Source organism: Triticum aestivum, chromosome 3B (genome assembly GCF_018294505.1).
Source record: "Triticum aestivum cultivar Chinese Spring chromosome 3B, IWGSC CS RefSeq v2.1, whole genome shotgun sequence".
Classification (NCBI taxonomy): Eukaryota; Viridiplantae; Streptophyta; class Magnoliopsida; order Poales; family Poaceae; genus Triticum; species Triticum aestivum.
Genome location: NC_057801.1, coordinates 226,746,343 through 227,034,700, shown reverse-complemented (window position 1 = coordinate 227,034,700; position 288,358 = coordinate 226,746,343). Strand labels below are relative to the sequence as shown.

The window sequence follows — 288,358 nt, the reverse complement described above, 5'->3', positions numbered from 1 at the left end:
CCACGAAGAACACCTGGGACTGGAACCTGGAGGAGGACATGCATGTAGCCCATCTATAACGTGTAAGTGGAGTATGGTAATTGTGAACGGTAGCGCTGTGAATATATGTAGACTAGTCGTGCACAAATTTATCACATTAATTGGAGATGAACTTGTGTGGCATACTGGCATTTGTCCTTTAGAATTTATTACTAGTAAATGTGTTATGTGTACGTGCAATTTGTGTGGTTGTTGCACGGGCTCCAACACGCTCTGTGAGAAAAAAAGGTGGCACAACTTTGGATATACGTGACGTGGCGGCATCATACAATAGCATCATTCGCTATAGTTGTAGTACACTCCTACTAAGATGACAACTCCTATAAAACCTTGCGCTTGACTCTTTGCCTCTTCGGGAGGTTCAACAGTTCGTACTCGTGTGAACCTTGCACTTGGCTCTTCGCCTCTTCGGAAGGTCCAACAATGATGATACTACAGTACAATATGCTTCTGGCAATCTAACACCGATTGAACTGCTGCACGTCCACCGCGAGGGCGAGGGCGAGGGCGAGGGAGAGGGAGAGGGAGGGAGAGGGAGAGGACGCTGTAGTCAAAACCCTCTCCTCGTCCTGCGAACCACCGCGTGCCGGGCGAGGGAGAGGCGTAGTAAGCAAGCTTCTCCTCGTTTGGCGAGTTGACGGGACACATCAAAGGAATACTAGTACTAGTAGTAGTCCATACTGCATCCTTTCCGATTAATATGGCTTAATTTGAAACGAGAAAAATACACTGGCGGTCAACGTATGTAACAATACGCTCTTTACGGTCACTATATATAGTTTTGCGGCGATTGTACGATCACTAGCTCATCGTAGAGCACCGTATTGCACCCTACTGACCGGCCACATAGTCTACATGGCACTTTGTTGACTGGTTAAATTGTCACCTGGTTTCTGGGTCCCACCTGTCAGTTGGCAGAGCAAAGAAATCAGTTAAACAAAACTTTATGCAGGCGCGACACGAGTCCAACCCTTGCGCGCGAACCGCCCTGGCTGTGTATGTGAGTGCATGCACGTGTCCTCCCTCGGTCTTCCAACAAAGAGTGTACATCGGCTACAAAACAAAGAGTGTGGTACATAATGTACATCTACACTTCCAATGCATTTAGCCTTTAATCTAAATCGATATTGATTGACTAATGCACCAACTTGTGCTGTAGGTATAGGCTACATGTCTATCCTTAATTACAGCATGCAACGACCTTCATTTAATCTTCTTATCTCAATGGTCGCATGCACACATAAGTCTGCTACTTTTGGGCGTTAATTATGCCCTGGTCAATGTGTAAATCTCTAAATGTACAGTCTTTCACGGACATAGGGAGTAGGTTGAGCACTTGAGCGTGAGCTGTGTGTGTTGCGTCGTGTGCTGTGTGCCGCATAGGTGCGTGAGTGTTGCGTGCGTCCATGTGTACGTGTGAGTGTTGCATGTTGCATGCATGCATGCATGCATGGGGCTTACTCCTTGCCATTGACATGTTCATATTTCAAGCTTCCTCTGTTCCCTCCATATGGTGATACTCCCTCTGTTCCCAAATAATACGGAGTAAAAGCCTCCCTCTGTTCCCAAATACGGAGTAGTATTTGTCTTTCTATAGATTTCAACAAGTGACTAGGTACGGAGAAAAATGAGTGAAGTGAGCATAGAGGCATAGGGATACTGTAGAAAGGAAGTCCTCGCGATCCATTATTCCCCATCTCGGTCAGAGAGAACTATTCAACTAGTCTTTGGAGTGAAGTGACAATACACGCTGCAGCAGATGGGACACGTAATTAATAAGCTGAACCAGCGTGTTGTTGTTACTAAATCAGCCTTACCCAGTACTGCCATCATGTTTGCCAGTAGAGCATGCTTCCGCAAATACGCCTACGCACCTCTGTCCTCCATTAACTGACATATGGGCCCTCTTGTGGTAGACCCACATGTCATCGGTGTAATTATTTACACTCCGAAGGACGGTATATCCTGGTTGTAGTACTAGTAGAATTGAGATTTAATGCACTTTCTTCCCCGTCTTCCACTCTTCTTCCTCCTCTCTTCCCCATCGTCGGCCGCACACCATTTACCCCCGCTCACTGCTCGCTCGCCCGCGCCATCTTCCTTGGTAGCTCGCGCGTACCATATCCCCCCGCTCACTGCTCGGCCACACGAGGAGAAGCTTCTTCGCTCGCCCGCCCGAATCCACTTCCCCGCTGGCTCGCAAGCACCGAAAACCCCAATGGCAGAACCGACTGACACACAGAGCCGCGATTGGAATTCCCTCCCTGATGTTCTCTGGGAGCAGATCTATAGTCGTATGGACCTACTCAGCACCGTCCGTCTGGCCGCATGCTCGGTGTCTTTGTACCGTCTACTCGTCTGCAACCGGCCGGTTCTTTTCAAGACACCTTGCTTGCTGATGCCCGATCCTCGCAGGTGGTCCAGACACCGACTTGACGATCCTACGGAGGTTGCCATGGTGCCCCTCGGCATGCTACCACTACTCGTCCACCTGTCCTTCATGCGCGGCCACTACTGGGCGGGCATGAAGGCCAACTGGATCGTCCTCATCCACCACACCGGTAGTCCGTGGCGTCTCGTGGATATCTACATCCAGCGAGAGATCACCCTTCCATCATTGGATACCGCCGACATCGAGCCTCGCGGCCCGCCGGACACTCCTACCTACTACGCACGAGACGCGTCAAGCTTTTGGCTCGACCTCTGTTTGCAGAAAGTTGTAATATGCGAAGTGCCCACACCATCATAAGACTACATGGATTACAAGCTCATTGCCTTGTTCCACATGGGATTAGTCTATCTGGAATCCAGTCGCCATACATGGTTATGGCTCATCATCAATCCTGTTGAGGCAACATTTTTGTCTGATGCTATAGTGCATGATGGCATCGTTTACGCGGTCGACGCACAAATTGGGTGCCTATACTGGTGGAATCTATCGTCGTGTAATTGTTCTATCTCATCTCATATTTACCTTATGAATACGACTGCCTGTTCATTTGTTACAAATTTAGAATGCATAGCATGTCTATAACCACATCATTGCTATATGTTCCTCTCATTTCCTAGATTTTTATGACCACACATGTTATTGTTAGAGTTGATATGAGAACAATTGGCATCTAATGATTGTTAGAATACATATTATGAGCATGACATCATGATTGCTATATGTTACTCTCGTTTACAAGATTTTTATAACAACGCATGTTATTGCTTAGAGTTGATATGAGAACAGTAGTAGTAAGTGCTATGGTAGAATATGAGTAGGCGCTGTCATAGCTGTTTTCCTCTCATTGTTACATGATGTTTGAACCATGACATGTTGCTAGAATATGAAAGCCATTGGCTTATTTTTTTAACTTGGGGTATGATTATGACCACGGCATTGCAATTCTCTGTCTATGACATGTGTCACTGTTATAATAATCTTAATTCCACACATACTCTGAACATGATTGTTTATTTTTGTCCTTTTGGTCTCTAATTTGAATTATTGCAGCAGACGCAAATGCGCTGGCCTTCATGATTCCAGGACCTGGAATCGTACCAGCCGATGGGTGGTGGTTTATCGCTCGTTCAGCTGACGTCGGTCATTTGATGCTCATTCGCACGTACCAAATTGACCAAACCATTACATCAAACCACATGCAGTACAATGCGCGGGGCGTTCGTGACATTGATGGCTATGGCTGCTTCGTGTTCGAGAAAGATCACAGCTCCGTTGGGCCAGACGTATTCAACTGGAGGCGGGTTTACAGCCTCGGCAACCACTCCTTGTTCCTTGGGCTCAATTATCCGATCATCCAACCAATCATTGATCATATCACCGGCGATGATTACTGAGCTATGCAACTTCCATTCGCGAGGGGGGGGGGGTGTGTTTACACATCATACCATGGGTTTCATGAATCACCATATCCAGAGATTCGTCGACCCAACTTGTTGCCAGGTAATCTTCAGTGTGTGAAAGGCATCAAGCTTCCATGCGATGGATGGCTTTTGCAAACCCGACATGCGGCGATGTGGTTCATGCCAACAGCAAATATGCAATACTTGATTTGTGCTGATATCTAGACTGAGCCATGTATTCTGTTGCTGTAGCACGACCCTCTTTTGTTGGATATTATGTACTGTTGTTAGTTTGAAGCACTCCTCTGGTTTGAAGGATAGATACCTTCCTGGGATCAAGTGCATCCTAACTCACCTGTGTAGGATGTACTGATAATGATGATGGAGATGATGTGCAGAAGCCATATATATAATGATGATTTTTTTACCACTGGTTTTCCCTTAAACCAACTCAATTGTCCCACGTCTTATTTGCTCACAAAAACAAAATGATTTTTTGGCAAATCAATAAGTTCTTAAAAATGTTTATCATTTCGGGATTACAACAGTTTGGACTCCACCGAAATATGCAAAATAAGGTTGAACTTTTTGACCGTGGTCCTGGGCAGAAAATGGGCTGTAATAAATTACTTAAGAATTAGCAAATGGGCTGCAAATTATAAAAAATAGCAAATGGGCTTTATGTTGTCTGCCACAGATTTGGAGGCTGGCTTGTGGGCCTACCAAGTTCATGCGGACACAAGGTTTCGCAAAAAAGAAACTTAGTCAACAATCGACTCTACCAACGTCAGACCGTTAGATGTCAATCTAACGGCAATCATGCTTCTTCAATCTCTGATCTTCCTGTCCCAGCCGCCCAAACCAGCAAAAAAACGTTCCTCCCGCTGTCAGCTCGGACCCACCGGAAGTGCCTCCTTATTATGCACAGAAAAATGAATACTCCCCCTACTAGCTGGGACCCACCATGGTGGGAGGCTGACTTGTGGGCATACTAAGTTGATGGGGACGGAGCGCTTTGTCAACTTAGTCAATATCAACGATTCTAGCTCCAGTGACTGTTGGATGTCCATCCAACGGCCGTCGTGCTTCTTCAATCTCTGCTCTTCCTGCTCCAGCCGCTCAAACAAGCGCCGACGGGACTGCCTACTCCCTCCTCCCTGCGGCCGGCTCTGCTGCCGCGCAGGCCTCATCGCCCCACCATACTCTCATCGCTGGCCTAGCCATCCCTCTACTCATCCACACCTGCTGTTATTCTCCGGCGACGGCAGACGAACCAGTAAACCCTCGTACAGTCGTACTCCCCTCCGCGTGGGAAACAACTGCCGAGTCTTCCTTGCCTCCATGTCGTTCCCTTCCTAGGCCTCGCCGTCGTCCACCGCCCTGGTGCTCTCGGCGCGGCCTTGTCAACATGGTCAACAACCGACATGCATCCTTATTACGCACCAAAAAATGAATACCCCTGCTAGCTGGGACCCACCATAGTGGGTGGCTGACTTGTGGGACTACTAAGTTGACGAGGACGGAGGGCTTTGTCAACTTAGTCAATATGAATGATTCTAGCTCCAGTGACCGTACGATGTCCATCCAACGACCATAGTTCTTCTTCAACCTCTGGTCTTCTTGCTCCAGCCGCCCAAAGCAGCGCCGGTCATGCCGCGTGCTCCTGCCTCTCGTGGCCGGCTGTGATGCCGCGGAGGCCTCACCACCCCCTACTACTCCCACCGCTGGCCCAGGGTATCCCTCTACTCACCCACACCCCCTGTTATTCTGCGGCGACAGCAGCCTCACGCCGCAGCCGAACCAGTGAACCCTCGTACTCCTCTCCGCGTGGGCATCCACTGTCGCGTCTTCCCCGGCTCCGCGTCCTCCCCTTCCTAGGCCTCGCTGTCGTCCACCGCCTTGGTGCTCTCGGCGCGGTGTGGTCAATATGGTCAACGACCGACTTCCATCGGAAGAGTACTGCACGTGGAGAGGCTGACAGCTGGGTCCAAGGCCACAACCCTGTTTTTTGTGATTTGCCAAGTAAGTCGCTTTGTCAGGCTGGTTGGGCTGCAAATCTTTCGAGACGAGGAGAGCTTCATTCGGCTGGCCGAGAAAATGGCCTATCAGTAATGAGAAATGGGCTGTACATTTTTAAAACACATCAAACCGGCAATTAGTTTCAAATATCTTTTTTTTCATTTCGAGATTCTAAATTACATTAATTTTTATGCGTGGAGAATTTGTTGGATTTTATATTGATATACGTTTATTTTTAAAATCAGTTTGAATGTGAGTCGAAATTTTGGGATTAAAAACAGTTCGGACCGCACCGAAATATGCAAAATTTCGTATAATTTTTTAACCGTGGCCACAATATGGGCTGTAATGCTAACAAAAAGAATATGGGCTCCAAAAAAAACCTTAGGAATTAGCAAATGGGCTGTAAATTATTAGAAATAATGGCAGATGGGCTGTATGCTATGTTCCACAGATTTGAGGCTTTCCTAAAAAAAAGGTTAACGCACAAGCAGTGACTGTTGGATGTCCATCCAACGGCCATCGTGCTTCTTCAATCTCTGCTCTTCCTGCTCCAGCCGCTCAAACAAGCGCCGGCGAGACTGCCTGCTCCCTCCTCCCCGTGGCCGGCTCTGCTGCCGCACAGGCCTCACTGCCCCACCATACTCCCATCGCTGTCCTAGCCATCCCTCTACTCACCCACACCTGCTGTTATTCTCCGGCGACGGCAGACGAACCAGTAAACCCTCGTACAGTCGTACTCCCCTCCGTGTGGGAAACAACCGCCGAGTCTTCCCTGCCTCCGTGTCATTCCTTTCCTAGGCATCGCCGTCGTCCACCGCCCTGGTGCTCTCGGCGCGGCCTGGTCAACGTGGTCAACGACCGACATGCATCTGAAGTGGACTGTACGTGGAGAGGCCGACAGCTGGGTCCACGGCCGCACGCAAGGAAATGCCTCCTTATTACGTGCAAAATAATTATTCCTCCACCTGACATCAGGGACCCACCGAAAGGGCCTCTGTATTTCGCGAAAAAACATTACCGACGCTAACAGCTCCGACCCACCAGCTATATCTTCGCACGCAAGGAAGTGCCTCCTTATTACGCACAAAAAAAATGAATACTCCGCCTGTTAGCTGGGACCCAGTATAGTGGCAGGCTGACTTGTGGGCCTACTAAGTTTACGGGGATGGAGGGCTTTGTCAACTTAGTCAATAATATGCACGATTCTAGCTCCAGTGACCGTACGATGTCCATCCAACGGCCGTAGTGCTTCTTCAACCTCTGGTCTTCTTGCTCCTGCCGCGCAAACCAGCGCCGGTCGTGCCTCGTGCTCCTGCCTCCCGTGGCCGGCTGCGATGCGGCGGAGGCCTCACCGCCCCCTGCTACTCCCACCGCTGGCCCGGTCATCCCTCTACTCACCACACCCCCTGTTATTCTGCGGTGACGGCAGCCTCACCCTCGTACTCCTCTTCATGTGGGCATCCACTGCTGCGTCTTCCCCGGCTCCGCGTCATCCCCTTCCTAGGCCTCGCCGTCATCCACCGCTATGGTGCTCTTGGTGCGGCGTGGTCAATGTGGTCAACGACTGACTTCCATCGGAAGAGTACTGTGCGTGGAGAGGCTGATAGCTGGGTCCACGGCGGCCGCAAGGAAGTGCCTCCTTATTACGCGCAAAATAATTATTCCTCCACCTGATAGCAGGGACCCATCAGACGGGCCACCAGTATTTCGCGAAAAAAACGTTTCCCCCCTAACTGCTGGGACCCACCAGCTACATCTTCGCACGCAATGAAATGCGTCCGGGCAAAAAAAAACCCAAAACAATTTGCCCCCCTGACTGCTGGGACCCACCAGCTACATCTTCGCAGGCAAGGAAGTGCCTGGCAGTCGGGACCCACCTGGTCGAAGCGTACGTAGCGTTGTCATCCTGGCCGCGAACGTGTACGTACATACTGGTTGATGTAGAGGCACGCACGTGTCGTAGTAGAGGCGCGCACATGTCATAGTAGAGGCGCGCACGTAGCATGTACACGTACGTACAGCGGCCAAGGTGCAAGAAAGAAAATACGGCCACGTATGTGTACATACGGGCGGGGTCTCGAACGCCTAGTCGCGCATACGTACGGCGAGGGCTCATGTTCATGGGGAGACAACGGAATGCGTCGTGTTCATGGGGAGGCAACGGAATGCGTCGTGTTCATGGGGAGGCAACAGAATGCGTCGTGTTCATGGGGAGGCAACAGAATGCGTCGTGTTCATCAGGAGGCAACGGAACACGTGGGAGCCAATCGGCTGGGTCGGAAGGGAATGCGTGGTCGTGTTCATCGGGAGGGCTTGGACGGAACAGGCGATGGAAACGAGGCCTAGCGTACCGCAAAACGGACGAAACGGACCTCCTATGGTCGAAACGGGGGTCCTGTTGATCGGGAGGGGTGTGGCGTACCACAAAATGGAGGAAATGGACCTCCTACGGTCGAAACGGGGGTCCTGTTGATCGGGAGGGGTGTGGCGTACCGCAAAACGGACGAAACGGACTTGTGTTGGAGCGCTACGGTCGAAACGGGGGTCCTGTTCATCGGGAGGGGTGTGGCGTACCGCAAAACGGGACTCCATGGGATACTGTTCATCTCCACCGTCGACCTCCTCCAGCCTCCACGAGCTACCATCGACCTCCTCCAGCCTCCACGGGCTCCTGTTCATCCAGCCTCCACCTCGCGCTACTCCACCAGCTACTGTTCAACCACCCCTCCACCGTCTACTGTTCATCCATCCCTCCACCATATACTGTTCATCCAGCCCTCCACACCACGGGGTCCTGTTCAACCACCCCTCCACGGCCACCCCTCCACCGTCTACTGTTCATCCAGCCCTCCGCACCACGGGTTCCTGTTCATCCAGAGGCAACACCACTGCTCACTGTTCATCCAAACCCCCCGCAAGGCTCACTATTCATCCAATCGATCGGCTTCAGTTAGCAGCAGTAGCGAAGGAATCGCTCCATCGGGTTCAGTTAACAGCCATCGATCGATCGCTCGAGTTCAGTAACGCGTAGCCTGCAGTGCAATCGCTCGGGTTCAGTTAGAGCCCAACGCCTCGCTCGGGTTCAGTTAGAGCCAACACCTCGCACACACGCGCGTACCTGTACGAGAGAAACGCGCATCGCTCTCCCACCGTAACCGGTAACTCCCCGAAATTTTCCTCCCCCTCGCTTCTACCATGGTTTTTTCCGTCAAGAACGGCCCAAAGAATGTCATGCAGCTGCGTCTACGGCCCACCCAGGACGAAAAGCCCATTTTCTGTCATGATATTTTGTCATAGAAGTAGGAGCCCACCACATCTATGATGATACCGGATTTTTTCACAATTATCGTCATAGAAGTGTCATATGTATGACATAATTTTTTTTTCATTCGGCCCAAAATGTCACGGATGTGTCTTTTTTTTGTAGTGATGTTACCAAACAATAAAAGCCCATTTGCATAGAAATCAGTTCAAAATCCTAATTTTCCTAAAGTTTTACCTTTCCTTGATACATCCAATATTTCCTATGTTTTCCACCTATTGAAGGAAATCACCCCTCCATCGATATTAGCATTTTTTTGGAATGAGATCTCCGGGTTATGATTTTTATGCGAGTCTTTCCAATTGTGACCTCTCCTTGCTCTCCGGCTCCTTCTCGCATAATCACCTCCACCGCAGCCAGTTGACGCCACCCTAGACCTCTTGCCTCTCCACACCTTCTCTGCCACTGATACGTCTCCAACGTATCTACTTTTCCAAACACTTTTGCCCTTGTTTTGGACTCTAACTTGCATGATTTGAATGAAACTAACCAGGACTGACGCTGTTTTCAGCAGAACTGCCATGATGTTGTTTTATGTGTAGAAAGGAAAAGTTCTCGGAATGTCCTGAAAATCCACGGAGGCACCTTTTGGAATTAATAAGAATTATTGGGAGACAGAAATACACCAGGGGGCCCACACCCTGTCCACGAGACAGGGGGGCGCGCCCCCTCCCCCTGGGCGCGCCCCCTATCTCGTGGGCCCCCTGGACCTTCACCGACCTCAACTCCAACTCCATATATTCACGTTCGGGGAGTAAAAAATCGGAGAGAAAGTTTCATCGCGTTTTACGACACGGAGCCGCCGCCAAGCCCTAATCTCTCTCGGGAGGGCTGATCTGGAGTCTGTTCGGGGCTCCAGAGAGGGGGATTCGTCGCCGTCGTCATCATCAACCATCCTCCATCACCAATTTCATGATGCTCACCGCCGTGCGTGAGTAATTCCATCATAGGCTTGCTGGACAGTGATGGGTTGTATGAGATTTACCATGTAATCAAGTTAGTTTTGTTAGTGTTTGATCCCTAGTATCCACTATGTTCTGAGATTGATGTTGCTATGACTTTTCTATGCTTAATGCTTGTCACTAGGGCCCAAGTGCCATGATTTCAGATCTGAACCTATTATGTTTTCATGAATATATGTGTGTTCTTGATCCTATCTTGCAAGTCTATAGTCACCTATTATGTGTTATGATCCGACAACCCCGAAGTGACAATAATCGGGATACTTCTCGGTGATGACCGTAGTTTGAGGAGTTCATGTATTCACTATGTGCTAATGCTTTGTTCCGGTTCTCTATTAAAAGGAGGCCTTGATATCCCTTAGTTTCCACTAGGACCCCGCTGCCACGGGAGGGTAGAACAAAAGATGTCATGCAAGTTCTTTTCCATAAGCACGTATGACTATTTACGGAATACATGCCTACATTACATTGATGAACTGGAGCTAGTTCTGTGTCACCCTATGTTATAGCTATTACACGAGGAATTGCATCCGGCATAATTATCCATCACTGATCCATTGCCTACGAGCTTTTCACATATTTCTCTTCGCTTATTTACTTTTCCATTGCTACTGTTACAACTACTACAAAAACCCAGAAACTATTATCTTTACTTTTGCCACCGTTACCTTTATTATCATATTACTTTGCTGCAGATACTAAGTTATCCAGGTGTGGTTGAATTGAAAACTCAACTACTAATACTCAAGAATATTCTTTGGCTTCCCTTGTGTCGAATCAATAAATTTGGGTTGAATACTTTACCCTCGAAAGCTGTTGCGATCCCCTACACTTGTGGGTTATCAAGACTAATTTCTGGCGCTGTTGCCGGGGAGCATAGCTCTATTCTCTGAGTCACTTGGGATTTATAGCTGTTGATCACTATGAAGAACTTGAAAGATGATAGAACTACGATTTTGCCCTCAACTACGAGGGGAGGTAAGGAACTGCCATCTAGCTCTGCACTAGATTCTCCTTCCGTTATTAGTAAGCTTGCGACACCTAAACCTACTATTGCTATGAATTCTGATATGTCGCATGTTATTGATGATGCCACTTCTATTATGCATGATGAAACTACTTCTATGCGTGATATTACTTTGCCATTTGGTGAATTTCTTGATGAACAACTTGCTAGAGTTAGAGGGAATGAAATTATTGAAGATGCTATTATTGATGATAGTGATGATGAAAATTCTCTCAATGATTATGAATTGCCTGTTGTTCCTGAGGGTTATGTTATGAATGGAGAAGCTGCTAGAGTTATCTTTGCTTGCAATGATAGATATGATCTTAAGAAATTATTAGCTAAATGGAAGCAGCGGTCTCTTAATGATAGAATGAAACCTGACCCTACTTTTGCTACTTCACCTATCTGTGTTACTGATAAGGATTATGAATTCTCTGTTGATCCTGAGATTATCACTTTAGTTGAATCTGATCCTTTTTATGGCCTTGAATCTGAAACTGTTGTGGCACATCTTACCAAGTTAAATGATATAGCCACCCTGTTTACTAATGATGAGAAGTCTCGCTATTATTATATCCTTAAGATATTTCCATTCTCATTAAAGGGTGATGCTAAGACTTGGTATAATTCTCTTGCTCCCGGTTGTGTGCGTAGTCCCTAGGATATGATTTATTACTTCTCTGCTAAATATTTCACTGCTCATAAGGAACAAGCTACCTTGCGGGAAATATATAATTTTGTGCAAATCAAAGAAGAGTGTCTCCCACAAGCTTGGGGGAGGCTTCTTCGGTTACTCAATGCTTTGCCTAATCATCCTCTTAAGAAAAATGAAATACTTGATATCTTTTATAATGGACTAATCGATGCTTCCAAGGACTACTTGGATAGTTGTGCTGGTTGTGTTTTTAGGGAAAGAACAGTCGACGAAGCTGAATTACTATTGAATAATATGTTGACTAATGAAAATAATTGGACTCTTCCTGAGCCAATTCCTGAGGCAATTCCTGAACCAATTGAGCCAACTCCTGAGCCTATTCCTAAACCCACTCTGAAGAAGAGAGGTGTTTTATTTCTCAGTCCTGAAGATATGCAAGAGGCAAAGAAATCAATGAAAGAAAAAGGTATTAAAGCTAAAGATGTTAAGAATTTACCTCCTATTGAAGAAATACATGGTCTTAATATACCGCCTGTTGAAGAACCGCATTGCCTTGATAACCCGACACAGGTAGTAAAGGTAAATTCTCTCTATAGATATGATAAAGTTGAAATCCCCTCTACTAAATTTCATAGCCCGTGCTTAGATGAATTTGATGAATTTATGTCTAGACAAGAAAGTTTTAATGCTTATGTTGGTAGAGAGTTAAATAATAATGCTTTCGAGATAGGACGCGTAAGCGATAATATGGCCAGAGTTAAAGGTGAACTCAAACTCATTACCAAATATACTTCTATGGTTGCTACCCAAGCTGAGCAAGTACTTAAAGCTCAAAATGATTTGCTTGATGAATTAAATAATAAAAATGACTTTGCTATTAGAGTGGCTACTAGAATGGTAGAATGACTCAGGAACCTTTGTATCCTGAAGGCCACCCTAAGAGAATCGAGCAGGATTCTCAGAGAAATAATTTAGAGGCACCTAGTTCTTCTAAAAAGAAGAAAAAAAAATAGAACTTTGCATGCTTCTAGTGAACCTACTGTAGACACACCTGAGAATCCCAATGATATTTCTATTTCTGATGCTGAAACAAAATCAGGTGATGAACATGAACCTAGTGATAATGTTAATGATAATGTTCATGTTGATGCTCAACCTAGCAAAAACAATGATGTAGAGATTGAACCTACTGTTGATCTTGATAACCCACAATCAAAGAATCAACGTTATGATAAGAGAGATTTTGTTGCTAGAAAGAACAGTAGAGAAAGAGAACCATGGGTTCCGAAACTCATGCCCTTTCCTCCTAAACCATCCAAGACAAAGGATGATGAGGATTTTGAGCACTTTGCTGAAATGATTAGACCTATTTTCCTACGTATGCGCTTAACTGATATGCTAAAAGTAAATCCTTATGCTAAGTATATGAAGGACATCATTACAAATAAAAGAAAGATACCGTAAGCTGAAATTTCCACCATGCTTGCTAATTACACTTTTAAGGGTGGAATACCAAATAAACTTGGAGATCCGGGTGTACCAACTATACCTTTCTCCATTAAAAGAAATTATGTTAGAACTACTTTATGTGATCTTGGAGCCGGTGTTAGTATTATGCCTCTCTCTTTATATCATAGACTTGAATTGAATAAGTTCACACCTACTGAAATATCTTTACAAATGGGTGATAAATCAACTGCTATACCGGCCGGTATTTGTGAGGATGTGCCTGTGGTGGTTGCAAATGTCACTATCTTAACGGACTTTGTTATTCTTGATATTCCCGAGGGCGATAGTATGTCGATTATCCTTGGTAGACCTTTTCTTAATACTACAGGGGCTGTTATTGATTGCAACAAAGGCAATGTCACTTTTCATGTTAATGGTAATGAGCATACGGTACACTTTCTGAGGAAACAATCTCAAGTTCATAGCATCAATTCTATTGGAAAAGTTTCAACTATTATTATTGTAGGTTTTGAATTTCCTCTCCCTACTGTCAAGAAAAAGTATGATATTCTTATTGTTGGGGATTTTCATATCCCCGTTGAGGTAACTTAGTGTTATTCGAAATTTTTCCGGTTCCGTGTTATTCAGAATGAGTTTGTTAACAAGACTTGATCAACCTTGTTAGTGGATTCATTTTGATGATCACGAGATGGATGAAACTAGAAGGCACAACATTATGTACCCTCTCTTTACTTTTTGTTATTTAGAATAAATAAAGCAAAACTAGTATTATACATTTGTTTTCTGAACTATTCGTGCATTAAAAAAATATCCCGAAAATAAAAGTGCTCCAAATGCCCTACAAATTTAGTATGATTTTTTATGGAATATTTGAGGATTTTAGGAACTGAAAACACTGCAGGAGGGGCAAGCACGAGGCCACAAGAGTGGAGGGCGCGCTTGATACGTCTCCAACGTATCTATAATTTTTGATTACTCCATGCTACTTTATCTACTGTTTTGGACTATATTGGGCTTTATTTTCCACTTTTATATTATTTTTGGGACTAACCTATTAACCGGAGGCCCAACCCAGAATTACTGTTATTTGCCTTTTTCAGTATTTCGAAGAAACAGAATATCAAACGGAGTCCAAATGGAATGAAACCTTCGGGATCGTGATTTTCCAACCGAACATGACCCAGGAGACTTGGACCCTACTCCAAGAAGCACCAGAGGCGGCCACGAGGGTGGAGGGCGCGCCCCCCCTGGGCGTACCCCCCTACCTCGTGGGCCCCTCGGAGCTCCACCGACGTACTCCTTTCTCCTATAGATACCTACGTATCCCCGTATGATCAAGAGGGGAGCCAAAAACCTAATTCCACCGTCGCAACCTTTTATATCCACGAGATCCCATCTTGGGGCCTGTTCCGGAGCTCCGCCGGAGGGGGCATCGACCATGGAGGGCTTCTACATCATCACCATAGCCCCTCCGATGAAGTGTGAGTAGTTTACTTCAGACCTTCGAGTCCATAGCTAGTAGCTAGATGGCTTCTTCTCTCTTTTTGGATCTCAATACAATGTTCTCCCCCTCTCTCGTGGAGATCTATTCGATGTAATCTTCTTTTTGCGGTGTGTTTGTTGAGACCGATGAATTGTGGGTTTATGATCCAGTATTATCTATGGAAAATATTTGATTCTTCTCTGAATTCTTTTATGTATGATTGAGTTATCTTTGCAAGTCTCTTCGAATTATCCGTTTGGTTTGGCCAACTAGATTGGTAGTTCTTGCAATGGGAGAAGTGCATGGCTTTGGGTTCAATCTTGCGGTGTCCTTACTAAGTGACAGAAAGAGTTGCAAGGCACGTATTGTATTGTTGCCATCAAGGATAACAAGATGTTTTTTTATCATATTGCATGAATTTATCCCTCTACATCATGTCATCTTGCTTAAGGCGTTACTCTATTTTTAACTTAATACTCTAGATGCATGCTGGATAGCGGTCGATGAGTGGAGTAATAGTAGTAGATGCAGAATCGTTTCGATCTACTTGTCACGGACGTGATGCCTATATACATGATGATTGCCTAGATATACTCATAACTATGCTCAATTCTGTCAATTGTTCAACAGTAATTTGTTCACCCACCGTAGAATACTTATGCTCTTGAGAGAAGCCACTAGTGAAACCTATGGCCCCCGGGTCTATTCTCATCATATCAATCTATATCACTTTATTTACTTGCTTTGTATTTACTTAGCCTTTACTTTTGTACTTTGCATCTATCTATCAAAAATACCAAAAATATTATGTCTATCAGATCTCACTCTTGTAAGTGACCATGAAGGGATTGGCAACCCCTAAGCGTTGGTTGCGAGTTGCTATCGTGTTGTGCAGGTACGAGGGACTTGCGCGTGACCTCCTACTGGATTGATACCTTGGTTCTCAAAAACTGAGGGAAATACTTACGCTACTGTGCTGCATCATCCTCTCCTCTTCGGGGAAAACCAACGCAAGCTCGAGACGTAGCAAGAAGAATTTCTGGCTCCGTTGCCGGGGAGGCTTACGCAAAATTCAACATACCAAGTACCCATCACAATCCCTATCTCTCGCATTACATTATTTGCCATTTGCCTCTCGTTTTCCTCGCCCCCACTTCACCCTTGCCGTTTTATTCGCCCTCTCTTTCCCAATCTCCTCCTCTCTTTCCCGTTTGCCTTTTTTTGTTGCCTTTCTGTTTGCTTGTGTGTTGGATTACTTGTTGCCATGGCGCAAGATAATACCAAATTGTGTGATTTCTCGAATACCAATAATAATGATTTCCTTAGTACTCCGATTGCTCCTCTTAATAATGATGAGTCTTGTGAAATCAATACTGCTTTGCTGAATCTTGTTATGAAAGATCAATTCGCCGGCCTTCCTAGTGAAGATGCCGCTACTCATCTAAACAATTTTGTTGATTTGTGTGATATGCAAGAGAAAAAAGATACGGATAACAATATTGTCAAATTGAAGTTATTTCCGTTTTCACTTAGAGATCGTGCTAAAGTTTGGTTTTCGTCTTCGCCTAAAAATAGTATTGATTCTTGGAACAAGTGCAAAGATGCTTTTATCTCTAAGTATTTTCCTCCCGCTAAGATCATCACTCTTAGGAACGATATTATGAATTTTAAACAACTTGATCATGAGCATGTTGCCTAATCTTGGGAAAGAATGAAATTAATGCTTCGCAATTGCCCTACTCATGGTTTGAATTTATGGATGATCATACAAATTTTTTATGCTGGATTGAATTTTGCTTCTAGAAATCTTTTAGATTCGGCCGCGGGAGGCACATTTATGGAAATTGCGTTAGGGGATGCTACCAAATTGCTTGATAATATTATGGCTAATTATTCTCAATGGCACACCGAAAGATCTTCTAGTAGAAAAGTGCACACTATAGAAGAAATCAACGTTTTGAGTGAAAAGATGGATGAACTTATGAAGATGTTTGCTCCTAAAAATACTCCTCTTGATCCCAATGATATGCCTTTATCTACTTTGCTTGAGAATAATAATGAATCTATGGATGTGAATTTTGTTGGTAGGAATATTTTTGGAAACAACACTTATAGAGGGAATTTTAATCCTAGGCCTTATCCTAGTAATCCTTCTAATAATTATGGAAATTCCTACAATAAATCTTATGGAAATTTTAATAAGATGCCCTCTGAATTTGAGAGTAATGTTAAAGAGTTTATGAGTTCACAAAAGAATTTTAATGCTTTGCTTGAAGAGAAATTGCTTAAAGTTGATGATTTGGCTAGGAACATTGATAGAATTTCTCTTGAAATTGATTCTTTAAAGCTTAGATCTATTCCTCCTAAGCATGATATCAATGAGTCTCTCAAAGCCATGAGAATTTCCATTGATGAGTGCAAGGGAAGAACCGCTAGGATGCGTGCTTCCAAAGATGCCTTTATTAAAGCGTGTTCTTCCAATCCCTATGAAAATCAAGATGAAGATCTAAAAGATATTGATGTGTCCCCCATTAAATCTTTGTTTTGCAATATGAATCTTGATGAATCTGAAGATTATCTTCCCTTACCTAGAAGGCGTTCTAAGAATTCGGAGTTTCTAGATCTTGATGATGAAATTGGTGAAAGTGGGATTGAAATAAATAAAAACTGTGATGTTGCTAAACCCACTATTTTGGATCTCAAGGAATTTAATTATGAAAATTGCTCTTTGATTGGTTGTATTTCCTTGTTTCAATCCGTGCTAGAATCTCCTCATGCTTATAGTCAAAATAAGGCCTTTACCGAACACATTGTTGATGCCTTGATGCAATCTTATGAAGAAAAACTTGAGCTGAAAGTTTCTGTCCCTAGAAAACTCTATGATGAGTGGGAACCTACTATTAAAATTAAAATTAAAGACTTTGAGTTTCATGCTTTATGTGATTTGGGTGCTAGTGTCTCTACTATTCCCAAAACTTTATGTGATTTGCTAGATTTCCGTGATTTTGATGATTGCTCTCTAAACTTGCATCTTGCGGATTCCACTATTAAAAAGTCTATGGGAAGAAATAATGATGTTCTTATTGTTGCAAATAGGAATTATGTGCCCGTAGATTTTATCGTTCTTGATATAGATTGCAATCCTTCATGTCCTATTATTCTTGGTAGACCTTTCCTTAGAACGATTGGTGCAATTATTGATATGAAGGAAGGGAATATTAGATCCAATTTCCCTTAAAGAAGGGTATGAAACACTTCCCCAGCATGAAAATAAAATTACCATATGAATCTATCATGAGAGCCACTTATGGATTGCCTACCAAAGATGGCAATACCTAGATCTATCCTTGCTTTTATGCCTAGCTAGGGGCGTTAAACGATAGCGCTTGTTGGGAGGCAACCCAATTTTATTTTGTGTTTTTTGTTTTTGCTTCTGTTTAGGAATAAATAATCCATCTACCTTCTTTTTGGATGTGGTTTTATGTTTTAATTATTGTTTGTGCCAAGTAGGACCTATAGGATAACCTACGATGATAGTTGATTTGATTCTGCTGAAAAACAGAAACTTTAGCGCTCACGAGATTAGCTGCCATTTTTTACTGGAGAGTGATTTTGCGTTGATTCTTTTTTCTGCTGATCAATAAACAAATTTTCCAGGACTTCCTATTTTTATAGAATTTTTAGAGTTCCATAAGTTTGCGTTAGTTACAGATTACTACAGACTGTTCTGTTGTTGACAGATTCTGTTTTTCGTGTGTTGTTTGCTTATTTTGATGAATCTATGGCTAAAATAGTTTATAAACCATAGAGAAGTTGTAATACAGTAGGTTTAACACCAATATAAATAAATAATGAGTTCATTACAGTACCTTGAAGTAGTCTTTTGTTTTCTCTCACTAACGGAGCTCACGAGATTTTTGTTGAGTTTTGTGTTGTGAAGTTTTCAAGTTTTGGGTGAATTCTTTTGATGGATTATGGAACAAGGAGTGGCAAGAGCCTAAGCTTGGGGATTCCCATGGCACCCCCACGATAATCCAAGGACACCAAAAAGTCAAAGCTTGGGGATGCCCCGGAAGGCATCCCCTCTTTCGTCCACTTCCATCGGTAATTTACTTGGAGCTATATTTTTATTCACCAACATGATATGTGTTTTGCTTGGAGCGTCTTGTATTATTTGTGTCTTTGCTTGTTAGTTTACCACAATCATCTTTGCTGTACACACCTTTTGAGAGAGCCATATATGAATTGGAATTTGTTAGAATACTCTATGTTCTTCACTTATATCTTTTGAGCTTGATAGTTTTGCTCATAGTGCTTCACTTATATCTTTTGAGCGTGATAATTTTTGCTCTAGTGCTTCACTTAGATCTTTTTGAGCACGGTGGTGGATTTGTTTTAAAGAAACTTGATCTCTCATGCTTCACTTAGATTATTTTGAGAGTCGTTAATAGCATGGTAATTTGCTTAATGTTAATATACTTGGCATTCAAGATATGTGAAACTTTCTTTTGAGTGCGTTGAATACTAAGATAAGTTTGATGCTTGATAATTGTTTTGAGATATTGAGGTGATAATATCATAGTCATGCTAGTTGGGTGATTATGAATTTGATAAATACTTGTGTTGAAGTTAGCAAATCCCGTAGCATGCACGTATGGTTAAAGTTGTGTAACAAATTTGAAACATGAAGTGTACCTGGCTTGTGCATCCTTATGAGTGGCGGTCGGGGACGAGCGATGGTCTTTTCCTACCAATATATCCCCCTAGGAGCATGCGCGTAGTACTTGATTTTTGATGACTTCTAAACTTTTGCAATAAGTATATGAGTTCTTTTGACTAATGTTGAGTCCATGGATTATACGCACTCTCATCTTTCCGCCTTTGCTAGCCTCTTCGGTACCGTGCATTGCCCTTTCTCGCCTTGAGAGTTGGTGCAAACTTCGCCGGTGCATCCAAACCCCGTGATACGATACGCTCTATCACACATAAACCTCTTTATATCTTCCTCAAAACAACCACCATACCTACCTATCATGGCATTTCCATAGCCATTTCGAGATATATTGCCATGCAACTTCCACCATCATCATCATTACATGCATTACTTTTTTCATATTGCCATTGCATGATCTTGTAGTTGACATCATATTTGTGGAAAAGCCACCATGCATTATTTTTCATACATGTCACTCTTGATTCATTGCACCATCGCGGTACACCGCCAGAGGCATTCATATAGAGTCATATCTTGTTCTAGTATCGAGTTGTAATTCATATGTTGTAATAAAAGTGTGATGATCATCATTAGAGCATTGCGCAAACAAAAAAAAGAAAAAAGAAAAAAGAAAGGCCCAAAAAAGGGGGAAAGGCCAAAAAAAAAAAGTCCCAAAAAATATATATAAAAAGGGCAATGCTACTATCTCTTTTTCCACATTTTTGCTTCAAAGTAGCACTTTGTTCTTCATGTAGTGAGTCTCATATATTGTGCTTCAAAGTAGCACCATGTTTTTCATATAGTGAGTCTCTTATGTTGTCTTGTTCATACTAGTGGGAATTTTTCATTATAGAACTTGGCTTGTATATTCCTACGACGGGCTTCCTCAAATGCCCTAGGTCTTCGTGAGCAAGCGAGTTGGATGCACACCCACTAGTTTTCTTTTGTTGAGCATTCATAGCTCTAGTGCATCCGTTGCATGGCAATCCCTACTCCTCATGTTGACATAAATTGATGGGCATCTCCATAGCCCGTTGATTAGCCTCGTCAACGTGAGACTTTCTCCTTTTTTGTCTTCTCCACACAATCCCCATCATCATATTCTATTCTACCCATAGTGCTATATCCATGGCTCACGCTCATGTATTGCGTGAAGGTTGAAAAAGTTTGAGATTATTTAAGTATGAAACAATTGCTTGGCTTGTCATCAGGGGTATAGAAGTTGGGAACATCTTTGTGTGACGAAAATGAAGCATAGCCTAACTATATGATTTTGTAGGGATGAACTTTCTTTTGCCATGTTATTTTGAGAAGACATGATTGCTTTGATTAGTATGCTTGAAGTATTATTATTTTTGTGTCAATATGAACTTTTGTCTTGAATCTTTCAGATCTGAATATGCATACCATGATTAAGAAGATTTACATTGATATTATGCCAAAGTATCACTCCGCATCAAAAATTCTTTTTTTATCATTTACCTACTCGAGGACGAGTAGGAATTAAGTGGGGGATGCTTGATACGTCTCCAACGTATCTATAATTTTTGATTACTCCATGCTACTTTATCTACTGTTTTGGACTATATTGGGCTTTATTTTCCACTTTTATATTATTTTTGGGACTAACCTATTAACCGGAGGCCCAGCCCAGAATTGCTGTTTTTTGCCTTTTTCAGTATTTCGAAGAAACAGAATATCAAATAGAGTCCAAACGGAATGAAACCTTCGGGATCGTGATTTTCCAACTGAACGTGACCCAGGAGACTTGGACCCTACTCCAAGAAGCGCCAGAGGCGGTCACGAGGGTGGAGGGCGCGCCCCCTGGGCGGGCCCCCCTACCTCGTGGGCCGCTCGGAGCTCCACCGATGTACTCCTTTCTCCTATATATACCTACGTATCCCCGTATGATCAAGAGGGGAGCCAAAAACCTAATTCCACCGCCGCAACCTTCTGTATCCACGAGATCCCATCTTGGGGCCTGTTCCGGAGCTCCGCCGGAGGGGGCATCCACCACGGAGGGCTTCTACATCATCACCATAGCCCCTCCGATGAAGTGTGAGTAGTTTACTTCAGACCTTCGGGTCCATAGTTAGTAGCTAGATGGCTTCTTCTCTCTTTTTAGATCTCAATACAATGTTCTCCCCCTCTCTCGTGGAGATCTATTCGATGTAATCTTCTTTTTGCAGTGTGTTTGTTGAGACCGATGAATTGTGGGTTTATGATCCAGTATTATCTATGGAAAATATTTGATTCTTCTCTGAATTCTTTTATGTATGATTGAGTTATCTTTGCAAGTCTCTTCGAATTATCCGTTTGGTTTGGCCAACTAGATTGGTAGTTCTTGCAATGGGAGAAGTGCATGGCTTTGGGTTCAATCTTGCGGTGTTCTTACTCAGTGACAGACAGAGTTGCAAGGCACGTATTGTATTGTTGCCATCGAGGATAACAAGATGGTTTTTTTATCATATTGCATGAATTTATCCCTCTACATCATGTCATCTTGCTTAAGGCATTACTCTGTTTTTAACTTAATACTCTAGATGCATGCTGGATAGCGGTCAATGAGTGGAGTAATAGTAGTAGATGCAGAATCGTTTCGATCTACTTGTCACGGACGTGATGCCTATATACATGATCATTGCCTAGATATACTCATAACTATGCTCAATTCTGTCAATTGTTCAACAGTAATTTGTTCACCCACCGTAGAATACTTATGCTCTTGAGAGAAGCCACTAGTGAAACCTATGGCCCCCGGGTCTATTCTCATCATATCAATCTATATCACTTTATTTACTTGCTTTGTATTTACTTTGCCTTTACTTTTTTACTTTGCATCTATCTATCTATCAAAAATACCAAAAATATTATGTCTATCAGATCTCACTCTTGTAAGTGACCGTGAAGGGATTGGCAACCCCTAAGCGTTGGTTGCGAGTTGCTATCATGTTGTGCAGGTACGAGGGACTTGCGTGTGACCTCCTACTGGATTGATACCTTGGTTCTCAAAAACTGAGGGAAAAACTTAAGCTACTGTGCTGCATCATCCTCTCCTCTTCGGGGAAAACCAACGCAAGCTCGAGACGTAGCAGCGCCCACCCCACCTGGGCACGCCCCCCTGTCTCGTGGGACCATGGTGGCCCCCCTCCACTTATGCCAGCACCCACACACTTCATCTTCTACCCAGAAAAATCCCCATCTAGCTCAAACACGAGTTCTAGCTCATTTTGCTTCAATTTTCGATCTCCTTGCTCAAAGCTCCATTTGCAAAACTGCTTTGGGAGATTGTTGCTTGGTATGTGACTCCTCCATTGGTCCAATTAGTTTTTGTTCTAGTGCTTTATTCATTGCAAATTTTTGCTGCATAGGTGACCTTATTCTTGAACTTGCATGTTAAATTTGTGAGGTCCCAAGCAATTCTAATGCATGATATAGGCTCTAGGCACTTGTAGGAGTGGTTGCTACCAATCTTGTTTAGTTTTATTCACTTTTATTTTGAAGTTACTAAAATTACAGAAATTTACAGAAAATGTTAAGGAAATTTTTGAGGGGCTCTTCTAGCCAAGGTTCTCAGGAAAAACAAGCCAAAGAGAAGGAAAAGGCCAAGTATAATCTTCCTCGCTTAGCGGAAGTACGGTCGTGTGAATGGCCATGCGATGATTTCTTGAAAGAAGCTGGAATTCATGAAGATTTTTATTCTTTAATCAAGAATGCAGGCCTCCCCAGTTTCATGAACGACCGGATCGATCAGTATCTCTTACTCACCAATACTTTCGTGCAAATTTTTTATTATTATCCTAAGAAGTCACCGCCTGCAGTATCATTTCATTTATATGATGAATTCAGAGAAATGTCTTTACGTAATTTTTGCGCGGTGTGTAGGATACCTTAAGAGGGATAATTAGAGGAACCCAATCGTAAGGATGTGGATGGCTTTGTTAATACTATCGCTGTAGAGGAGCCAAAGAAGGGTTCCGAGGCAAAAATCTCTAGCATACACTTTCCAGTTTTACGCTACTTTGCCATATTTGCTAGTAGATGCTTGATTGGTCGTGGAAATAGTGGAAGCTTTAGTGTTCCTGATATTATCATTCTTCAGCATGCCCTGCTTGGAGACAATACTTTTAGTATGGGTGTCGTCGTTGCTAAACGGCTAGCCCTGAATCGTACAAATGGCCCCATATTTGGAGGTATCTATGTTGCACGTGTTGCTAGACATTTTCAGATACCCATTAGGCACCATGAGAAAGAGGAGACAAAATTCCTCACATTTTAGATTACAAGAGCATGGTAGCACACAGGTTTATTGTTGACAATGAAGAGAGGATGCTCTTGTATAAACTTAGATTTAATAAGAAACACTTTGAGATTATTATTTTGCCTGCGCCTCTGTTGTTTGATTTGCTTGCAAAAAATTTTCTTGCCACGCCAGAAGCGGTGAACAATCATCTAGCCCAAGCTTTTACTCCAGAACCTGAACCTGAGCTAGAACCTGAACTGGACCCTTATCGTGCATCATTTGTCCAGTGGGATCTGAAGATGACCAGCCAATGGTATCCTGATTACACCTCCCAGTACACCGGGGAGAGTAGCGATGGTCCTTGGTACTAGACCTACTTAGGCCAAAAGCCTAAGCTTGGGGGAGTACGTATTTCTCACCGACTTTACATTCATGTTCACACACTAGTCGTCGGTGCTCATACTCTTTCATTGTATTATCCATGCTAGTTTAAATTTCTTTTTCTAGTTTTCTTCTTGTATGTTTGTTAAACTTTAAGAAAAACAAAAAAATTAGTTAGTTTAATTTCCATGCTTGTAGTAGCATTTAAATTGAAAACCCAAAAAGATTTCTAGTTCTTCTTCTTACTTGTTTGGAGCTTTCCCGTGTAAATAGTTTTATTTTCTTTTCTTTCCTTTGGGGGTCGAGAAGACCATATTAAAAATGTTTAGTGGCTCTCATATGCATGATTGTTTATTTAACTTAGAGCCCATATTACTTGTCTTCTCTCTTGAGTTGAATGCTTGCAGATTCCAGCTAAGTCCAATGCACGTGCGCTCTTATTATTATACACATCATTCGGTCGTGCGAGTGAAAGGCAATAATGACGACATATGATGGACTTATTGAGATGAGAAAAGATGGTATGAACTTGAACTCTCTTGTTTTCGTAAATATGATGAGTTCATCGTTTTTGATTCAGCTTATTATGAAGTAAACATATTTGCAATGACATTTAGAGATTATAGTTGCTTGTGCCATGCTTGATTAGCTATGAGTTATAATGGTTTACCTTGCGTGCCAACATGCTATTAGAATGATTATTATGTGGTATGATGGGATGGTATCCTCCTTTGAATGAATTGAGTGACCCGACTTGGCACATGTTCACACATGTAGTTGAATCAAATCAACATAGCCTTCATGATATTTATGTTCATGGTGGATTATATCCTACTCATGCTTGTATTCGGTGTGAATTAATTTTAATGCATGTTTATGACTGTTGTCGCTCTCTCAGTTGGTCGCTTCCCAGTCTTTTGCTAGCCTTCACCTATACTAAGCGGGAATACTGCTTGTGCATCCAAACTCCTTAAACCCCAAAGTTGTTCCATATGAGTCCACTATACCCTCATATATGCGGTATTTACCTGCCGTTCCAAGTAAATTTGTATGTGCCAAACTCCAAACCTTCAAATGAAATTCTGTTTTGTATGCTCGAGCAGCTCATGTTACAACTAGGGCTGCCTATATCTTCCATGCTAGGTGGGTTATTCTCAAGAGGAGTGGACTCCGCTCCTCATTCACGAGAAAGGGCCGGTAACCGGGATGCCCAGTCCCATGATCCAAAAAGATCAAAGCAAATCAAAATAATTAAACAAAACTCCCCTAGGGCTGTTGTTAGTTGGAGGCACTCGTTGTTTCAAGCAAGCCATGGATTGATGCTTGTTGGTGGTTGGGGGAGTATAAACCTTTACCATTCTGTTTGGGAACTGCCTATAATGCATGTAGTATGGAAGATACAGCCATCTCATAGTTGTTGCGTTGACAGCGAAAGTATGCCGCCCAAAATGTTATTCAATCTCTATTTTAAAATCAAGCTCTGGCACCTCTAGAAATCCCTGCTTCCCTCTGCGAAGGGCCTATCTATTTACTTTTATGTTGAGTCGTCACCCTTATTAAAAAGCACCCGCTGGAGAGCACACTGTCATTTGCATTCATTACTATTGGTTTATATTGGGTATGACTTGACTGGATCTCTTTTACCATGAATTACAATGTTTAGTCAGTCCTTGATCTTTAAAGGTGCTTTGCATTTATGTTTTTCGGTCTCAGAAAGGGCTAGCGAGATACCATTTTGTTATATAATGTTATGATTATTTTGAGAAAGTGTTGTCATCCGAGTTTTATTATGATGGCTCGCTAGCTGGTTATGCTATTGATATGAGTAATTGTGAGACCTAAGTGTTATTATGAGTATGGTTAGTTTATAATATTTGCTGAAACTTGAATGCTGGCTTTTCATGTTTACAACAACAAGAGCAAATAGAGTTTGTAAAAGTTTTTCTTTATCACTTTCAGTTTATCAACTGAATTGCTTGAGGACAAGCAAAGGTTTAAGCTTGGGGGAGTTGATACGTCTCCAACGTATCTACTTTTCCAAACACTTTTGCCCTTGTTTTGGACTCTAACTTGCATGATTTGAATGAAACTAACCCGGACTGACGGTGTTTTCAGCAGAACTGCCATGATGTTGTTTTATGTGTAGAAAAGAAAAGTTCTCAAAATGTCCTGAGAATCCACGGAGGCACTTTTTGGAATTAATAAGAATTATTGGGCAAAAGAAATACACCATGGGGCCCACACCCTGTCCATGAGACAGGGGGCGCACCCCCTCCCCTGGGCGCGCCCCTATCTCGTGGGCCCCCTGGACCTTCACCGACCTAAACTCCAACTCCATATATTCATGTTCGGGGAGAAAAAATCGGAGAGAAAGTTTCATTGCGTTTTACGACACGGAGCCGCCGCCAAGCCCTAATCTCTCTCGGGAGGGCTGATCTGGAGTCCGATTGGGGCTCCAGAGAGGGGGATTCGTCGCTGTCGTCATCATCAACCATCCTCCATCACCAATTTCATGATGCTCACCGCCATGCGTGAGTAATTCCATCGTAGTCTTGCTGGACGGTGATGGGTTGGATGAGATTTACCATGTAATCAAGTTAGTTTTGTTAGGGGTTTGATCCCTAGTATCCACTATGTTCTGAGATTGATGTTGCTATGACTTTGCTATGCTTAATCCTTGTCACTAGGGCCCGAGTGCCATGATTTCAGATCTGAACCTATTATGTTTTCATGAATATATGTGTGTTCTTGATCCTATCTTGCAAGTCTATAGTCACCTATTATGTGTTATGATCCGACAAAACCGAAGTGACAATAATCGGGATACTTCTCGGTGATGACCGTAGTTTGAGGAGTTCATGTATTCACTATGTGCTAATGCTTTGTTCCGGTTCTCTATTAAAAGGAGGCCTTAATATCCCTTAGCTTCTGCTAGGACCCCGCTGCCACGGGAGGGTAGGATAAAAGATGTCATGCAAGTTCTTTTCCATAAGCACGTATGACTATTTACGGAATACATGCCTACATTACATTGATGAACTGGAGCTAGTTCTGTGTCACCCTATGTTATAGCTATTACATGAGGAATCACATCCAGCATAATTATCCATCACCGATCCATTGCCTACAAGCTTTTCACATATGGTTCTTCACTTATTTACTTTTCCGTTGCTACTGTTACAACTACTACAAAAACCCAAAAACTATTATCTTTACTTTTGCCACTGTTAGCTTTATTATCATATTACTTTGCTACTAAATACTTTGCTGCAGATACTAAGTTATCCAGGTGTGGTTGAATTGACAACTCAACTGCTAATACTCAAGAATATTCTATGGCTCCCTTGTGTCGAATCAATAAATCTGGGTTGAATACTTTACCCTCGAAAGCTGTTGCGATCCCCTACACTTGTGGGTTATCAGCCACCTCCTCCTCGTACTCCATTGACAATCCCTCCGCCACGTTTGTCCACGGCGTTGTCGAGGAAATGGCGCAACAACGTACCAGTGGTAGAGCAGCGCATAGCAGCAGGAAGAAGCACGCAGCAGGCGAGGCGAGCGGCCGACGTTGGAGGGCAGAGATGCGACCGGCGTGGCTGAGGGGGCAGCCGGCAGAAGATGGTCGCGACAGGAGGCGGCGTGAGGCAGGGGCGCGAGAGCAGGGCGAGCAAAGGGATAGGCGTAGCAGACGAGGCGAGCGCAGTGCTACGTCTTGAGCTTGTGTTGGTTTTCCTTGAAGAGGAATGCAGCAATAGTAGCGTAAGTATTTCCCTCAGTTTTGAGAACCAAGGTATCAATCCAGTAGGAGGCTCCTCAAAAGTCCCACACACCTACATAAACAAACAAAGAACTCACAACCAACGCAATAAAGGGGTTGTCAATCCCTTCACGGCCACTTGCAAAAGTGAGATCTAATAGGGATAGTATGATAAGATAAATATATTTTTGGTATTTTATAGTATGGATGCAAAAATTAAAGATGCAAATAACAGCAGATTTGAAGCAAATATGATAAGAGATAGACCCGGGGGCCATAGGTTTCACTAGTGGCTTCTCTCAAGATAGCATAAGTATTATGGTGGGTGAACAAATTACTGTCGAGCAATTGATAGAAAAGCGAATAATTATGAGATTATCTAGGCATGATCATGTATATAGGCATCACGTCTGCAACAAGTAGACCGACTCCTGCCTGCATGTACTACTATTACTCCACACATCGATCGACTCCTGCCTGCATCTAGAGTATTAAGTTCATAAATAACAGAGTAACGCATTAAGCAAGATGACATGATGTAGAGGGATAAACTCATGCAATATGATATAAACCCCATCTTTTTATCCTCGATGGCAACAATACAATACGTGCCTTGCAACCCTTTCTTTCACTGGGTAAGGACACCGCAAGATTGAACCCAAAGCTAAGCACTTCTCCCATGGCAAGAAAGATCAATCTAGTAGGCCAAACCAAACTGATAATTCGAAGAGACTTGCAAAGATAACTCAATCATACATAAAAGAATTCAGAGGAGATTCAAATATTTCTCATAGATAAACTTGATCATAAACCCACTATTCATCGAATCTCAACAAACACACCGCAAAAAGAGTTTACATCGAATAGATCTCCACAAGAGAGGGGGAGAACATTGTATTGAGATCCAAAAAGAGAGAAGAAGCCATCTAGCTAATAACTATGGACCCGAAGGTCTGTGGTAAACTACTCACAACTCATCGGAGAGGCTATGGTGTTGATGTAGAAGCCCTCCATGGTCGATTCCCCCTCCGGCAGAGCGCCGGCGAAGGCTCCAAGATGGGATCTCGCGGATACAGAAGGTTACGGCGGTGGAAATTGTGTTTTGTTGGCTTCCTGGATGTTTTCAGGGTACGTAAGCTTATATAGGAGGAAGAAGTACATCGGTGGCCGCCCGAGGGGCTCACGAGACAGGGGGCGCGCCCTATAGGGGGGGGGGGCTACCCTCTCGTGGCTGCCTCGGCTGCTTCTTGACTTGCACTCCAAGTCCTCTGGATCATGTTCGTTCCAAAAATCACGCTCCCGAAGGTTTCATTCCGTTTAGACTCCGTTTGGTATTCCTTTTCTTCAAAATACTGAAATAGGCAAAAAAAACAACAATACGGGCTGGGCCTCCATTAGTAGGTTAGTCCCAAAAATGATATAAATGTGTAAAATAAAGCCCATAAACATCCAAAAGGGGTAATATAATAGCATGGAACAACAAAAAATTATAGATAAGTTGGAGACGTATCAAGCATCCCCAAGCTTAATTCCTGCTCGTCCTCGAGTAGGTAAATGATAAAAACAGAACTTTTGATATGGAATGCTACCTAGCATAATTCTCAATGTAATTTTCTTTATTGTGGCATGAATGTTCAGATCCAAATGATTCAAAATAAAAGTTCATATTGACATGAAAATGGTGATACTTCAAGCATACTAATCAAAGTAATCATGTCTTCTCAAAATAACATGGCCAAAGAAAGTTATCCCTACAAAATCATATAGTCTGGCTGTTGCTCTATCTTCATCACACAAAGTATTTAATCATGCACAACCCCGATGACAAGCCAAGCAATTGTTTCATACTTTAATAATCTCAAACTTTTTCAACTTTCATGCAATACATGAACGTGAGCCATGGACATAGCACTATATGTGGAATAGAATGGTTGTTGTGGAGAAGACAAAATGGAGAAGATAGTCTCACATCAACTAGGTTATCAACGGGCTATGGAGATGCCCATTAATAGATATCAATGTGAGTGAGTAGGGATTGCCATGCATTGGATGCACTAGAGCTATAAATATATGAAAGCTCAACAAAAGAAACTAAGTGGGTGTGCATTCAACTCGCTTGCTCACGAAGACCTAGGGCATTTTGGGGAAGCCCATCATTGGAATATACAAGCCAAGTTCTATAATGAAAAATTCCCACTAGTATATGAAAGTGACAACATATGAGACTCTCTATCATGAAGATCATGGTGCTACTTTGAAGCACAAGTGTGGAAAAAGAGATAGTAGCATTGTCCCTTCTCTCTTTTTATCTCATTTTATTAGTTTTTTTTCTTTTTTTTTCTTTTTTTTTCTTTGGCCTTCCTTTTTTTGGCTTTTTTGGCTTTTTTTTCCTTTTTGTAAAGTCCGAAGTCTCATCCCGGCTTATGGGGGAATCATAGTCTTCATCATCCTTTCCTCACTGGGACAATGCTCTAATAATGAAGATCATCACACTTTTATGGATTTACAACTCAAGAATTACAACTCAAAGCTAGTACAAGATACGATGTCAACTACATGATCACGCAAAAAGCAATATGACAAAAGTAATGCGTGCCATATGAACGGAACAGTGGTGTGACACCCGGATAATTAGGCTACAACAATTCCACGCTAATGATGCCACGTCACCTCGATTACTGTTGTTAATCTTGCGATGGTTCAAAAACGATTCAAATTCAAATTTAAAATCAAGTCAAACAATTAAAGTTTTCAAAAGTCAAAACTAAAATGTTCTTAATGTGACAAATAAATCATGGATATTATTGGTGGAATAACAACATCTTTATAAAATAATTAAATACCCTAAAGTGATTAAAACAAAATCAAAACAATTAGTTATACTCCTAATATATTTTACCAAATACTAAAGTATTTTTATTCTGAGGTAAAACTTCTTAGAACAGTGGATTATTTTAACACACTATTTTTGGAGCTATTGTCATATTTTACTAAACCAAAAATAAAGTGTAACTAAAATAAAACTGAAAAGAATAATAAAAAAACAACAAAAGGAAATAAAAGCCCCCCCACGCTGGGCCTCGGCCCAGCAGGCCATCGGGCCGCCAGGTCGGCCCAGCCGCGCCCCACACCCTCCCCCATATCCACCCCACTGGGGGAAAACCCTAACCACCCACCCCACTTTCCCCACTCCCGCCGCTGCCACTGCCTACTGCTGCTCCGGTCGGCGAGCCTCGCCGTGGCTGGCCTGGGCCAGTGCCCATGGTCCAGCGAGCGCGCGCCCCGGTTCGCCGTGCCTCCCCTTCCCGTTGGCCGAGCCTGAGGCAGCGGGCGGGCGCCCGCTGCACTACATCATGCTGCGCCCGACGCCCGCTAAGCGACCAAACCCGCTAGGCTCCCCGGGGCCTATGACATGTGGGGCCCGGCCCCAGAACATTGAAAAAAAGGAAAAGAAAAGGAAATAAAATAAAAATGAATTGATAAAATTAATAATTAATTAATTAATGAAATAATTAACTTAATTAATCTTGTTAGTTAACCTAATTAACTATTGTTAATTAATTAAACTATAATTAGATTAGTTAAATCCTAATTAGAGTAAACAGAGTATGACATGCGGGACCTGCACGTCAGATTGATCCAGTCAACACCTTTGTTGACTGCTGACGTCATGCTGACGTCAGCAAACACTGTTCTGGATAATGTTGTTTTAAAATAATTAAATAAATCCTAAAAATGATTTAAATCTTTTAAAATTAATATAAAATAAACCGTAGCTCAGAAGACAATACTTTCTACATGAAAGTTGCTCAGAACGACGAGACGAATCTGGATACGCAGCCCATTTGTCCGCCACACATCCCTAACATATCGAACACGCAACTTTCCTCCTCCGGTTCATCTGTCCGAAAACGCGAAACACCGGGAATACTTTCCCGGATGTTCCCCCCTTCACCGGTATCACCTCCTACTGCATTAGGGCACACCTGGCACCGTTACTTGTTATGTCATGCATCATTATGCATCTGCTTGCATTGTATTCATTGTTTCTTCCCCCTCTTCTCTCGCTAGACACCGAGATCGACGCCGCTGCTACCCAGTACGACTACGGTGTTGACGACCCCTCCTTCTTGCCAGAGCAACCAGGCAAGCCCCCCTTGATCACCATATACCGCCTATTCTTCTCTATACTGCTTGCATTAGAGTAGTGTAGCATGTTACTGCTTTCCGTTGATCCTATTCTGATGCATAGCCTGACATTGTTGCTACATCTGTTGATACCTTACCTGCAATCCTAAATGCTTAGTATAGGATGCTAGTTTATCATCATTGGCCCTACATTCGTGTCAGTCTGCCTTCCTATACTATTGGGCCGTGATCACTCGGGAGGTGATCACGGGTATATACTATACATACATACATACTATATAGATGGTGACCAAAGTCGGGTCAGCTCGAGGAGTACCCGCAAGTGATTCTGATGAGGGGGCTGAAAGGACAGGTGGCTCCATCCCGGTAGAGGTGGGCCTGGGTTCCCGACGGCCCCCGACTGTTACTTTGTGGCGGAGCGACAGGGCAGGTTGAGACCACCTAGGAGACAGGTGGGCCTGGCCCTGTTCGGCGTTCGCGGATACTTAACACGCTTAACGAGATCTGGGTATTTGATCCGAGTCTGGCCATTTGGTCTATACGCACTAACCATGTACGCGGGAGTAGTTATGGGTATCCCGGCGTCGTGGTATCAGCCGAAGCCTTCTTGACGTCAGCGACGGAGCGGCGCGCGCCGGATTGGACTGCGTTAACGAAACTTCCTTTGTAATGGAGGTTGCTAGGTCTGCTTCCGGCCGCCCTCGCAACATGCAGGTGTGCAATGGGCGATGGGCCCGGACCCCTGCGCGCATAGGATTTAGACCGGCGGGCTGACCTCTCTGTTGTGCCTAGGTGGGGCTGCGACGTGTTGATCTTCCGAGGCCGGGCATGACCCAGGAAAGTGTGTCAGGCCAAATGGGATCGAGCGTGTTGGGTTATGTGGTGCACCCCTGTAGGGAAGTTTATCTATTCGAATAGCCGCGTCCCTCGGTAAAAGGATGACCCGGAGTTGTACCTTGACCTTATGACAACTAGAACCGGATACTTAATAAAACACAACCTTCCAAGTTCCACAGACAACCCGGTGATCGCTTTTCCACAGGGAGACGAGGGGAGGATCGCCGGGTAGGATTATGCTATGCGATGCTACTGGAGATGCTACCTGGAGATGCTACTTGGAGATGCTACTTGGAGATGCTACTTGGAGGACTTCAATCTACTCTCTTCTACATGCTGCAAGACGGAGGCTGCCAGAAGTGTAGTCTTCGATAGGACTAGCTATCCCCCTCTTATTCTGGCATTCTGCAGTTCAGTCCACTGATATGGCCCTTTACACATATACCCATGCATATGTAGTGTAGCTCATTGCTTGCGAGTACTTTGGATGAGTACTCACGGTTGCTTTCTCCCCTTTTTCCCCCTTTCCTTTTTTTCTGGTTGTCGCAACCAGATGCTGGAGCCCAGGAGCCGGACGCCATCATCGACGACGACTACTACACTGGAGGTGCCTACTACTACGTGCAGGCTGCTGACGACGACCAGGAGTAGTTTAGGAGGATCCCAGGCAGGAGGCCTACGCCTCTTTCGATCTGTATCCCAGTTTGTGCTAGCCTTCTTAAGGCAAACTTGTTTAACTTATGTCTGCACTCAGATATTGTTGCTTCCGCTGACTCGTCTATGATCGAGCACTTGTATTCGAGCCCTCGAGGCCCCTGGCTTGTATTATGATGCTTGTATGACTTATTTATGTTTTTAGAGTTGTGTTGTGATATCTTCCCGTGAGTCCCTGATCTTGATCGTACACGTTTGCGTGCATGATTAGTGTATGATTGAATCGGGGGCGTCACAAGTTGGTATCAGAGCCGACTGCCTGTAGGAATCCCCCTTTCCAACTCCTTGGCCGAAGTTGAGTCTAGTCGATGAAAATTGTTTTACTAACTTGGCTGTGCGGCCCATGGGCCCACGTCGCCATTGGGTGGTATTAGGATCTTTTACTCCTTATCTATACTCTGGGATCTGATCTCTCTTCTATTCGGATTAAATGAATTTTGCTAAATCTAACATTAGGATCTCGTTATCACTTTCACCCGGAGAGCCCTTATTACTGATGATCGTCTGCTGCACGTGAAGACCCTGAAGATACTCTCCACTGTTAACCCGAGAACTTGTGTTCATCGCGTTTGCAATTCCCCTTCCACCGTCAACCCTTATGGACAACTACTTACAGTTGTTATTCTTATATTCATTCCCAGTTGGTCTTGTTATTACAAGATACCCTGAAACACTCGTCGTTGTTTCGATAATCCTTTAAGCTTACTACCTTGCTGTTCTTTGTCACCTGAATACCCATACGGATAATTCTCGCACTTATCGAGTATCCGTTCATCCCCCAGTTGTTCATGTGTTTCACAATGGTCTTCGAAATATTATTTGATCCTCCAAGAATCCTTAGTAACTTATTGCTCTGCAATACTTGACTACTTGCATGATGGATGCTTTCCATATGTCTGGCAATATTTGTTAGTATTCTTAGGCACCGTCATTTTGATCCTTTTGATTCCACGTGAGTGCGAATGCACGCAATCATCAGTTGATCCTTTTAAATTATCTTTCCGGCTCAGACATTTTAAACATGAGCTGGTTCTCAACCAATCCAATTGCCGTCGATTGTACCCCTAAGGCTATTCTACTTACCCACCCCTAATCAGAACATTGCTTCTGATCCCTTGATTTGAAAATCTTAATTCCTTTGCATTGAGCTCTGGATTAGTCAGTTGTTTCTATAATCAACTGCCCTTGCATTGTTACTTCCTCTGGTTGTGTGCCGATGCTCACATCAGCTCTGTTATGGACCGGCAGATCCTTTAATGGAATTTATCCGACATCGCCCTTCATGTTCAATAACCTTGCGAGCCTTCCCTCGGATACATAATGCCTTTGTTAAATTGTATCATCTACTTTCTCAACCTTGCTCTACATTCGAGCTTGTGATATTTACTCTTGAAACTTGTGGTATATGTTTCTAAGAAGCCCCTATGGGTTGAACATATTCCTTCTCTAAACCATGTGAACCCGAAAGTTTTCACGAGTCATACTCTTCTGGTGCTTCGCCAGATAAAATTTCAACACTGCAACTTCTTCGAAGACGGGAAGTGAATGAAAGGTTATGCATTGAAGAAGTGGGAGTCGACCTTGAACTTCGTGTTCATGCCCATGGACATGATGTAGATCCTATCATGGAAACTTCTTGTAATAATAAATATTTCCTTGATAAATATCATCTGGTAGCTGTGAATTGATCCTTTGCAACCGTGGTTCCGACCATGTTTGTTCTCCTTTGATTTTATTTCTCGGACAAGTTAAATTACTTGCCTTCTGCAGATCAGTACGCCTTCCCAACCTCTATTTTGTTCTACCTTCGAGTATTACCCCCTGGTATCTCGAGAATATCCACCCATCGCACTTCATCTATGAAATTCTGACGAAGTAGTACCTTTTCCCATCATAGTCACTCCACGGGTTCTGGGTTGTCGTCAACCGAGAACACCAATTGGTGAATCGAATCAATACTGAGATTCATTACTCTCAGTACTTTGTTGTTGAGAAGTTTAATACTCCATCACATCATTCTGAGCCTGATCGGCTACATCATTATCGTGCTAATTTAAACTGTGCTACCTGGTCCTTCCTGGAGCACAAGTTTTGATGTTGAGCTAAGCTTACAACAATCTTCCTCAGCATATCATTTTGCCTTGGACAACAAGCTTGATTTCAAGTTTGTACTGTACTAGTGGTTTCAATAACCTTTCGCTCCATCATTCATTTGACTTGATGTCACCGCCAATCGATTACATCTTCATGAAATCTCGCGACAAAGGTGTCATGATCATCATCAGCATTCAGAGCTCTTCCAGGATATCAATTGAGTTCATGATGAGAAATACTATCCTTGCCCTCGATGATCTGCGTTATCATCGACCACTTTATTGCCTTCCCACCAACACAAGCTTGTTCGTGTTTGATGTTATACCTTGAGTTCCTTGCTATCTAGCAATTGTTCTCCCTTACCTTGGAACATTAACATCTCTTATGTCATGAATGTCATGGGAATTTCACCACCTCTTATGAATTATTGATGCAAGTAATACTTCTCACAATAACCTTTCCTTCTTGGTCCCCGTGTTACTTCTAACCGAAAAACTGACAATACTATGATGTGCGACTTTAAAACTTCTAGCAATCCTATTGCTTTGAAGTTAATGGTCGATGTTTCATTCTTAGCCTATTGGTTATTGAATCACCATTCTAACATTGATCATGCTACCTAACCCCATATTTCGGGTGCACCTTTCAACCAATGTTTAATTGTGTATGTTTTCCTCGAGCATACCTCATTATGTCATCTGATCTGACAAGTGTTATCTGCTTATTCACATAGTTGTAGGAATCCATCCTTTTGGAAATCTTGAGGACTTGTCGCTGAGTCCATCAGCCACCTCCTCGTCCTCTCCTTGGTTAAATGATGAACTCTTGTTTTGGAACATGCTTCCATAGTTCATTTCCCGAGAATCTTACAATGACATCTCGTCAATTTTTGTTGCACCTTTTCTTCTCAGTCATCCTAAGTCGGAGGTTTCCTGACACCAATCGGATCTGAACCTCGGTCAGATATGATGGTTGGAACATATTTCCAAGAGTTATAACATTGGTCTTTATATGACCCGGTAAGATGATGTCATGCCTAGCACACCTGGCCGGAGGACCTATTGTTATAGTTTCCTTTTTGCAAGGTTAGTCATTCTTCCTGGAGGTAATTGTAAGACTTATTGTCTACGTTGTTCCTGATATGGATCCGTTGTGACTCGAAAAGTCTGATCTTTACCCAATGACCATGTCAATGCTATCTCGAAGCATGTCTGTGGTACTCCGATCTTCAATAAGAACATTTGAAGCTCAATACTAAATTTTCTTCGTCAGTTATCCAAACACCGTTGTATGGGTAACCTCTTGATTATTCCTTGCCTCTTATCTGAATGGTTGGGTACTTTCTCTCCTACCCTGTATGCCATGTTCTGCTTGTACATGGGAATGATATACTCCTAACAATTGTGTGTAATCACAATTTTCCTTTAAATTGTTTTGTTTAATCTGATAATCGCATTTTCCTTTCCATTCTTTTGTTTAATCTTTCCTGAATCTGACTTAACTAAGCCGAGATAATTCCCTGCCTAGGTAGGCATCTTGTTGTACCACTCTGTCTGTAAGATCCTGTTACTATTGTTGATGACATTCCGGTAACCACCGATGGACGAGAACTTTGCCTATTGGTCCGCCTCGTTCAACGAGCAGGAAAATGGTTCTCTTCGTCCCTCGCCCTTGGTATCGCTGTTGTTGCCGACATAACTAACAGGCTACCCTCTGACATACCTTGCTTGTATGATCACGCAAGACGTCTCCGCCCTTCCTACTTAAAAACCACATGGTGGGCCCATAACCCACAGTTCCACAGGATCGAAACCTAACTGTCCTGTACACTCCCTATTCCCAAAGTTATTCCTCGCGCGTGGCCTCGTATGTAATTCACGGGCCACCGTCCTAGTGATCTATTCTGATATCAGACGCAATACTTACTCTCGCTACTCTGAACCCTTTCTCACTCTGGTTCAGACTTCGAGCAACTATCTATCCGCTTGGAACCTCTTATTGTACCTTCGTACCTTACTCTCGATGTATTTCATATTTTCAACTCGAGAGATAATCTTATACTCATTCATGGGTTAACCCCAGATTGTTTCCCTCAAAAGCATTATGTCGTAGCGAGTTGCCCCTTATCCTTTCGTAAGTACGATGGAGATCCCGAAGAAAGGATGACGACTTGATCATGGTGACTTGAAGCAGAGACATGAAGACATCAACGAAAGGGATCAACCTCTTCGAGAAGAGCAACCAAGATCGAGAAGACGCGTTAAAATTTCGTAACCAGAATTTTCCCCTTAGTCCCCCTCTTAAATCTCGGGACGAGATTTCTTGTAGAGGAGGAGAATTGTGACGCCCGGATAATTAGGCTACAACAATTCCACGCTAATGATGCCACGTCACCTCGATTACTGTTGTTAATCTCGCGATGGTTCAAAAACGATTCAAATTCAAATTTAAAATCAAGTCAAACAATTAAAGTTTTCAAAATTCAAAACTAAAATGTTCGTAATGTGACTAATAAATCATGGATATTATTGGTGGAATAACAACATCTTTATAAAATAATAAAATACCCTAAAGTGATTAAAACAAAGTCAAAACAATTAGTTATACTCCTAATATATTTTACCAAATACTAAAGTATTTTTATTCTGAGGTAAAACTTCTTAGAACAGTGGATTATTTTAACACACTATTTTTGGAGCTATTGTCATATTTTACTAAACCAAAAATAAAGTGTAATTAAAATAAAACTGAAAAGAATAATAAAAAAACAACAAAAGGAAATAAAAGCCCCCCCTCGCTGGGCCTCGGCCCAGCAGGCCATCGGGCCGCCAGGCCGGCCCAGCCGCACCCCACACCCTCCCCCATATCCACCCCACTGGGGGAAAGCCCTAACCACCCACCCCACTTTCCCCACTCCCGCCGCTGCCACTGCCTACTGCTGCTCCGGTCGGCGAGCCTCGCCGTGGCTGGCCTGGGCCAGCGCCCATGGTCCAGCGAGCGCGCGCCCCGGTTCGCCGTGCCTCCCCTTCCCGTTGGCCGAGCCTAAGGCAGCAGGTGGGCGCCCGCTGCGCTACATCGTGCTGCGCCCGACGCCCGCTAAGCGACCAAACCCGCTAGGCTCCCTAGGGCCTATGACATGTGGGGCCCGGCCCCAGAACATTGAAAAAAGGAAAAGAAAAGGAAATAAAATAAAAATGAATTGATAAAATTAATAATTAATTAATTAATGAAATAATTAACTTAACTAATCTTGTTAGTTAACCTAATTAACTATTGTTAATTAATTAAACTGTAATTAGATTAGTTAAATCCTAATTATAGTAAACAGAGTATGACATGCGGGACCTGCACGTCAGATTGATCCAGTCAACACCTTTGTTGACTGCTGACGTCATGCTGACGTCAGCAAACACTGTTCTGGATAATGTTGTTTTAAAATAATTAAATAAATCCTAAAAATGATTTAAATCTTTTAAAATTAATATAAAATAAACCGTAGCTCAGAAGACAATACTTTCTACATGAAAGTTGCTCAGAACGACGAGACGAATCTGGATACGCAGCCCGTTCGTCCGCCACACATCCCTAACATATCGAACACGCAACTTTCCTCCTCCGGTTCATCTATCCGAAAACGCGAAACACCGGGAATACTTTCCCGGATGTTTCCCCCCTTCACCGGTATCACCTCCTACTGCGTTAGGGCACACCTGGCACAGTTACTTGTTATGTCATGCACCATTATGCATCTGTTTGCATTGTATTCATTGTTTCTTCCCCCTCTTCTCTCGCTAGACACTGAGACCGACGCCGCTGCTACCCAGTACGACTACGGTGTTGACGACCCCTCCTTCTTGCCAGAGCAACCAGGCAAGCCGCCCCCTTGATCACCAGATACTGCCTATTCTTCTCTATACTGCTTGCATTAGAGTAGTGTAGCATGTTACTGCTTTCCGTTGATCCTATTCTGATGCATAGCCTGACATTGTTGCTACATCTGTTGATACCTTACCTGCAATCCTAAATGCTTAGTATAGGATGCTAGTTTATCATCATTGGCCCTACATTCGTGTCAGTCTGCCTTGCTATACTATTGGGCCGTGATCACTCAGGAGGTGATCACGGGTATATACTATACATACATACATACTATACAGATGGTGACTAAAGTCGGGTCAGCTCGAGGAGTACCCGCAAGTGATTCTGGTGAGGGGGCTGAAAGGACAGGTGGCTCCATCCCGGTAGAGGTGGGCCTGGGTTCCCGACGGCCCCCGACTGTTACTTTGTGGCGGAGCGACATGGCAGGTTGAGACCACCTAGGAGACAGGTGGGCCTGGCCCTGTTCGGCGTTCGCGGATACTTAACACGCTTAACGAGATCTGGGTATTTGATCTGAGTCTGGCCATTTGGTCTATACGCACTAACCATGTACGCGGGAGTAGTTATGGGTATCCCGGCGTCGTGGTATGAGCCGAAGCCTTCTTGACGTCAGCGACGGAGCGGCGCGCGCCGGATTGGACTGCGTTAACGCAATTTCCTTTGTAATGGAGGTTGCTAGGTCTGCTTCTGGCCGCCCTCACAACGTGCAGGTGTGCAATGGGCGATGGGCCCGGACCCCTGCACGCATAGGATTTAGACTGGCGGGCTGACCTCTCTGTTGTGCCTAGGTGGGGCTGCGACGTGTTGATCTTCCGAGGCCGGGCATGACCCAGGAAAGTGTGTCCGGCCAAACAGGATTGAGCGTGTTGGGTTATGTGGTGCACCCCTGTAGGGAAGTTTATCTATTCGAATAGCCGTGTCCCTCGGTAAAAGGACGACCCGGAGTTGTACCTTAACCTTATGACAACTAGAACCGGATACTTAATAAAACACACCCTTCCAAGTTCCACAGACAACCCGGTGATCACTTTTCCACAGGGAGACGAGGGGAGGATCGCCGGGTAGGATTATGCTATGCGATGCTACTGGAGATGCTACCTGGAGATGCTACTTGGAGATGCTACTTGGAGATGCTACTTGGAGGACTTCAATCTACTCTCTTCTACATGCTGCAAGACGGAGGCTGCCTGAAGTGTAGTCTTCGATAGGACTAGCTATCCCCCTCTTATTCTGGCATTCTGCAGTTCAGTCCACTAATATGGCCCTTTACACATATACCCATGCATATGTAGTGTAGCTCCTTGCTTGCGAGTACTTTGGATGAGTACTCACGGTTGCTTTCTCCCCCTTTTCCCCCTTTCCTTTCTTTCTGGTTGTCGCAACCAGATGCTGGAGCCTAGGAGCCGGACGCCATCGTCGACGACGACTACTACACTGGAGGTGCCTACTACTACGTGCAGGCTGCTGATGACGACCAAGAGTAGTTTAGGAGGATCCCAGGCAGGAGGCCTGCGCCTCTTTCGATCTGTATCCCAGTTTGTGCTAGCCTTCTTAAGGAAAACTTGTTTAACTTATGTCTGTACTCAGATATTGTTGCTTCCGCTGACTCGTCTATGATCGAGCACTTGTATTCGAGCCCTCGAGGCCCCTGGCTTGTATTATGATGCTTGTATGACTTATTTGTGTTTTTAGAGTTGTGTTGTGATATCTTCCCGTGAGTCCCTGATCTTGATCGTACATGTTTGCGTGCATGATTAGTGTACGATTGAATCGGGGGCGTCACAGGTGGAAAGTTGCATGGCAATATATCTCAGAATGGATATGGAAATGCCATAATAGGTAGGTATGGTGGCTGTTTTGAGGAAGGTATATGGTGGGTGTATGGTACCAGCGAAAGTTGCACGGCACAAGAGAGGCTAGCAATGGTGGAAGGGTGAGGGTGCGTATAATCCATGGACTCAACATTAGTCAAAAGAACTCATATACTTATTGCAAAAATCTACAAGTCATCAAAAACAAAGTACTACGCGCATTCTCCTAGGGGGATAGATAGGTAGGAAAAGACCATCGCTCGTCCCCGACCGCCACTCATAAGGAAGACAATCAATAAATAAAATTGTGTTCCAACTTCATCACAAAGTGGTTCACCATACGTGCATGCTACGGGAATCACAACCCTCAACACCAGTATTTTTCATAATCACCTCAACTAGCATGACTTTAATATCACTACCTCCATATCTCAAAACAATTTTCAAGCATCAAATTGATCTAAGCATCCAATTCACTTTCTATGATAGTTTTTATTATACCCAACTTGGATGCTCATCATTCTAGGACCAAATTTGTAACCATAGCAAATACCATGATATTCTAAAAGACTCTCAAAAAGATATAAGGGAAGCATGAGAGACTAGCAGTTTCTTCAAAATTAAGTCACCACCGTGCTCTAAAAGATATAAGTGAAGCACTAGAGCAAAAACTATCAAGCTCAAAAGATATAAGTGAAGCACATAGAGTATTCTAGCAAATTCTAATCAAGTAGGCTTCTCCAAAAAGGTGTGCACAGCAAGGATGATTGTGGTAAACTAAAAAGCAAATACTAATATAATACACGACGCTCCAAGCAAAACACATATCATGTGGCGAATAAAAATATAGCTCCAAGTAAAGTTACCAATGAACGAAGATGAAAGAGGGGATGCCTTCACGGGGCATCCCCAAGCTTAGGCTTTTGGCTATCCTTGAATATGTTGGGGTGCCATGGGCATCCCCAAGCTTAGTCTCTTGCCACTCCTTATTCCATAGTCCATAAAAGCTTTACCCAAAACTTGAAAACTTCACAACACAAAACTCAACAGGAAATCTTATAAGCTCCATTAGTGAAAGAAAACAAAACCACCACATAAGGTACTTTAATGAACTCATTCTTTATTTATTTTGGTATTAAACCTACTGTATTCCAACTTCTCTATGATTTATAAACTATTTTACTAGCCATAGATGCATCAAAATAAGCAAACAACACACGAAAAACAGAATCTGTCAAAAACAAAACAGTCTGTAGTAATCTGTAACTAACGCAAACTTCTGGAACTCTAAAACTCCTACCAAAACAGGAAGTCCTGGACAATTTGTCTATTGACCAGAAGCAGAAAGAATCAACGCAAAATCACGTTTCTGTGATTTAACAAAACTAAATTTGTGGGTGCAAAGTTTCTTTTTTTCAGCAGAATCAAATCAACTATCATCATAGGTTATCCTATAGGTTCTACTTGGCACAAACACTAATTAAAAGATAAAAACACATCTAAAAAGAAGGTAGATGCAATATTTATTACTAAACAGGAACAAAAACAAAAACCACAAAGAAAATTGGGTTGCCTCCCAACTAGCGCTATCGTTTAACGCCCCTAGCTAGGCATAAAAGCGAAGATAGGTCTAAGTAGTGCCATAATAATAAGATAGATCTTGAAAGTTCATCTCATATTCTCTATGTTCAGCAGCAAGTTTTCTTAGAGGCAAGCAAAATTAATCAAAAGGGATAAATTTAGTGGGACAAAAGTCCCCAAGATCAATCTCAGGAGGAACGGGTTCCTCCTTTGGCCCTTCATAGTGCACAACTAATTCATCACTAAAAGCATTCTTTTGGTAAAATCTCGTGAGCCTATACTCAAGAGAGTATCCTAGCTCATTGTTTCGAAGGGCAAAATAATTATTAAGCTCGTTAATTCTATCAACCGAGTCATTGGTAGGAACCTTTTTTCTAAGGTTTTCATTGAAAGCAACATAGTCCGAAGATTGAAAACGCCTAAATTCCTCTTGGTCATAGAGGATCCCCAGAGGATCGCCTCTATGGGAGGATGACCGGCGTCCACCCTATAGTGCGCAAAGATTTCTTTGGCCTCTCTTATTATAAATCTAAACTCATGAGCAAAAAGATAGTAACAACGCGTTTAACAGAAGAATGCTCAATATTGGAAAATTCTAGAAAAATTCTTTGTATGTAAGGATGCATATGCATAAATTGTCTCTCAAGTTCAACCACAAGCATAGCAATGGCATCCGCAAGACTATTAGTTCTATGAAGAATAGAACCACCCATGGAAGGTAAAGCACCGGCACAAGTAAAGAAATCTTGAATAACACCTTTTCCAATGATGTTACCACTACCGATTCGAAACTTTTTAGTATGCAAGATAGGGGGTTCTTCGGCCGGAGCCTCGGAATTTTCCATGTTATCATTATTGTCCATATCGACGATAATCTCCCCAATTTCAGACATAACGGCAAACAAAAGCAAGGCGGAAGAAAGCGAGCGAAAGAGAGAGGAGGAGATTGGGAAAGAGAGGGCGAATAAAACGGCAAGGGTGAAGTGGGGGAGAGGAAAACGAGAGGCAAATGGCAAATAATGTAAATGCGAGGGAGATAGGTTTGTGATGGGTACTTGGTATGTCTTGACTTGAGCAAAGACCTCCCCGGCAACGGTGCCAGAAATCCTTCTTGCTACGTCTTGAGCTTGCATTGGTTTTCCTTGAAGAGGAAAGGGTGATGCAGCAATAGTAGCGTAAGTATTTCCCTCAGTTTTGAGAACCAAGGTATCAATCTAGTAGGAGGCTCCTCAAAAGTCCCACGCACCTACATAAACAAACAAAGAACTCACAACCAACGCAATAAAGGGGTTGTCAATCCCTTCACGGCCACTTGCGAAAGTGAGATCTAATAGAGATAGTATGATAAGATAAATATATTTTTTGGTATTTTATAATATGTTTGCAAAAAGTAAAGATGCAAATAACAGTAGATTGGAAGCAAATATGATAAGAGATAGACCCGGGGCCATAGGTTTCACTAGTGGCTTCTCTCAAGATAGCATAAGTATTACGGTGGGTGAACAAATTACTGTCGAGCAATTGATAGAAAAGCGAATAATTATGAGATTATCTAGGCATGATCATGTATATAGGCATCACGTCCGCGACAAGTAGACCGACTCCTGCCTGCATCTACTACTATTACTCCACACATCGACCGACTCCTGCGTGCATCTAGAGTATTAAGTTCATAAAGAACAGAGTAACGCATTAAGCAAGATGACATGATGTAGAGGGATAAACTCATGCAATATGATATAAACCCCATCTTTTTATCCTCGATGGCAACAATACAATACGTGCCTTGCAACCCTTTCTGTCACTGGGTAAGGACACCGCAAGATTGAACCCAAAGCTAAGCACTTCTCCCATGGCAAGAAAGATCAATCTAGTAGGCCAAACCAAACTGATAATTCGAAGAGACTTGCAAAGATAACTCAATCATACATAAAAGAATTCAGAGGAGATTCAAATATTTCTCATAGATAAACTTGATCATAAACCCACAGTTCATCGGATCTCGACAAACACACCGCAAAAAGAGTTTACATCGAATAGATCTCCACAAGAGAGGGGGAGAACATTGTATTGAGATCCAAAAAGAGAGAAGAAGCCATCTAGCTAATAACTATGGACCTGAAGGTCTGTGGTAAACTACTCACAACTCATCGGAGAGGCTATGGTGTTGATGTAGAAGCCCTCCATGGTCGATTCCCCCTCCGGCAGAGCACCGACAAAGGCTCCAAGATGGGATCTCGCGGATACAGAAGGTTACGACGGTGGAAATTGTGTTTTGTTGGCTCCCTGGATGTTTTGGGGGTACTTAGGCTTATATAGGAGGAAGAAGTACGTTCGTGGCCGCCTGAGGGGCCCACGAGACATGGGGCACGCCCTATAGGGGGGACGCCCTACCCTCTCGTGGCCGCCTCAGCTGCTTCTTGACTTACACTCCAAGTCCTCTGGATCACGTTCATTCCAAAAATCACGCTCCCGAAGGTTTCATTCCGTTTGGACTCCGTTTGATATTCCTTTTCTTCGAAATACTGAAATAGGCAAAAAAACAGCAATAGGGGATGGGCCTCCAGTTAGTAGGTTAGTCCCAAAAATGATATAAATGTGTAAAATAAAGCCCATAAACATCCAAAAGGGGTAATATAATAACATGGAACAATAAAAAATTATAGATACGTTGGAGACGTATCACGCAGCCAGCAAGAGTGTGACGCGCGACCAGGGTGTGCGTCGCGCGGGGCACAGTGGTGCCATGGCTGTGGCGAGCGTGATGGCAACGGCGGGCGCGACCGACGCGGTGTGGCACGTGGGTGGGCATGGAGAGCCAGAGAGGGATTGGCCCCGTGGGCGCAGAAGAAGAGCTAAAGGTTCGGGCATGGGCGCGCATAGGAGCGGGCATGTGCCACGGGGTCAATCCGAGGAGCTCAGTGGCTACCCTGCAATGGCCATGGCGAACGGTGGTTCTCGGGCACGGCGAAATACCTAACAAGAGCAAACGAGAGGGGAAACTTGGGAAAGGCAAGAGGAGATCACGGTGGTGTCAATGGCACCCTAGGGGAAGACAGGGGAGCTCGGGGCAGCGCGGATCGAACGGCAATGTCGCGGTGGCCGAAGGTTGAGGAAGACGACAACGACGTCAATCTGGGGGTGCTAGACTTGATCTCGTTGGTGCAGACGAAGTAGTGGAGGCATTCGGAGCTCCTCGACAAGCTCCTAGCCAGTAGGGAGGGCAGTGGCCGTGTGGACGGGGTCCGTCATGGTGGCTGTGGCATCTGACTTCGTCCAGATCACCGGGATCGAGCGAGCGAGGAGGAGAAGTGGATTTGGGAGGGGGCGTCGAGGAGGAGTGAGGCCATGGGGGCAAGGAAGGCAGGGCGTCACCCTTATCCCTTCCCCTTCGTTGCCGGCGAGGTGGTCGGACGGGAGCCCAACTCTGTAGCGATGGGGTCGGGGAACAGGAGAAGACGACCATGCGGGGACTGGACCACTGGGCCGGTTCGGTGGCAAGGCCCGGGGGTAGGGGGAATCCCCTTTTTCATCGTCATTTTGGTTTTTAATGTATTCTAATCTGTTTCTCCTTTTTAACACCGTTTTCTATTTATTCTTATATCAACTAAATGGATTTTGTTAATTGTGAAACTATGCACACAATTCGAGCACAATATTTTTAGGTGGCACAAAAAGTTTGGGGCCAAAAGGAAATACATAAAATTAGGTTTATATTTTATTGGTTATTTTAACTACTGTTGGACCTCTTATTAATTTGACAAGATTTAATTTTTGGGTCAAATAATGTTGGGCTCAACATGTCAAAGATCAATGGAGTTTATAGAATATGGTGAACATTTTAGTTTTACTGTTTGACGAAATAATTTATTTGACTTTATTTTAAATTTGAATTGGGCTTTGATTTTTATCAAGTGGCAGTTTGGCTTAGCAAGCCTGATGACATGGCACCATTAGGGGGAGTTCACTGTAGCTAATGACTTGAGGTGTTACATAATCTTCCCATTTCTGAGATTTCATTGTTAAATGATTGGGGAATATATCACACTATCCATTAGTTCAGTCAAGCTCACCACAAGTCCACACATTATTGCCAATTGAGTAAGTCTTATTGGCGGGGGGAATAGGCTATGTGTGTGTCTGTTAGAGAGAGAGAGGGAGAGAGAGTGAGGAAGAGGGAGGGGGGAGAGAGAGTGTGTCTGAGGATTTGATGGTAAAAAGGTCGTTAATGTCGTAATATTGAACTCTTAAAGTTAATGTGGCCCCATTGCAACGCATGGGCGTTCTTCTAGTGTAGTGTAGATCCTTGCTTGCGAGTACTTTGGATGAGTACTCACGGTTGCTTTGCTCCCTCTTTTCCCCCTTTTCCTCTTCTTCCCGGACGTTGCAACCAGATGCTGGAGCCTAGGAGCCAGATGCCACCGTCGACAACGACTCCTACTACACTGGAGGTGCCTACTACTACGTGCAGGCCGCTGACGACGACCAGGAGTAGTTTAGGAGGATCTGATACGTCTCCAGCGTATCTACTTTTCCAAACACTTTTGCCCTTGTTTTGGACTCCAACTTGCATGATTTGAATGAAACTAACCCGGACTGACGCTGTTTTCAGCAGAACTGCCATGATGTTGTTTTATGTGTAGAAAAGAAAAGTTCTCAGAATGTCCTGGAAATCCATGGAGGCACTTTTTGGAATTAATAGGAATTTTTGGCGAAAGAATTAATGCCAGGGGGCCCACAGCCTGTCCACGAGACAGGGGGAGCCCCCCCAGAGCGGGCCCCTATCTCGTGGGCCCCCTGGACCTCCTCCGACCTCAACTCCAACTCCATACATTCCGTCTCGGGGAGAAAAAAATCAGAGAGAAATTTTCATCACGTTTTACGACACGGAGCCGCCGCCAAGCCCTAATCTCTCTCGGGAGGGCTGATCTGGAGTCTGTTCGGGGCTTCGGAGAGGGGGATTCGTCGCCGTTGTCATCATCAACCATCCTCCATCACCAATTTCATGATGCTTACCGCCGTGCGTGAGTAATTCCATCGTAGGCTTGCTGGACGGTGATGGGTTGGATGCGATTTACCATGTAATCAAGTTAGTTTTGTTAGGGTTTGATCCCTAGTATCCACTATGTTCTGAGATTGATGTTGCTATGACTTTGCTATGCTTAAAGCTTGTCACTAGGGCCCGAGTGCCATGATTTCAGATCTGAACCTATTATGTTTTCATGAATATATGTGTGTTTTTGATCCTATCTTGCAAGTCTATAGTCACCTATTATGTGTTATGATCCGACAACCCCGAAGTGACAATAATCGGGATACTTCTCGGTGATGACCATAGTTTGAGGAGTTCATGTATTCACAATGTGTTAATGCTTTGGTCCGGTTCTCTATTAAAAGGAGGCCTTAATATCCCTTAGTTTCCGCTAGGACCCCGCTTCAACGGGAGGGTAGGACAAAAGTTGTCATACAAGTTCTTTTCCATAAGCACGTATGACTATTACGAAATACATGCCTACATTACATTGATGAATGGGAGCTAGTTCTATATCACCCTATGTTATAACTATTGCATGAGGAATCGCATCCGGCATAATTATCCATCAATGATCCATTGCCTACGAGCTTTTCACATATTGTTCTTCGCTTATTTACTTTTCTGTTGCTACTGTTACAACTACTACAAAAACCCGAAAACATCTATCTTTACTTTTGCTACCGTTACCTTTATTATCATACCACTTTTGCTACTAAATACTTTGCTACAGATACTAAGTTATCCAGGTGTGGTTGAATTCACAACTCAACTACTAATAATCAAGAATATTCTTTCGCTCCCCTTGTGTCGAATCAATAAATTTGGGTTGAATACTCTACCCTCGAAAGCTGTTGCAATCCCCTATACTTGTGGGTTATCAAGACTAATTTTTGGCGCCGTTGCCGGGGAGCATAGCTCTATTCTCTGAGTCACTTGGGATTTATATCTGTTGATCACTATGAAGAACTTGAAAGACGATCGAACTACTATTTTGCCCTCAACTACGAGGGGAGGTAAGGAATTGCCATCTAGCTCTGCACTAGATTCTCCTTCCGTTATTAGTAAGCTTGCGACACCTAAACCTGCTACTGCTATGAATTCTGATATGTCGCATGTTATTGATGATGCCACTTCTGCTATGAATGATAAAACTACTTCTGTGCGTGATACTACTTTGCCATTAGGTGAATTTCTAGATGAACAACTTGCTAGAGTTAGGGGGAATGAAAATATTGAAGAACCTATTATTGATGATAGTGATGATGAAGGTTTCCCCGGTGATTATGTATTACCTGTTGTTCCTAAGGGTTATGTTATGAATGAAACAACTGCTATGGAAATTATTGCTTGCAATGATAGAAATGATCTTAAGAAATTATTAGCTAAATTGAAGCAGCAGTCTCTTAATTCTAGAATGAAACCCGATCCTGCTTTTGCTACTTCACCTATCTATGTTACTGATAAGGATTATGAATTCTCTGTTGATCCTGATATTATTACTTAGTTGAATCTGATCCTTTTTATGGCCTTGAATCTGAAACTGTTGTGGCACATCTTACCAAGTTGAATGATATAGCCACCCTGTTTACTAATGATGAGAAGTATCACTATTTATATATCCTTAAGATATTCCCGTTCTCATTAAAGGGTGATGCTAAGACTTGGTATAATTCTCTTGCTCCTGGTTGTGTGCGTAGTCCCCAGGATATGATTTATTACTTCTTTGCTAAATATTTCCCTGCTCATAAGAAATAAGGTGCCTTGCGGGAAATATATAATTTTGTGCAAATCAAAGAAGAGAGTCTCCCACAAGCTTGGGGGAGGCTTCTCCGGTTACTTAATGCTTTGCTTGATCATCCTCTTAAGAAAAATGAAATACTTGATATCTTTTATAATGGACTAATCGATGCTTCCAAGGACTACTTGGATAGTTGTGCTGGTTGTGTTTTCAGGGAAAGAACATTCGACGAAGCTAAAATATTATTGAATAATATGTTGACTAATGAAAATAATTGGACTCTTCCCGAGCCAATTCCTAAAGTAATTCTTGAACCAATTGAGCCAACTCGTGAGCCTATTCCTAAACCCACTCCGAAGAAGAGAGTTGTTTTATTTCTCAGTCCTGAAGATATGCAAGAGGCAAAAAAATCAATGAAAGAAAAAGGTATTAAAGCTGAAGATGTTAAGAATTTACCTCCTATTGAAGAAATACATGGTCTTAATTTACCGCCTGAAGAACCACATTATCTTGATAACCCGACACAGGTAGTAAAGGTAAATTCTCTCTATAGATATGATAAAGTTGAAATACCCTCTACTAAATTTCATAGCCCGTGCTTAGATGAATTTGATGAATTTATGGCTAGACAAGAAAGTTTTAATTCTTATGTTGGTAGAGAGTTAAAGAATAATGCTTTCGAGATAGGACGCGTAGGTGATAATCTGGCTAGAGTTAAAGATGAACTTCACCGCGTTAGCAAATATGCTTCTATGGTTGCTACTCAAACTGAGCAAGTACTTAAAGCACAAATTGATTTGCTTGATGAATTGAATAATAAAAATGACTTTGCTGTTAGAGTGTCTACTAGAACTAGTAGAATGACTCAGGAACCTTTGTATCCTGAAGGCCACCCTAAGAGAATTGAGCAAGATTCTCAGAGAAATAATTTAGAGGCACCTAGTTCTTCTAAAAAGAAGAAGAAGAAAAACCATAGAACTTTGCATGCTTCTAGTGAACCTACTGTAGACACATCTGAGAATCCCAATGATATTTCTATTTCTGATACTGAAACACAACCAGGTGATGAACATGAACATAGTGATAACGTTAATGATAAAGTTCATGTTGATGCTCAACCTAGCAAAGACAATGATGTAGAGATTGAACCTGCTGTTGATCTTGATAACCCACAATCAAAGAATCAACGTTATGATAAGAGAGATTTTTTTGCTAGGAAGCACGGTAAAGAAAGAGAACCATGGGTGCAGAAACACATGCCCTTTCCTCCTAAACCATCCAAGTCAAAGGATGATGAGGATTTTGAGCGCTTTGCTGAAATGATTAGACCTATTTTCTTACGTATGCGCTTAACTGATATGCTTGAAAGTAAATCCTTATGCTAAGTATATTTTGGATATCATCACAAATAAAAGAAAAATATCGGAAGCTGAAATTTCCACCATGCTTGCTAATTACACTTTTAAGGGTGGAATACCAAAGAAACTTGGAGATCCGGGTGTTCCAACTATACCATGCTCCATTAAAAGAAATTATGTTAGAACTGCTTTATGTGATCTTGGAGCCGGTGTTAGTGTTATGCCTCTCTTTTTATATCGTAGACTTGAATTGAATAAGTTGACACCTACTGAAATATCTTTGCAAATGGCCGATAAATCAACTGCTATACCTGTCGGTATTTGTGAGGATGTCCCTGTTGTGGTTGCAAATGTCACTATTTTAACGGACTTTGTTATTCTTGATATTCCTGAGGATGATAGTATGTCTATAATCCTTGGTAGACCTTTTCTTAATACTGCAGGGGCTGTTATTGATTGCTACAAAGGCAATGTCACTTTTCATGTTAATGGTAATGAGCATACGGTACACTTTCCAAGGAAACAATCTCAAGTTCATAGCATCAATTCTATTGAAAAAGTTCCAACTATCATTTTTGGAGGTTTTGAATTTCCTCTTCCTACTGTCAAGAAAAAGTATGATATTCTTATTGTTGGGGATTTTCATATCCCCGTTGTGGTAACTTAATGTTATTCGAAATTTCTCCTGTTCCGTGTTATTCAAATTGAGTTTGTTAACAAGACTTGATCAACCTTGTTAGTGGATTCATTGTGATGATCACGAGATGGATGAAACTAGAAGGCACAACCTTCTTTACCCTACTTTTACTTTCTGTTATTTAGAATAAATAAAGCAAAAATAGTATTATCCGTCTGTTTTCTGAATTATCCATGCATTAATAAAAATAGTTCGAAAATAAAAGTGCTCCAAATGCCCTGCAAATTTAGTATGATTTTTTTCTCGAATATTTGAGGAGTTTAGGCACTGAAAACACTACGGGAGGGGCAATCACCAGGCCACGAGAGAGGAGGGTGCACCCCCCTGTAGGGCGCGCCCCCCTGTCTCATGGGCCCCTGGTGGCTCCCCTCCACTTATGACAGCACCCACACACTTCATCTTCTACCCAAAAAAATCCCCATCCAGCTCAAGCACGAGTTCTAGCTCGTTTTGTTGCGATTTTCGATCTCTTAGCTCAAAGCTCCATTCGCAAAACTGCTTTGGGAGATTGTTGCTTGGTATGTGACTCCTCCATTGGTCCAATTAGTTTTTGTTCTAGTGCTTTATTCGTTGCAAGTTTTTGCTGCATAGGTGACCATGTTCTTGAGCTTGCATGTTAAATTTTTAAGGTCCCAAGCAATTCCAATGCAAGATATAGGCTCTAGGCACTTGTAGGAGTAGTTGCTATCAATCTTGTTTAGTTGTATTCACTTTTATTTTGAAGTTACTAAAATTTCAGAAATTTTCAGAAAATGTTAAGGAGGCTTTTCAAAGGCTCTTCTAGCCAAAGCTCTCAGGAAAAACAAGCCAAAGAGAAGGAAAAAGCCAAGTATAATCTTCCTTGCTTAGCGGAAGTACGGTCGTGCGAATGGCCATGTGAGGATTTCTTGAAAGAAGCCGGAATTCATGAAGACTTTTATACTTTAATCGAGACTACAGGCCTCACAGGTTTCATGAACGACCGAATCGATCGGTATCTCTTACTTACCAATACTTTCATGCAAAACTTTTATTATTATCCTAAGAAATCATCGCCTGCAGTATCATTTCATTTATATGATGAATTCAAAGAAATGTCTTTACGTCATTTTGCGCGGTATGTAGGATACCTTATGAGGGAGAATTAGATGAACCCCATCGTGATGATGTGGGTGGCTTTGTTAATACTATTGTTGTAGAGGAGCCAAAGAAGGGCTCCGAGGCAAAAGTCTCTAGCATACACTTTCCTGTTTTACGCTACTTTGCCATATTTGCTAGTAGATGCTTGATTGGTCGTGGAAATAGTGGAAATTTGAGCATTCCAGATATTATTATTCTTCAGCATGCTTTGCTAGGAGACAATACTTTTAGTATGGGTGCCGTCGTTGCTAAACGGCTAGCCCTGAATCGTACAAAAGGCCCCATATTTGGAGGTATCTATGCTGCACGTCTTGCTGAACATTTTCACATACCCATGAGGCACCATGAGGAGGATGAGATAAAATTGCATCCTCACATTTTAGATTACAAGAGCATGGTAGCACACAAGTTTATTATTGACAATGAAGAGAAGATGCTCTTGTATAAACTTAGATTTAATAAGAAACACGTTGAGGTTATTATTTTGCCTGCGCCTCTATTGTTTGATTTGCTCGCAGAAAATCGTCTTGTCACGCCGGAAGCGGTGAACAATCATCGAGCTCAAGGTTTTACTCTAGAACCTGAACCTGATCCAGAACCTAAACTAGACCCTTATCGTGCATCATCTGTCCAGTGGGATCCGGAGATGACCAGCCAGTGGTATCCTGATTACACCTCCCACTACACCGGGGAGAGTAGCGGCGGTCCTTGGTATTAGACCAACTTAGGCCAAAAGCCTAAGCTTGCGGGAGTACGTATTTCTCACTGACTTTACATTCATGTTCACACACTAGTCGTCGGTGCTCATACTCTTTCATTGTATTATCCATGTTAGTTTAAATTTCTTTTTCTAGTTTTCTTCTTGTGTGTTTGATAAACCATAAGAAAAACCAAAAAATTAGTTAGTTTAATTTCCATGCTTGTAGTAGGAATTAAAATGAAAACCCAAAAAGATTTCTCGTTCTTCTTTTACTTGTTGGGAGCTTTCCCGTGTAAATAGTTTTATTTTCTTTTCTTTCTTTTGGGGGTCGAGAAGACCATATTGAAAATGCTTAGTGGCTCTTATATGCATGATTGTTTATTTAATTTAGAGCCCATATTACTTGTCTTCTCTCTTGAGTTGAATGCTTGTAGATTCCAGCTTATTCCAATGCACGTACTCTTATTATTAATTTATTATACACACCGTTTGGTCGTGCAAGTGAAAGGGCAATAATGACGATATATGATGGACTTATTGGGATGAGAAAAGCTGGTATGAACTCGACCTCTCTTGTTTTTGTACATACAATGAGTTCATCGTTCCTGAGTCAGCTATTATGAAGTAAACATATTTTCAATGACATTTAGAGATTATAGTTACTTGTGCCATGCTTGATTAGCTATGAGTTATAATGGTTTACCTTGCGTGCCAACATGCTATTAGAATGATTATGACGTGGTATGATGGGATGGTATCCTCCTTTGAATGTATTAAGTGACTCGACTTGGAACATGTTCACGTATGAGGTTGAATCAAATCAACATAGCCTTCACGATATTTATGTTCATGGTGGATTATATCCAACTCATGCTTGTACTCAGTGTGAATTAATTTTAATGCATGTTTATGACTGTTGTCGCTCTCTCAGTTGGTCGCTTCCCAATCTTTTGCTAGCCTTCACCTGTACTAAGCGGGAATACTGCTTGTGCATCCAAACTCCTTAAACCCCAAAGTTGTTCCATATGAGTCCACCATACCTACCTATATGCGGTATTTACCTGTTGAGGGAGTCCTGGATTGGGGGGTGTCCGGATGGCCGGACTATAGCCTTTGGTCGGACTCCTGGACTATGAAGATACAAGATTGAAGACTTCGTCCCATGTCCGGATGGGACTTTCCTTGTCCTGGAAGGCAAGCTTGGCAATATGGATATGTAGATCTCCTACCATTGTAACCGACTATGTGTAACCCTAACCCTCTTCGGTGTCTATATAAACCGGAGGGTTTTAGTCCATAGGACGAACAGCAATCATACCATAGGCTAGCTTCTAGGGTTTAGCCTCTCCGATCTCGTGGTAGATCTAATCTTGTACTACCCATATCATCAATATTAATCAAGAAGGAGTAGGGTTTTACCTCCGTCGAGAGGGCCCGAACCTGGGTAAAAACATTGTGTCCCTCGTCTCCTGTTACCATCCGCCTAGACGCACAGTTCGGGACCCCCTACCCGAGATCCGCCGGTTTTGACACCGACATTGGTGCTTTCATTGAGAGTTCCTCTGTGCCGTTGCCATCAGGAAGGATGCCTCATCCCGTCTTTAAAGACGACACTGTTGCTAAAGGAGCTTTGGCCATCGGCCAAACTCTCCAGCTAGGCGGTTTTCTTATGACCGCCTGTTCGGCCACTGCGCCGACGATGACTTCTCGGGTCATCGAAAGCAATCTTCACGTTAACTCGAAACTCGCCGAGCAGTTAGATCCGATGGAGCTCTCTTCCTTAAACGAGCTCTTGGATCGCATCGCCGCCCTGGGAGTCACTACAGACTACGATCAAATTGGGCCTAAACCCGATCTGAGAGAGATCGACTCTCCCCAGGTTACCCACCACGTTGGTGTGGTTGAGGAACGATATGGCGACCCTTCCTCTATTTTAAGGACTAGCTATGTCCGGATTCCTGATCCCTCCATGCCGGATTCCCGCGGAGGGGAGGACGTCACTCAAGCCCTGAACCTAAAGTCAGGCAGCGGGCTAGATTCATTGGATAACATCCAAGAACCCAAGCTTCCCAGTTCGGAAACTTCTTGGCCCCTGAGTCTTAGATTGGACGGGGTTCCAAATTTAATTCCACCCGCCCACCCAAACATAAGCGATCTATCCCAAATCCGGCAAGAGCCCTCAGAAACAGTACACCATTACTGGGCCAGATTCCTCCGGGTCATGAACAGGATAAAGGATTGCCGCGAGGAGGACGCAATTTCATTCTTCTGCAATAATTGCACGGACAAGCGAATCCTCACCGCCGTAAGTCGTTGTGAAATTACACGCTTCGCTGACTTGGCGTCCGTAGTACGAAAGTACTGTGCGATGGAAAGCGCCTGGAAAACTGAAATCAATTTTTGGGACAATCCGGCCCTGAATACAACCCCAGTCCGAAATAAAAGGGTGCATCATCTCCAGGCACCTGGGTTAAATACCAAAAAGCAAAAACCCTCTATAGGGCATGGAACCGTACTGGAGGGATGGCTCAATGGACCCTGTAAAATTCATAGTACAGAGGGCGCCACTCCAACTCATAGCCTTAGAGCATGTTGGATACTACGGCAGATCCCAAAGGACCTCAAACAAATACAAAAATTGACTGGATGCGTGGCGGCTCTAAGCCGCTTTATCTCCCGTTTGGGAGAAAAGGCATTACCCCATTATCGCCTCCTCCGACGCACCGAACACTTCGAGTGGACGGATGCCTCCACGGCCGGACTCGAAGAAATAAAAGCCATATTGGCAACAAACCCGGTCTTGGCCGCGCCCAACATGGGCGAACCAATGCTATTATATATCGTGGCAACTCATCAAGTTGTAAGCGCGGTACTCGTTGTCGAATGAGAAACGGACGGACACAAGTTCCCCCTTCAAAAACCAGTTTACTACGGTCCACTGTCCTAACTCCATGCAAGTCACGGTACCCGCATTATCAAAAGATAGTGTACGCGGTGTTTATGGCATCTCGGAAGCTGCGACACTACTTTCAAGAGTGTTCGATAACAGTAGCCTCCGAAGTACCTCTTAACGACATTATAAACAACCGCGACGCGACGGGCCGGATTGCCAAATGGGCCATTGAGCTCCTCCCGTTCGACATAACCTATAAGCCATGGCAAGCTATTAAGTCGCAAGTTTTGGCCGACTTCGTCGCCGAATGGACTGAAGCCGAACTCCCTAAAGAGTACGACGCATATTCCAACTGGATCATGCACTTCGATGGCTCCAAAATGTTGGCTGGTCTGGGGGCTGGCGTCGTTCTGACGTCCCCAACCTGAGATACAGTTCAATACGTACTCCAGATAATGTATACGGACTCCAACAACGCAACCGAATACGAGTCCCTTCTACATGATCTCCGGATGGCAGTCTCCATGGGCATTCAATGCCTAGAGGTGCGCGGGGATTCAAACCTCGCAATATCCCAAATAAATGGAGACTTCGATGCCAAGGATCCGAAAATGGCAGCCTATCACAATGCCGTCCTAAAAATGTCAGCTCGGTTCGAGGGGCTCGAATTTCACCATATAGCCCGGGATAACAACCAGGCAGCAGACGTATTGGCACGCACTAGCGCAAAGCGCGATGCCGTCCCTCACAACATATTCCTAGAGAGGCTGTTTAAGCCATCCGTACTATGGGAGGGGGAGTCCAGAAATAACAACCCGGACCCAACCGCACTGCCCGACACCGAACATTCTGGCACAATTGGTGGTTCTGCCAACAAAGTAACATCCTCAGCCCACGTAATAATGGCAGTCATCGCCCCGTGGACAGAACCATTCCTAGCCTACCTAACCAGGCAGGAACTTCCCGAGGACCAAAATGAGGTCCGCTGCATAGTGCGGCGATCTAAAGCCTACAAGGTCCATGAGGGAGAGCTTTATAAGAAAAGCACAACCGGAGTCCTTCAAAGGTGTATCTCCGAAGAGGAAGGGCGGAATCTTCTGGCCGAAATTCATGCGGGACTCGGCAGGCACCACGCCGCAGCCCGGGCCCTTGTAGGCAAGGCCTTCCGTACAGGATTTTATTGGCCGACGACCCGGGCGGATGCTCAGGACTTAGTCCAACGATGCGTCGGTTGCCAGCTCTTTGCTAATCAAAGCCACATGCCACCCATCGCCCTTAAAACTATACCCATCACCTGGCCCTTCGCGGTCTGGGGGCTTGACATGGTTGGACCCCTTAAAGGAGGAACCCACAAGCAAAAATACCTACTGGTGATGGTGGATAAATTCACCAAATGGATAGAGGCCAAACCTGTTAAGACGGCCGAATCCACACTAGTGATAGACTTCATATCAGGGGTCGTACACCGTTACAGCGTCCCCCACAGCATCATTACTGATAATGGCACGAACTTCACGGCCGGCGAGGTCAAACTCTAGTGCAAAAACATGGGCATCAAGCTCGACTATGCTTCAGTCTATCACCCTCAAACTAACGGTCAAGTCGACCGAGCAAATGGTCTAATCATGAGCGACATCAAACCCAGACTAGTGCGGTCCCTCAAGGAATCTAACACGCACTGGGTAGAGGAGCTCGACTCCGTACTCTGGGGGCTGCAGACCTCGCCGAATCGCACTACCGGATTCACACCATTCTTTATGGTATACGGCGCAGAGGCATTTTTGCCCTGCGATATAATTCATGACTCACCTCGCGTGCGCATGTATGAAGAAAGAGAAGCCGAGCTCGATCAGCAGGACAGTTTGGATGCCTTGGAGGAGGAGCGTGACATGGAAAAAGCTCGTTCCGCATTCTATCAACAGCAGGGTCAAAGATATCAAAGCAGAGAAGTACGGGCCAAAACTTTCAATATTGGCGAGTTAGTTCTACGCCTGCCGGACAAGAAAAAGGACAAATTCAAGCCCAAATGGGAAGGTCCCTTCATCATCGACCAAGTCCTGACCGGTGGAGCGTACCGTCTGTGAAATGCATCAGATAACCGACTCGAGCCGAACCCATGGAACACAGCCCGTCTCCGAAGATTCTACGCCTAGCGCCGGATTCTGAGTTCGTCTCCTTCCTCCATCTATATTTTATACAGTAGCTGTCTTATATTTCTCCCCTTCTCCCTCCTTTTCTCTTACAGCCTTTGAAGGCTCGTTCGCGCTTTGTTCGCACACACTTGATGCGCTATCCGCGCTCATTATACCTGGGGGCTTCTTTAACAGAAGCTTATTTATACGGGCTTCATGCCCAACACATGTGTCACACTTCCACATGTACCTTTTATTCACCATTATATGCATCGATATGACTTAAGTTTTGACCAAGCTGGGTTGCCTGGCTCCTGTGCTTACCCCTACGTTCCCGATTGTTCGGCTAGGTGGGAAAGGGAGCACCTCTGCGATTGTTACTGCCGGGTCAGCCGGATGTGTACCTCAGACTGGGTGAAGCCGAAAGCTAGCGTTCTTAAGGGAATATTCGGTCGGTGAACTAAAAGACGATTTCTTACCTATTTATTTATCTGCCCCCAGATGTTTTTCTGCTTTTTTCGTAGTCCGGACATGCAATTTAGGGCATGCCTCCCAGGGAAAGGAACCCCTAATGGAACTATTCTCCCTGGAAGATGTTTCTTACTAACCATGTAATATAACATAACTAGTTGGGCACTTGTCTGATAAAGCACTAATGACCCCTACGCCTGGTATCCACGCATGCCCCGGTTCTTATATAACCGCGAGGGTATTCGGACACACTCCAGACAATTGGGTCCCGAGGTTGAAGCGAAAAGGTCCGCTATGACAAACGATCTAAAATCCGGCTAGAAGGCATTTTACATGTCATCTTAAATTACATAGTTAATTCGACTGATTGTATTCCTCTTCAATGCCATCTAATAGGCTGTCTAGTTTATAGTCCTGCTAGGAATACTTTGCGGCCAACTCTACTTGGCTGTACACTAAGCTCACAGGGATCTCCTTCCCATCGGGCCCCACAGGTCCGACCTCGGCCACGTGGTTTGGGTCAGCCTTCGTGTACCGCGTCTTCACCATGGCCCAGGCCTCCCTGGCGCCTTGATGCCAGGACGATATCTTCCATAATAGGAAGCACCGCCGCGCTCCCTGAAGCCTCTCTGCAAGATCTCCAAGGCCTTCAGGCAGGGAGACAAATGGCCACAAGGCCTGGGCGACGCCTTTCATCACATGCCAAACTCGTTCGTGCAGTTGTAAGAGCTCGGGAAGAAGGTCACCCGTAGAACCGGGCATTTCCTCTACAGGACGACCTATGAGCATACCTACAGACATAACTCTGTTAGTCGACTTCCTCGCCGAACTCTTTTTTCAAAGTTCGTTCAAGCACTTACTTAACATGCCGCGTCGAAGCCGCCGATTCTCCTTAACGGAGTCAGACAGCTGGGCACGAACATCCTTTAGTTCCTCACCCAGCTGGGTGTTGGCATCTTGGAGATTATTTTTCTCCTGCCTCACCCTCATAAGCACGTTCTCGCCGGCCTTTAACTGGCGCAAGAGCTGTTGCTTGTCCGGATCTACCCCGGCGCCATCTGCAATGCTATTGTCAGATTTATATACACGTCGCACCTCACAACATACTTATCCTTTGAAACATATATTACCAGAGGGGGTCTCTTTGGCTTCCCCTGTCACGGCTAGTGCGGCCTCAAGTTGTGCTTTGCACTCTTCAAGCTCCTGGGACAGTTGGGTATTCTTTTCTGTAAGATCCTGCATAACAAATGATCCTTAAATCAGTTATTCTAACTATTTCAAGTCTCGGGGGCTACTGGCATATATAACTGTCAAATTTTCTCACTCGTATGTCTTTTACATACTGCTCCGTGGCTCTGGCTAGACCATCTTGAGCGGCACGGAGGTGTGCATTTCCCGAAGTGAAGGCATTCAATGCCTCTTGGGAGAAACATGTGTCACAAAGAACTGTCCGGCGGCTCCTGTGATTCATGGCACTCTCCACCTCGGAGTTGGTGGCGGACAATCTGTCGGCATCCTCTGTCGGAGGAGCATCCGACGCACGCCTCGTGTTCGCCTCCGCCTCTGGGCCTGGCTTTGGAGCCTAGCTGGCGGAGGCTCGATTGGCAACCTCTCCGGGTATAGTCCGGCGAGCGCTCTTTTTCCTGAAGAGAGCACGAGCGTTAGTATGCCTTCCAAGAATCAAACCTGGGAATATGGTGACATGCCATACCGTTGCACCAGCGTTTCAATCCGAACCGCACTTCTTTTTAGCCTGCTGGGCCGTGCTGCCCCTTGTTGGCTAGCTGCCGCGGGCTCGGCCTTCCGCCTCAAGGGCACCCCCTGCGAAACACCATTAGTATACGGCGATCAAAAATAAGCACGGATGGGTCATTTTCAAAGTGTTGGGACTTCGGTCTCAATTACCTGTGAGGCTGGAAGTATTCCGGGGTAATCGGCCGTAATGGCGACCAAGGCATTATCAATGCTCAGTTGGTGAAATACCCCATCAATCAGCTCCACTGATATGTCCGGATCCTCTTGGGAGGCTGGATCGAGGAACCGTTCCGGATCCTCGGGTTGTGGAGGCGGGCTGTTTATATCCCTTACGGCCTGGCGCAGTTCCTGCGCCGAAATCGCAAAATGAGATACTTGACTATGGGAATATGGATCGGATGGGCAAAAAGAAATGTCCGCTTACCCAGCTTGGAGGATTGTACATAGAAAATCCGTCCTATGGGTTGACGCGGAGAAATTCCTCCTCTTCTCCTTTGTACAATGCGGACAAGATCTTCGTCAAATCGGCGACCGGTCCCGGCCCCTTACGGCCATGGCGGGTGGCATCATCCTCCCCGTTGAAATCCCACATGGGGTGGCCTCTATACTGGAGCGACTGCACCCCCCGCATAATGCATGTGGCCATGACCCCGATCATGGTCAGTCCGGAATGAGCTAACAACCTTATTCGGCTCATCAGGTAAAGGACGTCCCTGTCATTTTCCCTCTGAGGTCTCTGTGGACGCCAGCTTAGGCGTTTCTTCAAAGGAGCATTATTGAACTCTGGGAGGCCGATCTGAATAGGGTCCGGCAGGGGGACATCGTCTATATAAAACCATTCCGAAGGCCAGTCTTCGGACGCCTTCTTCGGGGTTCCGGATAGATATCCGGTCCCGGCGATGCGCCATAGTTCGGCTCAGCCCACTTGATATATCGACCCCTCCTGAGAACGGGGTACGGGGCAGAACAACCTCTTCCACAGCGCGAAATGAGCCTCAATGCCCAAATACAGCTCGCAAAGGGCCATGAAGCCCGCAATGTGCAAAATGGAGGCAGGCGTAAGGTTGTGCAACTGGAGGCCGTAGAACTCCAGGAGCGCCCGGAGAAACGGATGAATTGGACATCCGAGCCCTCTTATCAAATAAGGGACAAGGCATACCCGCTCTCCTTTGGAGGGACTGGGGACACTCTCCACTTGCTTTCCGCCCTTATAGGTGGCGAGTCCGGCTCGAACTGGAACCATGAAGGCTGGGGGAAGAAATCCCTTGGTTTGGAGCGCCACTAGCTCACTGTGCGGGATGGAGCATCTCTCCCAATCTCCAGGCTGAGGGCTGGGAGGGCGAGAGGAGGAGCCGCGTCGGCTGTCCATGATGGAATGGATTTCTGTCAGATGCGCTCCGATGAATGCTCGCGAAGGGGGAATGGTGTGACTCGGATCTAGATCCTCGTCTCTTTTATAGGCAGCTCATTTGCGCAGCTAACGGGGTAAATGTAAAAATACCCTGGCCTTTCGCATTCGTTTAACACATGGAAGATGGCCATTATTGGGCGTGGAAGCCAAGGAGCGCAATATTTATGAGAAGCCGAACGCTATTCAACAGGTACACAGGATTTGGAGAAGAACCCGCCTTGCAATGCCGAAGACAATCTACGCGTCGGACTCATCGTCATTGAAGCCTGGTTCGGGGGCTACTGAGGGAGTCCTGGATTGGGGGGTGTCCGGATGTGGGGACCCCGACTCATGAGTCGAGATCACCGAATGCACGTGTACAGTGATCCCAGAGATCAATGCTCACTGAACACACAGAAGCTGAATAACAAGAGTCTTACATCCATACACAAATTATGACCATTATGGTCGAGTCTTACATTGATAAAGCCTTAAGGGCTGAACATCAAATGAAACACAAGCAGCGGAAATCTTCGTTGATAAGTAGAACCCATGCCATCTACCTTAACCCTACAGGCATTCTGACTGGGAAACGTCCTAGTTCGCATGTTCGTCTCCAAAGAACTCTTCTTCGAACTCTGGTTCTTCCATGCCTAGTCAATTAAATAACCAGTGGCAAGCCAATGAGTACTTTGAATGTACTCGCAAGCAACCCATGTTTTTGGTTCAAGATACAACAATGCATGATATAGGTAAATTTTTGCAGAAAGCTAGTTTTGAGTGCAATGACATGTTCAACAATTTATAAGACATGCATCAGGAGAATTCAAGTAACCATGCGGACAGGTTACAGATATCAACATAAATAGAGTGGGCACCAACCCATCTCAATCACGTCAAGTCCCTTGACTTGACCCAAGTCATTTTATCAACACACACGCACACACACGGTTTGTAAACATGTGGACGTAGCCCAAGAGCGGTTACCCAACTGTCCTTGACCGTGGACACAGCTATTCAAATAGTTTTACACTCTGCAGAGGTTGCACACTTTACCCACTAGATCCGGGGAACTTCCGTGTCATCGATGACCCACGGTACCTCAAGTACCCGGGGTAAGCACCCGATCACTACCTTTCCCTAGATGACACGAACATGGAGTCCACTCGATTGGTAGTAACCCCCGTGCCTAACATTTCACATCATAAAGTTGTGGAGCCTCGCTCCCATATTCATCACATACCACAAGCACGGGGTACCAACGGTGTGTCCGGTGCTGTGAAGACAGTCATGGCCGCCCTACCTGGCACGACCCCATCCCGAGAGAGAGCACCAACTCTCCCCCGTCACTAGTAATGCGGGCTCCAAGCTAGTATCGACCTAGGTAATCAATAATGCCCTTTCCCATATAAGGGTAGAGTGGTTGCGCATGTAAGGTTGGAATAACGGTCGCAACTTCAACCAATCCGTTTTGAAATCAACACACACTTGCCTTGGTACACCACTTCGTCATCAAGTGGCTACCCATCTCATCATCTCCCCCGGGCATAAGTGGCACCCGGTGGGGTTTTCGAAAAGTCTTTTGAGAATACTTTGTCTCCATCACCATGCATATTCTCGTCCCTTTTTGCGTAGCACTACTTTAGCATCCTACCTACTCCCACCGGCATAACCCTCATAAGAAGGTAGGGTCATGCACAATGCAAGTATCAACGAGGAATTAATGGTGGCAAACCATCAACGTGGGTACCACCTCATCATGATTCCGATGCAACAATAATAAAGAGCTATATGACATGCATAAAAAGGTTTCCATAGACATGGTCAAAGGGCTGCTTGCGTGGCTCAACAAAGTCTTCTGGGTCTTCAAAGTCTTCTGGTCCAACTCCTTCGTCAGCAACGCAATCTATCGTCGCAAAATAACGAGAAAATAAGGCAATAGTAAAATAGAAAAACCAAAGTGCTTAGAAAAATGTCAACTCATTTTTGTAAAATACTAGGTTGAAAACTAAGAAGGGGAAAATTCTTAGTTTTGAATTTGGAGCTGTGGAATAGGAGAAATGGATTTTTAGAGGGGAATTTAAATGCTCAAATTTGAATTTAAATTTGAACAGTGCAGAAAAGTTTGATGGACATAGATGAGAGTTACACCATTAAATAGGTGGGATTTTTACAAGGTTTTAGGAACTGGAATTGTTGTACTTGGATTATTATTTAATCCTGTGGAATTTTTGGAATAATGACATAAAAAGAAAAAGGAAAAGGGCACTGTGCCTGCTGGGCCAGGACAGCCGCAGGGCAGCAGGCCCAGCCAGCGAGGCGGCCCAGCGCGCCGGTGCACGCGCGCGCGCCAGGTTCAAACCTGACGGGCGGGGCCCAGGCGTCAGGGCGAGGGGCTGACGGGCGGGCCCCACGGTCGTCGTCGTCAACCCTAGGACAAAGGGGACGGCGAGCTCACCGGCGACGGCGTAGGCCACGGCGAGATCGGGCGAGGGCACGGCTGGACTCAGCGCTGCGTCGCCGATCGGGTGGAGGTGGCGGGCGTCACCGGAGCTGCCTGGTTCGCCGGCGACGAGGTCTCGCGGCGGAGGAGCTTCGGGCGTCGACGGCTCCGGCCGTTTCCGGCTGCAAACGAGGCGGGGAACAGAGGGGAAACGATCAGGGAGGTGAGGGGAGTCCAGATCGAGAGAGAGGAGGGGCGGAGGGAGCCCGTACCCTGAGATCGACGGCGACCCGAGGCGGCGGAGCTCCGGTCGATCCCGAGCACAGAGTCTCTCCGGGGGTGATTGGGTGGTGCGGGCGTGCTTCTGGGGGTGTGAGAAGGAGACGAATGCCACTGGAGCGGCCCGGGGCGGGCTTATATAGCCGCACGGTGGTCCACTGTGGACCTATGCGCCGGTGAGCTTGTTGATGTCGCCACGGGTCACGGAGGCCTGTTTGGTTGTGTCTGGGGTGTTCGTGGGGGTCGACTACGCCCAGGGGAAGAAGAGAGAGAGGGAGCAGGGGGCCAGAGGCACCGCGCGTGTGAGCCGTGCCATTGGCGCGCTCGGGCGGCCTCTGTTCGCTAGCGCGGAGGCGCGGGGAGGAGGAGAGAGGAGGGGGCCGACCGCGTAGCGTGTTGCGGACGCCGAGGCGCATCGGCGGGCGTGCGGGGGAGGCCCGAGGTGGCCGGAGCTGCTTGGCAGGGGGCGGCTACAGTGCGGGAGCGCACTGTAGCGCGCTCCAGAGCGCGTCTATGGCTGCCCTGGCATTGTTTAAGAGGCAGGGGGCGTGCCCACTCGTGTCTGGCAGTGCTAGGGAGGAGTAAACAAGTGGGTAGGGGCATTGGATGCCATGGAGGGCCAGTGGAGTGAGGAGGGAGGTGAGGAAGAGAGAGAAAGGAGCTGTCCAGAGAGGGAGAGAGAGATTTTACCACTCCAATAAGTGAGATGTGGTCTTGCCATTGTTACTGGAGGTGAAAGGGGACTAGGAGGAGCTGTGGTAAAAAGGGGAGCTCAAGGAGAATAGTGGAAGTGGTCAAAAATGGTATTTTGGTAAAGTGGCAGAAGGTGTTTGATGCTTGTTTGGTTGAGAAAATGAACTCCAAATGCCATGAGACTCCACAGGGTGAAATGACTCATATAAATACGGCCTTCCACCAATTTGGAGATTATTTGGGCAAAGTTGCCAATGCAACTTTTGTAAACCTTAGAAATGAGCAGAAATAGACTTGAGTAGATCTAGTTGAGCATAACACTTCTCCTTGATGCACCACTTTGTGCACTGGCCTCATCTGGTCATGTTAACATGCTCACAAAAGTTGGGGTTAAGGGGAGAAAGTTGGTAGTACAAAGTTGCTCAAACTTGATTCTGGCCAGAGAGGGTTTTGGGGCCTTTTGGTTAACCAAAATGACTTTGATTGACATGAGGCTTTGCAAGATCATCACAATATGCATTTGTGACTTGCTGGATTTTTCTTGGATTTATATGAAAATATTTCCTGTAGAAATATTTTAAATCCTTGAAATGGGCAGAAATGATTTTGGGAGGTTTTGTCCAATATTTTGAACATGACCATGTGTTGAAACTCTTATATATGGAAAATATATGTCCACTGAGTTTCCCTGATTTTTATAAAATATTTTTGAAATAATAAAATAATTTTTCCCTATTAAAGACCATTTCTGGCCTTAAGAAAAAGCCTTTAAATAAAATAGGAAAATAGTTTTTAAAATTATATTTTTGTGGTTTATAGGAGTCCTACATCTAATAGGATTCAAATATACCTTTTGAAATATTTTTCACACCCAAATCAAGTACTTGCAGTGCAAATCCTCAATTCAAGGGTTTTTGGAAAACTAATTTTAGAAAATACCTTTTGGCCAAATTATTTTTGTAAGAAAATACTATATTGCTCTATACACATGGCATGATCATTGGACAGAAGTTTGGGGCAAGGAGATGAAGTATAGAAGGTGAAACTATGTTGACTTTTGAGAGCACTTGAAAAAAAATCACAGAGAGAAAACCAACTCCAAATAAAAGCCAAATAATGCAAAAGTTTTTGTTGGTCCAAATTTTCATGCTTTACTAATGCAAATGAAATGTTACAAAATGCAGGGTGTGACAGACCTACCCCCCTTACAAGAATCTCGTCCCCGAGATTCCTAAACTAGGCTTTAAAGAGATACGGAAACTCGGATCTAAGGTAGTCTTCACGTTCCCAGGTGGCTTCGGCTTCAGTGTGGTTGCTCCACTGGACCTTGAAATACTTGATGGTGCGGCTTCGAGTGTGTCGCTCAACCTCATCCAGAATGCAGATGGGCCTCTCACGGTAAGTCAAATCAGGCTGAAGGTCAATGGCTTGGTGATTGACGTCCTTGTAAAGATCAGGCTTGTCTGGAACTTGGAGAAACTTCCTAAGTTGTGACACGTGGAATATGTTGTGCACATCGAATAGTTCAGGTGGCAGTTCCAACAGGTAAGCCACTTCTCCTCGTCGTTCAGTGATCTTGAAGGGGCCGATGTATCTTGGGGCGAGCTTTCCTTTGACTTGGAAGCGCTGGGTTCCCTTGAGAGGTGTGATCCGGAGATAGACATGGTCTCCAACTCGGATGTCTACGTCTCTACGACGTGAGTCAGGGACTCTTCTCCCTTGACTTGGCAGTCTTCAAACGCTCTCTGACAAGCTGGACTTGCTCTTCTGCTTCACAGAGGATATCGGGCCCAAATACAAGTCCTTCTCCGGTCTCTGACCAATTGAGGGGTGTGCGGCATTTCCGTCCGTATAACACCTCGAATGGTGCCATCTGAAGGCTTGACTGGTAACTGTTATTGTAGGCGAACTCCGCAAAAGGGAGGCAATCTTCCCACTTAGCTCCATATGCTAAGACACAGGCTCGGAGCATGTCTTCGAGTATCTGATTCACTCGTTCCGTCTGACCTCCGGTCTGTGGGTGGAAAGCAGTGCTGAAGGACAACTTGGTCCCCATGGCCTCTTGGAACTTCTTCCAGAACCTTGAGGTAAACTAGGTTCCTCGATCTGACACAATCTCCTTGGGAACACCATGAAGGCTTACGATTCTGTTGACGTAGAGGCTGGCTAGCTGGTTTCCCTTGTAAGTTGTTTTGACCGGAATGAAATGGGCTACTTTGGTCAAATGGTCGACTATGACCCAGATGGAGTCATGTCCCTTATTTGACCTAGGTAATCCAGTGATGAAGTCCATTCCGACTTTATCCCATTTCCACTCGGGAACCTTGAGTGGTTGGAGCAATCCAGCGGGTCGCTGATATTCAGCCTTGACTCTTTGGCATACATCACACTTTGCAACATAGGTGGCAATCTCCCTTTTCATCCCGTGCCACCAAAATCTTTCCTTCAGGTCTTGATACATCTTGGTTCCCCCAAGATGGATGGAATACGGGGTGTCATGAGCTTCTTGCAAGATCAGATTCTTGAGCTCAACCTTGTTGGGCGCGCAAATGCGATTCCCAAACCACATAATTCCTTGCTCATCCTCTGAGAATCCTGGGGCCTTGCCTGCCTTGATCTTCCTCTTGATGCCTTCAATACTTTCGTGTCCCTTCTGAGCTTCCTTAATATCATCCATCAAGGTAGGCCTAACTTCGAGGTTGGCCAAGAATCCTGGTGCAACCAGTTCCAACCCGAAGCTTTCAAGTTCTTCATACAGGGCGGGTAGCTTGTCCTTAAGCATAGCATTCAAGGAACAAGCCTTCCTGCTTAATGCATCTGCTACCACATTAGCCTTCCCAGGGTGGTATTGAACACTGAGGTAATAATCCTTGATCAACTCTAGCCATCTTCTTTGCCTCATGTTCAATTCCTTTTGAGTGAAAATATACTTCAGACTTTTGTGATCCGTGTATATCTCACACCGCTTCCCTAAGAGGTAATGTCGCCATGTCTTCAGGGCATGAAACACTGCTGCTAACTCAAGATCATGAGTAGCATAGTTCTCTTCATGAGGTCGTAGTTGCCTTGAAAGGTAAGCTACGACTCTGCCCTCTTGCATCAGAACACTCCCCAGTCCGGTCCTTGACGCATCACAATATATCACAAACTCCTTGTGTATATCTGGTGTGGCCAGAACTGGGGCGGTGGTCAGTCTCTTCTTCAGCTCCTGGAAGCTCTCTTCGCACTTCGGCGTCCATTCAAACTTCTTGTCCTTCTTCAAGAGCCGAGTCATGGGTCGGGCAATGCTTGAGAATCCTTCAACGAACTTGCGGTAATATCCCGCGAGTCCGAGGAAGCTTCTGACTTCCTTCACATTGCTTGGGGATTGCCATTCAGTCACGGCTTCAATCTTAGCGGGATCGACTGACAATCCTTCTTCGGTCATAACATGACCCAAGAATCCAACTTCACGCAGCCAAAATTCGCACTTGCTGAACTTGGCATATAGCTGGTGCTCTCGAAGCTTGTCTAGGACCATCCTCAAGTGTTGCTCGTGCTCTTCTTCCGTCTTCGAGAAGACAAGAATGTCATCAATGAAGACAACAACAAACTTGTCCAAATATTCCATGAAGACCTTATTCATGAGATACATGAAGTAAGCTGGGGCATTGGTCAATCCAAAGGACATGACCGTGCACTCATACAGGCCATATCTGGTTACAAATGCCGTCTTCGGAATATCTTGGGGTCTGATTTTCAGCTGGTAGTACCTAGATCTGAGGTCGATCTTGGAGAACACCTTGGCCCCATTGAGTTGATCAAACAGATCTTCAATCTTGGGAAGTGGATACTTGTTCTTGATTGTAACTTCATTGAGGGAGCGGTAGTCAATGCACAAGCGGATGGTACCGTCCTTCTTTGCCACAAACAGAACAGGTGATCCCCAAGGGGAGGCACTAGGGCGGATAAATCCCTTCCTCAACTGCTCTTCTAGTTGCTTCTTCAACTCTGCTAACTCCTCTGATCCCATTCTATAAGGCTTCTTATAGATGGGTCCTGCTCCGGGTATGAGCTCGATGATGAACTCAATGTCTCAGTAAGGAGGCATTCCCGGTAGCTCATCAGGAAAGACATCGGGGTATTCGCATACTACCGGCACTTGCTCCAATCCAACTTCAGTCAGACAGTTGACTTGGTTGGCTTGAGCAGAGGAGGGGTTGGAGGCAAATTTAACTTCGACTCCTTGGTCATTGGTCACAATGACAGTCCGGTTGGCGCAATCTATCAAGCCTTGGTGCTTGATGAGCCAATTCATTCCTAAGATCACATCCAAGCCTTGTGATCCTAAGATGATAAGGTCTGCTAGGAAGTCTACCCCATTAATGACAATCCCGACTCCTTTACATCCTATCTTGGCTCTCATCTCTGCTCCGGGGGTTTGTACCACCATAGGGTTATTCAGGGGTGTAGGGGTCATGCCACTTTTTAATGCAAACTTTTGGGTGACAAATGAATGCGTGGCTCCAGAATCAAACAAGACAGTTGCAGGTGCTGAATTGACAAGGAACGTACCCAGCACGACGTCCGGGTCTTCCTGGGCTTCTTCTGCAGTGACATGATTCACACGACCCTTGCCGTTGTTGGGCAGGTTGCGGGGAGCTTGGTTCCTTGGTGGCATTCCACGGCCTTGTCCTGGGTTCTGCGCATTGGGGCGCGGGGCGTCGGGCTTCTTGTTGGGGCAATTCTTGGAGTAATGTCCTGGCTGTCCACATCCAAAGCAAGTGACTTGGTTGGGGTTGCTGCTCCTGCCAGCATTGTTATTGGGGTTGTTGTAAGCTGGCCTGGGGTTGGCATACTGCTGAGGTGGATAGTTGGTGCGGGGTGCAGGAGCTCTTGGCTGCTGATAGGTTGGCTTGACCGGGGCTGGCTGCCACGGGCGAGGCTTCTGGTTGCTGGAGCTACCCTTGCTGATCATCTTGCGCTTACGGGTATCATCCAAAGCACGTCGCTTGTCCTCAAGCATGAGTGCCTTGTTCACCAGATCAGGAAAGGTCGGGCAGTCACACACAACAAGCGAGTACTGCAGAGTCTGGTTAAGGCCTTCCATGAAGCGCTCCTTTTTGGCAGCATCAGTGCTGACATCCTCAGGGGCATACCTTGAGAGAACACTGAACTTCTGCATGTACTCCTTGACAGTGCTACTTCCTTGCTTCAGGGCTCGGAACTCACGCTTCTTGATGGCCATGATTCCAGAAGGAATGTGGGCCTTGCGGAATTCTGCCTTGAAGTCATTCCAAGTGATGTTTTGCTCAGCATGCATGGCCTTGAATCCATCCCACCAAGCTCTGGCAGTTCCCCCGAGACAGTGGGCAGCATATGCCACCCTCTCACGGTCTTCAGTGCAGCCGACTAGGTCCAACAAGTCCTCAATGGTGCGGACCCAGTCGTCTGCATCCAGGGGTTCAGCAGTCTCGATGAAGGTGGGTGGTGCATGCTTCTTGAACTCCACCAACATGGACCGTCCATTGCCGTGTCCCGCCAGCTGGCGATTGACAGCTTGAGCAATCACCTGGAGGGCTGCAGTGTTGGCTTGGCGTTCTTCTCGGAAGGCTTGGAGAAGCTGAGCCATGTCCATGATTGGAGGAGGTGGTGGGGGTGGAGTCTGTCCTTGGGCTTGGTCCTGGCTGACTCCTGCTTCAGCAGAACCTCCGGCTTCTTGCTGCTGGGTAGAGGTACCAGTACGTGTTACAACAGGCATCCTGTTGGAGTGGTCAAGGTCTCATGATTGGGGAAAGATGGGGAAAGCAATATAGATGGGACGCCTAGTAAGGGGGTTGGTATGACACTAATTGTTTCATGCAAGGGCCAAAAGGGCCAAACATATTCATTGAAGTCCAAATGGGTGATGTAGTCGCTTACAAGTTCCCGAAGGAAAGCACGACATCCATCAAACACATCAAAAGCAAACACTACATGGTTTCATATGAACCATTACAGGGACTCGACTTCGCATAGGGGTACACGACCTATCCTACCGTAGGGTTTACTAACGGGCATATCCAAGGTGCGAATGATGCCTAAGTGGTGGAATGCTCGGTCGCGTAGTCTGGCTCTTCTGGGTCTTCCTCCTCATCATCAGTAGCGTGGCTTCCTTCATTGCTTGAAGGGGTGGGGGAGTGGAGGAGCTCAACACGGTGTTGCTTTGCTGGTGGGGTGAAGAGCTTGCGGTAATCCCTTGCGCTCATGAAGTGTTGCTGTGGTGGTTCTCCATCTTTAGGGGGTCTTCTGCCTCTGTAAGCGATTGCAGGTTGTCCAGGGGGAGCACCTTCCTTCTTGATCCTATCCGTCTTCTCTTGGGCTTGGCGAAGAAGTGCCTTGGTCTCATGAAGTTCCTTTCGGAGTTCCATTGATTCCGAGGCCAAGTGTTGCGCCAAACTATCGGCACAAAGGCTGAAGTAGGTCTGGAATCGGAGTGGAAGTCCTTCTTCTAATGGTGGAGCTGGTGCACTGCTCTCATCCTCACCTTCCTTCCGATAAGGCAAGAAGCGGGTTGCCAACTTGTCTGCCATCTCTGGAAGAAGGTCTCGGAGGCGGGTGAGTGCCTTGAGGGTTGCCGTCTCGACGGCAAGAACTAGTGTTGCCATCTGGGGTCCCTCGAAGAACCAGCTTGTTGGAGAGTCATTGGCCTTCACGATCACTTCCACATGATATTCCGTCTTGGTGTCATTGATCCAATGCTCATGGTAGGTGAAAATGGGGGCTCGGTGGTACTGGAACTTCTTGAGGCTTTCCTCGAGAAGCACGGGAAATCCGGTGGTCAGGAAGTCTTCGGGTACGGCAGCCATCTACAAAGGTTGAATGGGCGAGGTCAATAAGGGGAATATATCTTGGGTTGGGTAGGCTTTAGAAAAGAAGAGAAGTTTAGATGGTCTCAAGCTAACTAACGTCCATGCTAACTAAGGCTTCCTACAGTCAGGATGGCTCTAATACCAGCTCTGTGGGGACCCCGACTCATGAGTCGAGATCACCGAATGCACGTGTACAGTGATCCCAGAGATCAATGCTCACTGAACACACAGAAGCTGAATAACAAGAGTCTTACATCCATACATACCTTACAAAATTATGACCATTATGGTCAAGTCTTACATTGATAAAGCCTTAAGGGCTGAACATCAAATGAAACACAAGCAGCGGAAATCTTCGTCGATAAGTAGAACCCATGCCATCTGCCTTAACCCTACAGGCATTCTGACTGGGAAACGTCCTAGTTCGCATGTTCGTCTCCAAAGAACTCTTCTTCGAACTCCGGTTCTTCCATGCCTGGTCAATTAAATAACCAGTGGCAAGCCAATGAGTACTTTGAATGTACTCGCAAGCAACCCATGTTTTTGGTTCAAGATACAACAATGCATGATATAGGTAAATTTTTGCAGAAAGCTAGTTTTGAGTGCAATGACATGTTCAACAATTTGTAAGACATGCATCAGGAGAATTCAAGTAACCATGCGGACAGGTTACAGATATCAACATAAATAGAGTGGGCACCAACCCATCTCAATCACGTCAAGTCCCTTGACTTGACCCAAGTCATTTTATCAACACACACGCACACACACGGTTTGTAAACATGTGGACGTAGCCCAAGAGCGGTTACCCAACTGTGCTTGACCGTGGACACGGCTATTCGAATAGTTTTACACTCTGCAGAGGTTGCACACTTTACCCACTAGATCCGGGGAACTTCCGTGTCATTGATGACCCGCGGTACCTCAAGTACCCGGGGTAAGCACCCGATCACTACCTTTCCCTAGACGACACTAACATGGAGTCCACTCGATTGGTAGTAACCCCCGTGCCTAACATTTCACATCATAAAGTTGTGGAGCCTTGCTCCCATATTCATCACATACCACAAGCACGGGGTACCAACGGTGTGTCCGGTGCTGTAAAGACAGTCATGGCCGCCCTACCTGGCACGACCCCGTCCCGAGAGAGATCACCAACTCTCCCCCGTCACTAGTAATGCGGGCTCCAAGCTAGTATCGACCTAGGTAATCAATAATGCCCTTTCCCATATAAGGGTAGAGTGGTTGCGCATGTAAGGTTGGAATAACGGTCGCAACTTCAACCAATCCGTTTTGAAAACAACACACACTTGCCTTGGTACACCACTTCGTCATCAAGTGGCTACCCATCTCATCATCTCCCCTAGGCATAAGTGGCACCCGGTGGGGTTTTCGAAAAGTCTTTTGAGAATACTTTGTCTCCATCACCATGCATATTCTCGTCCCTTTTTGCGTAGCACTACTTTAGCATCCTACCTACTCCCACCGGCATAACCCTCATAAGAAGGTAGGGTCATGCACAATGCAAGTATCAACGAGGAATTAATCGTGGCAAACCATCAACGTGGGTACCACCTCATCATGATTCTGATGCAACAATAATAAAGAGCTATATGACATGCATAAAAAGGGTTCCATAGACATGGTCAAAGGGCTGCTTGCATGGCTCAACAAAGTCTTCTAGGTCTTCAAAGTCTTCTGGTCCAACTCCTTCGTCAGCAACGCAATCTATCGTCGCAAAATAACGAGAAAATAAGGCAATAGTAAAACAGAAAAACCAAAGTGCTTAGAAAAATGTCAACTCATTTTTGTAAAATACTAGGTTGAAAACTAAGAAGGGGAAAATTCTTAGTTTTGAATTTGGAGCTGTGGAATAGGAGAAATGGATTTTAGAGGGGAATTTAAATGCTCAAATTTGAACAGTGCAGAAAAGTTTAATGGACATATATGAGAGTTACACCATTAAATAGGTGGGATTTTTACAAGGTTTTAGGAACTGGAATTGTTGTACTTGGATTATTATTTAATCTTGTGGAATTTTTGGAATAATGACAGAAAAAGAAAAAGGAAAAGGGCACTGTGCCTGCTGGGCCAGGATAGCCGCAGGGCAGCAGGCCCAGCCAGCGAGGCGGCCCAGCGCGCCGGTGCACGCGCGCGCGCCAGGTTCAAACCTGACGGGCGGGGCCCAGGCGTCAGGGCGAGGGGCTGACGGGCGGGCCCCACGGCCGTCGTCGTCAACCCTAGGCCAGAGGGGACGGCGAGCTCACCGGCGACGACGTAGGCCACGGCGAGGTCGGGCGAGGGCACGGCTGGACTCAGCGCTGCGTCGCTGATCGGGTGGAGGTGGCGGGCGTCACCGGAGCTGCCTGGTTCGCCGGCGATGAGGTCTCGCGGCGGAGGAGCTTCGGGCGTCGACTGCTCTGGCCGTTTCCGGCTGCAAACGAGGCGGGGAAGAGAGGGGAAACGATCAGGGAGGTGAGGGGAGTCCAGATCGAGAGAGAGGAGGGGAGGAGGGAGCCCGTACCCTGAGATCGACGGCGACCCGAGGCGGCGGAGCTCCGGTCGATCCCGAGAACAGAGGCTCTCCGGGGGTGATTGGGTGGTGCGGGCGTGCTTCTGGGGGTGTGAGAAGGAGGCGAATGCCACTGGAGCGGCCCGGGGCGGGCTTATATAGCCACACTTTGGTCCACCATGGACCTGTGCGCCGGCGAGCTTGTTGCCGTCGCCACGGGTCACGGGAGCCTGTTTGGTTGTGTCTGGGGTGTTCGTGAGAGTCGACTACACCCAGTGGAAGAAGAGAGAGGGGGGGGGCAGGGGGCCAGAGGCACCGCGCGTGTGAGCCGTGCCATTGGCGCGCTCGGGCGGCCTCTGTTCGCTAGCACGGAGGCGCGGGGAGGAGGAGAGAGGAGGGGGCTGACCGCGTAGCGTGTTGCGGACGCCAAGGCACATCGGCGGGCGCGCGGGGGAGGCCCGAGGTGGCCGGAGCTGCTTGGCAGGGGGCGGCTACAGTGCGGGAGTGCACTGTAGCGCGCTCCAGAGCACGTCTATGGCTGCCCTGGCATTGTTTAAGAGGCAGAGGGCATGCCCACTCGTGTCTGGCAGTGCTAGGGAGGAGTAAACAAGTGGGTAGGGGCATTGGATGCCATGGAGGGCCAGTGGAGTGAGGAGGGAGGTGAGGAAGAGAGAGAAAGGGGCTGTCCAGAGAGGGAGAGAGAGATTTTACCCCTCCAATAAGTGAGATGTGGTCTTGCCATTGTTACTGGAGGTGAAAGGGGACTAGGAGGAGCTGTGGTAAAAAGGGGAGCTCAAGGAGAATAGTGGAAGTGGTCAAAAATGGAATTTTGGTAAAGGGCAGAAGGTGTTTGATGCTTGTTTGGTTGAGAAAATGAACTCCAAATGCCATGAGACTCCACAGGGTGAAATGACTCATATAAATATGGCCTTCCACCAATTTGGAGATTTTTTGGGCAAAGTTGCCAATGCAACTTTTGTAAACCCTAGAAATGAGCAGAAATAGACTTGAGTAGATCTAGTTGAGCATAACACTTCTCCTTGATGCACCACTTTGTGTACTGGCCTCATCTGGTCATGTTAACATGCTCACAAAAGTTGGGGTTAAGGGGAGAAAGTTGGTAGTACAAAGTTGCTCAAACTTGATTCTGGTCATAGAGGGTTTTGGGGCCTTTTGGTGAACCAAAATGACTTTGATTGACATGAGGCTTTGCAAGATCATCACAATATGCATTTGTGACTTGCTGGATTTTTCTTGGATTTATATGAAAATATTTCTTGTAGAAATATTTTAAATCCTTGAAATGGGCAGAAATGGTTTTGGGAGGTTTTGTCCAATATTTTGAACATGACCATGTGTTGAAACTCTTATATATGGAAAATATATGTCCACTAAGTTTCCCTGATTTTTATAAAATATTTTTGAAATAATAAAATAATTTTTCCCTATTAAAGACCATTTCTGGCCTTAAGAAAAAGCCTTTAAATAAAATAGGAAAATAGTTTTTAAAAAATATATTTTTGTGGTTTATAGGAGTCCTACATCTAATAGGATTCAAATATACCTTTTGAAATATTTTTCATAACCCTAATCAAGTACTTGCAGTGCAATCCTCAATTTAGGGGTTTTTGGAAAACTAATTTTTGAAAATACTTTTTGGCCAAATTATTTTTGTAAGAAAATACTATATTGCTCTATACACATGGCATGATCGTTGGACAGAAGTTTGGGGCAAGGAGATGAAGTATAGAAGGTGAAACTATGTTGATTTTTGAGAGCACTTGAAAAAAAATCACAGAGAGAAAACCAACTCCAAATAAAAGCCAAATAAAGCAAAAGTTTTTGTTGGTCCAAATTTTCATGCTTTACTAATGCAAATGAAATGTTACAAAATGTAGGGTGTGACACCGTATGGCCGGACTATAGCCTTTGGCTGGACTCCTGGACTATGAAGATACAAGATTGAAGACTTCGTCCCGTGTCCGGTTGGGACTTTCCTTGGCATGGAAGGCAAGCTTGGCAATACGGATATGTAGATCTCCTACCATTGTAACCGACTCTGTGTAACCCTAACCCTCTTTGGTGTCTATATAAACCGGAGGGTTTTAGTCCTTAGGACGAACAACAATCATACCATAGGCTAGCTTCTAGGGTTTAGCCTCTATGATCTCGTGGTAGATCTACTCTTGTACTACACATATCATCAATATTAATCAAGCAGGAGTAGGGTTTTACCTCAGTCGAGAGGGCCCGAACCTGGGTAAAAACATTGTGTCCCTCGTCTCCTGTTACCATCCACCTAGACGCACAGTTCAGGACCCCCTACCCGAGATCCGCCGGTTTTGACACTGACACCTGCCGTTCCAAGTAAATTTGTATGTGCCAAACTCCAAACCTTCAAATGAAATTATGTTTTGTATGCTCGAGCAGCTCATGTTACAACTAGGGCTTCCTATATCTTCCATGCTAGGTGGATTATTCTCAAGAGGAGTGGACTCCGCTCCTCATTCACGAGAAAGGGCCGGTAACCGGGATGCCCGGTCCCATGACCCAAAAAGATCAAAGCAAATCAAAATAACTAAACAAAACTCCCCCAGGGATGTTGTTAGTTGGAGGCACTCGTTGTTTCGAGCAAGCCATGGATTGATGCTTGTTGGTGGTTGGGGGAGTATAAACTTTTACCATTCTGTTTGGGAACTGCCTATAATGCATGTAGTATGGAAGATACAACCATCTCATAGTTGTTGCGTTGACAGCGAAAGTATGCCACTCAAAATGTTATTCAATCTCTATTTTAAAATTGAGCTTTGGCACCTCTACAAATCCCTGCTTCCCTCTGCGAAGGGCCTATCTATTTACTTTTATGTTGAGTCATCATCCTTCTTATTAAAAGCACCCGCTGGAGAGCACACTGTCATTTGCATTCATTACTATTGGTTTATATTTGGTATGACTTGACTGGATCTCTTTTACCATGAATTACAATGTTTAGTCAGTCCTTGATCTTTAAAGGTGCTCTGCATTTATGTTTTGCGGTCTCAGAAAGGGCTAGCGAGATACCATTTTGTTATATCATGTTATGATTATTTTGAGAAAGTGTTGTCATCCGAGTTTTATTATTATGGCTTGCTAGCTGATTATGCTATTGATATGAGTAATTGTGAGACCTATGTGTTATTGTGAGTATGGTTAGTTCATAATATTTGCTGAAACTTGAATGCTGGCTTTTCATGTTACAACAACAAGAGCAAACAGAGTTTGTAAAAGTTTTCCTTTATCACTTTCAGTTTATCAACTGAATTGCTTGAGGACAAGCAAACGTTTAAGCTTGGGGGAGTTGATACGTCTCCAACATATCTACTTTTCCAAACACTTTTGCCCTTGTTTTGGACTCTAACTTGCACGATTTGAATGAAACTAACCCGGACTGACGCTGTTTTCAGCAGAACTGCCATGATGTTGTTTTATGTGTAGAAAAGAAAAGTTCTCGGAATGTCCTGGAAATCCACGGAGGCACTTTTTGGAATTAATAAGAATTTTTGATGAAATAATTAATGCCAGGGGGCCCACAGCCTGTCAACGAGATAGGGGGCGCCCCCCAGGGCGCGACCCCCTATCTCGTTGGCCCCCTGGACCTCCTCCGACCTCAACTCCAACTCCATATATTCCGTCCTGGGGAGAAAAAATCGGAGAGAAAGTTTCATCGCGTTTTACGACACGGAGCCGCCGCCAAGCCCTAATCTCTCTCGGGAGGGCTGATCTGGAGTCTGTTCAGGGCTTTGGAGAGGGGGATTCATCGCCGTCGTCATCATCAACCATCCTCCATCACCAATTTCATGATGCTCACCGCCGTGCATGAGTAATTCCGTCGTAGGCTTGCTAGACGGTGATGGGTTGGATGAGATTTACCATGTAATCAAGTTAGTTTTGTTAGGGTTTGATCCCTAGTATCCACTATGTTCTGAGATTGATGTTGCTATGACTTTGCTATGCTTAATGTTTGTCACTAGGGCCCGAGTGCCGTGATTTCAGATCTGAACCTATTATGTTTTCTTGAATATATGTGTGTTCTTGATCCTATCTTGCAAGTCTATAGTCACCTATTATGTGTTATGATCCGACAACACCGAAGTGACAATAATCGGGATACTTCTCGGTGATGACCGTAGTTTGAGGAGTTCATGCATTCACTATGTGTTAATGCTTTGGTCCGGTTCTCTATTAAAAGGAGGCCTTAATATCTCTTAGTTTCCGCTAGGACCCCGCTTCAACCGGAGGGTAGGACAAAAGATGTCATACGAGTTCTTTTCCATAAGCACGTATGACTATTTACGGAATACATGCCTACATTACATTGATGAATGGGAGCTAGTTCTATATCACCCTATGTTATAACTATTGCATGAGGAATCGCATCCGGCATAATTATCCATCACTGATCCATTGCCTATGAGCTTTTCACATATTGTTCTTCGCTTATTTACTTTTCCGTTGCTACTGTTACAACTACTACAAAAACCCAAAGACATCTATCTTTACTTTTGCTACCGTTACCTTTATTATCATACCACTTTTGCTACTAAATACTTTGCTGCAGATACTAAGATATCCAGGTGTGGTTGAATTGACAACTCAACTGCTAATACTCAAGAATATTCTTTGGCTCCCCTTGCGCCGAATCAATAAATTTGGGTTGAATACTCTACCCTTGAAAGCTGTTGCGATCCCCTATACTTGTGGGTTATCAGGATCCCAGGCAGGAGGCCTGCGCCTCTTTCGATCTGTATCCTAGTTTGTGCTAGCCTTCTTAAGGCAAACTTGATTACCTATGTCTGTACTCAGATATTGTTGCTTCTGCTGACTCGTCTATGATCGAGCACTTGTATTCGAGCCCTCAAGGCCCCTGGCTAGTATTATGATGCTTGTATTACTTATTTATGTTTTAGAGTTGTGTTGTGATATCTTCCCGTGAGTCCCTGATCTTGATCGTACACGTTTGCGTGCATGATTAGTGTATGATTGAATCGGGGGCGTCACAAGTTGGTATCAGAGCCGAATACCTGTAGGAATCCCCCTTTCCAACTCCTTGGCCGAAGTTGAGTCTAGTCATTGCTAAACTTTACTAACATAGCCGTGTGGCTTACGGGCCCACGTCGCCATTGGGTGGTATTAGGATCTTTTATTCCTTCACCTATACTCTGGGAACTCTGAATCTCTCTTCTATTCGGGTTAAAATGAATCTACTAACTCTAATTCTAGGTTCTCGTAACTACTTCCTCCTGGAGAGCCCCTTATCAGAGATGATCGCCTGCTATGCCAGAAGATTTCGTAAGTACTCTACGATTTCTTCTGAGACACTTGAGCCCACCGCCTTTGCAAATTCCCTACCACTGTTATATCCTTATGGATAACTGCATACACCTTCCATTCTTACAAGATTACCCGAAATTCTCTTTAATGTTTCGAGAATACTTTGTGCCTACTGCCTTGCAGTTCTTTGCCACCTGAATACCCCTACGGATAATTCTCACACTTACCGAGTATCCGCTCATCCCCAGTTGATTCACGTCTTTCACACAAGTCTGCAAAATGCCCTTCGATTTTCCGAAAACCCTCAACATCCTATTGCTCTTGAAATTCTTGCCTGCTTGCCTTATGGTTAATCCCATAAGTATAGTAATCTTATTGGCAGCCTTTGTCAATATCATTTTGAGTCCATTGATTCAATATGTTGTGAATGCTCGCAATCCTCAATCAGATCCTAGAACTCATCCTTTTGGCTCACACGTCATTTTAAGCATGAGCTGGATCTCGACCAATCAAATTGTTGTTGATTTTACCCCTAAGGTTACTCAACTTATCCATCCCTAATCAGAGCGTTTGCTTCTGATCCTTTGATTGGGAAATCATAATTCCTTTACATGTGGGCTTTGAATTAGTCAGTTGCTTCTATAATCCAATGCCTTCGCATTGTTTCTTCCTCTGTTTGTGTGTCGATACTCACATCAGCTCCGCTATGGATCATCGGATCCTTTGTCGAAATATCATCCGACAGTGTCCTTTGTATACAGAAACCTCGAGAAGTTCTTTCCCTAATACATAATGCCTTCGGTAATTGTATCCTATCCTTTTGTCACCCATGCTCTACTGTTGAGCTTGTGTTATTTAGTATTGAAGCTTGTGGTATATTTTCCCAAGATACCCCTAAGGGTTGAACCTATGCCTTCCGAAATCTAGGTAAACCCAAGAGCTATCACGAGTCATACTCTTCTGGTGTTTTGCCAGATAAAATTTAAACATTACAACTTCTTTGAAAAATGAGAAGTGAATGGAAGGTTATGCGTTGAGGAAGTGGGAGTCGACCTTGAACCATTGTGTTCATGCCCATGGACACGATGTAGATCCTATCCTGGAAGCTTCTTGTAATAATAACTATTTCCTTGACATAATATCATCTGGAATCTGTGAATTGATCATTTGCAATCGTGGTTCTGACCATATTTTCCACTTGATTCCATTTCTCAAGCAAGTGAAAACACTTGTCTTTTGCAGATCATACATCCCCGCCACCCCTATGTTGATCTTCCTTCGAGTAATACCCTCCAATATCTCGAGAATATCAAAGAACTGTGTTTCTTCCTATGAGTCTTCATCTAGTATTGCTTCTCACCGATTTGAGATTTCCCCTTGGTTCTGAGTTATTTCACTCGAGAATACTGATAAGTGAATCGATTCCGCACTCCGATTCAATAACTCTAAGTAATTTTCATTGCTTAGGAGTTTAATAATTCTTCAAGTCATTCCTAGCCTGATCGGCTATATCTTAATTGTGCTAAATTTGGCTGTGCCACCTGGTCCTTCTTTCCGGAGCACAAATTTTGACGATGAGCTAACCTTGCGTCGATCTTCCTCGTCATACCACTTCTCCTTGAACAGCAAACTTGATTTCGAGTTTGTGTCCTACCCGTGGTTCCAAAAACCTTTCTCTTTCATCATTTCTTTGACTTGATGTCATCGTCGTTTGGTTACATCTTCTTGAAACCTCTCGACAAATTTGTTGTGATCATTGTCAACAATTTGACTTCTTCCAAGTTGTTATCGAATTCAGGATGAGAAATATCACCCTTGCCCCTCGATGATTTGTGTTATCATCGACCACATTCTTTCCTTTCCCCAACACAAACGTGTTCATGTTTTGTGTTGTATCTTGATTTCCTTGCTATCTAGCTTATGATATGTTCTACCTTGGAGTATTACCATCTGATTATGTCGAGGATGTTGAGAGAATTGCTCCACCTCTTAATATTCTTTGTATTGTGATGCTTCTTGTCATCACCATGCTTCTCTTGGTCCCTCTATTCCAACTGGAATACCAATAAGTGAACTCTCTTGTGAGAATTTAATATTCCTAGCAACCCTATTGCTTCTGAGTTAATGGACAACTATTCCAATTTAGTGTGCTAGTTGCTAAATCGCCATCCCAACGTTGGTCGTGCAACCCAGCCCATATTTCCAGTGCACCATTCAACCAATGTTTAACTATGGATGTTTTCCTCGAACATACATCATTATATTGTACTGTTCAACCTGACAAATGTTTTCTCCTTGTTCACATAATTGTGGAAATCTGTCTTTTTGGAAACCTCGATAAAAAATCGTTAATTCCATCAGCCACCTCCTCATCCTCTCGTTGGTGTACTGATGAACTCTTGTTTGGGAACTTGCTTCCATAGTTCATTTCTCGAGAATCTTATCATGTCATCTCGGCAATTTGAGTTGCACCTTTTCTTCTCAGGCATCCTGAGTCTGAGGTATCCTAACGCCAATCAGATCTGAATCTCGGTCAGATATGATGGTTGGAACATATTTCCAAGAGTTATAACATTGGTCTTTATGTGACCCTGTAAGGTGATGTCGTGCTTAGCACACCTGGCCGGAGGCCTTATTGTTATAGATTCCTTCAGCAAGATTATCCATTCTTCCATGAGGAAATTGTAAGACTTATTCTACAAGTTATTCCCGATGGATCCTTTGTGTTTCCAAAGTCTGATCTTCACCTAATGACCATGTCAATGCTATCTCGAAGCATGTCTATGGTACTCCGATTTTCAACAAGAACATTTGAAGCCCAATGCTAAATGTTTCTTGCTCAATTATCCAAACACTGTTGCATGGGTAATGCCACGAAATTTCTCTCCCTTACCTAAAGGGTTTTCTACATTATATCCTGTCATGGATATCATGCTCTGCTTGTCCTTGGGAAGGATATACCCCTGGAATATGTGTTTTGACACATTTTCCTTTCCATTGTTCTGTTTAATCTGATAATCATATTTTCCTTTCCGTTGTTTGGTTTAACCTTTCTTGTTATCTATATGATCTAAGCAGTAGTATTCTCCTGCTTACGTAAACCCCTCGTTGTACAATTCTGTCAGCAAAACCCTGTTACTATTGTTGATGACATTCCGGTAGCCATCGATGGATGAGAACTTTGCCTATTGGTCCGCCTCGTTCAACGAGCAGGAATATGGTTCTCTTCGTCCCTCACCCTTGGTACTGACATTGTTGGCGACATAACTGACAGACTATTTTCTGACATGCCTTGTTATCATGACCATGCAAGATGACATCACCCTCCCTATTTCTTAACCCACATGGTCGGCCCATAACCCACAGTTCCACAGGATCGAAACCTGGCTCTCCTATACACCCCCAGTTTCCAAAGTTCATTCCTCACACTTGGCCTCGTATGTGATTCACGAGCCACCTTCTGAGATATGATCAATTCTGGTATCAGACACAGTACTTATTCCTATTGCTTTGAACCCCTTTTCACGCCCTGTTTCAGGCATCGAACGATTTCCTGCCCGCTAGAAACTTCCCATGATACCTCCTTACTTCGCTCTCGATATTTCTGTAAGTTTCAATTCGGGAGTTACTTCCGCCACCTTCCTCGATGTTATCGACCAGATAGTCGACCTTGTAGAGGTTAGTTCTCCCGGAATGCCCACCCTTTATTCTTTCATAAGTACGATGGAGTTCCTGAAGAAAAGAACACCGACTTCATCATGATGACTTGAAGCAGAGAAATGAAGACATCAATGTAATGGATTGACCTCTTCGAGAAGAGCAACCGAGACCGAGAAGACTCGTTAGAATTTCATAACCAGAACTTTCCCCCCTACACAACATCTTAAATCTCGGGACAAGATTTCTTGTAGTTGAGGAGAATTGTGACGCCCGGATAATTAAGCTACAGTAATTCCCTGCTAACGATGCCACATCACCATGATTACCTTAATTAAACTCGCGTTGATTCAAACGGGATTCAAATTCAAATTCCAAAAACAAGTCAAATTTTATTTCTTCAAACTGATAAGGAAAAATGTTCGATGGGTTGAAAATATTCCCTAACTATTTGTCATGTAGGAGCCAGCCTCTTTTGAATATTTAGAGTGGCCCTAACCTATTTAAAACTAAGTCACGAGTAATTATTTGAACCATTTCAACTTAAACAAATAGTTAAACTATTCAAAATAATTTGGAACTTTGGGTGCTTCTTCAAGACCTTGCCTAGTATTTATGTGCTAAGTGGCACATTTAACTATAGTCATTTATTAGATCAACAAAATTACAAAACTATAAAAGAATAATAAACAAAAACAAATAAAAGGGCAAAGGCCACCCTCCTTTTCCCCATTGGGCCTCTTGGCCCCTTCGGTTTCGTCGACCAGGCCAGCCCAGCCAGCCACCCCTCACTCCCCTTATCCCGACCCCGACGGAAACCCTAACCCACCAACACCCCCACTCTCCCCACGTCTCTCCCCCCCCCCCCCCGATCCAGATCGAATCGGGGTTGGCCCCGTTGAGAGATCGTGGATGTCGCCTAGAGGGGGGAGGGTGAATATGCGTTTTAAAATATTACGGTAGAGGCTTGAACAAATGCGGAATAAACCTAGCGGTTAATTTGTCAAGAACAAAACCTACAACAACTAGGCTCACCTATGTGCACCAACAACTTATGCTAAGCAAGATAAGCAACTATGTGATAGCAAGATATATGACAAAGAACAATATGGCTATCACGAAGTAAAGTGCATAAGTAAAGGGCTCTCGGGTAAGAGATAACCAAGGCATGCGGAGACGACGATGTATCCCGAAGTTCACATCCTTGCGGATGCTAATCTCCGTTTGGAGCGGTGTGGAGGCACAATGCTCCCCAAGAAGCCACTAGGGCCACCGTAATCTCCTCACGCCCTCGCACAACGCAAGATGCCGTGATTCCACTAAGGGACCCTTGAGGGCGGTCACCGAACCCATACAAATGGAGACCCTTGGGGGCGGTCACCGAACCCGTACACTTTGGCAACCCTTGGGGGCGGTCACCGGTACCCGTCAAATTGCTTGGGACGAGCTCCACAACCTAATTGGAGACCCCGATGCTTGCCCGGAGCTTTACACCACAATGATTGAGCTCCAAACACCACCAACCGTCTAGGGCGCCCAAGCACCCAAGAGGAAGAAGCTCAAGGGCACCAAGCACCCAAGAGTAATAAGCTTCTCAACTTGTAACTTCCACGTATCGCGTGGAGAACTCAAACCGATGCACCAAATGCAATGGCAAGGGCACACGGAGTGCCCAAGTCCTTCTCTCCCAAATCCCACCAAAGCAACTAATGCTAGGGAGGAAAATGAGAGGAAGAACGAAAGAAGAACACGAAGAACTCCAAGATCTAGATCCAAGGGGTTCCCCTCACTAAGAGGAGAAAGTGATTGGTGGAAACGTGGATCTAGATCTCCTCTCTCTTTTCCCTCAAGAACTAGCAAGAATCATTGGAGGGATTGAGAGATAGCAAGCTCGAAGAAGGTCAACAATGGGGGAAGAACACGAGCTCTAAGGATAAGGTTCAATGGGGAAGAAGAAACCCTTTTATAGGAGGGGGAAAATCCAACCGTTATGTGCTCAGCCCGCACACGAGCGGTACTACCGCTCCATGAGCGGTACCACCGCTCGGGCGGAAGAAGCAAGGAAAATGAGCAACAAAACATGAACCTTGGGGCGGTAGTACCACATATAACCAGTACTACCACTCACCCTAGCGGTACTACCGCTCACGAGCGGTACTACCGCTCCTACTGCCGCTACTACTGCCGCTGAACCCGACACGAGAAAACCACATCTCGAGTCGAGGCGGTACCAATGCGGAACCGGAGCCGTACAACCGCTTATGGCCATGGACGGTACTACCGATGTGGGACAGCGGTACTACCGCTTGTGGCGATAAGCGGTACTGCCGCTCCGGCCCAGCGGTACTACCGCTGGCGCCATCCTTATGCCACTTCCGCGAAAACAAAGTATACTCCAAAGAAAACCAGAACTGTCATAACTTCTGCAAATGAGCTCTGAATTGAGCAAACTCAAGCTTGTTGGATAGAGGAAGATGAGAGCATCAAAACAGCAAAGATATAGTAAGAAGAGGCAGGGGAGGTATGCCTAACAAACAAAGGAGTGAAACCTCCAACAGAGAAGAACCGACATACCCTCCAACATTGAAAACATCATAGAAGATGCATGTGAACTCCGTTTTCGATGAACTTGAGCTTGTCATAAAAATGACCATAAGCTCCAAATCTCACAAGGAGAAGAACCAAACAAGAACCAAAAAGATGATGCAAGGATGCAATGGTTTGAGCTCTCTACGAACGATACGATCAAGCAACTCATCGAGAGCCCCCCTTGATAGTACGGCAATCGATCCTATAACCCGGTCTCCCACAACTACCATGAGACCGGTAAAATAGAAAACCTATCAAGGGCAAACGTTTGCCTTGCACATGGTCCACTTGAGCTAGATGATGACAATCTTGACTCCCTCATGTTGGACCACCTTTCTTGATTGCGTTGGCTCGATGAAGACTAGTTGATTGCTCCCCCATACTCCACTATGGGTGAGCCTCTCTTCCGCACATCTTCACAAGTCCATTGTCACCACAATGGATGGCAAGCTTCAAGCACTTGATCTCTTCTTGATGCATCACTTGAACTTGCACACCGCAACCATACCATGGGATCACTTGATCCCTCGATACATCTTGTGTGCTTTGTGTGTTGAATCTTTCCAACTCTCTTCATTTGGATGATGTCTTGAAGGTAGACATGAATGATCACACAATCTTCTTCTTCAAGACATGCTTGCAATAAGCTCAACACTCACATGACCGATCTTTGGATAATTCCTTAATAGCACTGTGGTCCTCACAAAGTCTCCCTGAAACCAACAGATGGACTCCAAGAAAAGCTTATGGACAAACCCTTCAAATATAACTCAAGGCAACCATTAGTCCATAGAGATTGTCATCAATTGCCAAAACCAAACATGGGGGCACCGCATGTTCTTTCACTCGTGGCCGTCACCAGGAGTCGCCTCGCCGGCCCCGCCCTCGTCCTCGTGCACCTGACGACGTCGCTGGTGCCACCCCGTCGCATGCCTCGCTCCTCCCTCATCTGGATCGGGATTGGGGCAGCCGCGGCCCGACCCCGCCGACGCCGATGCCGCGCGCCACCCCGCTGCTCCTCGTCGGTGCCCCGAAGCCCGCTGCCGTCGTTGGATCGACCTCGCCGCCGCCATCTATCTACCTCAGGCCCTCCCCGAGCACACTATTGCACAACGACAGGCTCAATGTGAGCCTCTTCCCCCCCCCTCGCGCCTTGGTCGCGCTCGCTGCGACCCCCGCATCCGTGCGCTTGCCGGCGTGCGCTCGTTGCTCCCTGCGTCGTCCGCCTCCCTGCCGCCCCGCTCGGCGTCCTGCGCTGCTACGCCCACGAGCCCCATGGACGCGCTCGCCTGCTCATGGCCTCGGGCGCCACTGCTCGTGCTCCTCTCGCCCCCATTCCGCCGCGTCCGCCTGGCCGCACCCCCTTGCCCAAGCCCTTCTCAGGTCGCCGCCCGCGCGGCCCCTGGCCGCCGTCGCTTGCGCCCGCGAGCCCCGTGGCTCTGCTCCACCCCTCGTTAACCCGAGCCCAATGCACCGCGCCCGTTTGGCCTTTGGGCCAATGACAAACGGGGCCCACACCCCTGAGAATGAAAATGGATTAAAAAGAAAAGGTTTAAAAATGATAATAAGAAATAAAAATATATATTAATTAATTAATTAATTAATTATTTAACTTAATTAATCTAGTTTAGTTAAACATAACTAATCCGGCTTAATTAAACCCTAATTAACATGTTTAGTCTTTGACAGGTGGGTCCCATTGGACCCACACGTTAGTTTGACCCAGTCAATGTCCTGTTGACTACTGACGTCATGCTGACATCAGCATACACTATTCTGGATAATTTTAGAATTAAATAGATAAATAAATTCGGAAAATGATTAAAACTTTAGAAAAACATAGAAAATAAACCGTAGCTCAGAGGAAAATGTTTTCTACATGAAAGTTGCTCAGAACAATGAGACGAATCCGGATACGCAGCCCGTTCGTCCGCCACACATCCCTAGCATAGAGAACACGCAATTTTCCCCCTCTGGATCACCTATCCAAAAACGCGAAACACCGGGGATACTTTCCCGGTTGTTTCCCCCTCTCGCCGGTATCACCTACTACCACGTTAGGGCACACCTAGCACCACTCATTGTCATGTCATGCATCGTCATGCTTATATTTGCATTGTATTTATTGTTTCTTCCCCCTCTTCTCTTTGGTAGATTACCAGACCGACGCTGCTACTGCCAAGTTCGACTACGACGTTGACGACCCCTCCTTCTTGCCAGAGCAACCAGGCAAGCCCCCCCCCTTGATCACCAGATATCGCCTATTCTAATCTCTACTGCTTGCATTAGAGTAGTGTAGCATGTTACTGTTCGGTTACTCCTATTCTGTTGCATAGCCTGTCATTGTTGCTACAGTCATTGATACCTTACCCGCAATCCTAAATGCTTAGTATAGGATGCTAGTTTATCACCATTGGCCCTACATTATTGTCAGTCCGCCTTGGTATACTATCGGGCCGTGATCACTCGGGAGGTGATCACGGGTATATACTATACATATATACATACTATACAGATGGTGACTAAAGTCGGGTCGGCTCGTTGAGTACCCGCGAGTGATTCACGTATTGGGGGCTGAAAGGACATTTGTCCTGACGGCCCTCTGTGTGGATCTTTTGTGGCGGAGCGACAGAGCAGGTTGAGACCACCTAGGCGAGAGGTGGGCCTGGCCTTGGTCGGCGTTCGCGGTTACTTCATAATAACACGATTAACGAGATCTTGGTATTTGATCTGAGTCTGGCCACTGGCCTATACGCACTAACCAACTACGCGAGAATAGTTATGGGCACTCAGCGTCGTGGTATCAGCCGAAGCCTTCGTGACGTCAGCGACTGAGCGGCACGCGCTTGATTGGACCGTAAGCCTGCTCTTGTATTAAGGGGGCTAGGTCTGCTTCCGACCACGTACGCAACATGCAGGTGTGCAATGGGCGATGGGCCCAAACCCCTGCGTGCAGGATTTAGACCGGCGTGCTGACCTCTCTGTTGTGCCTAGGTGGGGCTGCGATGTGTTGATCTTCCACAGCCGGGCATGACCCAGGAAAGTGTGTCTGGCCAAAGGGGTCAAGCGTGTTGGGTTATGTGGTGCACCCCTGCAGGGAAGTTTATCTATTTGAATAGTTGTGTCCCTCAGTAACAGGACAACCCGGAGTTGTACCTTGACCTTATGACAACTAGAATCGGATACCTAATAGAACACACCCAGACAAGTTCCACACACAACCTGGTGATCGCCTTTCCACAGGGAGACAAGGGGAGGATCGCCGGGTAGGATTATGCTATGCGATGCTACTTGGAGGACTTCAATCTACTCTCTTCTACATGCTGCAAGACGGAGGCTGCCAGAAGCGTAGTCTTCGATAGGACTAGCTACCCCCCTCTTATTCTGGCATTCTGCAGTTCAGTCCACCGATATTGCCTCTTTACACATATACCCAAGCATATGTAGTGTAGATCCTTGCTTGCGAGTACTTTGGATGAGTACTCACAGTTGCTTTGCTCCCTCTTTTCCCCCTTTTCCTCTTCTTCCTGGACGTCGCAACCAGATGTTGGAGCCCAGGAGCCAGATGCCACCGTCGATGACGACTCCTACTACACTGGAGGTGCCTACTACTACGTGCAGGCCACTGACGACGACCAGGAGTAGTTTAGGAGGATCCCAGGCAGAGGCCTGCGCCTCTTTCGATCTGTATCCCAGTTTGTGCTAGCCTTCTTAAGGAAAACTTGATTACTTATGTCTGTACTCAGATATTGTTGCTTCCGCTGACTCGTCTATGATCGAGCACTTGTATACGAGCCCTCGAGGCCCCTGGCTTGTATTATGATGCTTGTATGAGTTATTTATGTTTTAGAGTTGTGTTGTGATATCTTCCTGTGAGTCCCTGATACGTCTCCAACGTATCTATAATTTTTGATTGCTCCATGCTACTTTATCTACTGTTTTGGACTATATTGGGCTTTATTTTCCACTTTTATATTATTTTTGGGACTAACCTATTAACCGGAGGCCCAGCCTAGAATTGTTGTTTTTTGCCTTTTTCAGTATTTCGAAGAAACAGAATATCGAAGGAGTCCAAACGGAATGAAACCTTCGGGATCGTGATTTTCCAACCGAACGTGACCCAGGAGACTTGGACCCTACTCCAAGAAGCACCATAGGTGGTCACGAGGGTGGAGGGTGCGCCCCCTGGGCGCGCCCCCTAACCTCGTGGGCCCCTCGGAGCTCCACCGACGTACTCCTTCCTCCTATATATACCTATGTACCCCGTATGATCAAGGGGGAGCCAAAACCTAATTCCACCGCCGCAACCTTCTATATCCACGAGATCCCATCTTGGGGCCTGTTCCGGAGCTCCGCCGGAGGGGGCATCCACCACAGAGGGCTTCTACAACATCACCATAGCCCCTCCGATGAAGTGTGAGTAGTTTACTTCAGACCTTCGGGTCCATAGCTAGTAGCTAGATGGCTTCTTCTCTCTTTTTGGATCTCAATACAATGTTCTCCCCCTCTCTCGTGGAGATCTATTTGATGTAATCTTCTTTTTGCGGTGTGTTTGTTGAGACCGATGAATTATGGGTTTATGATCCAGTATTATCTATGGAAAATATTTGATTCTTCTCTGAATTATTTTATGTATGATTGAGTTATCTTTCCAAGTCTCTTTGAATTATCCGTTTGGTTTGGCCAACTAGATTGGTAGTTCTTGCAATGGGAGAAGTGCATGGCCTTGGGTTCAATCTTGCGGTGTCCTTACTCAGTGACAGAAAGAGTTGCAAGGCACGTATTGTATTGTTTCCATTGAGGATAACAAGATGGGGTTTTTATCATATTGCATGAATTTATCCCTCTACATCATGTCATCTTGCTTAAGGCGTTACTCTGTTTTTAACTTAATACTCTAGATGCATGCTGGATAGCGGTCGATGAGTGGAGTAATAGTGGTAGATGCAGAATCGTTTCGATGTACTTGTCACGGACGTGATGCCTATATACATGATCATTGCCTAGATATACTCATAACTATGCTCAATTCTGTCAATTGCTCAACAGTAATTTGTTCACCCACCGTAGAATGCTTATGCTCTTGAGAGAAGCCACTAGTGAAACCTATGGCCCCCGGGTCTATTCTCATCATATCAATCTATATCACTTTATTTACTTGCTCTGTATTTACTTTGCCCTTACTTTTTACTTTGCATCTATCTATCAAAAATACCAAAAATATTATCTCTATCAGATCTCACTCTCGTAAGTGACCGTGAAGGGATTGACAACCCCTAAGTGTTGGTTGTGAGTTGCTATTGTGTTGTGCTGGTACGAGGGACTTGCGCGTGACCTCCTACTGGATTGATACCTTGGTTCTCAAAAACTGAGGGAAATACTTACGCTACTGTGCGGCATCATCCTCTCCTCTTAGGGGAAAACCAATGCAAGCTCGAGACGTAGCAAGAAGGATTTCTGGCGCCGTTGCCGGGGAGGCTTACGCAAAAGTCAACATACCAAGTACCCATCACAATCCCTATCTCTCGCATTACATTATTTGCCATTTGCCTCTTGTTTTCCTCTCCCCCACTTCACCCTTGCCGTTTTATTCGCCCTCTCTTTCCCAATCTCCTCCTCTCTTTCCCGTTTGCCTTTTCCTCGTTCTTTTGTTTGCTCGTGTGTTAGTTTGCCTATTTGTTGCGATGGCTCTACCTAGATTTGGTGACCTTAACCTTAAAAGGATAGAGGAGATCGAAAGCAATGTTAGAGAGTTTATGGTTTTGCAATTTGAGCACAATAATTTCTTTAGAAACGAACTTAAGGAACAAAAAAGTTTTATGAGCTTTATGAATAAAGAACTCGATGATATGTCTAGAGAATTTGATGGTATAGGGGCCCAAATTGCTCGTCTTGAAAAGATGACCACTGAAATTTCGGATATGCAAGCTACCTTAGTCAATAAGATGGCCGCTAAACCAAATTCCTATGAAAATCAAGATGAAGATCTAAAAGTTATTGATGTGTCCCCCATTAAATCTATGTTTTGCAATATGAATCTTGATGAATCTGAAGATTATCTTCCCTTACCTAGAAGGCGTTCTAAGAATTCGGAGTTTCTAGATCTTGATGAAATTGATGAAAGTGGGATTGAAATAAATAAAAACCGTGATGTTGCTAAACCAACTATTTTGGATCTCAAGGAATTTAATTATGAAAATTGCTCTTTGATTGGTTGTATTTCCTTGTTGCAATCCGTGCTAGAATCTCCTCATGCTTATAGTCAAAATAAGGCCTTTACCAAACACATTGTTGATGCCTTGATGCGATCTTATGAAGAAAAACTTGAGTTGAAAGTTTCTATCCATAGAAAACTCTATGATGAGTGATAACCTACTATTAAAATTAAAATTAAAGACTGTGAGTTTCATGCTTTATGTGATTTGGGTGCTAGTGTCTCTACTATTCCCAAAACTTTATGTGATTTGCTAGATTTTCGTGATTTCGATGATTGCTCTCTAAACTTGCATCTTGCGGATTCCACTATTAAAAAACCTATGGGAAGAATTAATGATGTTCTTATTGTTGCAAATAGGAATTATGTGCCCGTAGATTTTATCGTTCTTGATATAGATTGCAATCCTTCATGTCCTATTATTCTTGGTAGACCTTTCCTTAGAACGATTGGTGCAATTATTGATATGAAGGAAGGGAATATTAGATTCCAATTTACCCTTAAAGAAGGGTATGGAACACTTCCCTAGAAATAAAATAAAATTACCATATGAATCTATCATGAGAGCCACTTATGGATTGCCTACCAAAGATGGCAATACCTAGATCTATCCTTGCTTTTATGCCTAGCTAGGGGCGTTAAACGATAGCGCTTGTTGGGAGGCAACCCAATTTTATTTTGTGTTTTTTGTTTTTGCTTCTGTTTAGGAATAAATAATCCATCTACCTTCTGTTTGGATGTGGTTTTATGTTTTAATTAGTGTTTGTGCCAAGTAGAACCTATAGGATAACCTACGATGATAGTTGATTTGATTCTGCTGAAAAACAGAAACTTTAGCGCTCACGAATTAGTCATGTTAATCACAGGAACGTGATTTTGCGTTGATTCTTTTTGCTGCTGATCAATAAACAAATTGTCCAGGACTTCCTATTTTGGTAGAATTTTTAGAGTTCCAGAAGTTTGCGTTAGTTACAGATTACTACAGACTGTTCTGTTTTTGACAGATTCTGTTTTTCGTGTGTTGTTTGCTTATTTTGATGAATCTATGGCTAGTAAATAGTTTATAAACCATAGAGAAGTTGGAATACAGTAGGTTTAACACCAATATAAATAAAGAATGAGTTCATTACAGTACCTTGAAGTAGTCTTTTGTTTTCTTTCTCTAACGGAGCTCACGAGATTTCTGTTGAGTTTTGTGTTGTGAAGTTTTCAAGTTTTGGGTGAATTCTTTTGATGGATTATGGAACAAGGAGTGGCAAGAGCCTAAGCTTGGGGATGCCCATGGCACCCCCAAGATAATCCAAGGACACCAAAAAGTCAAAGCTTGGGGATGCCCCGGAAGGCATCCCCTCTTTCGTCCACTTCCATCGGTAATTTACTTGGAGCTATATTTTTATTCACCAACATGATATGTGTTTTGCTTGGAGCGTCTTGTATTATTTGTGTCCTTGCTTGTTAGTTTACCACAATCATTCTTGCTGTACACACCTTTTGAGAGAGCCATACATGAATTGAAATTTGTTAGAATACTCTATGTGCTTCACTTATATCTTTTGAGCTTGATAGCTTTGCTCATAGTGCTTCACTTTTATCTTTTGAGCGTGATAATTTTTGTTCTAGTGCTTCACTTAGATCTTTTAGAGCACGGTGGTGGATTTGTTTTAAAGAAACTTGATCTCTCATGCTTCACTTAGATTATTTTGAGAGTCTTAATAGCATGGTAATTTGCTTAATGTTAATATACTTGGTGTTCAAGATATGTGAAACTTTCTTTTGAGTGCGTTGAATACTAAGATAAGTTTGATGCTTGATAATTGTTTTGAGATATGGAGGTGATAATATCAAAGTCGTGCTAGTTGGGTGATTATGAATTTGAGAAATACTTGTGTTGAAGTTTGCAAATCCCGTAGCATGCACGTATGGTTAAAGTTGTGTAACAAATTTGAAACATGAAGTGTACCTGGCTTGTGCATCCTTATGAGTGGCGGTCGGGGACGAGCGATGGTCTTTTCCTACCAATCTACCCCCCTAGGAGCATGCGCGTAGTACTTGAATTTTGATGACTTCTAAATTTTTGCAATAAGTATATGAGTTCTTTTGACTAATGTTGAGTCCATGGATTATACGCACTCTCACCTTTCCGCCTTTGCTAGCCTCTTCGGTACCGTGCATTGCCCTTTCTCACCTTGAGAGTTGGTGCAAACTTCGCCGGTGCATCCAAACCCCGTGATACGATACGCCCTATCACACATAAACCTCTTTATATCTTCCTCAAAACAGCCACCATACCTACCTATCATGGCATTTCCACAGCCATTCCGAGATATATTGCCATGCAACTTCCACCATCATCATCATGACATGCATTACTTTTGTCATATTGCCATTGCATGATCTTGTAGTTGACATCATATTTGTGGCAAAGCCACCATGCATTATTTTTCATACATGTCACTCTTGATTCATTGCACCATCCCGGTACACCACCGGAGGCATTCATATAGAGTCATATCTTGTTCTAGTATCGAGTTGTACTTCATATGTTGTAATGAAAGTGTGATGATCATCATTAGAGCATTGCCCAAATAAAAAAAGGCCAAAAAAAGAAAGGCCCAGAAAAATATATAAAAAGGGCAATGATACTATCTCTTTTTCCACACTTGTGCTTCAAAGTAGCACCTTGTTCTTCATGTAGTGAGTCTCATATATTGTGTTTCAAAGTAGCACCATGTTTTTCATATAGTGAGTCTCTTAAGTTGTCTTGTTCATACTAGTGGGAATTTTTCATTATAGAACTTGGCTTGTATATTCCTACGATGGGCTTCCTCAAATGCCCTAGGTCTTCGTGAGCAAGCGAGTTGGATGCACACCCACTAGTTTTCTTTTGTTGAGCATTCATAGCTCTAGTGCGTCCGTTGCATGGCAATCCCTACTCATCATGTTGACATCAATTGATGGGCATCTCCATAGCCCATTGATTAGCCTCGTCAATGTGAGACTTTCTCCTTTTTTGTCTTCTCCACACAATCCCCATCATCATATTCTATTCCGCCCATAGTGCTATATCCATGGCTCACGCTCATGTATTGCGTGAAGGTTCAAAAAGTTTGAGATTATTTAAGTATGAAACAATTGCTTGGCTTGTCATCGGGGGTATAGAAGTTGGGAACATCTTTGTGTGACGAAAATGAAGCATAGCCTAACTATATGATTTTGTAGGGATGAACTTTCTTTTGCCATGTTATTTTGAGAAGACATGATTGCTTTGATTAGTATGCTTGAAGTATTATTATTTTTGTGTCAATATGAACTTTTGTCTTGAATCTTTCGGATCTGAATATTCATATCACAATTAAGAAGATTTACATTGAAATTATGCCAAAGTATCACTCCGCATCAAAAATTCTTTTTTATCATTTACCTACTCGAGGACGAGCAGGAATTAAGCTTGGGGATGCTTGATACGTCTCCAACGTATCTATAATTTTTGATTGGCTCCATGCTACTTTATCTACTGTTTTGGACTATATTGGGCTTTATTTTCCACTTTTATATTATTTTTGGGACTAACCTATTAACCGGAGGCCCAGCCCAGAATTGTTGTTTTTTGCCTTTTTCAGTATTTCGAAGAAACAGAATATCAAACGGAGTCCAAACGGAATGAAACCTTCGGGATCGTGATTTTCCAACCGAACGTGACCCAGGAGACTTGGACCCTACTCCAAGAAGCGCCAGAGGCGGTCACGAGGGTGGAGGGCGCCCCCCTGGGCGCGCCCCCTACCTCGTGGGCCCCTCGAGAGCTCCACCGACGTACTCCTTCCTCCTATATATACCTACGTATCCCCGAATGATCAGAAGGGAAGCCAAAAACCTAATTCCACCGCCGCAACCTTCTGTATCCACGAGATCCCATCTTGGGGCCTGTTCCGGAGCTCCGCCGGAGGGGGCATCCACCACGGAGGGCTTCTACATCATCACCATAGCCCCTCCGATGAAGTGTGAGTAGTTTACTTCAGACCTTCGGGTCCATAGCTAGTAGCTAGATGGCTTCTTCTCTCTTTTTGGATCTCAATACAATGTTCTCCCCCTCTCTCGTGGAGATCTATTCGATGTAATCTTCTTTTTGCGGTGTGTTTGTTGAGACCGATGAATTGTGGGTTTATGATCCAGTATTATCTATGGAAAATATTTGATTCTTCTCTGAATTCTTTTATGTATGATTGAGTTATCTTTGCAAGTCTCTTCGAATTATCCTTTTGGTTTGGCCAACTAGATTGGTAGTTCTTGCAATGGGAGAAGTGCTTAGCTTTGGGTTCAATCTTGCGGTGTCCTTACTCAGTGACAGAAAGAGTTGCAAGGCACGTATTGTATTGTTGCCATCGAGGATAACAAGATGGGTTTTTATCATATTGCATGAATTTATCCCTCTACATCATGTCATCTTGCTTAAGGCGTTACTCTGTTTTTAACTTAATACTCTAGATGCATGCTGGATAGCGGTCGATGAGTGGAGTAATAGTAGTAGATGCAGAATCGTTTCGATCTACTTGTCACGGACGTGATGCCTATATACATGATCATTGCCTAGATATACTCATAACTATGCTCAATTCTGTCAATTGCTCAACAGTAATTTGTTCACCCACCGTAGAATACTTATGCTCTTGAGAGAAGCCACTAGTGAAACCTATGGCCCCCGGGTCTATTCTCATCATATCAATCTATATCACTTTATTTACTTGCTTTGTTTTACTTTGCCTTTACTTTTACTTTGCATCTATCTATCAAAAATACCAAAAATATTATCTCTATCAGATCTCACTCTCGTAAGTGACCGTGAAGGGATTGACAACCCCTAAGCGTTGGTTGAGAGTTGCTATCGTGTTGTGCAGGTACGAGGGACTTGCGCGTGACCTCCTACTGGATTGATACCTTGGTTCTAAAAAACTGAGGGAAATACTTACGCTATTGTGTTGCATCATCCTCTCCTCTTCGGGGAAAACCAACGCAAGCTCGAGACATAGCAAGAAGGATTTCTGGCGCCGTTGCCGGGGAGGCTTATGCAAAAGTCAACATACCAAGTACCCATCACAATCCCTATCTCTCGCATTACATTATTTGCCATTTGCCTCTCGTTTTCCTCTCCCCCACTTCACCCTTGCCGTTTTATTCGCCCTCTCTTTCCCAATCTCCTCCTCTCTTTCCCGTTTGCCTTTTCCTCGTTCTTTTGTTTGCTTGTGTGTTAGCTTGCCTATTTGTTGCGATGGCTCTACCTAGATTTGGTGACCTTAACCTTAAAAGGCTAGAGGAGATCGAAAGCAATGTCAGAAAGTTTATGGTTTTGCAATTTGAGCACAATAATTTCTTTAGAAATGAACTTAAGGAACAAAAAAGTTTTATGAGCTTTATGAATAAAGAACTCAATGATATGTCTAGAGAATTTTATGGTATAGGGTCCCAAATTGCTCGTCTTGAAAAGATGACCGCTGAAATTTCGGATATGCAAGCTACCTTAGTCAATAAGATGGCCGCTAAACCGAATTCCTATGAAAATGAAGATGAAGATCTAAAAGTTATTGATGTGTCCCCCATTAAATCTATGTTTTGCAATATGAATCTTGATGAATCTGAAGATTATCTTCCCTTACCTAGAAGGCGTTCTAAGAATTCGGAGTTTCTAGATCTTCATGATGAAATTGGTGAAAGTGGGATTGAAATAAATAAAAACCGTGATTTTGCTAAACCCACTATTTTGGATCTCAAGGAATTTAATTATGAAAATTGCTCTTTGATTGGTTGTATTTCCTTGTTGCAATCCGTGCTAGAATCTCCTCATGCTTAAAGTCAAAATAAGGCCTTTACCGAACACATTGTTGATGCCTTGATGCGGTCTTATGAAGAAAAACTTGAGTTGAAAGTTTCTATCCCTAGAAAACTCTATGATGAGTGGGAACCTACTATTAAAATTAAAATTAAAGATTTGAGTTTCATGCTTTATGTGATTTGGGTGCTAGTGTCTCTACTATTCCCAAAACTTTATGTGATTTGCTAGATTTCCGTGATTTTGATGATTGCTCTCTAAACTTGCATCTTGCGGATTCCACTATTAAAAACCTATGGGAAGAATTAATGATGTTCTTATTGTTGCAAATAGGAATTATGTGCCCGTAGATTTTATCGTTCTTGATATAGATTGCAATCCTTCATGTCCTATTATTCTTGGTAGACCTTTCCTTAGAACGATTGGTGCAATTATTGATATGAAGGAAGGGAATATTAGATTCCAATTTCCCTTAAAGAAGGGTACGTAACACTTCCCTAGAAAGAAAATAAAATTACCATATGAATCTATCATGAGATCCCCTTATGGATTTCCTACCAAAGATGGCAATACCTAGATCTATTCTTGCTTTTATGCCTAGCTAAGGGCGTTAAACGACAGCGCTTGTTGGGAGGCAACCCAATTTTTTTTTGTGTTTTTTGTTTTTGCTTCTGTTTAGGAATAAATAATACATATGCCTTCTGTTTGGATGTGGTTTTATGTTTTAATAAGTGTTTGTGCCAAGTAGGACCTATAGGATAACCTACGATGATAGTTGATTTGATTCTGCTGAAAAACAGAAACTTTAGCGCTCACGAGATTAGCTGCCATTTTTTACTGGATAGTGATTTTGCGTTGATTCTTTTTGATGCTGATCAATAAACAAATTTTCCAGGACTTCCTATTTTGGTAGAATTTTTATAGTTCCAGAAGTTTGCGTTAGTTACAGATTACTACAGACTGTTCTGTTGTTGACAGATTCTGTTTTTCGTGTGTTGTTTGCTTATTTTGATGAATCTATGGCTTGTAAATTAGTTTATAAACCATAGAGAAGTTGGAATGCAGTAGGTTTAACACCAATATAAATAAAGAATGAGTTCATTACAGTACCTTTAAGTAGTCTTTTGTTTTCTTTCTCTAACGGAGCTCACGAGATTTCTGTTGAGTTTTGTGTTGTGAAGTTTTCAAGTTTTGGGTGAATTCTTTTGATGGATTGTGGAACAAGGAGTGGCAAGAGCCTTAGATTGGGGATGCCCATGGCACCCCCAAGATAATCCAAGGACACCAAAAACTCAAAGCTTGGGGACGCCCCGGAAGGCATCCCCTCTTTCGTACACTTCCATCGGTAATTTACTTGGAGCTATATTTTTATTCACCAACATGATATGTGTTTTGCTTGGAGCGTCTTGTATTATTTGTGTATTTGCTTGTTAGTTTACCACAATCATCTTTGCTGTACACACCTTTTGAGAGAGCCATACATGAATTGAAATTTGTAGAATACTCTATGTTCTTCACTTATATCTTTTGAGCTTGATAGTTTTGCTCATAGTGCTTCACTTATATCTTTTGAGCGTGATAATTTTTGCTCTAGTGCTTTGCTTAGATATTTTTGAGCACGGTGGTGGATTTGTTTTAAAGAAACTTGATCTCTCATGCTTCACTTAGATTATTTTGAGAGTCGTTAATAGCATGGTAATTTGCTTAATGTTAATATACTTGGTATTCAAGATAAGTGAAACTTTCTTTTGAGTGCGTTGAATACTAAGATAAGTTTGATGCTTGATAATTGTTTTGAGATATGGAGGTGATAATATCATAGTCGTGCTAGTTGGGTGATTATGAATTTCAGAAATACTTGTGTTGAAGTTAGCAAATCCCATAGCATGCACGTATGGTTAAAGTTTTGTAACAAATTTGAAACATGAAGTGTACCTGGCTTGTGCATCCTTATGAGTGGTGGTCGGGGACGAGCGATGGTCTTTTCCTACCAATCTATCCCCCTTGGAGCATGCGCGTAGTAATTGATTTTTGATGACTTCTAAATTTTCGCAAGAAGTATATGAGTTCTTTTGACTAATGTTGAGTCCATGGATTATACGCACTCTCATCTTTCCGCCTTTGCTAGCCTCTTCGGTACCGTGCATTGCCCTTTCTCACCTTGAGAGTTGGTGCAAACTTCGCCGGTGCATCCATACCCCGTGATACAATACGCTCTATCACACATAAACCTCTTTATATCTTCCTCAAAACAGCCACCATACCTACCTATCATGGCATTTCCATAGCCATTCCGAGATATATTGCCATGCAACTTCCACCATCATCATCATGGCATGCATTACTTTTGTCATATTGCCATTGCATGATCTTGTAGTTGACATAGTATTTGTGGCAAAGCCACCATGCATTATTTTTCATACATGTCACTCTTGATTCATTGCACCATCCCGGTACACCGCCAGAGGCATTCATATAGAGTCATATCTTGTTCTAGTATCGAGTTGTAATTCATATGTTGTAATGAAAGTGTGATGATCATCATTAGAGCATTGCCCAAATAAATAATAAGGCCAAAAAAAGAAAGGCCCAAAAAATATATAAAAAGGGCAATGCTACTATCTCTTTTTCCACACTTGTGCTTCAAAGTAGCACCTTGTTCTTCATGTAGTGAGTCTCATATATTGTGCTTCAAAGTAGCACCAGTTTTTCATATAGTGAGTCTCGTAAGTTGTCTTGTTCATACTAGTGGGAATTTTTCATTATAGAACTTGGCTTGTATATTTCTATGATGGGCTTCCTCAAATGCCCTAGGTCTTCGTGAGCAAGCGAGTTGGATGCACACCCACTAGTTTTCTTTTGTTGAGCATTCATAGCTCTAGTGCATCTGTTGCATGGCCATACCTACTCCTCATGTTGACATCAATTGATGGGCATCTCCATAGCCCGTTGATTAGCCTTGTCAACGTGAGACGTTCTCCTTTTTTGTCTTCTCCACACAATCCCCATCATCATATTCTATTCCACCCATAGTGCTATATCCATGGCTCACGCTCATGTATTGTGTGAAGGTTGAAAAAGTTTGAGATTATTTAATTATGAAACAATTGCTTGGCTTGTCATTGGGGGTATAGAAGTTGGGAAAATCTTTGTGTGATGAAAATGAAGCATAGCCTAACTATATGATTTTGTAGGGATGAACTTTCTTTTGCCATGTTATTTTGAGAAGACATGATTGCTTTGATTAGTATGCTTGAAGTATTATTATTTTTATGTCAATATGAACTTTTGTCTTGAATCTTTCGGATCTGAATATTCATACCATGATTAAGAAGATTTATATTGAAATTATGCCAAAGTATCACTCCGCATCAATTTTTTTTATCATTTACCTACTCGAGAACGAGTAGGAATTAAGCTTGGGGATGCTTGATACGTCTCCAACGTATCTATAACTTTTTATTGCTCCATGCTACTTTATCTACTGTTTTGGACTATATTGGGCTTTATTTTCCACTTTTATATTATTTTTGGGACTAACCTATTAACCGGAGGCCCAACCAAGAATTGCTGTTTTTTGCCCTTTTCAGTATTTCGAAGAAACAAAATATCAAACGGAGTCCAAACGGAATGAAACCTTCGGGATCGTGATTTTCCAACTGAACGTGACCCAGGAGACTTGGACCCTACTCCATGAAGCGCCAGAGGCGGTCACGAGGGTGGAGGGCATGCCCCCTACCTCGTGGGCCCCTTGGAGCTCCACCGACGTACTCCTTCCTCCTATATATACCTACGTATCCCGGTATGATCAAGGGGGGAGCCAAAAACCTAATTCCACCGCCGCAACCTTCTATATCCACAGGATCCCATCTTGGGACCTGTTCCGGAGCTCCGCCGGAGGGGGCATCCACCACGAAGGGCTTCTACATCATCACCATAGCCCCTCCGATGAAGTGTGAGTAGTTTACTTCAGACCTTCGGGTCCATAGCTAGTAGCTAGATGGCTTCTTCTCTCTTTTTGGATCTCAATAAATGTTCTCCCCCTCTCTCGTGGAGATCTATTCGATGTAATCTTGTTTTTGCGGTGTGTTTGTTGAGACCGATGAATTGTGGGTTTATGATCCAGTATTATCTATGGAAAATATTTGATTCTTCTCTGAATTCTTTTATGTATGATTGAGTTATATTTGCAAGTCTCTTCGAATTATCCGTTTGGTTTGGCCAACTAGATTAGTAGTTCTTGCAATGGGAGAAGTGCATGGCTTTGGGTTCAATCTTGCGGTGTCCTTACTCAGTGACAGAAAGAGTTGCAAGGCACGTATTGTATTGTTGCCATCGAGGATAACAAGATGGGTTTTTCATCATATTGCATGAATTTATCCCTCTACATCATGTCATCTTGCTTAAGGTGTTACTCTGTTTTTAACTTAATACTCTAGATGCATGCTGGATAGCGGTCGATGAGTGGAGTAATAGTGGTAGATGCAGAATCGTTTCGATCTACTTGTCACGGACGTGATGCCTATATACATGATCATGCTGGGTAACGTAGCAGAAATTCAAAATTTTCCTACGAGTCACCAAGATCTATCTATGGAGAGACTAGCAACCAGGGGAAGGAGAGTGCATCTACATACCCTTGTAGATCACTAAGCGGAAGCGTTCAAGAGAACGGGGTTGAAGGAGTCGTACTCGTCGTGATCCAAATCACCGGAGATCCTAGTGCCGAACGGACGGCACCTCCGCATTCAACACACGTACAGCCCGGTGACGTCTCCCATGCCTTGATCCAGCAAGGAGAGAGGGAGAGGTTGAGGAAGACTCCATTCAGCAGCAGCACGATGGCGTGGTGGTGGTGGAGGAGCGTGGCAATCCTGCAGGGCTTCGCCAATCACTGCAGGAGAGGAGGAGGACTTGGGAGAGGGGGAGGGCTGCGCCAGAACTTCGTGTGAATCTCCCATGCGCCTCCCCACTATATATAGGGGTGGAGGGGCTGGTTTCTTGCCCTCCAAGTCCATTGGGGTGTTGGCAAAGGTGGGAGGAAAGAAATCCCATCATTTCCTTCCCCACCGATTGTTATCCCCCCTTTTTAGGGATCTTGATCTTATCCCTTCGGGATATGATCTTATTCCTTCTATGGGGGGATCTTGGTGCACCTTGACCAGGGGTGTGGGGCCTTGCCCCCACTACCCAAGTTCATGTGGGTCCCCTCATGCAGGTGAGCCCCACTCCGGAACCTTCTAGAACCTTCCCGGTACAATACCGAAAAATCCTAAACATTTTCCGGTGGCCAAAAAAGGACTTCCCATATATAAATCTTTACCTCCGGACCATTCCGGAACTCCTCGTGGCGTCCGGGATCTCATCCGGGACTCCGAACAACATTTGGTAACCACATACAAACTTCCTTTATAACCCTAGCGTCATCGAACCTTAAGTGTGTAGACCCTACGGGTTCGGGAACCATGCAGACATGACCTAGACGTTCTCCGGCCAATAACCAACAGCGGGATCTAGATACCCATGTTGGCTCCCACATGTTCCACAATGATCTCATCGGATGAACCACGATGTCAAGGACTCAATCGATCCCGTATACAATTCCCTTTGTCTAGCGGTATTGTACTTGCCCGAGATTCGATCGTCGGTATACCGATACCTTGTTCAATCTCGTTACCGGCAAGTCTCTTTACTCGTTTCGTAACACATCATCCCGTGATCAACCCCTTGGTCACATTGTGCGCATTATGATGATGTCCTACCGAGTGGGCCCAGAGATACCTCTCCGTCACACGGAGTGACAAATCCTAGTCTCGATTCGTGCCAACCCAACAGACACTTTCGGAGATTCCTGTAGTGCACCTTTATAGCCACCCAGTTACGTTGTGACGTTTGGTACACCCAAAGCATTCCTACGGTATTCGGGAGTTGCACAATCTCATGGTCTAAGGAAATGATACTTGACATTAGAAAAGCTTTAGCATACGAACTACGATCTTTGTGCTAGGCTTAGGATTGGGTCTTGTCCATCACATCATTCTTCTAATGATGTGATCCCGTTATCAACGACATCCAATGTCCATGGTCAGGAAACCGTAACCATCTGTTGATCAACGAGCTAGTCAACTAGAGGCTTACTAGGGACATGGTGTTGTCTATGTACCCACACATGTATCTGAGTTTCCTATCAATACAATTATTGCATGGATAATAAACGATTATCATGAACAAGGAAATATAATAATAACTAATTTATTATTGCCTCTAGGGCATATTTCCAACAGTCTCCCACTTGCACTAGAGTCAATAATCTAGTTCACATCGCCATGTGATTAACACTCACAGGTCACATCGCCATGTGACCAACATCCAAAGAGTTTACTAGTGTCTAAACTAGTTCACATCATCATGTGATTAAGACTCAATGAGTTCTGGGGTTTGATCATGTTTTGCTCGTGAGAGAGGTTTTAGTCAACAGGTCTGCAACATTCAGATCCATATGTACTTTGCAAATCTCTAGTCATATTGTAAATGCTGCTTCCACGCTCCACTTGGAGCTACTCCAAATGGTTACTCCACTATACGTATGCGGTTTGCTACTCAGAGTCACTCGGATAGGTGTTGAAGCTTGCATCGATGTAACCCTTTACGCCGAACTCTTTATCACCTCCATAATCGAGAAACATGTCCTTATTTGTTACAAGGACAATTTTGACCGTTGTCCAATGATCCATTCCTGGATCATTCTTGTACCCCTTGACTGACTCATGGCAAGGCACACTTCCGGTGCGGTACACAGCATAGCATACTATAGAGCCTACGTCTGAAGCATATGGGACGACATTCGTCCTTTCTCTCTCTTCTTCCATGGTCGAGCTTTAACTCTTAACTTCATACCTTACAACTCAGGCAAGAACTCCTTCTTTGACTGATCCATCTTGAACACCGTCAAGATCATGTCAAGGTATGTGCTCATTTGAAAGTACCATTTAGCGGTTTTTGATCTATCCTCATAGATCTTGATGCTCAATGTTCAAGTAGCTTAATCCAGGTTTTCCATTGAAAAACACTTTTCAAATAACCTTATATGCTTTCCAGAGATTCTACATCATTTCTGATCAACAATATGTCAACAACATATACTCATTAGAAATTCTATAGTGCTCCCACTCACTTCTTTGGAAATACAAGTTTCTCATAAACTTTGTATAAACCCAAAATCTTTGATCATCTTATCAAAGTGCATATTCCAACTCCGAGATGCTTACTCTAGTCCTTAGAAGGATCGCTGGAGCCAGCATACCTTTTAGCATCCTTAGGATCGACAAAACCTTTTTGATTGTATCACATACAACATTTCCTTACGATAACTGGTAAGGAAACTCGTTTTGACATCCATCTGCTAGATTTCATAAATGCAGCTAATGCTAACATGATTCCGACGTACTTAGGCATCGCTACGGATGAGAAAATCTCATCGTAGTCAACTCCTTGAACTTGTGAAAAACTCTTTGCCACAAGTCGAGCTTCATAGACGGTGACATTACCGTCCACGTCCGTCTTCTTCTTAAAGATCCATTTATCTCAATGGCTTGCCGATCATCGGGCAAGTCCACCAAAGTTCATGCTTTGTTCTGATACATGGATCCTATCTCGGATTTCATGGCTTCTAACCATTTGTTGGAATTTGGGCCCACCATCGTTTCTCCATAGCTCGTAGGTTCATTGTTGTCTAGTAACATGACCTTCAAGACAGGATTACTGTACCATTCTGAAGTAGTACGCATCCTTGTCACCCTACGAGGTACGGGAGTGACTTGATCCAAAACTTCATGATCACTATCATAAGCTTCTACTTCAATTGGTGTAGGCGCCACAGGAACAACTTCCTGTGCCCTGCTACACACTTGTTGAAGTGACGGTTCAATAACCTCATCAAGTCTCCACCATCCTCCCACTCAATTCTCGAGACAAACCTTTCTTCGAGAAAGGACCCGATTCAAGAAACAATCCCTATTGCTTTCGGATCTGAATTAGGAGGTATACCCAACTGTTTTGGGTGTCCTATGAAGATGCATTTTATCCGCTTTGGGTTCGAGCTTATCAACCTGAAACTTTTTCACATAAGCGTCGCAGCCCCAAACTTTTAAGAAACGACAGCTTAGGTTTCTCCAAACCATAGTTCAAACGGTGTCGTCTCAACGGAATTACATGGTGCCCTATTAAAGTGAGTGCGGTTGTCTCTAATGCCTAACCCATGAACGATAGTGGTAATTCGATAAGAGACATCATGGTACGCATCATATCCAATAGGGTGCAACTATGATGTTTGGACACACCATCACACTATGGTGTTCCAGGCGGTATTAATTGTGAAACAATTTCCACAATGTCTTAATTGCGTGCCAAAGCTCGTAACTCAGATACTCATCTCTATGATCATATCATAGACATTTTATCCTCTTGTCACGATGATCTTCAACTTCACTCTGAAATTACTTGAACCATTCAATAATTCAGACTTGTGTTTCATCAAGTAAATATACTCAGTATCTACTCAAATCATCCATGAAGTAAGAACATAACGATATCCACTGCGTGCCTCAGCACTGATTGGACTGCACACATCAAAATGTATTACTTCCAACAAGTTGCTTTCTTGTTCCATCTTACTGAAAAATGAGGCTTTTCAGTCATCTTGCCCATGTGGTATGATTTGCATATCTCAAGTGATTCAAAATCAAGTGAGTCCAAACGATCCATCTGCATGGAGTTTCTTCATGCGTATACACCAATAGACATGGTTCGCATGTCTCAAACTTTTCAAAAATGAGTGAGTCCAAAGATCCATCAACATGGAGCTTCTTCATGCGTTTTATACCAATATGACTCACATGGCAGTGCCACAAGTAACTGGTACTATCATTACTATCTTATATCTTTTGGCATGAAAATGTGTATCACTATGATCGAGATTCAATAAACCATTCTTTTAGGTGCAAGAGCATTGAAGGTATTATTCAAATAAATAGAGTAACCATTATTCTCCTTAAATGAATAACCGTATTGCGATAGACATAATCCAATCATGTCTATGCTTAACGCAAACACCAAATGACAATTATTCAGGTTTAATACTAATATTGATGGTAGAGGGAGCGTGCGATGTTTGATCACATCAAACTTGGAAACACTTCCAACACATATCATCAGCTCACCTTTAGCTAGTCTCCATTTATTCCGTAGCTCTTTTATTTCGAGTTACTAACACTTAGCAACCGAACCGGTATCTTAATACCCTGATGCTACTAGGAGTACTAGTAAAGTACACATTAGCATAATGTATATCCAATATACTTCTATCGACCTTGCCAGCCTTCTCATCTACCAAGTATCTAGGGTAATTCTGCTCCAGTGGTTGTTCCCCTTATTACAGAAGCACTTAGTCTCGGGTTTGGGTTCAACCTTGGGTTTCTTCACTAGAGCAGCAGCTGATTTGCCGTTTCATGAAGTATCCCTTCTTGCCCTTGCCCTTCTTGAAACTAGTGGTTTCACCAACCATCAACAATTGATGCTCCTTCTTGATTTCTACTTTCGCGGTGTCAAACATCGCGAATATCTCAAGGATCATCATATCTATCCCTGATATGTTATAGTTCATCACGAAGCTCTAGCAGCTTGGTGGCAATGACTTTGGAGAAACATCACTATCTCATCTGGAAGATCAACTCCCACTCGATTCAAGTGATTGTTGTGCACTCAGACCAATCTGAGCACAAGCTCAACGATTGAGCTTTTCTCCCTTAGTTTGCAGGCTAAGAAAATCGTCGAGGTCTCATACCTCTTGACGTGGGCACGAGCCTGAAATCCCAATTTCAGCCCTCGAAACATCTCATATGTTCCGCGACGTTTCGAAAAACGTCTTTGGTGCCTCAACTCTAAACCGTTTAACTGAACTATCACGTAGTTATCAAAACGTGTATGTCTGATGTTCGCAACATCCACAAACGACGTTTGGGGTTCAGCACACTGAGCGGTGCATTAAGGACATAAGCTTTCTACTGTCCGCATAATCGCTACTGTCAACTTTCAACTATATTTTCTCTAGGAACATATCTAAACAGTGGAACTAAAGCGCGAGCTTACGACATAATTTGCAAAGATCTTTTGACTATGTTCAGGATAATTAAGTTCATCTTATGAACTCCCACTCAGATAGACATCCCTCTAGTCATCTAAGTGATTACATGATCCGAGTCAACTAGGCCGTGTCTGATCATCACGTGAGACGGACTAGTCATCATCGGTGAACATCTTCATGTTGATCGTATCTACTGTACGACTCATGCTTGACCTTTCGGTCTCTTGTGTTCCGAGGCCATGTCTGTACATGCTAGGCTCGTCAAGTCAACCTAAGTTTTTCGCGTGTGTAAAACTGTCTTACACCCGTTGTATGTGAACGTAAGAATCTATCACACCCGATCATCACGTGGTGCTTCGAAACGACGAACTTTCGCAACGGTGCACAGTTAGGGGGAACACTTTCTTGAAATTTTAATGAGGGATCATCTTATTTACTACCGTCGTTCTAAGCAAATAAGATGCATAAACATGATAAATATCACATGCAATCAAATAGTGACATGATATGGCCAATATCATTTTGCTCCTTTTGATCTCCATCTTCGGGGCTCCATGATCATCATCGTCACCGGCATGACACCATGATCTCCATCATCATGATCTCCATCATCGTGTCTCCATGAAGTTGTCTCGCCAACTTATTACTTCTACTACTATGGCTACCGGTTAGCAATAAAGTAAAGTAATTACATGGCGTTGTTCAATGACACGCAGGTCATACAATAAATAAAGACAACTCCTATGGCTCCTGCCGGTTGTCATACTCATCGACATGCAAGTCGTGATTCCTATTACAAGAACATGATCAATCTCATACATCACATATCATTCATCACATTCTTCTTGGCCATATCACATCACATAGCATACCCTGCAAAAACAAGTTAGACGTCCTCTAATTGTTGTTTGCATGTTTTACGTGGCTGCTATGGGTTTCTAGCAAGAACGTTTCTTACCTACACAAAACCACAACGTGATATGCAAATTGCTATTTACCCTTCATAAGGACCCTTTTCATCGAATCCGTTCCGACTAAAGTGGGAGAGATTGGCACCCGCTAGCCACCTTATGCACCAAGTGCATGTCAGTCGGTGGAACCTGTCTCACGTAAGAGTACGTGTAAGGTCGGTCCGGGCCGCTTCATCCCACAATACCGTCGAAACAAGATTGGACTAGTAACGGTAAGCATATTGAACAAAATCAACGCCCACAACTACTTTGTGTTCTACTCGTGCAAAGAATCTACGCAATAGACCTAGCTCATGATGCCACTGTTGGGTAACATAGCAGAAATTCAAAATTTTCCTACGAGTTACCAAGATCTATCTATGGAGAGACTAGCAACGAGGGGAAGGAGAGTGCATCTACATACCCTTGTAGATCGCTAAGCGGAAGCGTTCAAGAGAACGGGGTTGAAGGAGTCGTACTCGTCGTGATCCAAATCACCGGAGATCCTAGTGCCGAACGGACGACACCTCCGCGTTCAACACACGTACAGCCCGGTGACGTCTCCCATGCCTTGATCCAGCAAGGAGAGAGGGAGAGGTTGAGGAAGACTCCATCCAGCAGCATCACGGCGGCGTGGTGGTGGTGGGGGAGCGTGGCAATCCTGCAGGGCTTCGCCAATCACCGCAGGAGAGGAGGAGGACTTGGGAGAGGGGGAGGGCTGCGCTAGAACTTCGTGTGAAGCTCCCATGCACCTCCCCACTATATATAGGGGTGGAGGGGCTGGTTTCTTGCCCTCCAAGTCCATTGGGGCGTTGGCAAAGGTGGGAGGAAAGAAATCCCATCATTTCCTTCCCCACCGATTGTTATCCCTCCTTTTTAGGGATCTTGATCTTATCCCTTCGGGATATGATCTTATTCCTTCTAAGGGGGGATCTTGGTGCGCCTTGACCAGGGGTGTGGGGCCTTGCCCCCACTACCCACGTTCATTTGGGTCCCCCCATGCAGGTGGGCCCCACTCCGGAACCTTCTAGAACCTTCCCGATACAATACTGAAAAATCCCGAACATTTTCCGGTGGCCAAAATAGGACTTCCCATATATAAATCTTTACCTCCGGACCATTCCGGAACTCCTCGTGATGTCCAGGATCTCATCCGGGACTCCGAACAACAATCGATAACCACATACAAACTTCCTTCATAACCCTAGCGTCATCGAACCTTAAGTGTGTAGACCCTACGGGTTCGGGAACCATGCAGACATGACCTAGACGTTCTCCGGCCAATAACCAACAGAGGGATCTGGATACCCATGTTGGCTCCCACATGTTCCACGATGATCTCATCGGATGAACCACGATGTCAAGGACTCAATCGATCCCGTATACAATTCCCTTTGTCTAGCGGTATTGTACTTGCCCGAGATTCGATCATCGGTATACCGATACCTTGTTCAATCTCGTTACCGGCAAGTCTCTTTACTCGTTCCGTAACACATCATCCCGTGATCAACCCCTTGGTCACATTGTGCACATTATGATGATGTCCTACCGAGTGGGCCCAGAGATACCTCTCCGTCACACGGAGTGACAAATCCCAGTCTCGATTCGTGCCAACCCTACAGACACTTTCGGAGATACCTGTAGTGCACCTTTATAGCCACCCAGTTACGTTGTGACATTTGGTACACCCAACGCATTCCTACGGTATCCGGGAGTTGCACAATCTCATGGTCTAAGGAAATGATACTTGACATTAGAAAAGCTTTAGCATACGAACTACGAGCTTTGTGCTAGCCTTAGGATTGGGTCTTGTCCATCACATCATTCTTCTAATGATGTGATCGCGTTATCAACGACATCCAATGTCCATGGTCAGGAAACCGTAACCATCTGTTGATCAACGAGCTAGTCAACTAGAGGCTTACTAGGGCCATGGTGTTGTCTATGTACCCACACATGTATCTGAGTTTCCTATCAATACAATTATTGCATGGATAATAAACGATTATCATGAACAAGGAAATATAATAATAACTAATTTATTATTGCCTCTAGGGCATATTTCCAATAGATCATTGCCTAGATATACTCATAACTATGCTCAATTCTGTCAATTGCTCAATAGTAATTTGTTCGCCCACCGTAGAATACTTATGCTCTTGAGAGAAGCCACTAGTGAAACCTATGGCCCCCGGGTCTATTCTCATCATATCAATCTATATCACTTTATTTACTTGCTTTGTATTTACTTTGCCTTTACTTTTTACTTTGCATCTATCTATCAAAAATACCAAAAATATTATCTCTATCAGATCTCACTCTCGTAAGTGACCGTGAAGGGATTGACAACCCCTAAGCGTTGGTTGCGAGTTGCTATCGTGTTGTGCAGGTACGAGGGACTTGTGCGTGACCTCCTACTGGATTGATACCTTGGTTCTCAAAAACTGAGGGAAATACTTACGCTACTGTGCTGCATCATCCTCTCCTCTTCGAGGAAAACCAACGCAAGCTCGAGATGTAGCAGTCCCTGATTTTGATCATACACGTTTGCGTGCATGATTAGTGTACGATTGAATTGGGCGTCACAATACGTCTCCATCGTATCTACTTTTCCAAACACTTTTGCCCTTGTTTTGGACTCTAACTTGCATGATTTGAATGGAACTAACCCGGACTGACGCTGTTTTCAGCAGAACTGCCATGGTGTTATTTTTATGCAGAAATAAAAGTTCTTGGAATGACCTGAAAATCCATGGAGCAACTTTTCGGAATTAATAAAAAATACTGGTGAGAGAATCAGCACCAGGGGGCCCACACCCTCTCCACGAGGGTGGGGGGCGCGCCCCCCTAGGGTTCCCCCTGCCTCATGGGCCCCCTGGACGTCCACTGCCCTCAATTCCAACTCCATATATTTGCTTTCACGGAGAAAAAAAGCAGAGAGAAAGTTTTATCGTGTTTTGCATTACGGAGCCGCCGCCAAGCCCTAATCCCTCTCGAGAGGGCTGATCTGGAGTCTGTTCGGGGCTCCGGAGAGGATCAGTCGCCGTCGTCATCATCAACCATCCTCCATCACCAATTTCATGATGCTCACCGCCGTGCGTGAGTAATAACATTGTAGTCTTGCTGGACGGTGATGGGTTGGATGAGATTTACCATGTAATCAAGTTAGTTTTGTTAGGGTTTGATCCCTAGTATCCACTATGTTCTGAGATTGATGTCGTTATGACTTTGCTATGCTTAATGCTTGTCACTAGGGCCTGAGTGCCATGATTTCAGATCTCAACCTATTATGTTTTCATGAATATATGTGAGTTCTTGATCCTATCTTGCAAGTCTATAGTAACCTATTATGTGTTATGATCCGACAACCCCGAAGTGGCAATAATCGTGATACTTCTCGGTGATGACCGTAGTTTGAGGAGTTCATGTATTCACTAAGTGTTAATGCTTTGGTCCGGTAATCCATTAAAAGGAGGCCTTAATATCCCTTAGTTTCCATTAGGACTCCGCTGCCACGGGAGGGTAGGACAAAAGATGTCATGCAAGTTCTTTTCCATAAGCATGCATGACTATATTCGGAACACATGCTACATTACATTAATGAACCGGAGCTAGTTCTGTGTCACCCTATGTTATAACTGTTACATGATGAACCGCATCCGACATAATTATCCATCACTGGTCCAATGCCTACGAGGTTTTCATATATTGTGCTTTGCTTATTTACTTTACCGTTGCTCCTGTTACAATTGCTACAAAACTGCTACTGTTACTTTTGCCATTGTTACCGTTACTTCCATACTACTTTGCTACTAAATACATTGCTGTAGATACTCAGTTATCGATGTGTGGTTGAATTGAAAACTCAACTGCTAATACTTGAGAATATTCTTTGGCTCCCCTTGTGTCGAGTCGATAAATTTGGATTGAATACTCTACCCTCGAAAACTGTTGCGATCCCCTATACTTGTGGGTTATCAATACTATTTTCTGGCGCCCTTGCCGGGGAGCATAGCTCTATTCTTTGAGTCACTTGGGATTTATATCTGTTGATCACTATGAGGAACTTGAAAGACGAAAGAACTAAGATTTATCCCTCAACTACGAGGGGAGGTAAGGAACTGCCATCTAGCTCTGCACTAGATTCTCCTTCTGTTATGAGTAAACTTGCGACACCTAAACCTGCTTCTGCTATTAATTCTGATATGTCGCATGTTATTGATGATGCCACTTCTACTATACATGGTACCTATGATGAAACTACTTCTATACTTGATACTACTGTGCCATTAGGTGAATATCTTGATGAACGACTTGCTAGGGTTAGAGAGAATGAAATTCTTGAAAATGAAATTATTGAAGATAGTGATGATGAAGGTTCTCCTCCTAAATATGAATTACCTGTTGTTCCTGAGGGTTATGTTATGGATGAAGAAACTGCTAGAGATTTTCTTGCTTGCAATGATAGATCTAATCTTAAGAAGTTATTAGCTAAACTAAAACAGAAAACTCTGAATGGTAGGATGAAATATGACCTTGATTTTGCTACTTCACCTATCTTTTTTACTGATAAGGATTATGAATTACCTGTCAATCCTGAGATAATTACTTTGGTTGAATCTGATCCTTTTTATGGCTATGAATCTGAAACCGTTGTGGCACATCTTACTAAGTTAAATGATATAGCCACGCTCTTCACTAATGATGAGAAATCTCGCTACTATTAAATCCTTAAGATATTTCCGTTCTCATTAAAGGGTGATGCTAAAACTTGGTTTAATTCTCTTGATCCTGGTTGTATGCGTAGTCCCCAGGATATGATTTATTACTTCTCTGCTAAATATTTCCCTGCTCATAATAAACAAGCTTCCTTGAGGGAAATATATAATTTTGTGCAAATTGAAGAAGTGACTCTCCCACAAGCTTGGGGGGGGGGGGGGATTCTCCGATTACTTAATGCTTTGCCTGATCATCCTCTTAAGAAAAATGAAATACTTGATATCTTTTATAATGGACTAACCGATGCTTCCAAGGACCACTTGGATAGTTGTGCTAGTTGTGTTTTCAGGGAAAGAACAGACGATCAAGTTGAATTGCTATTGAATAATATGTTGACTAATGAAAATAATTGGACACTTCCTGAGCCTACTCCCGAGCCAATTCCTGAGCCAACTCATATACCAACTCCAAAGAAGAGTGGTGTTCTATTTCTCAGTCCCGAAGATATGCAGGAGGCAAAGAAATCTATGAAAGAAAAAGGTATTAAAGCTGAAGATGTTAAGAATTTACCTCCTGTTGAAGAAATACATGGTCTTAATATACCACATATTGAAGAAACACATGGTCTTGATAAGCCAACACAGGTAGTAAAGGTAAATTCTCTCTATAGATATGATAAAGTTGAAATCCCGTATACTAAGTTTGCTGGCCAATGTTTGGATGAATTTGATGACTTTATGGCTAGACAAGAAAATCTTAATGCTTATGTTGGTAGACAATTGAAACAAAATGCTTACATGATTGGACACTTGAGTGATTATATGGCTAGAGTTAAAGGTGAACTTAAACTTATTAGTAAATATGCTTCTATGGTTAACACTCAAGTAGAACAAGTGCTTAAGGCTAAAGTGATTTGCTCAATGAATTAAATAATAAACATGATTTTGTTGTTACTAGAACGGGTAGAATGACTTAGGAACCTTTGTATCCTAAAGGCCACCCTAAGAGAATTGAGCAAGAGTCTCAGAGAAATAATGTAGATGCACCTAGTCCTTCTAAAAGAAGAAAAAGAAAAATGATAGGACTTTGCATGCTTCTAGTGAACCTATTGTAGACACACCTGAGAATCCCAATGATATTTCTATTTCTGATGCTGAAACACAATCTGGTGATGAACATGAACCTAGTGATAATGTTAATGATAATGTTCGTGCTGATGCTCAACCTAGCAATAATAATGATGTAGAGATTGAACCTGCTATTGATCTTGATAACCCACAATCAAAGAATCAACGTTAAGATAAGAGAGATTTTGTTGCTAGGAAGCACGGTAAAAAAAGAACCATGGGTTCAGAAACCCATGCCTTTTCCTCCTAAGCCATCCAAGAAAAAGGATGACGAGGATTTTGAGCGCTTTGCTGAAATGATTAGACCTATATTTTTGCGGATGCATTTGACTGATATGCTTAAAGTGAATCCTTATGCTAAATATATGAAAGATATTGTTACAAGTAAAAGAAAGATACCGGAAGCTGAAATTTCCACCATGCTTGCTAATTACACTTTTAAAGGTGGAATACCTAAGAAACTTGGAGACCCAGGAGTACCAACTATACCATGCTCCATTAAAAGAAACTATGTTAAAACTGCTTTATGTGATCTTGGAGCCGGTGTTAGTGTTATGCCTCTCTCTTTATATCGTAGACTTGCATTGAATAAGTTGACACCTACTAAAATATATTTGCAAATGGCTGATAAATCAACTACTATACCTGTCGGTATTTGTGAGGATGTGCCTGTTGTGGTTGCAAATGTTACTATCTTAACGGACTTTGTTATTCTTGATATTCCCGAGGACGATAGTATGTCGATTATCCTTGGTAGACCCTTTTTGAATAGTGTAGGGGCTGTTATTGATTGCAACAAAGGCAATGTCACTTTTCATGTTAATGGTAATGAGCATACGGTACACTTTCCGAGGAAACAACCTCAAGTTCACAGTATCAATTCTATTGGAAAAATTCCAACTATCATTATTGGAGGTTTTGAATTTCCTCTTCCTATTGTCAAGAAGAAATATGATATTCTTATTATTGGGGATGTGCATATCCCCGTTGAGGTAACCTAGTGTTATTCGAAATTTCTCTGGTTTCATGCGATTCAGAATGAGTTTGTTAACAAGACTTGATCAACCTTGTTAGTGGATTCCTTTTGATGAGCATGAGATGGATGAAGTTAGAAGGCACAACCTTTTGTACCCTACTTTTACTTTCTGTTATTTAGATTAAATAAAGCAAAAATAGTATTTTTCTGTCTGTTTTCTGAATTATCCATGCAATAAAAAATACCCCAAAAATAAAAGTTCTCCAAATGCCCTGCAGATTTAAAATGTTTTTTCTGGAATATTTGAGAATATCTGGCACTGAGAACACAGCTGGGGGAGCTGGCACCTAGCCACGAGGGTTCAGGGCACGCCCACCCCTATAGGGCGCACCCCCTGCCTCGTGGGTCCACGGTGGCCCCCTCCACTTATTGCTGCACCCACACACTTCTTCTTCCTCCCAAAATAATCACCATCTAGCTCAAGCACGAGTTCTAGCTCACTTTGCTGCCATTTTCGATCTCCTTGCTCAAAGCTCCATTCACAAAATTGCTTTGAGGGATTGTTCTTTGGTATGTGACTCCTCCAATGGTCCAATTAGTTTTTGTTCTAGTGCTTTATTCAATGCAAATTTTTGCTGCCTAGGTGACACTGTTCTTGAGCTTGCATGTCAAATTTATATGGTCCCAAGTAATTCTAATGCATGATATAGTCTCTAGGCACTTGTGGGAGTAGTTGCTATCAGTTTTGTTGGGTTTTGTTCACTTTTATTTTTGGGTTACTAAAAATTTCAGAAATTTTCAAAAAAAGATGAAGAGATTTTTCTTGAGGGGCTCTTCTACCCAAGGCTCTAAGGATAAACAAGCTAAGGAGAATGAAAAGCCCAAGTATAATCTCCCTCATGTGGCGGAAGTACGACCGTGTGAATGGCCTTGTGATGATTTCTTGAGAGTAGCCGTGATCCATGGGCATAGACCAACTTAGGCCAAAAGCCTAAGCTTGGGGGAGTACGTATTTCTCACCGACATTACATTCATGTTCACACACTCATTCTAGTTGTGGGTGCTCATACTTTTTCATTGTACTATCCATGCTAGTTTATTTTCTTTTTCTAGCTTTCTTCTTGTGTGTTTGATAAACCTTAAGAAAAACCAAAAAAATTAGTTAGCTTACTTTCCATGTCTGTAGTAGTAATAACTAAAAGAAAACCCGGAAAGATTTCTCGTTCTTCTTTTGCTTGTTGGGAGCTTTCCTGTGTAAATAGTTGTATTTCTTTTCTTTCCTTTGGGGGTCGAGAGGAGAAGACCATAATGAAAATGCTGAGTGGCTCTCATATGCATGATTGTTGATTTAACCAAGAGCCCACATTACCTTGTCTTCTCCCTTGAATTGAATGCTTCCAGATTCCAGCTTAGTCCAAATGCACGTGCACTATTATTATTATCCACACCGCTCGGTCGTGCAAGTGAAAGGCAATAATGATGGTATATGATGGACTGATTGAGATGAGAGGAGCTGGTATGAACTCGACCTCTCTTGTTTTTGTAAATATGATTAGTTCATTGTTCCTGATTCAGCCTATTATGAATAAACATGTTTGCAATGACAATTAGAGATTATAGTTGCTTATGCCATGCTTAATTAGCTAGGAGCTTATAATGGTTTACCTTGCGCGCCAACATGCTATGAAAATGGTTGTGATGTGGTATGATAGGGTGGTATCCTCCTTTAAATGATTCGAGTGTCTTGACTTGGCACATGTTCACGCATGTAGTTGAAACAAAATCAACATAGCCTTCACGATATTTATGTTCATGGTGGATTATATCCTACTCATGCTTGCACTCGGTGTTGGTTAATTTTAATGCATGTTCATGACTATTGTCGCTCTCTAAGTTGGTCGCTTCCCAGTCTCTTGCTAGCCTTCACCTATACTAAGCGGGGATACTGCTTGTGCATCCAAACTCCATAAAACCCAAAGTTATTCCATATGAGTCCACCATACCTTTCTATATGCGGTATCTACCTGCCGTTCCAAGTAAATTTGTATGTGCCAAACTCCAAACCTTCACATGAAATTCTGTTTTGTATGCTCGAACAGCTCATGTATCAACTAGGGATGTCTGTATCTTCCATGTTAGGCGGGTTATTCTCAAGAGGAGTGGACTCCGCTCCTCATTGACGAGAAAATGGGTGGTTACCGGGATGCCCAGTCCCATGCTCAAATCAAATCAAAATAATTGCAAATAAAACTCCCCCAGGATTGTTGCTAGTTGGAGGCACCCATTGTTTCGGGCAAGCCATGGATTGATGCTTGTTGGTGGTGGGGGAGTATAAACTTTACCATTCTGTTTTGGAACCGCCTATAATGTGTGTAGCATGGAAGATATCGAGATCTCTTAGTTGTTATGTTGACAGTGAAAGTATACCGCTCAAAATGTTATTCATCTCTATTTCAAAATTGAGCTCTGGCACCTCTACAAATCCCTGCTTCCCTCTGCGAAGGGCCTATCTATTTACTTTTATGATGAGTCATCACCCTCTTATTAAAAAGCACCCACTGGAGAGCACCGCTATCATTTGCATGCATTACTATTAATTTATATTGGGTATGACTATGACTGGATCTCTTTTACCATGAATTACAATGTTTAGTCAGTCCTTGATCTTTAAAGGTGATCTGCATTTATGTTTTGCGGTCTCAGAAAGGGCTAGCGAGATACCATCTTGTTATATCATATTATGAGTGTTTTGAGAAAGTGTTGTCATCCAAGATTTATTATTATTGCTCGCTAGTTGATTATGCCATTGATATGAGTAAACATGAGACCTAAGTGTTATTGTGGATATGGGTAGTTCATAATCTTTGCTAAAAACTTGAATGCTGGCTTTACATATTTGCAACAACAAGAGCAAACAGAGTTTGTAAAAGTTTTTCTTTATCACTTTCAGTTTGTCAACTGAATTGTTTGAGGACAAGCAAATGTTTAAGCTTGGGGAGTTGATACGTCTCCGTCGTATCTACTTTTCCAGACACGTTTGCCCTTGTTTTGGACTCTAACTTGCATGATTTGAATGGAACTAACCCGGACTGACGTTGTTTTCAGCAGAACTGCCATGGTGTTATTTTGGTGCAGAAATAAAAGTTCTCGGAATGACCTGAAAATCCACGTAGCAACTTTTTAGAATTAATAAAAAAATACCGGCGAAAGAATCAGCATCAGGGGGCCCACACCCTGTCCACGAGGGTGGGGGCGCACCCCCTAGGGCGCACCCCCTGCCTCGTGGGCGCCCTGGACGTCCACCGACCTCAACTCCAACTCCATATATTTGCTTTCGCGGAGAAAAAAATCAGAGAGAAAGTTTCATCGTGTTTTATGATACGGAGCCGCCGCCAAGCCCTAATCTCTCTCGGGAGGGCTAATCTGGAGTCCATTCAGGGCTCCTGAGAGGGGGATTCATCGCCGTTGTTATCATCAACCATCCTCCATCACCAATTTCATGATGCTCACCGCCGTGCGTGAGTAATTCCATCGTAGGCTTGCTGGACGGTGATGGTTTGGATGAGATTTACCATGTAATCAAGTTAGTTTTGTTAGGGTTTGATCCCTAGTATCCACTATGTTTTGAGATTGATGTTGCTATGACTTTGCTATGCTTAATGCTTGTCACTAGGGCCCGAGTGCCATGATTCCAGATCTGAACCTATTATATTTTCATGAATATATGTGAGTTCTTGATCCTATCTTGCAAGTCTATAGTCACCTATTATGTGTTATGATCCAACAACCCCGTAGTGACAATAATAGGGATATTTCTCGGTGATGACCGTAGTTTGAGGAGTTCATGTATTCACTAAGTGTTAATGCTTTGGTCCGGTACTCTATTAAAAGGAGGCCTTAATATCCCTTAGTTTCCATTAGGACCCCGCTGCCACGGGAGAGTAGTACAAAAGATGTCATGCAAGTTCTTTTCCATAAGCACGTATGACTATATTCGGAATACATGCCTACATTACATTGATGAACTGGAGCTAGTTCTGTGTCACCCTATGTTATAACTGTTACATGATGAACCGCATCCGACATAATTATCCATCACTAGTCCAATGCCTACGAGCTTTTCATATATTGTGCTTTGCTTATTTACTTTACCGTTGCTGCTGTTACAATTGCTACAAAACTGCTACTGTTACTTTTGCCACTGTTCCCGTTACTTCCATACTACTTTGCTACTAAATACTTTGCTGCAGATACTAAGTTATCCAGCTGTGGTTGAATAGACAACTCAACTGCTAATACTTGAGAATATTCTTTGGCTCCCCTTGTGTCGAATCAATAAATTTGGGTTGAATACTCTACCCTCGTAAACTGTTGCAATCCCCTATACTTGTGGGTTATCAGCCCTCGCTGCCGACGAACTCCACGACGCCCATCTCCGGCCATGGCGACGGCGGATCTCCGACCCCCTTTTCTTGGTTGGTTGGGTGGGTGGGCATGAATCCCTCCCTTGTCTTCTCTGCCTCCCTCTGATTCCTCCTTGGTTTGTTTTATGTCCGATCTATAGAGGCTACCGCTGTTGCTGACGGTGGTGGAGGCGGTGGTCGCCGACGCGGTCCTGTTGCTGCCCAATGTCCGGTGGCGGGCGACGAACTCCTGGGCCACCGTCCGAGACACCTTCTTGTCCACCATGGTCAGCCTCGCCCTACCCAGATCAAATCAAACCTAATCCTGATGCCCTCTCGTGATCTGGTTTTGATCCCCCCGATGCGGTGCATGCGTGCAGGAAGTGTTCAAGAGCCACCGCGTCGTCTTCACCGTCGGCACCTCCATCGCCTCCGTCCTCACGGCGTGGGCCAGTATGCCCCCTACTCCATCCCCTGCTCTGCTTCCCCCCTCACTTTGTACGCCGTCGTTGGGTTCAGAGTGTGTCGCTGACCCGTCCGATTGACTGCCTTTTGTTTTCAACAATGGCCACTGTATCTGAAGGGATATGGACAGGGAGTGATGCATCTGTGCTACTGCTTGCTGCTGAACCCTGATTAGTTTGTTTGGCTTATGTGTAAGACCATATGGCACACCTCAATTGAACACTAGAGTTGTTTTGTTTCAGAATGCCCCATGGGTGTTGATCACTGAATGCAAGTGCACCAAGTTAATACAATCTAATTGATTAATTTATCTCCCAAGTCGCTACACACTAATACAATTAAATTTTTTGTGTGCTCTTCAATAGCTTGGCCCGCCCAATTTTTTCCTTGTAGCTCCGTCACTTCTTGTAATGATACCGCAACTATAGTATCATGGGACGAAACATGTGTTGTTGGTCTATGAATTGTTAGCATGGATTAGAACTACTGATGTGAGCACTTATATCCATATTCAAGTCTAATCATCCTTTTCTCCTCCAGCCAGCTTCTCAAGTGGAAGATGATCCTGCTGCCATCAAGTCTCTGTTTCTTGTCAGTTGTTAGCTTGTATTAATACATGTACTTCTGGTTATGCAAAGGTAGGTTATGCTGTTAGATCCTGTAGTTAGTTGTATATGGAGTTTCTGCTTGTTTGAAATCCCAAGGACTGCCTGGTAGTAGTGTATAATAAGTAAGCTTTTAAAAGTATGGTCGACTGGACCATATTCCATGTCTACTTTTGGTACCGTTTCACGCCTGATTTTAACATTGGCCAGACCTCTGAAATGCGAATATATGTTTGCTCTGTTTCGTGCTGGCAACTCCACAGTAGCTATGGAGCAACGGACGATGGCTACATGTAATGTAAAGAAGATAGGATTTTGTATTGTAAAAAATACAACGTCTGCCTAGTTAAAAAGGTGTTCACCAAAATCCCACAGATAATCTCAACACTTGTGGCAGATAAGCATATAGTAGTACATGTTTTCTAGAGTTGTCCGTAATTGAACCTGTCAGACTAAATAGATCATATTCAGCATTTATGTGTGTTTTCTACACACACACACACACATGGTTCTTCCTTTTAAATCTTCTCTGCTCCTTACTGAAATAGTACTACACACATACAGTAGTTTTGTACTAGTGTGTAGGGACTCTGGAGAAATTTTACGTACTTAAACAATATGCTTAAAAATAAAAGGTTGTAGTTCCCTTGGAGTAGTATGTTTATGAATGGCTGCATGAAATGATTGTCCAGTACTTAAAATATTCGAATCAGGGTTAATGTAATCACTTGCTGCATCCTTTTTGTTTGACCGGAGATGCTAATAGGAAAGCAAATCAAATAGGAAAAGCATGTGCTGCTGCTTTTACTTTTCCTCCGCACAATAGTAAAGCAAAGCATCCTATTTTGATTTCTTCATTCATGATGCATAAAATTCTAGTATTGTTAGTTATGGGTTATTTGATTATGTTCATATAACTAATCTGCTGATGTTGTGCATAAAATTCTAGGAAGGTCTGGCTGTAAGTTCTGGCTGTAGTGTGCTCTCATGTTGTACATGCCCCTATGTTTAGTAAGATTAAGTTGCTACTATTAATGATGAATGTTTGAGTTTTAAAATTTAAAGCATCACCTACTTTCTGGTCATGTAGTGTTTAAAACTGATAATTATGATGCATTGGTCCATATGGCCTTGTTTTTTAATGCCATACACATTCTAGTGCCAGATCCAGGACCTGATCTTAGCATTCAAGCATACACTACTAGGGAAAAGCCTAGCAGCAGCGCGGGTTTTGGGCCTCTCAGTAGCGCGGGGACCGGTGCTACTAATAAGGCGCTACAGCTAACGTATAGCAGTAGTGCCTGTTGTCACACACTACTGCTATACATGAATAGCTATAGCGCTCTTTAGAAAAGGACGTTGTTGATATTATCTGCAGCGCTATTTACAGGGAAGCACTACTGGTGAGGCGGCGCTATTGCTAAATTTTTCCCCCTCGCTACTACTAGTTTTATTAGTTTTTTTTCCTGCATATTTGTTTTGTATTTGTTTCGTATTTGAATAGGCTTTATACAATAATCTTTAGCATATCATACACATACAAATGTAATCATAGCATATACATACAACTAGTCTCATCAAATCATGTCATCATCATAATCATCATCCAACACAAAGTGGTCTGTCGTCATCAATCTCGAAAATAGCGATACAAGTCTCGATTACTTGCAAATACATCGTCATCCATCTAAACAATGATATACGCGAGAAGAGCTATCACTTTGTGTACATGAGTTCGTATCCCTCTCTCGCATTAGCGTGAACCTAAACTAACTACTTCCTGTCGCTCAGAAACCAGAAACCGGTACACCTGGGCCTGACACTCCGGCCACTTGTCGTATATATACTCCTGGCGTAGCACTTCTTCGCCATCTATGATCTATGCACCTACATCGTCACATGAGTCGATGATATGCAACATATATAGTTGAGCAACAGAAAGAGACAGACTTGGCAAAAATAGAAACAACATATCATAAGCATAAATAACAAAGTTCATCGTACCCAAAATGCCCTAACTAGAGTGATTTTCGCTAGTCGAGGAGGAGGACGGTTTAATTACATCACAAATAAAGTTTCACCATGCATAACTCGAAGTTTTGTCATACAGAAAGTATGGACTAAACAGACACATTGTCATATATCGACAATCAAACCACCATGCCGTGCCATCCATCCATGTCAGGGAGATAGTCCTCGAGCTTAGTGAAAGGCTTCATGTCGAGACGCTGAGAGGCTATCCATGTTCGGACGTCTTCCCACGACATTTGTCCTTCTCCGTAGGACATCCCTGTTTTTCGACGACCTCCTTCATGATGATTTGGGCAAGTTCGCGCTGGATGTTATAGAACTCAGCTCGAAGCGATGATCCTCGATATCTCCTATGTCCTTTGCCCATTGCAGAATATGGGCATCGCCAGATCTAGGTGACATGCGAAGGTTCTGGTGATCCCGTCTGTACTCCAGCATGTGGTGTAGGACATAGAATCAATCATTAAGAGAATCGTTCGGTTGCTGGATGTAGCAGAAGTCGGTCTTATGGCTGAAGGCAACCCTGCCGCCCCTTCTCTTCTTGTCCCTAACCTCTCCACCCCTTGCTTGGTAGCAAAACATAGCATTGTCGAGAACATCTTTGATGTGGGTGTAATCCTTTTTGTGAATGTTCTTCGACAAGTCCAAGTAAAGAGCGTGGGAGAATCGGGGGTAGAGGATGATGAGGACGGCGCGCCCGCCGCTGCGCAAAATAATTACACCTCAAATTAATTAGCCTCCACCGTGCAAATGAATTATTGAAATCGAAGGAAGGATAGCATCGCGGATGACTTACACAGGATGATAAGGCACGAGAATCGCCTCCTTGTCCTTATTGGTGAGCATGAAACTGACGATGTAATCCCTCGCGTATTCACCGTGCTTTGAGCAGACTCCCAAGAAGCCCTCGTGCATGTAGTACGGGTCAGCGACACAGATATGAGATATCTGCTCAACCCCAATGATGTAGTTCATGTGCAAGGCATAAAGGCGGACAAACGTAAAATCCAGCTTCTTCACGTGAAACATGTCGAATATGTAATCGAATCGGAGGAAGAACTTATCCGCGGGGAAGCTATCAACGTACGACATTTGCCGCGGAACGTCAACCACGTAGAGTGGGTATCCTGGATCTTTCGAGGCGATGAGGCCTTTCTCTACCCGCAGCACATCGTCATGAAGTCTCCTTAGATCGCCGAATCTGGCCCGTAGTGCTGTTGCAGGTAGGATTGGTTGACCGGGGATATGCCATTTATCCGCATCGGGGATATCTATACGGTCCTGAAGTCGAGGCTGCTGAGGCGGCTAGATCATAGAATCAGCTTTTTTGCCTTTCCTCGCTCTCTTCCTAGACTTCTTTACTACCGGAAGGTCGTCCATAATACGTTGAGACGGTAATTCAGGCACCGACTCATGACGCTCAAAATCTGAGGAGGCGCCAGTATAGACATACTGTTCAGCGCCATCGTCATCCTCATCAACATCCATGGCAATGTCATCAACGACTAATGGAGCCTCCTCCTTACCCCGTCCGCTATCATCCAACCTGACACCCGACGCTAATTGGGTAGGTGGGGTGTTGATGTTCATACCTTGCTGAGGCTGCGTGCTCGTGGGTGTGCTCCCGACCGCCTCCAAACGAAGCAGACTCTTTCGCCACAACAGGACCCACCCATTGCAGCAATCACCAAGCCACCGTGGGGTCTCGTCGTCATCCCCCACTAGTAATAGAGGAGGCAAATTCTCGTGGCCTGGTTTGACACTGGCCACGAAAACCTTGAAGACGTTCGGGGGGATCGGCCGGCTGTGGAACAATGGCTCCTTCGGCTCCATTATCGTTGCCTTCCCCACGTCAACCTTCTAGTCGCCGATGGTGTACAATATGGTGCACGGGGTTTTGTCGGCCTGCAAAGAAAAGTCTGCGACGTGAGACATCCGAAAGGCAATGAAAACAGGAGATTATACATTTATATTGAAGGGGGCCGGTGTGACAGATACCGTGAGGGCGTCGAGCTCAGCCAAAGACGAGGCACCACCGAGCACGTCCGGTGCGGGAGTCGGTGCGGGAGCAGGTGCGGGAGCCGGTGCGGGTGCAGGTGCTCCCAAGAAGTCAGCAAGGAGAAAGTCCTCTGCATTTTCTTCTGGATTTTGCCTTGTCCAAGTGAAAACGCCCGTCACCAAGGAAGTAGACAAATCTGCAACCACCTGTTTTGCGGCAGCTACCGCTGTTGCGACTGTCTGAGATGATTTCTTCTCAACCGCAATCTCAACCTTCTTGTCGATGTTTTCTTCAGTTAACCTCCGTCTTTCCTTTCTCTCCTCCGTGGTCTCACGGTAGTACTTCTTCCACGTGGTGCCGTCTCCGACACCGTGCACGCGTCCATACGACGGTCGAGTATCCACCGGTTGTCATTTCAATATGTTCAACGCCCGGTTGAATGGAGTGTCCCACTTGGGCCTCGCTAATGCCTCAGACGGCGAGTCGCTTTCGGCCGCAATCCGGTGCTGCTCTCTCTGCAAAAGGCACAAGGATCATTTACAAATATGACTAACGTGTGCAGTCGAATTGATCAAAAACTAAAATTACCAGCAGTCTCATGATCTCTGTAATGACCAGTGTTGTCTCGTAAACCTTCTTCACTGGGTCCCAACGGTGCCGGGCCCTCAGGACCTCACGCTCCTGCGGGACGGTGAAATCCGCCAAGGGGTCTGGGATGCCCAGACTCGCGGCTTCTGCGTCCTCCTTGGCCCATTTGGACCTCTTTCCGCCGTAACCACGGCTTCCGAGGTGGTGGCTCCCAATGTTCCTCTCTTGAAGCCCTTTCATGTACTTAGACTTTTTTTTGGCAGCTTCGGCCTCGCAAGGCTCCTTGAATATTTGAAACCGCTCTTCCGTGATTGTCGGATTATCCTTTACAATCTCGGAGTAGGGTCCCTTCTTGTCGATGATCTTTGCTTTCACTTGAGTTTTCTAGGCGGCCAACGCGTCGCTATACTTGGTCATGGCGTGTTTGTTTATCTTCTTCATTGCCGGGTCCTCGTCTGGATCTTCATAATCCTTCTCATTCCGGCCCGGGAACAAGAATATCTGGTGAAACTTCTTTAGGAGGGAGCTCCTCATATTTTCTATCTTCTGTAGTTTCTTATCGTTGATGGTGGCGGTTGTCCATACGATGCAGCCTATTTGATTGCCATAGCACGCGCGCGCTTCATCAGGCGCCTTTGGCTCAAAATTGATGTCGTCCACCTTCGTGACCACCAGTCTAGTAGTCCTAAGTTTGTTAGGAAGCCGTTGCCTCTTTCCTTTCGGTTCTACACCGGCTCCGCTCCCCGAGGCAGCACCGGTCTTAGTCTCAGCGCCGGTCTCGATGCCGGTCTGAGTCTCAGCGCCGGTCTCAGTCTTAGCACCGGTCTGCGTGTCGGTCTCAGTCCCCGATGCCACCGGTGGGCCCAGCAACAACATCGGTTGATCGTCGGTAAGGCTAAAAAATTCGTCTGCCGCCCGGTAGACCTTGTCGCAATCACCAGAACCCTGTCCTTCATCGTTGCTAGCCATGTTTTCTATGATTAAACCTAGTCAATTAATTCTAGACCTAATAAAATGAATAATGACATTAAAAAGGCCTATTGTTTTGTAGGAATGTTGACTCCTTCCTGGTGCGGCAAATCCCGGGCACTCGATATGTCCTAGTTTGTAGCACAAGTCATGCCGAAATTCACGGAAAATTTTGGCATGATCTTTGCTAAAAAGTGGACAAATCGAGAACTTGAAATTTGCCGGAACAGAAATGAATCAACATTCCGACAAAACATAGGCCACTCAGCAGCATTCTCTGGAAACAGTGTTCAAATATCCCTCTTCGACACCGCAACACATGTCCAAATATACACGAGCAACCACATGTCCAAATTTCACAAGCTAATTCAAAAACAAAGTGTAGAAGAAAATTCATTTAACTACTAATAGAACAAAATTCAGTTAACTTTAGTGCTCTATAATGATGAAAGGAAAAAAATCCAGTTAACTACTAATTTCATTCATTGAGGTTATTCATTTAACATCACCTAATTAACCTACTGTACCACTACTACTAGCAGCACTACTAACCTAATTAACCTAGCAAAACTCTAGTGCCCTAACTGAAAAACATCTAATTAACATCTACTAGTACCACTATTGCCCTAACCTAATTAACATCTACTAGTATTACTATATACTATACAAGCAGCATCTACCATAATTAAATCCTACTGCCCTAACTAACTTTTGTTGTAAACCAAATTTTTTGCTCTAAACTAATTTTTGCTCTAACATCTACTACTTAACATCCTTTGCTCTAAACTAAATTTTTTGCTATAAACAAACTTTTGCTCTACTAATTTTTTCTCTAAAATGCAGAGAGAGAGGAGTGGGGGGGGAGGGGGGACTTACAGAGCGGGGAGAGACGGTGGCGGGGAGGTGCTCGGTGATGGAGGCAGGGGCGGAGAGGGCGGGCTCGGGCACGGGCAACGGCGGTCCTGGGCGGGCTCGGGTGGCGGTGAGGTGGAGGGCGCCGACGGTGACGTCGAGGGCGGCCTCGGGCGGCGGCGGCGAGGCTGAGGGCGGCCTCGGGCGGCGGCGGTGAGGATGACGGCGGCCTCGGGGGGAGACGGTGAGGTTGCGGGCGTCCACGCCGGCAGGAGACGGCAGCGAAGTGGGGCGACGGCGAATTGGGGAGACGGCGGCAAGGGCGAGGGATTTAGGGAAGAAGTGTGGTGGTCGGGGGGCGGGGGAACCGCTGTTTAAGTGAAACATAACGGTAGCGCGTTTCCGAAAACACGCTATAGCTAAATTAGCTACAACGCGTTTCCTGAAACCCGCTACTGCTATTCCTTTCTGCTTTTTCCCTTTTTCTTTGATTTTTCTTTACATTTTATTTTTTTCCTTTTTCCTTTTTCTATTTCTTTCATTTTCATTTACTTTTCTACTTGTTTTTCACTTTATTTTATTTCCGTTAGCAGTAGCGCCTTACACGTAAGCGCGCTACAGCTAAGGAGAGTAGCAGTAGCGCTGGGCCAATATACGCGCTACTGCTAGGTTGGGCTAGCCATGTGCGCCCAGTTCAAACAAAGCAGCAGCGCTTTTTGCTAGTACGCACTACTGCTAAATTCATAGCAGTAGCGTGGTTTTTTTACGCGCGCTGCTACTAAGTAGCAGTAGCGTATGATTTTGTACAGCGCTACTGGTAACATTCTGTGTATAAGGTTTTCCCTAGTAGTGATACCTGACAATGGTCTGATCCTAGCTATAAAATGTAGGGGACAATAATTTGCAGCATTAATTAGGTACTGCTATAGTCTTTTTTTTAACTTCTTATGAGATTGAACCATTCGTTCTGATTTGTAGTTTGTTGGTTTACTGATTGTTGTAGACAAATGTATGAAACTTCTTAACTGTGGACAACAACTACTTCCTTGAGAAGGACCAACATCACCCATCAAGTATGCCATTGAGGTAATTCACCACTCCCTCCAGAACGAAGTATGTATTTTCTCTAGTTGCTCTCCCATGTGTTGTGCACACTGTGCATCAAGTTCTCCCTAAATGCAAGGGGTTGTATATGTAAAACCAATTATCCAATACATTTTTCACAAAGAGATTAGTCTTCTTATTTAGCCATGATGTTTTAATTTATGGAGTTGTTGCTTCTTTGGTCAGATTTATTTCCTTGCTGTAGGCATAAGAATAAGCTGATATGAACATAATAATGATACTCTGCATGCTATGAGTAAAGTGCTCTATTTTCTTGCATCACTTTCTTGTATGAATGAGTATATCGTTTATCTATCTGGGGAACAAAAATCATTGTATTAGCTGAATTTGTGTTATCATTCTAAAGAACTTGTCCTTTTTTTGAATAGTATGTTAATAGTTTATTGGCTCTAGTGTTTTGATTCTTCTCTTCTGATTCATGTAATAGGGCGACGACCAAAGGCATGATTATAATTCTATTGTTGTTCTATTGTAGCGAAGGTGGCCTAGTTGACTATGGTCGCCTAGTGAGTCATGCATACAGTTTCATCTGACTGGAGCAGGAGCCTAGTTTGTGCTGATTGTCAATCCTCATTGTGATTGTCCCTATATCTATGTGACTGTGATTGTATTTGTATCTGTGTTTATCACTAGTAGAGCTTGTAATTGTGTCATGACAGAAGGAGCCCAGTATATCTGTGTGACTGTGATTGATTCTCGTTGTTGTTATTTGAAATATTAATTGTGTTTTCTGCCTGTTCTTATTTAAATATGGTTATTTATTTCCGTCAAATTGTCAAATCGTAATCTGAATAATATGATTTTTTCAAAAGGGTCCCACTTTAATAGAACCTGGCAGCCAGGACCCGTCTAACTAGTGGACCCTTCTTTTGGGAAAACAAAGAAAAACTAAATTTGTTTAGACAAAAAGGCCACAACCCAACAATAAAAAAGGTTGCAACGTTGGGCTTGGCCCATGAAGCCGATCAAAAATTGAAAGAAAAAATATATAAAATGGCCGAATTTTTGGGCAAGGCCCGTGTAGAACACCGGATTGGACCGGGCTGAATCTTATCCATGTTAGCTTGCCATGCTAGATCCTACGTGGCCTGGGGAGGCTGCTAGTGACCAAAAATTTGGTCGTAGAACCAACGACCTTTTACATATCACAAAGAAGGTTGTTAATTTCAATTTACGACCACCAGCTTTTGACCATCTGTTTCTGGTCAAAAAAAGGTTGCAAATGGAAAATCATGACCATTCAGTGACCAATAGTGATGGTGGCAAGTTGATGTATTTCTTGTAGTGGGTTTCGTTCATGTCTATGAGTTACCGAACCTACGGAGTCACAAGCTTAAGGCAATCATGATCTGCTAAGTGTTCATAGGACATGAGTGATGAGAACATATTTGTGAAATTGTTTCATTAATATTCGTGATAGTTTCGAGAGGTTTTGGGGTCACCGAAAGGGTTTTGGAGAGTATCGGGTAATACCGATAAATAATATATAGGTGGAAAATGTTTCCAGGGATGTTAAATTATATATATAAGGGTCTAATAATAATTACAAAGCTTTTATATTAATTTAAATATTAATGGGCCTTAAAAGGCTTAGTGGTGGAAGGCAACTTGGGCCACCAAGGCCCAAGTGGAGGTGGTGCCTGACGATTCTACATATTTTAGAGCTTATTTGTTGCATGTTCTCTTCATATACTATGTCCCATTGAACTGAATATTTGCCATTATGCATGATTATCGGTATTTGCACTTACCATTGTGAGCATCGCACATTTAGTGTTTTATTTGATTCTTATTAGTTTTCCTTGTTTTCTTGTGTCTACAGGTGTTTTGGAGCAACCTAGGACCAAGCGCGATGAAAGGACCAATGATGCGATTGATACAGAGTCAACCAGGGGTAGGACTTAGCCATTTTGAAGGACGGAAAAAGTCATTTTTCCAAAGTGCTCCAAATAAGTTCTAAGACCAGAAATGGATCGGCGTCAATCATACAAATCAAACGAGCCCAAGATCGTCAAATGCCGATTTCGTATGAAGATTTGATGGTCGTTTACGGGAGGCGGACATATCAAAAGACGACGTTCCGAACGACCGCACGTGTCGTTTGAGCGGTAGTTTGATGTGTAGGCAGCTCCGAAAGTTGCCCTTCTAGAGGGGATTCTTCCCCAATTTCGTCCATGTTCGATCCCACGGGATCCTTGGCTCGTAAAGAAGAGATTGTGATAGGATTTGGCTCATTGTGAGCCATTGGATGGAGCCCATCAAGAGAGGAGGCTAGGGAGGCTCCATATATATCATCTACAACCCTAATCGCTTTCTCCATCTTCCACAACACATCTCATTCATCCACATCCCATCTCCATTGCTACTCCACACCAGAGAAGAAGGGACAACAACCAAGGAAGAAGGAGGAGGCTCCACCACCATGAGCATCGGTCGATGCTCTCGCGCCGGTGCCACCACCATAGGTGTGTTGGGGAACATTGCATGAAAAACAAAAATATTTTTATGCACACGCAAGATCTATCCATGGAGATGCATAGCTATGAGAGGGGTAGAGCATCCACATACCCTTCTGGATCGCTAAGCGGAAGCGTTTATCAACGCGGTTGATGTAGTCGTACTCTTCGCGACCCGGTCATGATCCAACCTGTTGAGTATATGTGTTGTGCATATTGTATATTGGGCCCACCTCCTAGTTTTTCTTGTATGGTTGAGGTCATGGTCCACCATTGTACATCATATATATGTGCGATTGCACCTCACTAATACATCGTGCAATTCCAACAACATACATGGTATCAGTTTTTTAGGTTACAACCCTCGCTTCCGCTCCGCCACCACCGCCGCGCGCCTCCTTTGCGCCGCCACCGCCCTAGCCGCCGCCGCCGCACCGTGCCTTCTCATCGCAATCGCCCCGTCGCTACCTTCTCCCCCTCCCGCCGCTGCATCGTGCCCCTCATCGTGATCGCCGCCACCGCTACCTTCTTCCCCCCGCCGCGCTACTCCCTCCTACTGCTCTTGCCGCCACCGCCTTCTGTCGTTGCCGCGACAACTGCAGCCGCCTAACCCTAGAGCCGCCGCCGCCATCCACACTCGCCGCCACCGCTTCCCTTAGCCGCTGCCGCAACCCAGCCCCATGCTATGGCTGCACCGCTCCCTAGCCGCCGCCATCAAACCCTAACCCGAGCCCTAGCCGCACCACCACGCCACCGCCATGTCATCCGTCACCTCGACCGGCTCCTCCAACCCCTCCAACCCGTTCACCGACGCCAACCCTCCCGACGTCACTGACATCCGCAACCTCAACATCTACAAGCGGGTTCCGGTTCGTCTTTCCCAGATGGACTCCTCATACTACGCGTGGAAGACGTACTTCTCCCTCGTGTTCCGGGAGTACCACGACCATGTGGACGGCTCCGTCGACTCTAGCCTCGTGCCCGAGTTCCATGACTGGTCCACCATCGACGCCATGCTCATCTGGTGGTTCTTCCTCACCATCTCGCCGGACCTGTTTCAGACGGTCGTGTAAGAAGGTGATGACACCCACGCCGTGTGGACCAATCTGAACGGGCTCTTCACCAACAATCGTCTTCAACGTCGAGAGTTTTTTGGATGCCACCAGGACAACTCCTCCGTCGACGACTATGGTCAAGACTCTCGCAGACGAGCTCCGCGATATTGGCGCAAAGATTGACGATGATCTACTCCTCAGCACGCTCACCGCCGTCCTCAACGAGGACTTCGGCAACACCGCGGCAAACCTCGCCCTCATCCCCAAGCTCTCCTTCGCAAAGTTTGTTGCTTACCTCCGGCTGGAGGAGCGGCGGATGAAGCAGGTCAAGACGCGGGCCATCCACACTGCCCTCGCCGCCGGCACCACCCGCGGCGGGCCACCACCTCCACCCGCCGCCCCGGCTGCGCCTCCACAGCAGCACCACCCGGCGCCCTACCCACAGCCGCAGCACCCCGCTCCTCCCGCGCCACCCGCCGACCGGCGGCGCGGAGGCAGGTGCGGCGGCCAGCAGCAGCCGCAGGCCGCGGGCCCTCCTCGTCAGCTGCAGTAGTCCCAGGCGCCTCCTACGTGGGCCGGTGGGTACAACCCATGGACCGGTGTCATTCATGCGTACACCATGCCAGTCCCACGGGCACCTGCGTCTAGGAGTACCTATTGCTCCATGTCAGGCTAGTGTGCTAGGAATTGCTGGAATCCATCGGGACAACATGATTTTCTTGCACCCTTACAAATTATGATTTTGATGTTTCTGTCGGGTACTTATTGTAGTCTTGCTTTAACAGGTTATGGAGACCTTGAACATGATCAGGAAACACATCAGCCCAACAAAGTGAAATTCCTATGCACATTCACATCACCTGGTGTGATGCTAACAACAACCTTGGTTTTATTGGCCTGAAGGCGCACCTGGTGTGATACAACTTCTGTAGGTGGTTGATATAGCCCTTGCAGTAGAACCCAAGGGCTAGGTAGCGCAGAGTAGCTTGTTCCCCTCCGTAGGCAGTAGATTTTGCTAGTCTTTGAGCACCTTGTAACCGACTCACCCAAACCATGGTTACTGGTTAGTCCTTCCTTTGTGTTTGGCTGTGATGCTACCTGCTGGTCTGCAGAGGGGAGACTTGATTGGCCAGCAACAACGGTTGTGGTGTGCTTGTAACCAAGTTTTCGTTTTGTGACCGGTAATGTATGGCGTTTATGTAAGAGCTTGACAACTGTTGGCATTTGTGTTGGAGCAAATGATTTGAATTGGCTCTTATCTCAGAAATCTACAGTTAGCTGTTTTATTTTTCAATCTTGATATAAGGTTTCCTATATGATGGTGATATGCGGCAAGATGGCAAGTGGTCAACATTGTCTTGTTCGGTGCTGACGAATGTGCCTTGGACAGAGACCATACCTCATGGCGTCGGTCGTTGCCGCCATGTCTTTGCCCGACGTGATGGATGCCCCGTCCGGCGAGCAGCCCCTCGGTGGAGCGGGGGGCTTCATCGGAGGACGACTTTCCCGTTTGCATTGTTGATTGGAATTGTGGCATTCGTCAGAAATTTATTAATGTCACTTACAAGTCAATCGTTGGCCCGTTGCTCGGCACTGAAGAAATCCACAGAGAAGGCAAAACAAATCTTCTATTATTACTACTCCCTCCGTATCATATAATATAAGATGCCTTTTGACACTAGTCATATAATATAAGATGATTTTTGATACTACACTAGTGTCAAAAAGCGTCTTTATGAGACGGAGGGAGTAGTATTTAAAAGAAATTTGTATTGATACTAATAATTCAGACACCAATTACATCAAGAATAGCCCCATTGGTCACGTTCGATTTCAGTGAACAATAACTGATATACTAGGAGTATAGTTGAGGCATTTGTGTTCAAAGAAATTATTTTGGATATAAGGTCTTTTCCAATATGATGAGGCATTTGTGCTCTTATCTCAGAAATCCACAGTTGGTTGTTTTTCCTGATCTGAATTTTCTGTTGTCTCAGAAATTCGCGGAGAAGGAACATAACTAAAATGAAATTTCTATTGATAATACTAATTCAGACACCGATTACATGAAGAATAGCCCTATTGGTCAAGTTCGATTTCAATGACCAAATTTACACCTAGACTAGACAGATTCTGATGGCTAGGACGATCAACACTAGCAGCTGAGCGACACTGGGTTCAGTTGCTCCACAGGAAGTAGGGTCCCATGGCCGGCGTCTAGTTGCCGCATCCAGACTGCGTCGGCCATGGCTCCATGCCTCCTCTGCTCGCCACGCCGCAGTACCTGAAGCACGGCGCAGAGGAGCCACCGCAGGGGTTGATTATGTGTGGCTGCGACGGCTGCTGCTTCTGCTGGATCGGCGCCGGCACCAGCGCAAACGAGCCACCGAAAGGGCCTGTGCGAGGCGACTGCTGCTGGATCAGCGACGGCGCCGACGCCAGCGTCGGTGAGCCACCGCAAAGGCTTGTGCGAGCCGGCTGCTTCTGCATCGGCGGCGGTGGCGCCAGCGAGCCGGTGATGTTGATCTTGACCCTGCGCCGCATGAGCTCAGCAAGTAGCCGTGCGGTGTTGCGCGCGTCATCCAGCCCGCAGTGCAGGCGGCCCTCCCAGTCCAGCCCCGCCGCCCGGACCGCTTCCTGCAGGTTGACCCGCCCTCCGCCACTGAGCGCCGCCTGGAAGGGGACTCTCAGATTGATCCACTGATCAAAGGACGAGGGCTTCTTGATGCCCTTGAAGCGGAACTCGAACTCGAGCATGGTCCGGCAATCCCAGTCCCCCCATGTCACGACGGCCAAGCGGACGCGTCTCTTGTTCCCTGCCCCCGCCGTCGCCGCCTTCAACCAAGCGTCGTGCAGCCAGAGCGCCTCGCCGAGATCCACGCCGCCGTCGACGTCCTCCTGCCGGATGCCGGTGAGTTCCCTGCAAAACTGGGTCAACACAGGGTGATGTTTTGGACGAACGTACCTGCGAAAGACGGACTCGATGCGGCCGGTGGCACCGTCGACGAGCACGGCGGGGAACTCAATGATTTCCTGGGGGAAGATCCGCGCGTCTTGGAAGCACGTCGCCTCGAAGTCCACCACCACGAAGAAATCGAAATCTTGCTCCAGCCCCTGCCCGCGCCCCGCGATGATCGCTGCCATGTTCGCCGGAGTGCGCGCAAACTCGAGATGGGGGGGGGGAAGTTGGGAAGATGGGCGGCGAAGATCGGGGAAGGATCAGATCGAAAACTAGGGTTGCGAACCCGCCGGTGAGTCGTCCCCTTTAAATCCAAATCCAATCCGATGCTTTCCGGAACAACAGTTGGCGCGTTTTTTTTACGTCGTTGGCGCTAGTACTTTCTAATCTATACAGTAGTAATCAACAAACCAAATGCTGCGATTTCTTGAGAACTAGGCTGTAGCCTAGTGGCAAGGGTGGGCACTGGCGCTCCCTGCGGCCAGGGTTTGAATCCTGTCAGGGTCGAATTTCTGGTTCCTGCCGCCAGGGTTCGAATCGAATTTCTGGTTCTTCACCCGGGTGGGCTTCTTCTATAAAACTAAGTCTTGGGTGCTAGTGCCCATGGATTTTATTTTTTTAAAGGCTAATTCTAAACTATTTATTTTACATTGAATAAACAATTTCAAAAAATTGGGCATATATTTTTTGAAACAACGCAACAGTTTTTCATTCTCACGAGTATTTTTTGAAAATTGTTCACATCTTCTAATAACCGAGCAAACAAATTGTATATTATGTTAACATTTTTTCAAAATCATGGTTTTGAATTTCTTAACTAAATTTATGTTTTTAAAATAATCATATATGCATATAAAATAAGATGAAAATAAAAAAAGAGGAGAAAAATGTAAGTGACATTAGCATGATGACTGATGTCGCTTGGCTAAACCTAGGCATTCTCCGGGTCGGGCTTGGTTCCGACCTCAAAATCACAAGCCCGAGCTCGGCCTAGCCTGGCCCAAAACACAAGAATAGTGCACTTTTTTATTGAAACAATGATTTTGGGGTATTTAAAATATATATTGTACCTATATTTTTAATAAAATAATGATTTATGCCATGTTCGGGCTTATTTTCGAGCTTTTGTGCTGGCTTTCAGGCGGGAAAGCTAAACCCGAGCCCGGTCCAGATGTCGGGCTTTTGGGTCGGGCTGTCCATGCCCAGGTCTATGCTAGGCCAATCACATGCGCCCTTTAGGCGTAGCGGCCTATTGCCTAGCAGGATAGCGACCAAACGCTCAAACACCGCTCCCCGTTGCATACTTTTGGGCGTCCAATGAATCGTTTTTTTTGTGTGAGTGTGTTTTCTTTGGATAATTTTTCATTTTCATTCTTCCCTTTCTTTTTTCATTTTCTTTCTTTGTTGATTTTCCTTTTTTCATGTTTTTTCGTTTTATTTAATTTTCCTCTTTTCTTCCCCTTTTCTTTTTTATTCCCTTTTCTATTTTTTTCAGCATCTTTAAAATTCATGATTTTTTTGAAATTATGAACATTGCTTCAAATTGTGATTATGTTTTTGAAATAATGAATTTTTCGTGAAATCATGATTATTTTTAATTCTCCAACATTATTTATAAATTTGCAAACACTAAAATTGTAAATAATTTCTGAAATAATAATTTTTTTCAAATTAAAAACAAACTTTGAAATTATGAATATATTTTTCAGAGTTGTGAATATTTTTTATTTGATTAATTTTCAACTGACAATTTTTTTATTTTGGGAACAATTTTGAAATTCATGAGCATTTGTTGAATCGGCTAACCGTTTTAGACTTAATAATATAGTTTTTGAAACTTGGGAAGAATTTTTGAAATTCACGAATATTTTTGAAATTTGTGAACATTGTTGAAAAATTTATGAACAGTTTTTTAATTCATGATTTTTTTCTAATTCATGAACTTTTTTTAATACGTGAACTCCTTTTAAAATCATGAACATTTTTTTGATTTTCTATACATTTTTTTTGAAATTTCAAACAATTTTCGAATCCACGATGTTATATGATTTCCTGAATTTTTTTAAAAAACATGAATATTTTTTGAATTCATGAACATTTTATGAATTCTTGAAACATTTGTTTTGAAATATGCAAGTTTTTTCAGGTTTTGAACTTTCTTAAAGTCATGAATTATTTTAAACAAAAAAGAAGTGATTTTTTTTGAAAAAAGCAGGGTGTGTCCCGCCCATACATGGGCCGGCGCTAGGCGCCGGTCAGCTGCCGAAAACTCGGTCGGTTGCACCACATCCACATGATTGAGTGTGTAACGACTGTTGGATCAGTGGTCCCCCGTAACAAAAAAGAGTCAACATGAAGCAGGTGTTCCCCAACCTCCCCTGCATAGCCCAGCACCACCAGAGCGTTGTTTCGCTCGCAAAAAAATTACAACTAGCGCGCTCATGGCCGAAATTGCCACCGGTTGAACCACCGCTCGCCGATGCTTGACACCGTCACCCCACCACGGTTGCTTGCTTGCCGCGTCTGGTTGCATTCAGTTCCGGCTCACCGTCGTGATGGTTGCAACATCGGGGCTCCCGTTCCAGCTCACTATATGTGGATTGTAGCATTTGCCGCCATCATTTCTAGTTCGTCGCCGTGCTGGTTCCAGCTTGCCACCTTGTCGGTTGTAGCATCGGGGACTCCTCCGAGATGCAGCTCGTCGTTGTCCTCGTGGCTGTTGGAAATTATCCCTAGAGGCAATAATATTGTATTATTATATTTCCATATTCATAAAAAAGTGTCTATATTTCATGCTATAACTTCTATGATCCTGAAATATGCGGTTCAGTGGAAATTTCATATGCACGTGTGAAATGATAAACGAATAAAATGAAGGTTCATAGTCTCACCTCTAAGACTAGCTCAAGTGTTGTTGGTGATCACGTTTTCCGGCTCTTTGGGTATTGTTACGTGTAACGGTAGTTCTAAAACAACATTGAGATTATGACATTGGAAGAACGATCATATTAAATCGACCCAAACTTGTTTTATATGAACTGAGATAATATCGTGTGTAATGAATTGTAATAACACAGAGTGTTAACATGTGATTTTTATCCTTACACCATGAGAGTACCGTAGTCAATATTACCGTACGATGGACTTTGGGGTTGCTCAAACATCACTTGTAACACGGTTATCATAACGACAAGTTACATGTTCATCGAAAAGTTTGACAAGGGAGATTTGCTCCTTCGACGATGGAGAGATATTTTTAGTGCCCTCTCGATGTGACGACATCCATCATTGTCTGGCCAGACATAGGTGACTACGTCACGGGGATGCCGGAACACAACAACGAGAAAGAAGAACAAAACCGGTAACGAGGATAACGGTATAATGAGCATGTGATGACTCAGGAGGATAACGATGCATCCCTGCTTTTGTGAAGTATCATGAAGAAAAGGGAGCATCACATGATAACCAAAGGTTCACTCGAATTTCATTCCTGCGCTCATAGGGATAGATATGGACATCCACGATTCCGATATCGGTCATTGAACGAAGGGTCACTACAAGAAATATGTCCAATTGTGACCTTCTCTCAATGACCCCAGCTGACTTGGTCGTAAATCCACGGCCATTTCGTGTCAGGACCCCGACTCAATGCCACATCGATCTAGCATGTAACACCTCATATCACTTTGCGGCCTCACGCACGGTATTCCCACGGGTGTCGCCTTACCTTTGCCTGGGACCGTTTGCGCCTTTTGGCACACGTATATGACAGTGTCGCTAGCATCCATATGATAAGGAGCCCGGGCTGACATGGCTAGTTGTAAACCCAAAGTGGCACAAACTTACAGGGACAGGCATCCATGACCCAGCATCGAACGTGTCGGTCATCAGCGAGTGAATCCAGGCTGTAGCACTGGGCTAGCAGGACTCCGGTGAACCGGGCTGTAGCGGGCTAACAGGACTCCAGTATTCATCGCGTGACATTTCCCCGAAGGGACAGACACAGGAACGAAGAAGGACACATGCCGGCCAGCCTAAGTGTTCCGGAGCAGTAGCAAGCTACCATGGCTCGGTGGAAACACTAGGAGACATTTCCCGGTAAGAGAGGCTACTAAAGATAAACAACTAGATGGTCAGATCCCACACATACCAAGCATTTCAATAACATACACACAATATGCTCGATATGTGCAAATACAACATGGCATCACAACATGACTCTACGACTCAAGTATTTATTCAATAGGCTCCGAGGAGCGAGATATTACAAACAGGGGTCTCACGACCCAACATTCAGAGCATACAAATCAAAGCACAAGCGGAAGCTATCATGTCTGAGTACAGACATCTATAAATAAAAAAGGCTGAGAAGCCTGACTATCTACCAGATCCTGCCGAGGCACAAGATCGTAGCTGAGGTAACAAGCTAAACGTCGAAGTCCACACGAAACTACTAGTGAGACCGAAGTCTCTCTGCAAAACATAAAATAGGCAAACGTGAGTACAAATGTACCCAGCAAGACTTACATCAGAACTAACTACATATGCATCATTATCAACAAAGGGGATGGTGGGGTTTAACTGCAGCAAGCCAGCTTTGACTCGGTGGCTATCCTGAACTACGACTGCAATGTAACTCTTTTGAGGTGGCGCGCACGAGTCCACATATTCACCATATCAATACACCACTATGGATCCGCTCCCGTCTCCCTACGAGAACGCCATCCATAGCACTCACGCTTATCTTGCATATTTTAGAGTATCCACTTTCACTTGTCTATGAACTGATATAAGCAACCCAGAAGTCCTTTACCGCGGACACGGCTATTCGAATAGATGATGTTAACCCTGCAGGGGTGTACTTCTTCATACATGTTTCCACCACTTAGCGTCTGCACACGACATGTGCTCGGCAGACTTCAAGCGAAAGCCGACGTGGGTGTAGACCACGACCTACCTAAACACTCAAGTCTCTAGTCCAGGTTTATCGCCTATTCGGGTTCCATCCATGAGGAGATCCGGCCGGAGTTTCGCTCACAGCCCCAAACGATGTGAACAGGGTTCCGTGACACCAAACGGGCGCCCGGTTTACCCGGCCACGTGCCTACCGCATCACAGCCCACCCCTACGGTCAGCGCTGTCCACGGCCTCCAGCATACTACAAACACCAAAAACTACTTGCAACTCCTGGACAGAGGACAAGGGTGAATAAGAAGTCGAGCGGGGTCATATTTCAGGGCCCAATGTATGGTAGTAGCTGAATCATGGATCACAAACACAGAACTCAGTTCCTGAGGACGGCTTCAATGAGACAACCCACCATGTACTCCTACATGGCCTCTCACCGTCACCTTTTACCAAATCGTGTTCACACACTTAGCTCACACACAGTAGGACATGTTCACACGCCTCCGATTCATCCCCGATGAATCAGACCTGACTCAACTCTAAGCAGTAGCAGGCATGACAAACAAGCAAGAATGAGTAGGCACAACAGGGCTCAAACAACTCCTACTCATGCTAGTGGGTTTCATCTATTTACTGTGGCAACGACAGGTCATGCAGAGGATAAAGGGGTTCAGCTACCGCAGCAAGTAACAGATGAATCGATGTTGTCCTAATGCAGTAAAAGAGAGCAGGAGCGAGAGAGTGGGATTTTATCGGAATGAACAAGGGGGTTTTGCTTGCCTGGCACTTTTGAAGATAACATTGAGTCTTCATCAGTGTCAACGATCACATCATCGGTATCACGTCTATCGAGAGGGGACAAATACCGGCAACACAGAAGGGAACACAATCAATGCAATGCACAATATGATGCATGATCATGACATGGCAATATGAATGTGTTTTGGGCTAATGCACCTAAAACCAGATTAAATGAAGTTGGTTTGAATCCAAGATTCAAATTCAAACTCCATATGTGGTTATTTAAATGTCATTCACTTCATTTGTCCTAAACAGTAGTGATAAGTTGTTCTAACATGCATGAAAATGGTACAGATGGATTCCTTGAATTTTTTTGATAATCTTTCATATATAAAACATTTAATTTGGAGTTACGGTTGAATTTCTATGATTTATTGAAGTTTTAGCTATTTTCTGGAATTTCCTGATTATTTTTAAATCCAGAAAATACTTATTGCGTCAGCCCCACGTCACAGTGACGTCAGCAGGGTCAACTGGGCGCCCCAGGTCAAACCTGACCAGTGGGGCCCACTGGTCAGTGACTAGTGCTGGTTAGTGACAATGACAGGTGGGACCAGGTCAACAGCCACGTCAGCTTGGTCAAAGCTGACGTGTGGGCCCATGGTGGTTAGATTAAAACTTAACAGAAAAAGATAAGGATTAAACAAGGGCGTGGGGCCCATATGTCAGCGGCTCTGGGGAGGTTAGCTGGCCGTGATTAGTGCTAATCACGCGGCCACATCGGCTAGTGACGCCGGCGACCGTGGCGACGGCGGGACCTCGCCGGAGTTGCTCGGGATGGCGCTACAGCCCGCGGCTGGTCGCGCTGAGGGCACCAAGAGGGAGCCCGTGCTCCCGCGCATCTAGTGGCGCATGCAGCTGGGCACAGGGAGGCAGGGGTTCGCCGGAAACGGGCTCTTGGCGGCGGCCGGAGTTCGGCCATGTGCGGGATTGGGGCTGCGGCGCGCTAGGGAAGAAGCTGATGGTCCAGACGGCATCCGCGGGCCACCAGAAGCGCTCTGGTGCCACGGGTTCGAGCAGAGGGGCTCAGGTCAGGAGGGCTACGCGGCCATGGCGGACGGCGGTGCTCGAGAATGTGGGCGGGGGTGCTACGGCATGGGAACGAGCAAAACGAAGGACGGGAAACGGAGTGAAGCTCACAGCGAGTTCGTCGGCGGTCTCGGGGAGCTCGGGGAGGCGTCGGAGGCGGCGAATCGGCAGCGGCGGTCCTCGGTGGCCGAGGAGGGGAAAAGCATCGGGACGGCGCTTTGGGGCTTCTCCGGTCGCGTGAGCCGACGGGGAGGTCGAGGGAGGCACTCCGGAGCTCAGGAGCATGCCGGGGAGGAGAGGGGGTGGCGGTGGCCGCGAGGGCAACGAGGGTCAGCGACGGTGGCGCTCGGCCGGTTGTGTGCGAGAGGGACGGGGAAGGGGAGAGGCGATGGGAGAGGTCGAGGGGGTTCCAGGGGGTCGGGGCAGCGCCGAGAGGATGACGCGAGGCGTCGCGGTGTCCAGGCGATGCAGACGAGCAGGGTGGTGGCGTGGCGAGCTCGGGCGCGTGCGCCGAGTCCCTCCTCTGCCTACTGGCGCGAGGAGGAAGGCGACAGGGAGGAGGAGGTGGGCTGGGCCACACAGTGATGGACCAGCACAGGAGCTGGGCCGGCTCTGTTGGGCTGCACGGGTGAGGCCGGGTGAGATTTCTCTCCTCTGTCTTTTATTTCTGTTTTCTATTTTGTTCTGCTTTGTTTTGGTTTAGTAAAAATACTAAACCATTTTATAAAATCATGAAAATAATTATGTGGCTAGAACTAAAATATACCTAACCACATAAAATGTTCCAGTAATTATTGGACATTTATTATTTATATATATCCAATGCAAATAGCTATTTATTTAATTCAAAGGCCCAAAATAATTAACTCTGAGATACCAAAAATATTGTTTTGAGTTTTACCTCTTTGCAATATTTTCAGAGACTAAGAGGAACATTTTTTTGGACTTATTTGAGGAGATTTTAATGTTGATCATTTTTAGAAGGTTTCTGAGGCTTTGAAAATTCCTCAATTCAAATTTCATTTGAAATAAAACATGATGCTCACATGAGGTCTAGCCTAGTGCATAACAGGACCAGGGATGTGACATTTCGCTTGGAAGGGCTCAAACTCTAAAATTGCCTTACACCAAATGGTCATAAAGCAGACATTTCAGCAGTTGGAATACTCCTGGTATTCCTCTTTGGTGCAAGCTTGGCCTTGGGGGCAGCTTTGGGTGCTTCCTTGGGCTTAGATGTGGTAGCCCCTGATCTAATAGCATCACCCATAAGCTTTGGTACCTTGGGTGCTGGTGCAGCAACCTCTTCTTCCTCTTCAGAATCTCTTCTCATAGAGGGCTTTCCAAGGACCTGGGCAATTGTGGTTCTTGCTCTCTTCTTCTTCTTACCCTGAGCAGCTTCATCCTCTGATTCAATGGCAAACTTCATTGTTTCTCCAGTAGGAACTTTCTGGGATTTGGAATATGTGACTTTCTTTTCAGGTGCCTCTTTGGGTTCAGTCTGTTCTGGCACTTGAGTGGACCTTCTGGCTTTGGGCATTGGTGTCCTCTTGGCAGGAACTTTCTTTTTCAGTCTAGGCTTTGTATTATGTGCTGAGCCATACTCCTTTTTGAGCACTACTTTCTTGGAAGTAGCCTCATCCTCTTCAGCTTTGTAGTCCTCATCCTCTGAGTCTGAAGTTCTGTTCCTCCTTTGCCTGGTAGCAGCCTTGGGCAGGTTGCTAGGAGTGCTTCTACTGCCTTCATCTGTAGAACTTGAGGGACTAGTGCCCTTGCTCATGTCAATTTGCTCTTCTGACCTGTTCTGGCTATCACTCTGGTCTGACATGCTGCACACACTGACTGCTGACCCTGTGAAGAGTTATATATGAGATAGAATGGATGAACATCACAAAATGCAGAGATTTTTGCAAAGTAGTGATTCAAAAATTCAGTTTTAGTTTTCCACAGAAAGCATTTCAGATCAACCTATTTTCAAACTCGGTGATATCGAAGCAGTTTTGGAACCTAAACTGATGAACTCGGTTGGACCGAGTCACAGTTCGGTGGCACCGAGACTGCTAGGGTTTCACAAAGTCCTAAAATCGGTCACACCGATTAGCAATTCTCGGTCAGATCGAGAGTTACTAGTGCAATGGCATAAGCCAAATCGTGGGACCGAGTTTTTCAACTCGGTGGGTCCGAGATGGTTTCGGCGGAAACCTAACCCTAAAATTTTGAATCTCATCTACTCTACGGACTGCATTGACTGGATAGGAGTGTGTCAATCGTGGTAAGAATCAATAAGAACTCAATGTGCTAGGAATCGGACGAGGATAGCATAGTGGTCGAGTCCATACCCTAGCTTGGCGATGAACTCGCTACGGCAGCAACGGTGGGGTTGAATTCCGTTGACGGCGGCGGAGACCAGCAACAGGAGGCGGCTGGCAATGAGGAGACGATCCGGAGACCTTCGAGGCAGAGCGAGCTATTGCGCGGGCGAAGGGGTTCAGAGAAATTTCCAAAATTTTGCCCGTGACTATATATAGCCCGATCCTGTCGGTGTGACCGAGTGGAACAACTCGGTGGCACCGAGATGCATAACTGTGTACAGTTATAACAACTCGGTGTGACCGAAAAGTTCAAATCGGTTGCATCGAGATTGAAAACTTAGATCAACTTAATGATCTCGGTAGGACCGAAATGGAGGAATCGGTCAGACCGAGAATCACAAAGAAGTTTTGGAAGTTTAAGTCTATGACGAATCGGGGACTCCGAGTGCTCCTCACACAGAGTGGTTCGAATCTGACTTGATCAAATTTTGTGATGTAGCATGAATAGAGTTTGAGACGAGAAAAGCATAGATAGCTAGAGAAGGTTCTTAGGCATTCTTGTCCATCCACTTGGCAAAAAGAAAAGAAGCCAATCAATCAAAACAACAAGTGGATGTCCTTGATTGAGTAAAATATGCACCAACATGCTCACACAATAAGATGGCCAATGAAATATGTAGCAAAGCATGCACAACCAATTCTAGCATCTATCAAACAATTGGCGATGACTAGGTCATCTATATATGAGTATATTGACTTAGGAGTCAAATGAAAACATTTGATCATAGGTCATACTCATTGTTTAAGCTCAAGTGGGGTTACCACTTTTACATAATGCATTGATGTGTTCACACCATTAGAGTTGCTTTGACTCAATTCTTAGAGTTAAGCTCCCCCTAGATGTGAGATCCCCCCTTAGAGGGATGAACTAACCTTGGGTTTTGTCGATGATGACTTCATGTAGGGGTTGAAGATGTGGATGCTCAATGTTGATGTAGATCATTTTGAGCAATCCTTTGGAGTGAGTTGCACTTTCAACTTACCTACATGGGTTAGTCCCACAAGGAACAAACAAGAATATCCATAGACATAGAGTGATGCACATGCAAGATGATGTCCATGAAATCATTAGGTTACCTTGTCCCTTGCCTTACCAACATGAGGGTTTGTGACTCCTTGAACTAGTGCAAGATGTGGAAGTTGATTGCACTTGTTCTTGCCATAATGATATGAGTGAAGAATGTTGGCGGAGTCACCCTCAAGAACTCTCTAGTTCCTCTTCTTCGGGATCCACATCATCTTGATGGGAATCCTTAGAGTTGTAATTGTACTTGATGAAGTAGAACTTGATGTAGTCTTGGGAACCCACTTGAACGAGGCCTTAGGTGCTTCTTCAAATGCATCAAGCTCTTCTTGAAGCTTGTCCTTGCCTTTGTTCTTGTGGTCTTGTGGTGGAAGATCATCTTGTGCTTGTGTTCCCTTGAAGGAAGTAGGATCATACTTCTCTTGTTGAGGAACAAATTTCATCTTGGGGTATTGATCTTCTTCCCACTCAACTCCATTAGCATTGAACTTTCGTTCAAAACCAACACCTTGATTCTTCCGGTGCCTTCCTTGCTTGCGTACAATTTCCTCGAATTGCTTACTCCCGGCAAGGCTCTTGTAAACACCTTTCTCTATAATTTCCTTCAATAAGCTATTTTCTTGCTCAAGTGTAACTTGGCTAAGAGAATCATTAGTGGAATCAAGAGAACTATTAGAAGCAACAATATTGGATTTGACATTGTTATTGTTACTACTAGAGGAAGTATCTTTCTTGTACTTGTTACTAGACTTGACTTGAGGCATGTAAGTAGATAAGAGTAAACGCTTGGCAATGTAAGAAGAACTTTTCTTACAGAGATCATCATTGATTGCTTTTAAAGCTTTTCAAAGCGTAACTTCTCATGAGCCCTTAAAAGTTCTCGATGATCTTCGAAGATAGTTTCATGAGCCAACTTAAGAGTGTTTAGTTCTTTAGTTAGAAGCTCAATCTTCTCCTTATCATTGTCATTCGTTTTATCTTGATTAACATGATTAATTGACGTTTCATCATAGTATTCATCACTAGAGTTGTCAACAAGTAAATCATCATCCACAAGCAAGTCATCTTCATCACTATTGAAATCAACATACTTAGGATGTGTTACCTTTGGACCTTTGGCCATGAAGCATCTTCCAATTCCTTCATTTGGTGAATCAAATATGTCGTAGGAGTTGGTGGACACAAGTGCTAGACCAGCAACACCTTCATCTTGAGTATATTCGGAGTCGGAGTGATAGCTTCTCTCGGAGTGATTGTTGGAGTCAGAGTCGGATACCCATTCACCAACATGAGCTTGATGTCTTCGTTTTGTGTAGCTCCTTGATGACTTGTCCTTCCTTTCCGAATCCTTGCTTCTCCGTGAGGGTCTTCGTTCATAACGATCATCTCTACTCCTCCTCTCTCTTGGTGGTGATTCTTCTCTTTTGCTTCTTCTTCTTGGAGAATCTTCTCTCCTTTTGTAGGGTCCCGTACACTCATTGGAATAGTGTTTGGGTCTCCCACAATTGTAGCAATTGTGCTCTCGACTAGAAGATCTTTTGTCATGGTAAGACCTTGACTTGGAGCATCTTTCTTTGCTTATACTCTTGTAGAATTTGTTGAAGTTCTTCACCATTAAGCTCAATTCTTCATTGAAGGTTTGTTTCTCACTTGATGATGTGGGCACTTCACTTAAGGCTTTGTAAGCACCACTTGACTTGTTGTGAAGTTCCTCCTTATCCTTGAGTGACATCTCATGAGCAACAATTCTTCCAATGATTCTGTTGGCTTGATATCTTTGTAGTTTGGCATCATTTGGATCAATGTGCACACGGTATCATACTTTCCATCCAATGCTCTTAGGATCTTCTTGATGATGAATTTGTCGGTCATTTCTTCACTCCCTAAGCCAGCAATCTCATTTGTGATAAGAGCAAGCCTAGAGTACATTTCAGCGACACCTTCACCATCCTTCATTTTGAACTTGTCAAGCTGACTTTGGAGCACATCCAACTTGGATTCCTTGACGGATTCGGTAACTTCATGCATATCAATCAAAGTATCCCAAATTTCCTTTGCATTCTCAAGGCGGCTGATTTTGTTGAATTCTTCGGGGCACAATCCGTTGAAGATGATATCACAAGCTTGAGCGTTGTATTGCAGCATCTTCAATTCTTCCGCATTAGCTTCACGGTTCGGTTCTCTCCCATCAAAGAATTCACCTTGAAAGCCAATACAAATAATTGCCCAAACGGCGGGGTTATGTCCAAGAATATGCATTTTCATCTTATGCTTCCAACTAGCAAAATTAGTACCATCAAAGTAAAGACCTCCACGGTGATAGTTTCCCTCGCTAGAGGCCATACTCTCCTAGGTTGTGAAACCAAGGCTATGACCACCAAAAGCTATGGAAATCAGAGCAAATGGAGACCAAAGCTCTGATACCACTTGTAGGACCTTGAAGTATGTCTAGAGGGGGGGGTGATTAGACTACTTGACCAATTAAAAACTTAACCTTTTCCCAATTTTAGAGTTTGGCAGATTTTAGCTATCTTAGGACAAGTCAAGAAACCATCACACAATTCAAGCAAGCATGCAAAGAGTATATAGACAGCAGAAATTAAAGCATGCAACTTGCAAGAAAGTAAAGGGAAGGGTTTGGAGGATTCAAATGCAAATGGAGACACGGATGTTTTTGGCATCGTTCCGATAGGTGGTGCTATCGTACATCCACATTGATGGAGACTTCAACCCACGAATGTAACGGTTGCGCGAGTCCACGGAGGGCTCCACCCACGAAGGGTCCACGAAGAAGCAACCTTGTCTATCCCACCATGGCCATCGCCCACGAAGGACTTGCCTCACTAGCGGAAGATCTTCACGAAGTAGGCGATCTCCTTGCCCTTACAAACTCCTTGGTTCAACTCCACAATCTTGTCGGAGGCTCCCAAGTGACACCTAGCCAATCTAGGAGACACCACTCTCCAAGAAATAACAAATTGTGCGTTGATGATAAACTCCTTGCTCTCATGCTTCAAATGATAGTCTCCCCAACACTCAACTCTCTCTCATTGGTTTTGGATCTGGTGGAAAGAAGATTTGAGTGGAAAGCAACTTGGGGAAGGCTAGAGATCAAGATGCATACGGTAGGAATGGAATATCTTGGCCTCAACACATGAGTAGGTGATTTTCTCTCAGAAATGGTAAGTTGGAAGTGTAGGTTTGTTCTGATGGCTCTCTCCAATGAAGAGGAGGTGGAGGGGTATATATAGCCTCCACACAAAATCTAACGGTTACACACAATTTACGAAACTCGGTGGGACCGATTCAACAGACTCGGTCAGACCGATTTAGAAAACCTAGTGACCGTTAGGATTTTCGGTGGGACTGACATGCAACTCGGTGAGACCGATTCGGTTAGGGTTAGGGCATAACGTAATCTCGGTAAGACCGATTACACAAACTCGGTGAGACCGATTTTGGCAATAAGCTTTCCAGAGAGTTGGTCAGGTAAACTCGGTGGGACCGATTTTCTCTTTTCGGTGAGACCAAAATGTTACAAAAGGGAAACAGAGAGTTTACATTGCAATCTCGGTGGGATTGATCGCTCACTTCAGTTAGACCAAAACGTTACGAAGGGAAACAGAGAGATTACAATCCCATCTCGGTGAGACCAAGATCCCTATCGGTAAGACCGATTTGCTTAGGGTTTGTGGCAGTGGCTATGACTTTTGAAATCGGTGGCGCCGGATAGGAAGAATCGGTGTGACCGGTTTTGACTTTGGGTCTAGGTCATTTGTGGATGTGAGAAAGTAGCTGAGGGTTTTGGAGCATATCACTAAGCACATGAAGCAACAGGCTCATTAAGCAACACCTCATCCCTCCTTGATAGTATTGGCTTTTCCTATAGACTCAATGTGATCTTGGATCACTAAAATATAAAATGAAGAGTCTTGAGCTTTTGAGCTTGAGCCAATCCTTTGTCCTTAGTATTTTGAGGGATCCACTTTCATCATCCATGCCATGCCATTCATTGAGCTTTCCTGAAATAATAGTCTTGGAATAGCATTAGCTCAATGAGCTATATGTTGTTATGAATTACCAAAACCACCTAGGGATAGTTGCACTTTCAGTTTGCCGTTCTTGGGACATTGTCTGGCGTAATGTCCGGTTTGTCCGCAGCTGAAACAGACATTGTTGCGCTGACAATCTTCACGCACCGGAACAACATTCTTGACTTGAGTAGTGGTCTTGTTGACATTCTGCTGCCAGTTGGGTTTGTACTCCACCTGAGTCTATTGCCATGTACGAGCCTTCTGCACTGGTTGCATATCCTTCTTAGGCTCGAATTTGCGCTTGTGATCATTATTTGCGGGCCTGCTGTCGTGCATGATCTTGTGTTCCCTTTCTGCAATGAGGGCCTTGTTCACCAGAGTTTGGAAGTCCGGAAAATCAAACATACTGGGAGTGCATCTGAGGTGCTGGTTCAGTCCGCCAAGGAATTTGTCGACCTTACTTTCTTTGATGGCAACATCATAGAGAGAATACCGGGCCAAATGGTTGAATTTATTCAGGTTTTCACTTACTATCATGCTTCCTTGAGTAAGGGCGAGGAACTCGCGCTGCTTGATCTTCATAATTCCGGTGGGTATATGATACTTGCATAAATGATCCTTGAATTTGGTCCACGTAATTTCCTCGTCTGCGAGCCACATAGCTTTAGCATTATCCCACCATATAGCGGCAGCTCCTTCGAGATAATGTGTTGCGAACGGAACCTTGTCTCCTTCTTCAGTGCGAGCAATTTCCAGCTTCCTCTCAATGGTCCTTAACCAATCATCGGCTTCCAATGGATCAACAGCTTGACTGAAACTGGGAGGCTTGGTCCTTTGAAAATCTGACAGCTTGGAGTAATGACCATTTTGATTTCCATTTTGTCCAACCATAACTTGCACACTTTTCAGCATCTCCATCAGATTGTTGTTTCTTCTTTCTTCAAACATTCGCATAATCTGCTCAGTGGAGGGCGGATGTGGCGGTGGAGGTGGTGGTTGGTATGGCTCAGGGGAATGTCCTGCTCACCGTGCGGAGCGACAAACAGGGACATCCTCACAAGCTTGGCTGCTGCTACCTCCCGGCGTCATCCTATTATTTATTTTCCCAATACAAGGCAACCGTGATGAGAAATATCCAATATGGGAGGAAAAAGCCAGTGACAAACCCAGAAAAACACGGCGAAAAGAAACCAAGGCGAATAAAAAGGTTCCAACATAATTATACATAGAATCAGCATAAAAGGTAACATCATGACGGGTTCACTACCCTCATACATGAAACTAAACATCATGACACGTACGACTACATCCATACATCATACTCATGACAAAGATGATACTCTAGCGATCTACTGCTCGGCTGGTGCTGCTGCATGATCCTCTCCTGAGCCAGACTCAGACCCTGAACTGATAGTGGAGACCTCCGAATTAAAAGAAACGCGACGACGCTGCCTCGAGGGCTCTCCCTCAAGGGCAGGTACGGGATATGATCTAAGCATGGGAGCTACATGAGTAGCGACAAGGGAAGACCACGCATCATGAGCATTGCGAGGAGTCACTGCCAGAGGGTTGGTGGTACCCTGGGTGGTCGCCGGGGTACTAGAATTGGGAGGAACGTATGGAGTGAAACCGACAGTGGTAGAGGGTTCCTATTCCAAGCTGAGGCAAGGGCTATCCGAGCTCGTGTTAGCTCTCGAGCTAACTCATAGATCAAGAGATAAGTGGCAGTGATATAGCGAGAAAGGTGGCTAGAAGGATGATCACACGCCGGATCAATAAGAGGGAAGTGAATACGCCCATTCTCGTGCAGAGATGGGTAGTAGTAAAAACCTGGGTGGGTGTGCATGCGAACCTCGTTGTAGCACAAGTCTACAAGAGCCTCGATAGCAGCAAACTGGACCGCCTGAGGTGGCATAGAAGCGAAACCACCCTTAGAGGAACGAGTGTATGCGCCGGAAGGGCAACTATGGTGTAGAGTGACCTCAGCATAATACTCATACAACGAACCGACCAGCTGCTCCTGATACACCTCATACACTGGATCAGCACCCTCTGGATAGAGTCGTTGCCACACATTCTGAATCAGGTGCAATGATGTGTACGGAGCTGGATCCAGATGGTACAATATTGGAACTGGTGCCATCTACACTCACAATCACCAGATGATTAGTAATAACAACAAATAAATAGGCATGCAATGCAGCAACCAATTTCTATGACTACCGGCACTCAGACGCAACTATCTACTGTTTCACTAACGCACTAATGGTCTAGAGTGTCCTACAATCAGTGCGGCTCTGATACCAAGCATTGTGGCACCCAGGCTCAAAGCAACCAATTTACCTTGCATTGCCAGCCCAGAGATCAAGTATTCTGGCAACACACAACATCATGGTACAGAAAAAACTGCTTTATTGATGCTAGCGGGTACATAAGTCTGATATTACATCGAGATAAGAGGCCAAGCGGCACACACAGTGCAACTGAATAGTATGTACATTATTTAATGAACATGAAAGGGCCTCGATCATATCAACTACGCGGCAGCGGAATAAAGACGAAGTGGAACTCCATAGTACAGGGACACCGACGTGGACACGATGCTAGACGCGGGATGCTCTCCGATCCGATCAGTCTTGCCTGAAAGCTGGCATGACACGCCGGGTCAATACACTGAATGTATTTGCAAGCTCACAACAAACATAAGCATAATGACAAACAATATCATGACAATTAATCAGGTTTAATGCAATGCAAGTGATACTACGGATGCAATGAAACCGACATGTGCACCGAGTCCCTCAGACTCGCTTACCAGACGGGTTACCACTGTAACCGAACGGTGATCATACCCGGATCACAACTGAAGCCAATCACTTATGATCATCACATGATCCATACCTCATCATGAAACCAGGGCCACAATAATACCAAGTGTGCAAGATTAATTATAATTGTTGATCCATGGTGTGACTTACTACCGAGTTGTGTCCATAATCGAGGACGCGGCTATCGATAGAATAAAATACACTCTACAGGGGTTAGCGCACTTTACCCACACTACGGAACTCAAGGGCCTCGCATTCCCATTCGGGTGGACCATAGAGTTCTGACGAAACCCTTCCCTTGCCATGACACTCTCCCGGCCACTTCGACTCACTCCCTCTCAGGGCTAAGTCATGGGTGGCCCATACCTACCAAAGGCATCTTCGGCCACCTTCGTGGCAAAACGGTCCCAAATGGGGACAATGTACCATAAAAACAAACGAGCACACAAGGTTTTGCCTGCTTACCGGGCAAGGGTACCTCACGCCCATAATCTTCGCTCGTTGGAGGCACCAGTAAGAGGCATGACAAAGGGCCGAATCAATACCCCTCATAAAGGTAAATGTGGTCGCACCGAAAAGAACCCGATTCAAAGGCACCATGACTTGATCAACTTAATATTGAAGTTGGATTATTTTCATGTTTAACTTGAAAATAAACTCACTACAAGCCATATGATGCCATGATCATTCAACTACCCGATATGCTCAAGATGCAACTCATAAGAACGGATCAACATCAAAGAAATAACTTTCTTGCACTACTCATCAACAAAACTATTGGTATTACTACACTGGTTATTATCAAACCTCACTTTTAGTCATTTATCTTTAATATGAAAATATACTTATCAAAATAAACTACCATTATTTATCAAAGCACTTTCATTAAGCCAAAATATTTACTCTACTTGATTAAACTACTGCATGCAATCAACTAGTAACTAAAGCAAGCATAACAAGCATGATAAAGTAACTAAGCATTTAATCATAATTATTTAACTATTTGAAATGCATGAAAACAAGCTCATATTTAAGTAGAAAATCATAGACATTGAGATGACACCATCCAAATGTTATTGTGGCTTGCCTTAGTGTAGAGGAGGTTCACACTCCTCCTGGATAGCTTCAAGACAAGTCTCTCCTTCTGAAAATATTTAAAAACCACAAAACAAAATATCAAGAACCACTCTGAAAATCACCAGAAATTCGAGGCAGCAAGGAAAAACCCACACTTTGGTGTGTCGCTAGAGTTTTTGTAACAAACGAAATGCAAAAAGAATCAACTCATTTGGAGTCATGGGCTAGGAGATATTCAAGGTCAAAGTTCTGGTCAAAATATTTGAATTAATTTGAATAAACAGAAAATCCAGGGGGGCGATGTCGATGGCGTAAAGCCAAAAGATGCCTCCACTCGTACCGCTTCGGGTGCGAGTGGAGAGGCTAGCAGCGGGCCCCACCAATCAGGAGAGAGGGGAGGGGAGAGAAACAGAACGCGGCGGCATTTCGCCAGAGCTCACGCCGGCGAGGAGGAGTCCTTGAGACAAACTGAGGGATAGAAATGGAGAGGGGGCTACTGTCATGGTTCTAAGACTGATAGTAGAAAGGGGGGTAGGTATGGAGAGGCAAGATCCCAGCTATGGTGAAGGTATACACACATGATTTACGAGTTCAGGCCCTTCGCGGAGGAAGTAATGGCCCTACGTCTCGGTGCCCGGAGGCGGTCGATTGGATTATATGTGTGTGATGTTACAGGGGGTGCGAACCCTTGTCTCAGAGGAGGGGAGTGGCTTATATAGAGTGCGCCAGGACCCCAACCGTCTTCCATTACAAGGTACTTAATGTACATAAAGTAGGGGCATTACTGATAACGCCAGCCTTAAGTGTTATTAATGATCTTAAAGACTACGGAGTGAATGTCCGACCATTGCTACATTGAGTGATTCCTGGCCTTCAGTAGGTCGAGTGATTCCTCGTATGGTCGAGTGACAACAGGCAGGGGGACGCCCGAGTGATATGACTGGTCGATTGGATTGCACTCGACATCTTTGACTGGGGGTTCTTCGTTGACTCTTGAACTTCTTATCTTCTAGGTTAGTGACCTTGGGTAGGGCGTATAGGTTAGGCCTATGACCCTACCCCAGGTCTGTATCCTCATCAGTAGCCCCCGAATGGATTGAGGTTTGAATGGAAAGTAGGCTGAAGTTAATCTTGTTCCGAGCTTCGTGTCTCGCGAGTGTTTTACACAGGACGGAAGGCTCGCGTTGGTACTTCAGCATCGATTCAGCCGCCTTGATCCATTCAGAGAGTTGCCGACTGAACTTGTTGTATCATCCACCGAGTACTTTCTTGGGGTGCAGAATCTTTGGCGTGATTGATAGCAGTGTATCCCGGATTTCACGGGATACGAAATTTCGGGGAAGCGCATGGGACGGGCATTCCGAAGTAAGCGGGGCGGATAAACAGTAGTGCCTCGATTCCTGCACCATCTTTTTCGCCACGTACGTTGCACGCGACTGTTGTGGGATTTGACAGGATCGCCTGGTCCCACGCGTCAGCCACTTGGAAGCAGCCCTTTATAAGGCGACGGGGCCGAGGCGTCTGCACTGTGCATGCCCGTTTCTCTTTCTTCTTCCTCCACTTCTTCCCCGCATCTAGTTCTGCTGCTCTCGATGTTGCCGCTCTGCCGCCATGGTGAAGGACAAGGCGGCGGCGCTGGAGCGCGCGAAGAAGGCGGCAGGGGCGGCGAAAGGCAAGAAGCAGAATCGCGGGTCGTCATCGCGTGCGGGGCTGCCGCCAGGCTGGATCCAGGGCGATTGGATCCTGTCTTTGCTCCGGCAAGAAGATCTGGATGAGCTGACGGAGTCCGAGCGGATCGCCAAGGGTGCAACAAGGCTGCCTGAGGGGGATTCGGAGCCATAGCCTCGATCGGGTGAGTGTGTACTGCTCGCCACCCATCTCGACCGGGGTTTTTCTCTCCCTCCGCACCCCTTCTTCCGGGGCTTCCTGAACTTCTTCGGTGCTCAACTCCACCATTTTTCTCCCAATACCATCACGTAGCTTGCCGCGTTCGTGTCGATGTGTGAAAACTTTTTGGGATGTCGACCGCACTGGGGCCTTTTCAAACATATTTTCACCATCCGATCCCAGTACGTGAAGAAAGCGAAAACGAGTGACTCGAATACCCATGTCATCCAGATGTGTTGGGGTTTGGGTATCCCAAAGATGCATAGGAGTTCTTTCCCTGCCATGACTCTCCTTGAATCGGTTAGAGGTTGGCAGTCGACCTGGTTCTACTGCCAGGACCTCCCAACTCCAGGTCAGTCGACTGGTCTTCCCCACTTCACTTTTGACCGTGTCTAGACTCCTTCTCCACTGAAAGTAACTGCTGCTGAGAACGTGGAGACGAAGATGTTGGTTGAGAAAGTGGTCCAACTGATTAATGAGGGTGTCACTGGCATGAACCTGCTGGAAGTATTCCTCAGTCGACGCATCCAGCCTCTTCAGGCCCATGACCATCCCATGTGGCTGTACTCTGGGTCCAATGACACCGCTCGTGTTCATCTAGAGGAAGTGCCAGCCAAGACCGTGGCCATGTGGTTGAAGAGCATTACAGGCAACCAAGACAACCCTAGAGGAGCCAGGCGAGTCATCCCCTTCAGTGACGACAATCAGCTCGACAAGGTATGTTCTTTATTCCAACTGTCTTTGCATACACATTCCGATTGTACTTGATCTTGACTGACTTTCACTCGACTTTTTGTCTTGTAGGTTTTCACTGACATGTACTCAATGCCCATCGGTGAACAAGCACTGGAGCAGGACCAGGAGGGCGAGGCCAGCACGGAGGAGAGTGGTGAATGGGAATCTTCGGATGAAGACAAGGAGGAGGAGAGCGAGGAGTCAGACGACGAGGAAGAAGTCGACTCGCCGCCGCGCTCCGAACGCCAATCCAAGCAACACCATGACCCGGTGGGCGGGCGCGGAAAGAACGTGGCTCCAAGTACCCACACGTAGAAGCGCACTCGGATGTTGACTCCGGAGCTGACAGAGAAGGTCGCCAAGCAGCCCAAGGTTGCTCCTCCAAAGAGTCGGAAGACATTGCCGCAGATCAAGATGGACGTCCCTGTTGCTTCGGGGTGAGTATCTTGCTTGCATTTATCTAGGCCGACTGAAGTTTTTGTTCTGACCAAACGGATCATGTATCTTTCTAGCCCAACCTCTGCTGCAACTGACATGGATATCAACAAAGCTCCAGGAGACGAGGAGACCGACGATGCGGCCACTTCCCGAGCTGGTAAGTCCGTTCGACCAGGTTTCATTTAGTCAAGTGGGTTGTCATGGCCGACTGAATTTCCAATGTTTCTCTCTCTCTGCAGTTCTGCAAGAGGTCATCGTGCTTCCTGATGAAGAAGAAGAAGTGCCTCTACAGGAGAGGAGGAGGAGAGGTGGGGGCTCAAGCAGGAGAAAGCTTGAAGTTCAAGCCCCTCAGTCGACGCCGACGCTTGAGGCAGTGGTCGAGCGTTCCGGAGATCCGGTTCGGACCAACGTCACATTTGCCAGCCTGTTAACGACTGATCGTCCGTCAGGGTTGACTACCCCGGTTACTGCCGCTCTAGTGCAACTCCACTCGTCTGACCCAATAGCTGCTTCAGCCGCCTTGGAGCCATCACTCTTTGCTTCATATCCGACCCCAGACGATTCACCGAGTGCTGCCAGGGAGGCTCTTCGCCAGGTGAACCTTGTCATGGAGCAGGTGAAGGTGATGCACGAGGCCAGTCAGGTGGCTTATAACGCCAGCACCACCCTGCAGACCAATGTTAAGGTGAGCGAACTCCGACTAAACTTTTGAATGCTGTTTTATATCTAATCACCCACTGGGGTGTGCCTGTGTTTAGATATTAGGAAATCTTCCACTTCACACGACTCGTGCTGAGTCTTAGTAATCTGTCCGAACCAGTGGGGGCACGCCGAGTGCACCCACCGGGTGTAGTCCCCGAGACCACAGTAGACTGCTGGCAGTCGGCTGAGGTCTTAGAATCTTCTCTTTTTTTTCTTTGACTCACGCTGGGCAGACCATGTTGAGTGTTGATCTAAACCAGTGGGGTCACGCTCAGTGCACCCACTGGGTGTAGTCCCCGAGACTACTGCTGAATATTTGATTCGGTAGTAGTCTTAGAGTAACTTTTCACTATCATTATCTCTTATTTCTATCGACTGATATATCTCTCTCACTGATTGCAGAGGTCTTGTGATCTTGGAGCTCGGCTTTCTGAGTTAAAGAAGAAGCATATCAGCGTTGAACTTGATCTTGAACTCGCAATGAAGAACCTCAAGACTGCTTGATACGTCTCCGTCGTATCTACTTTTCCAAACACTTTTGCCCTTGTTTTGGACTCTAACTTGTATGATTTGAATGGAACTAACCCGGACTGACGCTGTTTTCAGCAGAATTGCCATGGTGTTGTTTTATGTGCAGAAAACAAAAGTTCTCGGAATGACCTGAAACACCACGGAATATCTTAGAATAAATAATAAAAAATCCTCGCCAAAGATGAAGACTAGGGGGCCCACACCCTGTTCACGAGGGTGGGGGGCGCGCGCCCCCCCTGGGCGCGACCCCCTACCTCGTGGGCCCCCTGGTGGCCCTCCGACGCCAACTCCAACTCCATATATTGTCTTTCGGGGAGAAAACAATCAGGGAGAAAGTTTCATCGCGTTTTACGATATGGAGCCGCCGCCCAGCCCTAATCTCTCTCGGGAGGGCTGATCTGGAGTCCGTTCGGGGCTCCGGAGAGGGGGATTCATCGCTGTCGTCATCATCAACCATCCTCCATCACCAATTTCATGATGCTCACCGCCGTGCGTGAGTAATTGCATCGTAGGCTTGCTGGACGGTGATAGGTTGGATGAGATTTATCATCTAATCGAGGGTTTGATCCCTAGTATCCATTATGTTCTAAGATTGATGTTGCTATGACTTTGCTATGCTTAATGCTTGTCACTAGGGCCCGAGTGCCATGATTTCAGATCTGAACCTATTATGTTTTCATGAATATATGTGTGTTCTAGATCCTATCTTGCAAGTCTATAGTCACCTACTATGTGTTATGATCCGGCAACCCCGAAGTGACAATAATCGGGACCACTCCCGGTAATGACCATAGTTTGAGGAGTTCATGTATTCACTATGTGCTAACGCTTTGTTTCGGTTCTCTATTAAAAGGAGGCCTTAATATCCCTTAGTTTCCAATAGGACCCCGCTGCCACGGGAGGGTAGGACAAAAGATGTCATGCAAGTTCTTTTCCATAAGCACGTTTGACTATATACGGAATACATGCCTACATTACATTGATGAACTGGAGCTAGTTCTGTGTCATCCTATGTTATGACTGTTACATGATGAACCACATCCAGCATAATTATCCATCGCTAATCCGGTGCCTACGAGTTTTCCATATACTGGTTTACGCTTATTTACTTTTCCGTTGCTACTATTACAATCACTACAAAAATACCAAAATCATTACTTTTGCTGTCTTTACTTTGTTACCGTTACCACCACTATCATATTACTTTGCTACTAAACACTTTGCTGCAGATACTAAGTTTCCAGGTGTGGTTGAACTGACAACTCAGCTACTAATACTTGAGAATATTCTTTGGCTCCCCTTGTGTCAAATCAATAAATTTGGGTTGAATACTCTACCCTCGAAAACTGTTGCGATCCCCTATACTTGTGGGTTATCAAGACCTTTTTCTGGTGCCGTTGCCGGGGAGCATAGCTCTATTCTTTGAGTCACTTGGGATTTATATCTGCTGGACACTATGAAGAATTTGAAAGATGATCGAACTACTATTTTGCCCGCAACTACGAGGGGAGGTAAGGGATTGCCATCTAGCCTTGCACTAGATTCTCCTTCTGTTATGAGTAAGTTTGCGACACCTAAACCTACTACTGCTATTGATTCTGATATGTCGCATGTTATTGATGATGCCACTTCTGCTATGCATTATACTTATGATGAAACTACTTCTATGCTTGATACTATTGTGCCACTTGGTGAATATCTTGATGAGCAAATTGCTAGGTCTAGAGAAAGAGAAATTATTGAACCTGAACACGATGATGTGAGTGATGATGAACCTATGCCTGCTATTCCTGAGGGTTATCTTTTTAATGTTGAATCTATTGAAGCTGTTCTTGCTTGCGAGGATAGTCTTGAACGTAAGAGGTTGCTAATTAAGTGGAGTAAAGAATCTTTTAGAGGTAGGATGAGACCCGACCCTGCTTTTGCTACTTCACCTATCTATGTTCCTGATCAGGATTATTATGATTTTTCTGTCGATCCAGATATAATTACTTTGGTTGAATCTGATCCTTTTTATGGCTATGAATCTGAAACTGTTGTGGCACATCTTCGTAAGTTAGATGATATAGCTGGCCTGTTTACTAATAATCAGAGATCGCGCCACCTTTATTTACTCAAAATATTTCCGTTCTCATTAAAGGGTGATGCTAAGAAATGGTTTAATTCTCTTGATCCTAGTTGTGTGCAAAGTCCCCAGGATATGATTTATTACTTCTCTGCTAAATATTTCCCTGCTCATAAGAACAAGCTGCTTTGAGGGAAATATACAATTTTGTGCAAATTGAAGAAGAGAGTCTCCCACAAGCTTGGGGGAGGATTCTCAAGTTACTTAATGCTTTGCCTGATCATCCTCTTAAGAAACCTGGAATATTTGATATCTTTTATAATGGACTAACTGATGCTTCCAGAGATTATCTGGATAGTTGTGCTGGTTCTCTTTTCAGGGAAAGAACACCGGATGACGCTGAAATTTTATTGAATAATATGTTGGCAAATGAAAATAATTGGGCACCTCCTAAGCCAACTCCTGAGCCAATTACTAAGCCTATTCCTAAACCAACTCCGAGGAAGAGAGGTGTTCTATTTCTCAGTCCCGAAGATATGCAAGAGGCAAAGAAATCTATGAAAGAAAAAGGTATTAAAGCTGAAGACGTTAAGAATTTACCTCCTATTGAAGAAATACATGGTCTTAATTTACCGCCTGTTGAAGAAGTATATGATCTCAATTACTTATTTACTGAAGAACCTCCCGATATCACGACACAGGTAGTAAAGGTAAATTCTCTCTATAGATATGATAAAGCTGAAGTTCCTCCTACTAAAATTGCTAGTCAGTGCTTGGATGAGTTTGATGACTTTATGTTTAAGCAAGATGACTTCAATGCTTATTTGGTAGACAATTAAAACAGAATACCTTTATGATTAAAAGCTTGAGTGATTATATGGCTAATATTAGAGGTGAACTTAAACTTGTTAGCAAACATACTTCTATGGTTACCACTCAAGTAGAACAAGTACTTAAAGCTCAGAAAGAAGTGCTTGATGAAATGAATAGTAAGAAAAATGATTATGCTGTTAGAGTGGCTACTAGAACTGGTAGAATGACTCAGGAACCTTTGTATCCTGAAGGCCACCCTAAGAGAATCGAGCAAGATTCTCAGAGAAATAATATTGATATACCTAGTTCTTCTTAGATGAAGAAAAAGAAAAATGATAGGAGTTTGCAAACTTCTAGTGAACCTATTGCTGAACCACCTGAGAATCCAAATGATATCTTTGTTTCTGATGCTGAAACACAATCAGGTGATGAACATGAACCTAGTGATAATATTAATGATAATGTTCATGTTGATGCTCAACCTAGTAATGATAATGCTGTAGAAGATGAACCTGCTGTTGATCTTGATAACCCACAATCAAAGAATCAATGTTATGATAAAAGAGACTTCGTTGCTAGGAAACATGGTAAAGAAAGGGAACCATGGGTTTAGAAACCCATGCCTTTTCCTCCGAAACCATCCAAGAAAAAGGATGATGAGGATTTCGAGCGCTTTGCTGAAATGATTAGACCCATCTTTTTGCGTATGCGATTAACTGATGTGCTCAAAACAAATCCTTATGCTAAGTATATGAAGGATATTATTACTATTAAAAGAAAGATACCTGAAGCTGAAATTTCCACCATGCTTGCTAATTACACTTTTAAGGGTGGAATACCAAAGAAACTTGGAGATCCCGGAGTGCCCACTATACCATGCTCCATTAAAAGAAGTTATGTTAAAACTGCTTTATGTGATCTTGGAGCCGGTGTTAGTGTTATGCCTCTCTTTATATCATAGACTTGACTTGAATAAGTTGACACCTACTGAAATATCTTTGCAAATGGCTAATAAATCAACTGCTATACCTGTCTGTATTTGTGACGATGTGCCTGTTGTGGTTGCAAACGTTACTATTTTAACGGACTTTGTTATTCTTGATATTCCTGAGGATGATAGTATGTCTATTATTCTTGGAAGACCTTTCCTTAATACTGCAGAGGCTGTTATTGATTGCAACAAAGGCAATGTCACTTTTCATGTTAATGGTAATGAGCATACGGTACACTTTCCGAGGAAACAACCTCAAGTTTATAGCATCAACTCTATTGGAAAAACCCCATCGATTATATTTGGAGGTTTTGAATTTCCTCTCCCTACTGTCAAGAAAAAGTATGATATTCTTATTGTTGGGGATTTTCATATCCCCGTTGAGGTAACTTAGTGTCATTCAAAATTTCTCCGGCTCCGTGATTATTTGGAATGAGTTTGTTAACAAGACTTGATCAACCTTGATAGTGGGTTCATTTTGACGGTCACGAGATGGATGAGACTAGAAGCACAACCTTCTGTACCCTTTTTATATTTTTTGTTATTTAGTAGAAATAAAGTAAAATAGTATTTTTCTGTTTGTTTCCTGACTTATCCGTGCAATGTAAAAACATCCTGAAAATAAAAGTCCTCAGAATGCCATGCCAATTTAATATGATTTTTTCCGGAATATTTGAGAATTTACTGTGCAAAACTTACCACGGGGGGAGCTGCCATCTGGCCATGAGGGTGGAGGGCGCGCCCTACCCCCCTGGGCGCGCCCCCTGCCTCGTGGGCCCATGGTGGCCCTCCTCCACTTATTCCTGCACCCATCTTCTTCCTCTGCCTCACACAAACACGAAAAACCAACTCAAGCACGAGTTCCAGCCCCCATTGCTGTGATTTTCGATCTCCTTGATCAAAGCACCTCTCGCAAAACTGCTTGGGGAGATTGTTCCTTGGTATGTGACTCCTCCATTGGTCCAATTAGTTTTTGTTCTAGTGCTTTATTCATTGGAAATTTGTGCTGCATAGGTGACCATGTTCTTGAGCTTGCATGTCAAATTTATATGGTTCCAAGTAGTTCTAATGCTTGATATAGGCCCTAGGCACTTGTGGCAGTTGTTGCTATCAATTTTATAGAAGTTGGTTCACTTTTATTTGAGGTTACTAAAAATTTCAGATTGTTTCAGAAATAATGAAGAGACTTTTGAGGGGCTCGTCGAGCCGAAGCTCTAAGGAAAAACAAAAGGAAGAAGAAGAGAAGCCCAAATTTAATTTACCTCGCACTGCGGAGGTCCGGCCGTGTGAATGGCCTTCCGATGACTTCTTGAGTTGAGCTGGGATTCATGACGATTTCTATTTATTGATTGAGAATGCCGGCCTCACCGACTTCCTCCACAACCAACGTCATCAGTATCTGTTACTCACAAATACTTTTGTGCAAAACTTCTACTTTTTCCCTAAGAAATCACCTCCAACAGTAGAGTTTCATTTATATGACATTGTTAAAAAGATGACATTAGCAGAATTCTGCGAGGTTTGCAGAATACCCTTTGAGGGCACCTTTGATGAACCCCACCATAATGAATTAGAAGCTTTTGTCAACACTATCACGGTGGGAGAAACCAGGAAGGTTTCTGATGCAAGGATCACTAGCATACATCACCCTGAGACTATTACTTTGCCTGCTCCTTCTTTGTTTAACTTGTATGCAGAGCCTCACATTGTTCCGTGGTCGGCTGTTCAAACCTATCGGAACCCTACACCGGCCCCGGAGCCGGAGCCACAAGATGAGCTTCCACGACTATCTGTTCATTCTTGGGATCCAGAGGAGGCCGCCAGCCAGTGGCAGTCGGAGTCTTCTTCATCATAGTACGACCCCAGCTTCACCTACGGATATCCGCCAGGCCATCCCTGGCATTAGACCAACTTAGGCCAAAAGCCTAAGCTTGGGGGAGTGTGTATTTCCCACCGACATTACATTCATGTTCACACACACTCATTGCAAGATGTCGGTCCTCATACTTCTTCACTGTAATATCCATGTTAGTTTAAATTCCTTTTTCCTGCTTTCTTCTTGTGTGTTTGATAAACTTTAAGAAACCCCCCAAAAAAATTAGTTAGTTTACCTTTCATGCCTGTAGTAGAATCAAAAAGAAAACCCAAATATATTTCCCGTTCTTCTTTTACTTGTTAGGAGCTTTCCCGTGTAAATAGTTTTTATTTCTTTTTCTTTCTTTGGGGGACGAGAAGACCATATTGAAAATGCTTAGTGGCTCTTTTATGCATGATTGATTATTTATACCTAGAGCCCATATTACTTGTCTTCTCTCTTGAGTTGAATGCTTGCAGATTCCAGCTTAGTCCAATGCACGTGCACTCTTATTATTATACACACCGTTCGATCGTGCAAGTGAAAGGCAATAATGATGATATATGATGGACTTATTGAGAAGAGAAAAGCTGGTATGAACTCGACCTCTTTTGTTTTTGTAAATATGATGATTCATCATTCCTGATTCAGCTATTATGAAGTAAACATATTTGCAATGACATTTAGAGATTATAGTTGTCTGTGCCATGCTTGATTAGCTATGAGTTATAATGGTTTACCTTGCGTGCCAACATGCTATTAGAATGATTATGATATGGTATGATGGGGTGGTATCCTCCTTTAAATGCATTGAGTGACTCGACTTAGCACATGTTCACGCATGTAGTTGAATCCAATCAACATAGCCTTCATGATATTTATGTTCATGGTGGATTATATCCTACTCATGCTTGTACTCGGTGTGAATTAATTTTAATGCATGTTTACGGCTGTTGTTGCTCTCTTAGTTGGTCGCTTCCCAGTCTTTTGCTAGCTTTCACTTGTACTAAGCGGGAATACTGCTTGTGCATCCGAACTCCTTAAACCCCAAAGTTATTCCATATGAGTCCACCATACCTTCCTATATGTAGTATTTACCTATCGCTCCAAGTAAATTTGTATGTGCCAAACTCTAAACCTTCAAATAAACATTCTGTTTTGCATGCTCGAATAGCTCATATGTCAACTAGAGCTGCCCTTATCTTCTGTGTTAAGCGGGTTATTCTCAAGAGGAGTGGACTCCGCTCCTCATTCACGAGAAAATGGCTGGTATTCGGGATGCCCAGTCCAATGCTTTATGCAAACTAAATCAAAATAACTGCAAACAAAACTCCCCTTGGGACCCGTTGAATGTTGAGGCACTCGTTGTTTCGAGCAAGCCATGGATTGATGCTTGTGGAGGAAGGGGAGTATAAACTTTACCATTCTGTTTGGGAACCGCCTATAATCTGTTTAGCATGGAAGATATCGTCGTCTTTTAGTTGTTATGTTAACAATGAAAGTATGCCGCTCAAAATATAATTTATCTCTATTTCAAAATCGAGCTCTAGCACCTCTACAAATCCCTGCTTCCCTCTGCGAAGGGCCTATCTATTTACTTTTATGTTGAGTCATCACCCTTCTTATTAAAAAGCACCCGTTGGAGAGCACACTGTCGTTTGCATTCATTATTATTGGTTTATATTGGGTATGACTTGACTGGATCTCTTTTACAATGAATTACAATGTTTAGTCAGTCCTTGATCTTTAAAGGTGCTCTACATTTATGTTTTGTGGTCTCAGAAAGGGCTAGCGAGATACCATTTTGTTATATCATGTTATGATTATTTTGAGAAAGTGTTGTCACCCGAGTTTTATTATTATGGCTTGCTAGCTGATTATGCTATTGATATGAGTAATTGTGAGACCTACGTGCCATTGTGAGTATGGTTAGTTCATAATAGTTGATGAGACTTGAATACTGGCTTTTCATGTTTACAACAACAAGAGCAAACAGAGTTTGTAAAAGTTTTTCTTTTTCTCTTTCAGTTTGTCAACTGAATTGCTTGAGGACAAGCAATGGTTTAAGCTTGGGGGATTTGATACGTCTCCGTCGTATCTACTTTTCCAAACACTTTGATACGTCTTCGTCGTATCTACTTTTCCAAACACTTTTCCCTTGTTTTGGACTCTAACTTTTATGATTTGAATGGAACTAACCCAGACTGACGCTGTTTTCAGCAGAATTGCCATGGTGTTGTTTTATGTGCAGAAAACAAAAGTTCTCGGAATGACCTGAAACTCCACGGAATATCTTAGAATAAAAATAAAAATCCTCACCAAAGATGAGGACCAGGGGGCCTACACCCTGTTCACGAGGGTGGGGGCGCCCGCCCAGGGCGTGCCCCCTACCTCGTGGGCCCCCTGGTGGCCCTCCGACACCAACTCCAACTCCATATATTGGCTTTCGGGGAGAAAAAAATCAGGGAGAAATTTTCATCGCGTTTTACAATATGGAGCCGCTGCCAAGCCCTAATCTCTCTTGGGAGGGCTGATCTACAGTCCGTTCGGGGCTCCGGAGAGGGGGATTCGTCGCCGTCGTCGTCATCAACCATCCTCCATCACCAATTTAATGATGCTCACCTCCGTGCGTGAGTAATTGCATCGTAGGCTTGCTGGACAATGATGGGTTGGATGAGATTTATCATGTAATCGAGTTAGTTTTGTTAGGGTTTGATCCCTAGTATCCATTATGTTCTGAGATTGATGTTGCTATGACTTTGCTATGCTTAATGCTTGTCACTAGGGCCCGAGTGCCATGATTTTAGATCCGAACCTATTATGTTTTCAGGAATATATGTGTGTTCTAGATCCTATCTTGCAAGTCTATAGTCACCTACTATGTGTTATGATCCGGCAACCCCGAAGTGACAATAATCGGGACCACTCCCGGTAATGACCATAGTTTGAGGAGTTCATGTATTCACTATGTGCTAATGCTTTGTTCCGGTTCTCTATTAAAAGGACGCCTTAATATCCCTTAGTTTCCAATAGGACCCTGCTGCCACGGGAGGGTAGGACAAAAGATGTCATGCAAGTTCATTTCCATAAGCACGTATGACTATATACGGAATACATGCCTACATTACATTGATGAACTGGAGCTAGTTCTGTGTCACCCTATGTTATGACTGTTACATGATGAACCACATCCGGCATAATTATCCATCGCTAATCCGGTGCCTACGAGTTTTCCATGTACTGGTTTACGCTTATTTACTTTTCCGTTGCTACTATTACAATCACTACAAAAATACCAAAATCATTACTTTTGCTGTCTTTACTTTGTTACCGTTACCACCACTATCATATTACTTTGCTACTAAACACTTTGCTGCAGATACTAAGTTTCCACGTGTGGTTGAATTGACAACTCAGCTGCTAATACTTGAGAATATTCTTTGGCTCGCCTTGTGTTGAATCAATAAATTTGGGTTGAATACTCTACCCTCGAAAACTGTTGCGATCCCCTATACTTGTGGGTTATCACTGCTCAAGAAGAAACGACCATCATGGGAGGTAACCAATCGACTCTTGCCCACCTAGTAGCTCGCGTCTTTCATTGTTTTTTCTTTCAGTCTCTTTGAACCGAGTGACTTCACACAAGCAGATGTGCGTAGTGAAAATCATCAACTTTAGGCTCGACTGAAGAGTGTTGTTTCTTTAGAGGGAATGAAGGAAGCTTTGGAGAAGAAGGACCAGGACCTTGCCGCTGCTCAGAAGGAAGCACGTGAGAAGACAACGCTTGCGGACAAGAAGCTGGCTTCAGTCAGCAAGTTGGAAGAGGAGAACGCGAAGCTGAAGACCGCCATCTCGGAAGCCAATCGGGAAGTCGAGCAACTGAAGAAGGACAAGGAGAACCTGACCAATGAAGTTGGGGGCTCAGAGCCAAGACAGGCAAGCTAGAGTCCTATCTGGGAACACTTGCCGTGAAACTAGTTCTAAAGCTTGAAGGTACAGCCGCTCGACTGGTTAATTGTCGTCGATTGAAGTATGTTGTAATATTGTCGACTCACTATTTTTCATGATGGAGCTGAACTTTGTCAGGACTTTGAAGCTGAAACTAGGCGGGTCGAGATAGGTCTCAACCCCATCAATTGCCCTGTGAAAGATGACGTTGTGATGAACTTGCTATGGTTGGAATCACGCTTGGACGGCGCTGTTGCCTATCTGGCTCGACTGAAGGCGGCGATGACCCGGGTGGATGCCAAACTCTGGTCTCAGGCGGAACTTTCACAAGACCTTGAGTTGCTGATGACTCAACTCAATTAGATTCATGGTCGAGTGCAGGAGTGGAAGAAGTCATCCGCTTGTTGTGGCGCTGACATCGCCCTGTCATTGGTTCGAGTGCACAGCAAGGAGGCCAGAGAAGACAAGTTGGCGGCCCTCAAGGTTCTCAATACTAAGAAGCACACCTTCCAGTCCTTCATGGACACCTTCCTTGAGGCAGCCACTCATATTGCTGACAGCATTGACCTTGATAGCTTCTGCGATCCAGCCAGCCCTTATCCCACCGAGTGATCGAAAAAACATTATGCTTCACCCTCATTTGCCTCGGAATGCCAAGTGATTTTGTAATCGTTGAAACTCCTCCAGGCCTGACACCCAAGTAATTTAATCCGCGGTTAGAAATCTTTGGATTTATCTGAACTTGGTTTATCTTTGAATATGTTGTGCTTGTCTTTGAGCGGAGCTCGTTCTTCCCTCGGATTGGTTTTTGTACTCTCGATGCAGCTTCTGAGGAAGAGGCCGCAGTCGACCTGTTGGACGAGCCTTGAGCAGCATTGATCAGCTCATCAGTGAGGCACTCAACAATGGCCTTGACATTCCTAAAAGCAGTTCACCTCGGCACTAGCTGTTGGATGAACCTTTGGCAGCATTGATCAGCTCATCAGCGAGGCATTCAGCAATGGTCTTGACGTTCCTGAAAGCAGCTCGCCTTGGCGTCAGCTGTTGTATGAGCCTTTGGTAGTGCGCACAATCTCGTCCTTCTTCTTGACGGTGCAGCCCCGGGGGGAGGGGTCGTGGTCGACCCGTACCATTCGGTTGGGTTTTTCAAACTCAGGTGAGTGCTGGACTGCAGCTAAGCCCCCGAGTGAGAGGATTGCTCGCCACTCGGTAGGATTTTTTATACTTAGGCGAGTACTGGACTGCAACTAAGCCCTCGAGTGAGAGGATTGCTCGCCACTCGGCAGGATTTTTTATACTTAGGCAAGTACTGGACTATAGCTAAGCCCCCGAGTGAGAGGATTGCTCGCCATTCAGTAGGATTTTTTGTACTTAGGCGAGTACTGGACTGCAGCTAAGCCCCCGAGTGAGAGGATTGCTTGCCACTCGGTAGGATTTTTTGTACTTAGGCGAGTAGTGGACTATAGCTAAGCCCCCGAGTGAGAGGATTGCTCGCCACTCGGTAGGATTTTTTGTACTTAGGCGAGTATTGGACTGCAACTAAGCCCCCGAGTGAGAGGATTGCTCGCCACTCGGTAGGATTTTTTGTACTTAGGCGAGTACTGGACTGCAGCTAAGCCCCCAAGTGAGAGGATTGCTCGCCACTCGGTAGGATTTTTCGTACTTAGGCGAGTACTGGACTGCAGCTAAGCCCCCGAGTGAGAGGATTGCTCCCCACTCGGTAGGATTTTTTGTACTTAGGCGAGTACTAGACTGCAGCTAAACAGTGTGCACAATCTCGTCCTTCTTCTTGACGGTGCAGCCCCGGGGGGAGGGGTTTTGGTCGACCCGTACTGTTCGGTAGGATCTTTCAAACTTAGGCGAGTACTAGATTGCGGCTAAGCCTCTTAGTGAGAAGCTGGCTCATCACTCGGTAGGATTTTTTTATACTTAGGCGAGTACTGGACTGTAGCTAAGCTCCCGAGTGAGAGGCTGGCTCGCTACTCGATAGGATTATTTAACACTTAGGCGAGTACTGGACTGCAGCTAAGCCTCCGAGTGAGAGGCTGGCTCGCCACTCGGTAGGATTTTTTATACTTAGGCGAGTACTGGACTGCATCTAAGCCCCCGAGTGAGAGGCTGGCTTGCCACTCGGTAGGATTTTTCAAACTTAGGCGAAACGGATTCGCAGCTAAGCCCCCGAGTGAGAGGCTGGCTCACCACTCGGTAGGATTTTTCAAACTTAGGCGAAACGGATTCGCAGCTAAGCCCCCAAGTGAGAGGCTGGCTCGCCACTCGGTAGGATTTTTCAAACTTAGGCGAAACGGATTCGCAGCTAAGCCCCTGAGTGAGAGCCTGGCTCACCACTCGGTAGGAGTTTTCTTTTCAACTTAGGCAAAACGGATTCGCAGCTAAGGCACCCATTGGGTGATTACATGTAAAAAATGAACAACAATCATTCGGAAGACTGTAAAATCGTGTCTTTGATAATCAAACTAAAAAGGTATTTCTTATTACATCTCAACAGTCTGAATGCTTAAGAGTAAAAGGGGCGGAGCAATTCCGCATTCCAAGCGTGTGGCTCATCTTTATTGTGCTCGATGTTGAAAAGACGATATGCCCCGTTGTGGAGCACTTTGGTGATGACGAAGGGGCCTTCCAAAGAAGGAGCGAGCTTGTGTGGTTTCTGCTGGTCCACTCGAAGAACCAAGTCTCCCTCCTGAAATGCCCGACCCCTTACGTTTCTAGCATGGAATCGACATAGGTCTTGTTGATAAATGGTCGACCGGATCAAGGCCATCTCTCTTTCTTCTTCCAGGAGAACGACTGCATCTTGCCGAGCCTGTTCTGCTTCTTCTTCTAAGAAGAGCTCGACTCGAGGCGCATTGTGAATCAAATCACTCGGGAGTACGGCTTCAGCTCCGTAGACTAAGAAGAATGGAGTTCGTCTGGTCGACCGACTAGGAGTTGTCCTCAATCCCCAAAGTACTGATGGAAGTTCATTTACCCAGACACCTGCTGCATGCTTGAGGTCATGCATCAATCGGGGTTTCAGTCCTTTGAGAATCAATCCATTTCCTCTTTTATCCTGCCCATTCGACTGAGGATGGGTGACTGAAGCATAATTGACCCTCGTGCCTTGGGAAGCACAAAAGGCTCTGAACTCATCAGAGTCGAAGTTCGACCCGTTATCCGTGATGATGCTATGTGGAACACCATCTGAATATCAATTCTCTGATGAAACTTATAGTTGTACTTGCTTCAAGGTTTTTAATGGGCTTGGATTCGATCCACTTGGTAAACTTGTCGACTGCTACCAGCACATGGGTAAAGCCACTCCTGCCAGTCCTCAGAGGTATAACCATATCCAATCCCCAGACAGCGAAAGGCCAGACGAGTGGAATAGTCTTCAGAGCAAATGCAGGCTTATGGGACATGTTGGAGTAAAACTGACAACCTTCACGTTTCTCTACTATTTCTTTCGCCATCTCATTGGCATGTGGCCAGTAAAATCCGGCTCGGTATGCTTTGGCCACGATGGTCCGAGAGGATGCATGGTGACCACAGGTCCCCGAGTGAATATCATTGAGGATCATTCGGCCTTCTTCTGGCGTGATGCATTTCTGGCAGACTCCAGTTACACTTTCTTTGAACAACTGACCTTTTATCACAGTAAAGGCTTTAGATCGTCGGACGATCTGTCGAGCCTCCTCTTCATCCTTTGGAAGTTCTTTCCTAAGAATATATGCAACGTATGGCACTGTCCAGTCGGGAGTGACGACCAAAACCTCCATGACTAAGTCGACCACGACTGGGATTTCGACTTCAGTCGGATCTGTGGCCCTCTTGGGCTGTGGGGACTCTTCAGTAAAAGGATCCTCCTGAACTAAAGGTGAATGAATATGCTCCAAAAACACATTGCTGGGAATGGCCTCTCTCTTAGAACCTATCTTTGCCAATTCATCTGCGGCTTGATTTTTCAGTCGGGGTATATGGTGAAGCTCCAACCCTTCAAACTTCTTTTCCAACTTTCTTACTGCATTGCAATAACCAGTCATGGCTGGGCTCCTGACATCCCATTCTTTCATCACTTGATTAACCACTAAATCTGAGTCACCGTAGACCATAAGGCGACGGACGCTGAGTGAAATGGCCATACCCAACCCGTACAAAAGTGCTTCATATTCAGCTTCACTATTGGAAGAATCAAAATGAATTTGGAGAACATAACTAAGCTTGTCTGCACAGGGGGATACCAACACTACCCCAGCACCGGAACCATTCAACATCTTGGAGCCATTGAAGAACATGGTCCAATGCTCCGAGTGAACTTGAGTCTGTAGTTGCTGCTCAATCCACTCGGCAAGGAAATCTGCGATTGCATGGGACTTGATAGCTTTCTTTGCCTCAAACTTGATATCCAATGGAAGGAGTTCAATCGCCCATTTTGCCACTCGACCAGTTGCATCTCTGTTGTTCAGAATTTCAGATAATGGTGCGTCGCTAACGACTGTAATGGAGTGATAAGAGAAATAGTGTGCAACCTTCTTCATGGTCATGTAGATTCCATAGACAAGCTTCTGATAATGTGGATATCGCTGCTTGGATGGAGTCAAAACTCTAGAAAGATAATACACTAGGCGCTGGACTTTGTATGCCTTTCCTTCTTCTTCCCGCTGGACCGTGAGTACTGTACTGACAACTTGTCCAGTGGCTGCAATATAAAGCAGTAAAGGCTCTTTGCTGATTGGCCCAGCAAGCACCGGCTGGGTGGAAAGCAGGGTTTTGAGCTCTACAAACGTTGCATCAGCTTCGTCAGTCCACTCGAATTTATCAGATTTCTTCATCAATCGGTAAAGAGGCAAGGCCTTTTCACTGAGACGAGAAATGAATCGGCTCAAGGCGGCCAAACAACCAGTAAGCTTCTGAACGTCATGCACACGCACATGGCGTTTCATTCGGAGGATGGTATCAACATTTTCTGGATTTGCGTCGATCCCCTGTTCGGAAACAAGGAAACCGAGTAACTTTCCACCTGGAACTCCGAATGTGCACTTTGACAGATTAAGCTTGATATCATACCTTCTTAGGTTGGCAAAGGTTTCTGCGAGGTCAGTCAATAGGTCGGAACCTTTACGTGACTTGACCATAATGTCATCCACGTATGCTTCCACATTCCGACTGATTTGAGTGAGCATGCACTTCTGAATGTCCTCATGAATGTGGCTCCGGCATTTTTAAGACCAAATGGCATGGAGACATAGCAAAAGCACCCGAATGGGGTGATGAAAGCTGTTTTTATTTCATCGGGACCATACAGTCAGATCTGATGATACCCGGAATATGCATCTAAAAAGACAAGCGCTCACACCCCGTAGTAGAGTCAACAATCTGATCGATGCGGGGGAGGGAAAATGAATTTCGGGCAGGCCCGATTGATATGCTTGAAATCGATGCACATACGAAGTGAATTGTCCTTTTTAGGGACCATGACCACATTGGCAAGCCACTCGGAGTGGTAGATCTCTCGGATGAACTCTCCTGCTAGGAGCCGAGCCACTTCCTCGCCAATTGCATTTCTCTTCTCCACAGCGAACCACCGAAGATGCTCTTTGACGGGTTTTACCTTGGGATCAACACGCAAACGGTGCTCAGCCAGTCCTCTGGGTACACCCGGCATGTCAGAAGGTTTCCATGGAAAGATGTTCCAGTTCTCACGGAGGAACTGGATGAGCGCTTCTTCCTATTTGCTGTCGAGTGTCGTTGAGATATGAGTCAGTGCAGCATTGGGATCAGTCGGGTGGATATGAATCGGCTTCGTCTATACAGATGACTAGAACGCAGAATCCGTGGCAAGCTTCTTAGCTCGGAGCAAATCACTCAGATCCGCATTCTTCTGATACTCTTGAAATTCAACTGCTGCCATTTGCGCATCGGCAATTTTGGAGCCCTTCTGGAAGCATTCTTCTGCCTTCTGCCGATTACCAGTCATTGTGATCACTCCTTTGGGACCGGGCATCTTCAGCTTGAGGTACACGCAACATGGTCGAGCCATAAAACGCGCATAGGCTGGCCTACCCAGAATAGCATGATAAGCGCTCTGGAAATCCACTACTTCAAATGTCAACTTTTCCTTACGGTAATTCTTGGAATCACCGAAAACCACGTCAAGGGAAATCTGGCCGAGTGATTCGGCTTTCTTTCCAGGGATAACACCATGAAAGCTCATATTGCTCTCGCTAAGTTTACACATCGGAATGCCCATCCCCTTCAAGGTTTCAGCATAAAGGATATTCAGGCCGCTACTACCATCCATCAGCACTTTGGTCAGTCGAGTGCCTTCGACCACTGGGTCGACCACCAACACTTGCCTCCCCGGAGTGGCTATATGCACCGGGTGATCAGACTGGTCGAATGTGATGGCTGTTTGTGACCATTTTAGGTATGTGGTTGTCGTCGCTGGAGCGATCATATTCACTTCTCTGTTGATAACTTTCAACCGACTCTTTCTCTCGACATCAGGAAAAATCGTCAGGGTGGAATTGACTTTGGGATAACCGTCATCTTCCTCTTCGTCCTCGTCTTTGTCTGACTATTTCTCCTTCTCGCTGGGATGTTTCTCTCGGAACTGCTGGATTAGGAGTCGACATTGTCGAGTGCTGTGCTTAGGGTAAATCAGATTACCCTCTTCATCTTTCTTCGTATGGATGTGACATGGTAAATCCAACACATCATTTCCTGCTTGATCCTTTACCTTCTTAGGTGTCCAGGGCCCCTTAGGTTTTCCTTTAAACTTTCCTAGAACCACTGCTGCAATCTCATCGGGTGCCACAGGCTCGGCATTATGTTTCTGTTTCCGATTGGAATTACCGCCACCGGCATCTTGGCCGACTGGTTTACCCTTTCCGCTGCGGAGTCGATCTTCTTGTTCTCCGGTAGCATACCGGGTGGCTATTTCCATCAGCCGAGTCAGAGTCATATCTCCAGTCCGTATTTCACGCCTTCCTTGAAGGCACACAATTTTTGATGCTCTGATACATTTTCCATGGTGTGATGCAAAGTGGTCCACCTCTGAATGAAATCCCTTAGAGTCTCACTCAGTTTCTGCACACAAGGCTGCAATTCTGTCAACCCTGCTGGCTGCTTGCAAGTGCCCTCAATAGTTCTGACAAACACTCGAGCAAGCTCTTCCCAACTGTATATACTACCTGGGGCTAACTGAGTCACTCGGTAATCCTCAAGCCAAGTTTCAGGCTTGGACTCTCCAGTGAACTTGCTGACTCCAGTCGCCAACCTAAAGTTGGGAGGAATCACTGGAACCCTGATGGCTCTGCTGAAACACTCTGGGCCCGAAACATGAACTCTGCTACCAGTCGGACGATCTCTGCCAGGGTCTTCTCTATGTGCTCTGTTCTGGTCGACTAGACCTTGAACGAGGATAGATCTTGCATCAGAACCTGGCTCTCTTGGGTCGACTGGTGCTCTGCGCTCACCACTGTGACGACGTATGTCATCATACTGCCGAGGCACATATGATGCACTCCTCGGAGGAGGTGTGGGCACTCGACGACGATTGTCATGGTCGAGTCGGTGATCATACTGCCCACGGCCTTCATGCCGCAGGGGCGATCTTGGGCTGTGGGCCAACTGAACTGTATCCGCTACCATAGATCTGCTATGAATCCTATTCCACGACTAAGACGTTGTTGTGTTCTGTTCTCCTGCTGCCCGGAGTAAGGCCCGGATCTGCATCAATCCTCTGCTAGCCTCCGACTGGGAAGGTTGAATTGACTCTGCTATCTGGGCTGCGGCTATGAGATTTTGAATCGGAGTGCGGTATACCTTAGATGGAGGCGGGAAAAGCTGTCGTCGACTAGACTCAGGGATCCGCTCTCGAGCACGCTCGTCGAGAGCGTGCTAGAGGTTCTCCAGTCGAGTGTTCTCAGCCAAATTAGCCAAGCGCACCTCTTCCAAGGCCCGAGCCTCGGGGGTTTCTCCAATGATGGGTGTGTGGAGTGCATCCATGTTGCGGCGACGAAGTTCTTCCCTCTGTTGAGAAGAGAGGGGTTCGGGATGGTACTCCTTGTGGACGCGCGACGGATCGCCACCACCATCCCCGTCGTCTTCACGGCGGAAACCACGCGGACTACATGGTCCATCGACCATCAAGACTTCAGCCGCAGGGTCACTGCTATCGCACTCGGATGTGGTCTTGACGGAGCCAGTCGACAGATCGAACATGCCGTAGAGATTTTCGTCGGGCTCGATTGCCGCGACTTGATGGGTGGCCGAATGTCGAGCCACCGCGTGTTTCACCCACCGCTGAAGCCGCGACCGACCGGATCACTTCCGGCGGCGAACAGCGGGGAGAGAAGACACAATCGGAGCCAACCGATATTGGGTCGACGGCTGCCGGAGAAGGACGCCATGAACACACGCGCGAAAGTGTGTCGCCCCTCGGGCAGGGAGCACCTCAACGTCAAGGGGAGCTTCCTGAAGCCAAGCAGAGTCATCGGCGATGAAAACGAGCGCGCCGAGACGGATCTCGCGGCCCTCAGCCAATCCACCGCCGGAAACCATGATGATGGGGATCGGAAAAAATCGCAACTTCACCAACAAGTCGCTAAGACACCTGCCCCAAGGTGGGCGCCAACTGTCGTGGTTCTAAGACTAACAGTAGAAAGGGGGGTAGGTATGGAGAGGCAAGATCCCAGCTATGGTGAAGGTGTACACACAGGATTTACGAGTTCAGGCCCTTCACGGAGGAAGTAATAGCCCTATGTCTCGGTGTCCGGAGGTGGTTGACTGGATTATATGTGTGTGATGTTACAAGTGGTGCGAACCCTTGTGTCAGAGGAGGGGAGTGGCTTATATAGAGTGCGCCAGGACCCCAGCCGTCCTCCATTACAAGGGACTTAATGTACATAAAGTAGGGGCGTTACTGATAACGCCAGCCTTAAGTGTTATTAATGATCTTAAAGACTACGGAGTGAATGTCTGACCGTTGCTGTGTTTTGTGACTCCTGGCCTTCAGTAGGTCGAGTGATTCCTCGTATGGTCGAGTGACAACAGGCAGGGGGAAGCCCGAGTGATATGACTGGTCGAGTGGATTGCACTCGACATCTTTGACTGGGGGTTCTTCGTTGACTCTTGAACTTCTTATCTTCTAGGGTAGTGACCTTGGGTAGGGCATATAGGTCAGGCCTATGACCCTACCCCAGGTCTGTATCCTCATCAGCTACGACGCACCTGCCTGTACCCGTGGCACAACGAGAGACGGCCGGACCTACTTGCAATCAACCTCGCAAGCGGCGGTGGCGGTCGGGTCTTGCCGGAGAGGAAGAAGGCGACAGTGAGGGGCTGTTCTAGGGGCTTTGCGGCTTCGGGACAGCACCAAAGGGGCTCCAGGGACGCGCCTAAGTGGTTGGTTGGGCTCCAGGAGGTCGGGGACGGGGTGGGTGAGCTACGGGTGTCGCCGGCGAGCTCAGGTCGGGCACGGCGGCTAGAGGCCTGCCCGGCCGGGCTGTGTGTGTGTGGAGGTTGGATGGTGTTGTGGGTTGCTCTGGAACAGAGGGGAGGGCTCAATTTATAGACGGAGGGGAAAAGGGGGTACGTGTCGCCGCCGGAGTTCTCTGGAAGACGACGAGAGGCGACGAGGTGCGTCAGTGAGGGCGCGAGAAGCTCAGTGATCACGCGGAGGCTGTCCACGCTCGCGGACGAGCACAGGGAGGAGGGGGAGAAGAAGACAGGGGCACGGGTGCACTGTGGCTTTTGGCCGCGACAGGCCCGTGCTCGCTGTGGCGTCTTTAGCGTCGGCGAGCGCTAGGGAGAGGTCAAGGGTGATAAGACGAAGGGGATGGCGCGGTGCGGCAGTCGTCGGCGAGCTCTGGCTTGGGCACACGCCAAACAGAGGCACTAGCGCGACGCAGAGCGCGTCGAACGCATGCCAGGCCCCGTGTTCACATGTGGTCACCGCCCTAGCATTGCCAAAACGACGCCCAAACGCTGCCAAACCTTGTCTGGGCTAAAGTCCATCCAATTTTAGGTCTAAGAAAGGTGAAAACTCAAACCCAGGCTGACCAGAAGTGGCTCAAGCTTGCTGGCAAGTTTCCGGACAGAAACTTGGTCGCCAAGTTTGGCTAGCTTGTAGAAGGCCATTAGGGCTGATCTCCTGGGGTTAAGGGTTTCTTAGGAGGGTGTTTAAGCTAAAGAAAGATCAGCTCCAAAAGATTAAGGAAAAATGCACGTGCTGTACAAAGTGCATATTTGGGCCAGAAAGGAAAAGATTTTCTGTAGCAAAAATATTACAAAAAGTAATGCAATATTTTTACTCAGGGAGGTGGGCCAAGGTTCCAAGAAAATTTAGGAATTATCTCAGGATTTTTGGAGCTATAAAAATTAGGGTTGCTTTGGAGCCCTAATTTCTAGAATGAGGTTCCATAAAGAAAATGAATATTTTCACTTATGAAAAATAATCAATGGGCCATTCTAGGGTTTTAGAAAGAAATGGAGTTGGATGAGATGCAGATGGGTCACTTGGATGAAAGTCAAGGGCATGCCCAAGTGACAAGTCCATTTGAATTGATTCTAAAAACTCAAAACCAAGGCAAATGCAAACCAAGTCCGAAAAAAGAGAGAAGGCAAAAACGAGGCTGTCACAAACTATGAGGCAGCTGCAGTTCAAATTTGACTTGCTTCCTACTGAATCAGCGGAAAATTTTCTTTTTCACGAGAGGTGGATAAAAGCTTTTGACACCCAACCATTTGGTCAATTGTGCATTAAATATGGCCTGGTATTTTATAAAATTGATTTGATCCAATTTTGCAACAATTATTTTGTAGGTTCTTCACAAAAAACTCATTTTGGGTGCTCGAAAAATGGAAAATGATTTTTTCATCCAAAGAAAATGAAAACTTCCTTAGGCAACATTGTTTGCCATTCCAATATGCACCCTTGTGCACAATATGAGATCATTTGAACAAACTATGCCATGAATGTGGCCATAAGATTGATCATTTGGCTTGAAAGCCATTGATGTCCACACGTGATAGCTCGTTTATGAGAATACTTTTTAAAAATAATTGTTGTATTACAAGTTTATTATTTTTCTTGGGAACTTGATCACATATAATGACACAATGTGGTGGTTTCCCAATTTTTTGATTTTTTTGAATTTTTCATGCCCTTTTCAAAATGCGGTCAAAACGACAGGCATGACCGTTCCTAGCTAGTGGTTGAATCTTGGAAAACTTTTGGTGTTTCTCTGATTAAATAGAAACTTTTGTACCTAAAAATGATTTTTGGGAAAAATAAATAGCAAACTATGAGGCAGCTGCAGTTCAAATTTGACCCGCTTCCTACTGAATCGACGAAAATTTGTCTTTTTCATGGGAGGTGGATCCAAAACATTTTACCCCCAACAATTTAGTCAATTGTGCATTAAATATGGCCTAATATTTTATAAAAATGATTTGGTCCAATTTTGCAGCAAATATTTGGTAGGCCCTTCACAAGAAAACTCATTTTGTGCACTTGAAAAATGAAAAATTGGGTTTTCGCGAAAATAAAATGAAAATCCCTTTGACAACATTATTTGTAATTCCAAGATGAAAACTTGTGTGAAATGTGAAATCATTTGAATAAACTATGTGGTAGCTGTAGTCAAAATTTGACCCGCTTCCTAGTGAATCGACGAAAATCCCACCTAGTATGAAACTACCTCTGCCTTGTCTTCTCTGCCTCCCTCTGATTTGAACAAACTGTGAGGCAGTTGTAGTCAAAACTATGAGGCATGAATCCCTCCCCTGTCTTCTCTGCCTCACTCTGATTCCTCCTTGGTTTGTTTTATGTCCGATCTGTAGAGGTTGCCACTGCTGCTGACGGTGGTGGAGGCGATGGTCGCCGATGTGGTGTTGTCGCTGCCCAACGCCGGCGGCGGGCGACGAACTGCTGGGCCGCCATACGCAACACCTTCTTCTTCACCAAGGTCAGCCCTGCCCTGCCCAGATCAAATCAAACCTAATCCCTGATGCCCTCTCGTGATCTCGTTTTGATCCCCCTGATGCGGTGCGTGCGTGCAGGAAGTGTTCGAGAGCCACCGCGTCATCTTCACTGTCAGCACCTCCATCGCCTCCGTCCTCACGACGTGGTCCCAGTAGTGTATAATAAGTAAGCTTTTAAAAGTATGGTTGATCGACTGGACCATATTCCATGTCTACTTTTGGTACCGTTTCACCCCTGATTTTAACATTGGCCGGACCTCTGAAATGTGAATATATGTTTGCTCTGTTTCGTGCTGGCAACTCCACAGCAGCTACGGAGCAATGGACGACGGCTACATGTAATGTAAAGAAGATAGGATTTTGTACTGTAAAAAATACAATGTCTGCCTAGTTAAAAAGGTGTTCACCAAAATCCCACAAATAATCTCGACACTTGCGGCAGAGAAGCATATAGTAGTACATGTTTTCTAGAGTTGTCCGTAACTGAACCGGTCCGACTAAATAGGTCATATTCAGTGTTTCTTTTGTGTGTTTTCTACACACACACATGGTCCTTCCTTTTAAATCGCCTCTGCTGCTTACTGACATAGTACTACACTCATACAGTAGTTTAGTAGTAGTGTGTAGGGACTTTGGAGAAAAGTTTACGTACTTAAACATTATGCTTAAAAATATAAGTTGTAGTTCCCTTGTAGTAGTATGTTTATGAATGGCTGCATGAAATGATTGTCCAGTACTTAAAATATTTGAATCGGGGTTAATATAATCACTTGCTGCATCCTTTTTGATTGACCGGAGATGCTAATAGGAAAGGAAAGCAAATAGGAAAAGCATGTGCTGCAGCTTTTGCTTTTCCTCCGCACACTAGTAAAGCAAAGCATCCTATTTTGATATCTTCATTCATGATGCATAAAATTCTGGTATTGTTAGTTATGGGTTATTTGATTATGTTCATATAGCTAATCTACTGTTGTTGTGCATAAAATTCTAGAAAGGTCTGGCTGCAAGTTCTGGCTGTAGTGTGCTCTCATATTGTACATGCCCCTATGTTTAGTAAGATTAAATTGCTACTATTAATGATGAATGTTTGAGTTTTGAAATTTGAAGCATCACCTACTTCCTGGTCCTGTAGTGTTTAAAACTGATAATTTTGATGCATTGGTCCATATGGCCTTGTTTTTTAATGCCATACACATTCTAGTTCCAGATCCAGGACCTGATCTTAGCATTCAAGCATACCTGGCAATGGTCCGATCCTAGCTATAAAATGTAGGGGACAATAATTTGCAGCATTAATTAGGTCCTGCTATAGTCTTTTTTAAACTTCTGATGAGATTGAAGCATTCATTCTGATTTCTAGTTTGCTGGTTTGCTGATTGTTCTAGACAAATGTATGAACTTCTTAATTGTGGACGACAACTACTTCCTTGAGAAGGACCAGCATCACCCATCAAGTATTCCATTGAGGTAATTCACCACTCCCTCCAGCACCAACTATGTATTTTCTCTAGTTGCTCTCCCAAGTTTTGTGCACACTGTGTGTCAAGTTCTCCCTAAATGCAAGGGATTGTATATGTAAAACCAATTATCCAATACATTCTTCACAAAGAGATTAGTCTTCTTATTTAGCCCTGATGTTTTAATTTACGGAGTTGTTGCTTCTTTGGTCGGATTTATTTCCTTGCTGTAGGCATAAGAATAAGCTGATATGAACATAATAATGATACTCTGCATGCTATGAGTAAAGTGCTCTATTCTCCTATGTCACCTTTCTTGTATGAATGAGTATATCGTTTATCTATCTGGGGAACAAAAATCATTGTATTAGCTGAATTTGTGTTATTAGTCTAAAGAACTTAACCTTTTTCTGAATAGTCTGTTCGTAATATATTGGCTCCAGTGTTTTGATTCTTCTCTTCTGATTCATGTAATAGGGCAACGGCCAAAGGCATGATGATAGTTCTATTATTGTTCTAGTGTAGCGAAGGTGGCCTAGTCGACTATGGTCGCCTAGTGAGTCATGCATACGGTTTCATCTGACTGGAGCAGGAGCCTAGTTTGTGTTGATTGCCAATTCTCATTGTTATTGTCCCTATATCTGTGTGACTGTGATTGTATTTGTATCTGTGTTTATCACTAGTAGAGCTTCTATCTGTGTCATGAGAGAAGGAGCCCGGTATATCTGTGTGATTGTGTTTGATTCTCGCTGTTGTTATTTAAAATATTACTTGTGTTTTCTGTCTGTTCTTATTTAAATATGGTTATTTATTTCTGTCAAATTGTCAAATTGTAATCCGAATAATATGATGATGTCAAAAGGGTCCCACTTTAATAGAACCTGGCAACCAGGACCCGTCTAATTAGTGGACCCTTCTTTTGGGAAAAAAGGAAAACTAAATTCGTTTAGACAAAAAGGCCACAACCCACCAATAAAAAAGGTTGCAATGTTGGGCTTGGCCCATGAAGCCGATCAAAAATTGATATAAAAAAAATATAAAAAGGTTGAATTGTTGGGCTAGGCCCATGTAGAACACCGAATTGGACCGGGCTGAATCTTATCCACGTTAGCTTGCCATGCTAGATCCTACGTGGCCTGGGGAGGCTGCCAGTGACCAAAACTTTGGTCGTAGAACCAACGACCTTTTACATATCACAAAGAAGGTCGTTAATTTCATTTTACCACCACCAGCTTTTGACCATCTGTTTTTTGTCAAAAAAGGTCACAAATGGAAAACAATGACCATTCAGTGACCAATAGTGATGGTCGCAAGTTGACGTATTTCTTGTAGTGGGTTTCGTTCTTGTCTATGAGTTACCAAACCTATGGGGTCATAAGCTTAAGGCAATCACGATCTGCTAAGTGTTAGTAGGACATGAGTGATGAGAACATATTTGTGAAATTGTTTCATTAATATTCGGAATAGTTTCGAGAGGATCTGGAAGCGTTTTGGGGTCACCGAAAGGGTTTTGGAGAGTATCGGGTAATATCGATAAATAATATATAGGTGGAAAATGTTTCCAGGGATGTTAAATTATATATATAAGGGTCTAATAATAATTGGAAAGCTTTTATATTAATTTAAATATTGACGTGCCTTAAAAGGCCTAGTGGTCGAAGGCAACTTGGGCCACCAAGGCCCAAGTGGAGGTGGTGCCTCATGGTTCTACACTTTTTAGAGCTAACCTGTTGCATGTTCTCTTCATATACTATGTCCCATTGAACTGAATATTTGTCGTTATGCATGATTACCGGTATTTGCACTTATCATTGTGAGCATCGCACCTTTAGTGTATTATTTGATTCTTATTAGTTTTCCTTGTTTTCTTGTGTCTATAGGTGTTTTGGAGCAACCTAGGACCAAGCACGATGAAAGGACCAAGGATGGGATTGATATGGAGTCAGCCAGGGGTCGGACTTGGCCATTTCGAAGGGCGAAAAAAGTCATTTTTCCAAAGTGCTCCAAATCAAATTCTAATACTAGAAATGGATCGGCGTCAATCATACAAATCAAACGAGCCCAAGATCGTCAAATGCCGAGTTCGTATGAAGATTTGACGGTCGTTTTACCGGAGAGGACATATAAAAAGACGACGTTCCGAACGACTGCACGTGTTGTTTTAGCGGTAGTTTGATGTGTAGGCAGCTCCGGAAGTTGCCCTTCCAGAGGGGATTCTTCTCCAATTTCGTCCCTGTTCGATCCCACGGGATCCTTGGCTCATAAGGAAGAGATTGTGATACGATATGGGTCATTGTGAGCCATAGGATGGAGCACATCAAGAGAGGAGGCTAGGGAGGCTCCATATATATCATCTACAACCCTAATTGCTTTCTCCATCTTCCACAGAACATCTCATTCATCCACATCCCATCTCCATTGCTACTCCACACCAGAGAAGAAGGGACAACAACCAAGGGAAGAAGGAGGAGGCTCCACCACCATGAGCATCGGCCGATGCCCTCGCGCCGGTGCCACCACCATAGGTGTGTTGGGGAACGTTCCATGGAAAACAAAAATATTTCTATGCACACGCAAGATCTATCCATGGAGATGCATAGCTACGAGAGGGGGAGAGCATCTACATACCCTTGTAGATCGCTAAGCGGAAGCGTTTATCAACGCGGTTGATGTAGTCATACTCTTCGCGACCCGAGCACGATCCAACCTGTTGAGTATATGCGTTGTGCATATTTTATATTGGGCCCACGTCCTAGTTTTTCTTGTATAGTTGAGGTCGTGGTCCACCATTGTACATCATATATATGTGCGATTGCACCTCATTAATACATCGTGCAATTCCAACAACATACATGGTATCGGTTTTTTAGGTTACAACCCTCGCTTCCGCTCCGCCACCGCCGCCGCGCGCCTCCTTTGCGCCACCGCTGCTGTCACGCCCAAGATGCGATCCTATCCTAAAGGAACTCGAAGGTCCCACCAAGGATAGAAGCGCATCTTGAAGACGCTTTTGCAAGGTGGATATCATTACATCAACATTACATAATAGATGGGGATACATACAAAACGCATACAATGCCACACGAATACAACATCATCATACATAAGATCAACATCCGACTACGGATGAAACACAAACAGAAGCTCAAATGAAATCCACCTTGCTAGCCCAGGCTGCCGACCTGGAACCTATCCCCTGATCGAAGAAGAAGAAGAAGAACTCCAAAACAAGTAAGCATCGCTCTCGCGTCAAAATCATCGCATAACCTGTACCTGCAACTGTTGTTGTAGTAATCTGTGAGCCACGAGGACTCAGCAATCCCATTACCATGGGTATCAAGACTAGCAAGGCTTAAAGGGAAAGGAAGGGGGTAAAGTGGTGAGGTTGCAGCAGCGACTAAGCATGTATGGTGGCTAACATACGCAAATGAGAGCGAGAAGAGAAGCAAAGGAACGGTCGTCAACTAGTAATGATCAAGAGGTGATCCTGAACTCCTACTTACATCAAACATAACCCAAAGACCGTGTTCACTTCCCGGACTCCACCGAGAAGAGACCATCATGGCTACACACATGGTTGATGCGTTTTAATTCGGATCTGATGTCAAGTTATCTAAAACCGGACATTAACAAATTCCCATCTGCCACATAACCGCGGGCACGGCTCTCGAAAGTTTATACCCGGCAGGGGTGTCCCAACTTAGCCCATGATAAGCTCTCGCAATCAACGAAGGATATTCCTTCTCCCAGGAAGACCCGATCAGTCTCGAAATCCCGGTTTACAAGACATTTTGACAATGGTAAAACAAGACCAGCAAAGCCGCCGATGCACCGACAATCCCGATAGGAGCTGCACATATCTCGTTCTCAGGGCAACACCGGATAGGTCAGCCTACGAGTAAAACCAGACCTCGAGTTGCCCCGAGGTGGCCCCGTAGTCTGCCCGGTTCGGACCAACACTTAGACAAGCACTGGCCTGGGGGGCTATAATAAAGATGACCCTTGGGTTAATTACTCCCAAGGGAAAAGTAGGTGGTGGTGAGGCAAATGGTAAAACCAAAGTTGGGCCTTGCTGGAGGAGTTTTATTCAAAGCGAACTGTCAAGGGGGTCCCATAAATCACCTAACCGCGTAAGGAACGCAAAATCCGGGAACATAACACCGGTATGACGGAAACTAGGGCGGCAAGTATGGAACAAAACACTAGGCATAAGGCCGAGTGAGGGAGTCCTGGACTAGGGGGTGTCCGGACAGCCGGACTATCATCGTCCGCTGGACTCCAAGACTACGAAGATACAAGATTGAAGACTCCGTCCCGTGTCCGGATGGGACTTTCCTTGGCGTGGAAGGCAAGCTTGGCGATACGGATATGTAGATCTCCTACCATTGTAACCGACTCTGTGTAACCCTAGCCCTCTCCGGTGCCTATATAAACCGGAGGTTTTTAGTCCGTAGGACACAACATACATTACAACAATCATACCATAGGCTAGCTTCTAGGGTTTAGCCTCCTTGATCTCGTGGTAGATCCACTCTTGTAATACACATCATCAATATTAATCAAGCAGGACGTAGGGTTTTACCTCCATCAAGAGGGCCCGAACCTGGGTAAAACATCGTGTCCCTTGTCTCCTGTTACCATCCGCCTAGACGCACAGTTCGGGACCCCCTACCCGAGATCCGCCGGTTTTGACACTGACATTGGTGCTTTCATTGAGAGTTCCTCTGTGTCGTCACCGATAGGCTCAATGGCTTCTTCAATCAACAACGACGCCATCCAGCGTGAGACTTTTCTCCCCAGACAGATCTTCGTATTCGGCGGCTTCGCACTGCGGGCTAATTCACTTGGCCATCTGGAGCAGATCGAAAGCTACGCCCCTGGCCGTCAGGTCAGGTTCGGAAGCCTAAACTTCACGGCCGACATCCAAGGGGACTTGATCTTCGACGGACTCGAGCCACAGCCGGGCGTGCCGGACTGTCACGATGGGCATGATTTAGCTCTGCCGCCGGACAGTGCCTTGGTGGCCGCACACGAATCCGCTCCGGCCCTTAGTCCGGAGCCGATCGCCCAGATCGAGGACGGTGGCTGGACACCGCCTCGGGGGCTGCAACTTCCGCGGCGATGGAGCCGAACACTGACCTTGTCCCTTATAAAGCTTGTGACTCCGAGGTGCCGGATTCCCTGCCGGACTCCGAACCTCCTACGCCCCTGCCAATCGAATCCGATCGGGCGCCGATCATGGATTTCACCGCTGCGGACATCTTTCAGCATTCACCCTTTGGCGACATCCTAAATTCGCTAAAGCATCTCTCGCTATCCGGAGAGCCCTGGCCGGATTATGGCCAGGATGGTTGGGATGCGGACAGAAAGAAATTCAAAGCCCACCCACCACCCACTTTGTAGCCACTGTCGACGATCTAACCGACATGCTAGACTAGACTCCGAAGACATCGACGGTATGGACGACGATGCCGGAGACGATCAAGAACCAGCGCTCACAGAGCACTGGAAGGCCACCCAACCCATGATGTATATATGGTGGATACCCCAAAAGGAAGCGATAACGAGGACCAACGGGGCGCGGCAAAGGATAATCCCGCCGATAAACAACCAAAACGGCGACGCAGACGCCGCCCTAAGTCCCGCCTCGACAACAACAGCGCTCCTAATGACCCAGCAATAGAGCAGGGCAAACCAGTGGACGACGAACATGCAGCCAAGCAACCGTCCGAACAGGACGAGTCGGATAATCAATCCATGCCCGGCGAAACCAACAGTCCAGACGACCTCACGCCAGACACACCACCGGAGAATAAGAGCCTTCGGAAAAGACTCGTCGCCACTGCAAGAAGTTTGAAGAAGGAAAAACGGAAGCTCAAAACAGCGGAAGACATACTCAGAATGAGGTGGAGCAAAGTGCTCAAAACCGCAGACAAATACGGCAATGGCCATCAATCAAAGAGCTACCCGAAGCGCAAGCTGCTGCCAGAATTTGACGAGGAAGCCATAGAGCCCCCACAGTCAAAAAACAAAGAGGCCGCCTGGCCGGATAGACGGCCAGATGATAGGCCAAAATCTACAAGCGGCGCCGCATACAAGCCGACTCACGACCCTGGGAAAACAGATGGCCCAGCCAGGTCCATTTACGGGCCAAAAAAGAGGGCCCCAGGAAGCAACACAACACGCCAAGTGTTCGAAGACAGCGGTACACCCAAATACAGGGGCGCCGCACACCCACTATGTTTCACCAATGAGGTGCTGGATCATGAATTCCCAGCAGGGTTTAAACCCATAAACATAGAGGCTTACGACGGAACAACAGACCCTGGAGTCTGGATAGAGGATTATATACTACACATACACATGGCTAGAGGAGATGACCTCCACGCCATAAAATATCTACCCCTCAAGCTCAAAGGGCCAGCTCGGCATTGGCTCAAAAGCCTCCCAGAAAACACTGTTGGAAGTTGGGAAGAGCTTGAGGACGCGTTTAGAGCAAATTTTCAAGGGACTTATGTCCGCCCTCCGGATGCAGACGATCTAAGTCATATAACTCAACAGCCCGGAGAGTCAGCGCGCAAATTCTGGAACAGGTTCCTTACTAAAAAGAACCAAATAGTCGACTGTCCGGACGCCGAAGCCTTAGCAGCTTTTAAACACAACGTCCGAGACGAATGGCTCGCCAGACACCTCGGCCAAGAGAAGCCGAGGACAATGTCCGCGCTAACAAGCCTCATGACCCGCTTTTGCGCGGGGGAAGATAGCTGGCTAGCAAGATGCAGCACCAGCGACCCAAGTACATCCGAGATCAGAGATGGAAACGGAAAATCACGGCGCAGAAAAGATCAGCGCCGGAATAAAGAGAAAAGCCCAAAGAACACGGCGGTCAACGCCGGATTCAAAAGCTCGCGGCCAAACAACAAAACACTGCCTCTTAAGGATAACAGTGATGAGCTATCCAACTTAAACAAAATTTTGGATCGGATATGTCAAATCCACAGTACCCCCGGAAGGCCTGCAAACCACACCCACCGAGATTGTTGGGTTTTCAAACAGTCCGGCCGACTCAACGCCGAACACAATGGGCTCGACGCATCAAGCGAGGACGATGATAAACCCCATCAGCAGAGCACCGGAAAACAAAAGACTTTCCCACAAGAAGTCAAAGCAGTAAACTCACTTCATGTGATAATACGGAAAAACAATGCGGCACCCGCTAAGATGGGTCTCGCACGGTCCACCCCAGCGGAACCTCGAGATTGGATGTCAAAACCAATCACTTTTGACCACCTGGATTATTCCAGAAGTGTTCGAAATGCAGGATGGACTGCTCTGATATTGGATCCTATAATTGACGGACTACAATTTACGCAAGTCCTGATGGACGGAGGCAGCGATTTAAACCTGCTATATCCAAACACAATCCGCAAGTTGGGCATAGACCTTACTAAAATTCGACATAGCCGCAGTTCCTTTAAAGGAGTGACGCCAGGCCCTTACGCCAAGTGCACAGGCTCCTTATTACTAGAAGTTGTGTTCGGGTCACCGAACAACTTCCGACGCGAAAAACTAATCTTTCATGTCGTCCCATTCAAAAGTAGCTATCAAGCACTATTGGGACGTGAAGCTTTTGTCCGCTTCAACGCCATACCACATTACGCGTCTCTTACACTTAAAATGCCCGGGCCATGTGGCATCATTTCATTACGAGGGTCATTTAAAGACCCCGGACACGGCTAGACGAGTCCAGCATAAATAAGCTAGGGGCTCCCTAGCCGCACACCCCTTCACAAGGGGCTGTGCGTATAAGCAACAATGAGCTAATATAGACTCCGCTTTACTTATTTATTAATATTTTTCATATACTTTTTTTGCACGATTTCCTTTCAAACTAAGTTCCTCTCTTTTTACAGATGAACAATGTGCACACCCGTCTAGGATAACGGCACAACGGAGACACAGAAGCAGACATGCAGTAGGGACCCGTCGCAAGGATTCTTTTCAGATTAAGACCCTGCGTAAACCTTTTTTACTGTCTCTTGTTGCTATAATCCCCTGGTTTCTCATTATAACCAGAGTGGAGCCTGACGTTTTGGCATCGGCCGCGTCAGAGGACCTTGCCCGTACCTGGACACTAGGGGCTTAGGGCATTGTTCTGCCCATTATTATAAAGACCGAACACCTTAGGGAGTGTTCGGCGTCTCGAGTTAGGCCTTATATGCATCAGCTCCGAATCATGTCTTTGGTCAAATGTTGGGTTTGCCCGGCTCCTGTGTTTTGCTGCCTTACGTTCCGTATCATCGGCTAACGCGGCACCAGGAGAACTACTGCGATTGTGCCCCAGTTCGGCTGGGCGAGCACCTCAGTAGAGAAAGCCAAAAACTGACTGTCATGATACAGCGAGAGACTGGTCAACCACTCGATCGACCACCGGAATGTTTAGAATTCCTCCGCTTTGACGAAGGACCGTCTCCCGGTCAGGCACACATGCGCCCCGAATTCGGAGTGCGCGGTGCCCCCAGGGGCTATATCGTAGCCCCACCCTCGAACTCCAATGGCTAAGTGAAAGTGATAAAGCATCATAGTCCGGTTGCCTCGTTTGCTATGCTACCACCTCCTCAACAGGACCGAGACATCGGATTAAGTGTGACAATGCGCTATTTTTGCGAACACCCCGGCACCTTGTGCGTGGGGGCTGAAGCCAAAGACTACCATCTTTCAGGTTATACACACGTATACATAAACGGCCGCATAGGAGATATTTCGATACTTGGAACGCACAAGTTAAAAAAAGAGATTACATCATAACTATTGTTTTACAAAATAAAACGTTCATTTGAACGTGACATTTTTCGAGCACTGCGACTCTATTACACGAGCACCATGCATAACTTCCCCAAAATAGTGCTCGGCGGGTAACCGGCTTTCGTCCGAACCCTGGGTTGCAACAGCGGTAGCATCCATCTCTGTCCAATGTGTCGTCACACGGGCAAGGGCCATCCGCGCACCCTCTATGTAGGCCGACCGCTTCATCTCCTTGATATGCGACACCGCCCCAAGAAATTGCTGCAATAAGCCAAAATAGCTCGTCGCCTTGGGCCTCTCCGGCCAGACATGAGTCATGATATCCGTCATGGCAAGTCCGGACAACGTATTCAGCTCAGCCCATTCGGCCAACCGATCGGTCAGCGGAAGTGAATGATCCGGACTATGGAATTGAGACCAAAACAGCTCTTCCGTCTTGTGATCCTTCTGACTCCGGAAGTGCACAACGGCATCTGCCGCACTTGCCGCTAAGTCCATATATGGATCCTCCAGACCCCACAGCTGGCCAAGCTGGGCATAATTTGGATCCGTAAACTTGCGGCGCAGCAGAAAAGGCTTACCAGCCACAATGTCTCCGGCTTGATGCAGCTCCTCCTTCATAGCCCGCATTGCAGAACGAGCATCCTTGGCCTCGGCGGTGGCCTTCCCCAGGTCTTCTCGCTCCGATAGGCGTTCCTTTTCAAGAGCCTCATTGCGGTCGGTAGCATCCTTCAATTTAACGGCCAGTTCGGCCATCTCTTCCCTGCTTCGGCAGTGTGCAGCCCTTTCGGCTTCTAACTCTTCGGCCGCCCTCGAGGCAGCCGCATCACCTCTTCTGGCTTGCTCCTTGGCTTGAGCAAGTTCTGCCCGAAGGCTCTCCACAGCAGCAGCACCATCTGCGTCAAGCATAAATATTGTAAGAGGTGGGCTTTGACTCCCTTAATAGGTGACTGCGGGGAAACAACTTACATTGCGACTCGTCAAGTCGCTTGTTGACTAGTGCGATGTCCGCATTCGCAACATCGAGTTGTCGCATTAATTCAGCAACTCCATCAGTCCGGCTAGCCCCCGGACTATCCGCCACCTGCATAGGAAGGGCGACACTCAATACCTGCGATTTTGATCCTCGGCACGCTGTCGCTTTCGACAACCTACCGAGTCTCAGGGGCTACTATCTATACAGGGCGCACTTTCACGTGCAAAACTGTCAAAAAGGTGCATCGTTTTTACGTACCTCAAACCCCGCCAGCAAACTCCTGACGGCATTATGCAATCCGCTTTCGGCGGACGAAATCCTTCCAATCACCATGCTCATCAATGCACGGTGATCTTCTAAGATGGACGCCCTCTCAAGCAGATCCTTCAGCTCCCCCGGCCGAACACTAGTCGGCGGCGAACTCTTCGGCTCTGCCGGGCTCGGGGATACCCTCCGTGACGACACTTCAGGCTCGTCCGCCCTATCCGACGGCGCAGCAGACGGAGGCGTCTCGCTCTCCATCATCTCCGGACGAAGATCCCCCGAAGACGAGCTCATCTGAGAAGGTCGCAGATCCGAACTACAAGGTAGAAATTTCGGTTATCCTCAGAAGCACAAATAGGGATGTTTCTTATTTATGAACTCCCTTTTTTTACTCACGGCTCGCTGGAGGGCTGATTCTTTAGAGAAGATTGCGCGGCCGGGACCTCCCCGGACGCAGGACCCTCTGGTGAAGATTTCTTCCCCCGCTTAGGGGCTTTGGCCTCCGGGTCTTCGGAGGCGGTCCTCTTCTCCCCCTGGAGGGAGGGATTCTCGATCCCCCCTTCTTCAAGCACCCACTTGGGCGAGGTAGTAGCTCCTTTATTTTTCCCTTCGCCTTCTTCTGAAGGCGCAACCTCCAACATTCTGACCAGCACGGGCTCCGGCGCGGTCTCTGGGAGGGGGGCCGGACACCGTATCAGCTTTGCTTGCGCTATCCACTCCTGTTGAAGGATAACGGGTTAAAAGGCGAATTGTAGAAAGGCAAACAAACGGTACGTCCGAACACTGAGCTACTTACTTGAGTATCCGGGCGATTGCAGCTTAGGCCGGCATCCTCGGTCAATTCCGGACACGACGCCTGCGGTCCGAAGAATAACTTGTACATCTCCACGGGTGTCGTACCCATAAAGTGTTGGAGAATCCGTGGTCCCTCCGGATTGAACTCCCATAGCCGGAGAGGACGGCGTTTGCAGGGCAGAAGACGCCTGATTAGCATGACCTGCATCACCACAACCAGATCGATCTCCCTCGCTTGGAGGTCTCGAATCCGGCCCTGCAATAGGGGCACGTCTTTTGACGGCCCCCAATTGAGCCCTCGGTTGACCCACGACATCAACCGTCGTGGAGGTCCCGAGCGGAATGAAGGCGGCGGCTTCTGCCTGCTGCCCTTTGGAGCGGTGATATAGAACCACTCCTGCTGCCACAAGCCGAGCTCCTCTTGGAAGGAGCCCTCGGGCCACGGGGCATCGACCCTCCTGCTTATGGCCGCCCCGCCGCACTCTGCTTGACGCCCCCCAATCATCTTCGGCTCCACATTGAAGGTCTTCAGCCACAGGCCGAAGTGGGGGGTGACGCGGAGGAAGGCTTCGCAGACGATAATAAATGCGGAAATATGGAGGATGGACTCTGGAGCCAAGTCATGGAAATCCAGCCCGTATTAGAACATGAGCCCTCTCACGAAAGGATCCGTCGGGAAGCCTAAACCCCGACGGAGGTGGGATACAAAGACGACATACTTGCCGGGCTCGGGGGTGGGGATGGACTGCCCTTCGGCGGGCAGCCTGTGCGAAATCTCGTAGGACAGGTACTTGGCTTCTCGCAGCTTTAACACGTCCTCCTCCGTAATGGAGGAGGGCATCCATCGGCCCTGAAGGTCGGAGCCGGACATTGTTGAAGGTTCGAAGCACTCGAATCTGGGGCTCTGGGTGTTGGAACTTGGAGCAAGGAAAGGATTCGATGGAAGATTGAAGAAAAGAGACGAGCCTTGGTCCTATTATAAAGAGGGAGAATACCCAGAGCCGTCTCCGCGACCGTTCGGGACTCGCCTTCGATAGAGGAGGCGTGGCGACGGGCGCGGTTGGGTTACCCATGTCCGTATTGATGAGAATCCCGGAATAAGGGGAACACGATCTCTGCTTCGACAAGACGTGCCAAGGAAACCGCTTCGCTAAACGCGCTGAGGCGGTATAATAAAAAAAGATTCAAGTAAAGGCTTGGTAGTGGTGTGACGTCATGCCGCAAAATACGTCAGCAGATTGAACTTGTGTATATATTATTCTCTCTACGGTGGAACATGGAATTTATTTTGCAGAGCCGGACACTATCCTGGTGTTCACAATTTTCTCTGGATTATTCAAAGGAGGAACCCGCCTTGCAATGCCGAACATTATGTGCGCCGGACTCATCGTCATTGAAGCCAGGTTCAGGGGCTACTGAGGGAGTCCTGGACTAGGGGGTGTCCGGACAGCCGGACTATCATCATCCGCCGGACTCCAAGACTACGAAGATACAAGATTGAAGACTCCGTCCCGAGTCCGGATGGGACTTTCCTTGGCGTGGAAGGCAAGCTTGGCGATACAGATATGTAGATCTCCTACCATTGTAACCGACTCTGTGTATCCCTAGCCCTCTCCGGTGTCTATATAAACCGGAGGGTTTTAGTCCGTTGGACACAACATACATTACAACAATGATACCATAGGCTAGCTTCTAGGGTTTAGCCTCCTTGATCTCGTGGTAGATCCACTCTTGTAATACACATCATCAATATTAATCAAGCATGACGTAGGGTTTTACCTCCATCAAGAGGGCCCGAACCTGGGTAAAACATCGTGTACCTTGTCTCCTGTTACCATCCGCCTAGACGCATAGTTCGGGACCCCCTACCCGAGATCCGCCGGTTTTGACACCGACACCGAGCCTTCCACCCTTTACCAAATATATAGATGCATTAATTAAATAACAGATATTGTGATATCCCAACATAATCCTGTCCACCATGGAGCAATCTTCAACTTCACCTGCAACTAGCAACGCTCTAAGAGGGGCTGAGCAAAGCGGTAACATAGCCAAACAACGGTTTGCTAGGAAAGGTGTCAAAGGTTAGAGGTTCATGGCAATTTGGAAGGCTTGAATAGCAAATGATAGGTAGCGCAGCAAAGCGATAGAACGAAGCAACTAGCATAGCAATGATAGTAGTGAGATCCAGGGTAGCGGTCATCTTGCCTGATATCCCACATGGAAGAAGAACGAGTCCATGAAGAAGATGAAGCCACGAAGACGAACCAAGCGTAGACGAACGAATCCTCACGATCACAACGAAACGGGAACTATCGAGAAGAAACACACAACATAGTAAACACACCACACATAGACAAGACATGATGCACAACCAAGCATGATGCATGACAAAGCTAGATGAGGCTACTCATGGCAAGAGACGATGCAAACAAGAGCAACACATCAAAGCAAGTTTAAATGAGGCCGGGAACAACATATAACAATTCCGGTAAGTCCTCATATGCAAATTTCAAAATTGGTCCAGAACTGAATAAACATTAAGTTGAAGTTGTTAAACAGCAAGTTAAGATGCACCAAGATGATCTACACGAGATTCTAGTCAAGTTACATATAAGGTTCATTTAATTCGGAGCTACGGCCTAGAAGATATGAGCAAAACAAGTTAAACATGGCATTGATGCAAAATGCATACAAACATCAAGCAAACACCTCAAAACAAGGACCCAACATGATAATATGAAACTACATGCAAAATCAAGCAAGTTTCATATAGAGCACACTCAAAACGGAGCAACGGTCCAACACATACACTATACAAGACATAACAACAATCTGTCCATAACAGCAACTAGGCATCTAGCACGCATCAAAACAATATGCTAAAACACCTTAACATCATAAAAAAAGGCATGGGCATGAAGTACAGGTAAAGCATGACAAAACATGAACACTGATATAACTCCAGAAATCACTAGATCATGCTCACGAGGACATGGCAAGATTGCAAATAATAACAGTTTTCAGACTTATTAGGAAATAACATCAGGTTGCAATGTTTAGAGCTATCAAACAACATGCTACAGGAACTTATCATGGCAAACAAAGGCATGACATGAATCTATTAATTACATAGAACAAAAGTCCCTTACTGACCATGAGCCAAAAAGGATCAGAAGATATGATGGCACCCATGTAAACATGGCAAAAGATATGACAGATTCATACATGGCAGGAACAACAATAAGTAGGCATGTTGGTGAGCTTGAACCACTCACCACAGAGCAATACATGGCATGGCAAGGCAACCAATAGTAAGAATACATGTTTATGAAGCTAAGCATGGCAAGAGCAAGTTCATAGGGTACATGGATCACTAGCAACAAACATGGCAACATTGAACTTAAAGTTAACAGGCTGACAGCAACATTATTTAGCAACTTTGGAGCAAGATTAAAACAAGCTACAATAGGCTATAAATGCAACCAGGGGCATGAATGGATAGAGAATGACATGTATAACAAAACATCCTTAGTGAACATCTCCAGATTATGCATAGAATGACTTGTAGGAGCAGGTTTACATAGCAACAAAATATAACAGAATCTGTCAGGAAAACAGCAACAACAAGTACCCTACTTAACAAGCTTGATGCACTCAGCACACAACTCACAAAAATACATAGATGGCACCCCTGTGAAGATGGCATGACATAGTTCAAAACACATGTAGACATCAACCTCATAGGATGCACACATCAAACATGGCAAAAATGACAATTGAGTATGTTATAACAGTTTCAGCAGATTAACATCATATAACACTCTTGCAACAATGATTCAGGCATCAAGATGGACTCAAATGAACATGATGCAATGGAACGAAATGAAGTACTCGTCGAGCGAACAATTTAACATATTATACGCATGAAACAGAGCTGTATGCAGCAAGTTATGATGCGATGAACACGGCATGATAATGTCACGGATTCGGGGACTTGGTGGAATTATACCACTCCGAAAAGTCAACGGGATGAGGACGAGCGGGACGGAGGGATTCTGGGACGGAGGCACGGCTGTTTGGTTGGATGAACGGGTGGATGTCATTCACACGCGGCTGGATCCGGCCGTAGGGAGCTCCGGCGAGCGGTGGTGCGTACTCCGGCGAGGCGGAGGACGACTGCGGCGGGCGGCGGCGCGAGGCTGCGGAACCGGACGGAGGCGGCGCGGGGCCGCACCGGCGCAGTGGCGGGGCAGCGCCGGTGGAGGATGGCGCTGGCGGGAGGCGACGATGGGCCGGGCGGGCCCGCTGCGGGCTCGCCGGGCCGCGGCGGCGGGTGGCGGCGGAGGTGCCACGTGGCGGCTTGCGGTAGGGCGAGGGGCGGCGGCGGGTGGCGGCGGAGGTGCCACGTGGCGGCTTGCGGTAGGCCCAGGGGCGGTGGCGGACATGTCCGGGCACGGTGGGAAGAACGTCCGTCGGCGCGAGGGGAAGGAGGCTAGGGTTCATCCCCGAAAAATGGAGGGGGAGGACCTATTTGTAGGTAGAGGGAGCTAGGAGACTCCAAATGAGGAGCGGTTTTCGGCCACGCGATCGTGATCGAACGACCGAGAGCATCGAAGAGACTTAGATGGGTTTTGGGCCACTTTGGAAGGGGTGTTGGGCTGCACACAAAATAGGCTTTTACGGTTACCCGGTTAACCGTTGGAGTATCAAACGGACTCCAAATGACACGAAACATGACAGGCGGTCTACCGGTGGTATACCAAGGCCGCTTGGCAATCCTCAGGCCATTCCGAGAATGTTTAACACCCGCACACGAAAAGAGACAAGAGGGGGACGCCGGGGGACATAGGAGTGCCGGATTGCAAAACGGACAACGGGGAAAAAGCTCGGATGCATGAGACGAACACGTATGCAAAATGAGATGCACAATATGACATGATAAAGTGCAACACGCAAGCAAAAGACATGGCAATGACGGCAAATAACTGACAGACACCTGGTGCATCGAATCCGGGGCTTTACAACTCTCCTCCACTAACAAGAGATCTTGTCCCGAGATCTTAGGACCGAGGCGGAAGGGAAAAGGGATGAGGTGAAACAAGAACTCAAGAGAAGAAGCAAAGAATCGAGAGTCCTCGAGAAGAAGAGAGGAACGACGAGAATCGAAAGCTCACGGAATCAGATAGACTATGAAACCACTCTGGTTAGAACGAGATAAGAAACAAATAAGACTGAAAGAATTTAGGCAATACTCCGGCTGAAACATGGAAGGATTAGAACACGAGCTTGAGAGGATGGAATTATACTTGATGAAGACATGACACAAAACCTCCGGAAAGAATTGAAAGAGTTGAATGAAAAGAACGAAGAAGAAAATCACAACTTGTGCCACGAATGAGATTAAAAGCTACCTTAGAAGAAAGGATTGAATGGAGTTGTTGAGAAAATCAACAACGAAAAGAATAAGCTTGTTGTGGTCTTATAGGTAACATCTCAAGATCATAAGGTGATAACTAGCCACAAACGGAAATGATTGGATAGCTGAAAAGAACGAAGAAATGCAAAACTCCACTTCAAAAGAATACGGAGAATTAATTGCACTTCGAGACGTGAGAAGAAAAGATACTTGAACTCCACCAACAAGAATCTTGATGAACACTTAAAGAATGAATTTAATCATGAAGAACCACCATGAAGTACTCCAGTGACAAAAGAGATGATGAGATAGAATGAAGGATGAAAAGAATAAATATTCAAGCCTTGCGATGATTTAGATGGAGGTTCCGATGAAATGACCAAGGAAATATGAACTCCGGAAAAGAAAAGATGAAAAACACTTGAAACTAGAATTTATTCATTACGAACAAACTCCGAAGGAAGGGATTACTCACTTGGATGAAATAAGAATAAGATTTATTGTATGCCTATCCTTCATCAAACTAAATTGATGACAAGCAATGGATTTTGCATACTACTTATTCTTCTTGAAGAGGATTGAGAAGTGACATATCGCAAACTTGAGAAAGTCTTCATGACCCACCGGTAAGATTGAAAAGAACGAATGAATTAAAATGAAATCAAGGTAAAACAATCTTGAACGAACCACCGTAAGAATTCGAAAATGGCTGATGAAAGAGAATGAATCACCGGGAAGAATTAGAAGAACCAATATGCTAGAGGGGAATTTAGATGCAAAAGAACAGGAAGAACTCGAGATGATTAAAGAACATTTGATCTAAGCGCTGGGATAAATAGAGAACGATAACAGGAATGATGGCCTCCGGTGAAAGAAACGGGAAAACAACTTCTGACATACTCCGGATTGGGTAAGAAAAGGAATAACTGACAAATGGAATAATTCGAGAGGATAACATGAAGCTAGAACCACGAAACTTCGCAAGAACGGGCAAGATTTAAAGGAAAAACTCTTCTTCGGTCTTCAAATGACGATGAGAAACACCACAAAAATTACTGAGATACTCCGGGAGAATGAAAAAAAACCCGAAAAGGTTTAGCCAACAATGAAAATGATTTGAAATCGATCTTGGAGAAGGCATGTGACTGATGAAACTCATTCTTACGTCACACTTGAAAAGAATTGAGAATAACTCCGGGGAAATTAGAAGAATCAGGTAAGATCCTGGGAAAAGATCTATGGGTTAGGGCCCAGTAAAAGAAAACACCATTGAAAAAGGATTGTAGAACAGATAGACGATGCACCAGAACAATTGAAATATTTGAATGAGGTGACAACCTCGAATTAATTCGAACACAGATAAATCTCTGAGATGTCTTGAACTCCGGAATGATTGAATGCCGAGAGGCAAACGAGCAAGGAGAACACTTTAACCAAGGAAAAGAATGTGATCAACCCAAAAAAAACTTGAATTAAGTCCACCAGAAAGAAAAAGAGATGAAGAATGTCGAACAAAATGAGAATTCACCGGTCAAAACAACTGAGAGAAGACTGAAGAGACTCCATATGAATGAAATTGATGGTCGAAAGAGACTCAAACTCTGGGAAGAGAAAGGATGGGGGGGGGGCGGGAAAACAAAGGCAACTTGGAAGGGGAAACCGACTAATATCTTGAAGAGAAAAACAACGGCTGAAATGATTGAGGAAAGAAAGCAAAAACTTCGCACGAGTAGGATGGAAACTCGATTACGGACTCTGGCTCCGAGAAGGAAAAGGGTGGGTGGGTGGGAAAAGAAGACAACTGAGGTTTGAACTTGGCGACGATGAAGAGGCTCGAGTCAACTTGACAAGAAATGCACCGGATCAAAAGAGCTGAGAACCAACGATCGAAAAACCAACTGCGTGATCCTAAAGAAAAATTTGAAGGGGAAGAGAAGTAATTCAAAACACCTACGTCAAGATTCCTTACCAGAGCGACGAAGGGGCAGAGGAGTAAAAAGAATTCCTACTCTCTGATATAACTAGACTCCGAAAACAGTTTTCTTCTAGACTCAACAACGGCCAAACTACACAATCAATCAAGGGGGGCTCCTAAGGTCGGTCGAGGCTCTGATACCAACTTGTCACGCCCAAGATGTGACCCTATCCTAAAGGAACTCGAAGGTCCCACCAAGGATAGAAGCGCATCTTGAAGACGCTTTTGCAAGGTGGATATCATTACATCAACATTACATAATAGATGGGGATACATACAAAAGGCATACAATGCCACACGAATACAACATCATCATACATAAGATCAACATCTGACTATGGATGAAACACAAACTGAAGCTCAAATGACATCCACCCTGCTAGCCCAGGCTGCCGACCTGGAACCTATCCCCTGATCGAAGAAGAAGAAGAAGAAGAAGAACTCCAAAACAAGTAAGCATCGCTCTCGCGTCAAGATCATCACATAACCTGCACCTGCAACTGTTGTTGTAGTAATCTGTGAGCCACGAGGACTCAGAAATCCCATTACCATGGGTATCAAGACTAGCAAGGCTTAAAGGGAAAGGAAGGGGGTAAAGTGGTGAGGTTGCAGCAGCAACTAAGCATGTATGGTGGCTAACATACGCAAATGAGAGCGAGAAGAGAAGCAAAGGAACGGTCGTCAACTAGTAATGATCAAGAGGTGATCCTGAACTCCTACTTACGTCAAACATAACCCAAAGACCGTGTTCACTTCCCAGACTCCGCCGAGAAGAGACCATCATGGCTACACATGCGGTTGATGCGTTTTAATTCGGATCTGGTGTCAAGTTATCTACAACCGGACATTAACAAATTCCCATCTGCCACATAACCGCGGGCACGGCTCTCGAAAGTTTATACCCTGCAGGGGTGTCCCAACTTAGCCCATGATAAGCTCTCGTGATCAACGAAGGATATTCGTTCTCCCAGGAAGACCCGATCAGTCTCGGAATCCCGGTTTACAAGACATTTCGACAATGGTAAAACAAGACCAGCAAAGCCGCCCGATGCGCCGACAATCCCGATAGGAGATGCACATATCTCGTTCTCAGGGCAACACCGGATAGGTCAGCCTACGAGTAAAACCAGACCTCGAGTTGCCCTGAGGTGGCCCCGTAGTCTGCCTGGTTCGGAGCAACACTTAGACAAGCACTGGCCTGGGGGGGGGGCTATAATAAAGATGACCCTTGGGTTAATTACTCCCAAGGGAAAAGTAGGTGGTGGTGAGGCAAATGGTAAAACCAATGTTGGGCCTTGCTGGAGGAGTTTTATTCAAAGCGAACTGTCAAGGGGGTCCCATAAATCACCCGACCACGTAAGGAACGCAAAATCCGGGAACATAACACCGGTATGACGGAAACTAGGGTGGCAAGAGTGGAACAAAACACTAGGCATAAGGCCGAGCCTTCCACCCTTTACCAAATATATAGATGCATTAATTAAATAACAGATATTGTGATATCCCAACGTAACCCTGTCCACCATGGAGCAATCTTCAACTTCACCTGCAACTAGCAACGCTATAAGAGGGGCTGAGCAAAGCGGTAACATAGCCAAACAACGGTTTGCTAGGAAAGGTGTCAAAGGTTAGAGGTTCATGGCAATTTGGAAGGCTTGAAGAGCAAATGATAGGTAGCGTAGCAAAGCGATAGAACGAAGCAACTAGCATAGCAATGATAGTAGTGAGATCCAGGGTAGCGGTCATCTTGCCTGATATCCCGCAAGGAAGAAGAACGAGTCCATGAAGAAGATGAAGCCACGAAGATGAACCAAGCAGAGACGAACGAATCCTCACGGTCGCAACGAAACGGGAACTATCGAGAAGAAGCACACAACATAGTAAACACACCGCACATAGACAAGACATGATGCACAACCAAGCATGATGCATGACAAAGCTAGATGAGGCTACTCATGGCAAGAGACGATGCAACCAAGAGCAACACATCAAAGCAAGTTTAAATGAGGCCGGGAACAACATATAACAATTCCGGTAAGTCCTCATATGCAAATTTCGAAATTGGTCCAGAACTGAATAAACATTAAGTTCAAGTTGTTAAACAGCAAGTTAAGATGCACCAAGATGATGTACACGAGATTCTAGTCAAGTTACATATAAAGTTCATTTAATTCGGAGGTACGGCCTAGAAGATATGAGCAAAACAAGTTAAACATGACATTGATGCAAAATGCATACAAACATCAAGCAAACACCTCAAAACAAGGACGCAACATGATAATATGAAACTACATGCAAAATCAAGCAAGTTTCATATAGAGCACACTCAAAACGGAGCAACGGTTCAACACATACACTATACAAGACATAACAACAATATGTCCATAACAACAACTAGGCATCTAGCAAGCATCAAAACAATATGCGACAGCACCTTAACATAATAACAAAAGGCATGGGCATGAAGTATAGGTAAAGCATGACAAAACAAGAACACTGAGATAACTCCATAAATCACTAGATCATGCTCAAGAGGACATGGCAATATTGCAAATAATAACAGTTTTCAGACTTATCAGGAAATAACATCAGGTTGCAATGTTTAGAGCTATCAAACAACATGCTACAGGAACTTATCATGGCAAACAAAGGCATGACATGAATCTATTAATTACATAGAACAAAAGTCCCTTACTGACCATGAGCCAAAAAGGATCAGAAGATATGATGGCACCCATGTAAACATGGCAAAAGATATGACAGATTCATACATGGCAGGAACAACAATAAGTAGGCATGTTGGTGAGCTTGAACCACTCACCACAGAGCAATACATGACACGGCAAGGCAACCAACAGTAAGAATACATGTTTATGAAGCTAAGAATGGCAAGAGCAAGTTCATAGGGTACATGGATCACTAGCAACAAACATGGCAACATTGAACTTAAAGTTAACACGCTGACAACAACATTATTTAGCAAATTTGGAGCAAGATTACAACAAGCTACATTAGGCTATAAATGCAACCAGGGGCATGAATGGATAGATCATGACATGTATAACAAAACATCCTTAGTGAACATCTCCAGATTATGCATAGAATGACTTGTAGGAGCAGGTTTACATAGCAACAAAATATAACAGAATCTGTCAGGAAAACAGCAACAACAAGTACCCTACTTAACAAGCTTGATGCACTCAGCACACAACTCACAAAAATACATGGATGGCACCCCTGTGAAGATGGAATGACATAGTTCAAAACGCATGTAGAGATCAACCTCATAGGATGCACACATCAAACATGGCAAAAATGACAATTGAGCATGTTATAACAGTTTCAGCAGATTAACAATATATAGCACTCTTGCAACAATGATTCAGGCATCAAGATGGCCTCAAATGAACATGATGCAATGGAACAAAATGAATTACTCGTCGAGTCGAACAATTTGACATATTATACGCACGAAATGGAGCAGTATGCAGCAAGTTATGATGCGATGAACACAGCATGATAATGTCACAGATTCGGGGACAGTGGAATTATACCACTCCGAAAAGTCAACGGGACGAGGACGAGCGGGATGGAGGGATTCCAGGACGGAGGCACGGCCGTTTGGTTGGATGAACGGGTGGATCTCATCCACCCGTGGCTGGATCCGGCCGGAGGGAGCTCCGGCGAGCGGTGGTGCGTACTACGGCGAGGCGGAGGACGACTGCGGCGGCCGGCGGCGGAGGCGGGCGGCGGCGCGAGGCTGCAAGACCCAACGGCGGCGGCGCGGGGCCGCACCAGCGAGGTGGCGGGGCGGCGCCGGTGGAGGATGGCGCCGGTGGGAGGCAACGATGGGCCGGGCGGGCCCGCTGCGGGCTCGCCGGGCCGCGGCGGCGGGTGGCGGCGGAGGTGCCACGTGGCGGCTTGGGGTAGGACGAGGGGCGGCGGTGGACATGTCCGGGCGCGGTGGGAAGAACGTCCTGCGGCGCGAGGGGAAGGAGGCTATGGTTCATCCGCGAAAAATGGAGGGGAAGGGCCTATTTATAGGTAGAGGGAGCTAGGAGACTCCGAATGAGGAGCGGTTTTCGGCCACGCGATCGTGATCGAACGACCGAGAGCATGGAAGAGACTTAGATGGGTTTTGGGCCACTTTGGAAGGGGTGTTGGGCTGCACACAAAAGAGGCTTTTATGGTTACCCGGTTAACCGTTGGAGTATCAAACGGACTCCAAATGACACGAAACTGGACAGGCAGTCTACCGGTGGTATACCATGGCCGCATGGAAAACCTCGGGCCATTCCGAGAATGTTTAACACCCGCACACGAAAAGAGACAAGAGGGGAACGCCGGGGGACATAGGAGTGCTGGATTGCAAAACGGACAACGGGGAAAAAGCTCGGATGCATGAGACGAACACGTATGCAAAATGAGATGCACATGATGACATGATAAAATGCAACACGCAAGCAAAAGACATGGCAATGACGGCGAATAACTGACATACACCTGGCGCATCAAATCTGGGGCATTACAGCTGCCCCAGCCGCCGCTGCTGCACCGCGCCTTCTCATCACGATCGCCGCCGCCGCTACCTTCTCCCCCTCGCCGCCGCCCCGGCCTTCTCATCCCGATCGCCGCCGCCGCTACCTTCTCCCCACCCCCCGCTGCGCTCTTCCCTCCAGCTGCTCTCGCTGCCACCGCCTTCTGCCGTCGCCGCGACACCCGTAGCCGCCTAACCCTAGCGCCGCCGCCGCCATCCACACTCGCCACCACCGCTTCCCTTAGCCGGCGCCGCAACCCAGCCCCACGCTGCGGCTGCACCTCTCCCTAGCCGCCGCCACCAAACCCTAACCTGAGCCCTAGCCGCACCACCACGCCACCGCCATGTCATCCGTCACCTCGACCGGCTCCTCCAACCCCTCCAACCCGTTCGTCGACGCCAACCCTCCCGACATCACCGACATCCGCAACTTCAACATCTACGAGCGGGTTTCGGTTCTTCTCTCCCAGACGGACTCCTCATACTACGCGTGGAAGACGTACTTCTCCCTCATGTTCCGGGAGTACCACCTCCTCGACCATGTGGACGGCTCTGTCAACTCTAGCCTCGTGCCCGAGTTCCATGACTGGTCCACCATCGACGCCATGCTCATCCGTTGGTTCTTCCTCACCATCTCGCCGGACCTATTTCAGACAGTCGTGCAAGACGGTGATGACACCCATGTCATGTGGACCAACCTGAACGGGCTCTTCACCAACAATCGTCTTCAACGTTGCATTTTTTTGTAGCAAGAGTTTTTGGGATGCCACCATGACAACTCCTTCGTCGATGCTATTCTTAAGACTCTAGCTGACGAGCTTCGCGATATTGGCGCAAAGATTGACGATGATCTCCTCCTCGGCACGCTCAGCGCCGGCCTCAACAAGGACTTCAGCAACGCCGCGGCGAACCTCACCCTCATCCTAGAGCTCTTCTTCGCCAAGTTTGTTGCTAACCTCCGGCTGGAGGAGCGGCGGATGAAGCAGGTCAAGGCGCGGGCCATCCCTACTACTCTCGCCGCCGGCACCACCCACGGCGGGCCACCACCGCCACCCGTCGCCCCGGCTGCGCCTCCACAGCAGCGCCACCCGCCGTCCTACCCGCAGCCGCAGCACCCCGCCCCTCCCGCGCCACCAGCAGCCACAGGCCGCGGGCCCTCCTCATCAGCTGCAGCAGCCCCAGGCGCCTCCTCCGTGGGCCGGCGGGTACAACCCGTGGACCGGTGTCGTTCATGCGTATACCATGCCGGTCCCACTGGCACCTGCGTCTAGGAGTACCTATTGCTCCATATCATGCTAGTGTGCTAGGAATTGCTAGCATCCATCTGAACAACATGATTTACTTGCACCCTTACAAATTATGATTTTGATGTTTCCGTCGGGTACTTATTGTACTCTTGCTTTCATAGGTTATGGAGACCTTGAACATGATCAGGAGACACATCAACACAACAAAGTGAAATTTCTATGCACATTCACATCAGCTGGTGTGATGCTAACAGCAGCCTTGGTTTTATTGGCCTGAAGGCGCACTTCAGGTGGTCTGCAACAACTTCTCTAGGTGGTTGATATAGCCCTTGCAGTAGAAACCCACAGTTGGTTGTTTTCTCCAATATGATGTGGCATTTGTGCTCTTATCTCAGAAATCCACAGTTGGTTGTTTTTCTTAATCTGAATTTTCTGTTGTCTCAGAAACACGCGGAGAAGGAACATAACTAAAACGAAATTTCTATTGATAATACTAAGAGCATTACTAGTAGAGCCCTCAAACCCTCAAACGCCTAAAAATAACTGCTTTTTTACAGTTTTCGCGGAAAAAACGCCGTAGACTAGAACCTCTAAACCCTCAAACCCGTAAAAAAATTTAGAGGTCCAACCCTCAAACCAGTTTGCAATCCGTAAAAGTAGGGATTGAGAGGAAAATCACCCCCAACCCGCACTCGCTCACCCGCTCCTCGCTCGCTCGCTCCTCGCTCGCGCGGGAGCCAACTGCTCCTCCTCCCGGCCTCCTTCTCCGGCCATGAAGGGCCCCACGGCCGCCGCGCCTGCCCCGGCCGCCTCGCCTGCCCCGGCCGCCTCGCCTGCCCCAGCCTCCTCGCCCGCCACGGCCGCCGCGCTAGCTCTGGCCGCCTCGCCCGCCCTGGCCCCCGCCCCTGCCCCCTCCCCCGCCCACCCGACCGTGGACGACGTGGTGGAGGCGACCCACGTCGGGGCGAAGCGGCGGCGGGTGGGCCTCGCCGCACCTCCTCCCGCCTCCTAGGCTCCCGCCCCGGCCCCCGTCCCCGCCCCGACGCCCGCCCCCGCCACGGCCGTCGCGCCCGCCCCCAAGAAGAGCCGGCTGAAGGCGGCCGACCGTGGGCCTCGAGGGGCTTCCTCCAAGTTCGTCAGCTCGTCCTCGGCCATGAAGAAGCCGCGGAAGAAGGCCGCCGCCGCGGCCGCGGCCCCGCCCGCCACCGTCACCGAACCTCCTCCCGCCGCGCACGAGGTGTTCAACGAAATGGCAACCTCGTCCTCGTTCATGGACCTCCTCCAAAACGCGGAGGTGGACCTTGGAGCTCCGCCTCTAGAACCCTTTAGGGTTGGTGACGACTTGGAGGAAAAGGAGGAAGATGAGGAGGATGAAGGGGATGACGAGGAGGAGGTGGCCGAGATCGGGGTGGAGGCATTCACCGTCGCTTCCCGCCCACATGCTCGGTCGACAAACTACACCGAGGCGGAAGATGTCCTGTTGGTTCGTGCTTGGGCAGCTATGGGAATGGATGCTACCACCGGCACTGATCAAACCGGTAAACTGTATTGGCAAAGGATCGAGGATGTTTATTGTAGGATCAAGCCGAAGAATAGTGGGTTCATCCATCGCACTTTCCGGTCGCTTCAAGGCCGGTGGGAGTTGATCAAGCCCGCTTGTTCTTGTTGGAGTGCGGCCATGGAGCAAGTGAGGGATGCACCACCTAGTGGAACCGTGGAGAGTGACTATGTGAGTACATATTTCTTCACTATTTTGATTATGTGTGTGTGCTATGCTATTGGTGGGTTCTTATGTGATTTATGTGTGGTTTATAGGAGACAATTGCCGGCTTGAGGTACAAGTAGATGGCCGCTTCCAAGGGCAAGCCATTCCCATTTAAGCATGTTTGGTCAATTCTTCAAACCTTTGACAAGTGGAAGTTGAGGGATCAAGAGACCGCACCCAAGAAGTCGGCAATGCTAAGGATGGACGGTAGTGAAGATGAGGAGGAGAGGAACGTGGGCAAGCCCGAGGGAAACAAGAAGGGCAAGCTAAGGGTGAAGATGGAAGAAGAGGCGTCAAGCCTAAGGGAGAAGATGGACCACATGATGAAGGCAAAAGAGGAATTGACAACGAAGACATTGGAGATGAAGCTTCTTATCACCGAGAAGAAGAAAGAGGTCAAGCTTGCACAAGTTGAAGCAAAGCGTGAAGAAGCAAAGCGCAAGGCCGAGTTGGAGGAGAGGATGATCAAGCTCAAAGGGGCAAAGGTATGGAAAGAACTCATGGTGGAAGAGAAATAGCACATGATGATGTCCAAGAAGGACATGGATCAAGACCAATTGCAATGGTGGAAGGACTACAAGGAGGACATCACAGAGAGGAAGAGGATGTTCCGTGTTGCGGGTTCTACTTTTCGAGGTGACACTCCGATGAGTAGTTGTGGTGATGGCGGTGTGTACGACTCCACCGGTGCCGATGGAGATGCTTGATGGATCCCACTTGTGGTCTTGGAGATGGCGCCGAGGTGCAACTTTTGGTGATGGTGCCGATGAGAGGAGGAAGATGATGATTTTGTGATGTAAACTATTAAACCATGCATCAATGATTGTCATTTGGTAGTTTGTTTGGAAGTTGATTGTGTTCTTGTTGTCATAAATTGTGAGATGTCAAATGATAGATTTAAAGGTTGGGGTCGAGGCAAATACTAGAACCCTCAAATCGAATCCTTAAAGCAGTTTAAGGGTTGGGTTTGAGGGTTCTAGTATTTGCCCCTGTTTTTCAACCCTTAAAAGTGTCAAAAGTGGCACTTCTCAACCCTTAAAAGTGCTTTAAGGATTTGAGGGTTTGAGGGTTCTACTAGTAATGCTCTAATTCAGACACCGATTACATGAAGAATAGCCCTATTGGTCAAGTTCGATTTCAATGACCAAATTTACACCTAGACTAGACAGATTATGATGGCTAGGACGATCAACACTTGCAGCTGAGCGACACTGGGTTCAGTTGCTCCACAGGAAGTAGACCCATGACCAGCGTCCAGTTGCCGCATCCAGACTGCGTCGGCCCTGGCTCCATGCCTCCTCTGCTCGCCATGCCGCAGTACCAGAAGCACGGTGCAGAGGAGCCACCGCAGGGGTTGATTATGTGTGGCTGCTGCTTCTGCTGGATCGGCGGCGCCGGCACCAGCGCAAACGAGCCACCGAAAGGGCCCGTGCAAGGCGGCTGCTGCTGGATCGGCGGCGGCACGGACGCAAGCGCCAGTGAGCCACCGCAAAGGCTTGTGCGAGCCGGCTGCTTCTGCATCGGCGGCGGCGGCGCCAGCGAGCCGGTGATGTTGATCTTGACCCCGCGCCGCATGAGCTCAGCAAGCAGCCGCGCGGTGTTACACGCGTCGTCCAGCCTGCAGTGCAGGCGGCCCTCCCAGTCTAGCCCCGCCGCGTGGACCGCTTCCTGCAGGTTGACCGGCCCTCCGCCACCGAGCGCCGCCTGGAAGGGGACTCTCAGATTGATCCACTGATCGAAGTACGAGGGTTTCTCGATGCCCTTGAAGCGGCACTCGAACTCGAGCATGGTCCGGCAATCCCAGTCCCCCCATGTCACGACGGCCAAGCAGACGCGTCTCTTGTTCCCTACCCCCGCCGTCGCCGCCTTCAACCAAGCGTCGTGCAGCCAGAGCGCCTCGCCGAGATCCACACCGCCGTCGACGTCCTCCTGCCGGATGCCGGTGAGTTCCCTACAAAACTGGGTCAGCACAGGGTGATGTTTTGGACGAACATACCTGCGAAAGAGGGACTCGATGCGGCCGGTGGCACCGTCGATGAGCACGGCGGGGAACTCAATGATTTCCTGGGGGAAGATCCGCGCGTCTTGGACGCACGTCGCCTCGAAGTCGACCACCACGAAGAAATCGAAATCTTGCTCCAGCCCCTGCCCGCGCCCCGCCATGATCGCTGCCATGTTCGCCGGAGTGCGTGCAAACTCGAGATGGGGGGAAGTTGGCAAGATGGGCGGCGAAGATCGGGGAAAGATCAGATCGAAAACTAGGGTTGCGAACCCACCGATGCGTCATCCCCTTTAAATCCCAACAATCCAATCCGATGATTTTCGGAACAATAGTTGGCGCGTTTTTTTACGTCGTTGGCGCTAGTACTTTCTAATCTTTATCTTTACCTAATAATAAAGCAAATTGGGATTCTTTCATCCGTCATGGCATTTTTCAGAAAAGTCCCTCTATTCCAGAGAATTCAACCCGCAGTCCTGTTTTAAGTTAAAATGAATCGTTTTTTTTCATGTTTTACACAAAAATCCCAGTGTTTTGTTGAAATCAACCCGCAGTCCGGATTTAAGTCACACCCAAACCGTTATTTTACATTTTACGAAAAAAAACCTGATGTTTTAGGTAATTCATCCGCGGATCATATTTAAGTCAAACAATGTTTTTTAAATCACCCATATCTTTTAAACCGTTACTCTGATTCAAACATGTTATATATGAAATTTGATTAGAAAAAAATGTAGAATATGGATATGAGATTATTTTCACCTATTAAGTATTTTAAAATATTATTTTGGAATATATTTAAGTCAAATAAATGATTTTCTAAATTATTCGTATTTTTTAAACCGTTACTTCGATTTTAACATATTATATATGAAATTTTATTAGAAACATATGTGGAATCTAAATATGATGTTAATTTTACCTGTTAAATATTTTTAAAATATCATTTTGGGAGCAAACTTATAATTTATAGCGTAAGATCCGTTTTCCTTTCGTACCGGCGGCGACCCGGATTGCGAATAAACACCCCACTATAACAATATAGGGACAGAAAAACATCAATAACTACACATGCATGCCTCTGAAAAATGTCGCAGGGGAAAACAACAGATTTCTCATCGCGAGAGTGAGAGAAAGTGAGAGAGAGAGAGAGAGGAGAGGGAGGAGAGGGAGAGAGAGACGCCTTAGGATTAAACATATTCAAACACGTTTTTTTTGTTTTGTGTGAACACCGAGGCCATCGCCGGCGAGGGTGAGAAGGAGGATAAGCGGCAACATAAATATGATGCCTCGCAAAAATAAAGGATGGACCTATTGTGGTCTTGGGTGATGGTTGTTGGGTTAAGAGTGTGTGTTATGTTTTCTCTCCCGTTGCAACGCACAGGCTCTTTTGCTAGTCTATACAGTACTAGTAATAAACAAACCAAAGGCTGCGATTTCAGTTGGATCAGCAAATCAAAGGCTATTTCTAATCTATTTATTTTGCATTGAATAAACAATTTCAAAAAATTGCGCATATATTTTTTGAAACAAAGCAACATTTTTTCATTGTCACGAATAATTTTTTAAAATTATTCACATCTTCTAAGAACCGAGCAAACAAATTGTATACTATATTAACATTTTTTCAAATTCATGGTTTTGAATTTCTTAACTAAGTTTATGTTTTTAAAATAAACGTATATGCATATAAAATAAGATGAAAATAAAAAAAGAGGAGAAAAATGTAAGTGACATTAGCATGATGATTGATGTCGCTAGGCTAAACCTAGGCATTCTACGGGTCGGGCTTGGTTCCGACCTCAAAATCACAAGCCCGAGCTCGGCCTAGCCTGGTCCAAAACACAAGAATAGTGCACTTTTTATTAAAATAATGATTTTGGGGTATTTAAAATATATATTATACCTATATTTCTAATAAAATAATGATTTATGCCATGTTCGGGCTTATTTTCAAGCTTTTGTGCTGGCTTTCAGGCGGGAAAGCTAAACCCGAGCCCGGTCCAGATGTCGGGCTTTTGGGCTGGGTTGTCCATGCCCAGGTCTATGCTAGGCCAATCACATGCGCCCTTTGGGCGTAGCGGCCTATTGCCTCGTAGGATAGCGACCAAACACTCAAACACCGCTCCCCGTTGCATACTTTTGGGCGTCCAATGAACCGTTTTTTTGTGTGAGCATGTTTTCTTTGGATATTTCTTCATTTTCATTCTTCCCTTTCTTTTTTCATTTTCTTTCTTTGTTGATTTTCTTTTTTTCATGTTTTTTCTTTTGATTTAATTTTCCTCTTTTCTTCCCCTTTTCTTTTTATTCCCTTTTCTATTTTTTGCAGCATCTTTAAAATTCATGATTGTTTCGAAATTATGAACATTGCTTGAAACCGTGATTATGTTTTTGAAATCATGAACTTTTCATGAAATCATGATCACTTTTTAATTCGCCAACATTATTTATAAATTTGCAAACACTAAAATTGTAAAGAATTTTTGAAATAATGTTTTTTTTCAATTCAAAACATTCTTTGAAATTATTAATATATTTTTCAAAGTTGTGAATATTTTTTCATTTGATTAATTTTCAACTGCCAACTTTTTTATTTCGGGACCAATTTTTAAATTCATGAATATTTTTTGAATCGGCTAACCGTTTTAGACTTAATAATATAGTTTTTGAAACTTGGGAAGAATTTTTGAAATTCATGAATATTTTCTAAATTTCTGAACATTGTTGAAAAATTTATGAACAATTTTTTAATTCATGATTTTTTCTAATTCATGACCTTTTTTAATACGTGAACTCCTTTTAAAATCATGAACATTTTTTGAATTTCTATACATTTTTTTTGAAATTTTGAACATTTTTCAAATCCACGATGTTATATGATTTCCTGAACATTTTTAAAAAACAAGATTTTTTGTAATTCACGAACATTTTATGAATTCTTGAAACATTTGTTTTGAAATACGCAAGTTTTTTCAGGTTTTGTACTTTCTTAAAGTCCTGAATTATTTTCAACAAAAAAGAAGTGAAAAAATAAATGAAAAAAGAAGGGTGTGTCCCGCCCCATATATGGGCCGGCGCTAGGCGCCGGTCAGTGGCCGAAAACTCGGTCGGTTGCACCACATTCACATGATTGAGTGTGTAACGACCGTTGGATCAATGGTCCCCCGTAACAAAAAAGAGTCAACACGAAGCAGGTGTTCCCCAATCTCCCCTGCATAGCCCGGCACCGCCAGAGCGTCGTTCCGCTTGCAAAAAAAATACCACCCAGTGCGCTCATGGCCAAAATTGCCACCGGTGGAACCACCGCTCGACGATGCTTGACATCGTCGCCCCACCACGGTTGCTTGCTCGCCGCATCTGGTTGCATTCAGTTTCAGCTCATCGTCGTGATGGTTGCAACATCGGGTCTCCCGTTCCAGCTCACTATATGTGGTTTGTAGCATTTGCCGCCATCATTTCTAGTTCGTTGCCGTGATGGTTCTAGCTTGCCGCCTTGTCGGTTGTAGCATCGGGGACTCCTCCGAGATGCAGCTCGTCGTCGTCCTCGTGGCTGTTGGAAATTTGCCCTAGAGGCAATAATATTGTATTATTATATTTCCATATTCGTGAATAAGTGTCTATATTTCATGCTATAACTTCTATGATCCTGAAATATGCGGTTCAGTGGAAATTTCATATGCATGTGTGAAATGATAAACGGATAAAATAAAGGTTCAAAGTCTCACCTCTAAGACTAGCTCAAGTGTTGTTGGTGATCATGTTTTCCGGCTCTTTGGGTATTGTTACGTGTAACGATAGTTCTAAAACAACATTGAGATTATGACATTGGAAGAACGATGATATTGAATCGACCTAAACTTGTTTTATATGAATTGAGACAATATAGTGTGTAATGAATTGTAATAACGCGGAGTGTTAACATGTGATTTTTATCCTTACACCATGAGAGTACCATAGTCATTATTACCGTATGATGGACTTTAGGGTTGCTCAAACGTCACTTGCAACACGGTTATCATAACGACAAGTTACAGGTTCATCAAAAAGTTTGATAAGGGAGATTTGCTCCTTCGACGATGGAGAGATATTTTTAGTGCCCTTTCAGTGTGATGACATCCATCATCGTCTGGCCAGACATAGGTGACTACGTCATGGGGATGCCGGAACACAACAACGAGAAAGAAGAACAAAACCGGTAACGAGGATAATGGTATAATGAGCATGTGATGACTCAGGAGGATAACGATGCATCCCTACTTTTGTGAAGTATCACAAAGAAAAGATAACATGACATGATAACCAAAAGTTCACTCGAATTTCATTCCTGTGCTCATAGGGATAGATATGGACGTCCACGATTCTTCTACCGGTCATTGAACGAAGGGTCACTACAAGAAATATGTCAACTTGTGACTTTCTCTCAGTGACCCCAGCAGAATTGGTCGTAAATCCAAGGCCATTTCGCTTGCAGGGCTCAAACCCTGAAATTGCCTTACACCAAATGGTCACAAAGCAGACAAGAGTGGTTCACAACCTTATTTCTACCTGATTACGACCAATATAAATGGTCATGAGGTTGTGAACATGGATGCATTGGACTTAATGTGTCGCTCAAGGTGGGCTTGGTCCTCGGTGGAACGAGGCCACCTCCTTTTTTAAAAAAAATTGATGTTCCATGTAGGCCTTGGCCCATCCAGGAAGAAATGTGGGATGCCCACATATTACTAAAAAAACATATATTCGGCCATACAAAAATGGGAAAATAACGATATCAACAATGATAATCATGTATTTAATTTTTTCTAAAAATATTAATCATGTATTTAAATTTTTCTAACCAATATCAACAATCTTTTATATGTATACAAAAATGTACAATGTGTAAAAAAATATAGATATCAAAACGTATGTATGAAAATGTGCTTTTTCGTTGGGAATATAAGAGAATATGTTATCATGTATGTGAAAAAAGTTAAACATACATAAACAATATGTACAATGTGTATTAAAATATGTAGACATGTATTCAAAATATTATACATCAAAATATTTATTAAAAATGTTAATGATATAACTAAAAATCATTTAATACTATAAAAAATATTTATAGTGTACACAAATTTGTTCATAAAATGTGGTATAATATTATTGTAAAATGGAGAAGTTTTTTTACAACAAATATACGTTAGGTTCTGCATAAAAAAACTGATTTTGGAAACTCGAAAAATGGAAAATGAATACGCCAGAATTTATCTTTTTCATGAGAGGTGGATCAGAATTTTTTTACACCCATGGCGTAGTATTTTAGAAATTTGATTTGGTCCAATTTTGCAACAAATATATGATAGGTTCTTCACAAAAAATATCTCATTTTGGGCACTAAAAAGTAGAAAATTGATTTTTTGTCCAAAGAAAATAAAAACTCCCTTAGGAAACATTGTTCGCCATTGCAAGATGCACCCTCGTGCACTATATGAAATATGCCATGAATGTGGCCATAAGATTGATCATTTGACTTTAAGGCCATTGATCTCCACACGTGATAGCTCGTTTCTGAGAACACTTTTTTAAAACAATTGTTGTATTACAAGTTTATTATTTTTCCTGGGACTTGACCACATATAATGACACAATGCGAAGGTTTCTTAATTTTTTGATTTTTTTTTAAATTTTTCATGCCCGTTCCAAAATGCGGTCAGAACGGCGGGCATGACTTCCTAGCTAGTGGTTGAATCTTGGAAAACTTTTGGTGTTTTTTTGATTAAATAGATACTTTTGTACCTAAAAATGATTTTTGGGAAAAATAAGTAGCAAACTATGAGGCAACTGCAGTTCAAATTTGACTCGCTTCCTACTGAATCGGTGGAAATTTGTCTTTTTCACGAGAGGTGGATAAAACCTTTTGACACCCAACCATTTGGTCAATTATGCATTAATATGGCCTAGTATTTAAAGTTGATTTATTCCAATTTTGCAACAATTATTTGGTAGGTTCTTCACAAAAAAAACTCACTTTGGGGGCTTGAAAAATGGAAAATAATTTTTTCGTCCACAGAAAATGAAAACTTCTTTAGTCTACATTGTTTGCCATTCCAATATGCACCCTTGTGCACAATATGAGATCATCTGAACAAACTATGCCATGGATGTGGCCATAAGATTGATCATTTGGCTTAAAAGCCATTGATCTCCACACGTGATAGCTCGTTTCTGAGAATACTTTTTTAAAATAATTGTCATATTACAAGTTTATTATTATTCCTGGGAATTTGGCCACATATAATGACACAAAGCGAAGGTTTCCCAATTTTTTGATTTTTTTTTGAATTTTTCATGCCCTTTTCAAAATGCAGTCAAAACTGCGGGCATGACCGTTCCTAGCTAGTGATTGAATCTTGGAAATTTCTTGGTGATTCTTTGATTAAATAGATACTTTTGTACCTAAAAATGATTTTTGGGAAAAATAAATAGCAAACTATGAGGCAGCTGCAGTTCAAATTTGACCCGCTTCCTACTGAATCGGTGGAAATTTGTCTTTTTCACGAGAGGTGGATAAAAGCTTTTGACACCCAATAGTTTAGTCAATTGTGCATTAAATATGGCCTAATATTTTATAAAAACGATTTGGTCCAATTTTGCAACAATTATTTGGTAGGTTCTTAGCAAAAAAAACTCATTTTGGGTGCTTGAAAAATGGAAAATGATTTTTTTGTCCAAAGAAAATGAAAACTTCCTTAGGCAACATTGTTTGACATTCCAATGTTCACCCTTGTGAATAATATGAGGTCATTTGAACAATCTATGCCATGAATGTGCCCATAAGATTGATCATTTGGCTTGAAAGCCATTGATCTCCACACGTGATAGCTCGTTTCTGAGAACACTTTTTAAAAATAATTGTCGTATTACAAGTTTATTATTTTTCCTGGGAACTTCGCCACATATAATGACACAATGCGAAGGTTTCCCAATTTTTTGTTTTTTTTGAATTTTTCATGCCCGTTTCAAAATGCGGTCAAAACAACGGGCATGACCGTTCCTAGCTAGTGGTTGAATCTTGGAAAACTTTTGGTGTTTCTTTGATTAAATAGATACTTTTGTACCTAAAAATGATTTTTGGGAAAAATAAATAGCAAACTATGAGGCAGCTGCAGTTCAAATTTGACCATCTTCCTACTAAATCGGTGGAAATTTGTCTTTTTCACGAGAGGTTGATAAAAGCTTTTGACACCCAAACATTTTGTCAATTGTGCATTAAATATGGCCTAGTATTTTATAAAATTGATTTGGTCCAATTTTGCAACAATTAATTGGTAGGTTCTTCACAAAAAAACTCATTTTGGGTGCTCAAGAAATGGAAAATGATTTTTTCGTCCAAAGAAAATGAAAACTTTCTTAGGCAACATTGTTTGACATTCCAATATACACCATTGTGCACAATATGAGATCATTTGAAGAAACTATGCCATGAATGTGGCCATAAGTTTGATCATTTGGCTGGAAAGCCATTGATCTTCACATGTGATAGCTCGTTTCTAAGAACACTTTTTAAAAATAATCGCCGTATTACAAGTTTATAATTTTTCTTGGGAACTTGACCACATATTGAGACAATGCGATGGTTTCCAATTTTTTGATTTTTTTTGAATTTTTCATGTCCGTTTCAAAATGTGGTCAAAACGGCGGACATGACCGTTCCTAGCTAGTGGTTGAATCTTGGAAAACTTTTGCTGTTTCTCTGATTAAATAGATACTTTTGTACCTAAAAATGATTTTTGGGAAAAATAAATAGCAAAGTATGAGGCAGCTGCAGTTCAAATTTGACCCGCTTCCTACTAGATCGGCGGAAATTTGTCTTTTTCACGAGAGGTGGATCCAAACCATTTTACCCCCAACAATTTAGTCAATTTTACATTAAATATGGCCTAATATTTTATAAAAATGATTTGATCCAATTTTGCAACAAATATTTGGTAGGTCCTTCACAAAAAAAAACTCATTTTGTGCACTCGAAAAATAAAAAAATGATTTTTGTGAAAATAAAAAAAAATCCCTTTGAAAACATTGTTTGTAATTCCAAGATGAAAACTTGTGTGAAATGTGAAATCATTTGAACAACTATGAGGCAGCTGTAGTTAAAATTTGACCCGCTTCATAGTGAATCGACGAAAATCCCACCTAGTATGACACTACCTCTAGTTATTCGAGGCAACCGTACTTAAACATTGTCATAAAAAGAGAAGGGAGCTTATCGCCGAGCGTCGTGGTGCTGCGTTGGAGCTCCCCGACGTTGCAATGGAGCTTCGCCGGGCACTTTAGTGTTGGGTTGGAGCTCTTGGTGCGCCGTTGAGAGCTGCACTGGAGCTTCATGGGGATGCCATCGATGCTGCGTTGAAGTATTTTCACGCTCGGTCCTGTCGTGACATATTGACGTGATCGAACGACCACCAATGCGTAGATCAGGCGGCTAGCTAGGCGGATGATTTCTAGACAAAATCATTTGACTGACTCGTAGCTGCCGCCTATTGTTAATCAATTACGACCAATTTAGACGGTCATAACGTCATCAAAACCTGTACTTTGTTTTGATTGGTCTACAAGCATGTCATGCGGATCAAGCATCACAAACCGTTGGATACTGCCAGATCCAATGGCCCACACCCCCTCACCCTCCCACCCACCCACACCCACCCGGAAGAAGCTCCCCTCACGTACACCACATGCCGCCGAGGACACTGACATGTGGGCCTAATTCCCTGCGGGCCCACTTGTGAGTGGCCAAATGGCACCCTCTCCCCCGCACACCACTCACCCACCGCGATCTCCTCTCCCCTGCACACAACTCCTCTCTCCCACTCCCACACCCCACTCCTCTCCCCACGAACCGCCACCGCCGACCCCGACCACGACCTCCACTCCACCGCCAGCGCCACCTCCCCTTCCTGGCCAGAGATCCACTCGAGCTCCACCCCCTCTCGATTCCTCTCCAAATCCCGCCGTCGGCAACCCCCACGGCGAAACCCCATCACCATCGGCGACCTCCCTTCCTTCCTCTTCAGATTGACGGATGGGTGGGGACGGGGAGGGGCAGATCCGCACCCGCACCCACCGAGCATCCTGCTGCGGTGGCCCTCGCCGTCGACGAACTACAAGACGCCCATCTCCGGCCATGGCGACCGCGGATCTCCGACCCCCTTTTCTTCATTGGGTGGGTGGGTGGGCATGAACCCCTCCCTTATCTTCTTTGCCTCCCTATGATTCCTCCTTGGTTTGTTTTATGTCCGATCTGTAGAGGCTGCCGCTGCTGCTGACTGATACGTCTCCATCGTATCTATAATTTTTGATTGTTCCATGCCAATATTCTTCAACTTTCATATACTTTTGGCAACTTTTTATATTATTTTTGGGACTAACATATTGATCCAGTGCCCAGTGCCAGTTCCTGTCTGTTGCATTTTTATGTTTCACAGGAAACCCATATCAAACGGGATAAAAACGGACGGAGAAATATTTTGGAATATTTGGGATTTTCCGAAGGAAGAATCAACGCGAAACGGTGTCCGGGGTAGCCGCGAGACAGGAGGCGCGCCCTCCCCCTGGGCGCGCCCTGGACTCTCATGGGCCACCCATCAGGCGGTTGATGCCCTTCTTTTGCCGCAAGAAAGCTAATTTTACGAGAAAAATCTGGGCGAAAGATTCACCCCAATCGGAGTTACGGATATCCGGATATTTAAGAAATGGTGAAGGGGTAGAATCTGACAATGCAGAAACAGAGAGATAGATCCAATCTTGGAGGGGCTCTCGCCCCTCCCACGCCATGGGAGCCAAGGACCAGAGGGGAAACGCTTCTCCCATCTAGGGAGGAGTTCGAGGAAGAAGAAGAAGAAGGGGCCTCTCTCCCCCTTGCCTCCGGTGGCGCCGAAGCGCTGCCGGGGGCCATCATCATCACCGCGATCTTCACCAACACCGCCGTCATCTTCACCAACATCTCCATCACCTTCCCCCATCTATATCCAGCGGTCCACTCTCCCGCAACCCGCTGTACCCTCTACTTGAACATGGTGCTTCATGCTTCATATTATTATCCAATGATGTGTTGCCATCTTATGATGTCTGAGTAAATTTTCGTTGTCCTATCGGTGATTGATGAATTGCTATGATTGGTTTGAGTTGCATGTTTTATTGTTGGTGCTATCCTATGGTGCCCTCCGTGTTGCGCAAGCGTGAGGGATTCCCACTGTAGGGTGTTGCAATGCGTTCATGATTTGCTCATAGTGGGTTGCATGAGTGACTGAAACACAAACCCGAGTACGGGGATTGTTGCGTATGGGATAAAGGGGACTTTATACTTTAATGCTATGGTTGGGTTTTACCTTAATGAATCTTTAGTATTTTCGGACGCTTGCTAGAGTTCCAATCATAAGTGCATATGATCCAAGTAGAGAAAGTATGTTAGCTTATGCCTCTCCCTCAAATAGAATTGCAATAGTGATTACGGGTCTAGTAACATAGTCAATTGCTTAGGGACAATTCCACAACTCCTACCACCACTTTTCCACACTCGCTATATTTACTTTATTGCTTCTTTATCTAAACAGCCCCTAGTTTATTTTTACGCGCTCTATATTATCCTGCATACCTTTCCAGCAACAACTACAAAGTACTTCTAGTTTCATACTTGTTCTAGGTAAAGCGAACGTCAAGCGTGCGTAGAGTCGTATCAGTGGCCGATAGGACTTGAGAGAGTATTTGTTCTACCTTTAGCTCCTAGTTGGGTTCGACACTCTTACTTATCGAAAGAGGCTACAACTATCCCGTATACTTGTGGGTTATCAAGACCTTTTTCTGGCGCCGTTGCTGGGGAGTCATAGCGTGGGGTGAATATTCTCGTGTGTGCTTGTTTGCTTTATCACTAATTAATTTTTATTTGTTGTTCTTAGTTGTTTTCTATCTTTAGGTATGGGTAGGAAACGCAAAATACCAAAAAAATTAGTTGTACCTACTGAACCAGTGGTTGAAGAACCACTCAAAATCTATCGCACTCCTGAAACTTTTTACTTGGATCATCTTCGATCCCTTTGTGGTCGTGCTGAAACCCCCACTAGTTTAGTTGAGGGCAAATCTTTAGATGAGCATGCTTGTTTTGTGCGACACTGTATATCTGAAAAAGGGAAACTATTATGGGATCAAATTCAACATTTGCAATGCTATGCTTGGAATTTATGTGAAATATATGAGTTTACTTGTTGTTCTAAAGACCCTAAGAAACACCTACCCTATCAATGCTTGTTTAGTGATAATGGAATCTTATCTTCGTATGCTAAGGGTGTTTACAATTACTATGATGTTCAACAAATTGAAGAATTTGTTGCTTTTAAAGGTGCTTATGAGATTGCCTCTTTGATTGAAAAGTATGATGCTACTCTTTACAAATCTGAAAATTTTGCCATATTTCAATATTGTTATCATAATTATGCTTCTAATGCCTATGTTAAACCATGTATTGAGGACTTCTTCACTGTCCAAGAAGAGACTAATATTTTGCAGGAAGCTATGGAAGAAGAAATTGATGAAACAGTGAGCTCATTGGATGTAAAAGATGATGAGGAGAGCGAAGAACAAAAGGAGGAAGAGCGGATTAGCTACCCGTGTCCACCTTCTAATTAGAGTAACCCTTAAACTCATACATTATTTAATTCCCCTTCGTGCTTACCAAAGGATGATTGCTATGATGATTGCTATGATCCCATTGATTCTCTTGAAATATCCCTTTTTGATGATGCTTGCTATGCTTGTGGCCATGATGCCAATATGAATTATGCTTATGGAGATGAACTTGCTATAGTTCCTTATGTTAAACATGAAATTGTTGCTATTGCACCCACGCATGATAGTCCTATTATTTATTTGAATTCTCCCGACTACACTATATCGAAGAAGTTTGTGCTTATTAAGGACTATATTGATGGGTTGACTTTTACTACTACACATGATAATTTTGATAGATATAATATGCTTATGCTTGCTGCTCCAACTTGCAATTATTATGAGAGAGGAACTACATCTCACCTCTCTATGTTTCTAATATGATAAAATTGCAAGAAACCGTTTATACTATGCATTGGCCTTTACTATGTGTGCATGAATTGTTCTTTTATGACATGCCGATGCATAGGAAGAGAGTTAGACTTCGTTGTTGCTTGATATATGTTACTTTGTGCTCACTACTAAATTACAAATAATTGTTAATTAAAATTGGCTTTGATATACCTTGGGATCCGGGTGGATTCATTACTTGAGCACTATATGCCTAGCTTAATGGCTTTAAAGAAAGTGCTGCCAGGGAGACAACCCGGAAGTTTTAGAGAGTCATTTATTTCTGTTGAGTGCTTTCATATAGTTTAAAAAAATAAAATAAAGAGGGGAACCTAAAACTTTTCAAAAAAGGAAAGTGAAAGTGAGAGAGACAAGCATTGTAGAAGTGGGAGAGCTCCTTGAACTTTGTTCATGCTCACGGAAACTTTGTGAATCTTGATTACAGAAACTTTTAATCAAAAATAATTATACCCTTGTACAATTCCATTGTATTATAAAAATAATGTGCCAAGGTTTGCCTTTAGGATGTTTATAATGCTTGTTGGTTTGTACGGTGCAGGACAGAAACTTTGGCTAGAGTGCGTGATTGTAAATTTTTACCTGGAACGTCAAATGGTTCTGATTCTTTTTGCACTGTATTGCTATACAACTTGTTTATTTTTCCTAATTTTGGTAGAATTTCTGGGGTAACAGAAGTATGGTGGATGTTCAGATTGCTACAGACTGTTCTGTTTTTGACAGATTCTGTTTTTGATGCATAGTTTGCTTGTTTTGATGAATCTATCAATTTATATTAGTTGATTAAGCCATGGAAAAGCTATATTACAGTAGACACAATGCAAAAACAAAATATGAATTGGTTTGCAACAGTACTTAGAGTGGTGATTTGCTTTATTATACTAACGGATCTTACCGAGTTTTCTGTTGAAGTTTTGTGTGGATGTAGTGTCTAATCGAGGATGTCTCAATATGAGGAAAATGAAGAGAGGCAAGAGCTCAATCTTGGGGATGCCCGAGGCACCCCAAGCAAATATTCAAGGAGACTCAAGCATCTAAGCTTGGGGATGCCCCGGAAGGCATCCCCTCTTTCTTCAACAAGTATCGGTATGTTTTCGAATTCGTTTCGTTCATGCATTATGTGCAAGTCTTGGAGCGTCTTTTGCATTTAGTTTTCACTTTTCTTTTATGCACCATGCTGGTCTGAGATAGTACTTGGTTGATATATAGAATTCTCATTGCACTTCACTTAAATCTTTTGAGTATGGCTTTATAGAATGCTTCATGTGCTTCACTTATATCATTTGAAGTTTGGATTGCCTGTTTCTCTTTACATAGAAAACCGCCATTTGTAGAATGCTCTTTTGCTTCACTTATATTTGTTAGAGCGTGGGCATATCTTTTGTAGAAAGAATTAAACTCTCTTGCTTCAATTATATCTATTTAGATATATGACAGGAATTGGTCGTTCACATGGTTAGTCATAAAATCCTACATAAAACTTGTAGATCGCTGAATATGATATGTTTGATTCCTTGCAACACTTTTGCGATATAAAGGTGGTGATATTAGAGTCATGCTAGTGGGTGGTTGTGGATTGTAGAGACACTTGTGTTGAGGTTTGCAAGTCCCGTAGCATGCACGTATGGTAACCGTTGTGTGACAAATTTGAAGCATGGGGTGTTTCTTTGATTGTCTTCCTTATGAGTGGCGGTCGGGGACGAGCGATGGTCTTTTCCTACGAATCTATCCCCCTAGGGGCATGCGTAGTAGTACTTTGCTTCGAGGGCTAATGAACTTTTGCAATAAGTATATGAGTTCTTTATGACTAATGTGAGTCCATGGATTATATGCACTTTTACCTTTCCATCTTTGCTAGCCTCTTCGGTACTATGCATCGCCCTATATCACCTTGAGATTTGGTGCAAACTTCGCCAGTGCATCCAAACCCCATGATACGATACGCTCTATCACACATAAGCCTCATTATATCTTCCTCAAAACAGCCACCATACCTACCTATCATGGCATTTCCATAGCCATTACGAGATATATTGCCATGCAACTTTCATCATCATCATATACATGACTTGAGCATTCACTGTCATATTGCTTTGCGCGATCGTAAGATAGCTAGCATGATGTTTTTATGGCTTGTCCGTTTTTTGATGTCATTGGTACGCTAGATCATTGCACATCCTGGTACACCACCGGAAGCATTCATATGGAGTCATATCTTTGTTCCAGTATCGAGTTGTAAGTAAATAAAAGTGTGATGATCATCATTATAGAACATTGCCCCATAAAAAAAGGAAAAAAGAAAAAAAAGGAAAGGCCAAAGAAGCCTAAATAAAAAAAGGGGGCCAAAGAAGCCCACCCAAAAAAGAAAAGGGGCAATGTTACTATCCTTTTTCCACACTTGTGCTTCAAAGTAGCACCATGTTCTTCATATAGTGAGTCTCCTATGTTGTCACTTTCATATACTAGTGGGGATTTTCATTATAGAACTTGGCTTGTATATTCTAAGGATGGGCTTCCTCAAATGCCCTAGGTCTTCATGAGCAAGCAAGTTGGATGCACACCCACTTAGTTTATTTTGTTGAGCTCTCATACACTTATAGCTCTTAGTGCATCCGTTGCATGGCAATCCCTACTCCTCGCATTGACATCAATTGATGGGAATCTCCATAGCCCGTTGATTAGCCGCGTCGATGTGAGACTTTCTCCTTTTTTGTTTTCTCCACATAACCTCCATCATTATATTTTATTCCACCTATAGTGCTATATCCATGGCTTGCGCTCATGTATTGCGTGAGGGTTGAAAAAGCTGAAGCGCATTAAAAAGTATGAACCAATTGCTCGGCTTGTCATCGGGGTTGTGCATGATGGGGGCATTTTGTGTGACGAAAATGAAGCATGGCCAAACTGTATGATTTTGTAGGGATAAGCTTGCTTTGGCCTTGTTGTTTTGAAAAGACATGATTGCTTTATTGGTACGCTCGAAGTATTATTGTTTTTATGTCAAATGATAGACTATTGCTTTGAATCACTCATGTCTTAATATTCATGCCATGATTAGATATATGATCAAGATTATGCTAGGTAGCATTCCACATCAAAAATTATCTTTTTTATCATTTACCTACTCGAGGACGAGCAGGAATTAAGCTTGGGGATGCTGATACGTCTCCGTCGTATCTATAATTTTTGATTGTTCCATGCCAATATTCTTCAACTTTCATATACTTTTGGCAACTTTTTATATTATTTTGGGGACTAACATATTGATCCAGTGCCCAGTGCCAGTTCCTGTCCGTTGCATTTTTATGTTTCACAAGAAACCCATATGAAATGGAATCCAAACGGGATAAAAACGGACGGAGAATTATTTTGGAATATTTGGGATTTTCCGGAGGAAGAATCAACACGAAACGGTGTCTGGGGTGGCCACGAGACAAGGGGGCGCACCCTCCCCCTGGACGCGCTCTGGACTCTCGTGGGCCACCCGTAAGGCGGTTGATGCCCTTCTATTGCCGCAAGAAAGCTAATTTTACGAGAAAAATCTGGGCGAAAGATTCACCCCAATCGGAGTTACGGATCTCCGGATATTTAAGAAATGTGAAGGGGTAGAATCTGAGAACGCAAAAACAGAGAGATAGATCCAATCTCAGAGGGGCTCTCGCCCCTCCCACGCCATGGGAGCCAAGGACCAGAGGGGAAACCCTTCTCCCATCTGGGGAGGAGGTCAAGGAAGAAGAAGAAGAAGGGGGCCTCTCTCCCCCTTGCTTCCAGTGGCGCCGGAGCGCTGCCGGGGGCCATCATCATCACCGCGATCTTCACCAACACCACCGTCATCTTCACCAAACATCTCCATCACCTTCCCCCATCTATATCCAGCAGTCCACTCTCCCGCAACCCGCTATACCCTCTACTTGAAGATGGTGCTTTATGCTTCATATTATTATCCGATGATGTGTTGCCATCTTATGATGTCTGAGTAGATTTTCGTTGTCCTATCGGTGATTGATGAATTGCTATGATTGGTTTGAGTTGCATGTTTTGTTATTGGTGCTGTCCTATGGTGCCCTCCTTGTCGCACAAGCGTGAGGGATTCCCGCTGTAGGGTGTTGCAATGCGTTCATGATTCGCTTATAGTGTGTTGCGTGAGTGACTAAAACACAAACCCGAGTAAGGGGATTGTTGCGTATGGGATAAAGGGGACTTTATACTTTAATGCTATGGTTGGGTTTTACCTTAATGAATCTTTAGTATTTGCAGACGCTTGCTAGAGTTCCAATCATAAGTGCATATGATCCAAGTAGAGAAAGTATGTTAGCTTATGCCTCTCCCTCAAATAGAATTGCAATAGTGATTACCGGTCTAGTAACATAGTCAATTGCTTAGGGACAATTCCACAACTCCTACCACCACTTTTCCACACTCGCTATATTTACTTTATTGCTTCTTTATCTAAACAGCCCCTAGTTTATTTTTACGTGTTCTTTATTATCTTGCAAACCTTTCCAACAACACCTACAAAGTACTTCTAGTTTCATACTTGTTCTAGGTAAAGCGAACGTCAAGCGTGCGTAGGGTCATATCAGTGGCCGATAGGACTTGAGAGAGTATTTGTTCTACCTTTAGCTCCTCGTTGGGTTCGACACTCTTACTTAACGAAAGAGGCTACAACTATCCCATATACTTGTGGGTTATCACTGACGGTGGTGGAGGCGGTGGTCGCCGACGCGGTGTTGTCGCTGCCCAACGTCCGGCGGCGGACGACGAACTCCTGGGCCGCCGTCCGCGACACCTTCTTATCCACCAAGGTCAGCCCCGTCCTACACAGATCAAGTCAAACCTAATCCCTGATGCCCTCTCGTGATCTAGTTTTGATCCCCCCGATGCGGTGCGTGTGTGCAGGAAGTGTTCGAGAGCCACCGCGTCGTCTTCACCATCGGCACCTCCATCGCCTCCGTCCTCACGACGTGGGCCAGTATGCTCCCTGCTCCATCCCCTACTCTGCTTCCCCCCTCACTTTGTATGATGTCATCGGGTTCAGAGTGTGTCGCTGACCCGTCTGATTGACTGCCTTTTTGTTTTCAACAATGGCCGTTGTATCTGAAGGGATATGGACAGGGAGTGATGCATCTGTGTTACTGCTTGCTGCTAAACTCTAATTAGTTTGTTTGGCTTATGTATAATACCATAGGGCACACCTCAATTGAACACTAGAGCTGTTTTGTTTCAGAATGCCCCATGGGTGTTGATCACTGAATGCAAGCGCACCAAGTCAATACAATCTAATTGATTAATTTATCTCCCAAGTCGCTGCACACTAATACAATTTAAATTTTTGTGTGCTCTTTAGTAGCTTGGCCCGCCCAATTGTTTCCTTGTAGCTCCGCCACTGCTTGTAATGACACCGCAACTGTAGTATCATGGGACGAAACATGTGTTGATGGTCTATGAATTGTTAGCATGGATTAGAACTACTGATGTGAGCACTTATATCCATATTCACGTGTAATCATCCTTTTCTCCTCCAGCCAGCTTCTCAAGTGGAAGATGATCCTGCTGCCATGAAGTCTCTGTTTCTTGTCACTTGTTAGCTTGAATTAATACATGTACTATTGGTTATGCAAAGGTAGGTTCTGCTATTAGATCTTGTAGTTAGTTGTAGATGGAGTTTCTGCTTGTTTGAAATCCCAAGGACTCCCTAGTAGTAGTGTATAATAAGTAAGCTTTTAAAAGTATGGTTGATCAACTGGACCATATTCCATGTCTACTTTTGGTACCGTTTCACCCCTGATTTTAACATTGGCCGGACCTCTGAAATGGGAATATATGTTTGCTCTATTTCGTGTTGGCAACTCCACAACAGCTATGGAGAAACGGACGACGGCTACATGTAATGTAAAGAAGATATGATTTTGTATAGTAAAAAATACAATGTGTGCCTAGTTAAAAAGGTGTTCACCAAAATCCCACAGATAATCTCGACACTTGTGGCAGAGAAGCATATAGTACATGTTTTCCAGAGTTGTCCGTAACTGAACCTGTCAGACTAAATAGATCATATTCAGCGTCTCTTGTGTGTGTTTTCTACACACACACACACATGGTCCTTCCTTTTAAATCTCCTCTACTGCTTACTGACATAGTACTACACACATATAGTAGTATAGTAGTAGTGTGTAGGGACTCTGGAGAAAAGTTTACGTACTTAAACATTATGCTAAAAAATAAAAAAGTTGTAGTTCCCTTGTAGTAGTATGTTTATGAATGGCTGCATGAAATGATTGTCCAGTACTTAAAATATTTGAATCGGGGTTAATGTAATCACTTGCTGCATCCTTTTTGATTGACTGGAGATGCTAATAGGAAAGCAAAGCAAATAGGAAAAGCATGTGCTGCTACTTATGCTTTTCCCCAGCACACTAGTAAAGCAAAGCATCCTATTTTGATTTCTTCATTCATGATGCATAAAATTCTAGTATTGTTGGTTACGGGTTATTTGATTATGTTCATATAGCTAATCTGCTGCTGTTGTGCATAAAATCCTAGGAAGGTCTGGCTGCAAGTTCTGGCTGTAGTGTGCTCTCATGTTGTACATGCCCCTATGTTTAGTAAGATTAAATTGCTACTATTAATGATGAATGTTTGAGTTTTGAAATTTGAAGCATCACCTACTTTCTGGTCCTATAGTGTTTAAAACTGATAATTATGATGCATTGGTCCATATGGCCTTGTTTTTTAATGCCATACACATTCTAGTGCCAGACCCAGGACCTGATCTTAGCATTCAAGCATACCTGACAATGGTCTGATCCTAGCTATAAAATGTAGGGGACAATAATTTGCAGCATTAATTAGGTCATGCTATAGTATTTTTTAAACTTCTTATGAGATTGAAGCATTCGTTCTGATTTCTAGTTTGCTGGTTTGCTGATTGTTGTAGACAAATGTATGAAACTTCTTAACTGTGGACAACAACAACTTCCTTGAGAAGGACAAGCATCACCCATCAAGTATGCCATTGAGGTAATTCACCACTCCCTCCAGCACCAACTATGTATTTTCTCTAGTTGCTCTCCCAAGTTTTGTGCACACTGTGCGTCAAGTTCTCCCTAAATTCAAGAGATTGTATATGTAAAACCAATTATCCAATACATTTTTCACAAAGAGATTAGTCTTCTTATTTAGCCCTGATGTTTTAATTTATGGAGTTGTTGCTTCTTTGGATAGATTTATTTCCTTGTTGTAGGCATAAGAATAAGCTGATATGAACATAATAATGATACTCTGCATGCTATGGGTAAGGTGCTCTATTTTCTTGCGTCACCTTTCTTGTATGAATGAGTATATCATTTATCTATTTGGGGAACAAAAAACATTGTATTTGCTGAATTTGTGTATCATTCTAAAGAACTTGTCCTTTTTTGAATGTTCTGTTCATAATATATTGGCTCCAGTGTTTTGATTCTTCTCTTTTGATTCATGTAACAGGGCGACGACCAATGGCATGACGATAGTTTTATTGTTGTTCTAGTGTAGGGAAGGTGGCCTAGTCGACTATGGTCGCCTAGTGAGTCATGCATACGGTTTCATCTGACTGGAGCAGGAGCCCAGTTTGTGCTGATTGTCAGTTCTCATTGTGATTATCCCTATATCTATGTGACTGTGATTGTATTTGTATTTGTGTTTATCACTAGTAGAGCTTGTAACTGTGTCATGACAGAAGGAGCCCAGTATATCTGTGTGACTGTGATTGATTCTTGTTGTTGTTATTTGAAATTTTACTTGTGTTTTCTGTCTGTTCTTATTTAAATATGGTTATTTATTTCTGTCAAATTGTCAAATTGTAATTTGAATAATATGATGATGTCAAAAGGGTCCCACTTTAATAGAACCTGGCAACCAGGACCCGTCTAACTAGTGGACCCTTCTTTTGGGAAAAAAAGAAAAACTAAATTCGTTTAGACAAAAAGTCCACAACCCAACTGTTGGGGAATGTAGTAATTTCAAAAAAATTCCGGCACACACGCAAGATCATAGTGATGCATAGGAACGAGAGGACAGAGTGCCGTCCACGTACCCTCGTAGACCATAAGCGGAAGCGTCATGACAACGCGGTTGATGTAGTCGTACGTCTTCATGATCGACCGATCCTAGTACCGAATGTACGGCACCTCCGCGATCTGCACACGTTCAGCTTGGTGACGTCCCACGAACTCACTATCCAGTAGTGCTTCGAGGGAGAGTTCCGTCAGCACGACAACGTGATGATGGTGTTGATGAAGCTACCGACGTAGGGCTTCGCCTAAGCACCGCTACGATATGACCGAGGTTGTTTATGGTGGAGGGGGGCACCGCACACGGCTAAAAGATCAATGAACAACTTGTGTGTCTATGGGGTGCCCCCTCCCCTGTATATAAAGGAGTGGAGGAGGGGGAGGGGCCGACCCTCCTAGGCGCGCCCCAAGGGGAGTCCTACTCCCACCGGGAGTAGGACTCCAACCCTTCCAAGAGTAGGAGTAGGAGAGAGGTAAGGAGTAGAGAGGGGAAAGGAAAGGGGGCGCCGTCCCCCTCCTTGTCCAATTCGGATTATAGGGGGAGGGTCGCACGACCTGCCCTGGCCACCCCTCCTCTTCTCCACTAAGGCCCAATAGGCCAATTACAGTCCCCGGGGGGTTCCGGTAACCCCCAGGTACTCCGGTATTTGTCCAAACTTGCCCGGAACCCTTTCGAAGTCCAAACATAGTCATACAATATATCGATCTTTATGTCTCGACCATTTCGAGACTCCTCGTCATGTACGTGATCATATCCGGGACTCCGAACTACCCTCAGTACATAAAACACATAAACTCATAATACCGATCGTCACCGAACGTTAAGCGTGCGGACCCTACGGGTTCGAGAACTATGTAGACATGACCGAGACACGTCTCCGGTCAATGACCAATAGCGGAACCTGGATGCTCATATTGGCTCCTACATATTCTATGAAGATCTTTATCAGTCAAACCGCATAAGAACATACGTTGTTCCCTTTGTCATTGGTATGTTACTTGCCCGAGATTCGATCGTCGGTATCTCAATACCTAGTTCAATCTCGTTACCGGCAAGTCTCTTTACTCGTTCCATAATGCATCATCCCGCAACTAACTCATTCATCACATTGCTTGCAAGGCTTATAGTGATGTGCATTACCGAGAGGGCCTAGAGATACCTCTCCGACAATTGGAGTGACAAATCCTAATCTCGATCTATGCCAACTTAACAAGTACCATTGGAGGCACCTGTAGAGCACCTTTATAATCACCCAGTTACGTTGTGACGTTTGGTAGCACACAAGGTGTTCCTCCGGTAATCGGGAGTTGCATAATCTCATAGTCATAGGAACATGTATAAGTCATGAAGAAAGCAATAGCAGTAAACTAAATCGATCAAGTGCTAAGCTAACGGAATGGGTCAAGTCAATCACATCATTCTCCTAATTATGTGATCTCGTTTATGAAATGACAACTCGTGTCTATGGCGAGGAAACTTAACCATCTTTGATCAATGAGCTAGTTAAGTAGAGGCATACTAGTGACACTCTGTTTGTCTATGTATTCACACATGTATTATGTTTCCGGTTAATACAATTCTACAATGAATAATAAACATTTATCATGAATTAAGGAAATAAATAATAACTTTATTATTTCCTCTAGGGCATATTTCCTTTACTCTCCCACTTGCACTAGAGTCAATAATCTAGATTACACAGTAATGATTCTAACACCCATGGAGTCTTGGTGCTGATCATTATTTGCTCGTGAGAGAGGCTTAGTCAACGGGTCTGCAACATTCAGATCCGTATGTATCTTGCAAATCTCTATGTCTCCCACCTGGACTTGATCACGAATGGAATTGAAGCGTCTCTTGATGTGCTTGGTTCTCTTGTGAAATGTGGATTCCTTTGCCAAGGCAGTTGCACCAGTATTGTCACAAAAGATTTTCATTGGACCCGATGCACTTGGTATGACACCTAGATCGGATATGAACTCCTTCATCCCCGGCTCCTTCATTTGCTGCTTCTGAAGCAGCTATGTACTCCACTTCACATGTAGATCCCGCCACAATTCTTTGTTTAGAACTGCACCAACTGACAGCTCCACCGTTCAATATAAACACGTATCCGGTTTGCGATTTAGAATCATCCAGATCAGTGTCAAAGCTTGCATCGACGTAACCATTTATGACAAGCTCTTTGTTACCTCCATAAACAAGAAACATATCCTTAGTCCTTTTCAGGTATTTCAGGATGTTCTTGACCGCTGTCCAGTGATCCACTACTGGATTACTTTGGTACCTCCTTGCTAAACTAATAGCAAGGCACACATCAGGTTTGGTACACAGCATTGCATACATGGTAGAGCCTATGGCTGAAGCATAGGGAACATGTTTCATTTTCTCTCTATCTTCTACAGTGGTCGGGCATTGAGTCTGACTCAACTTCACACCTTGTAACACAGGCAAGAACCCTTTCTTTGCTTGATCCATTTTGAACCTTTTCAAAACTTTATCAAGGTATGTGCTTTGTGAAAGTCCAATTAAGCGTCTTGATATATCTCTATAGATCTTGATGCCCAATATATAAGCAGCCTCACCGAGGTCTTTCATCGAAAAACTCTTATTCAAGTATCCTTTTATGCTATCCAGAAACTCTATATCATTTCCAATCAATAATATGTCATCCACATATAGTATTAGAAATGCTACAGAGCTCCCACTCACTTTCTTGTAAATATAGGTTTCTCCAAAAGTCTGTAAGACCATATGCTTTGATCACACTATCAAAATGATTATTACAACTCCAAGAGGCTTGCACCAGTCCATAAATGGATTGCTGGAGCTTGCACACTTTGTTAGCACCTTTTGGATCAACAAAACTTTCTGGTTGCATCATATACAACTCTTCTTCTAGAAATCCATTCAGGAATGCAGTTTTGACATCCATTTGCCAAATTTCATAATCATAAAATGCGGTAATTGCTAACATGATTTGGACAGACTTAAGCATCGCTACGGGTGAGAAAGTCTCATCGTAGTCAACCCCTTGAACTTGTCGAAAACCTTTCACAACAAGTCGAGCTTTGTAGACAGTAAAATTACCGTCAGCATCAGTCTTCTTCTTGAAGATCCATTTATTCTCGATGGCTTGCTGATCATCGGGCAAGTCAACCAAAGTCCACACTTTGTTCTCATACATGGATCCTATCTCAGATTTCATGGCCTCAAGCCATTTTGCGGAATCTGGGCTCATCATCGCTTCCTCATTGTTCGTAGGTTCGCCATGGTCAAGTAACATGACCTCCAGAATAGGATTACCATACCACTCTGGTGTGGATCTTACTCTGATTGACTTACGAGGTTCGGCAGTAACTTGATCTGAAGTTTCTTGATCAATATCATTAGCTTCCTCACTAATTGGTGTAGGTGTCACAGGAACCGGTTTATGTGATGAACTACTTTCCAATAAGGGAGCAGGTACAATTACCTGATGACCCACAAGTGTAGGGGATCTATCGTAGTCCTTTTGATAAGTAAGAGTGTCGAACCCAATGAGGAGCGGAAGGAAATAACAAGCGGTTTTTAGTAAGGTATTCTCTGCAAGCACTGAAATTATCGGTAACAGATAGTTTTGTGATAAGGTAATTTGTAACGGGTAACAAGTAATGAAAGTAAATAAAGTGCAGCAAGGTGGTCCAATCCTTTTTGTAGCATAGGAGAAGCCTGGACAAGTTCTTATATAGAGAAAAGTGCTCCCGAGGACACATGGGAATTATTGTCAAGCTAGTTTTCATCACGCTCATATGATTCACGTTCGTTACTTTGATAATTTGATATGTGGGTGGACCGGTGCTTGGGTACTTCCCTTTCTTGGACAAGAATCCCACTTATGATTAACCCCTATTGCAAGCATCCGCAACTACAAAAGAAGTATTAAGGTAAACCTAACCATAGCATGAAACATGTGGATCCAAATCAGCCCCTTACGAAGCAACACATAACTAGGGTTTAAGCTTCTGTCACTCTAGCAACCCATCATCTACTTATTACTTCTCAATGCCTTCCTCTAGGCCCAAATAATGGTGAAGTGTCATGTAGTCGACGTTCACATAACAACACTAGAGGGGACACAACATAGATCTCATCAAAATATCGAACGAATACCAAATTCACATGACTACTTATAGCAAGACTTCACCCATGTCCTCAGGAACAAACGTAACTACTCACAATGCATATTCATGTTCATAATCAGAGGGGTGTTAATATGCATTAAGGATCTGAACAAATGATCTTCCACCGAATAAACCAACTAGCATCAACTACAAGGAGTAATCAACACTACTAGCAACCCACAGGTACCAATCTGAGGTTTTCGTACAAAGATTGGATACAAGAGATGAATTAGGGTTTGAGAGGAGATGGTGCTGGTGAAGATGTTGATGGAGATTGACCCCCTCCCAATGAGAGGATCGATGGTGATGACAATGGTGATGATTTCCCCCTCCCGGAGGGAAGTTTCCCCGGCAGAACAGCTCCGCCGGAGCCCTAGATTGGTTCCGCCTTGTGGCGGCGGAGTTTCGTCCCGAAAGCTTGCTTATGATTTTTTCTAGGGTAAAAGACTTCATATAGCAGAAGATGGTCACCGGAAGGCTGCCAGGGGGCCCACGAGGCTGGGGGCGCGCCCCCCACCCTCGTGGACGGTGGGTGGCCCCCTCTGGTATTTATTCCGCTCAATATTTTTTATTAATTCCAAATCTGACTTTTGTGGAGTTTCATGACTTTTGGAGTTGTGCAGAATAGGTCTCTAATATTTGCTCCTTTTCTAGCCCAGAATTCCAACTGCTGGCATTCTCCCTCTTCATGTAAATCTTTAAAATAAGAGAGAATAGGCATAAGTATTGTGACATAACGTGTAATAACAGTCCATAATGCAATAAATATCGATATAAAAGCACGATGCAAAATGGAAATATCAACTCCCCCAAGCTTAGACCTTGCTTGTCCTCAAGCGGAAGCCGATATTGAAAAATATGTCCACATGTTTAGAGATAAAGGTGTCGATAAAATAAAATACGGACATGAGGGCATCATGATCATTCGTATAACAGCAACATATATATATATATATATATATTGTCATATAATTTTTTATGCTCAAGTAATAATCTATCCACAATGTCAAGTATGAATCAGAAACTTCATTGAGAACCAACAAACTATGATCTTGGTCATTGAAGCAATTGCAATTTATCATAACATCGGAAAGAGTCAATATAAGAGCTTTTCAGCAAGTCCACATACTCAACTATCATTTAGTCTTTCACAATTGCTAACACTCACGCAATACTTATGGTTATGGAGTTTTAATCGGACACAGAGAAAGATAGGGGCTTATTGTGTTGCCTCCCAACCTTTTACCTCAGGGGTAATGTCAACAATAATAGTTCATGCTAACTTACATCCAATTGGATATATATATCAGGATCTTTCCAACACGAGGTGCTTGCCAAAGGATAAAATGCAAAAAGGAAAAGGTGAAGATCACCATGACTCCTGCATAATGTATAAGATAAGAAGTAAAAGATAGGCTGTTCACAGAGGGAAGCAGAGGTTGTCATGTGCTTTTATGGTTGGATGCACGAAATCTTAATGCAAAAGAACGTCACTTTATATTGCCACTTGTGCTACGGACCTTTATTATGTAGTCCATTGCTTTTATTACTTCCATATCACAAGATCGTATAAAGCTTATTTTCTCCACACTAATAAGTCATACATATTTAGAGAGCAATTTTTATTGCATGCAACATGACAACTTACTTGAAGGATCTTACTCAATCCATAGGTAGATATGGTGGACTCTCATGGCAAAACTGGGTTTAAGGATATTTGGAAGCACAAGTAGTATTTCTACTTGGTGCAAGGAATTTGGCTAGCATGAGGGGGAGAGGCAAGCTCAACATGTTGGATGATCCATGACAATATACTTTAATTCAGATATGAGAAAACATAACCCATTACGTTGTCTTCCTTGTCCAACATCAACTCTTTAGCATGTCATACTTTAATGAGTGCTCACAATCATAAAATATGTCCAAGATAGTATGTTTATATGTGAAAACCTCTGTTTCTTTATTACTTCCTATTAATTGCAATGATGACCAAATCTATGTTTGCCAACTCTCAACAACTTTTAATCATCATACTCTTTATATGTGAAGTCATTACTCTCCATAAGATCAATATTATCTCTTTTCTTCCTTTTTATTCCCTTAAGATCATAGCAAGATAGCAAAGCCCTTGACTCAACACTAATCTTTATTATATATAGCTCACAGAATCGATTACATAGAGGGATCATAAGGCAAAACTCAAAACTAAATCATACCAAAACTTTATTCTACTAGATCAAGGTATTACTAAAAGGATTGAACTAAGTAAAACGGTAAAGATAGGAGTGTGATGGTGATACGATACTGGGGCACCTCCCCCAGGCTTGGCAGTTGCCAAGGGGAGTGCCCATACCCATGTCTCCTTTGCTGGTGAAGAAGGTGGTGATGATGATGATGGATAGTCGCACATCGAGCGTAGGAGCTCTTCCAATTTGCGGATAATACCCTTGAGTGCGACGATATGATCCTTCAACAAAATATTTTCATGTGTGAGATACTTGTTGTGTATGCGAGCTAACTCAATCATCTTGAAGCTTCAATCTCAGTTGGGGTAAAGAGGTCGGGAAGAGGTTTGATGTCTTCTTCTTCTCCCGCTGGAGCTTGATCCTCCATGACCTTCTTGGTCTCATCCTCCTTGTTGATCTCCCCGGGTTCTTCTCTCTCCAGCTCTATCTTCAATAGCCAAGCATCCTTGTCTTCATTGTTGGAGGAGGGTGACGTCATGATGCCTGGCCTTGACAAATCTGACAGAAAATAGCTCGAAACAAAGACAGAGGATAATTGCGTGATACGATGATAAAAACCTTCGGGAGATTATATAATGAATTTTTACCGACCAAAAGAAGCATCATGCAAGAAAACGAAGTCCGGAGAGCACACGAGGTGCCCATGAGGCAGGGGGCACGCACAGGGGTGTAGGGCGCGCCCTCCACCCTCGTGGATGCCTCGTGTCCTTCTCGGACTACTTTTTATTTTCCTATTTTCTTAAATATTTCAAAACAGAGAAAAATTGCTATTAGCACTGTTTTGGAGTCGGTTTACTTACCGTATCACATACCTATTCCTTTTCGGAGTCTGAAATGTTCTGGAAAGTGTCCCTTATGTATTCCTCTGGGGTTACAAGTTTCAATAACATTAGTTTCAACATTTGTAGGATTACTCGAGATATAATGTTTGATTCTTTGACCGTTCACCACCTTCGGATTTGTGCCTTCGAAGTTGTTGATTTTTATGGCACTGGAACGATAGACCTCCTCGATAATGTAAGGCCCTTCCCGTTTAGAGAGAAGTTTTCCTCCAAAAAATCTTAAACGAGAGTTGAATAGAAACACATAATGACCTACGTTAAACTCACACTTCTGTATTCTTTTGTCATGCCATCTTTTAACTTTTTCTTTAAAAAGTTTGGCATTCTCATAGGCTTGGGTTCTCCATTCATGAAGTGAGCTAATGTTAAATAACCTCTTCTCACCGGCAAGTTTTAAATCATAATTGAGCTCTTTAATGGCCCAATATGCCTTATGTTAAAGTTCAAGAGGTAAGTGACATGCCTTTCCATAAACCATTTTATACGGAGACAAACCCATAGGATTCTTATTTGCAGTTCTATTAGCCTGTAGCGACCAGACCTCAAACAGTCTGATCTCTGTGCTCAGTGTCATCCCTGGATCAGTAATGCTGACACCACACAGTACTTGGAGGATTTATAACAGAGTAGCAATCACACACTTATTACATCGAATGTCTCAAAAGAGACTTATTGAAATAAATATGGCTTAAGGCCATCTAAAATCGATAACAGCGAAAGGCTTGGAAGATAAGTGAGTCCATCAACTCCAACGACATCACTGAGTATAGAACCACGACCTAAAAGCATCTTACTCGTCGTCTGAAAAGTCTGCAACATGAAACGTTGCAGCCCAAAAACGGGTCAGCACATGGAATATGCTGGCAATGTAACACATAGAGAGTAACAATGGAATAAGCTATACTACATGCATATTTGGCTGGTGGAAAAGCTCTCTGGTTACAGTTTTTGCATAAAGCCAATTTTTCCCTACTGCAAAGGAATAAAGTTATTTAACTATCATGGTGGTTGTTAAACATTGATACTCATTAAACCCAACAATATTAAATTAGAAGTAACATTATGAGATTCACATGATATCCAGGTACTAGATACTCAAGATGTCCATAACCGGGGACACGACTAACCATGATTAGTTTATACACTCTGCAGAGGTTTGCGCACTTTTCCCCACATGACTCGATCGCCTCCGCTTGGTTTCTCGCACTGCATGGTGTTTGAGAAACGGATGACCAAGACATAGTCTTTCAGAAGCACTTGCAGCTTACATAAGGGGTAGACTGTACCAACCTACATCCCCTACATCTGCTAGTCCACCCCGTAAGAGTTCGCACAACTTAGTCAACTATGCTAGAGCCCATAATAGCATGTGGATGCACACGGAAGTTTCTAGTTTGAATAATCTCATGATCCCTTTGATCCTGGGTGGCGGTCCGAAGAAATACAGGCAAGTCCTGATAGAAACCAGGTGCCTCAATCCACCCAGATGTGTATTCAAGTTGCCACCTTAAATAAACCATTAATTTAACAATCTCACATCTGTCATGGATACACTCACCCAATCCACGTCTACTAGCATGGCATGGCATAATAAGCAAACGTAGAAGTAACTCCCAAAGGTTTGATAATAAAACAGGTAATAGGTACTACCTCTTCTACTTCCCATCCCACAATTTAATTAGATCCTAATCATGCAATGTTTGAGGATTGATCTAATGCATAAAAACTGGGTAGTAGAAAGGTATGATCAAGTGTTACTTGCCTTGCTGATGATCCGCGAGACCTAGAGACTTGAAGTAACAGGCGGCACACTCCGGGTATTCTATCGCAGACAAACAAACAATCATACAATAAGTACTCATCTAATGCAAAGGTAAAACTCGAGTAAAAGATCTAACTAGAATGTTCAACTTAAGAACTCCGGTTTGCAAAAAGAAACAAATCAAACAAAGCAACGAAAGTCAAACGGCAAAAGAAAACCGCTTTGTTTTACTAATCTGGATCTAAGTCAAATTTTACAGAAGCAAAAACTTGTTTAAGTAGATTATTTGGAAAGAGGGTTTCGAGACAAAACTCCAGGCGCTTGATCGCCTGATCCGATAAACGAGCGAAAAGTTATACTAAAACGAAAATCGGATCAGGAATCGCGATCAGAAAAATCGCGGATTAAATTCGAGAAAAAGAAAAACGACGAACGGGTCAACGAACGAACGTTCGTTAACTAAACTAATCTGACGAACACGTTCATTAAAACGAACGAATGAGCGAACGCTCGCTAATTAAACTAAACCGAAAATAAAACCGATCTAATCGAAAAAAACCGAAACTAAAAAAACCGAAAAAGAAATAAACCGACGGAAAAAACCGCTCGGTTTTCTAAAAAAAACGCCACGGAAAACGAGGCGGCGGCGAACCTCGGCGAGCGTGCGGGCGGCGGGGTCGGCGGGGTCCTGCGACGGCGGCGGTGGCTGTGGCGGCTGGCGGCTAGGGTTATGGTTTACGCGGGTGGGCCGGCGGCGGCTCGCGGGCTGGGGGGGCGTGGTGGCTGGGCCTGGGGCGCCGGGGCGGCGCTATATATAGTGCCCCCTGAGCGGAGTCCCGCTCGGGCACGGCCCGTAGGTCGGTTGCGTTTTTTTAAATAAATAATTTCGCGGAGAAGGAAAATAAAAAGAAATAGTAAACAGACTCCGAAATTCCCGAAATAAATTTTCCCCGACTTCTAAAATCAAGCCGGACAAGATGAACATTTATTTGGGGCCTAAATGCAATTTTGAAAAACGCGCATTTTTCCTAAATTCAAATAAAAGGCGAAAAACTCCAAAATAAATCTTATTTGATTTTTTTATTAAATCTTTATTATTTCTTTATTTTGGGAAAGTCATTTTATTCCCTCTCTGAAATTTTGGTAGAAGAAATAATTGAAGATAAATAAATAAAATCAATGATCCTATTTTCAAAATTTGAGAAAAACTCAAATATGAAAATAACGAAACCCCAACTCTCTCCGTGGGTCCTTGAGTTGTGTAGAATTTCTAGGATCGAGCCAACAATGCAACAAAAATATAATATGCAATGATGATCTATGTATAACATTCCAAATTGAAAATTTGAGATGTTACAAACCTACCCCCCTTAAGATGAATCTCGCCCTCGAGATTCGGGTTGGCTAGCAAATAGGTGAGGGTGGTCCTTGAGCAGATCTTCCTCTCGCTCCCAGGTGGCTTCCTCCTCGGTGTGGTGGCTCCACTGAACTTTGCAAAAGTTGATAACCTTACTGCGGGTAACTCTGCTGGCATACTCCAGAATCTTAACTGGTTTCTCTTCATAGGTCAAATCTTCTTTCAACTAAATCGCTTCCAGTGGCATAGTATCTCTTAGTGGTATATCAGCCATCTCTACGTGACACTTCTTCAACTGTGAAACATGGAACACATCGTGAACTCCTGACAATCCCTCAGGTAATTCCAACTTGTACGCTACTTCTCCCATGCGTTCCAAAACCTTGTATGGCCCGACAAAACGTGGCGCTAACTTTCCTTTAACTCCAAAACGCTTAACTCCTCGAAGTGGAGATACTCGAAGATAAACTCTGTCCCCGACTTCATATTCTGTCCCCTTGCGTTTTGAAACTGCATAGCTCTTCTGCCTTGACTGAGCTACCTTGAGCCTGTCGCGAATCAACTTTACTTTCTGTTCAGACTCCTTAATCAAATCCGGTCCAAACAACTGGCGATCTCCTACCTCATCCCACAACAACGGGGTTCTGCACCTCCTTCCGTACAAGGCTTCGAAAGGGGCCATCTTCAAACTGGATTGATAACTATTGTTGTAAGAAAACTCCGCGTATGGCAAGTTGTCATCCCAAATTGATCCATAATCCAAAACACAAGCTCTAAGCATATCCTCCAAAATCTGATTGACTCTCTCGGTCTGTCCATCTGTCTGTGGGTGGAAAGCTGTGCTAAACTCCAGCCTGGTTCCCAATGTTTCGTGCAACTGCTTCCAGAACTTCGAGGTGAATTGGGTTCCTCTATCTGATACGATACTCCTCGGAACTCCATGCAAACATACAATCCTTGTCATGTATATCTTAGCCAATTTGGCACTGCTGTAGGTAGTCTTTACTGGGATGAAATGAGCTACCTTCGTCAAACGATCGACTACAACCCAAATTGAGTCATAGCCTGAACGAGTCCTGGGCAATCCCGTGATGAAATCCATGCCTAGTTTGTCCCACTTCCATTCGGGTATAGGCAATGGTTGTAACAATTCCGCTGGCTTCTGATGTTCTGCCTTCACCCTCTGACATACATCACAATCTGCTACATACTCTGCAATATCCTTCTTCATTCCGGTCCACCAGAAAGTTTCCTTCAAATCCCAATACATCTTTGTATTTCCGGGGTGAATCGAATATGGTCAATCATGTGCCTCTTACAGAATCAACTTCCTGATCTCCGGGTCATTGGGCACATAAACACGGTCCTCAAACCATAAGGTATCGTGCTCATCCTCACGAAATCCTTTAGCCTTTCCCTTGCTCATCCTTTCCTTAATGGAAGCAATTTCCTTATCTGCCTTTTGAGCTTCCCTGATTTTATCCATCAAAGTAGACTGAATCTCCAATGCTGCTACATAGCCTCTCGGAACTATTTCCAAACATAGCTCATGAAGATCCTCGGCTAACTCCTTGGGTATTCCTCCCGTCATTAGTGTATTGATGTGGCTCTTGCGGCTCAACGCGTCTGCTACAATGTTAGCCTTCCCGGGGTGATAATGCAATCTCATATCATAATCCTTAATAAGCTCCAACCATCTCCTCTGCCTGAGATTTAACTCCTTCTGCGTGAAGATGTACTTCAAACTCTTGTGATCCGTGTTCACCTCACAATGATTTCCAATGAGAAAATGTCTCCATGTTTTTAGTGCGTGCACTACGGCTGCTAACTCCAAATCATGAGCAGCATAATTCAACTCATGAGGCTTAAGCTGTCGTGAAGCATACGAAACAACTCTTCCCTTCTGCATAAGCACTGCTCCAAGTCCTCGACGTGAAGCATCGCAATACACTTCATAATCATTAGTCTGATCTGGCAGAATTAATAATGGTAAGGTAAGCAAACGTTGCTTCAAGTCTTCGAAACTAACCTCACACTCCTCAGTCCAAATGAACTTAGTATCCTTCTTCAACAACTCTGTCATAGGCTTCGCAATCTTCGAGAAATTTTCAATGAATCTCCGGTAGTATCCTGCGAGTCCAAGGAAACTCCTGATCTCTCCAACTGTTGTTGGTGCTTCCCAGTTAGTCATAGTGACAACTTTAGTGGGGTATAATGCGATACCTTCTCCGGATATAACATGTCCGAGAAATCCAACTTCTTTCAACCAAAACTCACACTTGCTGAACTTGGCGTATAGCTGATGTTCTCTGAGCTTCTCGAGTACCAAACGCAAGTGCTCCTTATGTTCCTCTTCATTTTTCGAGTACACCAAAATATCATCAATGAACACCATGACGAACTTATCCAAAAACTCCATAAACACTTTGTTCATCATGTTCATAAAATAGGCTGGGGCGTTAGTTAGACCAAATGACATAACGGTATACTCATACAGCCCATACCTGGTGGTAAAAGCCGTCTTCGGTATATCTTGCTCCCGAATCTTCAACTGATGGTATCCTGATCGCAAATCAATCTTGGAAATCACCTTAGCTCCATGCAACCGATCAAACAGATCATTGATCATTGGTAGTGGGTACTTGTTCTTGATTGTTACTTCATTCAATCCGCGATAATCGACAACCATTCTTAATGATCCATCCTTCTTTTTCACTAGAAGTACTGGCGATCCCCAAGGCGAAGAACTTGGGCGAATAAAACCTTTGTCCAACAACTCCTTAATCTGCTTCTTAATTTCCTCCAAATCTTGGGCTGGCATCCTGTACGGTCTCTTGGATATAGGCCCAGTGCCTGGTAGTAGTTCAATTAAGAACTCAATGTCCCTATCCGGTGGCATGCCTGGCAACTCTTCTGGAAATACATCGGGGAAATCCCTTACCACTGGTACTTCCTCCTACACAACTCCTGATAAGGAATTTACATGTGCTCTTCTCGGCTCATGCCGTGATACATACTTGATTCTTCTTCCTTCAGGGGTGGTAAGCAAAAATCGACTTACTGGCGCAATCAATATTCCCTCCATACTTCGATAACCAATCCATGCCTAATATCACATCCAAACCTTGCGATTCCAAAACTATTAGGTCCGAGGGAAATACATGGTGTCCAATCCTTAATGGCAGTCGATCACACCATATACTAGCCGTATACTCTGCTCCGGGTGAGGTTACTAGCATGGGTGACCTAAGTGCTTGGGTCGGTAGTTTATATTTATCCACAAATCCCCTTGATATGTATGAATGCGATGCACCAGTATCGAAAAGAACAACTGCAGTAAATGTCTTAACCAAAAACTTACCTATTACTGCGTCTGGCTGAGCTTCAACCTCCTCCACGGTAACGTGGTTCACTTGCCCCCTGTTGAAAGGGTTCGGCTTCTTTCCTGAGCTTCCATTGCCATTTCCATTTTGGGCTTCTGGGCAATCATTTGCATAATGCCCAGTCTTACGGCACTTATAACAAGTGATATGGCTCAGGTCTGCCTTGGATGGTGTTGACAGGTTGGTGCAGCTTTGTCCATTGCTTCCTCCATTCGCGTTTCCATTCTTTGCGCCGTTATGATTGTGTGAGCTGCCTCCTCTGTGAGTATGCTGAAAATGTCCTCCTGACTTTGGGGTAAAGCGTGGCTTCTACTGAGCTCCAGAATTGTACTTCCCCTGTGCATACTTCCTCTTACGATTGTCAATCTGCTGCTGCTTCCCCTCAATCATAAGAGCACGATCTACTAACTCCTGGTAGTTATTGAAAGTGGCTACCATCAACTGCATGCTCAGCTCATCATTCAGTCCTTCTAGAAACTTCTCCTGTTTAGCTGCATCCGTAGCAACGTCATCTGGGGCATAGCGGGCTAGCTTACTGAAATCATCCACATACTGGCCAACTGTCTGTCCTCCTTGGCGTAAGTTGCGAAACTCACGCTTCTTCATGGCCATAGCTCCTACTGAAACATGGGCAGTACGAAAAGCTTGCTGAAACTTATTCCATGTGACAGTGTCTACAGGGTAAGTGGCTGTAAAATTCTCCCACCATGCTGCTGCGGGTCCGTCAAGATGATGTGCGGCAAACTTCACCTTTTCTCCAACTGTGCATCCTGCAGTGGTCAACTCCCTCCCTATCTTATGGAGCCAATCATCTGCTACTATCGGCTCGGTGCTACTGGAAAACACCGACGGATTCAACCTTAAGAAACGTGCCAGATGGTCAACAGGTGGTGGTGGTGGGTTGTTGTTGTTGTTGCCTTGGTTCTATACCAATGTTTGAATCAAGGTATACTGCTGCTAAATCAACTGGGTGATCTCTGGCGGGAAAACAAACTCGGGGTCGCGTCTCGGAGGCATCTGAGGGTTTAAAGGGGAGAGTTAAGAATAGAATGAGGTCTAGTGAGATAACACTACCCATATGCACATGAGACAAAAACACACAATATCATTCCAATCAATTCAAACAAGGGCATACAACGGTCTAACTATCGTTACAAAAGTGCTTGGACTAAAACTAATTAAATGGTGGAAAATTCTACTACTGTTATGGTGGTCAACTAGAAAAACTGCTCCGATGTAGATTCCATGATATCTGCTCCAGCTTCATCAACATAGTCATCATTGCTGTCGTCGGGATCCGAGTCGGTGTCGTCGATGATGATATAATTATCTGGACATGTAGGTCCATCCTCTTCCTCTCTGGGTGCTGATACTCCCATGAATACTCCAATCTTCTCCTTAAGGTCACCGTTCTGTCCTACTAGAGCGACGATTTCTTCCATATAGTCCTTACGTGTAGCCTTGAGTTCTGCTTCTAGCTCCTTGATCCTGGTTATAGCCTTCTGTAGTTCCTCCATATCTGCGCACATCTGATTCTCCTGGCGTTGGATGTGTTGGTTTAACTCCTGAATATAAGCTGCGATTGATCTGTCCTTCCTGGTGGTGATCATCTCCCAATGCTCATCTCGGCGCCCACAAATCTGGTAGATAGTATTCTTGAGATCGTTGTAGTAAACTTCTCCGATTCGTCCCATGGCGATGTGAGCTGCCATGCTTTTTACTAAGCTCCATGTTGGTACATCAAAGGTAAACTCTATTGGCTCCGTGACTGGTGCAAACGTCCTTCCTGGAATGTAGACTTGAATCCTCCAGCGCTCCTCTTCGGGTAAAGTGGCGTTGAAAGTCCCGGTGAAGCTTGGGACTCCTATGTTCAAGTATCTAGTGGCTTCCTTCAAGTGATATCCAAAAGGTGAATTCTCATCTGGTTGCGCGAACTTGATCCTTGCATCCGCCATCCTAAAGAATAGAAAAGATGAGGAGTCAGAAATGAGAAGAAAGAGTAGTGATCTAGGGTTTAAGCTTAGTGGCCGTGTCCTACAGTCAGCGTGTGCTCTGATACCACCTTTGTAGCGACAAGACCTCAAACAGTCTGATCTCTATGCTTAGTGTCATCCCTGGATCAGTAATGTTGACACCACACAGTACTTGGAGGATTTATAACAGAGTAGCAATCACACACTTATTACATCGAATGTCTCAAAAGAGAACTTATTGAAATAAATATGGCTTAAGGCCATCTAAAATCGATAACAACGGAAGGCTTGGAAGATAAGTGAGTCCATCAACTCCAACGGCATCACTAAGTATAGAACCATGACCTAAAAGCATCTTACTCATCGTCTGAAAAGTCTGCAACGTGAAATGTTGCAGCCCGAAAACGGGTCAGCACATGGAATATGCTGGCAATGTAACACATAGAGAGTAAACAATGGAATAAGCTATACTACATGCATATTTGGCTGGTGGAAAAGCTCTATGGTTACAGTTTTTGCATAAAGCCAATTTTTCCCTACTGCAAAGGAATAAAGTTATTTAACTATCATGGTGGTTGTTAAACATTGAGAATGGTTGACAACATTCTCAATCCCAATTAAAAAGTACTCATTAAACCCAACAATATTAAATTAGAAGTAACATGATGAGATTCACATGATATCCAGGTACTAGATACTCAAGATGTCCATAACCAGGGACACGGCTAACCATGATTAGTTTATACACTCTGCAGAGGTTTGCGCACATTTCCCCACATGACTCGATCGCCTCCGCTTGGTTTCTTGCACTGCATGGTGTTTGAGAAACGGATGACTGAGACATAGTCTTTCAGAAGCACTTGCACCTTACATAAGGGGTAGACCGTACCAACCTACATCCCCTACATCTGCTAGTCCACCCCGTAAGAGTTCACACAACTTAGTCAACTATGCTAGAGCCCATAATAGCATGTGGCTGCACACGGAAGTTTCTAGTTTGAGTAATCTCATGATCCCTTTGAGCCTGGGTGGCGGTCCAAAGAAATACAGGCAAGTCTTGATAGAAACCAGGTGCCTCAATCCACCCAAATGTGTATTCAAGTTGCCACCTTAAATAAACCATTAATTTAACAATCTCACATCTGTCATGGATACACTCACCCAATCCACGTCTACTAGCATAGCATGGCATAATAAGCAAACGTACAAGTAACTCCCAAAGGTTTGATAATAAAACAGGTAATAGGTACTACCTTTTCTACTTCCCATCCCACAATTTAATTAGATCCTAATCATGCAATGTTTGAGAATTGATCTAATGCATAAAAACTGGGTAGTAGAAAGGTATGATCAAGTGTTACTTGCCTTGTTGATGATCCGCGAGACCTAGAGACTGGAAGTAACAGGCGACACACTCCGGGTATTCTATCGCAGACAAACAAACAATCATACAATAAGTACTCATCTAATGCACAGGTAAAACTTAAGAACTCCGGTTTGCAAAAGAAACAAATCAAACAAAGCAACAAAAGTCAAACGGCGAAAGAAAACAACTTTGTTTTACTAATCTGGATCTAAGTCAAATTTTACAGAAGCAAAAACTTTTTTAAGTAGATTATTCGGAAAGAGGGTTTCAAGACGAAACTCCAGGCGCTTGAATCGCCTGATTCCGATAAACGAGCGAAAAGTTATACTAAAACGAAAATCGGATCAGGAATCGCGATCAAAAAAATCGCGGATTAAATCCGAGAAAAAGAAAAACGACGAACGGGTCAACGGACGAACGTTTGTTAACTAAACTAATCTGACGAACACGTTCGTTAAAACGAACGAATGAGCGAATGCTCGCTAATTAAACTAAACCGAAAATAAAACCGATCTAATTGAAAAAAACCGAAACTAAAAAAAACCGAAAAAGAAAATAAACCGACGGAAAAAACCGCTCGGTTTTCTAAAAAAAGGCACGGAAAATGAGGCGGCGACGAACCTCGGCGAGCGTGCGGGCGGCGGGGTCGGCGGGGTCCGGCGGCGGCGGCTGGCGGCGGCGGCGGCTGGCGGCTAGGGTTAGGGTTTGCGCGGGTGGGCCGGCGGAGGCTGGCGGGCTGGCGGGGCGGGGCGGCTGGGCCTGGGGCGCCGGGGCGGCGCTATATATAGTGCCCCCCGAGCGGAGTCCTGCTCGGGCACGGCCCGTAGGTCGGTTGCGTTTTTTCTTTTTCTTTTTTTAAATAAATAATTTCATGCAGAAGAAAAATAAAAAGAAATACTAAACGGACTCCAAAATTCCCGAAATAAATTTACTCCGACTTCTAAAATCAAGCCGGACAAGATGAACATTTATTTGGGGCCTAAATGCAATTTTGAAAAACGCGCATTTTTCCTAAATTCAAATAAAAGGCAAAAAACTCCAAAATAAATCTTATTTGATTTTCTATTAAATCTTTATTATTTCTTTATTGTGGGAAAGTCATTTTATTCCCTCTCTGAAATTTTGGTAGAAGAAATAATTGAAGATAAATAAATAAAATCAATGATCCTATTTTCAAAATTTGAGAAAAACTCAAATATGAAAATAACGAAACCCCAACTCTCTACGTGGGTCCTTGAGTTGTGTAGAATTTCTAGGATCGAGCCAACAACGCAACAAAAATATGATATGCAATGATGATCTATGTATAACATTCCAAATTGAAAATTTGGGATGTTACATAGCCCATAATGCATCATCAAGTTTTTTGGAACAATTCTTTCTAGATCTATTAACAGTCTTTTGCAAAATTAATTTAAGCTCTCTATTACTCAATTCTACTTGACCACTAGACTAAGGGTGATATGGAGATGCAATTCTGTAATTAACATCATACTTAGCAAGCATTTTACGAAAAGCACCATGAATAAAATGTGAACCACCATTAGTCATTAAGTATCTAGGGACTCCAAACCTCGGAAAAATAACTTCTTTAAGCATCTTAATAGAGGTGTTATGAACATCACTACTAGTTGGAATAGCTTCTACCCACTTAGTAACATAATCAACAGCAACTAAAATATGTGTATACCCATTAGAGGAAGGAAACGGTCCCATATAATCAAAGCCCCAAACATCAAATGGTTCAATAACAAGTGAATAATTCATAGGCATTTCTTGATGTCTACTAATATTACCAATTCTTTAACATTCATCACAAGACAAGACAAACTTACGGGCATCCTTGAAGAGAGTAGGCCAATAAAAACCTGATTGCAGTACCTTATGTGCAGTTCTATCTCCAGCGTGGTGTCCTCCATATGCCTCAGAGTGACACTTGCATAGGATCTGTTCCTGTTCATGCTAAGGTATACAATGTCTAATAACACCATCTACTCCTTTATAAAGGTGTGGGTCATCCCAGAAGTAATGTCTTAAATCATTGAAAACCTTTTCTTTTGCTAGTATGTGAAACTAGGTGGTATGAATTTAGCAACAATGTAATTAGCATAATCAGCATACCATGGAGCACTACAAGAAGCATTTATGACAACTAATTGTTCATAAGGAAAGCTATCATCAATACATAGTTGGTCATCAAGAACATTCTCTAACCTAGACAAGTTGTCTGCAACGGGGTTGTCAGCTCCCTTTCTATCAATAATATGCAAATCAAATTTTTGTAGTAGGAGAACCCATCTAATAAGTCTAGGTTTAGCATCTTTCTTTTCCATAAGATATTTAATAGCAGCATGATTAGTGTGAATAGTTACTTTAGAATCAACAATATAAGTTCTGAACTTATCACAAGCAAATACAACTGCTAAGAATTCTTTTTCAGTAGTAGCATAATTTCTCTGGGCACTGTCTAGAGTTTTACTAGCATATTGAATAACATTTAGTTTCTTATCAACTCTTTGTCCTAGAACAGCACCTATAGCATAATCACTAGCATCACGCATAATTTCAAAGGGTAGATTCCAATCAGGTGGCTGAACAATAGGTGCAGAAATCAAAGCTTTCTTAAGTATTTCAAATGCTTCTACACAATCATCATCTAAGACAAAAGGAATATCTTTTTGTAAGAGATTAGTCACATGCCTAGAAATTTTAGAGAAGTCCATAATGAACCTCCTATAAAAACCGGCATGACCAAGGAAACTTCTTATACCTTTAATGTCCTTGGGACACGACATCTTTTCAGTAGCATCAACCTTAGCTTTATTAACTTCAATACCTCTTTCAGAAATTTTATGACCCAAGACAATACCTTCATTAACCATAAAGTGGCACTTCTCCCAATTCAAGACGAGACTAGTATCTTCACATCTCTGCAAAAATCGATCAAGGTTGCTCAAGCAATCATCAAAAGAAGACCCATAAACGGAGAAATGATCCATGAAACCTAACAAATCTTTTCACAAAAGTCAGAGAATATAGCCATCATGCATCTTTGAAAGGTAGCAGGTGCATTACATAAACCAAAAGGCATACATCTATAAGCAAAAGTACCGAAAGGACAAGTAAAAGTGGTCTTTTCTTGATCCTCTGCTGACACAGGTATTTGAGAGAAACCAGAGTAACCATCTAGAAAGCAAAAATGTGTATGTTTAGATAATCTTTCTAGCATTTGATCAATAAAAGGTAGAGGGTAATGATCCTTTTTAGTAGCTTTATTTAACTTACGGAAATCAATTACCATCCTATAACCTGTAATAATTCTTTGCGGGATCAATTCATCTTTATCATTAGGAACAAGAGTAATACCTCCCTTCTTAGGGACACAATAGATAGGAATTACCCACTGACTATCAGCAATGGGATAAATTATACCTGCCTCCAGGAGCTTTAGTATTTCCTTTCTTACCACTTCTTTCATCTTAGGATTTAATCGTCGTTGGTGATCAATAACTGGTTTGGCGTCTTTCTCCAAATTTATTTTTTGTTGGCATAAAGTGGGACTAACGCCCTTAAGATCATCAAGAGTATATCCAATAGCAGCACGGTGCTTCTTCAGAGTTTTCAATAATCTCTCCTCTTCCTGGTCTGAAAGGTTAGCACTAATAATAACAGGATATATCTTCTTTTCATCAAGATAAGCATATTTGAGAGTATCAGGTAATGGTTTAAGCTCAAACACGGGATCACCCTTGGGTGGAGGAGGATCCCCTAGAATTTCAACAGGCAAGTTGTGTTTCAAAATAGGTCCCTGTTTAAAGAATACTTCATCTATCTCCCTTCTTTCATTCATAAACATATCATTTTCATGGTCTAGCAAATATTGTTCTAAAGGATCATTAGGAGGCACGGCAGTAGAAGCAAGACCAATAATTTCATCCTTACTAGGCAATTCTTTATCATTGGATTGTCTATGAAATTTAGCAAAATTAAACTCATGAGACATATCCCCTAAGCCAGTCGTAACTACATCCTTTTCGCAATCTATCATAGCATTAACAGTGTTCAAGAAGGGTCTACCAAATATAATGGGACAAAAGTCATCTTGTGGGGAACAAAGAACAAGAAAATCAGCAAGATATTTAACTTTCCCACACAAGACTTCAACTTCTCTAACAATCCCAATTGGTGAAATAGTATCTTTATTGGCAAGCTTAATTGTAACATCAATTTCTTCTATCTCAGCAGGTGCAATATCATGCATAATTTCTTTGTATAAGGAATGAGGTATTGCACTAGCACTAGCACCCATATCACATAAGCCATGATAACAATGATCTCCTATTTTAACAGAAATAACAAGCATGCCTACAACCGGTCTATGTTTCTTAGCATCGGGCCTAGCAATTCTAGCAGCTTGATCATAGAAATAAATAACATGCCCATCAATATTATCAGCCAAGAGATATTTAACCATAGCAATACTAGGTTCAACTTTAATTTGCTCAGGAGGTGTATATGTTCTAGTATTACTCTTACGAACCACAGTTGAAGCTTTAGCATGATCCTTTATCCTAATAGGGAAAGGTGGTTTCTCAGTATAAGTAGCAGGAACAATAGGATCATTATAAGTGATAGTCTTTTCTTCAACATTAATAGGTGCTACTACTTTTACTTCAGTGGGAGGATTATATTTAAACCACTTCTCCTTAGGGAGGTCAACATGAGTAGCAAATGATTCACAGAAGGAAGCTACTATCTTAGAGTCAAGTCCATATTTAGTGCTAAATCCACGAAAAGCATCAGTATCCATAAAAGATTGAACACAATCAAACTTAGGTGTCATACCTGACTCCTTACCTTCGTCGATATCCCAATATTCAGAGTTGTGTTTAATTCTTTCCAATAAATCCCATTTGAATTCAATAGTCTTCATCATAAAAGACCAGCACAAGAAGTATCGAGCATGGAGCGATTGTTGAGAGAAAGCCGAGCATAAATTTTTGAATGATCGTTTCTCTTGAGAACTCATGATTGGGGCATGAATATAACATTGAATTAAGCCTCCCCCAAGCTTGAGCGATGTTTTCTCCTTCGCGAGGCCAAAAATTATATATATAATTGCGATCACGATGAACAAGATGCATAGGATAAAACTTCTGGTGAAATTCCAAATTCAATCGGTTGTAGTTCCATGATCCCATATCATCACATAGCCTATACCACGTCAATGCCTCTCCCTTCAAAGACAAAGGGAAGACCTTCTTCTTGATAACATCATCGGGCATACCTGCAAGCTTAAATAATCCACAAACTTCATCCACATAGATTAGGTGTAAATCAGGATGCAATGTTCCATCTCCTGTAAAGGGATTAGCTAGCAGTTTCTCTACCATACCCGAAGGAATTTCAAAGTAAACATTTTTAGTAGGTTCACTAGGTTGAGGAGAAACTCTTTGCTCTACTGGTCGGGGTGAAGATACCCCGAACAAGCACCTGAAAGGATTATGTTCCATAGTAACAAGTGACAATAAATTTCAGAACACTATATAAATTTTCCCATATCAAGTTCCACTTACCAAAGGCGCTTCACTCCCCGGCAACGGCGCCAGAAAAGAGTCTTGATGACCCACAAGTGTAGGGGATCTATCGTAGTCCTTTCAATAATTAAGATTGTCAAACCCAACGAGGAGCAGAAGGAAATGACAAGCGGTTTTCAGTAAGGTAATTTGTAAGCACTGAAATTATCGGTAACAGATAGTTTTGTGATAAGGTAATTTGTAACGGGTAACAAGTAATGAAAGTAAATAAGTGCAGCAAGGTGGCCCAATCCTTTTTGGAGCAAAGGACAAGCCTGGACAAGTTCTTATATAGAGAAAAGCGCTCCCGAGGACACATGGGAATTATCATCAAGCTAGTTTTCATCACGCTCATATGATTCGTGTTCGTTACTTTGATAATTTGATATGTGGGTGGACCGGTGCTTGGGTACTGCCCTTTCTTGGACAAGCATCCCACTTATGATTAACCCTTATTGCAAGCATCCGCAACTACAAAAGAAGTATTAAGGTAAACCTAACCATAGCATGAAACATGTGGATCCAAATCAGCCCCTTACGAAGCAACACATAAACTAGGGTTTAAGCTTATGTCACTCTAGCAACCCATCATCAACTTATTACTTCCCAATGCTTCCCTCTAGGCCCAAATAATGGTGAAGTGTCATGTAGTCGACGTTCACATAACACCACTAGAGGGGAGACAACATACATCTCATCAAAATATCGAACGAATACCAAATTCACATGACTAGTTATAGCAAGGCTTCACCCATGTCCTCGGGAACAAACATAACTACTCACAGAGCATATTCCTGTTCATAATCAGAGGGGTATTAATATGCATTAAGGATCTGAACAAATGATCTTCCACCGAATAAACCAACTAACATCAACTACAAGGAGTAATCAACACTACTAGCAACCCACAGGTACCAATCTGAGGTTTTGGTACAAACATTGGATACAAGAGATGAACTAGGGTTTGAGAGGAGATGGTGCTAGTGAAGATGTTGATGGAGATTGACCCCCTCCCTATGAGAGGATCGATGGTGATGACGGTGGTGATGATTTCCCCCTCCCGAAGGGAAGTTTCCCCGGCAGAACAGCTCCGCCGGAGCCCTAGATTGGTTCCGCCAAGGTTCCGCCTCGTGGCGGCGGAGTTTCATCCCGAAAGCTTGCTTATGATTTTTTCCAGGGTAAGAGACTTCATATAGCAGAAGATGGTCACCGGAAGGCTGCCAGGGGGCCCACGAGGTAGGGGGCGCGCCCAGGGGGTAAGGCGCGCCCCCCACCCTCGTGGACGATGGGTGGCCCCCCTCTCGTATTTCTCCCGCTTAGTATTTTTTATTAATTCCAAAAGTGACTTTCGTGGAGTTTCAGGACTTTTGGAGTTGTGTAGAATAGGTCTATAATATTTGCTCCTTTTCCAGCCCAGAAATCCACCTGCCGGCATTCTCCCTCTTCATGTAAACCTTGTAAAATAAGAGAGAATAGGCATAAGTATTCTGACATAATGTGTAATAACAGTCCATAATGCAATAAATATCGATATAAAAGCATGATGCAAAATGGGTGTATCATTACCTCATCAAGTTCTACTTTCCTCCCACTCACTTCTTTCGAGAGAAACTCCTTCTCTAGAAAGGATCCATTTTTAGCAAGAAATGTCTTGCCTTCGGATCTGTGATAGAAGGTGTACCCAATAGTCTCCTTTGGGTATCCTAGGAAGACACATTTCTCCGATTTGTGTTCGAGCTTATCAGGTTGAAGTTTTTTCACATAAGCATCGTAGCCCCAAATTTTAAGAAACGACAACTTTGGTTTCTTGCCAAACCATAGTTCATAAGGAGTCATGTCAATGGATTTAGATGGTGCCCTATTTAACGTGAATGCAGCCGTCTCTAAAGCATAACCCCAAAACGATAGCGGTAAATCAGTAAGAGACATCATAGATCGCACCATATCTAATAAAGTATGATTACGACGTTCGGACACACCATTACGGTGTGGTGTTCCGGGTGGCGTGAGTTACAAAACTATTCCGCATTTTTTCAAATGAAGACCAAACTCGTAACTTAAAATTTCTCCTCCACGATCAGATCGTAGAAACTTTATTTTCTTGTTACGATGATTTTTGTAACATCCCAAATTTTCAATTTGGAATGTTATACACTAGATCATCATATCACATTTTATTTGTTTTTGGTTTTATCCTAGAAATTCTACGCAACTCAAGGACCCTCGGAGAGAGTTGCGGATTTCGTTATTTTCATATTTGAGTTTTCTCAAATTTTGAAAGTAGGATCATTTGATTTTATTTATTTTATCTTCACTTATTTATATTATAAAAATATGAGAGAGGGAATAAAATGACTTTACCAAAAATAAAGAAATATTGAGGATTTAATAAAAAAATCAAATAAGATTTTATTTTGGAGTTATTGGCTATTTTATTTGAATTTAGGAAAATTGCACGTTTTTCAAAACTGCATTTTAGGGCCAAGAAAATGTTCATCTCGTTCTAAATATTTTATTTAGACGATGAAAATTTATTTTGGCATTTTTAGAATTTTATTTTATTTTCTAGGATTTTTCTTATTTTCGGCGGAATTGTTTTTAAAAAAAATACCGCGCGCACGACTGGGCCGAAGGCCCAGCAGAGCCGGCCTAGCGCCGCCGCCGTCTCCCGCTCCGGATCGGGACGGACGGAGTCCCGATCGCCGCCGCCACCGAGTCCGGGAGGACCACGCCTCCCCGTCCCCTCCCGCAAGCCACCGCCCCCCCTTTAAAAGCCGACCCGGGGCCCCCTTGGAGCCCCAAGCCAGAGCTGCCGCCGCCGCAAGCCGCCCGCCCCGCTGCAGCCGCCGTCGCTGCCAGGAGCAGCCGTCGCCGCCGCCCGTAGCCGCCGCCCGCCACCCCACGCCTCCCCGCCGCCGCCCGAAGCCCCGCCGGAGGCACTGGACTTCGCTGGAGCCCCAACGAGGTAGCCGCCGTTCGCCACCCCGGTTTTCTAAGAAAAATTGATTCAGTTTTTTTAGAAAACCCTAGGTTTATTTTTTTAGATCAGTTTATTTTATTTTTTCCCGGTTTATTTATTTAGCGAGCGTTCGCTCGTTTGTTCGTTTTAACGGACGAGTTCACTGTTTAGTTTCTGTTAACGAACATCCGTTTGTTAAACTGTTCGTCAGTTTTTCTTTTTCTCGGATTTTCCGTGATTATTTCCAGATCATGATTTCTGATCCGATTTTCGTTCTAGTATAACTTTTCGCTTGTTTATCGGAATCAGGCGATTCAAGCGCCTAGAGTTTCATCTCGAAACCCTCTTTCCGTTTAACCAACTCAAACAAGTTTTTGCTTCTGTAAAATTTGACTTAGTTCCAGATTAGTAAATGAAGCTTGTTTCTTTCGCCGTTTGTGTTTCGTTGCTTCGTTCGATTTGATTCTTTTTGCAAACTGGAGTTCTGAAGTTGAACTTTCTGGTTAGTTCTCTTATTTGAGTTTTACCTATGCATTAGATGAGTACTTATTGTATGCTTGTTTGTTTGCGATAGAGTACCCAGAGTGCGCCGCTTGCTACTTCGAATCTCTAGGTTTCACGGATCATCAGCAAGGCAAGTAACACTTTGATCATATATCTTCCATACCCAGTTTTATTGGATTAGATCAATCCTCAAACATTGCATGATTTGGATGTAATTAAATTGTGGGTTTTGGGAACTAGATGAGGTAGTACCTATTACCTGTTTTATTATCAAACCCTTGGGAGTTACTTCTACGTTTGCTTATTATGCCATGCTATGCTAGTAGATGTGGATTGGGTGAGTGTATCCATGACAGATGTGAGATTGTTATTTAATGGTTTATTTAAGGTGGCAACTTAAACACACATCTGGGTGGATTGAGGCACCTGGGTATTCCAGCGATTGCCTGTTTTTCTTTATGGACCACCACCTAGGCTCAAAGGGATCATGAGATTTTTCATGCTAGAAACTTCCGTGTGCAGCCACAAGCTACTATGGGCTCTAGCATAGTTGATTAAGTCGTGTGAACTCTTACAGTGGTATACTAGCAGATGTAGGGGATGTAGGTTGGTACTGTCTACCCGATTGTAAGGTGCAAACGCTTCTGAAAGACTATGTCTCGGTCATCCGTTTCTCAAAATCATGTAGTGCGAGAGTCCCAACGGAGGAGATCGAGTCTTGTGGGGGAAAGTGCGCAAACCTCTGCAGAGTGTATAAACTAATCATGGTTAGCCGTGTCCCCGGTTATGGACATCTTGAGTATCTAGTACTTGGATTATCATGTGAATCTCATCATGTTACTTTAATTTAATTTGTTGGGTTTAATGATGATGTTTAATTGGGATTGAGAGGATGTCTATCTTCTTAATGTTTAACAACCACCATGATAGTTAAACCAAATTTATTCCTTTGCAGTAGGGAAAAATTAGCTTTTTTGCAAAACTGTAACCATAGAGCTTTCCACCAGCCATATATGCATGTAGAATAGCTTTATTCTTTCATTACTCTCTATGTGTTACATTGCCAGCATATTCCATGCGCTGACCCATTTTCGGGCTGTAACGTTCATGTTGCAGACTTCTCAGACGACGAGTAAGGTGCCTTAGGTCATGGTTCTATACTCAGTGATGCCGTTGGAGTTGATGGACTCACTTATCTTCCAAGACTTCCGATGTTATCATTATTAGATGGACTCATTTATTGTAATAAGTTCTCTTTTGAGACATTCGATGTAATAAGTGTGTGATTGCTACTCTGTTATAAATCCTTCAAGTACTGTGCGTGTCAGCATTACTGATCCAGGGATGACACTAAGGCACAGAGATCAGACTGTTCGAGGTCTCGTCGCTACAATTTTCCACTTCACTCTGAAATTCTTTGAACTTTTCAAATGTTTCAGACTTATGTTTCATTAAGTAGATATACCCATATCTGCTTAAATCATCTATGAAGGTGAGAAAATAACGATACCCGCCGCGAGCCTCAATATTCATCGGACCACATACATCAGTATGTATGATTTCCAATAAATCTGTTGCTCGCTCCATTGTTCCGGAGAATGGCATTTTAGTCATCTTGCCCATGAGGCATGGTTCGTGTACCAAGTGATTCCAAAAGTCCATCAATATGGAGTTTCTTCATGCGCTTTACACCAATATGACCCAAATGGCAGTGCCACAAATAAGTTGCACTATCATTATCAGCTCTACATTTTTTGGCTTCAACATTATGAATATGTGTATTACTACAATCGAGATTCAACAAAAATAGACCACTCTTCAAGGGTGCATGACCATAAAACATATTACTATAAAAAAATAGAACAACCATTATTCTCAGATTTAAATGAACAACCGTCTCGCATCAAACAAGATCCAGATATAATGTTCATGCTTAACGCTGTCACCAAATAACAATTATTTAGGTCTAAAACTAATCCCAAAGGTAGATGTAGAGGTAGTGTGACGACGACGATCACATCGACTTTGGAACCATTTCCCACGCGCATCATCACCTCGTCCTTAGCCAATCTTCGCTTAATCCGTAGTCCCTGTTTCGAGTTGCAAATATTAGCAACAGAACCAGTATCAAATACCCAGGTGCTACTGCGAGCTTTAGTAAGGTACACATCAATAACATGTATATCACATATACCTTTGTTCACCTTGCCATCCTTCTTATCCGCCAAATACTTGGGGCAATTCCGCTTCTAGTGGCCAGTCCCTTTGCAGTAGAAGCACTCAGTCTCAGGCTTAGGTCCAGACTTGGGTTTCTTCTCCTGAGCAGCAACTTGTTTGCCGTTCTTATTGAAGATCCCCTTCTTCTTCCCTTTACCATTTTTCTTGAAACTGGTGGTCTTATTGACCATCAACACTTGATGCTCCTTCTTGATTTCTACCTCTGCAGCCTTTAGCATTGCGAAGAGCTCGGGAATTGTCTTATCCATCCCTTGCATATTATAGTTCATCACAAAGCTCTTGTAGCTTGGAGGCAGTGATTGAAGAATTCTGTCAATGACACTATCATCCGGAAGATTAACTCCCAGTTGAATCAAGTGATTATTATACCCAGACATTTTGAGTATATGTTCACTGACAGAATTATTCTCCTCCATTTTGCAGCTGTAGAACTTATTGGCGACTTCATATCTCTCGATCCGGGCATTTGCTTGAAATATTAACTTCAACTCCTGGAACATCTCATATGCTCCATGACATTCAAAACGTCCTTGAAGTCCCGATTCTAAGCCGTAAAGCATGGCACACTGAACTATTGAGTAGTCATCAGCTTTACTCTGCCAGATGTTCTTAACATCACCAGCAGCATCTGCAGCAGGCCTGGCACCCAGCGCTGGTTCCAGAACGTAATTCTTCTGTGCAGCAATGAGGATGATTCTCAAGTTACGGACCCAGTCTGTGTAATTGCTACCATCATCTTTCAACTTAGCTTTCTCAAGGAACGCATTAAAATTCAACGGAACAACAACACGGGCCATCTATCCACAACAACATAGACAAGCAAAAATACTACCATGTACTAAGTTCATGATAAATTATAGTTCAATTAATCATATTACTTAAGAACTCCCACTTAGATAGACATCCCTCTAATCATCTAAGTGATCACGTGATCCAAATCAACTAAACCATGTCCGATCATCACGTGAAATGGAGTAGTTTTCAATAGTGAACATCACTATGTTGATCATATCTACTATATGATTCACGCTTGACCTTTCGGTCTCATGTTCCGAGGCAATATCTGCATATGCTAGGCTCGTCAAGTTTAACCCGAGTATTTCTGCGTGTGCAAAACTGGCTTGCACCTGTTGTATGTGAATGTAGAGCTTATCACACCCGATCATCACGTGGTGTCTCGGCACGACGAACTTTGGCAACGGTGCATACTCAGGGAGAACACTTGTACCTTGAAATTTAGTGAGAGATCATCTTATAATGCTACCGTCAGTCAAAGCAGAATAAGATGCATAAAGGATAAACATCACATGCAATCAATATAAGTGATATGATATGGTCATCATCATCTTGTGCCTTTGATCTCCATCTCCAAAGCACCATCATGATCACAATCGTCACTGGCTTGACACCTTGATCTCCATCGAAGCATCGTTGTCGTCTCACCAACTATTGCTACTACGACTATCGCTACCGCTTAGTGATAAAGTAAAGCAATTACAGGGCGATTGCATTGCATACAATAAAGCGACAACCATATGGCTCCTGCCAGTTGCCGATAACTTCGTTACAAAACATGATCATTTCATACAATAAAATATAGCATCATGTCTTGACCATATCACATCACAACATGCCCTGAAAAAACAAGTTAGACGTCCTCTACTTTGTTGTTGCAAGTTTTATGTGGCTGCTACAGGCTGAGTAAGAACCTTTCTTACCTACGCATCAAAACCACAATGATATTTTGTCAAGTTAGTGTTGTTTTAACCTTCAACAAGGACCGGGCATAGCCACACTCGATTCAACTAAAGTTGGAGAAACTGACACCCGCCAGCCACCTGTGTGCGAAGCACGTCGGTAGAACCAGTCTCGCGTAAGCATACGCGTAATGTCGGCCCGGGCCGCTTCATCCAACAATACCGCCGAATCAAAGTATGACATGCTGGTAAGCAGTATGACTAGTATCGCCCACAACTCACTTGTGTTCTACTCGTGCATATAACATCTACATATAAACCTGGCTCTGATACCAATGTTGGGGAATGTAGTAATTTCAAAAAATTCCTACGCACACGCAAGATCATGGTGATGCATAGCAATGAGAGGGGAGAGTGTCGTCCGAGTACCCTTGTAGACCGTAAGCAGAAGCGTTATGACAACACGGTTGATGTAGTCGTATGTCTTCACAATCGACCAATCCTAGTACCGAACGTATGACACCTCCGCGATCTGTGCACGTTCAGCTCGGCGACGTCCCACGAACTCATGATCCAGTAGAGCTTTGAGGGAGAGTTCCGTCAGCACGACGGCGTGATGACGGTGTTGATGAAGCTACTGACGTAGGGCTTCCCTTAAGCACCACTACAATATGACCGAGGTGGATTATGGTGGAGGGGGGCACCGCACACGGCTAAAACATCAATGATCAACTTGTGTGTCTATGGGGTGCCCCCCTCCCCCATATATAAAGGACTGGACGAGGGGAGCGGCCGGACCTCCTAGGTGCGCCCCAAGGGGAGTCCTACGCCCACTGGGAGTAGGACTCTAACCCTTCCAAGAGTAGGAGTAGGAGAGAGTGAAGGAGGAGAGAGGGGAAAGGAAAAGGGGCGTCGCCCCCCCCCCCCTCCTTGTCCAATTCGGACTAGAGGGGGAGGGGGCGCGCAGCCTGCCCTGGCCGCCCCTCCTCTTCTCCACTAAGGCCCAATAGGCCCATTACACTCCCCGGGGGGTTCCGGTAACCCCCTGGTACTCCGGTATTTGTCTGAACTTGCCATGAACCCTTCCGAAGTCCAAACATAGTCATCCAATATATTGATCTTTATGTCTCGACCATTTCAAGACTCCTCGTCATGTTTGTGATCATATCCGGGACTCCGAACTACCTTCGGTACATCAAAACACATAAGCTCATAATACCGATCTTCACCGAACGTTAAGCGTGCAGACCCTATGGGTTCGAGAACTATGTAGACATGACCGAGACACGTCTCTGGTCAATAACCAATAGCGGAACCTGGATGCTCATATTGGCTCCTACATATTCTACAAAGATCTTTATCGGTCAAACCGCATAACAACATACGTTCTTCCCTTTGTCATCGGTATGTTACTTGCTCGAGATTCGATCGTTGGTATCTCAATACCTAGTTCAATCTCGTTACTGACAAGTCTCTTTACTCGTTCCGTAATGCATCATCCCTTAACTAACTCATTAGTCACATTGCTTTGCAAGGCTTATAGTGATGTGCATTACCGAGAGGGCCCAGAGATACCTCTCCCACAATCGGAGTGACAAATCCTAATCTTGATCTATGCCAACTCAACAAGTACCATTGGAGACACCTGTAGAGCACCTTTATAATCACCCAGTTACGTTGTGATGTTTGGTAGCTGATACGTCTCCAACGTATCTACTTTTCCAAACACTTTTGCCCTTGTTTTGGACTCTAACTTGCATGATTTGAATGAAACTAACCCGGACTGACGCTGTTTTCAGCAGAACTGCCATGATGTTGTTTTATGTGTAGAAAAAAAAGTTCTTGGAATGTCCTGGAAATCCACAGAGGCACTTTTTGGAAAATATAAAAAATACTGGCGAAAGAATCAAGACCAGGGGGGCCACACCCTGTCCACGAGGGTGGGGGGCGCGCCCTCCCCCTGGGCGCGCCCCCTATCTCGTGGGCCCCCTGAGGCTCCGCTGACCTCAACTCCAACTCCATATATTCTATCCCGCAGAGAAAAAAATTGGAGAGAAAGTTTCATCATGCTTTACGATACGGAGCCGCCGCCAAACCCTAATCTCTCTCGGGAGGGCTGATCTGGAGTCCGTTCGGGGCTCCGGAGAGGGGGATTTGTCGCTGTCATCATCATCAACCATCCTCCATCACAAATTTCATGATGCTCACCGCCGTGCGTGAGTAATTCCATCGTAGGCTTGCTGGACGGTGATGGGTTGGATGAGATTTACCGTGTAATCAAGTTAGTTTTGTTAGGGTTTGATCCCTAGTGTCCACTATGTTCTGAGATTGATGTTGCTATGACTTTGCTATGCTTAATGCTTGTCACTACGGCCCTAGTGCCAGGATTTCAGATCTGAACCTATTATGTTTTCATGAATATATGTGTGTTCTTGATCCTATCTTGCAAGTCTATGTCACCTATTATGTGTTATGATCCAACAACCCTGAAGTGACAATAATCGGGATACTTCTCGGTGATTGAGGGAGTCCTGGATAAGGGGGTATCCGGACAGCCGGACTATATACATCGTCCGGACTATTGAAGCGTGAAGATACAAGACTCAAGACCCCGTGTCCGGATGGGACTCTTCTTGGCGTGGAAGGCAAGCTTGACGATCCAGATATTGTGTTTCCTTCCTTGTAACCAACTCCATGTAAACCCTAGCCCTCTCTGGTGTCTATATAAACGGGAGAGGTTTGTCCTTAGAAGGCCGATCACAATTACAATCATACCATCATAGGCTAGCTCTTAGGGTTTAGCCTCTACGATCTCGTGGTAGATCTACTCTTGTACTACCCATATCTTCAATATTAATCATGTAGGAAGTAGGGTTTTACCTCCATCGAGAGGGCCCGAACCTGGGTAAACATCCGTGTCCCTTGCTTCCTGTTACCATCAGCCTAGACGCACAGATCGGGACCCCCTACCCGAGATCCGCCAATTTTGACACCGACATTGGTGCTTTCATTGAGAGTTCCTCTGTGTCGTCGCTGCAGGGCTCGATGGCTCCTTCAATCATCGTCAACGACACGGTCCAGGGTGAGACTTTCCTTCCTGGATAGACTTTCATGTTCGGCGGCGTCGCACTGCGGGCCAATTCGCTTGGCCATCTGGAGCAGACCGACAGCTACACCCCTGGCCATCAGATCAGGTTCGGAAACCTAAAATACACGGCTTACCTTCACGGAGACTTGATCTTTGACGGATTCGGGCCTGCGCCAGGAGCACCGGACAATCACGACGGGCATGGCTTTGACTTGCTGTCGGACAACACTCAGGATATTACCCCTGCAGTGACCCCGGACTAAAATCCGGAGCAGGCTGCATCGCCTAAAGATGGAGGGTTAGACTCCGTCCCGCAGGAGCCGAACACGGGTCTCACCTCTGTGGTGGCCTGTGACTTTGGACCCCCGGATTCGTATCCGGTTGTTGGTTCCAGTCCGCGCACTGTCGAGCCAACTGAGCCAAGTTGGGCTCCGATAATGGAGTTCACCACTGCGGATATCTTCCAGCACTCGCCCTTTCTCGACATGCTTAACTCGTTAAAAACTCTCTCTTTGACAGAAAATTCCGGGCCGAACTATGTCCGGCTGGAGTAGGAAGTAGGCGACGAGGAAATTTGTTACCCACCCACCACCCACTTTATAGCCACGGTTGATGATTTAACCGATGTGCTTGACATCGACTCCGAAGGCATCGACGGTATGGACGACGATGCAGGAGAAGATTTAGAATCTATGGGGTGCCGGACTTCCGCCTCGTCACACGACATATACATGGTGGATATGCCCAAGGAGGATGACGGTGACAATCCGGAAGATAAAACCCCCAGGCAAAAGCCAAAGCGACGGTGCAGACGCTGTTCCAAGTCCAGCAACAGTAAAAATAGCAGCAAGAGCGCCAGAAGGATCGATACTCCGGTCAACCCCGAAGGAAACAACGACCATACGGAACCAGCGATGGAGCAGGACGAGCCAGGTCACGCCGAACACAGTTCGGAGCAGACGCCCGATGACAATGATTCAGAGGGACGAGTTCATCAAACCGGCCCAGGTCAAGAAGACAGTCCGGACGATGATGCATTCATCATTCCGGAAGAACGCGTGGAACGAGATAACCTCCACAGAAAGCTTATGGCCACAGCGAGAAGTCTGAATAAGCTGAAGCGACGGCTCAAAGCCGTGCAGGAAACGCTCAGTCGCAGATGGAATAAAGTGCTAGACACTGAAGAAAGATATGGCGACGATCGCCATACAAAGAGCTATCCAAAACGCAAGCTACTGCCAGAATTCGACGACGAGGCCGTTCCACCAAAGAGTAACATGACCAGGAGGCCGTATGTACCACTCCATAACCGCAACAAAGTGGCTACCGACACCGCACACGATCTACGTGAGCACCTGGATAAGAAAGCTGGCGCAGCTAGGTCCATCGGCGAGGGACTGTGGTCATCAAAACGATTATGCCAATCAAATACCAGTTCGGAATAAACACCGGACACAACAACAGCCGATGACATGCCACAACACATCCAGATACAGAGGGGCTGCTCACCCCCTGTGCTTTACCGAAGAAGTACTGGACCATGAATTTCCAAGTGCTTTAAACCTATGAGCATAGAGGCATACGACGGAACGACAGACCCAGGGGTCTGGATTGAGGACTTTATCCTGCATATACATATGGCTCGACACTGGTTGAAAAGCCTCCCCGAAAATTCAATTGGGAGTTGGGAGGAACTCGAGGATGCTTTCAGGGCCAATTTTCCAGGGACTTAAGTCCGGCCTCTGGATGCTGACGATTTAAGTCACATAACCCAACAGCTCGGAGAGTCCGCCCGCAAGCTTTGGAAAAGATTCCTGACTAAAAAGAATGAAATTATCGATTGTACGGATGCCGAAGCCTTAGCGGCATTCAAACATAGCATCCGTGACGAGTGGCTCGCCAGACACCTCGGCCAAGAAAAGCCAAGGACAATGGCAGCCCTAACAAGTCTCATGACCCGCTTTTGCATGGATGAAGATAGCTGGCTAGCCCGTAAAGGCACCAGCGACCCCAGCACATCCGAAATAAGGGATTGCAACGGGAAGCCATGGCGTAATAAAAACAAACGCCAAAACAAGGAAGAGAGCCCGGATAACACAACGGTTAATGCCGGATTCAGGGGCTCTCGACCTAATCAGCAAAATAAGCCATCTAAAGGTAGTAAAGAGGGACCCTCCGGTCTGAACAGAGTCCCGGACAGACTATGCCAAATTCATGGCACCCCTGACAAACCTGCGAACCACACGCACAGAGAGTGCTGGGTCTTCAAACAGACCGGCAAATTAAATGCCGAACACAAGGGAAGGGAAACACCAAATGAAGACGAGGATGAACCTCGCCAGCCGAACACTGGGGGACAAAAAAATTACCGCCAGAGGTTAAAACAGTAAAAATGATCCACGCGACTCGCACATCCATGAGAAGGCACGAACGCGCGCATAGAGACGCATGCGATATAGAACCCATCGTACCCACACCTAACTACTGGATGTCTTATCCATCACCTTCGATCACTTGGACGGCAGAACTAGTATTCGGCGCGAAGGATCGGAGGCCCTGGTGCTCGACCCAATAATCGACAGATACCATCTCACCCACGTCCTCATGGACGGCGGCAGCAGTCTCAATCTAATATATGAGGACACTGTCCATAGGATGGGGATAGACCCATCCAGAATTAGTCACACCACCTTTGAAGGGGTGATACCAGGCGTTGAAGCCTACAGCAGGGGCTCCGTCGTACTGGAGGTAACATTCGGCTCTCCAGGCAACTCCAGAAGCGAAGAACTACTCTTCATCGTTGCACCCTTCCAAAGCGACTATCATGCATTGCTTGGAAGAACGGCCTTCGCCCGCTTCAACGCATTGCCGTACTATGGCTACCTTACACTCAAGATGCCCGGTCCACGTGGCGTCATCACCGTTAGCGGAATCACAGAGTGCTCCTTACGCGCAGAGGAACACGCGACGGCCCTGGCGGCCGGACTATAAGCGGCCTCCAATATCAGAAAACATGACTGGTCATTAAGACCACAGACACGGTTAGACGAGTCCGGTAGCCCGAACAAAATTGAACCAGGGCACCGTATATGTATTCCCATAGAGGACACCAAGGGCTATAAATATTTAATAAAGCCCCACACTTGGCTCAACTTTATTAGCAGGCCAACATATTATACTTTTATTATCCATCACATACTTACGTTGTACTCTCCTACGAGTTCTCTTTTTCACAGAAAACGTTCGCGCGATGCCCTTCCAGGATACGACACAATAGAGACAAAGGCGCAGACGTGCAGCAAGGCCCCGCTCAAGAGGATTCCTTTTAGATTAAGCCCCTGCGTAAACCTTTTCTATTGCCTCTTGTTGTTTAACCATCCCATGGGTTCCATACCCACAGAGGATACTGTCGTTATTGGCATTTCGCCATGACAGACTTACGCACGTACCTGGAAATACATGGTTTATAATGAATGGGCATTCTTGAGCCCATCATCTGTTATAAAGTCTGAATACCTTTGGGAGTGTTCGGCGTCACGATTTTGGCCTTATATGCATCAGCTCCAAATCATGTCTTTGGTAAAATGTTGGGTTTGCCCGGCTCCTGGGTTTGCCGCCTTACGTTCCGTTATTATCGGCTAAGGTGGCCAAAGGAGAACTACTACGATTGTGCCCTGGTTATTCCGGATGAGCACCTTAGTAGAGAAAGCCGAAAACTGACTGTCATGATACAGCGAGAGACTGATCAACCACTCGAAGACTCACCGGAATCTTTAGGATTCCTCTGCATTAACAAAGGGCCATTTCCCGGTCATGTACATACGCGCCCGTATTCGGATGCACGCGAAGGTACCAGGGGCTACATAGTAGCCCCAACTTTAGACTCCCATGGCTAAGCGAAAGTGTTACAGCTATATAGTCCGGTTACCTAGTTCGACGTGCGATCACCTCCTTAATGGACCAAGACGTTGGATCAAGTGTGATTAAGCATATTTTTCGCGAACACCCCCGCATTGTATGCGTGGGGGCTGAAGCCAACGACTGCTAACTTTCGGATTACATATATATATATATATATATATATATATATATATATATATATATATATATATATATAAACGGCCGCACAGGGGACACAATCATATTTTTAGGCAAACAGTATAAATATAGCCTCATAATCAAAATAAACATTGTTTTTACAATGATTCGTTGGATCACTCGAACAAGACATTCTTTGAGCACCACGCCTCTATTAGGCTGGCACCTTCTGTGAACTGTGCAAAGTAGTGCTCGGCCGGATATTGGCCCCCCGCCGGATCCTGGGTCACTATAATGGTGGCCTCCATATTCGTCCAATAGGCTTTAACGCGGGCAAGAGCCATCCGCGCACCCTCTATGCACGCCGACCTTCTCATGGCGTCGATCCAAGGAACGGCCCCAAGGAATTGTTGCACCAAGCCAAAGTAACTGTCCGGCTTAGGCCCCTTTGGCCAAAGATGGTCTATTACAGACCGCATTGCAAGCCCGGATAGCCTGTGAGGCTCCACTAGAGCAGCCATCTTGTCACTTAATGGCAGCGGGCGAGTGGGAGTAGTGAATTGCAACCAGAAAAGCTTCTCCACTTCCTTGTCACCCTGATCTTCGAAGAACTTACAGCGTCAGCTGTACTCTTCGCCAAATCTGCATACGCGTCCGCAGGACTCCAGTGTCCATCCAGGGAAGCGTACTTCAGATCGAAAAACTTCGTCCGCAGCAAGTAGGAGCCCCCAGCCGCGATTTTTCCGGCATGCTGAAGCTCCTCCCGTGCACCCCTGAGCTCGGTCCGTATCTCCTTGGTGGCATTCAGTGCCTTGTTCAGATCAGCTGAACTATCCTTATGCTCCTTTTTAAGGAGCTCATACCGGTCAGCGGCATTTTTTAACTCAACAGCCATTTCGGCTATCTTTTCCTCGCTTCGGTGATGAGCAGCCTGTTCGGCTCTCAATTCCTCGGCCGCCTTTAGGGCAGCCGCATTGCTCACCCGAGCTTGTTCCTTGGCTTGAGCAAGTTCCGCCCTCAGGGCCTCCACGGCAGCAGCACCATCTGCAGTCCAAACATATTGCATTAATATCATGCCGCCTTCATATTTCCCTATACAAAGGAAGGTAGAGCACATACCTTGTGATTTATCCAGCTGCTCGTTCACTAGCGTGATATCAGCATCAATCGATCCAATCTGCCTTGTTAGTTCGGCAACTTCAACGGACTGGTCGGCGGCTGGACCCACAGGTACCTGCACGTATTTACAGCGCAATCATTGATTTATGATCCCCCGTTTGCCGCCTAGGGCGGGCAACCAGAGTCTCAGGGGCTACTATCTATATGGAGCACACCTCAAAGCCTCTGAGCGAGCTAGAAGTAATGTTTTTTTCGCAAAATACAGAGGACCTTTCGGTGGGTCCCAGATGTCAGGTGGAGGAATCATTATTTTGCACGTAATAAGGAGGCATTTCCTTGCGTGTGGCCGTGGACCCAGCTATCAGCCTCTCCACGTATAGTCCACTTCAGATGCATGTCGGTCGTTGACCATGTTGACCACGCCACGCCGAGAGCACCAGGGCGGTGGACAACGGCGAGGCCTAGGAAGGGAACGACACGGAGGCAGGGAAGACTCGGCAGTTGTTTCCCACGCGGAGGGGAGTACGACTGTACGAGGGTTTACTGGTTCGTCTGCCATCGCCGGAGAATAACAGCAGGTGTGGGACTGTGGGTGAGTAGAGGGATGGCTAGGCCAGCGATGGGAGTACGGTGGGGCGGTGAGGCCTGCCCGGCAGCATAGCCGGCCGCGGGGAGGAGGGAGCAGGCAATCCCGCCGGCGCTTGTTTGAGCAGCTGGAGCAGGAAGAGGAGAGATTGAAGAAGCACGACGGTCGTTGGATGGACATCCAACAGTATACAGGCCATCTGTGGAAAGCCTCAAATCTGTGGAAAACAGCATACAGCCCATCTGCCATAATTTCAAATAGTTTATAGCCCATTTGCTAATTCTTACGGGTTTTTTGGAGCCCATATTCTTTTTGTTAGCATTACAGCCCATATTGTGGCCACGGTTAAAAAATTATACGAAATTTTGCATATGTCGGTGCGGTCTGAACTGTTTTTAATCCCAAAATTTCGAGTCACATTCAGACTGATTTTAAAAATAAATGTATATCAATATAAAATCCAATAAATTGTCCATGCATAAAAATCAATGCAATTTAGATTCTCGAAACGAAAAAAAGATATTTGAAACTAATTGCTGGTTTGATGTGTTTTAAAAATGTACATCCCATTTCTCATTACTGATAGGCCATTTTCTCGGCCAGCCGAATGAAGCTCTCCTCGTCTTGAAAGTTTTCAGCCCAACAGGCCTGATAAAGCGACTTACTTGACAAATCACAAATAAACTGGGCTAGCCATTTTCAGAAAGAAAAAAACTACTGGCTGTTCTTTGGTAAACATAAAAGAAAAGGCTGTCTAGACAGGCCAGAGTGTCCTGCAAAGCCCAGTTGACACCCTGATTCCGTCTCAAAAACAAATTAGATAAATGCCACTCCAATTATGGCGATTCATAAAAATGCCACTGCAATTTCCAAACTTTGAAACATGCCACTACAATTTTTGCAAACTTTGAAAAACGCCACTGCAGTTTGCAAACTTTGAAAAATGCCACTCCAGACTTCGAAAAATGCCACTAGAAATGGCATGAAATGGCATTTTTCAAAGTTTGGAAATTGCAGTGGCATTTCTCGGAGGCATTTATCAAATTAACCCAAAACAAAAATAACTAGGCGAGCTGTTGGGTCCCTGGTGTCAGCCACTCGTTGTGCAATTCTCTCGTTTATTGACTACGTTGACAATGGCATGGGACCCAGATGTCAGAAATCCACTAGGAGGAGCCATTTTTTTATTGGCTTGAAATAAGGAGGCACTTGCTTGGGTACTGCCATGACCTTGGCGGGTCCCTGCTGTCATCCTCTCGACGTACAATCATCTCCTGATTGTGTACGCATCAACTTGCTAGGCCCACAAGTCAGCCTCTAAACCCGTGGAGGACAAATACAACCCATTTAAATAAATAACAGCCCATTCCATACGTTCAAATGGAAAGTTCAATATTCAGAGCAAAGTAACAGGTCTGATCCACATATAGAGTACTGAACTTCCATGTTGACAACCATCATAGCCAAGTTAAGTATCTACTCCCACTAGACAACTACTAACTTACTCTTAGCTAACTAGACGATGACGGCCGCCATCTGTGGTACACGCTAAACGCCGGCACCGGCGTCCTACGCCTCGCCTCGGACTTGCCAGAGGTGCAATAGGGCGCGTTGCTCGCACGCGTTGGCCCTTTCCATGCCGGCGTGGTCCACCGAAGCTTCGGCTTCCAAGCGGGAAACCCACTTGACGAGCAGGTAGTAAAGATCGGCGTCGTGAACGCGTGCGTGCCCGATAGCCTCCAGGGCTATTTGCCGGGCGCCGGCCTCCACGTAGTTGTCCTAGTCGCGGGCGCTCTGCTCGCAACTTAGAGCGTCGGTGCGTTGCTGCTCCATGTCCCGCTAGCGGTGCAAATCAGTGATACGCTGCTCCTCCGCCAGGCGGTCGCGCTCCAACAACTCCTGCTCCTCCGCCATGCGGTCGCACTCCAACAACTCCTCAATCTACGCATTGCCATTTAAAGATAGATAGAATGCCTCCTCCCTCCGTCTGCCTTCCCGTGAAAATCCGAACACTAATTCCGGCGGTGACCGCCTCCGGCGTTGCCTACCGCGGATGGGCGGGGGCATGGTGGACGTGGCGAGTGACATCGGGCCGGTGGGGGCTTATGAGGATATGGCGAGTTGGGTCACGGTGGCACCTGAGAAGGCTGGGAAACAGTACTTATAGGGGGAAGGTAGCGCGACGGTCATCGGAATTCAATGCATAATGGCTTAGCGCGCCATCTTGCCGTGGAAAACTAGGGAAACTGAAATTATGACTGTGTTGTCCCATCCCGTCTAGGTTGCATGGCGGTCAAACAAGTGCACTCGAATCATCTCCCTCCTTGTCAATAATGATTTCACGGATTTATAAAGCCTGCAACAATTAAAGCGTGTCTTTTTTCACATTAGTTAGCTGCCTTAATTACGGCCGGCTGCATGCAGGCACTCAGAATCGCTCGCAGCTAGTACGCGAAGCAGCATGCAACGAGTCGCAACCGAGGGCACGCATGCAGCCACTTAAATTGCTGGAATTAATTAGGCTTAAACTTCTGCATGCCGTTAATTATTGCCATGCCTTGGTCTTGCTGCTTTGCTCACGGGACTAATAAACCCGGACGGAGGGAGCACCTTGGTTGTGAGAGGTTTGAATTAAGCCCTGCAAACCGGAAAGGAGGTACTAGTACGTGCGTGATCTGCTATTTATTCGTGTAGGATCGAGTAGGTCGTTTCTTGAATTGAGCCCTGTAAACCGGAAAGGAGGTAGTACGTGCGTGATCCGCTATTTATCCGTGTAGGATCGATAGTATAGCTTGTCAGTTTCTTCAGAGGTAGGCATTTTTATCCGTGTAGGATCGATAGTGTAGCTTGTCAGTTTCTTTAGAGGTAGGCATTTTTATTCAAAAAACTACCACTTTGCATCTTGCGTCGCAAATAAAACTGCCAGGAGCACATTTCTAGGCTAGCTAGTGATCGATCAGTAACTTGTAAACACTGAGCGAACAGAAATAATTAACTGTTAATGCATCTCAATGATTCACAGATCATATATAAATATGTGGCTCCAAAAGCAAAGATCAGCCACTTCGGATCTTGCGTCGCAAGACTCGCAACTAAAACTAACTTGTACGATTCCCATACATAAGATCAACATGTTAATGCATCTCAATGATTCATAGATCATATACAAATATGTAGCTCCAAAAGCAAAGATCTAGAAAAAACATCTGTTCTTCCTACTAACATGGATGCTTCTCTTGGCCAACATTCAGTACAGACTGAAAGACAAATTTGTTTGTGAAGTCTACAATTCCTCTTGCAAACGTAAGTGGTTTCACCAATAGTTGGAACCATGAGAATGAACCACACATGATGGAGGAACATCCACTGCAATATGATTTGGTCTTCTCTCGATCACACCGCAAGACTATTTTCGGAATACAAACTTTAACTTAGGGAAAATGATGCCCATTGTATAATCAGACCAAAGCAATGAAGCACCTAGTGTTGGCCAGTAAATAGTACAGTACTACTTTTCTGCAGTCCATGAAGTGACTATCCAATCTTTGTGTCTATTTTCAAATGGCACTGCATGCAGTGACTATACTATTCTCTTGTGCAGTTCAACCAAAATTGCGGACACTTTGTTGGTTTGCCAAATAGCAACGGGCAGACATCTCTGTCTGCACAAATATCAAGCAGCTAGTAAACATATACCACACCATGTTCGAAGTGATGGAAGAGGTGAAATCGATACAACCGAAATTGAGCATCCAATCATTGAATCTTGTCCTGCACCTCCAATGTAGGTCCACCCTGCCAATAAATTCACATGCAAACCACTAGTATTACTATCTAATGATAGTACAAAAAGAGTAGAAAGATAGTAGCAAACCATGTACCTTCTTAATGAACAGCTCATAGTGCCACCAATTGGATATAAAGGTTTGGAAAAAAAAAACATGCTCCTAATGTTGAACCAGTTGGACTTTTTGTAAAGTTCCACTAAAATCGAGCATCCCTGTTTGCATAGATATTGAAAGTGTGATTACTGTAAAAGTGGCACTAGTTGAAGCATAGACTCACAAATATAAGCATTCCAATTTCTTAATGGGAAAAGGTAGCAAGACTGTTTCTAACCACCTGTTTGAAGGAATAAATAAAGCAATAGCGACTGATGTCAGGAAGGCATACATAGTTTTTTCTGAAAAACTGAGCCATTCCTGACCTTTCCTCTTCTTTTAAGCAAATTTTGTGCAGTTCTACTAAAATAAAATGCCATCACCGCCTTGACAATTCAGTGACACTGTACAAAAGGAAATGACTTAACATTACATCATGATGTCGGGTATGTAGTCGACAGGCATTAGAGACAAACATACAAACCTCCTCTGATAACATAATGAACATTAATTTTAACAAATGTGTGATTAGCTTTACCGGGATAATTTGAGTGAACTCTACACCCTCTGTTCCTTAATATAAGGCGTTTTCGTGGTTCAATTTAAAGTACCTAAACGTCTAGTATTTAGAAAAACAGGTAGTAGTTTTCTTGAGCACATATATGGGAAAGCTTGCCACACTTTATTTATGTCCATACGCTAATGAAACACCATTCGAATACTACAAATATACACTAATCCAGTGGCTAGTGCAACAGTAGAGTAGTTAGTTTATTATGGGGTAAAATACAATGGTTTTACATAACAGATTTCAATAAACTCTAGCACTGGAAGGTTTCTATAAGAATTAACAATACAAAATGTAAAGGTAACAAGTTTCAACATTGCTATACTAGCTGTGCATGCGCATTAAACCAAATACAGAAGTCTGAAGGTGATACGTCTCCAACGTATCTATAATTTTTGACTGTTCCATGCTATTATATTACCCCTTTTGGATGTTTATGGGCTTTATTTTACACATTTATATCATTTTTGGGACTAACCTACTAACTAGAGGCCAGCCCATATTGCTGTTTTTTTGCCTATTTGAGTTTTTCGAATAAAAGGAATACCAAACGGAGTCCAAATGGAATGAAACCTTCGGCAGCATGGTTTTTTGGAAGAATATGATCCTGGAGACTTGGAGTCCACGTCAGAAGATCCTCGAGGAGGCCACGAGATAGGAGGCTGCCCCCCCTACTGGTGGTGGCCCCCTGTCTCGTGAGCCCCTCGAGCACCTCCCGATCGACTTCTTTCGCCTATATATGCCTACGTACCCTAAAACCATCGAATATCAAGATAGATCGGGAGTTCCGCCGCCGCAAGCCACTGTAGCCACCAAAAACCTCTCGAGAGCCCATTCTGGCACCCTGCCGGAGGGGGAATCCATCACCGGTGGCCATCTTCATCATCCTGGCGCTATCCCTGACGAGGAGGGAGTAGTTCACCCTCGGGGCTGAGGGTATGTACCAGTAGCTATGTGTTTGATCTCTCTCTCTCTCGTGTTCTCTCTCGTGTTCCCTCTATGGCACGATCTTGATGTATCCCGAGCTTTGCTATTGTAGTTGGATCTTATGATGTTTCTCCCCCTCTAATCTCTTGTCAGGAATTGAGTTTCCCTCTTGAAGTTATCTTATTGGATTGAGTCTTTATTTGAGAACACTTGATGTATGTCTTGCCGTGTTTATCTATGGTGACAATGGGATATCACATGCCTCTTGATGTATGTTTTGGTAACCAACTTGCGGGTTCCGCCCATGAACCTATGCATAGGGGTTGGCACATGTTCTTGACTCTTCGGTAAAAACTTTGGGGCACTCTTTGAAGTACTTTGTGTTGGTTGGATGAATTTGAGATTGTGTGATGCATATCGTATAATCATGCCCACAGATACTTGAGGTGACAATGGAGTATCTAGGTGACATTAGGGTTTTGGTTGATTTGTGTCTTAAGGTGTTATTCTAGTACGAACTCTTTTATAGATTGATCCGAAAGAATAACTTTGAGGTGGTTTCGTACCCTACCATAATCTCTACATTTGTTCTCCGCTATTAGTGGCTTTGGAGTGACTCTTTGTTGCATGTTGAGGGCTTGTTATATGATCTATCTATGTTATTATTGTTGAGAGAACTTGCACTAGTGAAAGTATGAACCCTAGGCCTTGTTTCCTATCATTGCAATACCGTTTATCCTCACTTTTATCATTAGTTACCTTGCTGTTTTTATATTTTCAGATTACAAAAACCTATATCTACTATCCATATTGCACTTGTATCACCATCTCTTCGCCGAACTAGTGCACCTATACAATTTACCATTGTATTGGGTGTGTTGGGGACACAAGAGACTCTTTGTTATTTGGTTGCAGGGTTGCTTGAGAGAGACCATCTTCATCCTACGCCTCCCACGGATTGATAAACCTTAGGTCATCCACATGAGGGAAATTTGCTACTGTCCTACAAACCTATGCACTTGCAGGCCCAACAAAGTCTACAAGAAGAAGGTTGTGTAGTAGACATCAAGCTCTTTTCTGGCGCCGTTACCGGGGAGGTGAGTGCTTGAAGGTATATCTTTAGATCTTGCAATCGAGTCTTTTTGTTTCTTGTTTTATCACTAGTTTAGTTTATAAAAGAAAACTACAAAAAAATGGAGTTAAGTTTGTCTCATACACTTCGTCTTTTTAATATCTTTCGTGAGTATGATGGAAAGGAAAATTGTGCTCAAGTGCTAGAAGAAGAATGCTCTAAAATGCTTGGTACTGAATCTTTGAATGATGAGCATGATTGCAATGTTGTTAGTATGAACTCATTGAATATCCTTAGTACTAATGATGATTGCTCTATTCATGATGAAAATATATCTTATGAGCATGTCAACTTTTGTGGAGTGCATGTTTGCATAAACACACCAAATACAGGAGATATATATTGCAAGAGGCATAAATATTTAGAAACTAAGAAGTTGCAAGAAAGGCTAGATAAGAGTGCGGAGAATTCAAGATATATATCCCGTTGTGAATTTTGCAATAAACAAGATCATTTACATCTCCAATGCAAATTGTTTCATGATCGGATCGTGTCCAAAAATTGTGATGATTTGATCTCCCTTTCTCATTACAATGAACTTAGGTTGCTTTTGGGTTGTGAAGAGTTGAGACGTTTAACTAAGCCTATTCCAAAATTTAATCTTATGCATTCTCTTGATATTGATCTAGAAAAGATTTATTTGTTTTGTGCGGAGAATTGCATTGAAAATCCTTATATTTCCAATTACCTAAAGAAAAGAAAGCAAATAGAAGATGATGAAAATACTAATGAAAGGGAAGAGACTTCCCAATATCCTCCTATTATTTCTCATGATGAATCAGGTAACGAGGAGGAGCTTTCTATTCAACCAATCTCATCAATAAGGAGCTCAAAGAGGAAGGTTCAACCAACACATAATGTGAAAAAGAAAAGGAAAATAAGGGGCAACAAAGGTAAAAAGGTATCCCTTCCAAATGATGTTTCTCCTACTACTTGTGATGATGATAATTGCTATACTATTGGTGATATCCATATTTTTAATGATGAGAGTGATTATGCTTATGATATGGAAGGGGCCAAGCTTGGGGAAGCTATGTTTGATGAGAACGAAATATTTGAGAATATATTTGCTCAAATTAATGTTTCTCCCAAGCTTGGGGATGCTATGTTTAATGAATATGATATGTTTAGCATCCCAAGTTATGATGATAGCATGCCTCCTACGTATGATGATTATATTGATGAAAGTGGGTTTGGAAGAGTGTCAACTTTAGGAAGTAGTGATTGCACTATTTTGGAGGATGTTGAATCTTATTGTGATGAACATGAAAGTGGGTTTCAAAGAGTGTCAACTTTATTTAGTGATTCCACTATCTTGGGAGAGGTTTCAATCGATTATGATGAGAACGAAGTTGCTACTTATGATGATTATTGTGATGAAACTTATGCTATAAAAAATAGTTATGATTATATTTATAAAACTTGTCATGATTATGATTACCATTTTTCTGAACATTACTCTTTTAATGTGGAAACAATTTTTAGTGTTCAAGTCTCTTATGATACTCCCACTATTCCGAATGAGAAGAAATTTGCTTATGTTGAGATTAGTAAATTTTATATGCTTGTAGATCATGAAAAGAATGCTTTAGGTGCTGGTTACATTGTTGAATGAATTCATGATGCTACTGAAAATTATTATAAGGGAGGAATATATGCTTGTAGGAACTGCAATAATGTGAAGTTTCCTCTCTATGTGTTGAAAATCTTGAAGCTATGCTTGTTTTACCTTCCTATGCTAGTTGATTATTGTTCCCATAAGTTATTTGCTCGCAAAATCCCTATGCATAGGAAGTGGGTGAGGCTTAAATGTGCTAGTCATATGCTTCATGATGCTCCCGTTATGTTTCAATTCTTATCTTTTATGTGTGCATCGTTGCCATCATCAAGCCTAGCAAGAAAGGCATTAAAGAAAAGCGCTTGTTGGGAGACAACCCAACATTTATCCTTACTGTTTTTGTGTGTTCACATGATTATTCTACTGTAGTAATCATGTTTTATAGCTTTTGTTTCAATAAAGTGCCAAGTAAGACCTTTAGGATAGCTTACGGTGATAGTTGTGTTGATCCTGCTGAAAATCAGAAACTTTTGCACCCAGTAATTTAGTTTTGTTAATTCACAGAAACGTGCTTATGATCTGATTCTTTTTGCTCTGCATTGGTACACGAATTAGTTAGGACTTCCTAATGTGGTAGGATTTTTGGAGTTCCATAAGTATACGTTTGATACAGATTACTACAGACTATTCTGTTTTTGACAGATTCTGTTTTCTATGTGTTGTTTGCTTATTTTGATGAATCTATGAGTAGTATCGGAGGGTACGAACCATATATAAGTTGGAATACAGTAGATATTATACCAATATGAATTTAGAATGAGTTCATTACAGTACCTAAGTGGTGGTTTTATTTTCTTATACTAACGGAGCTTACGAGTTTTCTGTTGAGTTTTGTGTTGTGGAGTTTTCAAGTTTTGGGTAAAGATTCGATGGACTATGGAATAAGGAGTGGAAAGAGCCTAAGCTTGGGGATTCCCAAGGCACCCCAAGGTAATATTCAAGAATAGCCAAAAGCCTAAGTTTGGGGATGCCCCGGATGGCATCCCCTCTTTCGTCTTCGTTCATCGGTAACTTTACTTGGAGCTATATTTTTATTCACCACAAGATATGTGTTTTGCTTGGAGCATCATTTTCTTTTGTTATTATTTTCTGTTGTTTAGATTAATGCTTTGCATCTTTATTTTTGATAAAAATGTCAAGGATAGCCTTTGCCGTGCCTATTTTGCTCGTATACATGTTGCTGTTTGAAAACAGAAAGTTTGCCGCTGTTGCAAAAATTCCCTAGAAAAGTCAGAGAATGGTATAATGTTGAAACCTTTTGCATAATGAGATCTGATAAATTTAATACAGTGGGAATTTTCTTTCATAATTTTTGGAGTTAGGGAATTATGGATACTCTTGCATTCTTTACAGACTGTACTGTTTTGGCAGATTGCTGTTATGTTTGCATTGTTTGCATATGTTTGCTTGTTTAATGATTTTTGGAGTTAGTATGCAATGTTGAATAATAATTTTATTGATTTTTTACAGTAGAAAATGATAAGGTTTTGCATTGGTTTATACTAACCTACCTCACGAGTTCTTGTTGAGTTTGGTGTGGATGAAGCTTTTGATAAAAAGAGAAACCATGATATGAGAGGAATTAAGGAGACACAAAAGTTCAAGCTGGGGGATGCCCAAGGCACCCCAAGATAATATTTCAAGAAGTCTCAAGCATCTAAGATTGGGGATGCCCCGGTAGGCATCCCACCTTTCTTCTTCAACAACTATCGGTTAGTATCGGTTGAGCCTAAGTTTTTGCTTCTTCACATGAGTTGTGCTATCCTTGCAATGTCATTTTATTTTGCTTTCCTTGATGTTTGAATACAATACCAAGATCTGAAAATCTTTAATGTTAGAGAGTCTTCACATAGTTGCACAATTATTCGACTACTCATTGATCTTTACTTATATCTTTCGGAGTAGTTTGTCATTTGCTCTAGTGCATCACTTATATCTTTTAGAGCACGGCGGTGGTTATATTTTGTAGAAATTGATAGTCTCTCATGCTTCACTTATATTATTCTTAGAGTCTTTTAGAACATCATGGTATTTGCTATGGTTACAAAGTTGGTCCTAGAATGATGAGCATCCAAGTTGGGTATAATAAAAACTATCATAGGAAGTGAATTGGATGCTATGATCAATTTGATGCTTGATAATTGTTTTGAGATAGGGAGGTAGTGATATTAAAGTCATGCTAGTTGGGTAATTATGAATTTAAAGAATGCTTGTGTTGAAGTTAGCAAGTCCCGTAGCATGCACGTATGGTTAAAGTCGTGTAACAAATTTGAAACATGAAGTGTACCTGGCTTGTGCATCCTTATGAGTGGCGGTCGGGGATGAGCGATGGTATTTTCCTACCAATCTATCCCCCTAGGAGTATGCACGTAGTACTTGATTTTTGATGACTTCTAAAATTTTGCAATAAGTATATGAGTTCTTTTGACTAATGTTGAGTCCATGGATTATACGCACTTTTACCTTTCCGCCTTTGCTAGCCTCTTCGGTACCGTGCATGACCCTTTCTCACCTTGAGATTTGGTGCAAATTTCGCCGGTGCATCCAAACCCCGTGATACGATATGCTCTACCACACATAAACCACGATATACTCAAATATGAAAATAACGAAACCCCAACTCTCTCCGTGGGTCCTTGAGTTGTGTAGAATTTCTAGGATCGAGCCAACAATGCAACAAAAATATGATATGCAATGATGATCTATGTATAACATTCCAAATTGAAAATTTGAGATGTTACAAACCTACCCCCCTTAAGATGAATCTCGCCCTCGAGATTCGGGTTGGCTAGCAAATAGGTGAGGGTGGTCCTTGAGCAGATCTTCCTCTCGCTCCCAGGTGGCTTCCTCCTCGGTGTGGTGGCTCCACTGAACTTTGCAAAACTTGATAACCTTACTGCGGGTAACTCTGCTGGCATACTCCAGAATCTTAACTGGTTTCTCTTCATAGGTCAAATCTTCTTTCAACTGAATCGCTTCCAGTGGCACAGTATCTCTCAGTGGTATATCAGCCATCTCTGTGTGACACTTCTTCAACTGTGAAACATGGAACACATCGTGAACTCCTGACAATCCCTCAGGTAATTCCAACTTGTACGCTACTTCTCCCATGCGTTCCAAAACCTTGTATGGCCCGACAAAACGTGGCGCTAACTTTCCTTTAACTCCAAAACGCTTAACTCCTCGAAGTGGAGATACTCGAAGATAAACTCTGTCCCCGACTTCATATTCTGTCCCCTTGCGTTTTGAATCTGCATAGCTCTTCTGCCTTGACTGAGCTACCTTGAGCCTGTCGCAAATCAACTTTACTTTATGTTCAGACTCCTTAATCAAATCCGATCCAAACAACTGGCGATCTCCTACCTCATCCCACAACAACGGGGTTCTGCACCTCCTTCCGTACAAGGCTTCGAAAGGGGCCATCTTCAAACTGGATTGATAACTATTGTTGTAAGAAAACTCCGCGTATGGAAAGTTGTCATCCCAACTTGATCCATAATCCAAAACACAAGCTCTAAGCATATCCTCCAAAATCTGATTGACTCTCTTGGTATGTCCATCTGTCTGTGGGTGGAAAGCTGTGCTAAACTCCAGCCTGGTTCCCAATGTTTCATGCAACTACTTCCAGAACTTCGAGGTGAATTGGGTTCCTCTATCTGATACGATACTCCTCGGAACTCCATGCAAACATACAATCCTTGTCATGTATATCTTAGCCAATTTGGCACTGCTGTAGGTAGTCTTTACTAGTACGAAATGAGCTACCTTCTTCAAACGATCGACTACAACCCAAATTGAGTCATAGCCTGAACGAGTCCTGGGCAATCCCGTGATGAAATCCATGCCTAGTTTGTCCCACTTCCATTCGGGTATAGGCAATGGCTGTAACAATCCCGCTGGCTTCTGATGTTCTGCCTTCACCCTCTGACATACATCACAAACTGCTACATACTCTGCAATATCCTTCTTCATTCCGGTCCACCAGAAAGTTTCCTTCAAATCCCAATACATCTTTGTATTTCCGGGGTGAATCGAATATGGTGAATCATGTGCCTCTTGCAGAATCAACTTCCTGATCTCCGGGTCATTGGGCACATAAACACGGTCCTCAAACCATAAGGTATCGTGCTCATCCTCACGAAATCCTTTAGCCTTTCCCTTGCTCATCCTTTCCTTAATGGAAGCAATTGCCTTATCTGCCTTTTGAGCTTCTCTGATTTTATCCATCAAAGTAGACTGAATCTCCAATGCTGCTACATAGCCTCTCGGAACTATTTCCAAACATAGCTCATGAAGATCCTCGGCTAACTCCTTGGGTATTCCTCCCATCATTAGTGTATTGACGTGGCTCTTGCGGCTCAACGCGTTTGCTACAACGTTAGCCTTCCCGGGGTGATAATGCAATCTCATATCATAATCCTTAATAAGCTCCAACCATCTCCTCTGCCTGAGATTTAACTCCTTCTGTGTGAAGATGTACTTCAAACTCTTGTGATCCGTGTACACCTCACAATGATTTCCAATGAGAAAATGTCTCCATGTTTTTAGTGCGTGCACTACGGCTGCTAACTCCAAATCATGAGTAGCATAATTCAACTCATGAGGCTTAAGCTGTCGTGAAGCATACGAAACAACTCTTCCCTCCTACATAAGCACTGCTCCAAGTCCTCGACATGAAGCGTCGCAATACACTTCATAATCCTTAGTCTGATCTGGCAGAATTAGTAATGGTGAGGTAACCAAACGTTGCTTCAACTCTTCGAAACTAGCCTCACACTCCTCAGTCCAAATGAACTTAGTATCCTTCTTCAACAACTCTGTCATAGGCTTCGCAATCTTCGAGAAATTTTCAATGAATCTCCAGTAGTATCCTGCGAGTCCAAGGAAACTCCTGATCTCTCCAACTGTTGTTGGTGCTTCCCAGTTAGTCACAGTGACAACTTTAGTGGGGTCTACTGCGATACCTTCTCCGGATATAACATGTCCGAGAAATCCAACTTCCTTCAACCAAAACTCACACTTGCTGAACTTGGCGTATAGTTGATGTTCTCTGAGCTTCTCGAGTACCGAACGCAAGTGCTCCTTATGTTCCTCTTCATTTTTCGAGTACACCAAAATATCATCAATGAACACCACGACGAACTTATCCAAAAACTCCATAAACACTTTGTTCATCATGTTCATAAAATAGGCTGGGGCATTAGTCAGACCAAATGACATAACGGTATACTCATACAGCCCATACCTGGTGGTAAAAGCCGTCTTCGGTATATCTTGCTCCCGAATCTTCAACTGATGGTATCCTGATCGCAAATCAATCTTGGAAAACACCTTAGCTCCTTGCAACCGATCAAACAGATCATTGATCATTGGTAGTGGGTACTTGTTCTTGATTGTTACTTCATTCAATCCGCGATAATCGACAACCATTCTTAACGATCCATCCTTCTTTTCCACTAGAAGTACTGGCGATCCCCAAGGTGAAGAACTTGGGCGAATAAAACCTTTGTCCAACAACTCCTTAATCTGCTTCTTAATCTCCTCCAAATCTTGGGCTGGCATCCTGTACGGTCTCTTGGATATAGGCCCAGTGCCTGACAGTAGTTCAATTAAGAACTCAATGTCTCTATCCAGTGGCATGCCTGGCAACTCTTCTGGAAATACATCGGGGAAATCCCTTACCACTGGTACTTCCTCCTACACAACTCCTGATAAGGAATTTACATGTGCTCTTCTCGGCTCATTCCGTGATACATACTTGATTCTTCTTCCTTCAGGGGTGGTAAGCAAAATCGACTTACTGGCGCAATCAATATTCCCTCCATACTTCGATAACCAATCCATGCCTAATATCACATCCAAACCTTGCAATTCCAAAACTATTAGGTCCGAGGGAAATACATGGTGTCCAATCCTTAATGGCAGTCGATCACACCATATACTAGCCGTATACTCTGCTCCGGGTGAGGTTACTAGCATGGGTGACCTAAGTGCTTGGGTCGGTAGTTTATATTTATCCACAAATCCCCTTGATATGTATGAATGCGATGCACCAGTATCGAAAAAAACAACTGCAGCAAAATGTCTTAACCAAAAACTTACCTATTACTGCGTCTGGCTGAGCTTCAACCTCCTCCATAGTAACGTGGTTCACTTGCCCCCTGTTGAAAGGGTTCGGCTTCTTTCCTGAGCTTCCATTGCCATTTCCATTTTGGGCTTCTGGGCAATCATTTGCATAATGCCCAGTCTTACGGCACTTATAACAAGTGATATGGCTCAGGTCTGCCTTGGATGGTGTTGACGGGTTGGTGCGGCTTTGTCCATTGCTTCCTCCATTCCCGTTTCCATTCTTTGCGCCATTATGATTGTGCGAGCTGCCTCCTCTGTGAGTATGCTGAAAATGTCCTCCTGACTTTGGGGTAAAGCATGGCTTCTGCTGAGCTCCAGAATTGTACTTCCCCTGTGCATACTTCCTCTTATGATTGTCAATCTGCTGCTGCTTCCCCTCAATCATAAGAGCATGATCTACTAACTCCTGGTAGTTATTGAAAGTGGCTACCATCAACTGCATGCTCAGCTCATCATTCAGTCCTTCTAGAAACTTCTCCTGTTTAGCTACATCCGTAGCAACGTCATCTGGGTCATAGCGGGCTAGCTTACTGAAATCATCCACATACTGGCCAACTGTCCGTCCTCCTTGGCGTAAGTTGCGAAACTCACGCTTCTTCATGGCCATAGCTCCTGCTGAAACATGGGCAGTACAAAAAGCTTGCTGAAACTGATTCCATGTGACAGTGTCTACAGGGTAAGTGGCTGTAAAATTCTCCCACCATGCTGCTGCGGGTCCGTCAAGATGATGTGTGGCAAACTTCACCTTTTCTCCATCTGTGCATCCTGCAGTGGTCAACTCCCTCCCTATCTTATGGAGCCAATCATCTGCTACTATCGGCTCGGTGCTACTGAAAAACACCGGCAAATTCAACCTTAAGAAACATGCCAGATGGTCAACAGGTGGTGGTGGTGGTGGGTCGTTGTTGTTGCTGTTGCCTTGGTTCTGTACCAATGTTTGAATCAAGGTATTTTGCTGCTGAATCAACTGGGTGATCTCTGGCGGGAAAACAAACTCGGGGTCGCGTCTCGGAGGCATCTGAGGGTTTAAAGGGGAGAGTTAAGAATAGAATGAGGTCTAGTGAGATAACACTACCCATATGCACATGAGACAAAAACACACAATATCATTCCAATCAATTCAAACAAGGGCATACAACGGTCTAACTGTCGTTACAAAAGTGCTTGGACTAAAACTAATTAAATGGTGGAAAATTCTACTACTGTTATGGTGGTCAACTAGAAAAACTGCTCCGATGTAGATTCCATGATATCTGCTCCAGCTTCATCAACATAGTCATCATTGCTGTCGTCGGGATCCGAGTCGGTGTCATCGATGATGATATAATTATCTGGACATGTAGGTTCATCCTCTTCCTCTCTGGGTGCTGATCCTCCCATGAATACACCAATCTTCTCCTTAAGGTCACCGTTCTGTCCTACTAGAGCGACGATTTCTTCCATATAGTCCTTACGTGTAGCCTTGAGTTCTGCTTCTAGCTCCTTGATCCTGGTTATAGCCTTCTGTAGTTCCTCCATATCTGCGCACATCTGATTCTCCTGGCGTCGGATGTGTTGGTTTAACTCCTGAATATAAGCTGCGATTGATCTGTCCTTCCTGGTGGTGGTCATCTCCCAATGCTCATCTCGGCGCCCACAAATCTGGTAGATAGTATTCTTGAGATCGTTGTAGTAAACTTCTCCGATTCGTCCCATGGCGATGTGAGCTGCCATGCTTTTTCCTAGGATCCATGTTGGTACGTCAAAGGTAAACTCTATTGGCTCCGTGACTGGTGTAAACGTCCTTCCTGGAATGTAGACTTGAATCCTCCAGCGCTCCTCTTCGGGTAAAGTGGCGTTGAAAGTCCCGGTGAAGCCTGGGACTCCTATGTTCAAGTATCTAGTGGCTTCCTTCAAGTGATATCCAAAAGGTGAATTCTCATCTGGTTGCGCAAACTTGATCCTTGCATCTGCCATCCTAAAGAATAGAAAAGATGAGGAGTCAGAAATGAGAAGAAAGAGTAGTGATCTAGGGTTTAAGCTTAGTGGCCGTGTCCTACAGTCAGCGTGTGCTCTGATACCACCTTTGTAGCCACCAGACCTCAAACAGTCTGATCTCTGTGCTCAGTGTCATCCCTGGATCAGTAATGCTGACACCACATAGTACTTGGAGGATTTATAACAGAGTAGCAATCACACACTTATAACATCGAATGTCTCAAAAGAGAACTTATTGAAATAAATATGGCTTAAGGCCATCTAAAATAGATAACAGCAGAAGGCTTGGAAGATAAGTGAGTCCACCAACTCCAACGACATCACTGAGTATAGAACCACGACCTAAAAGCGTCTTACTCGTCGTCTGAAAAGTCTGCAACATGAAATGTTGCAGCCCGAAAACGGGTCAGCACATGGAATATGCTAGCAATGTAACACGTAGAGAGTAACAATGAAATAAGCTATACTACATGCATATTTGGCTGGTGGAAAAGCTCTATGGTTACAGTTTTTGCATAAAGCCAATTTTTCCCTACTGCAAAGGAATAAAGTTATTTAACTATCATGGTGGTTGTTAAACATTGAGAATGGTTGACAGGATTCTCAATCCCAATTAAAAAGTACTCATTAAACCCAACAATATTAAATTAGAAGTAACATGATGAGATTCACATGATATCCAGGTACTAGATACTCAAGATGTCCATAACCGGGGACACGGCTAACCATGATTAGTTTATACACTCTGCAGAGGTTTGCGCACTTTTCCCCACATGACTCGATCGCCTCTGCTTGGTTTCTTGCACTGCATGGTGTTTGAGAAACGGATGACCGAGACATAGTCTTTCAAAAGCACTTGCACCTTACATAAGGGGTAGACCGTACCAACCTACATCCCCTACATCTGCTAGTCCACCCCGTAAGAGTTCGCACAACTTAGTCAACTATGCTAGAGCCCATAATAGCATGTGGCTGCACACGGAAGTTTCTAGTTTGAATAATCTCATGATCCCTTTGAGCCTGGGTGGCGGTCCGAAGAAATACAGGCAAGTCCTGATAGAAACCAGGTGCCTCAATCCACCCAAATGTGTATTCAAGTTGCCACCTTAAATAAACCATTAATTTAACAATCTCACATCTGTCATGGATACACTCACCCAATCCACGTCTACTAGCATAGCATGGCATAATAAGCAAATGTAGAAGTAACTCCCAAAGGTTTGATAATAAAACAGGTAATAGGTACTACCTCTTCTACTTCCCATCCCACAATTTAATTAGATCCTAATCATGCAATGTTTGAGGATTGATCTAATGCATAAAAACTGGGTAGTAGAAAGGTATGATCAAGTGTTACTTGCCTTGTTGATGATCCGCGAGACCTAGAGACTCGAAGTAACAGGCGGCACACTCCGGGTATTCTATCGCAGACAAACAAACAATCATACAATAAGTACTCATCTAATGCACAGGTAAAACTCGAGTAAAAGATCTACCCAGAATGTTCAACTTAAGAACTCCGGTTTTCAAAAAGAAACAAATCAAACAAAGCAACGAAAGTCAAACGGCGAAAGAAAACAGCTTCGTTTTACTAATCTGGATCTAAGTCAAATTTTACAGAAGCAAACACTTTTTTAAGTAGATTATTCGGAAAGAGGGTTTCGAGACGAAACTCCAGGCGCTTGAATCGCCTGATTCCGATAAATGAGCGAAAAGTTATACTAAAACGAAAATCGGATCAGGAATCGCGATGAGAAAAAACGCGGATTTAATCCGAGAATAAGAAAAACGACGAACGGGTCAATGAACGAACGTTCGTTAACTGAACTAATCTGACGAACACGTTCGTTAAAACGAACGAACGAGCGAACGCTCGCTAATTAAACTAAACCGAAAATAAAACCGATCTAATCGAAAAAAACCGAAACTAAAAAAAACGAAAAAGAAAATAAACCGACGGAAAAACCGCTCGGTTTTCTAAAAAAACGGCACGGAAAATGAGGCGGCGACGAACCTCGGCAAGCGTGCGGGCGGCGGGGTCGGCGGGGTCCGGCGACGGCGGCTGGCGGCGGCGGCGGTGGCGGCTGGCGGCTAGGGTTAGGGTTTACGTGGGTGGGCTGGCGGGGCGGGGCGGCTGGGCCTGGGGCGCCGGGGCGACGCTATATATAGTGCCCCCCGAGCGGAGTCCCGCTCGGGCACGGCTCGTAGATCGGTTGCGTTTTTTCTTTTTCTTTTTTTTAAATAAATAATTTCGCGCAGAAGAAAAATAAAAATAAATACTAAACGGACTCCAAAATTCCCGAAATAAATTTACTCCAACTTCTAAAATCAAGCCGGACAAGATGAACATTTATTTGGGGACTAAAGGCAATTTTTAAAAACGCGCATTTTTCCTAAATTCAAATAAACAACGAAAAAAATCCAAAATAAATCTTATTTGATTTTTTATTAAATATTTATTATTTCTTTATTTTGGGAAAGTCATTTTATTCCCTCTCTGAAATTTTGGTAGAAGAAATAATTGAAGATAAATAAATAAAATCAATGATCCTATTTTCAAAATTTGAGAAAAACTCAATGAAAATAACGAAAACCCAACTCTCTACGCGTGTCCTTGAGTTGTGTAGAATTTCTAGGATCGAGCCAACAATGCAACAAAAATATGATATGCAATGATGATCTATGTATAACATTCCAAATTGAAAATTTGGGATGTTACATAGCCCATAATGCATCATCAAGTTTTTTGGACCAATTCTTTCTAGATCTATTAACAGTCTTTTTCAAAAATTAATTTAAGCTCTCTGTTACTCAATTCTACTTGACCACTAGACTGAGGGTGATATGGAGATGCAATTCTGTAATTAACATCATACTTAGCAAGCATTTTACGAAAAGCACCATGAATAAAATGTGAACCACCATCAGTCATTAAGTATCTAGGGACTCCAAACCTCGGAAAAATAACTTCTTTAAGCATCTTAATAGAGGTGTTATGAACAACACTACTAGTTGGAATAGCTTCTACCCACTTAGTAACGTAATCAACAACAACTAAAATATGTGTATACCCATTAGAGGAAGGAAACGGTCCCATATAATCAAAGCCCCAAACATCAAATGGTTCAATAACAAGTGAATAATTCATAGGCATTTCTTGATGTCTACTAATATTACCAATTCTTTGACATTCATCACAAGACAAGACAAACTTACGGGCATCCTTGAAGAGAGTAGGCCAATAAAAATCGGATTGCAGTACCTTATGTGCAGTTCTATCTCCAGCGTGGTGTCCTCCATATGCCTCGGAGTGACACTTGCATAGGATCTGTTCCTGTTCATGCTAAGGTATACAACGTCTAATAACACCATCTACTCCTTTATAAAGGTGTGGGTCATCCCAGAAGTAATGTCTTAAATCATTGAAAACCTTTTTCTTTTGCTAGTATGTGAAACTAGGTGGTCTGAATTTAGCAACAATGTAATTAGCATAATCAGCATACCATGGAGCACTACAAGAAGCATTTATGACAGCTAATTGTTCATCAGGTAAGCTATCATCAATAGGTAGTGGGTCATCAAGAACATTCTCTAACATAGACAAGTTGTCTTCAACGGGGTTCTCAGCTCCCTTTCTATCAATAATATGCAAATCAAATTTTTGTAGTAGGAGAACCCATCTAATAAGTCTAGGTTTAGCATCTTTCTTTTCCATAAGATATTTAATAGCAGCATGATTAGTGTGAGTAGTTACTTTACAATCAACAATATAAGTTC

General features: G+C 44.4%; 1 protein-coding gene and 1 pseudogene across 1 annotated transcript; both read right to left on the bottom strand.

The window, feature by feature from the left end:
* Nucleotides 1-135,088: 135,088 nt before the first annotated feature.
* LOC123065261 (ERI1 exoribonuclease 2-like) lies at nt 135,089-136,511 on the bottom strand. Its single transcript, XM_044488599.1, has one exon. The coding sequence runs from the start codon at nt 136,213-136,215 to the stop codon at nt 135,289-135,291; it is 927 nt and encodes a 308-aa protein (XP_044344534.1). The 5' UTR covers nt 136,216-136,511; the 3' UTR covers nt 135,089-135,288.
* Nucleotides 136,512-208,504: 71,993 nt separating this feature from the next.
* LOC123065260 (ERI1 exoribonuclease 2-like) lies at nt 208,505-209,526 on the bottom strand (annotated as a pseudogene).
* Nucleotides 209,527-288,358: the final 78,832 nt, after the last annotated feature.

What these genes read in the sequence shown, in the direction of transcription:
- LOC123065261 (XM_044488599.1), bottom strand. Translation starts at nt 136,215, where the DNA reads ATGGCAGCGATCATCGCGGGGCGCGGGCAGGGGCTGGAGCAAGATTTC.